The sequence below is a fragment of the Falco punctatus genome (genome assembly GCF_963210335.1).
Source record: "Falco punctatus genome assembly, chromosome: 4".
Lineage (NCBI taxonomy): Eukaryota > Metazoa > Chordata > Aves > Falconiformes > Falconidae > Falco > Falco punctatus.
The window spans coordinates 5,639,044-5,857,951 of record NC_137583.1 but is presented as its reverse complement, the minus strand read 5'-3'; the positions used below and the strand labels follow the sequence as shown (position 1 = coordinate 5,857,951).

The 218,908-nt window shown below is 43.8% G+C and overlaps 3 protein-coding genes across 21 annotated transcripts; 2 read left to right on the top strand and 1 right to left on the bottom strand.

Annotated features, from left to right (window-relative positions):
* Positions 1 to 392: 392 nt before the first annotated feature.
* CARD19 (caspase recruitment domain family member 19) lies at positions 393 to 26,345 on the top strand. Of its 6 annotated transcripts, XM_080386276.1 has the most exons (7): positions 4,943 to 5,302; positions 7,323 to 7,457; positions 11,931 to 12,073; positions 13,985 to 14,138; positions 17,912 to 17,971; positions 19,842 to 19,913; positions 21,593 to 26,345. In XM_080386276.1, exons 3-7 carry the CDS (start codon positions 11,963 to 11,965, stop codon positions 21,703 to 21,705), a joined length of 510 nt encoding a protein of 169 aa, XP_080242402.1. In that variant the 5' UTR covers positions 4,943 to 5,302; positions 7,323 to 7,457; positions 11,931 to 11,962; the 3' UTR covers positions 21,706 to 26,345. The 6 variants fall into 6 exon arrangements, with proteins under 6 accessions (XP_080242400.1, XP_080242402.1, XP_080242398.1 ...); XM_080386274.1 differs by lacking the exons at positions 4,943 to 5,302; positions 7,323 to 7,457 and adding an exon at positions 393 to 1,017; XM_080386272.1 differs by lacking the exon at positions 7,323 to 7,457 and having other exon boundaries at positions 4,979 to 5,302.
* An 8,364-nt stretch (positions 26,346 to 34,709) lies between these two features.
* On the bottom strand, positions 34,710 to 55,395 carry NINJ1 (ninjurin 1). 2 transcript variants are annotated; one of them, XM_080386280.1, is made up of 4 exons: positions 55,194 to 55,395; positions 45,686 to 45,920; positions 40,743 to 40,893; positions 34,710 to 37,666 (listed from the first exon to the last, which is right to left on the bottom strand). In XM_080386280.1, the coding sequence occupies exons 1-4, from the start codon at positions 55,263 to 55,265 to the stop codon at positions 37,645 to 37,647; spliced, it is 480 nt and encodes a 159-aa protein (XP_080242406.1). In that variant the 5' UTR covers positions 55,266 to 55,395; the 3' UTR covers positions 34,710 to 37,644. The 2 variants fall into 2 exon arrangements, with proteins under 2 accessions (XP_080242406.1, XP_080242407.1); XM_080386281.1 differs by having other exon boundaries at positions 40,732 to 40,893; positions 55,194 to 55,393.
* Positions 55,396 to 104,229: 48,834 nt separating this feature from the next.
* On the top strand, positions 104,230 to 217,550 carry WNK2 (WNK lysine deficient protein kinase 2). Of its 13 annotated transcripts, XM_080386223.1 has the most exons (29): positions 104,230 to 104,466; positions 104,751 to 105,518; positions 142,460 to 142,632; positions 143,595 to 143,815; positions 147,413 to 147,570; positions 157,300 to 157,388; positions 158,304 to 158,523; positions 161,284 to 161,572; positions 164,633 to 164,829; positions 167,464 to 167,616; positions 170,903 to 171,094; positions 172,129 to 172,668; positions 175,208 to 175,522; positions 178,291 to 178,340; positions 180,886 to 181,051; positions 181,132 to 181,248; positions 181,411 to 181,578; positions 181,803 to 181,848; positions 183,011 to 183,127; positions 183,593 to 184,671; positions 186,059 to 186,131; positions 187,699 to 187,754; positions 187,832 to 188,517; positions 189,743 to 189,957; positions 192,007 to 192,222; positions 193,154 to 193,252; positions 198,543 to 198,587; positions 200,155 to 200,408; positions 208,787 to 216,318. In XM_080386223.1, the coding sequence occupies exons 2-29, from the start codon at positions 104,778 to 104,780 to the stop codon at positions 209,135 to 209,137; spliced, it is 7,026 nt and encodes a 2,341-aa protein (XP_080242349.1). In that variant the 5' UTR covers positions 104,230 to 104,466; positions 104,751 to 104,777; the 3' UTR covers positions 209,138 to 216,318. The 13 variants fall into 13 exon arrangements, 12 of the variants coding, with proteins under 12 accessions (XP_080242349.1, XP_080242354.1, XP_080242351.1 ...); XM_080386225.1 differs by lacking the exon at positions 104,230 to 104,466 and having other exon boundaries at positions 104,642 to 105,518; positions 175,211 to 175,522; XM_080386219.1 differs by lacking the exon at positions 104,230 to 104,466 and having other exon boundaries at positions 104,642 to 105,518.
* Positions 217,551 to 218,908: the final 1,358 nt, after the last annotated feature.

The following is a 218,908-nucleotide window of genomic DNA, read 5'->3' as shown; positions in this document are numbered from 1 at the left end:
GAAAAAAAATAGGTTTGTATTTTTTCTCCGTTTATAATTCGATTTGTACTTTAAAAGGGATCAGGTATTGAGCTAAGTGTGGTTTTGAACATGCATGTGAAGCTGGCTGTTCATTATCCCATCTACAACACAACAGCCAACATCTAATGTAACTTCCATAATGTTTAACAAGCTGATTTATGATCAGTATACAAAGCCTTATTCTATATGTTGACTTTCCCATTGTGCCAGGAACAAGACATACTCAATTTTTCCATTATCAGCATCATTTTTTTTTATTTTTTTTTTACTAATGCCATCAAAATTTCCAAGGATTGGGTGTCATGCAGCATAATTGGCATAATTGGCGTGCATGTAATTCACTCATGTAACGAACACAAGAGGTTAAAACTGACCAGAGATTTCCAGACCTGTGGATGCTCCGGGCTATGATCTCACCCAAGTCAGTTCTGTTCACATCTAATAGTTTGGCTTAGCTGGTCAGGACTAAAGAGCTGAGTACTTGGGGCACAGCTTCTGCCTTTGTGTTTGGAGTCAGCGAATGGTTTTTCTTTACTTCCTAATGAATGAAGAAATAAAAGGTGGTTATACCAATTATAATATGACTAGACAAATAAGACTGGAAAGTTACCCATTCTATATGCAAAGCAAACCTAGAAATTACTAGCACACAAAAAAAAAAAAAAAAATTATCCCATAACTTTGAGTAAACAAACGTCTTGGGTTTCAGAGCTGATTACACATTCCTTAAAACCAACAGCAAAGTGTGGCTGGCTGCCAGGGGCGGAGGAGCAGTCCGCGTTGGCACTGCTGGGGGCTGCGCTTGCAGCCGTGACCTGGCACACGCGGGAGGCCATCGCTGGCGGCATGCAGCCAGACATGCTCCCTCCCAGTTTACTTTCACTTTTCCAGTGACCTCTGCTCATCCAGGCAAGGAGGACAGCACTCCGGCTGCCCTGCCGCTGTATGTGTACAGCACAAACCTGTGAAACCTATGGATGATGCTCTACAAGACATGTAAGTGCCTATTTTTAATGAGGGACTTGGGCGAAATGACCGGTGTGAAAAGTCCGAATCTGCTGGAACAAAAGTGCAGAGCCAGGAGGGGCAGTGGCTCGGACGGGAGTGGCCAGCCGGTTGCTGCCTTGCCATTTTTTTTTCCTTCTTAGCGTCTGTTTTTATAAATGATTAGCTAAAACTTGCTGAAGGGAACTAAATGCGTAATCTGAGCTTTTAAGAACTATTTCATTGCATTTTCTTAAACACAAAGAAGGACTTTGTTAAAGAAACTGCCTGCGCTATCTGGATTTAATTTGTTCCTAAAGAGATCCAGTCCTCTTCAGCTGTGGGAAAATAAGAAACCATATTGTGATTTAACAATTAACTGATAAAACAAGAAAACGCTACATGCCGATGCTGCCAGGACAAGGGTAATACTTAGTAAATCAAATAATTCACTCAAATAAACAAATCAGTCGGTTCTCGGGGGAAACAGCAATGGCTTTTGCAATTAGCTAACCAGAAAATACATCTGCTGTCCTTTAGACACTGGGAAATAAAACACTGCTGGGCAGGCCACTTAGCTTAGCAACTAAATCAGGAGATAGAAATCTGAAATGAATCAGAGTTTCGGAAGCAAGCTGGGCTGTGTTCCCATGGCATACCTGCCGTCAGCAGGGAGCGAGGGCTTCGCGCAGTGCCGCCTGGCCCGTCAGCGGGGTGAAAATCAGCATTGCTCGCCTCAAAGACCATAAGGGTCTCGCAGTGCCATTTGCATACGGCACATCGCTGTGGTCAGTACCGAGCGTATGTCCACCCGATCTGGCTGTGCTCTTTGAATGTCATGGATCGTACCGTGGGAGGGGATTTGGTGGCCCAGCTCTGGCCAAGTGTGTGCCTCCCCGGCGATGTGCCCCCTGCGTGCGGATGGCTGTCCCTTTCTGCTGCCTCTGCCGTGGCCGGACAACTCCCTGAGGACCTGTCTTTCCAAGGCAAACCTAACAGTGATATGGCTGTAGAAGTCTTGCCTGTCATGGGCATGAGGAGGTGATATATTTAACCCTTGTTTCTTGTATCATTATCTGAGTCTATAGGGTAAAAATATCTCCAGGCAACGTGGCACTTTATGCTGCAGCACTCCTGAATGATTGCTACTTACTTCCATTTCACTCACAGTGCTTGGAAACACTGTCTGCTAAAGAACATTTAAGATTTATATTAGAGATTTCAGTCTATGTCACATTAAGATTACTAGGTTTTCAGTTTTGTGGTTTAGATTCTGGTAGCAATTCCACAGAAACTTTTTAGCAGAGCACAAAATGCAGTGAGTTCACAATGGTATAAAATGGTCATAAAAAGAAATCCTCAGCATGCCATACTACCACTGCTTATTAGTACTAGGCAACCCCTTCTGCTGTGATATTTTAATATATATATATGAAATAGTCTTAGAAAACTGTGATGGAAGGAGTTATAAAATTACAGTCTCCTTTCCGTAAGGTGCCTGTTTCTGTTACTACAATACATTGCCAGAAAGCACTCTGATACAGGCATGATCAAGGTCTCCATGTGCAATAATAATAATTTTTAAATCTCTTTTCATGCTGTTCAGAAGATCTGGATTCCTAAGGGTAAATGGAATAAACTCAGGATGTTTATACTCTATTCATCTATCTTCCCAAGGACACGCACCATAAATGTCACAGCACTTGACAATACTAAAAATATTCCAGTGAGGGTTTTTTTCCCATGTTCTTACCCTTTCTAGAGATAAATAAGCTGCTTTCATTTGTAGTACAGGGTTATAGACCAACATTTTAAAGAGTAAATGTGGGGATGCAGGTATCTCATTTGTTAATGGTGATGGCTATAATTGCGTGAGTTACAGCAGTTCTGGCTGTGCTCACCAGGAACTTCTCCGTGATGAGCTCCTCGGAGTCATGGCAAGGACAGTGCTGGGGTGGGATGCTGCTGTCTTTGGAGAGCTCTGCCAGGCTAGAAACTCCCCCCTGGCAGGGAAGGCCAGACACTGAAAACAATGGCGAGAGTATCAGAGAAAGAAATTAACTGGAAGAAAGCTCGAGGTGTGTGTGGCTAACCCTGCTAGCTGCAGTGCTGCCCCAGGACGTGCTAGAAACGCGCCCGGTGAGCCCCGAGCACCAGCGGGGCTGTGCTGGGTGTGACACTTCCTCCGTGAGACCACGGGGTGGCAGCACTCGCAAACTTCCAGCAAATTCTCTTTTTTCATTTTTTCTAAGACCCCGGGTAGCTGGAGCTGTCTCTCACGAGAAGGCGTACAACATGTACCCAAGCGCAAAGTCAAGTCTTAAACTAAATCCTTTCTTACCTCCCATTTGGCAACTCATGCCTACCTGTGGGCTTCAGAAGTCCCAGCCCATCAGCTGGGCCATGGTGGCTTCAGCGCTGCAAGTTTCCCAGACGCCAGACCACCACCCAAAGCGAGGGGCTGTACGTTTTACTCTCTGTTTATCCAGTCCCAGTACACTGGTATAGATTTTCCACATGCTTGGTTTAAGACGGCACGGAGGCAAACTCGAGCAAACCTTTCAGGATCTCGTGGACTAGCGGTCATCCCCACAATGGTTGTTTCCTGGGTAAGGGCACCTCTTGGTGCTTGGGGGCTTGAAGGGCACCTCTTGGTGCTTGGGGGCTTGCTGCTTAACAGGAGCAAACTGCTACTAAGAGGTGTCTGTGCAAGGGCAGTTGTGTGGTTGAAGCATTTTATGTACCGATCTGGATTCAGCTTTGCCTACTGTAATTTTAATCCCTCCAGAAGATCTCTGTCCCTCTTCAACATAAGCACTTTCATCATGGTTTCAACACAAGTCACAATTACTAATCGCCCTCTGTCTTCGCTATACTAGAAATCTGCCTTTTCCAACATATTAACAAGATAGCAGATTTTGCAGTGAAAAAAAATATCTGCAGTATTAAATAATATATCCCATCCTTTACCACTATTTGTAAAGCTAAGGTTCAGCTTCACTCCTCTGCAGCATTCATTCCTAGGAATGCATGTTGTCCTCCTTACTTTGCTGGGTAATTAAATGCTGATTAATTTTTGTGCAAATGGGAGTTTTTAAGATGTACAGATTTCCTTGCACTTCTTGCCTCTCGAAGTTAATATATCCCAATTAGATGCTTCAACGCAAGTTTTTCTCTGATTAAGAGACACTGTCACTGCTCCAACTACCTGCTAAATTTGCGTTACACTTCGTTGCTGCATTGAAACAAATGGGTACAGTGCTGCGGCACAAGAAAAACACAGATGTGATGAAAATGCAGACATACTCTGAGCAGTTGTGTGTGATGTCACAGGGGTGTTTATGACGTCACGGGTGTGTCTATGTCACAAGCATTGCATGATGTCATGTGGTGTTTATGATATCACATGAGTGCATGACATCACATGCAGTATGACGTCATAGGGGCATGTATGACATCACAGTGGGATGTGTATGGCATCATGGGTGTGTATATATGGTGTCATGGGGGTGTGACGTCACAGGGGATGTGTATGACACCATGGGGCGCCACAGGGGCATGTGGCATCATGGGGTGTGTATGATGCCACAGGATGTGTCTATGACATCACAGGGGTTGTATGATGTCATGGGGTGTATAGCATCACATGTGTGTATGAGGTCTTGCGTATTTGTATGACATCACATGTACTTGCATGATGTCACATATGTGTGACGTGTGTGTATGACATAACACATGTGTATGAGGCCATGTGTGTATGAGGTCATGCGTGTATGATGTCACTCTTGAGTACGTGTGTGAAAGTGAACTGTGGCATCGGTCATTTCAAACCTGGCAGGATGCGGGTCCCGGCCCGCACCCCCGCGCTGCCCCACGCCCCACCGCATGCGCTCAGGGCACACGGGCCCGCTGAGGCCTCGGGGCGGTCAGGGCGACGGGCCCGTCACGAAGCGCTGCGGCGGAAGCCCCGGGCGCGCCGCTGCCCCACGCCGCCCCCGCACCGCCCGCCCCGGGCCGGGGAGGGGCCGCCCCGGCAGCCTGCACCGTGCCACAGCGCCCGGCAGGGCCCGGCAGGCCGCCCCGCCCCGCAGGGCCCCAGCAGCGCCCGGCAGGCCGCCCCGCCACGGCAGGGCCCGGCAGGCCGCCCCGCACCGCCCCGCAGGGCCCCGGCAGGCCGCACCGCCCCAGCTCCGCCGCCCCGCCCCGGCAGGCCGCGCCCGCCCGGCCCGGCGCCATCCCCAGCAGGAAGACCAGCAGCCCGCCGGCGGGCCGGGCAGGGCCGGGGCCGCGATGGCCGGTGAGTGCGGGGCGGCGGGAGCCCGGGGGCGGCAGGGGGGGCCGGGCACTTCGCCGGCGGGGCCGAGAGGCGGTCGCTTTCCGAAGGCGGCGCCGCCTCGCTGCGGGGCCGGGGCGGGGGCCGCTGCGGCGTCGCGGCCGCTCCCCGGGCAGCGCGGAGCGAAGGCCGAGCTGCGTGAGCCGGGGCCCGGCCGGGGGTCCCCGGGGCGGCGGCGCGGTCGTGCCAGGTCCCGCGGGCCGCGCTCCGGGGTGCGGCGGGTGGTGTCACGGGGGCGGGTGGGAGCCGGCGCCGCGGTGGCGGCCGGGGAGCGGGCGGGGTGTGTCCGCAGAGCGGCCGCCGGCGGTACCGTGGCCTGGGGCGCGGGGGCCGGGCCGCCCTGTGCCCCTCGGGGGTCCCCGCTCCTGCCCGGGGGCTCCGCCGCCGCGCCTGCGGTGCACGGGAGCTTTCCCGGCTGCTGAAGGGCCCCGTTGTTGTAGCCGCCTTCGTAGGAAGCTGGGAGAGCTGGGAACGTGTAACATCGTGTCGCACTCGAGTACCAGGAGCATTTTAGTATTTTGCTCACTGCTTTATTATTTTTTCTCTTCTATTTTTTGAAAGATATTGCAGATAAAGATGAGGTACTGAACTCGACCACTGCCTGACAGGAGGTTGCAGCAGGGTGGGAGTCGGTCTCTTCTCCCAGATAACGATCGATACGACAAGAAATGGCCTCAAGTTGCACCAGGGGAGGCTCAGATTGGATATTAGGAAAAACTTGCTTCATTAAAAGGGTGGGCAGGTGCTAGAACAGGGTGCCCAGGACGTGGTTTATTTAAAAGTAAGGTATTTAAAAGTCGTGTAAATACAGCATTTAGGGATACGGTTTAGTGGTGGACTCGGCACCCTTAGGTTAATGGTTGAGCTTGATCTTGAACGATTCTCTGGTTCTTTGACAGCAGCTCATGGACTCTTGACTTCTGCTTACTAACGTGCCGGTGGCGTGGTCCGGGGGCAGCGGGTGATAGTGGCTGGGGACGGTGGCAAGTGGTCCTTCACCTCTGTATCACCACTTCCAGCCCAGAGGAGAAGAGCAGTTGTTTGTCACTGGAGGCGCATTTGGTAACCAGTGCAATCTGATCCCCCCAGACCATTCTCTGCAGTCAGATTCCTTCTTAAATCCTCATCATCCCTTTCTTGGGCTCTTGAAAGGGAAAACCCCCACATTAAATAAGCATTAAGCTTGCATTTTGTTAAGAGAGGCTTTTTCATCTCTTTCCTGGGTTGCTTCAGCAAGGAGTTCATAGGGATGCATACAAATGGCAGGTCACATGTTTTCAAGGTTTTGGTTGTCACATTGCCTTTATAAAGTTTATGAAAATCATCCAGGAGTTTTACAGGAAGTTGCAGCTTGTGTTTGCACAGCACATACTGTCGAGGTTTCTGTGTGTTGTTGTGGAGAATGCCAGAGAGATGTGTTGGGGTTTGTGTCTTGAAATTTCTATGCTCGTGATGATCCGTCTGTTTGCTTGGTAAATTGAAGGAGGCTTTTAAGGGGAGAACAAACAAAACATGAAACTCTAATAAAGATACAGTGGTGCCAGAGACGGTAGCAAGGGTCCCTATGTAAATACTGGGGGAGTTATTAATTGGAAAAGTCTGCCTGTCTGACTTAGGTGGCTGGCCAGCCCAGGTGTGGATGAGAGTGGTTCCATGTCGCAATTTAGGGAGGAGGGGCTGATCGCAGCCTATGAATCTGGAATGCAGCTGGATTTATTCATGTAAAAAAATTCATATAAACATGAGGTGGCAATGCAGACCCCAGCCTAAGGTGGCAGGTCCCTAGGTTTTATCCAGAAAGGAAGCAAAAGTAGATTGTAGACAAACATGTGCAGGGGACTGCAAGAGACGAAATCCCATTTGATGTCCCTTGTACAGAAAATAACGTGGAGTCTTTTATGTTTATAATAATTAAGCAGAATCAAAATTACAAAGGTTTTTTCGACAGCCACTATAACCTGAAAGTTATGTTTTGTGTTATCAGTGCGTTGTGCCGGTGGCTAGTGACACCTTTCAGGGGCCAGACTGCTCACCACAGGCACATGGAGCGAGAGTGCCAACACCACAGCGCTTGTCTGACATACTGGCTGCTGCCAGGATCTGGCATGCTGGTGCCTAGGTAAGGAGTTGTCTCTGAAAAACTCTCTGTGAACACACTCTGCTGTTAAATTAGAAGGAGTTTTGGGAAGAGTGGCTGTGTCGTCTTTGCCATTTTTCCTGCAGGTGCTGTTGAAGACAGTGTGGCACCTTATGGTCACATACGATCAGATTTCTTTAATGAGCCTTGTTACTCCAAGAGCAGAATATATTTCAGCAGCCTTAAAATGCCAGCACTTAGTATAGTGGCTGGGTCATTTGGCAGCTGTTGTCAGAAACCCAATTGTCCATTTGGAAGGAAGAATAGAGTTGTGTCATTTTACAAAGAGTTGCCACAGGGGTGATAATTTTTTACCTGCAGGTGAAAAATGATGACTGACTTGCTTTGTTTCTGTCATTTGCTGCTTGTGCATTTATCATCACCGATTGTATGTATTTTATTCTCTGTCTGAGGAGCTGCTGGCTACAAATAACCAGTAATCTCTTGCTTTTTCTCTAATATTTTTTAATTATACGTCTACTTCCTTTCCTTCCGTGTGTGCGGTCAGGTGCAGGCTGTGTATGTTAGTGTGGGGTACATATGCTGTATGCAAGAGGCTTTTTGTACTTTGGGTAAGAGAGAAAAGTAGGCGTGTGTGATGTGTCGCGGGCTTACAGTAATTATAAGGCAGCAACATGAAGTTATTAGTCATGTTTTCTTCTCAACTGTCAAAGACCATTCCTGAGCTTCCTGTCTGTGTCTGACAAGTTTTTCTTACCTGGAGGAAATGTAAATATCGACTTTTTTCTAAGCAACCTTTAGGTCAGCTTCGTTGCTGTGGTATTCAATCTCAGCTGTATTCGCTCCCTCTCTTCAGTGAGGCTGAGCTCCGTCCACTGCTCCTCCAGCTGTGTTGAAGCCTGCGCACTCCTCCACTGCAGCTGCGTGCTTGAGCAAACCTGTGCCTGGGTCCAAAACCTGCAGACAGGGTTAAGCCCAGTCAGATTAATGTTCTAGCGGAAGAGAAGGTGTAACATCAAATCACAAATTGGGAGTTAGATACAATCCTCCTGCAGTCTGAGGGCATTAGAATGCCTGGCGATGCCACGTCTGTGCCGTAGGCTGTGGTTAATTGACTTGGTCTCCCTGTTTTGCTGCTCTGAACTTTCTAGGCAGGTACTGGCTAACAGCATGACTGGCCTTTTAATGCTGGGGTTACTCCTGCTTAAAGCCTTTTTAGCATAAAGATTTCAATTTTTCCTGGCAGTAACTGTTGTCTCTTTGAGGCAGTGAGATAAAACGTGGATATGCAAAATATCCCAGACAACCACTCCTTAAATCCTTAAAACCTGACAGCACATCAGTAGCCTTACTGCAGTCGTGAAGTTACCTGCTTTGGGGTTTCTGTTGCTTTAAAATCTAAATAATGGGCATGTTCAATATTAAAAAGCTGCTGCTTGTGTACAGTGATAATAAAACCTCATAGTGCCACCATCTATAACTGGTGCACGGGAGTGAGTCTCTGCCATAACAAAGCTGCCGGAGTTCCTGCGGCAAGCTGGGCCCAAGAGCATCATGTGGTGGCTTCAAATGCACACGTGTGCTTTCCAGATACCCTTATCACTCCAAAGCAGAGTGCCATGCTCCAGCTTCTGGCATTGGTGGGGCTTTTTTTGTTTGCTTTCTTTAAATTTAGTAGCTGGGGCACAATTCTGCACTGGTGGGCGATGTCAGTGGGAAGTTCCACTTCTGTGGTCTACCAGAAGCCTGAAGCTGGTTCCTTGTGTGGTTTGGGCAAAGATTCCTCAGAGTTAGAGGAGACATGAAAGATCTCTGAAGAGAGAGGTTAGATACTGGAAAGGTGAGATACTTTTGCACTGATTGATAACTGCTCTACAGAAATTTTAAACCTTGCACACACCATCCTAATATACTGAAGTAATTTGGAGGAGGTGAAGGTGCAGACAGGTGAAATGTCTCTGTGAGAGTGGGGAGAAGGCAGACTGCTTTATGGGTGGTTCTTAAAAATGGAGCATCTCAGAGGATGGGAGAAGCATCTTGCAGATGTCAGAGCCAGGCATAAGACCTGTGCTTGGCTGGCACAATCTAGCAGTAGCCAGAGAGGCCAAGAGCATGCTCATGTTCGCTTCTACCTTTTGGCTTAGATGGGAAGAAAGCATTGCCACCCCTGAAATCTCAGAGAGGCTTACGCCCTGCAAGATGGTGTGTTCACCCAGCATGTTCACCCAGCAAGTGTGTTCACCCAGCGTGCAGGGTTCCGGTGGCAGGCACGACTGGTGATGATTGAATGAGTGTGTGTAAATGAAAAGTGCCGCAAGGACATGGAGTGCTCCTGACTGCTCAGAAAATGATGTTGGCTTAAATGCAGTCTTCAGTTGGTCACAGTTAACTTCACTGTTGTAATTGCTGCTAATAGACTTCTGCGTGCTGCCTGTGCAGGCATTGGTAATGACAAGGCAGCAACAGAGCAGGAGGCAGGGAGGGAGATGACACTTTGAAACTGCTTTTCTTTTACTTTGTATACTAATTCCACTGGATCCTTGTCATGCTTTTACTGCTTGCTGTGGTTGTTTGAATGTCGTAGTGTTATTTGAAGTTTAATTGCTCTCCTAGCTGGAAGAGCCTGGTTTAAAGAATGGGTTTTTAAGTTTGCAGAAGGTACAGAGTTGTTGGTGACACTGAGAATCACTACAAATCATGTAGCTGAGGCAGAAGGAGGAAGCTGCAGGGAGCATGGCACTTAAGTCCCAAAAAAGTATTTGCATGAACAGGCACAACTGCAGCTTCCTGGTCCTTGCCTCAGCCTTTAGCACATGCCAGTGAGTTGAAGAGGGGAAGCTTAATCACACTGAATGAGATAACGTGGAACTTCTTGCAACAAAAGGAAGTTGCACAGCAAGGATGTCAGGGCGACATGTTTCTGGCAGTACACTAAAAAGCTGCTTTGACAGTGAGGCGTGGAAACACGAGGCATTAGAAACACATGGAAATAATACAGTGTTTGTATAAAAAGTAAGAATGTAACTGAAATCTTGTTGTGCCGGTAGAATCACAGCTCTCTATGCAGCATCAATAGCTGTGTGTTCTTGTTTGAATAGGAGGCACACTGGCACTGGACAAGTTATTAGTGCGTGATGGTCAAACTGGGAGTTTTTCCTGAGCTCTTTCCTGTCAGTACTGTTAGTGCTACACAGATACAGGGAAAGGACAGTGTAATACAAACACCACCACCACCCTGCCCCCCATCTCGATATAGAAAGGGCTGTGCATAGGTGCAGTGCATCGTGCCAGAGTTTTCTGGCGCTTTTCCTTCGTTCTTTTATTTATCTTCTCTAAATCGCAGGGCACAAAGGGCTGACGGTTATGTGTTTTCTGATAGCCAAAATGCTGTAAGACCTATGCATTTGCTTTAAACAGGGAATGTGGTGGGGGTGGGGGTGTTTTGGTTTTGTTTTCTATGCTCCTTGGTTATACAGTGCTGTGCTGACATTTTAACACTTACTTCAGATGCAGTCATAGACATTCTCTTTCTAAATCTGATAAGGGCACGGTAACCCGTGGAAACAGTCTGTGCCTGTATCTTAATCTAGGGACTGTAGTCAAGCAGCTATAGGGAAGGCTATACTCCTGCAAAATCCATTGCTGCCAAATTGGAAATGGTGCCTAAAACAGTAGCAAGTCTGGATTTGTGTATTGGCAGAGGTTTGGGTTAGTAGAAAAAGGTGTTTTACTTGTATGTGTATTTGAGTGTACTTCCATGGTGAAAATGTATTGCTTTTTGAATGCTCTTTCTCCCCACTCCTGTGCGGAGGCAGAAGTTCTTCCCTAAAAAACATCCTGGCTCTTTGGCAGAGATGCCGTTCCTGATGGTCTGGTTCTGTTTCAGTCTGGGTGGTTTCCGCTGGGTGAGTTGCTGAAGTCTTCCGACAGACCAAAGGCAGCGATGAACTCTCGGAAGGTTGGGTGATGTTAGGGCCAGATCACTGCAGCTCGGTCAGTCCTCAGCCTTGCCTGGCTGTGTGAGCTTCTCTGCGTCCCACCCCACCCCACATCTACATCAGAGAGAACCTCTCTCTATGAAATAGGTATTTACATTTAAAAAATTATAAAACGCGTTAGTTTTAAACTCCATAATCTGACTTCATAAATGATAGAAAAATTATCTTCAGTGATTTAACAACTTTAGGACTGTGTTTGGTGAAATATCTGTCAGTGCTTGACATCCAAGTAACTTAGAACCTTCTCCCTTTGCAAAGAGAGAGCCGGCATGAGTGACCAGCCAGGAGTTCAGATGTGTGGGATTTTAAGTGGCTGGGTCTTTAAAAGCACGTGGCTATCTTGTGTTTCCCTAACAGATAGTTCAGCTTTCTGAAGTTTTATGACGGTGGTAATTCTATTTCAGCTGTTTAACCACTGTTAGGAAAATGAAATTTACAGATTTTAAAAATGGCTTGCTAAGTAACTGCTGTGGTTTGTTCTTTATTTTCTCTCTAGATCAGTCATATTGTCATCGGCTGCAACACGACATGTATTTTCTTACAAGCAATAGCCAACTGAATGAGCAAGTGGTTGATAAAATTATTCTTCAACTTAACAGAGTCTACCCCCAAATTCTTACCAATGCAGAAGCAGAAAAGGTAATCTGATGAATTTTACTATATTTCTGAATGTTGCATTGTTTTTGCGGGTCAGTAGCTCAGCTGCCTTCTTCCTCACTTGACTCTTGTTGCCACATGCAGCTGGTCTTCCTCACCTCTTACTTGCTGACTGGTTGTATCTGGGATCTCATATCAGAGGAGAAGTCACAGGGCTGGCACATTCCCTGTGCCAAGCGGTTTTGAGAGAGGGCACTCTTTTTCAGCAGCAGCTTAATGCCACGGTCCTTGCCATGACTCTTCAAATCACTCTGTGGGCAGGATTGCACCCATCGTGTGACCAAGTGCCCTGCATGCCTGCTTCCTCACATGAGGCAGTGTGGAGTGTCATGTCAGATGATCTGTGCCATATCCAGCTGTGTCCACAAAATCATCTATATTAGCTTGTTCGGTTTTAGTTGCTGATTAATGTGATTAATAACTCTGAGTATTGGTACAGAAGGGGAGCATGAGTCCCACCTGTAAGCTGTGGGAAGTGAATGGAGTTAGTAACATCTTCCAGTGGTGCTGCTGTGTACGGAGGAAGGCTACCCTCCCTGGAACGAAGCTTTCAAAAATGGGTGGCTGTTTTTAGGGAGAAAGATCTTTGAAACTTATGTGGAGTGAAAGTTAAAGTCAGTTAAAAGCTTCCCAAGCCCTACTAATAACTGTTCGTACTTGCCCTCTGACTTTTTTGACTGCCTGAGGCTCAGGGTTTTGACATACCAGTATTTTAACATTAGGAAAGATAGATCTAATTCTGTCATAAATGAACTCCGTGGAGTTCAGAATAGTGTTTTGGTGGTGTAGAGCAGTGCTAAATTATCAGCTGAGCCAGTCTAGTTGCTCAGCTACGATAAACAGTGTGACATGCACAATTAAAGATCACCTCATTCCCTCAAGAGGATCAGAATAAATGCATAAAGAATCAGTGAAACACAGTTTGTGACTTCTGCACATATCAGACTGGAAGAAACTGCTTTCATGTAGGTCCAGGCAAGTTTCTGTCAACTCTGTCGAGTGTTGAGGAAGCTTACAGTCTCAGCTATATCCGGCAGACCTTGTGGGAATTTTGTCAGAATAAGGAGTGTTGTATAATGTATATCGCATTCCTGTCCCCCTAGAGCAGGAATTGATCCCAACAAAGTATTCCACAAAGGTTATCTGTTTTACTGGTCTGAAATATGATGCTTTCTGAGAATGGCTTTGGACATTTTCCAGGTAAGCTGAAATCATTTGATGTGCGTAAGGCTAGGTACGCATTTTCATTCTCTTTGTAAAGATTCATCATGTTTTGGGCTATAGAATGAAAGTACTTTCTTCTGCAGCCTCTTACTGTGTTGCCTGAGTAATGAGAATTTGTACATGTTGCACTGGGTATGCAGCAGCTAATTGTGCTGGAAACAATGAAACATGTAATCTTGGGATGATGAACACTCCAATATTGGGACTAACATAAGCAGCATAAAGTGCTTTTTTGAGTGATCGTTACTAGGCAACTAAGGGGAAACTTGAAGACATAAAAACTTATTATAAGATTTGTTGATATTTTCTATCAACAGCTGCCAGAATCAAATTGTAGAATAGCAAGTACCATGTTAGTTTGAATGCAGAGAAAACATTAAACATGGAGTAGCTGTCACTTCATGAGGACAGAAAAAAGAATGAGGGAAGGCAGAGGCAATATGCTCTCCATCGAGCAGTGCTGATGAGATTGAGCTTGGTGTCTTGATGATGGCTGTGCAATGTGCATACGGCCTTTTTAGGTTCCCCTCATTTTTTTGGCCCATTCTTTTTAGCAAGTAAAAAACAAGCTCCGTATCTTCACTCCAGGCATACTGTAAAGTGATGTAAAATTGGTCTCCAAGTGATGTAAAATTGATCTCACTTCTCATGAGTGCTTTTCTCTTACAGTTCAGGAATCCAAAGGCATCACTCCATACCAGACTTTCAGATCTGATAAAGCACCTTCAAAAGAAAGGAGACAGACACTGTCAAGAGTTTTACAGGGCTCTACAGATCAATGCTGAACAACTGTATAATGACCTGCCAAGCAGGAAAATCTTGAGTAAGTTGATTTGTAAGTTGTGAGTTGTGGATTTCCTCATGTGTGTATTACAAAACCATGTTTCAGTTGAGGTTTGGGTTATTTAAATAACCCGTTTAGGTTATTTGAATAATTTTTGGTTATTTTTTATTTGATTAATATTTAATTTAAATAATTAGGTTATTTAAATAATTCTGAATTCTGTTTGATTTGAATTTTCCAAAAGCCGTAAGGGGATTTGACTGAATAGTTCTTGTTACTTGTTGAGTAATGTGGGCAGTCCAAAACTCTTTGATTGTTTAAGTGCAACATGTAAAACAGCAATAGAACTCTCATGAAGTGCAATTTGTCTTTTCATACCCATTGCTTCTTAACAGCTTGTTTATTTCCTCTGTGTTGATTCTGATCCGTAGCACATAAGAACATTACAAGCCACTGATTTGTTAAGCTTAAAACTCTGGTGGCCCAGAAGCTTGGCTTTCCCTCAATCCATAAATCTCCTAGTTGTGTCTAGTTTAATGTGAAACAAACATCCACAGGCCCTGTCAAAGAAGAGCTGTGATACTGATCATGTAAGGCTTGTTTGTGCAGCTGACAGGACTGACTGGTATCTGTAAAGCTGCCTCCCAGATACACACGTGTGTACTTTAGAAGGACTGAGCCTCAAACAGATTTGGTTCTGTGCTGCAGAGGAGCTCATTTCTTTAAGGAAAAGTATCCAGCCTGAGTTGCCAACCTGTGATAATGCTTGCTGTGTGTTGGTGTTCCTTCTTCCTCCCCAATGGACTGGAGAAAACTGTGTTCCAAAAGGATGAGAAACGAGTTCAGGTATCCTGTATACTGAAATTACTTGAGGAGCTTGAGGGAAAACTCCCACATTTAAGTTAATGAAGCTCTGGAGGGGCTGCAGTTTAAGAAATCCTTATAAAGTATCTTAACAGCACTAATGCTTCACCGGTCAGTTGATTTCTAGTTGTCAGAAACCCCACAGGTAGGTTCCAGGGGAAAGTTTAGACATGCGGGTCAAACTCCAGTAAGATGCAAACTGTTACACCAAAAACCCGTAGGTCAGGCCTCTTTTATTTCTGGAGTGAATATGGCATATAAAATTGTAATTACCTGCGAAGATACTGCATTGTCTAGCTTTGTTTCACCTTTCATTTTGAAGGAAAAGGTTTGTATCTCCCCGCCACAAATACATACCAGTGGAAGCTACACCATTTACCTGCTGCATTCGCAGGGAGGCTGCGGAGTTACCCCAGGTCTCCAAATCCATACCCGAACCCTCTTGAACTGGGGGAGTCTGAGCCCATCCAGGCTGCAGAATCTCAGGTGAACACAAATCCCAACTGATTCAGCCTTGCAGCAGCTTTAGGGCAGTGCTTTTGATCCGATGTTCCCCCTGCAGAGTCGTGCCCTTTGAGGGAGCAGGCTCTTCAATCAAAGAGTCTTGGATCTGTTGTTTTTACTCTGGTAGAGCTCAAGAGCAGCAGGTTTTTCTGCCACCCTGCCTAGAAGGCAGCAGACAGCCTTTATTAATTCAGATCAACTTAAGAAGTCTTAGTGTAGTTACTAAGAATAAAATTTCAAACCTGTGTTGATGGTTTAGGAGTTTAAGCTCTGTTAATGTTCAGTAACACCCAAAGCCATTTCTGAGAATGGATCTTAACGTACGTGTACGCAGCAGCCGAGGCCTGACCGCGTCCATATAGATGCGGCTGAGTTAGATCGTATAGATGGGTCTGGATTCAGCCGGCTGCTAGAAATAGCACAGCTGTGACCAAGTACCCATGCAGCTCACACTGGAAGTTGTGCAGGCGCTGTGCAGGTGAACTCTCACGCTGCCTCGCGCTGTTCTCATGCCCGGCCAAGCCAGCTGAAAGGGAACCTGCGATGGGTGTCTGCGCGGTGTTTTCATTTGAGCTGGAACATAAATGTCTCGTCCTTGCACCTGCTACACGTGGTTACTTCTGAGAACTTTTACTTGGGGAGCCAATCAGGGTTGGGGCTTCTCATGTGCAGACTGTGCGTAACCAGTGCACGTGCTAGAAGCGCTTTGCAGAAAAAATAGCGTGTGTGGTGCCCCCAAACCTTTGTGCTGCTTTGGCATTATGCAAGGGGACTCCAGTAACCATCGTAAGTCATTAACTTCTCTGTACCTGGGTACACTCTCACGTTACCATCCTCAAAATGATGAGAATAAATAGCTGAGTTAAAATCCTACTGCAACGCTGAGGTCCTGCAGCTTCCTTACATCGACCTGGGGAGGAGACGGTGAGATGATGTGTGGGTGTTTGTTGCTTCTTATGAGTTAAGTGACTGAGACAGATGTCTGCATTCTGGATGGAATAGTTGATGAGCATCTGTGTGGCACTTTGAAACTGCAAACAATTTGATTCTTCAGGAAAAGCTCTCCCTTTTGGATAGGAGGTGTTATTTTCATTTAAGTGAAATCGGACGTTTTGAATGTTGAAGGCATTATCCTTCAGACCTCTAAAAAGTACAATGTTTGGGTTACTCAAACATTGCTCTTAGCAGCAGTTACTCCATTTGCCAGATGTAGCACAGAGCATTTAGAGAAATGATACCCTAATTGTAATTGTGAAGAGAGGAGGGACCCCGGGCCGGGGGGCTGTGCTGAGCGCAGCTGGGACGGGGACAGGCGGCGCTGGCGGTACCGGGAGCAGCTCCCGGCGGGCCCGGGGGGAGGCTGTGCCCGGGGCGGCCCCACGCCTGGGCAGGGGAACCCCCGTTCCGCGGCGGCCCGTGCTGGGGGCGGGGGCTGGCGGGGCGCTGCGGCCGGGGCAGCGCTGGTGCCGCCGGGGGGCGCGCGCGGCACGTGGCGGGAGCGCGGGCGGCCCCGCCCCGCCCCCTGCTGGCCGCCGGCCGGTGGGGCCGCACAGGGCCGCGCTCCCCCCCGCAGCCCCGGGGCCCGCAGCCCGCACAGGGTCGTGTCCCCCCCCGCAGCCCCGGGGCCCGCCGGCCCGCACAGGGTCCCCCGTCCCGTTCCCCCCCCCGCAGCCCCGGCGCCCGCGGCCCGCCCCGCGCCCCCCGCAGCCCGCCCCGCAGCAGGCAGGCTGCCGAAGCCCGGTCCGCGGGGGGTGCGGGGCGCGCCACCTTTGTTCCGCCGCTGTTTGGAGCCGGTGCGGTGCGGGGGGCCGAGCGGGGCTGCCGCGGGCGGTGCCGGGCGCTGGCTGCAGCACCCCCAGGCTCCCGCGGAGCCGTGCGTGCCCACACCCCATCCCGGCCGGGTGCGGAGCGAGCTGCGGGCGCCGGGTGATGCCCAGCGCTACTGCCGGGCGGGGAGAGCGGCCAGGCGTCAGGCCGGGGGTGTTTGTGGCCACACTGGATTAACAACGGTGTTAATCAGTGTTAATTAACACAAATTAACACCGTTGTTAATTAATTAATTAATCGATTGATTGATTGATTAATTAATTAATTAAGAGTGTGTGTGTGTGTGTGTGACCCTACAGGTGTCCGGCGTGCAGCAGGCTCCGATCTTGGGGAGCGGGTGTGATGTTACTCATGTGCTTAGTGCTCAACCGCAGCGGAGGTGCCGCCGCAGCTATTTAGAGTTGCGTTAAAATGACTATGCAGCTATATTCCTTCAATCAGCATAAACCCAGATTCAACTATAGAAATTATTTACCTTTGGAGGGGGTTAATATTTTATGTCAAAATCGGATATTTTTCTGAAATGCGTTGTTTTGCACAATTTTGCATGTGCTGATTATGTATGTCGGTTTGCCTGAGCTGAGTACTAACTTCTCATGTGTTGCTTTTATTTCTAGAAACCACAGATTCCACAGAGATAGACACTGACAAGGAGAAATATATGCTAAATGACAGGGGTAAATAAATGCATACAGTGTCACCGGATGGAATGGCTTTTCAGATTATGATGCAATTTATTTTATCATGTAATTTGCTTTTCATGTAACAAATAGTTTGTTTTACAATGTCTTTACTGTCACAAGTTAAGTGGAATTAATGGAGGAAAATATACTGAGCTGCTGTTGAGGAAACCAGTGCCAGGAAAATCAAGACACTGTAGAGTTTAATCAATATTTACAGTGGTATCTTTACTCAGTTACAGCTAAACTCTTTGTTTCCTAAGATTTCTCCAATGATGGAATAGTAAGGTCTGTTCAGCTGCTGGTAGCGTCATTGCGCATATAATTTTCAACTTTTAAAATTTTTTTAAGCTTTCCATTTAAGTATAAATCATTTGAAAACAAAGACAGGAAGGAAGATAAGCAAGGGTGAATTTAAATGCATTTCAGGTTAATGTATTTAAAAATATATTTTCCTTAGGAAAATGTGTTAAATTTTGCCCCTTCTTCTGTTCAGTGCCCAGATTACAGAGGCAAATATTTTGTTCGCTGAAAGATATTTTGAAAAGGAATTGAAGATCTGAAAGAAAGCTGAAGAATTTTCCAAATTGATAGTGAGCTATCTTATCATTTAAGTTTCACCAATGTTTTATTTAGTACTTTAGGTACGGTTATGAGAGAATAAAAGCACCTGTTATGAGCTGTGCCTTTTGGCCAGTTTTCCCTGAGAGACGACTGAAGTGAGGGGCAGAAACACGGTTTCACTCCATGTATATTTTTGCCTGCGTTGTTGTTACTTTGAATATTGAACCAAAGTGCTATTCCGATTTTTCACGTCTCTATTGCTGACATCAGCATAACAGTACAGGAAGAACAGAGGAGGTGCCTGCAGATAAGAAAATTAAATCATTTCTGTTCTTTCTCGTGCTGATGAAAGAGCTGGCCTCAGACGGGAGATTGCCCGGCTGCTCGTCACCCCCGTTGGGGTTGGGAGACCTGCACCCAAAGGGGCAACCGGGTCCTCGCTCCTTCGCTGTTCCCCCCTTCTCTGCATGGGCAGCCCCCCAGTCTGTTAATCTGCAGTACGTTTGTCCTTAAAGTGACAGGTGCAGTTTAGTTGTAGCTGTATTCCTAGTGAAGTAGTAAATATAAATAGAATATTAAATAATAAAGAAGCCAATATAAATCTTTATGAGGTTTTGCCTGTGGCTAAGTGTGAATTAGATAGGTTTTATTGAACATCAGTACTGAACGTCAGCGATAAACTGCATGTAATTCCTAGGCAGGGACATGAAGGAAATCTTTCCAGTAGGGGATTTGTCTGAGTTGTGCCTGTGGCTCTGCTTTTCAGCTTCCAGCAGAACTGTAAAGAAGAATATTTGCTCTTGTCATGAAAGTGGAATTTGTGGGACATCTGTGGGGAAAAAACAAAACCCTAAAAACCTGTTTCTAAGGGACTGCAGTCTCATACGAAGCAGTCTCTTACCCACAGGCAATGCATTGGCCCAGTGGGGGCTGCTTACAGAGTAAAATGCTACGCTGGGTGGTGAGGTCCCAGTAGTCTGGTTAGTATTTTGTTATAGCGTTTAAAGGGATTTTTGCACAAAGTTTTAGAGTGAGAAAACATCCGAGGAGGCTTTCACTTAAATTTCATAGGATATATAGCTAGATGAACAGTGAATGGTATCAAAGCAACTGTAGTAAAAATTAATCACAGTATAGTAAACGTGCTTCATAGTACATTAGCTAAACATACATAATTGTGAATGTTAGCTTCATTTGAATACACTTAATTATGCATATTAATAGCAACTGATGATTTATGAACTGAGCTAAACTTCCACTGCTGTGTTCTGTCTTAATGGCTTTCTTTTTATGTTTTCTTTAGGTCCAGTGTTTTTCCTCGCTTGTTTTAGCATTGCTGCAGGATTTGCGTTGTTTTGGTATTGCTGTAACTCAGGTAATCTACTCCGGTGTTTTTTCTCTTGGTTGCCTTACTTTAGCACGGGACGGGAAAGCAGCATGCCTCTTGATCTAACATGGCTTACTTAATAGAGCAGGTCAAGGTGTCATTATTCATTAATGAGGTTAGGATACAAATTGCGCTTCAGACATGCTGAGATATAAATAATGGATAGTTTGCCTACAGAGGATGCCTCAAATAGGGGCTCTTTTTAAAGGCAGTAGTCATGTGAGCTCCTGTTGCTATAGAAATGGGTCGTGATTCCAAGCAGTCACAAGACGTGCCCAAACCTCCTGGCTTCCCCATCCCTTGGGAGCTGGCTGAAGCATGACCAGTGCCAGGGCCAGAGGGTGCTGGCTTGATTTGCTGTTGCTGAGCCCGAGCAGCTGCAGCCATTGCCCCTGTTGCTGGCTCTGGGTGTTAGCTCTCCCTGTTGGCTGGAAGTTGCCTGCTTCACACAGCCAGCAGAGCAGAGCTCCTGCTCCTCTTCGCAATCCCACCTTCCGCTCACCCAGTGTTGCTGTGAGAGCGACAGCTCTTAGCAGAAAATGCGTTGATGTGTCCACATGGATCAACTTCAGCAAAGCAGTGAGTCAGCACTAGTGGGAGAGATCCAAGGGGGAGAGAGTGGCTGATTCAGAGGTGTCACTTTCTCTGGTCTTCTCATGGGGGTTGTGGGAAGTGCCAGTCTTCACGTGGGGAACAGAATCCAATTTCCATTTTGGTTTAGTGCCTTCTGCTCCTCATAACCGGTCACAGCAGTTACAGTTGGACGTCATTCTTTCCTGTTTTTTTTTCCCCAGAGCTGTAGGCTACAGTAGCACCAGTTCATGGACGTCTCAGGTGATGTGAGTCTGGGCTGTGTTACCCTTCATAGTCTCTCAACTGGACTGTCCATGGAGTCAGGGTTTAAGGCTAAAGGGGACCATTAGATCTTTGAGGCTAACCCATGTGTTTCCTTCATGAAATTCAGTCACCAGCATTTAATAGAAGCATTTTCAGAAAAGTATTCAGGGACTGTTAGCAAAAAAACCAGAAAATCCATCACTTCCCTTGATCCCAGTTAATTGTCCATAGTGTTGCAGGTGTGTCGTCATCTCAGTTTGAACTCCTTTCAGCCTCAGCCTATCGTTTTTGTTAAGCATTTCTCTACCAGATTGCGGAGCCCCTTAGCCCCTTGTTTCTGTACCAGCTGACATTCTACATTTTCTCCCTGTGGAGGTCCCTGTGCCTCAAGTCAGCAATTCATCTTTATTTTTGCTAAAATTACCAACTAATCTCTTCAAGTCTTTTGTTCCAAGGCTCTTTTTTCCACTTTTTGAGGCTGTTCCCTGTAGCAGCGCAGTATCTCAATGCCCCACGTGTAACAGGGCCGCCAGACCTGGATGTGGTGTGCCAGGCTTGCACCCTCCGGTGCTGTGCTCAGGCGTGTGGCTGCCCCCTGACCTAACTCGGTAATCTTCCCTTCATGTCTCTGAACTTGCAGCCATGAATCCAAACAGCTTCGTCGTTCTCCTGTCTTGGCAGTTGATGTACACAATATTGAAGGAAATGGGCTTTCCTCTAGAGTAATTTTTTACATTGAGTTTTATTTTTTGTAGCTGCTGCTTACTAGCTAGAATGAAACTTAACTGTGTTCACTTTCTCTTTTTCCTCCCATCTTCATTCTGTTTTAGATACGAAAGTCGTAGGAAGAGCCAGGAGAATCTTGGGCTTTTCTCCCATTATCATAGGAAGACACGTTAGAAATATTTGTATGTTGTATTTGGAAGACATATCAAGAAACTAAGGAAAAGCTGCCTCTTCGCTTGTCTGTACAGTATACCTGCCAGGGGAGGACAACGGTGCATGAAAATTACCGTACTCTACTCTCATACCAAAGATTTTATTAACTAGATTCATCAATAATTGTGTTGCTTCAACATGTATTCAGAATTTCAGCTATATATGTCCTTCCTTATGGAACGGACCATTTATTTTTGTAAATGCTTATTTTAAAATATTTATCATTTGGATAAAAAATATTTTTAATACAAACCTTAAAATTATATCCTAAGTGATCATGGGTCTTAAGCCATGTTTGCATATGTGTTTTATACTGGAATGAAGGATCACAACTGTTTAAAGAATGCTAGCCTGTCTTTTGTGAGAATTAATTTAAGAAAAGCACTTAAAAACCCCACGTGCTCTCAAAGCCTTACTAAGAAATGGATTTCCATCTCAGGGTTGTCTGTTTTGTCTAGATCCTTTCTATCTACTGCCTGAGCTCAGGTGGGCGCTGGCACCTGGGAAGTTTATCAGTGCCAGTTACCTTTGTGTGTCCCTGGTACTTGCTGCGTTTTCTAATTCTGCTGCTCGTGCCTCACGCCAGCCTGCCTTGTTCACGTTCACACGCAGCTGTTGGCCATGGTTTGAATGTGCGGGAGCTGGTGCAGACTGGTTCCCAGCCTGCGGAGGGTCCCAGGGGCTGGGATGTCTGATCTGCACTTCAGACTACCCAGAACATTTTTCAGATTTATTTAGCTTTTACTTTTTCAGTGAAATGTTTTGCATTCTATATATCTAAGAAACTGAAGTAAGCCGAGATGCTTTACAGGGACTTAAGTTTTGTGACATGGGGCTTCTTTATGGCCAGAAATAAGTATGCTTACCTGAAGAGCCTGAGGTTGTTCATAATGTCATCTGATGATGGTACATTGAAAATATGATATATTTGTGAGATATGATACGTCTGTGAGTTGAAACCTGAAAAATTTGCAGAAACCGTCGTAGGACTAAAATTCGTGAAGGAGATGCAGGGAGACAAGGCTGCAGGTGAAGCAGCCTGGGGTTGCTTATCTTGTTCCTGCCTAGCTCAGTACAAATGGCTTTCCTCCTGCAGAAGGGAGAAGCCAGTAGTTCTGAACTGGCTGCGAGAAATTACATTTTTAGTGGATAGTTCTTCAATTACGTGCTCAAGAGCATAAGGAGCTGGAGGAGGAGACCGTGTCCTTGTACTCGGTGAGAAAGACGCTTTGTGGCTCTTCATTCACTGACTGAATGAAGAGATTTCCAGATCAAATCAAATGTCATCTGAATAAAAGTTGCAGCTGCATCACAAATTACCACGCACTGGATGATCCCGTGTGAAATTTTCAGTCATTTGGAGTGGTTTTTCTCAAAACAGACTGAAAATTGTCTGCCAGCTTTAAACTTTATTCACGCTACAAAAATGTCATCATCTTCTCCGGGGCAAATAATCTTGTAATAATTGTATTTCTTTCTGGGACAACACTCACACGATAGTCCAGAGGAGGAGCTGGGTACAGGGCCAAATTTTCAGATGAAAGACCCAAAGAGTATGTGCAGGAAATGTCTTAGAGAGGTGAAAAAGGGCTCAGAGGACCCTGATTTTTCTCTTCTGATAAAAACGTTTTTGCCTATGGCATTGAAGTGCAGCTGGGACATGCGCCAAGCCCACGCAGAGGTAGCCACGGTCTTCGTGACGTTAAATCTCCAGGACAGACGGTGCGTCTTTGTGGCGGATGCTGGTGTGAGTGCAGCTCGTCTGGAAAACCCAAGTGAAATCGGATGGGCTACAGGGATAACACTACAGCCGAGACCGTAAGTCAGGACAAGCTGTTTGGTTAAGTATTTATTCTGACTGGGAAGCTGAGCTCCCCGTTGCTGGGTTTGCACTGCGCACGGTGTCTCCGCCAGCCACGTTCACGCTGGCTTGGCTGTTTTCCCACAGCTGCAGCCGCTGGTGTGACTGCAGAGCTGGCGGTCCTGACAGCTCCGCCGGTGTAACTGCAGCGCCTGACAGAAGAGTTTTCTGCGCAGACAGGCAGACATTCCTCAAAATCAGCTGTGGGCCGAGGGATGTGATAAGCACTTAATAGCCTGATTGCTGCCCTGTGAAACATTAAGAGAGATGCCGTGCCAACAGAATAATACCCAGCTGAGCGGTTTATTCAGACTTTGCCTCTGCCTCCACCCCACCGGCTCTTGCATCTCTTTGATCTGATCTCCGCAGGGACTCTTAATTAGGGAGAAAATGGTGATGAAGCTGAGCACGTTTCCCACAGAACTGCCTAACCTCCAGGCTCTGCTGCCCTTGTTACACAAGGGTCTGCTGTTGTGCCGCCTTCCACCTTGGGAAGGGCTTTAATATTCTCTTGTTTTCTCTCTGCCTTGCCTTGTGTTTAAGGTGACAACAGGTTGAGGTTTTTTCTCCAGCAAACCAGCTCTAATTTGTAACATTTGAAATATTCCGTTCTGCACTGCTGCTTACCTCTTAGAGCAGCCCCCTTTTAAGGGACTAGGAAAAATAGCTCTGAAATCTGAAGGAGTTTTAAATCTTTGCCTCAAAGCCAACCTTGAAACTTCATTAGAGGAACCATATTCCATTTTACACAAAAAAACCATTATTCATAGTAATCGCAACAGTCGCATCTCATTTTAAAGCAGAAGCAGAGACCTTATTGGTGCTAGGCACGTTCTTTCTGTTGAGATTCTCTGCCATGTTACCCTTTAAGTAACAAGTTGCAAATTGTTGTGAGCTGTTACTGAAACCTGCAGAAGTTATGGGTGCCTTATTTCATCTGAAGGTGAGAATCTGCTGCGCTTACTGGTTCAAGGATGCCGTGCAGTGCCAGGAGCCCTCTTGGGTCAATAAAACTGCTCCAGGAGCACGCTGGCGGCGCGGTAGCATGCGGTCCTCCCAGTTCCTTAAACCAAGTGGCTTGCTTGAGCTTTGAAAAGTGTATGGAATAGGAGAGTTTACTGAAGGCTATAGTTATATTTCTTCCCTTCATGAGGTTGCTTGAGATGAGGATGCCTCTTGGCGGGGGTGGGGGTGGGAAAATTAATCCAGGATGAGCTCTCCCCAGGGTTAAGGCTGGGAGGAGAGAGGAAAAATGCATCTTGGTTCGTCCCAGTGTTGCCAGGTAAAGGACCTGACAACAAAGAGTAGAAAATAATCTATTCCCTTATTAGTGCTAGTTACCAATTAAAAAAAGTGAAAGTGAGGCTAGCTATAAAACTGGCGCGTGCGTAGGTTGAGGGGCATTCTTTTTCTTGGAAGATTTTTCTTTCAGGAGCATTGAATAAACTTCTCTGTTATCACATCTATGCAGTGCACGCCGAGAGCAGTTGAAGGGGTAATTCCATCTTGGTTTCCCGGAGGAAGCCCGTACGTACCTGCGTGGGAGTCGGGTCCTTGTCGGGACGCAGCGTTACTGGAAATAAGTAGGGGGTTGGACGAGCCTGTCTGGCTGCAGAATTCCAGCTTCCCTGTCAAGTCGGGAATACCTTGGCGTTTGCTGCTGAAACTGTGGTGGTATTCAGGGAGGTGCTTTGCTTCGTGTGCGGGGAGGTTGTCCTGGTGGTGTGAAATTCAGCAGGTGGCACGTGCAGCGGGGAGGCCGTGCTGCGTTACGGGCCAAGGAGCTGAACGGCTGCTGCATCAGCTGGGGAGCTGAACGCGGCGCTCGGGAGGGAGATGAGCAGGGAGAGGCTGTGGTCTGCGGAGGTGGGAGCGTGCAGGTTCTAAAGCAGTTGGCTCCTCTGCCAGCCTGGGCTGTGCTCTGCAGCCGGTGCCTCACGCCAGGGACCGTGGTCCCGCTTTGCTGCCGGAACGACTCGCGTGGGCATTCCTCTGGGTGGGGGCTGGGTGAGCTCCCTGTGCTCCAGGCTGGAGGCATCTGAGACCCAGCCAAAAATCATCTCCCTTCCCTGTCGTGGTACGTGTGAGTGGCCTTTTTGATTTAAAGTCAAGCTGAGCTGCCTCTGCTGTGGTGGTGGCACCAGGGCGACGGCGACCCGAGGGCAGGGCTAGCTGGTGCTGTGCCCCCAGGCGGAGCGTGCAGGTGGCCCCACCACGCAAACAGTAAAGGCAGAGTGACGGGGCCATCTGCGTGGGAGAGCTGGGAAGCGAAGTGACAGATCGTACAATGAATTAGCAGAATTCCATTTAAAGACAGACTGCTATTTAAAGTACTTCAGTGAAGTACGATGTGCCTGCAAGCCAGAGCTGGAATGAAGTGATGATTCATTCTGGGACGTACTGGGCTACTTTATAGCTGCCGGCTGGCGTTTTCAAAGCTGCTGAGGCAAAGTTACTCTTTTTGTTTCTTGTGATTTTTATTTTTTTCTCATACTGTAATAAATTGGAAACTTATTTGGTCAAAATTTGCAGTTGTGGATGCTTTTCACTGCTGTTCTGTACGCCCAAGTGTTACTCCAGAGAGATGCCATGGCTTCACTGTGGAATCGGCGTTGATGTTACACTAGGAAATGATAACACTTTGCTGTACTTCACCGGTCCTGTGTTTTGTAATTCCTCCTAATGTACATCTTCTTGAATTCTGTAGAAATTAATCGATTTTTTTTTTAATGGGATGAAGCTGGCAATTAAATTGAAATAAAGTCTTTACTGAGAAAAAAAAATGGTGCTGTTTATCTTGCAGTTAATGCTTTGCTCGCCCTTCCAGAAGCAGCCCTGAACGTGTTGCCCTCCTGTGGCTGCTCTCTGTCCACTGGCTTCCTCCTGGTCTCTGTTCTGCAATGGTTAAATTTTTGTTTTGGTTATTTAATGTTTTCATCTACTTTCAAAATTCTTTGTGGTTTTTCTGCTTAATTTATTTAGTGATCTGAAGTTAAACAGGACACATCAGTGCAAAGACTGTGTGTCTTTTGGTTCAGGTTTGACTTTGTGTCATTTTGGTAGTGCAGTGAATCATTGCCTATCAAGACCCGCGTGGAGGCCTACCTCTGCTGGACACGAGGTGACTTTGACACAAGGTTGATGTTAAGGATTACTTTGTCCACCCAAAAAGGGATCTCAGGTAAGGAAAACATGCAGACAGATGTGTTACTGGCCTCTTCTTGGGGGTAAACTTTGAAGGGGGATCTGCCGGCCCCGGTGCGGCTATGGGCAGCGGTGAGGGTCCTACCAAAGCAACACGTTGCTGAGGCAGAAGCTCCAGGGAGAGCTGCTGACCTGCAGCCGGGTGCGTGTCCCCTGCTGCAGCACTTTGGGGGCCAAGAGGAACCCCAGAGCCTTGGCACCTTCCCACAGCGCATCAGGCACTGTTAAACAGGAGCTGGGTCATCCGTGTCAGTGCGGGATAGTCTTGTCTTGTGACAGCTGTTGGTCAGCCAGAGAGATCCTCTTCGTCCTCCCGCGGAGTGTCTCTGCCTGATGGGTTAGAGCGAGAGTCTCGCCCCCCTTTCCTACTGGTGGGTGTCTGGGGGAGGAGGGAGAGGAGCAGCATTACTGCTGGGGGGGGACCATGAGGAGCAGCGTTACTGCTGGGGGGACCATGAGGAGCAGCGTTACTGCTGGGGGGGGACCATGAGGAGCAGCGTTACTGCTGGGGGGGGACCATGAGGAGCAGCGTTACTACTGGGGGGACCATGAGGAGCAGCGTTACTGCTGGGGGGACCATGAGGAGCAGCGTTACTGCTGGGGGGGGACCATGAGGAGCAGCGTTACTGCTGGGGGGGGACCATGAGGAGCAGCGTTACTACTGGGGGGACCATGAGGAGCAGCGTTACTGCTGGGGGGGGACCATGAGGAGCAGCGTTACTGCTGGGGGGGGACCACGAGGAGCAGCGTTACTACTGGGGGGACCATGAGGAGCAGCGTTACTGCTGGGGGGGGACCATGAGGAGCAGCGTTACTGCTGGGGGGGGGACCACGAGGAGCAGCGTTACTACTGGGGGGCCATGAGGAGCAGCGTTACTACTGGGGGGCCATGAGGAGCAGTGTTACTGCTGGGGGGGGACCATGAGGAGCAGCGTTACTGCTGGGGGGCCGTGCCTGCATCCGTGCTGGGCAGGTGTGTGGTGCCCTGACCCTCTGCCACCGCAGCAGAGCTCTTGCACCTGGTGCCAAGCGGAAGGGCTGGTGCGGAGCTTTTCTTCATAGATGTCACCAAGGTTCTGATGTGCGTGAAAAAAACAGCTCAATTAAGCTACAAAACTGTGGGATTTGGGGGGGGAGGATAATTTTCATTATAGCTTCAACACATCCACTTCCTAGGGCCGTTATTAATGCCAAATGCAAAAGAAACCAGATGCTGGAGATGGGACAGGTACGCAGCAGCGTTGCTCTGTTTAATTCAGCGAGGCTGCTTTGGCGTAAAAGAGCATCTCGGGTGAATCCTGACTTGCCCTTTCTATTTTGGAGCGCAGGCCGCTATACACTGCGGTCGCAAGGAAAAGCTTTCTGCCATGTTGCTGTTGGTAAATCTTTAATAATATTATGCCTAGTAAAGCTAAAACCTTTCAGACTTGATCTGTGCTTCATGAACTGTTAACAGGGGAAGTCAGATGCCAGCAGCCGGCGTGCCACAGCACCTGAAGCCTGAAAGGCAGGATATGTCCTCACGGCATGGCTTGGACTAAGTCCTCTCTTTTCAGTAGCAAAACAATTTCATCTCACTCAGGTGTTTTTTTTTTCCTTTTCTTTTAATCCCAAGTTTTAGCTACCCCAGGGATTTCACAGTGCCCGAGCCCTGCAGCCCCCGTCCCGAGGATGCCCTGTGCTCTCCAGCATCTGTTCCACAGCCACCAGCACCCCGCAGCCCCGGCTCCAGACACCGCAGGGACAGCAGCGCTGCCTGGTCCTGTGGCTGGCTCCCTGCTGAGTGCCACTACCCTGCACCAACGGAAAGGGAGAGTTCTAAGATTATTTTTCCTCTGTCTGCTCTGAGCTAATTCATTTTAAAATCTCCTAGCAGAGGCTGAAAATAGGATGCCTGTGCCTCTTAAATATTCCTGCTCCGTAATGGTTGCAGACAGCTGGGTTACTCTTCTCATCTCTCTGTGGAGGACAAAAACCCACCCACCGAGGCTGAGGTTTCCAAATCTACGCAGAGCTAAGAAGCACGCTGGAAATCTTTGGAAGAGGTATGTTACCCTGCCCTCACGGCTGCCCAGGGAGAGTTCATCCCTCTCTCCCTCTCCCACCCCCCCACGTCCTGGGGTGACCTTTCCGCTTACCTGGGTCTTTCACTTTTGCTAGATCAGTCAAGGCGGCTGCCAAGCACAAACTGGATGCTGCGTATTCTCAGGGATGGAGAAGAGGTTAAAAAATCTGCACTCTCCATCCTACCATTTCTCTCTTGGGGCTTCTCTTTGCATGGAAGGACAACACATTTTTAAGACTCACAGTTGTCAAAACCGAAGGGTTGCTCCCGAGCGGAGCTGGTGCCTCCCATCCCTTTCAGCTGGCAGGAGGGCACAGAGCTGCCGGCCCCACTGCAGTGGGATGTGGTACCCCACGCCTCGGGCTGGCGCTCGGGACGCTGGCACAGGGGGAACAGTGGGTGGCACACGGGTGACTGGCGCTGTGCTGCAGTAACTGGCAATAGCTTTACTCGTGTGCTTTTTCCTGCACACCAGGAGAGGAAAATCCCAAAAACCCCAGAATTCAGCACTACTTTCAAAGGCAAAATGGAACCCCTTACACGCAGATGAACACTGACCCATCAGAGGCTGCGCTGGATGTTTCTAGATGTTTCTAGACATCTAGATGTTTCTAGACATCTAGATAGACTCCAAACGGGCACCTTCCTATGCTCTTGGTGGCTTTCGCTCTCTGCCTCACACCTGACATGAGCTGGCTGTGTCCTGGTGGATTGAAGGTCCTGCAGAGGGGACGTTCTTGTCCCATCTCTGTGAGCGTGGGGCTGGGCCTGCTTCTGAATCTCTCACCTAGAGGGCTGGTAAGGCAAGGACAGGAGCTTTTCCTCCCACCCTTACATCATACACCACTCCATGCCTGCTTTGCTTTAGTTTTATGCCATTTTATGGTTATGCGAGGTGCAGTTAGAGCATCCAGAGGCAAGAAGAGGGTCACCCTTCGCTCTGGGCGCTCAAATGGGCTTCTTGGAGCTGGCTCAGTCACCCTGGTTTATCACTGCTGCTTTTCGCTGCTCTGGAAGAACTCCATCCTGCCAAGAGGTAGGAAGGTAGTTTACAGCAAATAGGAAACAAATTCAAAGTCCAGGTATAACAGGTAAAATGATAGCAGAAAATAATAATAATTAATAATAATCATTTAGATAGCTATTTTCTATTAAAGAGTTGCAAAGGTGTCTTTCAGGGTATTCCCAGGCAGGGAGCACTGTGGGGTACAGGCGAAAGTTGTCTTGACTGGCATGGAATCATTAAGAAAACTAGTAGGAAGGAAATTCCTCATTCTGAGCTGGATGAAATTCAGCCCTGGATGAGTCTAGGCTGCCCCTGACTCTGGAAACACAGACAAGACAACTTGTTATCCCATCACCCTTTCTCTGCAAGTGAAGGGGACACAAACTGAACAAAATAGTAGCAGTGACATCAAGTTTCAAGATGTCGCAGTCTCTGATAAACGTGGTCCCTTCAAGATATCGTGATGAGGTCTACCAGCGTGGCGTGGGAGGTAGGGCTTTCAAACCTCGTTCTTTATCAGTATGGAGAAAAAGGAGCTTTTACAGAGTGTGAAGCAGAGTACTGACCCACACGGGCCCGGCGTGGCTTGCGCTGATGCTGCTCCATACAGCGCGCTGCATACAGTGTGGGTTTGTTAAGTCACGTTCCCAGAATCTGAATCTCCATGCATGATGGAAAAGCCTGGGGGGAAAGATAATAATTTCTTTCCTGAATGTTACTCTCCCTGGCATGCCTGATAATTTCTATTTTCTGACACAGAAAAAAATAATCCTATTTCAGGGTAAAGACACGTAGCTGTCTCCCTCCGTAGCTTCCACAAGTTCAACACAAATGTGGAATGTACGGCCTTCCCAACAGTTTATATTGGTTTTGTCCTTGATGCCATAAAACTGGCATAATGTTGGGTGGTGATGAAATCAATTCATTCTCAAATATTTTTGGCACCCATGAAAACGGTTAGCAATATTTCAGGAGTCTTGGCACGGTGCTTTGTACCCCTCCCAACTAATTAAAGCCTGTGCTGTAAAAAGGGGGTTTGGGGCTGCCTCTGAGCTGGAAGATCACAAAACAGAGGAGGAGGAGTGGCAAGCTTTGTGAAGGAAGCTGGAAGAAAAAGTAACCAGAGTTTTTTCCATCTCCATTTCTAAGTCAAACTTGCCTGATGAGCAGGTATTGGGAACTCTGTTCCCGGCTGGGAAGCTGTGGCACTCTCCGTGGGAAGGCAGCCAGGTTATTGAATAGTTCTTGCTATGAAATAATCCAGAGGAGGGAAAACTAACCATGAAAACAGATCTTCAATGAACTGGAGGGAAGGAGGAAAGCGAGTTCAAAATAATCCATTGCATCCAATAGCAGGGAAAGTATTTTTTTTTTTTGTCACCACCCTGTTAGGAGGTTGGATAATAATTGGTTAGATATTATTCTCAAAACAATTGTATTCTGTGTCTTCCACTATATATCACAATGTACCCTGCAAGGACTTGAGGGCAACGCTCCCAATGTCACAGCCAAGGCCCACCAGAACAGCGGAGCCGAGGCTGAGTGTGGGCATTTGATAGAGAGTAGAGTCCAACCAGTGTGAACACGTGAAATTCCTCCTTGCAGAAGAAGCCTTTAAACACCACATTGTTTCATGTCAGTCTTTTTGCTGTGTGTGTCTCTCCCATGGCCGGCATTTGCTCCCGGGCGCAGCGAAGGGCCATCTGCGCGGGGTGTTCCCATGAGCTCTGCCCCTGCTCCTGCCCCTCTGCCCTCCCGCTGCCGCCGCCTGTGCTCAGACGTCAGGGTGTGAATAAATGACGGTGGGGTTAAGGGTAACACCCTGGGTACAGCTTAACACATCACCCTGCAGCACTCGGGTCAGCCCAGCCCCTGATGAAAACTCTGCCCTAAGAGCCTGCTGTGGCCATGCGATTATTTCTCTCTTCCTCAAGTGTTTTGTCTCATATATTTTAATTTGTTTCCTGCTCTTGTCTTAGCTTTTGGCTCTCGCCCAGCCTCGCTGATCACCTGTGAACATTAAGGGGCTGCAGCGAGACCCCTGGGTGACAATAGGGTGAATGGGTCCTTCCCTTCAGGAGCCGAGACTGGCCTCTCCTGCTCCTTAGGTGTTTGCACAAGTACATAAAGCAGCAACTTCTCCTTTTTCCAGGGGAGAAAGACAGCCTGCTCTTCACACGGGGCTTTCCGAGATAAAGGTGGTGGCAATCTGCGACACAGCAAGCTTGCTTCTCGTGTGTGTGCTGCCAAGTGAGCAGCCAGCTGGAGCTTATTAGGAGTTTGCTTCCTTCTCAAGGCTCCAGACCATGGGGCCTCGTGCTGGAGTATACGAAAGCTTCTAAAATCAGAACGCAGTGCTGAAGTGTTATTTCACAAAGGACGTCATCATCTCATTTCCCATCGCTGTGGGAAGTTTCTTCCAAGATGCATACTGTGCGCTGGGGTAGTGCTCTGGGGCAAAATCCACCCCTGGAGATCCTGGTGGTGTGGGCTTCACAACGTGTGAATGTCACTTCAAGGTCATGTTGTGGTTTAACCCTGGCTGGTAGTTAAGTAACACCCAGAGGGATGGGGAGGAGAACTGGAATGTAGAACTTGAGCGTTGAGCTAAGAACAGTTTAGTAATTGAAATAGAGTAAAAATGAAAGAACAATAATAACGACGACGACAGTAACAGTTAGAATGAAAAGGGGGAGGGAAAGAATAAAGTCGAGAGGGAGAGGAGGAAGGAAACACGTGGTGCACAACTGCTCACCGCCACCACCGATGCCCAGCCTGTCCCCGAGCAGCGACCCCCGCCCTGGCCACCCCCAGGTACCGATGCCAGGCTGCTGTCCCATGGTATGGAATGGTATGGAATGCTGCTTGGGCTGGTTGGGGTCAGCTGGCCTGGCCGTGTCCCCTCCCAGTTCCTAGTGCCCCTCCAGCCTTTTCGCTAGCAAGGCCTGAGGAGCTGAGAAGTCTCATCAAAGCCAAAACACAGCACCACACTAGCTCCTCAGAAGATAATACCTCCATCCCAGCTGCAACCAGGACAGGTCATTAGATTTGTGTACATTTAAGTGATATTAGCCATGTTTATTTCTACTAGAAAAAATTTTTACAAATAGCTACCATCTGGTGATATCTGGGGCACCAGATGTTTCTGGACTTCCTCCAAAGGACATGTGGTGCCTACGCTGCTCTTCTGCAATAGCCTTTCCTGGATGTTGGTTGCACGGTGCTAACACGGAACGGGCTGTCTTCAGAAACCAACGGGACTGCTGCTGCTCTGCTAGAGCACTTCCCTAGAGACAGAGTAGCGAAAGTGCTGAGATTATTCAGAAACTCTTGGTTTATCATTTTTTAATTTCTTAATGGAAGTATAGGGTTTGTGGGACGGGCCATGCAAAGATGGGAGGCTCCACCTCTCGTATCTGGATATTTTGTTTACGTATATATACTGTAAATCATTTATTTGAAAGCAAAACACTGTCAATATGAAGCAACATGGCTTCTTGTATGCAAACAGCTAAGGAGAAGGAGAGTCTGCTTCTTTTCAGTCTCAATGCTTCTGTATGTCCTACACTGCCTCTAACTTTTTTTTTTTTTGGATGATTTTTCAAGGAGTGGTACGTTTAAATGCGCAGGTTATCAAAGATATGAGTTGTACATATGAAAATACATCATCACTGTTCTTCTAAGTGTTTCCACTGCCCTGCAGTAAGTAAATACACTTTCAGTAGAGCCTGTTCTCCTGTGGTTTCACAAAATTTTATTGTAGAAACAAGAACCAGCTTTTGACATTGTTTTTTGTTTGGTTTTTTTTTTTAAACCAAAATGGTGCATAAATTTGTACCACGTTGCATTTCCTCAATCAGATAGAACCTGTAATGGCAACGTCTTTGGTAAGCTAGAAAACAAGCAGAGCTTAGTGTTTGGGTTCTGTCACTCATTGCTTTCGTAAATATTTGAAGGATCAAGATTACCATGTTTCTTCTTCTAACTACAAAAGAGCATCCAAGCTTTTAGGGTAACGCTGTAGTAACAAGCCCATGCCCTGGACCAGGGGGGTGAGTGCAGCACACCAGCACCTCTGGTACAGGGCGGTGCACCCCAGTCAGCTAGTACCTACACCTGCAGGGCTGGCAGGGCTCGGTGCGACTTGCAGGAAGATACGGCAGAAAACAGGATAAAGCATTTGTTAGAATAAATTAAAATGAGTGACCAAACCCTTCCGAATGATAGTTGAGGAGAAAGCAGTAATCAGGATGGTGCTTTCTACTTTGGCCCATTTTATGTCATCATCAGCTGCAGAATAAGCTTCAAGCAGTGACCTGGTTTAGAAGACAAATACTTAAAAAGTCAGTTCCAGTAAATATAGTTGTTGTCATCGGCTTCAGTAAGTACAACTACTCTGAAAATTTCAACCCAGGCAGCCCTAGATGCTGAAGGGACTAATGAGAACGACCGGAGCGGCATGTGGAGTTCTTCCTCTGCTCAGCAGCTTATGAAACAGGAGTAAACGGATGACCTGGCATGAACTGTTTCCCAGGAAAGCCTGTAAAAATTCCTCTCACTTACATTATTGATGACCCCTTTTTAAGTGAAATGTTTGCCTACAACCAAGAACTCTGGAGAAGCACAGCAAACCAACAAACTATTTAAACTGATGCATTCATTTGCCGCCCCTAGGACATACTCACTAGGGTTTTAAATTAGCACCTGACTTGAACGAATAATAATCATGTGATTAAATTATTTATACTTGAAGCCAACTTACAGAGGCTTTTGTCTGCTAAAAAATACATGATTTCCGAAGGCTTCAAATGCTTAAAATACAGATTGCATGTCTGAGGATGTTTTGCAAATCTTACTTAATTACAATAAAGATTATAAACCAGTATCCTTTTTATTTAAAAAAAAGACATCCAGTTGCAAGTCAAATACTGCTGATGCCCAGTACAGTCTTGTAGTCAGATCCAGATCAGGTTTTCTTGTGTTTAGAACTGAAAGAAGAGACCAGGCTCTCTGAAGTTGCAGGTACCCCTGTGACGATGCTTCAGCCACACTTCCAGGAGCTCAGGAGCCGGCAGGATTCATGGTGGTATTTTGTTGTTGTTTGGAGCCAGGCTCTGGCAGACTTCACGTGAACAGACGCCTACCCCCTTAACACAGGTCTCCACACTCAGCTCTTGCACCCAACAATATGGTCAGGCTTGAAGTATTTTTTCTCCCCCTCCTGTATGTCCCAAAACCCGCGTTTTGCAAAGTCTGTTGGAATCCACAGTTGACAAGTGGTTGCCTGGTGAGCGCTGCCTACCCTGCTGCTCTGGATCCAGTTAGTTCCACAAGCCGCTGGGAGATGGGATACACAAGCCGTGGTAGTTTCCATTGGACAACAGCTTAGCAGTAAAGATGCTATAGGAACAGCTATTATATTTTTCAGGAGAAACCCACTGTAACAGCTTGTTTGCTCAAGTGACCTGAAAAATTATGGTCCAATACAGAGGAATAAAATGGGAAAAGACATGGTATATCTGTACTGCACCCCCCTCTGACTACTTTCAAGTGTTTCAGTGCAAGACAAGCATGATCATGCTCACCAGAGAGGCGGTAAGTAGCACAGGAATGGAAAGCTACATTCAAAATCGGGCCAAATCACCACCAAGTATAAAGATTACCATCTTTATGGTAACATCAGCAGAACCTGGGTGTTTGTTTGCATCTGCCTTTAGGGTGGTAAGGATAAGTCAAAAAGTGAGAGGATTAGCTAAGTGCCAGAAACATTTCTTCCTTTTTTTGTGTCTTGCTTAAAAAACTAGAAAGGTGCAAATCTGGCAATGAAAAATATCTAATATTAATACCCAAGTTAAAAGTAACTGTCTTTTGGACAGATCGTGTATTTAGGACAACACAAAGCAACTCTTTTAACACATCTAGCTTAGGTACAAATTTTCCTGTACAGAGGAGAGGCAGCCGCCTCCAGAGAGCCTCTCCACACCAAAGCAGATGCACAGACAGTCAAATATTCCAGTGAGTAAAAAGGTTACAAAGGTGGTACAATCAAGAATCTTCTCAAAATTACTGCCCAATGTTGAGCCACAGATAAATTTAATGCTGGGAAGGCCTCTGCCTATAGTCACCTATTTTCTCCAAAAGAAAGGTTTTTCAAGGTTTTCAGTACTTGCTATCTGGCCAGTCAATTCGCTACACTACAGCATCAAAACTGTGATAGCACAAGTATGATAGTCCTTCAACAATTTGCTGGTTTGTAGAAAATAAATAAGGAACGTTGTCCTGAGTATTTCATTTGGAACTTGTTCTGAGCTACGTTTAAATTAGTAAAACACGCACAATTAAAACCATCGCTTGCTAGGTACTGGTTAAATGTATGTTAAGTTGGAAATGAAGCAAAAAAAGACAAAAAATAAAAAAGAATGTCTATGCTCTTACTAATCACAGGAGCTTCTGATTCGTTTTCTGTTAGTTCTTACAGAACATGTAAATGAAGATAAGGTAAATCAATGGGCCTTGAGACATAACTAAAGAGATATGTGATCAATAAAAACTGTAAATGAGATGAGACACATGGAAGTCAAACTTCTATTAATATGTGCAAGGCAGCACTTACTGATTAAGAGTAAGGAAATTATCAGTACAAATCTGCATCCACAAGTAAACACAATCTAGAAAACTAGGATTTTTCTGATTGCAGGTGTGATACTTTGGAAATAAAATGACTGCAATGATTTTGTTGTCAAAATTTTTATAACCTACACCATTACTAGCAATAGCGTATTTAGAAAAAGTGTCAGTCCCTGAGCCAGCAGGTAAGAACCTAGAAGATATTTATATCTATATCTATATATTAAAAAATAAAAATTAAAAATTAGTTATGCTTTTAGCCATAAACTCCTAAGAATAACACAATTGCAGCAATCAATCTTTGGAAAAGAAGAGGGAAAAGTTATAGAGGATTAATTTCCTTCCATTTGCTACTTGAATTGCTGACAGCCGCTCTGTTCCAGTTTAGCAGCTAAAGCTCACCCTTTATCCTCTGGTTTCCCAGTTGGGCCTGGAAAAGGTAGCGCGTCTAGCAGGGTTTCCAGAAATATATCTAATGCCCAGAATACAGAGTATAGCAGTTAATAGTAAGAAACTACCAGCAGTTAGGTTCTTTGTGTATCTGCACAAAGAAGAGGTAATTTTAAGTGTGGTACAGGGCTGAAGACACAGGACAAATGAGTTACCTGTGAGCAAACCTGAGAAAAAAGATCACCCACTGTTTCTGTTGGTCTCATCTTTGCTTTAGCTAGAGTGGGAAAAAAAGAAAACGAGGCATAGCTATCTTTGCACACTGCAAAAGAAGACGGCTGCTGTGCTATGGAGTACTTTGGTTTAGTGCTAAGGGAGTGAAATAAAGGACAACATGACTATGCCTGAACCAAAGGCCTGTCATTTTGGACCACGGCAGAAATGATAAATGGGCACAAAAACAAAAGGCACGGAAAATAGGAAGTCCTGTGAAGTGCCACCAGTTCATACTACCTTGCTTGACGGGCTTATGCCACTTCTCTGAAAAACAGTTTCTACAGAAATTGAAATGCCAATATTCCAGAAAAACAATGTCCTTGAGTTAAAAATCAAGCTTTCCTTAGATGCCAAACAGTTTCAATATTAACACAGGGGAAAATTTTAGGTACATAAATGTGTTGGTTATTGGAAACTTGAGAAAGCTGCTCGGTACATCCAGCTTCTTCAGATTTCTGTCCACCCACTTTCCTGTCCCGTGTCCAGGTGTAACTGGCTCAAGTGCAAATGGCATCTAGAATGAATGCTTCAGGTCTCTGAAACACAAACCAAAGATATTGAGAGGTTAGTGATACAGGAATTATAGTAAATGACATTTGCCTTAAAGGGGGAATTAAGTTTTCTTTGGAAAAGTACACATAATAGTAAAGGTGAAACCAGAAAATGGTGGCTACTCCTCTCAGGGCTTTGAGGAGATTGTGGCAAGGGACTGAAAAAGACTTATTTTTCACATTACATTCAGATGACCAGGTGTTTCTAGCAAGGGCAATGCATAGAAATGAGCAAACAGCCAATTTAATGTTCCAAAGCAATGAAGAACTTCCAGTCTGAGGCAAGAAGACACAGGTCTCAGACACCACATTTGGCCAGTTTATTAGTAAACTGCATGTGCGAGAGCATGAAGGCAAGATCACCCAGCTGCTGTGTCTGTACAGATGTAAACTTGCTTTAAACACTCTTTGGTCTTGATTCTACCTTAGGCTACAAAACCCAGCTACTCTTTCTCCTTTATTGAGGCACTGCAAGTTTATTAAAACTATTTCAGCAGTAGATACCAGTCATATTTATGTATGTGAACAAGTACCCTGGCTGCGTGCACAGCTATATGCAATATATGATATACAGCTGTATGAGCTATCGACACCCACTAGGCAGAACCGTTTCAGGCTCTCATGACAGTCTCAGAGAAGTGACATGTGAACTGGTTTCTCATTTAAGATCTAACTTTCTAAACAGGGATTCCCTGATCCTAGCCATAATTAAGCCACAGACCCCTTTGGGTTGACAATTTATGGAGAACAGAAGGAACAGTAGAGGAGAAACACCAACACTAATGCTGGGAAGAGCCCCTTCTTGCCAGACGGTGCCAGCTAAGCTGTAAGACATTGCACAAAACCACTGAGGTTTCCATACAACTTCGCCACATATTGTGTGTGGAGGAAGCAGAAAGTAGACAAAGGCCATGAACAGGTGGGAGAAATTTGTGGGGGGGATGCACTTCACATGTTTAAAGAGCTAATGCCCCGTTGTGTTCAGGAACCAGCCTCGCATGTCAGTGCTGTCCAGAGCGGAATTGGGATTGTAACACACAAAACAGCTGGCCTGCAAAATCTGTTAACAGCTGCAGGGCTCTTCAAAGCACTTCACTATCGTGTTCTGCTGTAGAGAAACACAGCAGTCGTGTTTGGGAAACACTGCATAAGCGGCATCTCCTAAAAGCCAGCAAGAGATCAAAAAGGGAGCAGAGCTGGCACTGGTACCGAGGAGAATCAGTAAGGCGCCTCATTAGAGAACGTGGTACTAGTAGAGAAGTAACATGAAATGTGGGTGAGCTCAAACCATCCTGATAAGGCAGGGTGTGTCACACCTTCTGGATATTAGCTGATTTCTCAATATACCATTACATTAAGGCACTAACTGGCTTGGGATCAGATTGTCACCTTATCTTCCTCTCCTCTACTGAGCATACATCGGTGTGACAAGCAAAAACTGCTTATCCTCTTCAGTTTTTCTTTCACTGTATCAAAAAGATGCACGACTCAGTCTGGTATACCACCTTGTCCATTATTTTAATTTCCTATTTAATAATGCCTATTTCAAATTCTTGTCTCTGCCCCTGCTCCTGGCTATAGTACATGTTTTTTACTCTGAAGACAGCTAAAATTCCAGTAAACCAACATTCAGTTCTCTTAGCTTTGCCAGCACAATTCTGCGGTTATTGTTTCAGTATTGTTTGAATATCTGTTGCTGAGATGGACATTCTACCTATAATTTTGATAATATCTCAGATAATTATGTGCTCTTTGCTGCTAAAATTAAATAGTTATTAGTTTATTTGTAAAGCTGATGGCTAGAAAATACAATAAAACTATCTTGTTTCACTGGCAGAATTTCACAGGTTTTAGTTAAAGCTGACAATTCCACCCAAACCCCCAAATAAATTAATTTAATTCTTCATCTTCCTAGTAATTTGTTGCACTGATTTCCCTGCAAGCTGTTCAGAGTCTTGATACATTTTGGTCTGGTTTCCATTCTCATTACAGATTTCTGTTGTGCCATTCATCTTCAGATTAGGAGTTTAAAGGCCTTGTTATCTTCTTTTTTATGGAGAAACTTCACCTAGAAGTTAACTTAAACCAATAACGTGACACTGGCTGCCCGTGTGGTAGCCAGTGTACCATGGTTTCCCAGGAAAGTCAAGTAATACCTTCTTCAGCAGATCTTCTGAACATGATTTGAGATTTGAAAGACAAATAGCCAGAGCAATGTTGGCACACACAGACTTAGCAGTGCTATTTTAAAGGCAGATGATGGACTATAGCGCTTCTTGGGCTACAAGCCTACAATTTAGGTTTATCTCCTCCCAAATTGTTCATCGTAACTATGACGCTATGCAGATACACATTTTCATTCCCACAATTCCTATATTTATCCTTCTGTATAAGTAAATAAAAAACTGGAAAATGCAGGTAGAACAAACAATATTGTTCTAAATGACCGCACGTATCAAGTAGAGTGATGGTGCTCATCTTTGCGGGCTAAGTCTCCCACAAAGCAAGAGCCCTGCAGTTTGGGAGGCCAGAGAAGCCCCACAATCTGCATAGGAACTGAAGGGCTCCAGTGATGTGTGGGATTACATAATGGACTTAATAGCCCTAGTTACTGGGACAAGGATTAAGCCTTCAGTGTTCATAACAGACTAGATGAAGTACACCGCAAAACTTTCTTAAAAAAAGGAGAGGCATTCAGAGGAAGCAAAACAATATTATTTCCCTTCTTGGCTTAGTCAGCAGTGAGGAAAAGGAGTGGCTGAGCCAGAAGGACCTTGTTTACCCTCCCCATGTGTGATACACACAAGGAGCCCCTGACAAAGTAAGATGCTGACATCAACTTTTGAACTCTATGTTTACAAATACACTGTTGTAACTCAGCAGTTCCTAGTAGCTTCTGCTTTTGCAGTAGTCTGAAGTAAAATCATCTCTCTGCAAAGGCTAGAACTGTTTATCTAAGCTCATGGCTGTTTGAAAGCTATGCCCTGCTATGCACTACATTCTCGTATGCTGTGCCCTACTACCCTACGGTGCAGCGAGACCACACTCACCTGGTACTTACTGTCTTGATGCTGGCTCAGCAACTGGCTTCTGCACTCCAAAGGCAGTGATAAAAATATTCACAACTACTATAATGAATACTAGTCCAGTTGCAAGGTTGTTGAGGAAATCCAGCTTTCCATGTTTTGCCGGGTTGTTAAGGTCATATTTTACTTCAAAGATAAATGGAAAAAAAAATTTAAATTACATGTATATTTCAAAATCCAGAATAAAACTTCACTACTCATATAGTTCAAGAATTTCTCTTACATGGAGCTATTTGCATCAGTCATACTTAAAAGGGAAGTAAGATTCTGCAGTGTCAGTAAAAGCGCTAAGGAGATCTTAAACCACAAAGAGCCTATTAGCTTCCAGTAATTAGCATCTAATCTCTGTGGGTGCAGATGATAAGTAATGGATACACAAACGTTACCAGAAACCTTCTGAGTTCTTGATCTTTTGAAAACAGTTTTGTTGCAGACTTTAAGCATTTAAAAAAATATTTCAGTCTTGAACACACGAAGCTTGAAGCCCTGACAGGATGGAATGCAGTTAAATTTCTACAGTTAAAAGGCTACAGGTTCTTTGCAGACAGCCACATCGCTTCACCAGCGCTGGATATTTTTTGTACTGGTGCCTTTCCTTTCCCAGCTGTACTCCCTGTTTTTGCAGGGATTCTGGTTTTAGAAAGCAAGGGCATTATATCTGCTAAACAGAGGAAGACTTCAAAGCAGTGTAGCTGCAGCCCTTCTTACAGAGAGCATCAGCTATGTAAGCATTTTCTTTTGTTTCTTGCAGTTGTTCCTTGGTTGAACTACTAATGGGAGTGAGGGAGGAACACACAAGGGAGATAGTAGTAATTTAGTTTAAGCTTTGATTCCAGGCCTTGTGAAAACATATACATCAGTTACAATGGACTGACAATAGACTTGATGATAGACTGAAGCGGGTGCTTACATAGGACAGTAAGAAGTCTGCGGCACTTGTCTGGCATCATGCAGAAACCCAAGATTTTCCTTTGTTTGTTCTCCTGCAACAAGAGCTCTGCAACTCGGTCTGAGTGCTAAATTTCTTTGATGCTGGTGGGATGAGTGCTTATGACTTCTGGAGCGTGTTTTGAGAATGGTTTTTGTCTGTTAAGACTCCTAGTTCTTAAATGCATAGATCACTGGAGCTTGTGTCTGCATGTACAGGACATGTGGGAGAAAGTTTTTACCTGACAAGTTTATATAGCAACATAAACAAACAACTTGGAGGTTCTTCTGATAGGCACATACATCGATGTGTAGTTTAAGACTCTACTACATGAGATAAACTTTGTTGTTTGCTTTTAACATAATGACCCTGTCAACACTGCAGAACTTGACCACAGAACCAAGACTCGCTTGCTTGCTGAAGCAGTTAAGCAGAAGTGGTGGCAAACACTCTTGTGATGCTGAAGTATTAAAAGCCAGGTTCACTTGGTGTCCCTAATCAGGAAGACTAACGCTGTTTTGATTTCAAGGAATTCTGGGCCCCTGCTTGAGTTCTGCTTGCTAAAGCAGCGCAGTGAAACATCACAGGCCAGTCAAAGCACTGAAGAACAGTGTGGGGGAACTATCTGAGAAGCATAAGCTACTGCACACCTGTGTAGGCGTGAAATAATTTAAGCTCAGCAGCACTTAACCCTGAAAATGAGTATATACATGTCTGTAAAGCATCTGGAGCTACACAGCTGTTTGCATACCAGCAGTACCTGGAAGGACTCTAGTACTGTCATGTGAATGAAGAAAAATAAACAAAATGGAATAATTAATCCTTAAGTATGGAAGAAAAGCATTTCAGACACTTGGTTTAAAACAGAAAAGGCAATAATGGCCTAATGTGTCTTGTGAGTTAAAAAAAAATATGCTTAGAGGACGACTGACACTTTCAGAGTTGTCCCTTTGTCCAAATAAGGTCAGAGAAGCCAAGTATTGCTTGTCAGTTCAGGCGGTGCTCTAAATTTTGAAGTAGAATTGCAGTAATCCTATCTTTGTGATTATAGTACTTAAGATGAGGGTGTTTGTGAAAATGCTCTTAAGAACAGTTACTCTTTAAGTATTTTATTATAGTGGGATTAGATTACTATGATTTCATGCCACTTAAACTATTTCAAGACATTCTTTGCTTTTTTTCCAAAAAGTTAAGATGATCAAATCACTTTCAAGGATAAGTTTGCTGAACATTTTTCCAAATGCTTTTGTGAAAGGCTCTTTTGAAGGAGAAAGAGCTTTTAATCCATAGTAGAGAACTGGGAGAACTGGTAGCTCCTGGGAATAAAACTCTTATCTCAGGGAAAGAAACTGGATGGTTGCATTTCTGTTTGGACTTGTGAAAGCTTGTAAGAAGCAGAATTTTGTGGGTGCACAGAAAGGCAAACTGTTCCTGCAGGCCAAAACTAGCAAACACACATCATAAAAACCAACTTCTCGCTGTGATGACAGTGTCTTTGTACGTTCATACCCCATTTCCTGTCTTCAAAACTCTTGACCTCAGCACGACAGGACAGCATTGCCTCCCTGTAAGCCGAGGCTTTGTCACCCTCGGCACGCCAAACCTACAGCCACTGCTGACTGCCCAGCACAGGCCGAACCGCTGATGAATCTCACTGTTTGCTAAGCGGTCTGTGACCTCTGCCTCAGCCAGCTTTGGGCTTCTGGGTACTCTCTTTACTCTCAATGGGACAAAGATAAAAATTAGAGATGGAAACCACTTTGGCAACACCGGGCAGAACCAAGCATTAAAAAGCAATGTCTCAGCATATCTGAGAAATTATTGCCCAACAGAAATCAGGAAACTTCTTTACAGCCTCACAGCCTGTTTAACTAAAACAACCACCAGGGAGATGCCTTCAACCAAGCAACATATCAGTGTTTTGCTGATTTTCTCATAACTCTTTTTCTCACTTTCCCTAGTATTATCAGGTTGATTTTTTCCATTTCCTTTCTGGAATCTCCTCCAAGCCAGGACCTGGATTTTGCTCTTGTACCAACTCTACCAAATGCAGAGACAGCTGTATTCTTTTGTAAGGAAGAAAAAAGCTACGTCAGCTGCTTAGTAATATTACAAGCCTTATGTATCCTGGATTCCTAGGGACTTCCTCCTTGAAGAGAAAGTTGTTTTTTTGATTGTGCTACAAAATAGAACACTGAAAGACTAACAGAGATTACAAAGGTAGTACCTATAATTTAGTAAATGCCGTGTGCAAATTCTGGCTACCACCCTCAAGGCTTTACATTTACAGTAGACTTAAGATCTGTCATATAGTAACATTAAAGGGAAAGATCTGAAAAATGTTACAAGAATAAACGATCCGATATCACTAGCAAAAGAAGTGATCCATAGCTGGTTCCTACCAGTGAAGGTGTTTACTGCAGTGAGTAACGGGGTTCAACTGGTGTTGAAACCTAAACATTTCATTGATTTCCACAGGTATCTTTGATAGACTCTCCAAAGTTACAGTCTAGGGTTTTGGGTGCTGCTAATGAATGTCACATGCTTTCAGCAACACTGTGAAGTGCCCCTGGATTCTTTTTGCATTTTGCCTTGCAAAAGCATGGGGGGAAATATCACAGTAGGTTAAGATAGCAAAGAGAAGTATTGAAGACTTCTTTAAGGTCAAAATAGAAAACTCGGATTTCCAGAAGTGTGTTGTGGAGTTTTAGTTGGGCTTTTCTGGATAATTCACGCTCACTTAGTGATGACATAGTTTTAGAAATGAGCCTGGTTCTACAGCTACTTAGATTAATATTATGCTTTACAGAATAAGGCAGGGTGTATAGGACATACATATGCTACTAATTGAGCATTACTAACTTAAAATACCTAATTTTTAGTGATAAGTACCGATTTGTGCCTCACAGCATCATACCCTCTAATACTGAACAGTGGAACCTCTATTTTTGAGAACAACAAAGATGCTGCATTGAATTTCTAGGAATCTGAAGGTCAAACAAATAAGACGGAAAGGGGAGAGCAGGGAAGGCACAGAGCAGGGAACTACTCCTACAGCTGTCTCATTACATGTGTCCAAAGCAGGTACTAACACAACTCCTATTTGAATTCATTCTCTTGAAATGATTTCTAGCATATGTTAAAGGTATTGCATCACATTTCTTCCGTAGAAGGTAGAAAACGTTTCCCTAGTGATAAGCAGAATTCATGATAGTCTGTCTGAAGTCCCAGGATGCTACTCAGACTGTGTTTTCATATTATATGCAATTTCAAATTTTTTGACTGAAGTCATATTATGTGGATAATAGATATCGTGAAAGCTTGCTCCAAGTAGCTTATTTTTCTTTTTAACTTTAATTTCAGCTCAACACAGGTTTAAAAATTAACAATAACAAGACCATTTCTACCATTCCCCATTTAGAGATTTAGGATGCTTTGAATTAATTTTTCTACATTTAAAACTAAGGGGTTTTTTTTTTTTTCATTATTCAAACCTTTGATTACAGATACACCAACAAACTGAAGACAATACACTACACCAACATGAAGATGAACATTTCAACTTCCACTTCTGGTTTTTTTTTATGGTCACAGTATTTTCTTATAAATATAATACATTTCGGTCATAAGATTAAGTAACAGGTCTTGCCAGAAACAGTATTATGAAACTGGGCAGGCTGCATGATCCTAGCTAGTCTATTAATGTTTCTTTTACAGTATTTCATAATGTTCCTTCCTCCTCAGACCTTCTGAAAAGAAGAATATTCATACTCTGGGAAAATGCATACGAGGAAGTGGATCAAAATTGAAGATGCCACATAAAGCTGCCCTTGCTCCTTTTGTTACAATATTTCTCTGGTCTTAGGAGAAAACTTCAAGACTTACAAACATAATAGCTTTTTAAAAATAAATGGGGACCCTATATACCATCTTAGAGGTTGCACCCTGTAAGAAAAATACATGTCAATGGTTCTCACTGTTGCTACATACCAAGGAATATCAGGAGCACTCCCACCATAACTTGCAGTGTGAGCGACAGGCTGATAAGAACAATAAGTGGGATGTAGAAGGAAAAAGAAGGTCCTTGCTCCATCACGGCCTTCAGCTGGGATGCATTGGCCATCAGCAGGGCAATGTCCAACATGCTTTCTGCAGCGCTCTTCTTATTTGCATAGTGGTTTATATTCATGGGTCCATTCCTCTGAAACCACTGTGATGTTCTTTGCTAAAATTGGGAAAGAGAAAGAAGAGTATTCACATCTCTTTTAATTGGTGTAGTGAGCAAGAGATCACTTGGCCCATCAACTGATTTCTGTGATCATAATGAGTAACAGCAGTACTGAGACTATCCGTGCATCTTTTTCACAGTTACCACTGTCCTCCATCTGACAAGAGAGCAGCAAATACTGTCTGCGCTGCATTTTGGCAGATACACTTTTTCCAACTTGTAGGATCAGTCTACACAGTCAGTATGCTTCTACCCTGGGAAAAGGAAAAATTGAAAAAGCTGAAAAGTTGCACAGAGAAAAGTTGGAGGGAAAAAACACTGTAAAACTATCAAGCAAACAACAGACTGTTGTAACTAATTTACTCTTAAAGCTATACTTAAAAATACAAATATTTATTAAATTCACCCTCTACCATGTCACATCTATGTAGTTGCTTAATTACTCATGAGCCTTATTTTGAGGATTTATGTGGAAGTTGGCAAGTGTATGAGCTTTGCTTGACTTCTTTTCCTGCTGCTTCTTACTCTGCCATGCCACTGTCCAGGTCCATCCATCCAGAGTGAACTGTTTTTCCACTTAAGTATCATATGATCTGAGGTTGTCAAGTACTGCTCAATTAAAAGGGAAACTTTTTTTCCCGTTTTCACATCAGGAGGTGTTGGTTGGTTTTTTTTAATTCCCCTGCAAACAAACAGAAAAATTAAAAACATCTGCAGGGCAAACTAAAGCTAGTTAACCTGGCGGGATGAATAAAATGGGAATTTCCTGAAGATAACTCATGTGACCCGACTTGAAATTTGACAGCTTGTCTCTCAGAGGTGCCTATTTCTCTACTGATTACATGCAGTTTAGGGTATCTAGGTTAGACTGACATCTAACTCCACGAAGAAAGAGTAGATATCCCTTTTTTTGGCAGTCTCTGAACAGTTAGGAACTTCATTCTCACTGCTCTTACTTCTAGACTTTATTTTCAAAAATAATAGACAAATATATCAAGAGAAGCTTATTCTGACATCTTTAAACTTCTTAGAGACTATTTTACCACACAAATGTGTTTCTGCTTGCCAGAAAATACTGTGAAAAACAGTCTTGCCTTGAAGGTTAGTTCAAATGCAGAAAACGCCCTCTCATTTCTCTCTTCAGCAGCACTAATAACTATCAGATTTCCAACTCCAAAGCAGGTTTGCCCTATCCAGACCTAAGAGTGCCCTTTTAAATAGGACAGATATTGATGCATACAGCAAACACATTGCCAGTTTTTCCAGGGCATTCAAACACCAAACTTGACCTATTTTCACCAGACATGTTGTAATCAACCACGGCCTAAATATTTTACTGAGTGAAAAATGTCATGGGGCAGCAGCAGACTTTTTTTTCTGTGAAGAGAAGGCAGCCATGTAATTGTAGCTTCACACAGACAGCTTCTTTACTGACACCAAGCTCCTGAGAAGAAAATGGCTCTAAGGTAGATACTGACTTCAGTCAGGAAGAAATGGACACTCATTTGGTTTTGTCTGTATCCTACTATCTAAAAATGCAATTTGACTGGGGAACCTGTCCCACATTTGTCACCTCTTCTCTCCCCGAGGAGAGCCTCCCCTTCCCACTCCCCTGCCCCATTAAACCACTACAGCATTTGGATGCTTCAGAAAAAATACTGTAATTCTAGTTTACCATCCACCAGAAACACTGAACCAGGTGTGGATGTTCATTTCCTTATGGAAAGCAGCATGGAATATGTGCTGGCAGTACTAAGCAGAAAAATCCAGACTAATGTTTTTCACCATTTATTGTACAGTAAAAAGCCAAACACACACATTTAGCTCTTGGCTACCTAATGCTAGCAGTATAAGAGGGGATGGGGAACTACGTGTGTAATAGAAGGATTCAATTTCTGGGCATGAATTTAAAAGCAACTCCTCGCAGTAGACTGTAGAAATAATACAGTCTACTTTGTCACAAGCTCATAACAAAGGAAGTTTTTTCCTACTAGGAAACTCCTCCCTGTGAAAACCACAAAAAATTCTTTGAAATATCTACTGGGTCTATGAAGCTGCAAGTATGTAACACAGGCAAAAACTACATGGGTAGCTGTGACTCCGTTCTTAATCCTTACAGAAGGGGACTGCAGTGAAAACACGATGCCTGGTGACTGGTTTCTTTGTTTTCACTTGATGTAGGAATGTGATCATGTTTGACATGGGTTTATTTTTTTTTTTTTTAACTATACAAAAAGAGTAAATAATCTGGGCTACATCTTCCTTTCAGTTACATCTGTGACTACGTGATATAAGACAGTTTCTACATAAACAACAGAACACAATGTTTTCTTTTTCCTGCGGAAACGTACTTTCAGGAGCTTGCTGTTTGCTGATCTTCTGTATAGGCAAGTTGCAGGTGGAAATAGCAGGCGATGGCGTTTGAACCGCAGTGGAAGCAAAGCGTTTTGAGTCACTTAACTCCAATAAATGGAGAAGTATTTTCAAAGTAGGGTGCTGCTAAGGCAAAACTTTTTATTCTTGGAATGAAAACTCAGCTGTTTACTATGTTTAGATTCTAAAAAATGGCATTTTACTCTGTTAAGAGGCTTTCAGCCACCGCTTCTGAAAGCGGACCAGCTCAGAACTGGAACTTGGCATACGGAGAACTGAGATGTCTGTTCTACTGTACAGAGCTTCTTCTCAGCCTGTGATCTTGCCTTCTGCTAAGAAAAAGGATCTGTAATCATGAAAGCCCCAGAAACAATAATTTCCCATCTCCTGATTAAGAAATGGAACCTCCTGACTCATGCTGGAAAACCATTAAAAAAAAGCCAATTAGCCTTGCCTTCTGGAAGAAAGTTGAAGGCAACTGCCAAAAGTATTTGAAACAAACAGTCAGTACCATGGCGGCAATTTTTCAGATCAGACTACAAGTTACACAGCAGTATGTAGACAGGCAGTGAAAGAAAAGCTGTTGCCTTAACCTCAGGATGAGTCATGTACAACAGAAATTATATGGGAACTTTTTTATGTGGCTTTATGATTTGAGGGAGATTGCAAGCATGTAGCAACACATGCAGCCTGCAGCACCAAGCACTTACTGTGCTGTTACCCACCCGCAGGGCTGCAGAGAGGGAAAATTCGGAGATTTTCTAGGATGCCTGTAAAGTAAGGCTTTTCCTGCAGGTGTCACTTGGCAAGGGAAGGGTATGTATTCCACATGACCTGCTTCAGTCTCAATGTAATCAAAACACCTCATTACACACTTTCAATATTCAAATTACCTGGTATAGGCAAGCTGATCCCTTCAGTTGGTGTCACCAAATGAGTCTGAGGAAAAACAGCATCTGCGTTCACACGTGTGTGCTTAAGAGCCAGGTGTAGCTAGAACTTCTGTGTCTTCCTTCCCCTGTCATTGAACAGCCTGCCCTCAGGTCTCCTATTGCCTGCAAAGCATCAACGTCTGAGCAGAACAACCCACCGTGCTAGTCTACACACGGTTATAAAAAAAGAGAGGAGTGAAAAGCCTCCCCATCTTGCTCCATCTGTGACTGGAAGAATCCCTCGTGGAAGAGCTTATTTTCACATTCACACAACGCTGTCCCCACAGACAGTACCACTCCACGTCTCTACACAGCAGCAGGGTCTGTCTGCTTGCCCAGAGCACTGCAGCTTGCCAAGATAAAGCTAAGATGCTGCATGAGAAGCTGGCACTTTTTTGCTTTTCCAAGACCAAACCTTCCCACCAGGACTGAATGGTATTGGATACAGTGTCTTACTGTGTTGGTACAGGCTTTGCTGCTGCTTCGCTTCACTCATTTCAACAGTACACTCAGAGGAACTGAGTCCCTTCGAAATACAGAAAAGATTTATTCATTACATCATAAAAAAACAAATAAAAGTGGCACTGAGGCAAATGTCCTTATATGCCGAGTTCCATGGATCACCTTGTGATTCAACAGGAAGGAAACAGCACTGAAAATGGAAACATTTGAAAACAAATAATAAAGTATCTTTGCTAAATACAATAACTTGTTATACTAAGGATTTCTGCCTCTATTACAGCATTAAATCGCTACTTGTGAAAAATCTTATGCATTTGTTTGTTTAATAGAGTATTTATCACAGTAGTGACTGCTGAAGTAGCCAAATTAATGTGCTGGAGGTCTGACAAAAAAAAATAAATAAGGAAAGCCCAGAAGTAAATCTTTTTTTTCTCTTGTCCAACTTGACCCGAATTTCCCAAAAGGTACTGGTTACTCTGTCTGGAGAAGACTGATGGAGTTTTTGACATGCCAGCCATATGTAATCCACAGAGAAAAAAAAAAAAAAGTGAAACCACCTATTTTGCATTTGTATTTAGAACTTAGTTATGTTTGTTTCTGTCACTCTGCCCTATGAATGCAGGAGGAAAGAAATCATATGGATTTTGAGTGCAAGTTCTCAGGATTCATTCTTTCTTTTGGTATGTTCCTAGGTACTTTACTCAATTTCTTAAACATCTCCCCCCATATATATGTTCCCCTGAAGAGACTGTTTTAATAAAACCTAAAAAAAAAAAACCAAACTTAAAAAAAACCCGCCAAAACAAAAGCCCCACAAAAAATGTAAAAGGCAAATATTGCCTGAACCACTAGGACCTTGAAATTTCCAAGTTAAAGAGTCAGATCTGTTATGAACACTGAATTCACTGTTCTCGTAATGAGGTTAACAGATACTTGCAGTAGTACAAGACTGGTTACTGTTTTCTTCCTAAAACCCACTAGACAACCAGTATTTTGCAGCTAGCAAGGTGAACTTCTAATGTCTAATATGAATATTTAGAACCAGTAACTTCAAAATATAAGCCAGAAGTACAGCCTGGGTCACTTTAGTTTTGATTTGCAATTTGTAATTGCAGCTACTTAATATCAGCTGGGACCCAGAGCTTGATGTGTTTTTGCACATCAGGCCCAGAGTCTCATATCTGGGTTCTGGGAACTTACAAATACATATTTTACTATTGGCACAGTATTACCACAAAGTACTTTCATGGTATTCTAATTTTAAATCATCATGCAGTACAATGTCTTTATTAAATACAGGAGACCCACAATTTTGTATGGGATAATTGGGAAAATAATGCTGATTAGTATTTCCATATTCCAAACTGTGCTTCTGATTAATAACAGAAGGTTCTTCATCTTCAATTACATTTACTCTGAAATACACACACTCATCATAGTCTTTGGCTTGCTCTAATCTACATACAGTTTTCTTTCTATTTTAGGTTAGTGATTACTGCAATTTTATGGCAGCTTTTAGACACTTAACAGCAAAACAACTCTGATTCAAAACAAGATCCAAAGAGTTTGTTGGCCAATATGAGCTCTGAGTTTGTAATGTTATGGAGCAAGCTTCCTTAAATTCTGTTGCTTAGGGGCCGCCCTAATTTTAAAATAATGGAAGCTTGCTATGTAATAATGAGGCTGTGTAAACAGAAGGTTTAGTTATACTGATCTTACAGTGGACTGTTCTTTACTGTGGTTTGCAATAGTCTTTCTAATCAAAACTGTTAAAAAAGATGCTAAAAAGCCCTTTTGTTTAAAAAAAATATTTTTTTAATTTTTTGAAGTATTCACCTTTAAGAAAAATACTGCATGCCAAACTATTCCAGGTCTTTTATTGGTAATTTTATATTAAGGGAAAATTTCAGTTATTTCAGAAAAAGAGAAGGATCAGATATAAAAGGAATAATACAGGACTAAAACGGAACATAATTTCAGAACTTATTTTTTTCTAAGATCAACCCTACAGTTACAGAATTGAACTACTAACTTTAAACAATTATTTAATTATCCTTGCAGATGTGGAATTTCTGTCCATGTGTCCATCACCTACATACTGAAAATGGGCCATATGTGGCCACTCTGAAATTGGACTTCCCCTTTGTCACAGAAATCTTGCAGATCTAAAAATATAGGGAAAAGATTCTAAAAAGAAAAGAAATATTCTTCCAACAAAAATATTTTAAGCTATGTCAGTTATGTAATAGATGATTAGATCTTTTTTCCACCTCCTCAGAAGGCATTATTTCTTCTCCCCCAATAAAACATCAGATCACTTGTTCAGCTTAGCACTGACTCAGAAAAATCCCTACATCTAGACTGAATCATCAGTTATATTTCCTGTAGGAATTTCAGGGGGTGGTGAGGGGTTGGAGGGGGGGATTCTGTCTACCCAAGTACCAATCTAGGGTAACACTAACTAGCTTTTGAAACTCCCGCAATCACATCTTGAGACAGTGTGGTTACAGGCAATTAAAAAAAAAAAGAAAAAAAAAAAAAAAGATTAAAGCTCAGCCTGTGTTCTTATTTCCTAGACAGCATCAATTTTCAAGCATCTTTAAAAGCTTATACTTAAGAAGAGTAATTTCCTATACAGATAGACAGAAAATACAAGTATAATGACATTAGGAAAAAAAAAAATAACCACACTGATTCCTGAGTGCTAAAAAGTTCGTATGAAAAAAAGGAACAAGTACAGTCACGTTAGCGCAGGGCAGAGCACTGTTCTCCTAAAGTTATACTGGTTCCAAGACAAAGTTAAAATATTTTTACTCATTAAATGACTTAAAAATAATCAGCACACCTGGCAAATAACTTTGTGAAACTAAGTAATAACTTAAAACTTGTTTGTACAGCTATTTAGATAGAAGCTTTCTCCTGTATGTTTTTGGTGGTGGGTTGGTTTTTTTTTTCTGTCTTGCATTACTACTGCTGATTCCAGTGATTTGGTATTTTTCACAACTGGACTGTGGGCTGCCTATTTTGTGTTGTTAAAGGACTGTTCGTTTATTCTAGCTACTTAAAAAACAAGCGAACAAAAACTTACCACCAATAATTTCAATATTTGAAGTATATAAAATACTCCAAATTCAATATAAGTAATGCTTATATATAATATACATTATATAAAGTAAAATAATTTCAAGTTCCTACAGGTTTGAAGTTTGTTACTTGCAGTATGGTGCCAAGAAACCGCCACGTCCCAAAATTACATATGAATTAATATACAATATTGAATACATTTTTAGTAATAACATGACTATAATAGAGGCCAACTGTTCCAGAGCTGTTCTTTTCTACTATCCAATCCTTTTTTATAGTTCTTAACTCTTCCAACTAGTATTTCCTGTTACCTTGAAACATCTAGACTGTTTCCATATGGATCATCAACAAGGAAAGCAAAAAGAAGAAGATGGAAAAACAGTTACTATCTGTATTTGTATGAACAGATCCCTTGCAGACATGGCCAGACACTTTTGCCAAGTGTAATTATTCACATTAGTTACTGACGTGTGACATGCCAACCCAGTATTAGAGGCAAGGAATTTCTTGCTTCTAAAAGCTTGACAGCTGCTAAAAAAACTATCCAAATTAATGATGGACTTAAAATAAACCACATTAAAACGCTGTGTGACCACTCACTCAGAATTACAGTGGGCTCAACTAGCCTTTTTTTAATTCATGTGCTTTGAATGCTTCGAAGGGAAGACTACTATACCTGCATTTCATGTCAGCTCTTCTGTACGAGAGGGCAGCAGTTTATAGCTGAAGATGTGCAAGAGAATCTATTTTGAGGAGAGGATAGATGCTAGGATAAGGTGGTAAGCAAAGGAGGGTGGTCCAAGTTGCAATGCCTGTGAGCGTTCCTAAAAGCCACTTACGCCCTTTTGATTCCAACAGCAAAGACTTAAGCACCTGCAGATTTGTGGCCTCTCCATGTCTAGCTGGCTGCTGAGTTGGGCCATTCCTTTGTTTGTGTGAATTGGGAACTTGGTCAGATTTTTTTAAGGAATCGCCTATTCAGATTGGTTTTTAGGAAATCTGTCCCCATCTGTTTCACCTTGCATATACTTTTTGTGTGTGTGAGAATTTTTTTTTAAAGTGTCTGTAAAGGTCTCTGAAGTGCTACTATATACATAAAATGCAATATAATATTTTATCTTGCTGCTTATTTTTTAAATGGCACTCACATAGAACTTGCAGTTTCTATGGAGAAGATTAACGAAATGATGACTGCTTGCAGCTTTAGATGAAGTAAAACAGGAAAGTTGCAGAAAAATTCTTGGACCAGACAAAATTAAAAAAGATAAATCCCCATGACTAGTACTTCTGATGCAATCACAAGTGTATTAATAAAACAAGAAAATTGCCAAGAAGTCAGTGGCTTAAAAGAAACCCCTTCAGGCCACCAGTTTGACCTAATTGTCCCAGCCTTCGTTCTCTTTAGGTACTTTCCACAATTTCCTAACACCAGATATTTTTTCTTGGTATGATATTCATGACTACAAGTGTTTGACAAGGAGGAAGGACTGATCTCCTACGCAACCAGTCCAGTCTCCCTGTAACCAGAAAGTTTTACCAGTGATGTAGAAGGTGGTTCTGTATGACTGTTTCTATGTGGCAAAAGTTTTAGACTGGCATAAGAGCTGCTTTTTGGAGTTCAGATCTTTACAAAAGAACATCAAAGAAGCTTTTCAGATAAGTGGCATGCCTGGAAACCATCTTTTATGTGTAAGCAGAATCTGGGATGGTATGCTTCTAAGTGAAGACCTGTGGTCATGTTTTGACTACATGGAGCGGTAAAAAGCTGGATATTTCTCTTCTTGGTTTTATTTGGATTACTGTATGGAAAAAAAAAAAAAAAGCCACCAAAATATCATACAGGCCCAACCCTTTAAATAAATCCTCCTAGGTTTGTACTCACTTATCCCCGTGCAGGTATCCCTGAGTCACTTTTCCATCCCCTTCCAAGCCACCTGGGTGGAAAAGCCCTGTCGGGCCGGCGCTGCCCCGGGCGGGGGTTCGGGGGACCCTCCAGCTGCGCGGGGAAGCGAAGGGCTCACCATGCCCCGGCCAGCCAAGGGCTCCCCTCGGGCCCCGCGGGCACTCGCCCATCTCTGGAGCGGGACCGGGCGGGATGCCGCGGCCGCGCCCTGCCAAGTGCTGGATTCATGGCGGGCGCGTAGGGAACAAGCAATCCCGGAGAAGGTGCGGGCGGCGGAGCGGCGCGACCCGCACACCGCGCCTCTCCGCGGCAGCCCCGCCCGGCGCCGCGGAGCGCTCCACGGGGACCCTGGGCCGCCCCCCGGCCCCTCGACGCGGCTGCGGTACCCGCCGCTTCCCCGGCCCGCTTCCCGCCGGCCCCGCCACCGACCCCGGAGCCCCGGCGGACGGGCCCGCTCCCGCTCCCGCCCCCCGCCGGCGGGAACCGGCCCCGGCCTGGCCCCGCCCCGGCCCCTACCCGCTCGGCAACCGGCGGCTCCGCGCCCTCCGCCTGCCCGTTGAGCTCGTAGGTCTCGCTGCCGGAGTCCATCGCGCCGCAGCAGAGGCCACCGCCGGCTCGCAGCAGCCCGGCTGTCCGCGGGGAGCCCCTTTCTGCCGGCCCGGCGGGGCGGCCCCGGACCGCGGCCGCCGTCCCCTCAGCCACGGGCCCGTCCCCTCAGCCACGGACCCGCCCCTCCCCAAGGGCCCGCCCCCTCCCCAAGAGCCCGCCCCCCCCCCCCCCGCCCGCGCCGCCGCTCCGGCCTCTCCGCTGCGCGTTGCCGCACGCGTGTCGCTGTGCTCGGGGGTGCGGAGCTGCTCATCCATCAGCTTTCGTCTCATAAAAACCCCTTGACACAGTGCACGCTGCAAGCTACTGTCTTCACAAATGGCACAGATAAATAAACATTTATTTAATTAGACCTCATAGGAAATCCTCATCTGCCTTGATTCCTAGTGGCCTCTCTGGAGTAGAGGACTAGAAAACACTGAATCAGACTGAGAAATTAAGTTTTCTTAATACAGTCCATACAAAATGAAAGAAACGTGTTACAAGAGCAAAGATGTGTTTGTGTCTTTTGTCCTTATGCCGAGGAGAGGATGCAGTTGGAGGGGAATGACGTTTTGTACAACTGTTTCTATGCGGCAAGAGTTTTCAACTGGAATAAGAGCTGCTCTTTAGAGTTTAGATCTTTACAAAACAACATGAAAGAAGCTCTTTTACCGATCTGGCTTTTCAAATAAGTGGCATGCCTGGAAACCATCCTTCGTGTGCAAGCAGAACCTGGGATGAAATGCTTCCCAGTGAAGACCTGTGGTCATGTTTTGACTACATGGAGTGGTAAAAAGCTGGATATTTCTCTTCTTGGTTTTATTTGGATTACTGTATGGAAAAAAAAGAACCAACCCAACAAAATACATGCAGGCCCAACCCTTTAAATAAATCCTCCTAGGTTTTGTACTCACTTCTCCACGTGCAGGTATCCCTGAATTAAAGATTTGTTGGGCTGCTCAGGAGCAGTGCCACCCGAGCCCTCGCCCACCGTGGCTGCGCAGGTGGCAATGCCACAGCACCAGCTCGGGCGGTGGCATGGCTTGATGGGGGGGGGGGGGGGGGCACAACTGCTGTGTGAGAGGGCAGGCACAATGAAGTGACGTCCTGAAGCAGGGCTATAAACCACGCTATGTTCTCAGTTCTTAAGTCCAAGCTTGAAAAAACACAATGCTTTCCTCGGGTTTTGGATTTGTAGTAGCTGAACTTCAGTAATGCACTCAACTAGTCTGGCTTTTATCAGACACGTTACCGGTTAAATTAACAGTCATTAAATATACTTGGACCATAATTGCTATGGTGGTTGGACCCCAAGAAAAGCTGGTCAGAATGACAGGATCATTGAATGCTTTGGGTTGGAAGGGACCCTAAAGCCCACCCGGTTCCCCCCCTCCCTGCCATGGACAGGGACACCCCCCCAGCGCAGGCTGCTCCCAGCCCCGTCCAGCCTGGCCTTGGGCACTGCCAGGGATGGGGCACCCACAGCTGCCCTGGGCACCCTGGGCCAGCGCCTCGCCGCCCTCAGGGAAGAATTTCTTCCCAATACCTAATCTAAATCTGCCTTCTTCCAGTTAACGCCATTCCCCCTTGTAATGCTGCCTGCCCTTGTAAAAAGTCCCTCCCCAGCTTCTTGTCACCCCCTTTAGGCTGCTATAATGTCTCCCCGGAACCTTCTCCTCTCCAGGCTGAACAACCCCAACCCTCAGCCTGTCTTCATGGGGGAGTATACCTAGAATCATCTCTGGTTGCAAGTGTCCAGTGACATTTTCAGAGATACTGCTATATTTTTAATTGCTCCAGTTTAATCTTCTGTAGCTCTTTGCAAATGCATTTTAACAAACTTGTTTGGCAGTTGTAAAGGTTTGCGTCGCTGTAGTGGAAATATTCTGCCCTTAGTTCTAAAAATGAGAGAATATCTGCTCTCTGCAGGCGATGCTCAGGAATGATAGTGCTGAGTTATTCCTTCCCTGTGCTAACTTTACATTTGTGCTGCACAGTCACGTGCCAAAGAGATCGGCGAGAATCGGACTTGTTGTTGATCTTATGGGAAATGGGTGCAATTTCAGTGGAACTGAGAAACAGATTAGTCTGAACTTGTGAAATGGCCTGTTAGCTGTTATTCACATCTGGTTTGAAACAGTCAATTCTCTGTTGTGTCTTTATATTGTTGCACTTGTCAGCCCAACATCAATTTTTTAATGGTAAATTGTCCTGTTATCCAGCCTTTGTTAGTTCTGCTGGGTGAATCTGAAAAAAAAAACCCAACAAAAATATATATATATATATATATTGCTGCTTATGAAAAAGACCCTGCAGTCCCTATAGAAAAATAGTTGCAGACTCAAGCTGGTGTTGAGTTAATAAGCTGGTTATGTCATTGGCTTGCAGCCATGTAATGAAGCAACAAGACAATACTGTGTGGTAGGTCATTCCTGTTTGTGTGTGAATTCGAGCACAGTCATTATAAAAGGAGAACACTGCAAGTGTTATCACGTGGGTCTGGGTCAGGATTTTTGGTGAGTGCTGTGCCAAGCAGATATTGAGGGTGCAGAGGGGATCCTTGGGATCACTGTCGGAACAGCCATTGAAACCTGGATGGAAATACACAAGACAAAAAGGCCCCATTGCATTGCATCTTTGCATCCTAGCCATGAAATGAATTTTCAGTCTGTATTAGACTCAAGGCATTATTAACTATTTTTTCTCCTCGAAATCGTGATCATGACTATGTGACAGACACAGAATGACCCTGGAACACTAATGAATCACCTCACTAGAAAGGACAACATTTTGCATTTTCGCTAAAATTTCAAGGTTTTTATGGTTTGGTTTGGTCTTGGGGAGGGCTTGGTTTGTGTTGCAGACTCAAGCTGGTGTTGAGAGTTAATAGACTGGTGTTGACCTTGTTCTGCAGCCAGGTAATGAGGCAACAATACAATACTGTGTATTCATGAAATTAATTTCTAGACTGTATTAGACTCTAAAACCATTATTAACTTTTTCCCCCCTCAAAATCGCTGTCATGACTATGTGACAGTCACAGAATGACCACAATGACCCTAGAACACTAATGAAACACCTCACTAGAAAGAACAACATTTTGCATTTTCACTAAAATTTCAAGAGGTTTTTGGTTTGGTTTGATTTTAGGGAGGGATTGGTTTATGTTGTTTTTTTTTAAATCTAGGGATTATTTTTTTCTAAGTGAATACTGTTTATGTGGCCAAAGACACAATCTGAAGAAGGCCAAAATAAAAAGTACTTGGTACTACCTGGCATTTGTGGTCACTACAAAAATGAGTCATTGTGCAAACCGGTACTTCCTAACTAAAGCACAAGTTTAAGTACACAGAATGGCATTTGGTGGAATCCCTCTATGGGAAAAACAGATCAGTCATTCAAAAATGTAGAATGAGGGATGGATTTAAGGAGGAGAGTACTAGTGGTGATGAAATGAGAGAGACTGCTTGAGCATATATAGAGGTTCCAGCACTGGCACTTTGTATCAGTTACAACTGCTTCACCTTTTGTAATGTCCTCCTACCTCACTCGGAGCATCCTACTTGTTTTTTTGCTGGCATCAAGATTTACATACATGAAATTTTAGTTCTTGCCCTGGCAGCTATCCTCAACCAAAAAAACCCCAGCCCTTTCTATCTACTGTAAGATATGTGTAGTTTGATTGTTCATGTGTTTTGGGAAGAGGTGAATGTGTCGTTTCATTGAAACTACTTGGAGCAAAAGCACATTATTTTGTGCTGTTTCTATTCCTTTTTTTTGGTTTCCTGTTAACCCTTCAAGCCTTGCATTATATATACCCTGCAGAAAATCATGGTGTTTTAGAAATAATTTTAAAGGTAACTACTTAATTTACGCAGTTCTTGCTCCAAATGCCTGACTGATTTTAATGAAAATAGCATTTAAAAAAATAGTTAGCTGTTACTATCTGATATCTTCTTAGTTCATGACTTCTGATAGGTGTGAACTCTAAGAAAGTAACCGACTGCCTGTCTTTATATTTTCACCTGAATTATGCATTTAGTTGTTTTCTTGTGGTCTCTTGTCATAAGTTCCTGCCTTGTGTTTATGTGCTTGCTTACTCTTTGTGTTTATGTGAACTCTTTGGGAGTTGGGAGAAGAAAGACAAAGAGGACTTTCCATGATGCTCTCTGTGAACGACAGAACAGGATGCAGTAGAGAGACATTTTCCACGCAAGGGCAAGAGACCTGTCCCACTTTCCCTTCCCAGAGAAAAACGGGGTGGGTAAAAAATTCAAAGCATTAATTTGGAGAAAAAACAAAGGAGATTTGAAGGGCCTGACAAACATCTAGTCTAGCAGCAGAATTGCAAAATTCCCTGCATCTTCCATTCATCTCTCTAAAGTCAGTCTTTGCCAAACATGTACTTCTGTCTGCTAGTTCCCAGCGAGGCAACCTGTTTAAAATATCTTCATAATGTGTATGAAAATGGTGCTTTTTTTCTGTTATAAGTGGTGCCTGTATGGAATTACTTCTCTGCAGTTGGACATATCCAGTGATGTAATTGACACTGCAAGCTAATCTCCTGTAGTTCGTTTTGTGTCCAGGGGTCATGATACATAATTTAGGACTTCCCTGTTGCATACTCTGGCTCTTTAGTAGATCTATATTTAAATGACACAATTAATTCCATAGAGCCATAAGGTATTTTTTCAATATTTATGTCGCAAAATTACTGACTTCCCACAAACTGCGAGTCTGGAGCAATACAGGGCAGGTAAGGCTGGAAGGTCTGGTGCAATCATGGCTATCGAGCACGTGCACACTGCAAAAAAGTTTACATTGACTGTGTGGACAAGGCTATGCATTGGAAAGAAAGAGGAAGAAACAGACTTAAAACTGTTTTGGGTTATGGCTACAGCCGTCTCTAATATTAGAGTCGGCTGGGCACGCTCACCGACAGATCTTTAGATAAGCTGAAACTTGTCAAAGTAAAGTTTTAATTTAAGAATTAGTTGTAGCAGTACATCTCCTAAGGCCACACAATCAGAGAAGCAGGCCGTTGGAATATATTTAGGGGCTGTAACAAGTGTTGGTGGAAGAGGGGTTTACATTTGGGGTGCATCATATTGGTATGATCGAGCAGCTTTCTGTTTTGTAGGCAGATAACTAATTCTCTGCTACTTCAGAATTTTTTTTCATTTTATGAATCATTACCATTGCTTAACACAGGAGTAAGGGGGTTTATTGACTCTACTGCATAACAGCCTATTTGCATTGCAAGTGGCTGGAATCGTTCCGGAATAACTTATATTGTAGGTCTGCCCGGCAGCCCCTAGGATACACGGATGGTTATGACAATATCAAGGTTCTGAAAGTGACCTGAATATTTTGATTTACTATGAGCTTTCATGAAAAGCCAATGATCAAGGCAAGGGATGGTGCCTTTCACTTCTAGTCAGTAGGTTCTGGAAAGACATTTTGCCTATTCGCACAGAACTGGATGTGGGCTTAATGCATGAAGCACGTAGGGAAATCTCTGGCCTCTGTTACTCAGGTCAGATTCAGTGATCACAATTGTCCATTTTGGATTTTATATCTGTGAAGATAGTGATTAAAAATATTCTTTCACTTAAGATGTGCTGGCTCCCTTGGCACACACGTACTTGGAACAGACTTTTGGGGGAAGAGAAGGTTTCACACAGCGTTGGACTCGTGCCAGGAGGAAATGAGTAAGCTTCTACATAAGAAATATGCAGAAACAGCTATGCAAATGGTTTAGCATTAAAATAGGGAGGTCTGGATTTTGTGAAAATTATCTCACTCAGGATATACAATTGAAAAATACTATGTTGGATACATTTTTGATGCATTTAGAAGGGTAAGGCAGTTAATTTTCTCAGTAAAGAGCAAGTACTACCCGTTATGAAAATGTCTTCCTTGCACTGTAGTGCTTGCTTCCCCTGGGCTTGCTGTCCTTCACGCAGTAACGCATTTCTCTATAGTGCATTGTATTCACAGTACTCGTCAAATTAGCTGTACACTCGAATAAACCTCTTAACTGCTCTATTCTGCATTGTGCAAACAGATGTTCACATAGTATGAAGTGCTTTGTATTGTTTTTTAAGCAGCTAGCGTGACTATATTACAGCTGTTAGGTAGGCTGTGCCTGGCAGGAGTGGCTTTCAGGAGAAGAGGGCCCGGGTGGCCTTGGCCTCCCATGGAAGGGAGGTGGCTGGGGTGCTGCACTGCATTGCTGAAGCATCCAGAAGCGGCCGCATCTTCTCTGAATGCAGAGTCCAAAGCAGCGGCACAGCCACACATCATCTGGAAACCAGAGAAACCTGCACAGGGTAGACATCGCATGTCAGCGTGCTGTCTAATTATAAACCACGTGTAACTAGGAAACTATGCAGTCCCCTAGCCTGGCCCATGAAGCAAAAAAAATGTGCTTTAAAAATTATTGGCATTCTTCTCTGGAGAGTTTGCTGATCCATTTTAATTTGTTTTGGATGATGCCAGCCAGCCAGGTAGGCGGTTGTACTATTCTCTAATTCCAGAACATACTTCCTGAGGAGGTCTGGCACAGTTGCCTTAAGCTCCCTATTAACTCCATCCTGGAAAAACTGCTTCAGCGTGTGCTTACACTGCTGAATCTGCCTTTTCTGTAAGGGAACAGTATTCACTCTTCAAGAAATGTTACTATGCAATGCTATCTGAGAAACTAATTTCAGCTTTTTACTTAAAACAGGAAATAAATGTCAAGACTATGGATAGAAGAGACTTAATAAGATGAAATAAAGCTTCTATTTTTATCCTCAGTCTTAGCGACTTCATAACTTTTACAGCTTTTACAGACTGCAATAGCTTAGCTTAGTCTATTTCTATATATGAATTTCTCTTTTTTATAGTCCCAGTAAAATCACTGCAACTTTTTTTTAATCACAGCATATATGTGCATACATGTGCATTTAAACACTTCTGCAATTAGAGAACACATGATTTTTATGCAAAAATTGTGGAAAAACTGTATAGCTGAAATGAGATGGGATATAAAGTTGTAAGTTTGGTATCACGAGGCTGGTCTAGAAGTTCTAGTGAGGTTGCATGTTGTCATTACTAAGACGTTTCTGAAATGTACTGTGATGTGCATTAATGATTTATCTTAACTGGTAAAGTACCTAGCTAAGAAAAGCATGCTTGCATGCATCTGAAGCTGTGTAACTTACTGCACGTTGCAAACTATACAAATAACTCACAGGCTGAAGAGGCGGTGTTGTGTTTTTAGAGGGTATACTGGTAATTCACTTTAGAGATCCTGAATCTATGTCTAGGTAACGAATGTGAGATCAGGAATCAGCTGCATTTACATTTCCAAACTGTGTTGTCATTGTTTTATTCTAGCCAATAGAATCTTCTTGTTATCATTACATTTTTTTAATATAGATAATATTACATAAAAGAGATGGAAAATTATTTTAAAACTTATGTTTGAAAAGTTAATTTTAACTTTTTTCATCAAATGTATACTCAGTGATAGGTCAGAGATGACACATTATCAGTAATACATTCCAGAGCAATGACTTTAAAGAAAAAGCAAGCCTAATGTGTTTTCCGCTTGTTGTCAGCAGAGGTGGTGCAGTGCTCTAGAAGAGAGGCAGGAGGTTATCTGTAAATGTGAGCAAAGAATGCATCTCCGTAAAATGCCAGGTCTTTGTACAAGCGTGAATCTGAATTGTATGTCCTTACATAGCTTGTCAACAATGAGGTAAATAGGAGAAGTATCAGCCCCTAGAGCTATTATTGGCAAAGTGTGATTCAGTGAAAGGAATAATCCAGTTAAATGAAAAGGCCTCTGTATGCGGAATTACTCCAAAATGTAATGAACAATGTGTGCTATTGAAATGTAGTTTTTTAAAAAAAAGGAAAAAAATGAGCTGTTCAAAAGGTTCTTTTGTGTCACAGACTCATGCTTTTAGGAGTGGTTCCCTGCTCACAAGGTGTGCAGGGAGAGGAGGGAGGGAGGAAGGAAGGAGGAAAGAAAAATTTCCCACAAGGTAGGGCATCAGCTCTGCAGCTGCTAAAGCAGTGGTGAGTTTCCCAAAGCCATGAAGCACCTACCCTGCAATGGGCCAGGGGAAAGAAATGAAGAATGGAAAAGCAGACTCCATTGCCAAGGTTCAGCGCATCCCCATTTGTTATGCACTTTATTGCTTTAACCATCTTTAAAAAAACAAACAAACAAAAAAAAAAAACCAACCAAAAAAGTGATCCTTGCTAGATATCATAGTCTTGCAGCAACCAGTCAAAGTTTTTAGAGCTCTTATGTCCAGGAAATTTCTGGAAGTTGGATATTCCTAGATTCTTAGGATAATTCAGGTTGAAAGAGACATCAGGAGGTCAGCTAATTAACCTTTTGCTCAAAATAGGATTAGCCGTGAGGTTAAACCAGATGACTTGGCACTTTACCCCAACTTAGTTTTGAAAATCTCCAAAGCTGGAGACACTCTGGGCAACCTGTTCCGCTGCTTGTCCTTATGGTGAAAAAGTTGTTTCTACTGTCTAGTCTGAATCTTTCTTGTTTCAGCTGACATCTGTTATCTCTCATCCTCCCAGGAGGCACCACTGTGAAGAACCTGGCTCTGTCTCCTTGATGGCTTCTTTGTAGGCTTTGGGAGGCTTCTACGAGGTCCTCTCAAATCTTCATGTTGAACAAGACCAGTTCCCTTGGCCTCTCCCTCCCAGGACACGTGCTCCAGTCCATTAACCATCTTGGTGGCACTGTGCTGAACTCGCTGCAGGTTATTGATGTCTAGTTTGTACTGGGAGCCCTGAACTGGATGCAGTTTTCTGCAGGTGGTCTCATGAGTGCTGAATAATACAGGGAGATAATTGCTCCCCCCAGGCTGCTGGCAGTGCTGCTGCTAACACAGCCCAGTGCTGTTGGTGGCCTTTGCTGCCAGAGCCACTGCTGGCTCATGCTCAACAGCCTTGAAGCATTTCATTGATGGTTTCTTTGTCATGATAATGTTCCAATACATAAATTTACAAACATCAATTTACATGCCTTTCACATTGTCTTTTTGGCGTTCATAGTTTTTTTGGAAAGCCAGGGGTTCAACAGTATATTTCTTTGTTTGTTTGCTTGCTTGCTTGAGGAAACCATGTGGAATCTTTAGGTCTGAATCATTTAAAATGATATCTGCACAATTTGATTGCTGTTCATTACTGAAACATGGTTTAAAGTAGCAAAAGGAAATTCCATCTCAAATGTACGTTTCAAGGCCAGAAATCACTATCGTGACCATTTTGCTGGAATTTCACTCAACACCACTTACACTTTGCCCAGTAGCTTGTGGTTGAACCAGAGCATATATTTTAGAAAGGCAGTTGGTTTTGTTTAAGTCCTTGTCATTGCTTCTAAAACTGACATTGAAGGCACTCGACAGCTTTGGGATGTGGCAAACTATCAGCCTATAGACTAGACTGAACTGAAACTATTAAATATGATACATAAGGAACTCATAAAATCAACTTAGACCTGAAAGTGCAGCGTGCCTTCAGCAGAACTTGTAGATCCTTTCATTCCACCTATGATCTTCATTTCCCTCTGCAGTTACACTGAATGTTATTGGCTGTCTGTGGAAACACAGATTTACATGGTGTTTTACTGGCAGACTACCAGAAAAATGTTTTTTCTTTTGGTTTGTGTCTCCAAGAATACATGTATATGTAAGCGATTTGTTCTTTAGAGACCTGTTGCCTAAAGAAAGCAGCGCCATCTGGCTTTTTGTTTCTTCTATCGACTGATCATTTGATGCAGTATACAAAAAAAAATTGCCAATATGACCAGTTTACTAGCACTATGTTACCATGTTTTCACTTCATTAGGTGTTTATGCTTGCAATTATTTCCTGTTATTGGCTTTTCTTATTTTATTTGCCGACTGACTTTTGTATCCTTATTAAATCTTGATGGTTGCAGTACTTGGGAGTAATCTTCTCTGATTTAGAATATAATAATCAGGGAATTAAACCATAAGTCTTTAATAGATCATAAAATAAAGAAAAAAGTTACCAAGGCTATCATAATGTCAGTTACATAGCCCACAGATATAAAAACATCTTTATCTCTGCAGAGTAGTTGTTGTAATTCATTCATTTGTGCTTTTGTTGTAAGCTTTGTGAGAAGCTAGGTAAATGCCCCATTAAGAGGCCTATTTTACTTTTTAAACCTTTTCTGCTGTGTCTCTTTCTGCCATCTGCTGAACTGTGCTGCAAGCACCTCTGTTTAATGCTGTCATTTCTCATACTAAGAAGTTGCACATCAGTCCAGTGTTACCAGCTGAAATAGTGAGGTATGAAGAAAATGAACCAGAACTGATAAATAACGTTTTAAATGGGACATAGATAGATGGATTTTAGATCCAAAAATGTAATTTTAAAAACCCCCATCTAGTTGGAGATTAAAATCAATGGTTGCGCTTCTACCTAAAGTCAAGAACTGCTGAAGTCGGACTGAGATCTAAAGGCTGGTTAAGTCATCTCTCTGAGGGCTCCGAGCGTGGAGCTCTGTTTCTCACCTACCCCAGGGCATCTGCAGTTTGTATTGGCAAGACTGGTATCCCTCTGGAGTGCAGGGATAAGATGCTACTTTATTTTAAAACATAGTCCTTAGAGGAGGCAAGCTGGTAGTTTTAGATAAAAATTTGAGGTTGTGCTCAGAAGCGGAAGGTCCAGGGTCTGGGAGGTCCAAGGTCTCAGTGCAGCACAGAGCTGCTTAGTGGGTGCTTTGGGGAGCACAGAGAAAGCCAACCTGAAAACACACTTTCCCCAGTCCAGCAAATTTTTCCAGGTGTGATGGCATGACTTCAGCATGAGAGGTGCTGAGCATCCCGACTAGCATAGCACCCCGACTCACGCTAGCATATGAAAGACGTTACAGAATTTGGGCCACAGGCTTGAGCCTCTCTTATTGGGAAAGTGTAGAGGAATTGTAGAGGAATGAAGGCAGGTTAATTAACATTGATATTACACAGCTGTGGGCTGGCTTCAGGGGCGGTGGGCTGGCTGATGTGGATAATGTGCAGCTGTGGCTGGTTCCTGCTAAGCAGTTAAATAGCTCTAAGGGGGATGAAGAGGAGTCCTGGAAGAAGCAGGGGGAGAAGAGAGAGTGTCCCTGATGTAGGAGAGGCCCTGGGAGAAGCAGGGTGCCTGGAGGTGGACACAGCAGAGGCAAGAAGCAGGGTGGACTGGCCTGAAGAAATGGTACAGCTAGTAGATGTAGATGAACTTTTGAAGCCTTGTGGGGGGTTGGTGGCTGTGCAGAGGCAAGGTGTGGGGACTGCTTGTCGAAGTTAACCTGGGATGGGGTAGTAAAAGCCTTGTTGCAGCTGGCTAGTTTGGATAGTGCTGTAACAGGAAAGGGACTGAATATAGCTAAGTACTCCAGCAACTACACTGCTACTGCTTAAAGGCGGAGCACTGTTGCTTCTTTGTTTCAGAATAAAGGATTTTTATCTGTTTCTTTAGGGGGGGGAATGTCATTCTGGTGTCTAGGCTATGGATCTTAAATGAAACTGGGTGTCTTCTTACACTGTCTAAGAAGAAGAAAAAGTTGATAGTTCAAAATGTTTGGAAGCCAGGGATACTAATGGAAGTGGGGCCCATAAATAGCAAGCATGCTAGATTGCTTTTGAATCCTCTTTTGATAGACCAGCTAGGTACCAAACACAGAATTCCCAGACTTTCTTTGGGATCGGATGCTTTGGGATGAAGTACTGCTGAATGTTAGTTCTGTACTGGATCTAGTTCCTAAGGGACCTTCAAGTGACTTTCACAGGCTGCATCTGTGCTTGGAGCAGGACCCAAGACTCCTCATCTGCTGCCAGCCTCCATGGTTCCAGGGAAGGCTGTTTTTAAGACATGGATGCAGGTGTAATTTAATCTTTTGGGCTAGAACTGTGTTGTAAAACTATGTGAATCACTTCTGCAGCGCAGCAGCTGGTTGCCAGGAGGTCTAACTGTGGAGCCCTAAATCTACCAGTCAGTGTGATGGATTGTAAAAGGGTTATAATAAAAGGGGAAGTCATTAGTCCCTTCTGAGGATTTCTTTCCTGAGCACCACCAAATCATTTTTTTGACTTCCTAAGTAGGCAGGAGCAAGACATGAATTTATCTTTCTTCCTGGCGTTGCTTTTCTGCAGGATTGATATACAAACAAGAGGTAATCAATGACTGAGAGACAGGAAATGTTCTAATGCTGGGGCCGGGACAACTGTGGTTTGGTTTTTGTTGCATGCTGTATTTCTAGGCACTAGGTTTTATCTCGGAAGACAAACTCTAATGGCAGTGTGTAAGAATAATGGATGCTTACACCAAAACACTGAGTGACTCGGAACATTTATAACAGCATTGCTACTACAGACTTAAGAAGTACAGAACAGGCTTTTGGAAATGGTTAAAACAATTTTTTGACCAAGTAGGAATTTCTGGATGAAGACGGAAATAACGATGTTCACACTTTTAGGAAAAGAAAACAACAGTCTCAATCTAGCTTAGAAATACTGCATTTCTTCACATCTGTGGCTTATAAAGATGAATCAGGATGAGAAGGAAACCTTTATCTGGCTCCAGCATGCACTAGTCACCATGTTCTGAAGCCCTAGTTTATGGTGTGGTGTAAACATTTAAATAATTGTTAGCAATTGCAGTTAATCACTTTCTTCAAATACTTCTGCAATGATGCTGGCTGTATGGAAAGTGAAACATTATTCATTACTCTGAACATACATGTTCTTAAACAACTGCCACCAGAATAAATACGACATGTGAGAAATAAAACTACTCTGATGTACTTAATTGCTACTGTTCTATCACTTACCTAGCTAACAATGTGTTACTCTAAAACCTAGCAAACTTAACATGAGGATGACAAGAAAGTGCTTAAAACAAGTGCTGTTTTCCAAGCCAATTGACTGGAAATACTGTAGGAAAACTAGGGATTCAAATTTGTCCCCATGTGAGGGATGCTACTATCTGATTGTATGTTCCAAATAATTCTTACCTTAATGCATAAAAAAATGCCAGAATTCAAACTCCAGAAAGCTTCTGCTTTGAAATCTGTATGCCTTTATTGCAGTATCAAAGCCCACACCATTCAGATACTGAGACAGACTTTACTATCCTAGTTCAAAAAAACACTTAAAAATTAAGTGTTAACTGTTTTTCAGACTAGATGTATTCAAGTACGTATTTTTTTTGATGGAAGGTTAAAAGCAGCTATATAATAGTGTAAAATATAACAGGCATGTGTATGAGCTAGCATGTGAAGAGATCCACCTGGTTCTGTTCTTCCAGAACCACAAGGTCATTAGGAAACTACAGGAGATGTTTATGTCCATTTTCACTGAGAGGGGTGGGACCAATGCGCTCTCAAGGTGGCTTTCCAGGAACTGAACATTCTTTGATAACCTTAGGGCAAAGTCCAACACCCTGCCACCAGATGGTATTTATCCAAATCATAAAATGCAAAACAGATTAAACAGATTACCACTATTAGATGTGATGAATTATTGGAAACCAGCTTTTAGGATTTTATTATTGTTATTGAAACAGCTCCATCTTATTAAAGGAAACTTAATCTAATAAGTATATACAAAGCTTGTCTGTCAGTTTATCTGACTATCTACCCCACAATATATTTTTTCTTTTTTTTTCTTTTTTTTTTTTTTTTCTTTTTTAATATATCTGCCATAAGCAGAAAGGAAGGGGCATCTTTGGTCAGTGGCCTGAGGAAGTTTGTCCTGATGCTGTTCAGGACACAAATTACATGGTTATATTACAGTGTTGTAATAATGACCCCAAGAAATTATTTGCTTTGCTTATAAGTGATATACCTGCCTGTAGACAGTATTACTGTCCATTCAGGAAATTAATTGAAGGTGTAACTAAGGACAGTTGCACAAGACTTGAAAAAAAGTATAGCCCCATAAAGCCAAACCCAGCACAACTTAAGAACATGTTGCATCTGTTTTGATTTTTCAGAAGGATTTGAAAATGGTTGAAGTGTTCGACTTAAAATTTTAACAAAACTTTTGACAAGGGTATTTCTTCAAGCTCTCAAGCACTGGGAGCAAGCAGCTGAATTGCATTGTGAGTTAAACCCTGGTTAAGCAGCTGGAAACAAAGAAAGTTATAAAACTGTTTCTGAAAGTAATGCTGCATCGGTGCTGAGGTCCAGGATATTTGCTGTTTTGGGAAGGGTGTGGGGGAAGCTGCAGCCTCCCGGCCAGGAGAGTGTTCTCCGTGCCCCTTGGTCCCGGAGCAGCTGCATGCAGAGCAGAGCTGGCGCCGCAGCCCCTGGCTCTGAGACAAGGGGCAAGGGGGGCATGGGGGTGTGAGGCTGTCCCTCCTGCAGGACCTCTCCTGCCATCCCCTCGGATGGGCTGGGGATAGCAAGTACAATAAGCCGCTTGTATGTGGAGGGCATCGGATACCTTGATGTTACTGCTCCTGCCAAAGAGTCTGGATCTATACCGAGATAAGAAAGCTGCTCTCGGTGTTTCCAGTTTGTTAGAACCCAGAAATCAAGAGTATGGTGAAACCTACCTTCAGAAGTTACTCAAAGGATACAAAAGGTTTCTTAATAAAGGTAAACCAGGCCTGTAGACGGTACAGTTGCGAATGCTTTGGGTTAGTCTCTCAAAGTATGATTCTAGCATATGGTTGCAGGCTTTTGGACAGGTTTTCCTGTTATGCAACTGTAGAGCCAGCAACTAGATTCAAAAAAGGAAAGTAAAATTAAAAAAGCGTTCTACCTTTTCATATATTTGTTCAGGTTTAGAGCTACAGCTTTCTTTGCTTTAGAAGCTTAAGAGTGTCTACAGCCATTTTCTTTAAACACAACTCAATATAAATTTGCTGTGAAAAGCAGGTACACACTGCTGAAAGACCAACAGGCAGGTTAAGGAAAAGGTTCTGAGCCAGTGCAGACATATTTAACTTTGGTAACACCGTTTCTTACATTGCTGTTGTTTCATGGTGCCAGTGATTTGAGAAGCAACCAGGCACACGACTGTGTATTATCCCACTAATGTATATACTGAGACGCACCAAGGAAAGAAAGGTAAAGTGTTTCCCTCACCCAATATTTATATCCCAGCTAGATAATATTGTAGTACAGAAAATAGCTGCATATTCTGGCTGCTGGACAATATTCCTGGATCTGCTAATGCAATCCCACTGAAGCGGAGCAATCATTCTGATGCATCTTTAAAGAGACTTGATTTTTAAAGTGAAATAACTTATGGGGAGGGAGCTGCTACCAACATGATTTCCGAGTAGCAGATGTATGGGTAAGCATTCCGCTTGTGTTGCCTGTGTACTGTGCACCTTTTATGATAAAAGGAAGAGAATCTGCGTTTTCTGATCCAAATGTTGCTGAAGTTGAAGGAAATCCTGCAGTGAGCTTTTGCTGAGTGCATTGAATGTGAACCAAGACTGCAGTGAAAGATATAAAATGAAAATGTGTCTTTTAAGTAAAAAAAAAAGTAAAAGGCATTTGGTACCTGCTGTGTAGTTTGCATCTTTTATCTCCTTTGTCTTTAAATGCCTTGCCTACTTTAGCTTTTCTAGGTCTCACTGTTTTAGTTTATATAGAGTCTATAGCTGTAGGTTTCTGTTCTTGGCTGGTAGTCTTTGTAGGAATAAAATACACTAGCAGGAGGGAGAAGCAGGCTGCTTTCACCATAGAAATACACTGCCTGGATAAAATGTCCCATCTACCTTCACAACCTGATTGGAACAAAAACATATTTAAAGTCTGTATGGCTGTGGGGTTTTGTTGGGGGGGGGTGGGTGGGTTTTTTAAGGTGATGGTAGATTGGTAGAGTATCCATCTTGTTTCCTCCATCTCCCTCCTTGCCACTCACTGTCTTACCTGCTCCATCTTCCTGCGATGTCTTCTCTGTCCCCAGTGTTTTAACTGCACTTTAATCCTCTGGAGCACGTTCAACAGTTTTCTATATGTGCAAAGCAAACAATTCCTTTTTGTAGTCTCTGTGCAAATGTTTCCATCATGGCTCTTTGAGCACATGTGATAGCTTACCATGGAGGGCAGAATTCTTTATTCCTTACAAAGTATTTTCTGTTTTAAGATTCAGAAGCTGTAGGTTAAAATGAAAGTAGCAGATCTACACTTGCATGGTTTGTGGTGACTGCACTGCAGCCCTGCATGAGGGTTTGGTGTGTTTGGCCCATCTGCCTTGCATAGTAATGATGTTATAACTCAGGGACAAGCAGCATAACCTTACTTTTTTTTGTATCAACAGTCCTTGTGGGAAAAGATTTATTGTATTGAAATAGGGTATAAAGGTGCTTGTTGTGGGAAAAGCTCAAATGCTGCAGCCAGCATATCATATTCTCTCTGCTGTTTGTAACATGGGGTAATTTTAATATTCAAATGAAAAATGGAAGTGTGTAAACACAACCTGAAGCAATATTATAGCTTTCTGTGATCTTCCCTGTTTATTTACGTATAGCCTGCTACAGGAATGCACAATGGAAGGTAGAGATACTGTGGGTGGCAGGTGACAAATGAATGCTCCCATCTTTGATTCTGAAACAATGACTGTAGGCTGCGGCTGGGTCTGTGTTGAGATTGCTGTACCCTGCCTCTTGGATAGTCACCAGAATGTGTTTGTTAACTCTGCTTTTTGTCTAACAGAACGTGGTTAGGTTGGTTCACGGACATAGTGCTTCAATATGGAAACGTGCTGTCCAAAGTGTCTTCCTAAAGGTGGCATGGGCAGCTCGGGAAGAGCTGGTGTCTGTGTAGAATGTAGATGCAGTTCAGTGAACACCTATCGGGCCAAATGCCTTAGTGTGTGCCCTCCTCTGCCTGTTCTTTCCTTCCCACTTTGGCGGGGGGGAAACTCTGCAGGTTCCAACCCAGCTGCAAAGGTGACAGTTCCAGCAGTGGAACAGGCTGAGACGTCTGGAAGAATAAAGATCTTCCCCTTGCAGAGCTTTTCAAAACCACCACTGAAGGGCAAGGTCAGAAGCAACTACTCAAGGGCTTTCTCTGTTCAGACTGGAGCGGTAGGAGGTGTTAGTGCAGGTGCGTGGTGGATTGCTGGGAGCCATACCCATGGGAATACACCATCATCCTCAGGAATACTAATCCATCATATAAAAATGAAAGGCCTTTGAATCAGATAAAGGTTAGGTGTGTTACTCATCATTCTAGAACTGGGGTTTGAATTAAGCTTGGAAAAAAGCCTAATGCTCGTGTGAGCACATTTTGGCTCTGCGTGAGTGCAAGCTAGGTCTGGCGAACAAAACCTTGCAAGTCCCTGGAAGGGATGAGGAAATATCTCTTGGGGCAGATTCAGGTTGTCAATTAAAATTTAATGATAGCCTTTGGCAATATGAGAGCAAAGGTTGGGTCTAAATGCTTTGTTCAGTCCTATAAATAAATTAAAGCAGCTAGGTGCTTTGGTCATCATTTAAAAGACAGCTTTTGCCAGTAAACACAATCACATCGTGTATTAGACTGTGGAATTCCAAGCACAACTGTACAATGACAGAAAATTAAAAATCAGCTTCTACTGCAAGTTTAGTATGGTAAATGTGTATAGTGACTGAATGAAAACCAGCGAGGTGGTTGAACATAACTGGAAATAGCTGATCACTTACCTGTACTGGTTACTGTTCTGCACGGAGGGAGATGATGTTGGCAACATAAAAGAGCTAGTGCAGGATTCTTTCAGGGTATCAATAAGAAAGGCCCGATAACAAATGGCTTAATAACTGCTTTAATAAGGCAGAATAATAAGAGGAGCATAGATAGCAAGTATCTCTTACGTCCCTTTAGATGTTGAGTACCCCGTGTTCATGCAGCATTGGGCAGAGCCCGGGTTGATTTTCCCGCAGTGTGCTGTGCAGGGCGAAGCAGATGCTGTCTGTGGAGGGAAGCCCTCCTTTTCGGTCATTTGAGCTAAGATATAATTTCCCTACAAGAAAAAAATCTGTTCCAAAAGGATGTTCTCACGATCGCTAGCCCTTGTTCTCACGGGGGACTTCAACTTACCAGATGTCTGCTGGAAATACAGCACAGCAGAGAGGAATCAGTCCAGGAGGTTCCTGGAGTGTGCGGGAGAGACCTCCCTGACAGCTGGTGAGGGACCCAGCCCAGGGGGATGTCCCGATGGACCTGCTGTTCATGGACAGAGAAGGACTGGTGGGTGATGTGATCATTGGATGGCACCTTGGGCATAGCGGTCTCAAGATGATAGAGTTTTCAGTTCTTGGAGGACTGAGGAGGCCAGTCAGCAAAACCACTACTTTGGACTTCCAGAGGGCTGACTTTGGCCTGTTTAGGAGCCTGGCTGACAGAGCCCATTGGGGGATGCTGCCCCGAAGGGCCATGGGGTCCAAGAAGGCTGGACGTTCTTCAAGAAGGAAGTCTTAAAGGTGCAAGAGCAGACCTGCCCCAGGTTAGCCAGTGTGATGCCCATCTGCGAGAAGGGGCAGAAGGGTGATCTGGGGAACTACAGGCCTGATAGCCTGACCTCAGTGCCAGGGAAGGTGGTGGAGCAGATCAACTGGAACACCATCACGTGGGGTGCAGGACAGCCGGAGGATCAGGCCCAGCCAGCATGGGGTTATGAAAGGCAAGTCCTGCTTGATGAACCTGATCTCCTTCTGTGACAAGATGACCTACCTAGTGGCTGGAGCATGTCCAGGGATGGGCAATGGGGCTGGGGAAGGGGCTGGGGCACAAGGAGTGGCCAAGGGAGCTGGGGGGGGTCAGCCCAGAGAGGAGGGGGCTCGGGGGACCTTATTGTGCTCTACAGCTGCCTGACAGGGGCTGTAGGCGGGGTGGGGTGGGGGGGTCGGGGGTGTCGGTCTCTTCTCCCAGGTAACAAGCAACAGGACAATAGGGAACAGCCTCAGGTTGTGCCGGGGAAGGTTTATATTGGATATTGGGAAAAATGTCTTCGCTGACAGGGTGGTCAAGCACTGGAACAGGCTGCCCAGGGAAGCGGTGGGGTCACCATCCCTGGGGGTACTTAAAAGACGTGTAGCTGCTGAAGGACATGGTTCAGTGGTGGGCTCGGCAGCGCTGGGTTAATGGTTGGACTCTGTGATCTTGAGGGTCTTTTCCAACCTAAATGAGTCTACAATTCTGTGAGAATTTCTTGCTGTACTTCCAGATGAGGGCACGGCCAGGTGGGTGGCATAACTGTGGTGCTAAGCAGGAGCTGTCTGCTGGCCACTCTGTTAAACCGAGCTGGCTGAGCCGGTTCTGCAGGCAGGGGATGGGGGCAGGATTTGGGAGCCACGCTGGGTGTGCTCGAGCTAAGCTGTCCTGTCCATCACCAATTCCTAAACGTGCAACCACCTTGGTCAGGATCAAGGTTCCACCCCTTGATCCACATACAGTTTACCTTTCCCAAAGATATTAGAAATTACAGATGAAATTAATAACACATGGGCTTCTCAGGCCCAGCAGAGCAGAGATGTCTTGCTCAGCATCACAAGCTCCCTGAGCACCATGTCCCCCACGAGGCTCCCAGTGCAGCCCCCGCCTCGCACCTCACCACATTTGCATCTCACCACCTTTTGTTTAACGTTAGCTGTGCGGAGCTCCACAGCCTACCCACCTCACCCGTCGTTTCAGACAGAACAAGTGCGGAGGAAACCTGAAATAGGACTGCCTCCCCCCAGAAAAGCCCAGCAGAAGACATAAAGGCATTGTATGTCTTGGAAATAAGAACGTCACTCCCGAAAGCATCCAGCACCAGAAGGCTCGTTGCTAGGCAAAAGCACAAAGGAGCATGTAATAGTGTTCCGAAGAGTCTGTAGATTTGATTTTAAGAAAGCTGCTGAATTTCAGTAGAGACATTTACATATTTAGTTTGTAGAGCTGGTGTTTGATATTAATTTTAAAAGAAGTCTATAATTTGCCATGCTGACAATTGTGTTTTAACTGTGGCACTACTCTAATGCCTTCCATTACATTTTTTTTCTCACAGCAATTAACTTATGTAAAACCAGGTTTCCAGTTTTTTCCAAATTTTATGGAGAAAATTGCCTTGAATACGATTACTGTTCCATGGCTTTTCACTGTGCATTTGTTCATTGTCTTACACAGTTAAACATGTGTTATTAAAATGCAATAACAGTAACATCATAGAGTTGCAATTACATTATGAAAACATTATCTTCATGGAATAATGGTACTTGAGGGACACAGTAAAGTACAGGTTTTCACAAAAGCATCTTGAGGTTATTTTACCAGCGTGGTGGTATCTTTCTAGGCATGTCATGAGAGTTCTGCGATGCTTTTAAAGTGAATGCATAGTAACAATAAAAAATCCTGGAAAGTAGCTCTTGCTTAAACTTTAGTGACTTAATTTAAGCAATGTGACTACCTTCTTGGTGTTGTTAATAGCTGGAAGATTTTAACTGGTGAGAGAGCTAATCCGTACACATACCTATGTATGTGCCTTGTATTTACATGCGTATACAGATATCATCCATGTGTATGTGGGTGCCCATGTAAACTCAACTGGAATACAGACCTGTTAAGTGATAGAACATAAACAGATTTTTTTGCTTTCACTTTTCTTGGCAAAAGAGAGACATAGTAAAACCTAAAAGCTGGCCTTACCTGCTCGACTTGCTGGAGCTAGAATTTCAAACCAGGGATTTTAACCCTCAGGCCAAGGGAAGTACTAAAAAATCCAAACAATTGAAATTTAAACAAGAGAACATTTTTTAAGATTTTGAAGGTTCTGTGTGTATGTTCCAAGCCCATCCTTGTACAACAGGGTAGCGAGAAGAGGGTAAAACTCTTTACCCTTTGTGGTAATTTTTTCTCCTCTTTATAGGTCTGAAATGTAGATGATTTGCTAGCATGTGCTGACTGTTCTACAGGCACCAAGCAGTGTCTTGTTTCCTTGATAACAGCTGGTTTGTTACTTGCTGTAATATACCTTAATATGCCATGTAAATGGACGGCAAGAAAGATATTTCATTTAGGTAGAAAATTAACAGCAATAATTATGAAATCAATGTGCAAACTTCTTTACATAAAAAAGAATTTAGTAACTGAAGAAAAAAATTAACTGCGCTTAATAGCATGAGTCATATTAATTCAGATATCTCTAGGCAATTCTATAAAGATGGCTTCAGCATTTATACTACTTATGGTGTCTCAGCCGCTTTTGCTTGCAGCTGAGGGAATAGATTATTCTACAACAAAATGAAGTTATTTGGAGTAATGTTGATAATATCATTGATTATTTATAAAAAAGTAGTCATTCGTGTTTCTGTAGAGCTAGATCAAAACTGATCTCAGCTGTAGACAAAACAGGGTCACGGGGAAGCTTATGACAAGAGGACTGAGTTAGTCCTCGTCTTGCAAGCAGTTTTGGTGTGGGGACTGGGTATGTTGGGGTTGTTGCTGTTTCTTTTTCCTGCTTTACCAGCCTTCCTAGAGGGTGATTAAGGCTTGATCAGTGTTTCAGGCTGTGGTAGGGGGCAGGCTTTTTCTGCAGCTCTGCTGCTGCCACTGACTGCCCTCCACATCTATTTCCTCCATCCACGAGCAAAGCAGCCAGGCTGCCCCTTAAAGGGGATGTTGTGCCTCTATGCAATAAGGTGCCTTAGGTAACTGTGTCCACTTCCAGCTCAGGCTGCTCCTCTGTATGTGTATTTATATGCAAATACATATATGTGCTCCCTTTAACGTATTTATACAAGCGTTGTCCACTGCTGTTTAACCTGAATGAAGTTGGTTTTGTGTCTCCTTACTCTTGTGTATGTTATGTAAATTTTGAATTACTGAACTGTTGAAGGAAACATTTGATGTTTGATGGAGCTATATTTATGCGGTGTGTTTGCTTGGCATCTTCATGGTTTTGCTGCTAAATGAGGTTGCCAATATATAAGCAGTGATCTTATGCATTAAGCAGCTCTAATTCATGAAAGATGATGCTAAGAAAGTGTGGTTGGTTTATATTGTTATGTGATTGGCTTCTGAGGTAGAGCTTCAAACAATTATTCTATTTAGACAAAAGGCAGGATGGAAAATTTTCTTTTGACGTAGTCTTGGACTCTCAAAGGCATATTAAAAATATTGGCATTAGCAGAAGAAGGAATAACTTAAGGTCTTATGGGTGGAAAGGCAGGAAGCAATTACCATCACCTAATGAAATAACTGTTCTACAAGTGAAACACATTTATTCTACAGCTCTTTTAGCTTTAGAATAAAAAGCCGTTGCAAGGACACAGCCTAGCATTTGTGAAAGGGTGCAGAAGTTGGCTGGGGGAAACCCTGACTGCTGGAGAAATGCAAATGTTGTATATATCCTCAAAAAGAGCACAAAGGACAATCCAAGGAACTACAGGCTAGTTACCCTCACTTCTGCCTAGAAAAATAAGGAGCAAGTCTTTCTGGAAGCTATTTCTGGGCATGTGAAGGAGAAGAAGGTAATTTGGAATAACATTTACTGAAGGTAACTCATGTTTCACCAACTTGATTGCCTTCTGTGTTGAAACAAATAGATCTGTGGATGATGGGAGAGCGATAGGTGTTGTCCATCTAGACTTTAGCAAGGCTTTTCACAGGACCTCTCACAGTGTCCTTGTATCTTTGTTGAGACTTTAAGAGGTACAGTCTGGATGTGTGTTAGTCTAGTTAGTACCTAGTAACAGCCTAGACTAATAGGTAAATGAAAGACTGGCTAGATTGTTGAGCTCAAAGAACAGTTCAAGCTCAACCTGGAGACAAGTTACAAGTGGAGTTTCCTAGAGGTTTGTGCTGAGACCTGTGCGGTTTAGTATATCTACCACTGACCCGGAGGAGGAGGTGGTATGCACCTTCACCTACTTTGCAGCTGACACCAAACCAGGCAGGGCAGATGATGTGCTGAGGGGCGGGGACACCTTGAGAGGCCAGAGGAAAAGACTTCATGAATCCAGCAAGGTCAAACACAAAGTGTTTGGCTCTGGGATGGACTAACCCTCTGTAACAGCGCAGGCTGCGGACTGACTGGCTGGGTAGAAGCCTGCTGAAGAATCAGATGTTTGGACAAACAGTTTGTTAAATGTGAGTTGACATTACAGCCTGATACCCATGAAGACAGGCAGTGTGCTAGCCTCTATCAACAGCATCATAATCAGTAGATCAAGGACAGTGATTTTTTTTTTTCTAAAGATGTCATACTTACTAGACCATGTATGGAATTTTGCATCAGTTTTGGACCCCTCTGATGTTGATAAACTTGAATGAGTTTAGTGGAGGGCCCCTAAGATGGTCAAGGAGCAGTATCACGTGAACTATGAAGAGAGACTGAGGGAACTGAGCTTGTTCAGCCTGAAGGAGAGAAGAAAACATGACAGAAGTCTTTCCTATGCTGTGGTTACCAGGACAATTTCACTTAGGGGCATGATGGGAAAATGAGAGGCCATGGAGGTATTTTTCCTTGTGAGGATAACTAACACTGGAATAAGGGCCCAGTGGGGCTGTATAATCTCTGTCCTTGGAGATGTCTGGGTAACACCCAGAAACCTTGTTTGAACTCAGTGCTGACCTTGCTTTGAGCAGGAGGTTGGATTGGAGGCCTCCTGATGTGTGTTTCAACCCACAGAAGTCACTGGTTCCACCAGGCAATGCAGCAGGTTCTCTGCTGGAGAAGATTCTCAGTGTTCCACTACAGCACGTTACTTGACTTTCCCTTCTGTTCCTGCAATATGGAAATAGAGAATTGTCCTAATTTGGTGTTACAGTATTACAGCATCCCTTTTCTGAGCAGGTATGTGGTACCCATGAAAGAGGAACTTTGCAGCATAGCTGATAAGAAAAAGACATAATCCCAAGAAACTTCTTTGGTATGATGGAGCCTTGCTGCACAGTTTGTAGGATAACTTTCAGGCCATGATGTAAGTTTACAACAGATTGCATCAGACAGCATTACATACCAAAATAACCCCCAGCAGAAACCATCAGCAGAGATGCAAGCAATCTGGCAGCAACTGACTTTGACATGAAGTGAATGTATGGGGTAGGTCAACCTTGAGGGCTGGAATAATACACAGAATATGTGTTCATCTCTTCTGCAATTGGTATGGAAAAGGAGAGAAGAAATTGTGGGCCAGGTTTGCAGAGAAGCAAGGGCAAATGAGGAAAGGCCAGTTTCTGCCTTGCGATGCAATGCTGGTGGTACTGCCTTCCAGGGAACCAGCTCTGCCTAAGACTGGAATGCACTAGGTGCATGTAAATGCCCTGAAGCTTTAACCACTTTGCTGTGTGCAATACCCAAAGTTGCTGCTGCGCCAGGTAGATGTAAGGCAGGCTGCCTTACTTTTCGCTGTGAGCAGAGTCTTTCACAAGAACAACTTCTCACTCCTTGTCACGTGAAGTGTCTCCAGGCTTGTAGCGTTTCCTTTTGCCTGTGGCTCTCTGAGCTGGGAATCAGTGACATGCTGTGCAAGACAGGACTGCAGCATCAGGGTTTCACTCAGTAGCTGAAAGCATGTAAAATAGTTGTGCAGAAATGTTGGTACAGGCAATTTTTAGACATCTGTTCACTTCAGCCACAAGACTTGCGACCTTGACTTCCACTTTCCCAGCACATAACATCCTTTTTTGCTCTTCTTTCTATTGTCAGGACCTGGGCAAAAAAACCCACCCCAAACCATGCTGCTGTTGTATACTGGTACTATCACTTGCATGTCTGAAATAACACTATTCCTTATAATCTTTGCAGTAGATAGCTGATATCTCAGGCTAAAACCACTCCTGTAGTTTAAGATATGATGTGCTATGACATACTGAGCTTACAATGACCTCGTATAGGTGCAGACAAGTATACTGTGGTTAAAAATGGCCCTTTCAAATCTGCTTTTATTGAAAGCACCTCTGCTGACTGCTGTCTAAGATTAACAACACACACGATGTTGCTGGGATACAGGGCTGTTCACAGGCGGCCCGGCTTGATGGATTTCATGCACCACTTAAATATAAGCCATATGTCCAACATACTCATCTTTCTCACCATCCCTGGGGTTTGCCGGTATGTTTTATCCGAAGCCTGTATGCTCTGCAGCTGTATCAGCAGGTTTGCAGCTGGTGTAAATCGGCATTCTCTGCTCCGCTACCTGAGGATGCGGTCTTTTTTTTTTTGTATTTCTGGATGTGAGAATCAGAGGTATTCAAGGACAGGAGCCCCAAAGTGTTTGGGGTTCTTTTTTTAAATTATTATTATTATTATCAGCTGAACAGCTGAATATATATATTTAAAGCATTTTTTAGTCGTCTTTAGTGACTCACACTTTCAGTGAAACATGGCCTGTAATTATGTTCTCCCTTGGTTTTTACAGTGTCTAAGCATTCCTATTACATTTGTCTAATGCTTGTACTATTTCTTCCGCCTCTTTTTAATTTTTATTTTAAGCCTGTGACTAAGGGAAACAATTTAAAAGCCCATTACAGTGTTGTCCTTGATGATGGGTTCATCAGAGAACAGCTCTCCTAGGACTGACATTATTGGGTATCTTCAAAGCTCAGCTGACAAACTAACCAAGCAAGGGAATTAGCCTCATCTACAGGACAGAAGATGTTCCTTTCTGCATTTGCCAAAATGGAAGAGAAAGGACCATTGTTGGTGTGAGGGCAGCAGCCTCTGCCAGGGCCCTGGCCAGTGGCCTGTATTGTGGAACGTGGATTAGCCACTGCTGGAGGTCTTTTAAGAACAGGCTGCAACAACATGTAACCACAGGAGCATCATACGCTTTGATGAGCCTGCCTCACAGCATCAAGTCGGACTAGATGATCTCTTTTAAAGCACTTCTTTATTCCTGCTACTCCAACACAGTTGTCTTTTTTCCTTGCTTGACAGGCAATACAAATGTAAATGCCCATGTGTAGCTAAGCAACGACTCCGACTAGATCTAAAGTTTTGTCCCCAAAAGTCACTTTTTCCATTTTTGTCTTTGAGAAAACACAGAACCGGAGGCTGGCTCAGACCCCAGGGCAAAGCTGCAGAGCTGACGAGGAGCGTGTATCTCTTATAGGAGCATGGAGGGGGAAGAAGCATGTGCTGTTCTCATGAAACCATGCCCCTGTGGCCCCCCAAACCCCATGCTTGGAGACAAGTTGAACAGGTCCATCAAGAGGCCTTAGCCTGCAGAACACAGAAAGAGAAGACAGAGGTATCAAGCTAGGTTCTAGGTGGATGCTGCAAAATTCTTTACATTTCTTCTGAATCTGTTATTTAAAGACTTCAAAATAGTTGATCCAGAACAGGAAAATTAATCTGAAGTCAGACTTCTGGGAAAACCTGGTGCAATTCTTCAAATGATGCTTCATAATCCTTTGCGTTTGTGCTAAAGATGGAATCTATTTGGCTTTAAAAACAGAGGGAAACTTGCTTTAAAATGTGCTCTTATCCGGTTTAAGATCTTTTAGATTCTTAAAATGACATATCCAGCTAAAATTGGGTGGGGGCTTATTTTGCCTGGGACATGCAACACCTGAAGCGGTTGTTGTGCTGCTACCAGAACAGCTTATTTAGATACATTCTGATGGACTTAAATGAACCCTATTAAGTTATGACGTGTCAGGATTTATGAAGCAAAACCTTTTTCTTTTCCTTTGCATTTTTATCCTGTTAATTACAGTCCAAACAAGCATAGCTGTTGTCTAGAGCAAAATCAGGCATTGCCAGGTTCATGGTGCAATAACTTAGAGACAGTTAAGACAGCTTTTTGTCTGTTTCTTCCTATCTCGCAGTGCAAATCCCGGCTCCATAACACACCTGTGGAGGACAGCCAGGACGGAAGGTCCCTTGCTGCTCTGCCCATCTGGGTGAGGTCTCTCCAAGCAGACTGATTGTTTTTGGCCCTTGGCTGGTCAGGGTGGGGATGTAGCAAAATCACCGCTCTCTTCTTCCCTTCCTAGGGAATTTAATCCCCAAAAGGTTTATCTCTTAAGCAATTTTGTTAGCAACTGTACAATAGGGGTTTTATCCAAAGTGATTAACATTCCTTGATTATTTGAATCATGTGGAGTACTGTGGAAATGTCACAGCATTCAGTGAATTGCTGACAGATCTGCATATCTGTAATGGGGTATCCCATTGTATTCAGTGTAAAATTCTGTAATGAAAATAAGCAGAAACTCTCTCTCCATCTAGTCTAAAAGTAACATTAAAAATTCTTGCTTAGTTTTTAATCAAGACAGCTTTGCTCTACTATCTTGTGCATACTAATACAGTCTTCTTTTAATAATAAAGAATAGAATGTTCTTGAAATTAACTTTATCAGCAGTTAACTAGTTAGTGCTGTAGTACTTGCCTTGGTATTATTGGCTATGACTGTGACAAAAGACAGCTGCCAGTTTTCAGCCCAAGAGTAATAGAATTGGGTAGTCACTGCCATTAAACTTTTATTTGGTACACCTTGGTATTGGTATATTCTTTTTCTATAGAATTTTTTTAATAAGGTTTTTCAGGTCTGTCTCAGATTCTATGTAAGTAGCGCAGCTCCCAGAAACCAGATTAACCACTGATGCCATTTCACACATACAGGAACCTCATCTAACATGCACGTATGTTACCCAGTTATTTTACACCTCGCATTCAAAAAATGTTGAAGGGAGTATGCAGGTAGAGGAAGCACAGCTAACGGAAAATTCCTCAGTCAAAACTTGCCTAGCAGCTTAGCTGTGATATATGACAGGGATTGTTCTCTGATAATCTGTCCCATTAACTCTTGCCGTTGGGTTGCCATGTGCAAGGAAGGAAGAATCTCTTTTCTATTGCAGAAGGAAGCTATGAAGAAAGTTCATACGAGTTATGAATAGAGCTGCACACCAATATAAACCATAATGAAAATATACAGCAACCCGGAGAACGGCTGAAAGCAGAAGGGTGTTGAAAGTGGTACACTATGTACTTACGTTATTGGCATCATAAAGTGGTTTTGGATGGTGTGAATCCTTATCCAGCTCTAGCAGAAAACAACAGCTCTCCGCAGTTGCACTCAGACTGTCTCTCTCTTTGGTAAGGTATGTCCTTTCTGACAGCAGAAATAATGCCCCAGTAAAAAGCTTGACCAAAGGTTTTATTCCTCCACATGAGTGTTTCCCTGCTGGTTTTCTTTATTTTTCTGTATCTGAAGCTATTCGTTCCTGCTGTTATGTTCATTAACTTCACTGGGCAGCTAGAATCAGCCTGTTTCCCTACAAAATGATAATACTGGGCAGCAAGATTGCAAGACCCTACCACATCTTTCTGTAGCTGCTGGTTCATGCTGATTTTCCATGACAGTGAGGGGCAGCCCACCAGCCAGTGATCTAGGGTCAGTGCATGCTTTAAACAGGCCAGTTCCTGTGCGCTGGTGTAGGAGGTCTTGATTAGTCGAGAATATACCCCTTGCTTGAGTGAAAAAAAAAATTGTATAATGTTTCTTTTCTGTTGTTTGTGGTAAGAAACTTTGCAAATCATTTCACAAGTGCAACGGATATGACAGTGTTTGTTATCATGCTGTTTTTTATTATAGCTGCTAAGGTCTTGGATGTCTCAAAATATTATGTGCTTTAGCAAGGAAAATGCCTCTGCTATTCTGCTGAAAGCTTGCTCAGTGCAATATGTTTCTACCAGAGAAGATGCTTGAACCACCCAACTGGAAAATGTAAAGAAAAAAATCACTAAAAAAAATGAGAAGGCACCTTTGTAGGGTTTCAGCTGGTAGCCTGGATGGTCGGACCTGAGCAGATCCTGCATCTGGCAGGGGGGGCTGTCCCTGGGCAAGGGTAAGGTGATGTCCGCTGTCTGCCATAGGAGCAAGCAGTCCGTGCTGCCGCCCTGAGAAGTAGCCCCGTCTGCGCGATACGGGGAGGGCTGGTGTCTTGCACCAGATTTACCCATCAGGGTCATTCATGTTGGGGAATTCTTTACAAACCTGGTCATGGGAGATTCTGCAACCAGAAGCCTGTTTCTATATGTTACCTTGCCAGATGGCTGCATTATGCAGGAATTGATCAATCCCTGCATCTAAAACTACGTATTTTAAAGTCATGGTAGTTAGCTAAGATAGAGGAGATGATCTGCTAAACCGTTCTCTTAGCTGATGTCTGAAATGTGTGTAATAAGACTTCCAGAGTCTAGTGTTTACTGAAGGTGTGTCTATTCCCAATTACTTATTCCAGTAAGTCCATGCTTTTTAGGGTGCTCAATTAATTTTCATCACAGCACTCCACTGACTTTTGGGCTTCATATTACATCTACTGTAGATTAATTTTAGGCTGCTGTATTTTTTCTAACCAATTTTCATAATGAAACTGCAGCCTCATTTATTTTTATTTACGTTGTAATTAATGACAGCTACATATTAGATACTTGGAAAAACTCTGATCGAATGCCTAGGGTGGTAAATTGGCCAGAATTCTCCCCAAAACAAACCGTTTGCACAATCTGGAGCATGTCCTTGACATTTCAGTGGTGTAAGTAAGGCGAGCTACATGATTATTGTCAAGTATTTCTGCTTCCATTGGAGGTGGGGTGTGTGTGTGTGTGTCAAAACCAGCTAGGACAAGGAACTTCCAGAAGGAATGAGAAGAAATTAATTAAATTCCTGAACTTCAGAGTGTATCTTTGGTCTTTTCTGTAGGAAAGGTTAGCTGTTAATTTTTCAGATCAATTCACTTTCAGCTGTCTTAAAATGCCTTCAGAAGAAGGGGAATAGTCATTCTAGCAACAATAGTATACTCTGAAACTGTAAAATCTTTTAGGATTGGGCACTGCGGAGGGGGAGGTTACCTTGTGTTCTTTCAAAATTAATGGGAATTCATTATCCTCATCTATGGAACAGAAGAAATTATAGAAGCCAATAAAACAAAGAGGACAAGGAAATAAATGTGAATGCCTCGTATCACAATTTTCAAGAAGAAATTTAGTTTAAAAGATAAAACCTAAAGATTTCCAATAAACCTAGCCAACCTAGCCACAATGTAGATATAATTCAAGCTTGATAAAAATAACCCACAATGGAAAAAAAAAATCCAAAACAACTTGAAGCACCTATAAACCTTGCCAGGATTGAATTAAAGGAATTAAGAGAATGTGGCAGTGGCCCCCTCATAAAATGTGAGAAGATGGACAGTGATCTAGATAAATAATACTGCAAATGTAATCACGTGATATTTGAAATCCCATCTGTTTGCAAAAGGATTTTTGAAACACAAGCTACTGAGAAAAGCAGGTAAGAAATAAGCCAGACAAATGGCAGGCAGGGAGAATATGGGCGAGAAGGGATGTAATGGATGTGCTTAGAGAACTGAAGAGAAATCTTCCACTTCCATGTACTTTTACGGCAAGAGCAAGCATTTTAAATCAACAAGCATAAAATCTGATGTATCAAAAAGGCAATACACAGTTTCACTGAGGAGCCACTTGTCTTGAGATGCTGCCTGTTTTCTGGACAAATGTATTGAGCGCTCGAAAAGAGGTAACAAACCCCACCTCTAAAAATTGTTTGAGCTGCTGTAAATGATTGTCAGGCTCAGAAATCTATTTCTTAAATCTAGAGCAGGCCCTGGGGAGCTGCAAATGTATGAAAGGTTTTCTAGGCACCATATGGTGGTTATGAAAGTATCTAACAGAGGCCTATTTTTGAGTCAGAAGAATGGAAAAGAGGAGGGCTAAATCTTGGGAAGCAGTATGTTCCTGATTATGAAACTGAACGTGGTAGACAGGCTCAAGCCCTCTACACTTCAGCAACACTTGCCCTATGTCTATTTATAAGTCATTCTGCTAGAGGGGCATTAATCAAGTGAGAAAATACTCTTCTGCTCCAGCTTGGGAGTGAAGAAATTGTTATGACAAAAGAAAAGCAAATAGAGCTATTTTAAGTTGTTGCAAGAGGCATTAAATACAACCATATACTTGCAAAAGGCCTTTGCTGCTGCGCTGTGAGAGCAGCCCCTGCAGCCAAGCTGCTCCCCGAGCAGGGAGCCCGGCAAAACCTGTGTCATATGGCTCTTTGATAACACAAAGGCTTATATTGCACAACTATCTATGAAAACGCTGGCAAAGCATTTCTGAGGATGTTGATAAAAGCAGACCGAGTGCCTTTACGACATCTGCGCTGCGCTACAGGATGACTGTCCCTTGATCTTCTCCCACCCCGTGTCAGAGACCCTACGTGACTGTTTTGCCCATGCTGGCGTTGTTCTCCGTGGCATCCCCAGCCTCTTATTTCTCTTTGTTGCCCTTCCAGCTCTGGGAGTCCCCCAGCTGAACGCCACCGTGTTTGAGAAGGATGTGCTTTCTGTGCTCTAACTGCCCCCATAGCTCTGAGCAGGACAGCCCTGCTGGGGCTTTTGTTTTACCGTAACGATCAAAATGCTGCAAAGCATCAGTTGTTTGCTCATGACATTCCACCAATAAGCTCCTACCCCATCCCCTGGCAAAACCCAGCTCCTCTGAGTGTTGCTTGTAGGAAATAAAATTGTCAGGGATACTTCTAGGCTGGCTTTGCCTCCTTTTTACCAGTAGCGGCTTTCACAGAGGACCCTGGGAAGAGGGGGGGCTCTGGGAGGCAACGCACAGCAGCGCACCTCCCCAGGCTGAGCAGCCACCAGCTCAGCCTGCTTGTTTCAGGCCACTGACACCCCTGGGAGGGAGCTGAGGGGAGGAAGGCAGGCAGAGCACTCAGTCATTTTCACTGTCTTCTAGCAAAAAAAGGTATATTGGGTACATCGGGAAAATGCGTTTCCAAGTGGCGATGATTTCCTTGCTGTGATACAGTCCTTATTGTTGTCTACTTCATTAATTCCTTCATATCCTTGCTATAAACAATTTAAGGACAACCAGGAATATTTAAATAGGTCACAATGGAAACCGATCCTTTATTTTTCCAGCGTTTCTATTATTGAGTAATTAAACCAAATGGATCTGTACCCAGCAGCAGAACTTGGCACTGAATAGTTAATCCTGCTGTAAAAACTGTGAGATCAATGGGAAGAGCTGGCTTCAACCGTCAGGGTTTCAGTGCAGAGGACAAAGGTATATTTTTGTTCCCCTGTGGTTCAGATCAGGGATGTCCAATCTACTGAACACAGATACAGTTTCAGTTACTTATTGAAGCTGGACTCTCTTGGTAAAATTAGAATAACATTTTAGAAAGTATAAATGCTTAAAAGAAAGAGCTTGAAGAATTCCCAGCTGAGGTATTATTTTACTGCCTTATATAGAGCAATTCTGCCTCACAAAATGAAATAGCAAAAGATCCAACTGTAACTAGATATTATGCAAAAGGGAGGAATGAGGATTTTGCTTTAAAATTAAAAAAAAAATATAACTTTTGAATTTAACTTTTTAGCAAATATCTTCTGCAAACCTCTGTAAAAACTTTGTAAATCCATCTATGCGACAGCAAATTTGTACAAAATATTTTATTCTTAAAGTTTGTTTGAACTTGTAATGAAATGCAGTGAAGAATGCTCTGTGCCCTGTTGTCAAAAGCTGCCAAAACCTAATTATAGTGCCTCTCTGATGCATGACCTGAAAGCCTCATGGTTTAACTACTTTTCCAGCCTGTAAGAAGATCACTGTACCCTTGTTTACAGCAGTATTTAAAAACTACTGATAATATTAAATAACACTCTTTGAAAAGGAAGATGATCCTTTATAAAGTGCAAGGAAGTTATTGAAAAAAACATTTACAAATAGAAACAGCAGTAGAATTAGTTATCCTGCTTACCATGAATGTCAGGCTATAAGGCCTCCTAAAGCTCCAGTTACAGAAAGAGTGGAAGCCAGGTGGAAACCAGGCATCCTCATCCAAATCCACGCTTGTTTCCCACAGTATTTTCTGCTCTTCAGCAAGATGCCAGGCTTTAACTTATACCTCTTTTAGAAATTAGTGGGTTTGCCAGTTTAGGGTGTATATTCTAAATTTCCCTAAATGTTGTGAACTGATTTCACTGGTTGGCCAAGAAGTGATTTCCCCAGCAGGAAAGGTTAGGACCAGCCTGGTGGAAGCTGGTCTCAGGTGGCTCTGTGCCTGGGGGAAGTGCTGAGCCACCTTCAGCTTCCAGTTTGTCACAGGATGGTACATTCACCCCCTAGAAATGATCACCCCGTTTATAGTTTATTACATATCAATGTAATGAAAATTGTAGATTAACCTTTGCGTTATGCCGTGAAATACACCAGCCTCACATTAATTTCCAGTGACATGCTCACAATATCCTGAAACTTAAAAACGTGCTGCTGGGGAATTTAATTGTGAGCGCTGCACGCTACTTCTTTTCCCTGTCTAATTCGAATATCCCTGTCTGATACAAATATGCTTTACCCAGCTAAAAGGGTGATTTTCAGGTGATGTCCATTATTACAGCTGAGGACCATGTTTATGGTGCGTTGTCAGCTGGTACCATCAGAAAATATTATCCCTTCCTCACTTTGGTCTCCAGTAGCAACACAGATTTTTCCCTATCTATGGTGTTCTGACAGAAGCCCTGAAAGGTTATATATAGTTTTTAGACGAAAATCCTAGAAGTAAAACAATTCTTATAGTTATGGAAACAGCACAGATTTTGAAGCCTTTGAAGATCTGGCATCCTTTTCAGGAGTTTAAGAAACCATTGAGTTTGTCTTAAATGCCTAAAGGCTTTCTTTTATTCAGGGACAGAGAATACTGTGTGCAGTATTTGAAATAATCAATGACTCAGCAGCTTGGTTTGCCTCTCCCAGGATGATGGGCTCACAAGCCATTGATCTACCATCCAATATGCAATTATATGTCTCCCTCTTTCCCCGGGGTTGCACCCATGATCAGTACTCATTGATTCTGTACCAATGTGTGTCTTTTTATAATTGAGGGGGGATGCGCGTGATTTACTGAGCTTCGCAGAGCTTGGATGTTAGCCTTTCAAGGAAAGTGTGTTTCACTGGAAACGGATGTGGAGGGTCACGATGAACAACTGAGGCTTTTCTCAGTTCTGCTTCATTCTCATGTAACGGAACACCATTAAGACCTCCAGTGAAAAAGGATGACAATGCTCACAGAATTTAGCCAACATCTGGAAAAGAAATCCGGGTGTTGGCAAAAACCTGTCTTATAAACTGTTCTAATTTCCAGATTCACTGTTACTTGAATTAAACATTCTGCGCTAGTTTTTCATGTTGGTATTATCTTGGAGTAGAGAGCTATTATTGGAATTCCGCTCTTTAATACAGTCATTCAATTATTTTGGTGTTGTGTACTACTTATGACCTTTTTAATATTCTGTCATTTGACTGACTGCCTATTCTTATTCTTTTTGCTATTTACAGTTTTATGGCTCCATGGGGAAGGAATAACCGCACTGCCTATTAATGAAAATGTAGACTGCTGAAATGAGCAAAATGGTTCCCCAAGCCGCTGCAGCGCAGGATGTTCATGAAACTTTGGAATAACAGCAGCCTTGTTGCAATGGTAGCCCTCAGCTCTATTTCCACTGAAGTTTCCGAGTGTTTTGCCATTGTCTCATTAATTGCAGAGAACAGAAACAGCACTAAAGAGCCGTTCCAACAAAATTTCTAGCATAAAATTTTAAAGAAAATGAGAAATTAGGAATACAGGTGTTAACTGGGTTTTCCCTCCTTAAGTTCACCACAGGTGTATTTTTAGAGCAAAACAGAGTGCAAGCAATAAGAAATGAAGTTTTAAGATGTGAACCTAAGAAAGAATAAAAATTTCTGCAAAAAAAAAAAATCAGAATTGGGAAGTTAAAATTAAGTTTATGTGCCTGGTCAGCAAAACTGAGATCAGAAAGATACCTTGGACGTTCAGTGCAATTTTTTTTATTACATGAAAGCAATATCAAATGGGAAGGAAAAGTGGCAGGGACCTTTTGGTCTCACTAGCTCAGTGCCTGGCCCATGACAGCACAAAGGTGACCGTGAGCATGAGGAGCTGGAGCAGCCCTGAGGCTGCTGAGGGTGGTTTCTGCCCCCGAGGAATCCACTCTGGACAGCTACAAGGACTTGGTGCTACTGAAGGATTGCCAAGGGCCAGGAGACACCTCACTCCATGCCCGGGGGCTGCTCGGGGAGCTTGGACTTCTGTCCTTTTTGGAATAGTTCATTTCAGAAAAAAACAAACGTTAGCAGAATTTTGAAGTTACCTTACGGGTGGTGCTGTGCACCCAGCTGAAATCCGGGTGATGGCTTTAGAGCAGAGAATTAATGGTGTGTATGGTAACAGGAAATTACGAATTTATGAAGTTTATGAAGGAATTCTTTTACACTTACCTGAATGAAATAGTGCAGATACTTGCATGCTTAAAGAGACAGAAAAGGATTATGAGCTTAGAGTATAATAGGATCCAATTTTACTCTAGCTGTTGTGTTCCAGTGGCTTTGGTAATAATGTGTAGGGCAGCACTCTTGGGCTGGGGGGTGCTTGTCGTTTGCTAGTTTACAGGTGGCACAGCATCAAGCTCTAACACTCACCGTTAACTTCTGAAGAACACGTGCAAAGCAAGCAAATAGCAAGGAAGACGTGTGCTTCAGCTGAAGGGAGAAAACAACCTGGTGCCATGAGCTATCTGCATTGCATTTAGCTTCTGGTTTTCCCATACGCAGGCTCGCAGGCTGCACCTGGTTAGGCTGGTGTTTCCCTAGGTTAGTTTTTCTCAGTTTGCAGGCTTTGCAACCTGGTAAAGACAGTGTGGTAGCCCATAGGAGTAACCGTGTAAAATCACAGGTTGGGATCAGAAGTATGGTCTCCTAGTGCTTATTTCTTTTCATGTGTTGCCTGCCACGAAGCAAATTGCTACTGGGTGTGACACGGCAAGAAGGCGAAAGAGGGGAGGCACGTGCTTTTGATTGACTTTGTTATATTGTGCATAAAGAGTATAGAAAGTAGTGCCAAAAGAGGGCCTCTAAGTTTGTACAGGGAAATTTGTAATCAGAAAGGGCATGATTTATATCATTCTGTATTTCTAATGGTATTGTTGTCTGATCTAATCTAAAGCCTGAAGGCTTCTTGCTGGGTGAAAATTGCATGTGGAAATAGGATCTAGATAAGATGCCTGTCGTCTTAATATCAGAGCGCTGGAGTACAGGATGAAAATCTCAGGGTTTTATTTTAGGAAAAGAAAGACTTTTCCTTCTGTGGGATTCTGTGAACAACATGATTCAACGTGTCCCAAATCATTGGGCAGCAGAAAGTCAGACAGGGTCAGTTAGGTTTCAAAAACATGGCCATGGCGAGGTGTAACCAAACTAACCATGAAGAATTCAGTATCTCACCAATAAATGTTTTATAACCATTTCTTTGTATCTTCATCTCATAAACAAGAAGCAGAATATACCTGCAAACACTGTTCTCCAGCAGCGTTTTTGTATTTGTCTGGAGTTTATGGATGGAGTTGGCAAGAACGGCTTCCAGCCATTTCTGCCACATCTCTTGGTTTTCTGGAAAAGCTTCTTAAAAATTTGCACTGGACTGCAAGTGCCTTGTTGCAGGGATTTCTAATTTAGAAATAATGGCTTTTAGCTTTGATTTACCCGAACTATTTAACACCATGTCTCAGAGTATTCTGAACACAAAAGAAAAGTCATTGAGATCCCTTCATTTCACAGCTGAATAGGATGGTGCAGCACATTGCCCGGGGAGCAATGTTTAGACTGCATACCCCTCTAGTTAGTCTTTTGTTTCAAGGCAAAACCAAAAACATTTGGTAGCAGCCATTTTGGGGTTGTCTTTGAGCATTGCGGGACAGAGGAGAGTGATGAAAGGTAGGTGAAACATATTACCAGTAAGTGAAAGATAGAAGTGCAGAAGTCTGGTTAGGGGCAAAGCTACTGTATGAAGAAGGCAGTTATCTATAAATAACGTACATAAGATGTAGAAGCTGATAAAGAGAGAAGATAGTGCAAAAAGTGTGATCTGTAAGCCAAATGAAAACATATGGCTTAAGCTTTGGTTGTGTGTACTGCAATTATCACTGTAAAAATGATGTGAATATTTTCCTCCCATAGCAAGAACCAAAATTATGCCTTTTATCGAAGAATTAACAGAATAATAGAAAATACAGAATCTCCAAGAGTCCTTTTGCAGCCCAGTCCCCTAGGAGAGGAAGGGAGAGGGTGAGACACCCCCGACATTCAGCAGAGGAATCCTAGTTATGCCTCCCCTTTGCCAAGTCCAAATCTGTCTCTTGTAAGAATGCTGCCGGATTGGTAACATTCAGCATCAAGGAATTTGCGTTCAGAAAGCCACTGGCTCCCAAACAGTCATGGCAGTGGGCTAGTTTGAAGGGTTGAAGGGAGAAAAACAGCCTTCCTCTCCTCCGGCAGCCCCCAGTGCACCAGGAGGACCCTTTCTCTGAAGTTATTTGTGCTTCACATTTCTCCCGATCAAAGAAAAAGAGCTCGTACCTGTATTAAGCCATGGAAGAAAACCCCTTTTGGATGTAGGTGTGTGAATTCTCAAAACAGTTGGAGCGGGTTCATGTGTCTTCTCACAGCTTGTGTGCTGGAATTTTTCTCGGCTTTTCTTGACTCCTCTGCAACAAGGTACCGCAATACACCAACGAGGACGATTGCAGCGGGGGTTAACGAAAGCAGGTTAATGTACAGAGTATATGCCGTCTGTTTTATAGCTCCTGTAACACTGAGACCACTTGGTGAGTAGACAAAGCCAGTGAAGGTTTTTGACCTGTCCTACGGCAGCTGCAAAGCCTGGTGAGCCCACTGCAGGGGCTCTGGGATTGCCTTCCAGCTCCCCACAGCCCCTGGCAGACTGGAGCAAACAGGGCTGGCAAGTTCACTGGGTACCTTCACTGCTGCTGCTGCTGCAGTTCTTCTGTTGAAAGGAAGAATTGAGATGTGTTCTGTGACATTACAGATTAATTTCTCAGTGCAGGAAGTAACTGAGTAAATTGAGAGTAATGTTCTTTAAAGCATCTATAATTCAGTCTTGTGGCCTTCTGCTGAGGGATATTGCCATCAGCTGCTTTGGCGTAACTTTGTGTTTTCACTTCACTACTATGTTTTGACAGTAAAAAAAGTGAAAAAGGGATCCTTAAAGAGCTCAGGTATTACTCCTGTATGCTGCTCTATAGAGTGTTTGCTAGCAGTCTGCCTCCTGGTTTAGCCATGTAGTTAGAGGTTTCTCATAGCTGTTAAATGGGATTAAACCCAAGGAAAGAGTAAATTGTACAATTTTTTGGTATTTCTTCCCATAGAAGCAACTGCTGGAAAAGGCTGGCTTGGCAAGGAGCTGTCCCAAATCCCACCGCCCTCCTATTCCACCGAGACCACGCGCAAGTGCTTAAGAGTGCTTAGAGCAAGCTAATTTCCCTTTGGGATCTGGATTATTTGGCCTTTGCACATTGTATGGTTCTTAATGCCCCACGTCCTCAAGTGTTCCCGGGCGCTGTGGAAGCCAGTGGACTTTCATCTCAAACTCCAGGCGTCCACCCTCCAGTTGCTGAGGTGTGAGTGAGGCACAGTCCCCTCTGTCTCAGGCTGTGTAATTTCTCACACAATTCCTCAACACGTCTGCCTGCTGGCATCCCCGGTCACAGTGGAGGATCAGCACATGCTGCTTTTCTTTCTGGCATTTTTTCATGTTGGCAAGGAGACGGTCATCTGTCTGCACTTTTCAGTCCAGGCATCTGGGCCCAATTCCTCCAAGAAACAGCCAGGGGTGGGATTTTTTTTCCTCTCAGCTGTAACTAATTCCCCAGAATCACATCCCCCTACCTGTGCCCTCCCTGTCATTCCTCTCCACGTTTAGAAAGCTCCTGCTCTTGACAGGGGAATGGTCTGGGATGGAGAGGGTGGCAGCCCGGACTGGGGCTGCTCCTGGGAAGAAGAACCGTTTGTCACGGACCTGGGTCCCGCACCCATGCACCAAAAGGTTTTCCTCAAGACCCACTGCCCTGGCACAATGCCTTCAATCACAATTCCCTCTCCAAGGAGCTACAGGATACTGTGTGAAAACACGGTGTCACACAGCAACACAAGACAGTGTTACATATATGTGCTCTGCCATAGGAGAGATAAAGAGTGCAAAGCCGATGCGTAGCTGGTATCTTTTTTTCTCCTTGGCTCGTCCTTGGCCATGACCAATTTCTCTGTCATTTCATGAGGAAATTGCATCCTAGGAAATTCTGTTGGTCCCACCTTCCTTTCCTTTGCTGCTTCCCCAAGCATATTAAAAACCTGGTTTGATAAGACTTTTTCTGTGTTTATTTCTCTCTGTGCAGGATGTAGCTCCTTTTGCAGAAGGTGCTTTTGCTGGCCACAGACAATGCTGGAAAATGCACTGCAGGTGGATGAGTGATGGTGCCGGTCCAGGAGCATCCTTAAGCTGCCCGCAGCTTTACATCCACGGAAAAAAACAGTTCCCTAGTTTGGAGAGTGTGAGTAACATCTAAGTCATGTGAGATCCAGAAGTATTCAGGAGACTGATATTCAGCGAGAAAAAGGGAGATACTTCTACAGAACGACGGAGAAAGGCAGAAAATACACATTACTAGACAAGGGTGGGTAGATATTTTCATGTGTAAGACCAAAGTGGGAGACGGTGAGAAGCTGAACCTAGGAAAAGGAGACTACTGTTCTGTGATACTAGGGGCTGTGGAGGCAAGGATGGCAACAGAGCACAGCGACTAGTTCAAACAGAGGGATAGATACAATACTGAAAGCATCACTGGTCTTGGAATACATTCCAGGCTAAGAACACATGTTGCTAGGAAACTTTTATATTAAAAGGCATTCATCTTTAAACCTTGGGAACACAGTAATAGCTTCTCCTCTGTGCTAGGGAAGTTCTTTTAATGTCAGTCCTGACGTTACTTAGCCAAGTAATATGCGAGAGGGAGAAAAATACCTTGAATTGCCTTGGGCAAAGGTTAAAATCTAATATTATTTTTAGATAGCTTGCAGGGTTTAACTGAGCTTTAGTCATTCTGGTCTGACTAATAAGAGACTGATAAACAAAGATGACCATGGGTTTTTTTATAAGATGTTATGTGGAATAAGAATTCAAATATGCCTGGAAAAATGCTTAGTTAGCCCAAACCCGAGGATAACTTTGGCTTATGGCAAGATTCAGCAGGCTGCCATGCAGAGAAAGGACAGTTAATCAAATTCCTTCAAGTTATCACGTTGTCATCCACAGGCTTTCTGGCTCTGTTTTCTCATTTTATAAGTTCTGTATACAAGTCTCAATAGCTCAAATAAACTCCTTGGAAAATCCCCAAGCATCAAATCTCTCGATACCAGTTTCTAACAGGTTTCTAATATTTGTGCTGATGCTAAAGACCTGCTTCCTGAGCAGAGCAATCTTCAGAAAAAGAGTGAAGCTATTTATGGGATTCTCTGCTCAAATGAGACATCCAAATCTGGTTCTAGTAGGTCCTAACCCTGATACTTTAAGATGGTATCACCTATTTTTCTTATGTGCTTTACCCTGCATTTTGTTCACTCTTTTTGCTTTGGTGGGGTGTTTTTTTTTTGGTTGGTTTTCTGAGGGGGTTGTTTTTCTGTTGGGGTGGGGGCGGAGGGATGGGGCTGGGGAGGTGGTGGTTGCTTTTTTTTCTAGGTTTTTCCTTTCTTTCCTTCCCAGCTTGAGGCTAGCTGCTAACCTATCAGTCCTTGACTGGTGTGATTATAAGCCAGCATCCTGACATGCCTGATGGTTGCAGTGGCAGCTTCAGCATCTCCCTCTTATTGCTACCATGCCCTCCATCACCCCGATCCAGCTGCCTGGGGTATGCACAGTAAACCAAGTTACTGCTTTTATTCTCCAGCGTGCCCTCTCCCGCTAATGCCCTGGGCACACTGAAGGTCTATTTGACTTATTTGCCATGCTAAATTCAGAATTTAAAACATGTTATAGAACATGTAATGGTCCCTTAAACAAACAAACAAAACCCCAAAACACTACTGATAAGAGTATTATGAGTAGCTTTAACGGGCTTTTATTATTAATATCACTATGTGACATGTCCCAGGGTATTGGGAGTTTTCCCATAGCATGTTCAGCCTCAGTCTCTGCAGATGTGGCAATGAGAACAGAGAGATCTGCCTTTCTGTCTGGCACCTCCAGAACACAGGTAATTCTGCTCTGGGGGAGTGCTGCAATTCTGAACAAATCACTGGGAGGAGAAAACACTGTGGCAGGATTGATATTAAACATGTTGTTGAATGAACCTAGAAGTAACATCTTTGGAGTTCTGTGCAATAAAGGGTTGTTTGTTTGTTTGCTTTTTCTAAAGGATGCTGATAGTCTTTATCATATCAGCTGACACAGCTGGAAAAAGTGGACAAGCTTTTGGACTCAACCTAATCATCACTTGAGACCTGTCTAATAAAACCAGAGTGAAAAGGGCAATCTGAACCTGTGGGATGGAGTAGGGCTTCTGAAGGTGTTCCTCTCTTGAGAATCAAGACCGTCAGTTAGCACTTGTGGCATGCCATTGTCTTTGTCACCTTCTCTTGCATGCTATCTACTTTTCCTAGTGTTTTCATAACGAGATACAGGTTAGTTTAACGGCTGGGTACCTTTCAGGACAGGAGCCATCTTTGGTTTCTGTGCTGGTAACACCATGCATGTCCTGCCTGATATGCTGCCGAAACAGGACTGAGTAACACCAGATGTTTGTGTGCCAGATGTGTACGTTCATAAGAGGCAGTGATTCTGAAGATAGTTATGCAGGAGTATGGCACTTGCACAGTCAACCTCATAACCGGTGGGATGGATGAGTACACTTGTACTGCAGGACCACGAGCTGAATATTATATGTATAATTATTCTATCACAGGGCACCTTCCCCCAATCTTCCGTGTATGAGTTAGAGAACAAAAGTAGCTGTGTACTTAATTACGGCAGGCTAAAGGGAGATTGCAATTGCTCTTGAAACCATTCCAATGCATGGACGTTATGGCAATACCTTCTCTCTTATGCCACTTGGTGGAGCTTAGTGATTTTGGCTATCACATACATTGTTTTGCAAACGTGCTCTTTGATTACACAATCAGTTGTCAGTATATCTTGAAAATGGACCAAATCCCTACTAAGGAAGTAAACCCAAAAGTGTACCATAAATTCTAAGATGTCGATTACTAGCTGCTAATGAATTTGGTAATCATCCCTCCTCCTCTTGAAAGCAATAAAATATATGGTGTTCAAATTTTTTAAGAAGAAGCTAAAATATGGGCTTAGGATCTTGGTATTTATGACATACAGGATGAGAGATGGGTAGAATCATGTCATGTTTGGTTTATTTTTCATATTTAAATTAGTAGTTTAAATTTTAAATATTATCTTCCCTTGCAGAATTTTGGTAAATGTGTATCTGGGTGAAAGACCTCACAGTTGTCTGAATGTATGCTTTTCCTCGACAAGCATGCAAACAGTGAGCAGATTGACAGTTGAACAGAGAAATTATTATATCCCATACTGGTCCAGCCTTCATTTAAATCAATATCTGGTCAGGTCAGGTCAATAAAACCAGAACTGGGACCTTGGCTAACTATATGCTCAGTCAGTCAAAACACTTGAGCTCAGAGCCTATCTGGAAGTTCAGGGTATTACTCTTTTGATAAAGTTTGACTCTTTATCATCTAAATGATCTGTTGTTAAATATAAATTAGTTGCTCTGCAAATCTTACCAAGTCCTAATTTTGAGTGTTTACCTAGTACTTTCTTTATTCTAAATTATCGAACAAATAAATATTGTCAGATGATTGCTATTTGGTGTTCTGGGGGTACTGAGTTTTGACATCTTCAGACCTTGGAGTTTGGTACCCGAAGCGAGATCTGCTGCATCCTTTCTAATGCAGGATGCCTACTGTCTAAGCAGAGTCATGAGCAGTAAAGGTTTCATACGCAGTGTCTTTGCTGTTGTCAGGGAAGCGAAGGGAAAAGAAGACGACTCAGTCCTCAAATCTGGTGTGTGCAGTCTTAGGTGTCTTCCTCTGCAGGCAGCTTAGGAGCATCAATAGCATTTCAGGCTTCCTTTTAGGAACGGGGAGCAGTAACGGCAGCTTCTTTTCCCTGTGGTATTGCCTAAATTCTTTTTTGCTGCATTGGACTGACAGATGAGAAGGAACTTTTTGACATAACAATGTACCATACATATTTATCAAATACTGAAAAGTGGTAGTATATCAGTGTTCTTCTGTTGTGGCATTTTACAAGGGACGAGAGTAAGAGCAAAATTCTGTTAGGAGCTCTAAAAGCAATTTGGAGTTGTCTGTAACTGTCTGTAACACACTTGTACCAGTGGCTACTGTTCCGTGCCTGTCCAGTAGTAATTACAAGAAAAAAAGCAGTGAAAGTAATTCTGCCCAGAAGGACAATGCAGCTTCAATGGACTTTTTCAAATGTTTGCTGGGGAGCTAGCAGAGAGAAGAGCATGATTATACTAAGCAACTGTATATGACACTATGTGACGACGCTCATGCACACAGCCACCTCTCTTGTATGGTCCTCACTCCGTGTCCACGCATTGCTTCCATGGGTGGATGTCTCTTGTCCAGACCATGTTGCCTATTTTCTAATGATCCCCTAGAATTCCAGCAACCCAAGCAGAACTGGAAGGCCAGACATCGTGTACCTCAGTCACCTCGGGAATGCAGAAAGCTCCTTGTTCTTCTTGCAACTCCTTAAATGGGCTTGGAGCATTGTGTGCCCGTGTGATGACACGTCTCAGGAAGCCGATGGTGTATGCTACTGACTTCAAAGTACTTAAAAATGAAGTGTCAGCATGCTAAAGACTTCTCACGAGGAGGGTGGAGGATGAAGGCTGTTTGGAGCATAGGCGTTGACTCTTCAGGTGTTTTGCTTTCATCCGCATGTGACACAGTCTCTGTGTTACTAAGGCAGTTTACCTTTGCAAATATTGTTTTTTGTTCCGGTTAATGCCATAGTAGATGTACTTCTGACTTTGGACTGTTGATCGTAGCAGTGTGTTCAGTCACTGGAACCAGTCAGATGAATAGACACAATCTTCGTATCGCAGTGCTGGTTCTTACTCTTGTTTGTAACATGAACCTGGTCACTTGAATGCTCATTGCACAAAGGGAGGGTTTTGTGCTAAGGTGATATGCTTTCATCCCTCCGGCAGTTCATCAGAAAAAACAGGATCAAAGAGCCGAGTACAACAAGCAGCATTGTGTAGATATCAGCAGATGTTCTTATTAATCTTAGAAGAACTTATGGCCCATCTTTCATATGAGGAGGAATAATGGCATTGTCATGTCTAAAATCTGCCTATTTTGCAACACAATGTGTTAGATGGGCTCCTTGATGAAATACAGCTTCATGCTAAAAAAAAAAAAAAGACTAAAGGCTATTCACTTGCTCAACATAAACATTGTTTGGAAAGTCCTAACTGTGCTGTGAAGTGTCACATTTGACTCATTGATTTGGTCTATTTTGCTCTGTTCCATATTTTGCTCTAATCCTTACTTTGCTCTATCCATCTACTGTATTTTCATTATGAAAGGTCCTGCAGGGATTGTAGCAGAAAATGGCACAAGAATAGGGAGAGAGGTTTTAAAAAATACCAGCGTGCTGTTTGGACTGTTGTGATCCTTGCGGCCAAACAGAAGCATTGGGAAATTAATTGGGTAGTTCATTTGAGTTTATTGCAGGCTCAAAGCCATCGTTTCCTGGCAAATAAAAGCAGATAAATAATTAAACACAAACTTTTGATTTACACAGTAATTCTAAAACAGTCAGATTTGGGATGGGAAAGGTGGTAGCCTTCCTGTCCGAACTATAAACGTCACCTTTGTGAACTGGCATGGAGCGATGCTCCATGTAAATCATATAGAAATGCAAAGTAACTGCATTGTCACTCTGCTGAGTCAGCTGCCCCTCAGGGGCCAGCTCTTTCTTGGGCAGGGGACCAGTGAACACACCTCGGTAAATCCATAAAGCAACAAAGATACTGTCCATTAACTTCTTTGCAGAACCATTAAGTTTGTTTATTTTAAAGAACCTGAGAGGTAATGTTATGGCATATTGTTACAGGGTGTATAAGCTCCTATTAAAGTCCGCAGGAATCAAAACCACAGCATTTTTGGAGTTTCAGGTGGTCATGCATGTTAGAACGATATATTGTCCCAGTGTCATACTTGAGGGCAAACAAAGATAAATAAAGTTTATCCCCTCCCGAGGTGGGTGATGCGTACCTTCTCCACCACTTGCTGCCCAGGGAGCTGTACCTGCTAGGTGAGTTTGCACACGGCGTCCATCATTTCGACATACGGAGATGCTTTCTTACACATTTGTACTAAGCTTGCATTAGCTAGATGACTTGAACTATTGTATCTATAAACAAACAGAACAGAACACAGATGACCTAACTGAGAATATATTGTGAAACTGCGTTTTTAAATTATGATTATTGTTCCTTTAAAAAAACCAACACAGTTATTACATAAGACACTGCGTTAGGGCTGGTAGCACATGGGCAGTGGTAAGAGCACACCGTGGGTACAACTGAAAGTAGCTTTCAATAGGTATTTGACCTGTTTTAGCTCTCAATAGGTATTTGACCTGTTTTCAATCAAGATATCAATTTATAAAAAACAAATTGATAGAAAACTGGAGGCCAATATAAATGTTTCCACACTCCCCCGCAAGCATTTACTTTAAACATATAAAAACTATCTCAGTATCCAAGAACCTGAAAGTCAAGCTGTTAACACTAACTGGACTTAACATCCTCACTCAAAACTAGCAAATATGGAAAGACAATAATGGCTGTTATTAGCAGAGGATGGTTATTTTCCTCCCTTTTAAAGATAAACTTGCTATTAACTCGGACAAGCTGTCCTGCTCTGTGTTGGTTAGCGGCCGACTGTTCCTGACATCAGTCAGTGGAGCGGTGAGGGGAGTCGCAGACAGAACGGCGTTAATCTGCTTGTCAAGTGGAAATATCCATCTGTGCTCCGGGGGCGATGTGTGGCTCATTCAGCTTCTTGCATGGAGAGAGAATTTCACCCAGGGGATGAGCAGTTCAGCTTTCATATGTACAAAGGACGCTCCTCCAAGCCAAAGGCTTGATTAAGGTTGCTGTGTCCGGGGTAGCACCTTCGCTACCTTTTTGTTGCAAAATGCTGTAATTTACAATGCCACCTGCACACTGGCGTGCTCTCAGCTGTGGATCTGCTCCCAGTTTGCCGTGGTGATGCTCTAACAGTCAGTAAAACTGCAACCGTTTATCTTTCTCGGTGCCCTTTGGTAGTAGAGCAGACTAATGCAGCATGCTGTGTCTGGTCATACAGCCGGCTGTCTGTCTGTCTGACTGCTGGCTCGCACAGAGCTGAAATCAGGACAAGCAGAAGAGTCAATAATGTGTTTCTGTTCTGGGTAAGTTGATGCACGTAGAGGAAACCCCGTAAAATAGGTTATGGATGCTTGTTGGGCTCCATTCACATCAGCTGGAGGGATCCTTGGCTAGATGGTAGAAACAAAGAGTGTGGCAGTCTTTACCTTTAGGTTTCCTCAAAGTCCACCCTGTGCATTCCAGCTGTCCTCGCCGAGCAGGGGTGTTCCCTGGAACCGCAGGATCCCGTGGGACTGCCCAGACAGAGCTTTAGAGAACCGAGTGCTGAGCATCCCCCCCACTGCCCTGTCCGCTGTGCTTGCTGACACCCAGGAAGGCCTGTGCAGGCAGCTCCCAAAGGCGAGAGAACGCTTGTCGGGCTGCTGGGGAGCATCATCCTGCTGGGAGAGGCCACTGGTAGCCACTGTGGAGCACTGGGTGAGACCAGGCACCAGTTCCAGAGCTGCTCACGCCCTGGAAAAGCACAGCACCCTGGAACAGCACCCGCAGTGTGCCAGGGTGCTGTGTCGGGCCCTGGTCCTCGTGGTGCTGCGCATCGCCACGTGTTGCCAGGCTGCTGAGCAAGGTGACTTGCTTGAGGATGCTGAGCAAATGTATAGCTAGCAGCATGGCAAATGTCAAACAGTAGGAGTGTGAAGAAGTGTTTTCTTTCTGTTTAAGTACTATTAAAAATCATCCGTGTAAAGAGATTCAGAGCACGTGATAGTGGATCACAATGAAGTTTGTGACAAGCAGATTGTGTCAGTTTTTCAGGAGCCAAGTGGACCGAGGTGGAGCGCCAGGCACCATCTCAGCACAGGACAGCACCAAAAAAACCCAGAAGAAACTCGGCCGTGAGAAAGATGCTGTGGGGCTGGGGGTGCTGTGAGGGTGCTGTAGGGGTGCTGCTCTGCCTGCCCAGTGCTGGGGGCGGGTCAAGAGTGATGGGCGCAGCTCCACAATGCCTCTGCCTCCTCCCAAGGCTGCTCACCATGCTGTCCTCGCACGTGAGCCCCCAGATTCCTGCCTTCCCGCAAGGAGGCCTGGCGGCGAAAGGCAAACGAGGACCCAAGACTCTTCCCAACCCCCCACCCCCGCCCCATATTTTCTTGATTGCAGATTTTGGGTTTTGGTCTTCGGTTGGCTCTAGAATATTCCCCATTTTCTCCTGCCCACCTGCTGAGTGAGATGTCGCCTGCTACTTTTAGTCATCTCATTAGCCTGAATCTTGTCCTTTTTTTCTACGTGGTGGTGGGAATTTCTTTAACTGGGAAGAGAGTTCTAGGTCACATTTATGTAATAACGAGGAGAAGGTGTCAGAGCTCTTCACCTTCCCTGCTTTTCTCCTGGCAGCTCCATGCCACGTTCTGCTTGCCCAGCCTCTGCCTGTGGAGTAGCAAGAGCCGCAGGTTCAGGACTGACAGTGGGTAATTAATTCGTTATACGGCGCAAACCTCTGTTTTATGCCACAATTGCAAGCTCGAGAAGTAGTGTAGGTATTTGAACACTTGGAAAAACAAACCACTGAAAGATCAAATGTATCCATACCGCTAAATTATATGCTTTTAAAGACTAAACCACCAGAGATTCTGTTTAAAATAACCACCTGTTTTCTCATTTTAAAAGGGTTGTGTTTTTTTTCTTTTGATCTTCCATACCGAAAAAAGAATTAATCAAAATTAAAACTCATTATGGTTGCCTGGCAGTCAACTTCCTTCAGAAATCTCGGGGAACAATTACTTGGTAAACCTCTTACCTCTTTTTTTTTTTTTTTTTCTTTTTTCATTTGGCTGGATTTTAATTACTAGACCCTGTGGTGTGGTTGCATGAAGCCAACACTTCGGCGCGCAAGCTTGGCAGTGCCGGGGACCAGAGCCCTTTCGCGAATTCACCCAGCAGCGCTGCCCAAGCTGCCGGGGGGCGCAGCCGCAGCCAGCCGGGCGCCCCCCCCCCCCCGCACCGGGGCAGCAGGGCTGGGCTCCCCCGCTCCGGCCCCCCCCAGCCTGGCCCGGCGCCGCCCCCGCGGCCGGTGCTCTCCGAGTGCCTGGCGAGCTGCCGGGGCTGGGGAAAAGCCCCCGACCCCAAACAAAGAGCTCCCCGGTGCGTGCGGCGACGCGGCCGGACCTGCCGCCAGCGGGGAGCCCGGCGCCGCTGCGGTCCGGGGCGGGGGGAGCCCCCGCTCGCGTTCCACGCGTGGGGGCTTCTGGCGAACGACGGGCAGGACGAGGCTGGGGCCGCTCCCAAGCGACCCCCGCTCGGCCGCAGCGAGGGCGGGCGGCTGCTGGCTGCGCCCACCCCCTCGCCGGCCGCGCCGCAGGCGGCGCACGGAGCCGCTGGGGGGTCGGTCCCGCCCCCAGGAAGGTGCTCCCCGGGTGGGCGGTGCGGGGCCACCTGCCCGAGGGGGGGCTGCCGCTGCCCGGCCCCCCCAGCCCCCTCCCGCGCCGCGGGGCGAGGCGGTGGCGCGCCCCGGACCCTCCCATTGTCTGGGCGGGGGGGCGGGCCGGGCCGGGGGGGCCGCCCTCCGCCGCCTCATTGGCGGCCGCCGAGCGCCGGTGCCTTAAATGGGCGCTCGCCGGGGAGCGCGTCCATTGACAAAAGCGGCGGCGGCGGCGGGGCGGGGGCCGGGCCGGGGGGGGCTGCGGCAGGGCCGGGCCGGCGGCGGAGCGGGGAGGCCGGCACTGCGGGCAGGGGCGTGCTGCAGCGCGCAGGGGCGGGCCGCGGGGCCCCGCTGCCGGCTCCCCGGCTCCCTCTCCGCGGCGCGCACACCCGGGCGGGCGCACGCACGGCGGCGCCCGCCCCTTCTCCCCGCCGCCCTTCTCATCCTCGTCCATGGCGCTGAGGGCGGCAGCCCCCCGCTCCGCACGTAAGTAAGCGGCCCCGCCGCGCCTTTGTGCGCGGCCCCGCCCGCCCCCGCCGCAGGTGAGGCGGCCCCGCCGCGCACCTGAGCCCGGACCCCCGCCGGGCCGGGCCGGGGGAGGGGGGGGGGGGGGTGCGGCTGGCCGCAGCCCTCCCGCTCGGGGCCGCGGCGTGGCCGTGCCCGGGGCAGCACCGCGCTGGGGCGAGCCCCGCGGCCGGGGGAGCGGTGCCCGGCGGCCGGGGCTGAGCCGCGGCCGTCGGTGCCTCAGGGCGCTGCCTTGCCCCTCGCAGGTGGCGGCGGGGCGGCTCGGCGCGGGCATGGAGCACGGTGACTTCCCCAGCCCGGGGGCGGCGGCGGGCGCTGAAACCTCAGACCTAATGGAAACTGGGGGCGATGCCAGATCGGCACCTCGGCGGGGAGGCAGAGGAGGCGGCGGCCGTGGCGGGTTTCCAGCGACTGCCGAGCCCGGCGCTCCCCCGGCTGCGGAGACGAGCATGAATATTGATGGAGCGGCCGGCGGCGGGGGGAGCGGGGCGGCCGCGGACGCTGCTGCAATGCCGGGAGCCCCGGCCCCGCCGCGCCGCGCCCCCAGCTCCAGGGACCCCAAAATGGTCCATCAGCGCTTCCTGCGCAGGAGCGTGGTGGACTCGGATCAGGAGGAGCCTGCTTTCGACCTTCCCGAGTCAGAGCATCAGCGGAAAATCATCCTGCTCCCCAAGACCCGGCGGATAATCGCGGAGCGGGCGAAGGCCGGGCGCGGGGCCGCGGGGAAGGTGTGCCTGGGGGCCGAGCCCGCCCCCGGCCCTGCCGCGGCCGCCGACGAGCAGCGGGAGCCTGGCAAAGACGCGGAGAGGAAAGAGGCGTCGGATGCTTCCAAAGATCAGAGCAAGCCGAAGAAAGAGGAGCCGGAGGAGGAGGCCGATATGAAAGCCGTTGCCACCTCGCTGGATGGCAGGTTCCTAAAGTTTGATATTGAACTCGGGAGGGGATCCTTCAAAACGGTCTATAAGGGTCTGGACACGGAGACGTGGGTGGAAGTTGCGTGGTGTGAACTTCAGGTAAGTCGAGCTGATCCTCTTGTGTGCTGTGGTTTGGGTGTTTTTGTTGTGGTTTGTTTTTTTTTTTTTTTCTGTTTTGTAAGCCTGGGAGCTAAGGGCACCGTGCCGGTGTCATCTCCAGCAGCTCAGCTTTGAGCAGCCTTTATAGCCCCCATCGCTCGGTATCCAGGCTAACTATAGCGCAACGGGCTCATTGGCTCGCAACCCACCACCTTACGTACGCTCCTCCCAGGCTTAACCCTCTCGGGCCCGGGGCCGACCCGTCCCTGTCCCTCCGCCTGCCGAGGGAGCCCCGAGCACCCCGGGGAGGGCAGCTGCGGGCCCGGGCTCAGGGCTGGGCGCGAATGACGCGGCGGGCGTTTGCGGGAGCGAGCCGCCTTTTGCTCCGGCTATAAATGCCTGCCCCAGCCCCCGCGGGGACCTGGCCCTTGCTTGCTCTGGTCAGGGTCGGCCGGCTCAGGGGCCCGTGCGTCCGTCGCCTTTCTCGAGGCTGTTCAATAGCAGAGCCGAGCTGAGGTCTAGATCCTTGCGGTGAAGCCAGCCAGCCGCAGCTAACGAGAGCGAAGGGTCAGGTACCCTCCTCAGCCGGTTTGGGACATAGCTGTTGCCCTCTCAGTGATTTTTGTATTTTAACTTCTGTAAAAATGACAGTAGTATATGTTTAATTCTTTTCTTTGTGATGCTTTTAGTGCCTTTTAGCTCACTACTGTTAGCATCCATTTGAATGAGACCTAAGAAAAACCCAAGACAGATCTTAAATTTTTTTTCTTGAGCTATCAGTCTGAGTTACCCTAATGCTGGTGGGAATGAGAACATTTAAGTCCTAGTTATGATTTGGGGGTCCTTATACTCCCACTGGCTGACCGAGCTTTATGATCCACAAGGGCATGAGAGAGTAACGTGTAAGTGTGATAAACAAGCGATCAGGAGCTCAGGCTTAATATATTTTTCTTATTGTTGGCCCAATCTATTTGTAAATAGCTCCTGGCTTGCTGGGATAGGTGGGGACAGATGTACAGCCACATCTTTATTCCCTAATGATTTCCTTGCATGATATAATTGTAATTCACTGCAGTGCTGCTTGCTTAAGAAGTATGGGGGGCACTTCTGAGTCTGGATAGTCCTGCCTTCCCCTGGCTTGGGTGAGACTGGGATGCAGAAGGCAGAGCCCCAGGTATGGCTCTGAGCTGGTGGTAAGGAGGTGGACCCCTTCACCCCTAGCCTGGCGGGGGTGGGGGTCCTGGTGGGCTCGCAGGGGGAGGCTGAGGGGTTGCCAAGGGGGGTTGAGGGAGGTGGGCGCTGCCAGGGGAGAGCCTTGCGGGCAGGCTTGGGCTTTGTTTGGCTCCTGCTTGAAACCGCATCCCGAACATGTAAGACTTTTACTTTGGCTGCCTGAAACTGGTTTAGGATGGTAGCTGGGATGCTGCTGAGGGAGGGCTCGGCTGCGGGCAGAGGATGCTCAGCTGTCCCAGCAGTGCACCCGCTCTGCCACTGCAGAGAGATTGCCAGGGTCAGGAATTCATCCTGCTCCATTCCCAGTGGATTCCACCAGGGAAATGGAAATACATCTATCTCCAGTATATTTTCTGTAAAAGAATAGCTTTAACTACAAAAGACTGCATTGGAGAATGTGGCGTATTGAAATTCCAGTGTTTGGGACATTTGCACCTAAGGAGAGATTGGAAAGGGGAAATTGCAGTGTGAAGCTTACCTGGCGATTGGTTTTCTTCTTCCTGGTGACACTTGATTAGGAATTCTTGAACTGGCTGCATGTGTAGAAATAATGTGTAATAATTTCCTTATTCCCACTAGTTTGATTTAAGTCAAAGCAAATAGAATGCAGATTTTACAACTAGATAATTTCAGTTTAATGCAGAATGTATTTTTGGCCTCCAATTGCTTTAGAGAAATTGGTGTGAATCCGTAGAAGTAGGTAAGGGCTGCTGGTTCTCCTCAAACGCTGCTGTCCGAGTGTGTGCAGGTTTGGAGGTGATGCCAGAAGCTGGGTCATGTGAGATGGTGAGTGAATGTTGAAAGCCAGTACTTTGGTCTGGATTGGGAAGGTCCAGCTGAATAACAAAAGTCTCTAATCACCATGGCATTAAAGCCGGTGCTTCTGGGAGGAATTTGCATGAAGGAAGCAGTCAGGAGAAGGTGTGAATGGCTGTGTGTTGTCTTGGGCTTTTTGACTTGTAGTGTACTCTCAATTCAGCTAGAGTTACTGGGAAAAAGTTCAGAGTGCTGTCAAATAATCGTTTTATTCATGACATCTTGAAAATTTTTATGTAACGTGCCGGTTCGATGTGCCCCTGTTTGCCTCTTTCTCTGCAGAAATTTTAAGTTCAGATAGACATAGCAGAAGACTGAGTGGAAGCAATCGTCACTGTGCTGCTGAAGACAAAATTCCTTCCTCTGCAGTCTCATACCATCAAAACCCATACCTAGAGCCTTTCTGTGGAAAAACTGCAAAAACCTGTACTTTGTCTTCTGGAGATGTACTTGTACCTTGTTACTTTCAGAGCTGGAGAGTCAAAAACTAACAGTATTGAGGTTCCATGCAGGCATTAATCCTCTGTCCTCGCTCAGCATTTTTTTCAGCCCAGTTGTACTGTTGCCTGTGCGTCTGTTGTGTTATTTTTTTTTTTCTGTCTGTACAAAGACCTTGCGAGCCGTTCTCGTTCGGTGGTTTTGTTTCATTGAAAAGATGGCTTTAGGGTTCAGAACCAGAATTATGGCTTGGATTAGGGCAGGATCCAAATACTAACCAAACTAGATCTGGGGTTTAGACCTGTCTGAAGATGTAAAAGCTGTAGTCTGATTCTAGCTAGAAAATAAATTTATTGTTCCTTCCTGAAACTGAAGCATTGGAGCAGGATTAGCATGCCCTTGCATTTGGAAGGGTTTGCATTCTAAGGTTTTCAACAGCTATAATTAATTTTAATTGGTGGCATGCAATTGCTGTGCGGTGAGGCTTCAGCACAACAGTATTTCAGTGTTGCGCTCCTAAGTACAATGTTAGGTCATGAATAAGGAATACAGGCTTTTGGCGATCGGCTGCTGGCAAGCCAAATCATCTTTTTAGTTAAATGAACGGTTTCAAAATCCCCATCCTATTTCCCTTTTGGAATGTGCAGTGAAACTGCAGAAGAGTCAAACTGGATACTCTCTCAAATGCAAGGACCTCATTGTGCTTCATGATTCTTGCTTGGACTGCAGATACTGAGCTTCTGTTTGATTGTATTTAATTTTTAGTTTTCTTTGTTGGAAATGTGGAAAGGATGGACAGTCTCATCCTCTGCTGTTGCTGTACCTGTGGTGGGAAGGTGAGAAATGCCTGGGGGTGAGCACCACGGGGAAGCCAGGCTTTTTCAGCTGGTTGCCCAAGGCTTGTTCTCAACCCTGCAATGCTGGTGCTTAGGTGGATGCTGGTTTCTTCGGGAAGCCTGGTCTCCAGCTGCTGTGTGTGAGAATGCATGGGAGTCCTTGATGCTCCCTGGGACAGAGCTTGGTTCAGGTATCAGATGTCAGAGGTATCTGGGAAGCTCTGTAAGAGTGAAGGATGGGCAGAGGTCAGCTCTCCTTCCTTGCCTGTATAGCTGAAATTAGAAATCAAGGGTATTTAGAATAGCTCTGACAGCACTTTCCAAATGACCGCCAAACCAGTGAGTCTGTAATGGTGAAACAGCCACAAATAGTTCTGCTGCTCTGAGGTGGCAATTTCTTGTCACTGCGCTGGCAGCTGTTCTGCCAAGCTTCTGGTAGTATAGTTCTGTAGGGAAAAACTTAATTATCTTTACAAGATAGGTGAGTTATTCCTTGGTTTTATAGGACACTTTCCTTTTTATGTCACTGCCAGTCCTTTCAAACTGCCTGAACCAAAGGGGGGAAAAAATGCAAAAGTTTAAGTCACTCAGATATTGAGGAGTTTAAAATTTTTGGAGGGCACAGATCTTAACTGAGAATTAAGTTCTAACTGTGGATGCATTTAATTTCTGAACACTTCTTTCATTTGATTGATATGCAATATTAATATGGGAACAGATAATTTTCTTGATCTGTTTTTATTCCTTAAATGAGAAGCTCATCCAGATTGGCTGATAGCAGATTGATTATTTTTTTTAATATGGCATGAATATTCTAGAAGTAAAAGATGAGACTAGACTTTGCTTTAATAAAGGTGAATAAAAAGGGCATTTGAAATCATTAATTCTAGACTTATGTGAAGTTGTTAATTTTTGTTTCTAAGGCTGAGAATCTTTCCTTGAAGCAAAATTTCTGGCTTCAGTGGAGGAAAGGAGGAAAAGCATGCAGTTTATTTCCAAGTGTGTTACCTTATGTATGAGAGAAGGCTATGATGCCAGTGCACCTATCTTGTTTTTAAGCAGTGTTTTTAATCTGATATCCACCTGGAAGACATGTGATAGTTGCTTAAAGCAATACCAAAGGTCCACAGCTGAGGTGGTTTTGTGTAAGCAGATATGCTTGCTTGGTTACAAGTGGGAGCCTGTAAAATGGGCAATGTTAAAGCAAGTTCACTTTGCTCTAACATTGTGGCAAGTCACTTCTGGCAAAATCAATGATGTAGAGTTGAATTGTGTGGAGGGAGGAGGATGTCCTATGCCCCTGTATCAAGAATCCAGGGAATTTCTTTCTGAAAACGGTAAAGCCTTCAGGATTTTCACTGGTGGGGTAGTTTGACTTCTGTTAGCATCCTTGTTGGCTAACAGCATTTGTCTGATGTGAAAATAGTGACTGATTACTATCTCTGCTGTTAATTTATTGGCTGGGTAAACTTTGTAGTGTAAATGAACAGAGTAATCTAGAAAATCTGTTTGGGACAAGAAAGGAAGGAGATGGTACCTGAAAGCCTGTACCAGATATTGCTTTGCACTCATTTTAAATTAATTCTGGGACTAATTTTGTCTGTTTCAAGTTAATTCTTGAGGTAGTGACATCTGTTCAAATTTGAACAATCTCTGTTTTACAGTATAAATATGAAAACATGTGCCTGTGTCACTGGTTTTTGTTAGTATAGCTGTTGCCTTGACACGGAGAAGCAGGGTAGGGATATAGTAGTGAACTATTAATAGACTGCTTCTCAAATTCAGTAAATGAAAGAGCTGGGTCAGGCTTCTTGTTCTGCTTTGGAATCAAGTGACTGTTCTTTTGCTTTTGAGTACGCTTTGCCTAAGGGGTGGCTGTACGCTCTTTTAATCCTGGTTAAACTCTTCACACTGTATGTGTGGGGTCCAGTTGCCACAAGAGGAAATTATTTAAAAGAAGATCAGAACTTGGTGTAAAGGATATTTCTGGTCCCTTTAATCTCTTGTCCATTGCTGATGGGGGGAGGGAAAAGTTGATGTTGCAAGCTGTCATCTTAGTAGTGTTTGCACTTGATATGCCGTCTGTCTTGTGTGTGGAATGTGCTTGTATTTATGGTCTGATGCCTTTTTTTTTTTGGTGGTTGGGGTATAACAGAAGTCTGAAGAAAGCTCAGTAGCACTGGTAGTGGTGTGCAAGAAAGGGTGGTAATAGCAATTTGGCTGTTGGGTTAACAGTGTTTTTGCATGCTCTGAGTGATTAGATGTGCTGCAGAAGTTGGGAAAAATGATTCTTGGGAGGGTAGAGACCCCACTGTAAGGCCTGGGTATAAAGGGATTGGTGAGGAGGTAGATGATAAATCTCCCATGCTTCAGGAGCCCCAGTGGAGTGGTAGGTTTGGGTGCTGAGAAGAGCTTGCTGCCGCTGTCTGATCAGGGGAAATCCATTTTTAGACTTGCCATGACATAGCTGTTGCGTGCTGGCAGCAGGATCCTTACCTGTGTGTTCAGTAGGCTCTGTGGTAGGTCTGACTGGCCAGAAAACATAAATACAAGGTAAGTGCTGATGTGTGATACCCGGACAGCTTGTAGGCATAGGAAAAGGTCAGCCAAAGGCATGTCATGTGAGATGTGTGACACTTGGCACTCCTGTTGGAAGGGCCATCCTCACTGCTCTGCAATAGGAGGGGTTTATGCATATAATGTTTGAAGAATATCTGAAATGGTCATGCAGAAGCAGAACTAGTTTTCTTGTTTAAGCTCGTCCATGTGAAATGAAAGTTATCTGGAAATGCAGAATTTCCCTGAAGTGACGCTGCCCAGTTAGTGAGCGTGGGTGCTATCCCAGTGCTGGCTTCAGTGTGCCCGGGAGCTGGCTTGGCAAGGAGGGGGAAGCTGGTTTTTTTCTGTGGAGCTGCAAAGTCTGCTAGGAACAACCTTCATCCAGTATCTTGCTGCTCCTATGTAGCTCGGAAATGGAGGAACCAACTCGCCGCTCTCCTGTTGCCCTTCTACCTGCTCTGAAATGAGAAGCCTGCCTTTCTGCCAGGAGTGAGGTTTTAGAATTAAATTCTGTGCAACAATAAATGGCTGCAGCCTCTTCCACAGTGGAGTCTGGATCAGTTGTTAGAACTGCAAGATGATAGATACTTTCACATCTCTGCTGGACCTGGTGTGATGATTTTTCTTTACATTCAGAGAGAGAGAAGAGCCTGAGCTCCTCTTTGCCTCCATTTCACTTGTGCAGAGGAAATAAGAAAAAGGCTTTTATCAGTTGGTGAAAGCGTGGCCTGTAAAAAGGGAGGTGTGCAGCCTCGCTCTCCGTACCTCTCTTCTCTGCCCTAAGAGTACTTGTAGATCTTTCTAAATCCAGTTTCCACATAAACAACAAAATAGTTCTGTTAGACCTGGTCCCTTGCTCTGGAACGGACTAATCTTCAAACCATAAGCAGCTTCCCATATCTCTGAATAAAATCTCATTTTCCTCCAAAGAAATGAACTCCAACACCTCCTTTTGGCATGATGCTTGCCCAAAACAGCTTGCTGCTTGGGGAATTTTGTCTGTTCTGAACTTACTTGGGTGCTACATAGCTTCGGAGCCATCCTGACTCTCCCATTGCAGATGATCATGCCCACATAAAAGGCACGGAGTCTGGCATAAGGAGGAGATCGCAGGTCCTGCCTGTTCTCCGGTGTTTCCTGCAGTCACCTGTGTTGTGGGCACAAGGTTCAGTGTCACTGAACACCTCTAAGCCTTATGGAGCATCTTAGTTGCTAGTGAGTTGTCTGTAGGGACTGAGGAACTTGGACTGAGCTCTAAATCAGCTGGCAGTAAACGTGTACCAGAATTTTTCTAGAGTGACTGTTCTGTTTGTTAGCAGTGACTTGGCTTACTCCAAATATGTGCAGTGAGTGCTGTGTAGAGATATCCCTTCTATTCAATCCCTGAAATAAGTGAACTTGCAAAAGTATTCATCTTCATTTTTGGAAGATGCTCCATCTCAGGCTTCAGTTGGTCTTACATACCAGGGTTTTCCATTCACTGTCATCTCAACGATGCTTATTAAATAATATTGTCCCTACTAAACACACCAGAACCTGTCCAAGCCCACTGTGGCTACTGCCGTGTTCTTCTGAATAAGTGAGTTTCTGGAGCTGATAGAGTTCTTCCTTCTCAAGAATCTTCCACATAAGTGCATGTGCATTTTAATTCATATCGGGTGTCACAGTGTACACAATCAGATTTCCAAAAGTGATTTACTGGAAAATAATTGTGCTAATACAGCATAATGGCTGTATAATAAGGTGGTTAAATACACAGTGGGAGTAATGGGTAAAATGTAGACTCCCATAATACGGCATTTTGTCTTGTTTAAACTATCAAGGAAGGAGTAACTTAAGACCTAATACCATCTGTTCTTCAGTTGTTTGCCACAGAGGGATACAAAACACTTATTCATGAACTCTGAGGAAAACAGATAGGAGAATACAGGCTCAAATAACATTTGTGGGGCTTTTATTCGGCCATTTTTTGCAAATTAAATCTGATCTTCATTTCTGACATCTCAAAGGAAAACTAAACATGCTTTAAGTACTATTTGATCCTGTTACAAATCTTGGCAGCACTTTACCAAAGTTAATTTGAATTTTAATGTAACTTTTGGTTAGGTAATTAGTTAAAACTGCTTTGATTCCTAGCTTTTTCTAAGAAAATAAAAACCTGAAAGGAAATGGGAATGTTTGTGTTACACACCAGTCCTTTTTTTTAATTTTCTTTTGCAATGACTTTTTTTTTTTTTTGGGGGGGGGGGGGGGGGGTAGGGGGAGGAACTGTACCGTAGTTGCTTACTAAAGCTATCAGTTCATCTTTCTTAGACTCTGAAAGTCCTGCTGAAGTCCAGGTCTCCTGAAAACTACTTCCAGGCCTTTTGGTTTCATCTTAATCCAAGATAATTTGAATATAAATATGTATGGGTGATGGCTGATTTTTTTTCTAGTTATGTTTATGCTTTTGGGAAACTCTTTTCCATTAACTTCTCAGCAAAGTATGTGCCTTTAATAAACTGTGGTTCTGTACCAAGCACAGTAATGTTGTTCTGTGTATTCCTGTATTAATAAGGCTTGTCCAAATGCCATTGTTGGTGTGTGTCAAGTGCTTACAACTGCCTGAAGCCCACTAAGACTGATCAGATGAAGGAAAGTCTTTTCTTTAGCTAAATAATAATAAACCCCCATATTCTATAAATAGGTTTTAATAAAAAGAACAAATGACAGTTGGCCATCTCGTAGCGAACTGGGTATTTCTTTTACAGAAGCAGTATAAAACAGGTATTGCCTAGGATTGCTTCTGGAATGGATGTTCCTTTCTCACTAGTACGTGCTTGAAGGATTAAAATTAGGGTGTTTACTCCAGATCTTTGCACAATAAGCAGCTTTCTAACATTGTTTTTGCTGTCTGGATTTTTTCAGTTTAGAGCACCATTTTGGTTGACCCGTTGTACTTGCTGGAGCCAATACAGCTGTGGTGGCTGACTGAGCAGAATCAATTCTGTCTGTTAAAACAGAACAGGGGGGGAATCGCAAAATTCCCCATGTATGTATCTCATCGCTTCAGGCCCATGCAGTGGTCTGCTGAAATGTGATAATAGCTAGATCTTGTAAAACCAATGCAAAATAGGTTTGTTTTGTTCTAGCTTTACTGATTAATTAAGACAAATTGCCATGATTATGTGCATTTGAATGTTTTGTATCTTACAATTGTCAGAACAAACACTGATATAAATGTAATAAAGCAAGTGTTGTGCTAATAAAATGGACTTGCTTTTCTCTCAGTTACAATAAGACTTACATTGCCTTCAATTACTAATGGAGGATGAGAATATCTTACCCTTTGGCAAACAGCGTGATCGTGACTAACATGGGTGGGTTTGCATGTACTGAGTGTTTGTGCATATAGAAAATTGTAGAAGCAGAGAAAATACACAACTGCTTGTATTAAGCCAGAGGATGTAGGGTGAAGTGCATATAGAAAACTGTAGAAGCAGAGAAAATACACAAGTGCTTCTGCTAAACCAGAGGGTGCAGGGTGAAATGAGTTGGTAAGAATGACCTAGCGCAGCCGCTGTCAGCCCAGCTGGGCTCCTTCCTTTCCAGGGTATGTTCTTTGTGTGGTGTCTTTTGCACGTGCTTCTGGGGATGTAGCATCAGTCCCCTCTAGGCTTCTGAATTTTTTGTGCACAAGTTGTAGGAACTTGCGTAACACCTTTCATTGACCTTAATGAATTTCAGAAGTCGCTGCAGCAGTTGGTCCTAGCCAAAGCTCACGATCTCCAGGAGAGGCAGTTGGGGAGGAAGGGGGAGAACATCATGCAGTTATTTGGGAGTTACTTGTATTGTGAGGGTTAATTTGAAGCTCTTGTTTCCTGGAACAGCAGTACAAATGGGTTGTTTTCTGTAACTTCACCCTAAAAGGGGTGAGAGGAGAGAGCTGCTGCCAATAATCTGCTCGTCCTCGGATGTGTGGCAAACTCTTGAACTGGACTGAAGTTATCTAAAGCAGGTTTGAGCTATAAATTCTTCTAGGCTGCTGAGAGCTTCTGAGCCTTGTCGGTGTCAAGTAGCAGAGATCACTTGGTCTTTAAATAGAAGGCTTGCTTTGCGGTCTCCATTTCAGACCTTAAGGACTGTCTGCTTAAGCTGGTCTCAGACCCGCAGCGGGTGGTGAACTTGGGCACCCAGGATGGGGAGCACAACGGGGGGAGCTGCCTCTGCTCCTCAGGCTGTGGCTGGGAGCAGCGTGCCCATGGTGAGGGCTCCGTCCTCAGACACAGAACTGGCTGCCAGGGTGGTGGGACCTGTGGCTAACCACTCTGCTGACCTGCCCACCAGGCTCCAAAGCTTCCTCCTGAGAAGGGCAGAACCTCCTGCCCTGGAGCCGTGAAGCTGCAGGAGGTGTTCCTCACCCTTCCCTTGGCTGTCAGTGCAGTCGTGCAGAGGCTCTGTAAAGGCTCTGCTGACTGTTGCGTTGCAGCTGGGAATTTGGAATGGATCTCCCCTGTTCATCTAGCTCCTTCGGTCGGAGCATTGCCCTTGTGGGAGGGGAGGTGGGCAGGACCTCTTTTAGGTATCGTGTAAGAGGAAAGCGGATGTTGCTGCCTGGCTCTTGCCCAGTGCTGTACGTGCGTGCCACAAATGCTCTTGGTCTCAACTGTTTGAGGAATGGATGGACGGTTTGTTTCTGGGTCCCATCTGCGTTTATCCACAAGGCAGGTGCTGAACTAAGTTGAGACTGAGGCCATCTGGGGTGGAGGCAAGAGACCTTTGCTTTTGCAGGCACCTCAGCTTAAGGAGAGGCAGAGTGCCCCAGTATGCTGGCAGCTGGAGGGCTGGGTGTCAGAGCTGCAAATGCTTTCGGAAGAGGGCATTTGGACCCAGGTCAGTGGTATGCCTTTCTTTAATAGTCTCATGTTAAATTAAGCCAACGGGATAGATTCCCGTGTGACAGAAGATACTCCTATGAAGGCGCCCTGTGGTGTCCTCTAGGCTATAGGCAAGTCTTTAAATCCTTGTGTATGGAAGAGGATTAAGCTGCCTTTCAAAATATAGAAGAAAAACTAACAGCAAATATCTGTGGTTGGGAGAGGGAAAAATGAAGTGAAACCTCTTTTTAACACTCTGGGATAAATGTTAGATATTCTGTGAGTTTTTGGGTTTTGTGGCTCGACTACTTGCATTCCTGTTCCCTCTCCACCCCCTGCCGTGCATCGGCACCTGGGCTTCTCCCATGGGGGGCTTGTGGTATGCGAGGGAAAAGGTGGCTGTGCTTCCAGAGATAATTCTGACATCCCATGCCTTGAGAAACAGTTAATACTTCAAATGTGTGTAATCTGAGATGTGTATCTGTGTACTTGGATGAAGCCAGCAATACAGGTTTTTAACCACTGAAGCTACAAAACTATTAGAAACAGCAGTTCTTCCTCTAAGTAACACCGAGGCATTAAATGCAAAGCTTTATTAAAGTACATGTATAGTTTTTTTAGAGTCGTGTCTCGGGATGTTTGGGGGAGGGGGAGAGAACAGGCTATAGTGCTCACTCACGTGGTCTTCAAAGAAAATTTTTCCTCTAAATAGCTTTGGGTTTGGGCTCTTGCGTGAGACAGGAGACCCTTGAGATGATGGACTTTGTTCAAAAGCAAGTGTTGCAGATAAATGGGTTTGTGGATGTTGACTGGTGTCATGCCACTAGCTAACTAGCTATCCTTTTTTTTTTTTTTTTGTGTGGTGCTGCTGAACAACAATTCAGTTTGTAAGGAGTCTTGCGGGGGGGTGCAGTTGAGGCTGGGAGGGGATCTCTCAGCATGGAGGTGGTGATGGAGAACTGAAGCTGGAGGGCCTGTGCCTGGGGGAGCTGGCTTTGCCCACGCAGGGCGTACCGCCACGTACACGGCTGGCTGACCTGGGGCCTGGGAACGAGATCGGTGTTGCTGCTAAACCCCAGACTCTTGGTGTGACTGATGCTGATCTGGTTCTGATACTGATTGGGGAAGGATTACAGGGTGGTTCATCAACCCATTATTGCTTTTCTTTGTGCATTTTTAGGAGGACTTTATTAAAAATGGATGCTACTTCATAAAAACTTTCCAGTAGGCTTCTAAAGAGCAGTTTAGTGTCTTTCCTTCTCATTTCTCTTCTTCCCTGTCCTCTACCACCACCCCAAAAGTTACAAGGACAGGGTCCTGCTCTTCAACACCTTCTGCACAGCCCCAGGGTGTGTGCAAATACACCTGTTCTTTTTTCACATCCCTTTTCTTTAGAGGGTCATCTTCACAATCACTTTGATCTCAAGGCGTGGTTTCACCTGACAGTCTTCCATTTGTGCAGAGTGTTTCCTTAGGTGGCAGTTTTGTGCAGTGATGAGAGCGTCAGGCAGGGATGGCTGTGGTAGCTTTTCATCTTTTTGAAAATCCTGATGAACCTGAGATGGAAATCAGAATTTGCAGAGAAGTAAGGTAGCATCTAGCGAGACAAGATGAAAAGGCATTTTATAAGCTCTTAGCAATAATTTTTAGTTTCTGATTCTTGGCAATGATTGATAGTTGTAGTCTTTCCTACTGTCTTGTTGATGCTTAGCTACTCTAACTCTGATGTTGCAATTAATGATTTAACAGTACACATGCTGTAGATTTTATCAAAGCTTTTTTTAAAAAAGCATTTCTTAGGTGTATTTTACACATGCTTTATCTGCAATCCTAGTTGCATTACTTCTGATTTTTAGAGCTGAAATTGTAATTTATGAATTCTGTTAAGAGAAAGGAAAAAAGCTGTTAAAACATTTCCGCTAAGCTAATTTTTGTGTGCAGAGAGAGAACTCTGTAAATTCTTACGAACTGTCACCTTTGTACCTTAAAAGATATGTGGCGTATAGTTCAAAATGGATTTCTGTCAGCAGGATAGCTAATGAAATCATCTTGCAGTTGGAGTCCTTGGTACCTAATAAGATGTGAACTCCCTGTGAAGCTGCTTCTCACAGTTTGGTTATTTTTGACTGTGCTTTTCTGTGGATTTTACAGCTACTAGGGTTGTGCTTTTTCTGCAGTTTTTCCTCCAGTGGGGGCAGCTAGGGAATTTCTCTTTCCCTTTTATATCAATTTTCCTGAAAATTGAAAGTTGCTTTGTTTCTGTGAGTCACTATTTACTGGCTAAATGTATTGCAGACAACAGGGGAGACATATGGACGCAGGTAGCATCAATGCAGTCTTATTTCCTGAAGAAACAAAGGCTGAAAAACAACCTTTGGTTTGTTGTTTTGTTTGTTTTTTTGACAACCACTAGAAATATCTAGAAGGGATGAGTTTTCTTAGTCTTGTCTCGCTGTTCTGTGAAAGATGCCAAAGCCCCAGTAACAAGGCCGAGGGCTGCAAGGAATGCTGCAGGCATGTGGCCAGCAGAGATGCTGCTCAGCATCCTGGGGGATGGGGGTGGGGGTGGTGTCCCTGGGGGATGGGGGGGTGCCTGGCCAGGAGCACGCTGGAGCGGGGCAGCATGCCTCCATCCTGCTGGCAGCAGGGCTAAACTTGGTTATAGGGCTTCTACAGCGCTGCAAAGAACTCGTTTGTGTCATAACGGGTGGGTGACTAGGCAGTGTATATGGAGGATGCCGCAGAGCGCTTCGGACCTGCTATAGGTAAAACCCACTCTGTGTATCCCCCTGGCAGCAACTCCGAACAACACGTGTTCAGTTCTTCCATCAACTTCGCACAGTTCTGCATGTATTTTCTCAGGATACATACGTAAGGGTCAGAATGGACTGTAATCTGTGACAAAGCAGGGTGTTTAATTGGGGGAATGGAAAAACGGAAGGACTGGTTTAACTAGAAGTTCTTAAACATGCTAAAATGTTAATTACTCTTTGAGGTCTAAGGCAGGTAAATAACTGGTCATGAAAGCCTGTTCACTTGTTTTAATGAGAGGTTTTTTTTTTTTTTTACAAAAGAACAGCTGCATACTAAATCTAAGGTGCTTGTGCACCAAAGGTTTAAAATCCCTGAGCCAGGGTTTAGGCATTTGTTCCAATAAGCGTTATATTCAGTCAGTGTTTTAAGCATACTATGTATTTTGAAATGCAGTAATATTCCCAGAGCAGCAGCTTTTGTTCTTAGGTCTGCTCAGAATTACCATGCAAATTTACCTGGGTTTAAAATAATTCTTTGCACTGATAGTGGTGTGATGATAGCAGGTCCCAAGAGTGTTATTTCTCTTGCGAAATTAAAGTAAACAAACAATGTTTTTAGTTGAAGAGGTAACAAAAGCAACTGTTTAACTACATGTGGTGTACAGTCGGCAGTATGTAAGCCTGTACCAGAGCTGTAATCTCCACAGAGGAAAATACAATGCAAAATTAGCATATTTTTAAATTATATATATTTTGTAATGCAGCTGGAGAGCCTGTGGTTCAGTTCATTAACTACTTAACCCTAGATGTGGAGGTGAAAATACATGCTCAAATACAACCCTTGCTTTTCAGAGGAAAATCCAGTAATTCTACCTTTCTCTAAGAAACCCTTTTAAGGAACGTTATACCTGCTATCTGGGTTCATTTTGTAGCGTTAAGCCTTGTTAAAGAGCTGACATGGGATGTATCTGGTAACAGTACTGCAAGTGGAGTGGGGAATTCATTAAGTAATGGCTGTGTTGTGATTTGATTTAGATCACTTTGGTCTCACCTGTTGAGCTGCTGTTTACTTCCATATTCATGGCAAGGGTTCACTGTTCACTTAGTCTTTGCTTACTGCATTAGCTGAAAGGTGGATGTGAGAGTTACTATAAAAAAAAAAAAGCCCAAATGTGCAATAGTAATCATAATAAGGATAAAGTGTTTGTACAGGTGCGATAAATACAAGAATCTAAAATTGTCAATGTCCTCCTAAATTTAGCAACTATTAACTAAGATATTGCAATGAGTATTATTCTTCATTAGAAGACCCTTTAATCTGGGTTTTTAAAGTTAATTGCAGTATGTGGCACTCTTAATTGTAGTGCTGCAGAATAGATAATACGCTTCTGGTGGGCAAAGCATGCCTGAATGATTAAAAAAAATAATATATATCTTCTTTAGTTTGTAAATTCTCAAGTGCTTTCTTCAAAAAGTAACTGGAGTGGTTTAGGTGGGTTGTGAACTTGTTAGGTAGGGTTGTACCCAAGCCTTGCTTCTACAAATATTTTAACTATTTCTTTATGCTGCAACTGATGTCATTTCTCTTGAATATGGTGTACAAGATGGTGCTGATCAAGCACTGTCATACTCTAAGATGCTAAAAGTTGAGGAATTTGATCTTTAAAATGAAATTGCAGGCTCAGGGAAGGCTGTGCTAAAACTTTTGTTTCATTGCAGTCAATAAATTGTTCTTAGAATTTCTATCACTTCGAAAAACTACTGCAAACAAAGCTTTTAAAATAGTTCAAGTAAATCACTTTGACTTGTAAGTTTGTCTCTGATCTTAAAAGTGCTCTGGTGTTTTTGTGTGGGACGATAATCTGTATCTGGATTTTGATGTTTTAATATATTACTTTTATGATATTCAAACCATTGAGTTCTTGGGAAGTTGGCTGAGGGCTGGCAAGACTAATCCAGCCTCCTTCTGCAAGAAGTCCTTTGCTGAATACTTCTGAGCACCCTTACTGAGGGATCTAGAATTTACATGCAGCTACTTGGAACCTATTGGAGCTCCAACTTGTACATTTCTAGTCTTACAGACTAAAAATATGTCTTTTAGAAAAAGAATTATATTTACAGTAAATCAGATTACATTTGTTTCAAGAGTACTAATATAAAATGAGTGGTCTTAGAAAACTTTCTCCTCTAGAGCTTGATGAAAACCAAGTTTTTGTCAAAATGAAAGGCTCAGCATAGCGTGCTGATAGTAATTAATTCCCAGGGAGGCTGCCCAGCACACTCCCTGCACTGCAGCAAAGAAATGCTGCAGATTATTTCTATAATCAGGTTAATTGGAAGAGTGGAAAGGGGTAAGGAGAAATTTTCTGGATTTAATGTCATAGTTGGGGGAAAGAGTGGGAAGGGCTGATCTGGCACGCATTGGGATGTGCTGCCTGCCTGAGTAGGGAACACATGTTGTGTCTCAGTGGCTGGCAGCCTGTAGTGTGTGCTGGGAGCTCGCACCTGAAACGCTCTCTTAGTAACATACATTTTACATGTATATTATTATAGTGGGAATTAATGGGGTTGTTTTCCCCCTGTGGAGCTGTCTTGGGAGAAGGGGGTATGGTGAGAGAAAATTGTTTAGCCAGCCTTGTCTTGGTTTTCAGGGAGAAAACTCCCAGGCTCTTTCACTTGATTTTCTCCAGCTCTAGAAAAGGCTATGTGAATTTAAACAGTTAAGAAACTGCCCTAGAGTTGGTGTTTTTCCCTTTTGAAGTGCAGTCGGTAAGGGGGGTTCATTCCCTACACCTGTTTTCCTGGTGCCTTGCAGAAGCTGCAGAGTGGGGCTGGTCTCTGCCCACGGCAGCCTCCGCAGCTGAACGCTGGGAATACCAGAGCCTGTTAAAGGCTGAGCCTGCGAGGTTTTACGAAAAGTTTGGTTCTGTGTATTTAAGTTGCAAAATCTTTTCTCCGTGTGCAATGTCTTTGTGTTATGGTGTGTGGACTTAGCATTTGTTTCTTTTCGTCTGCTTACTGTGTTATCTGCCTGTGCTGACAGCTGTGCCCGATGGGCTCTGGACCAGAGCAGGACTTTGGGTCCGGCACAGCAGGACCAAGGGATCCCCTTGGTCAACTGTCGGGTGGAAATCTAGGAGGTTTGTGAGTTGAATTTGTAGGCCAAACCTCTGCTGACATATTTATTTCCTATCCTATTTTTGTCTCTTACATTTGAAACCGGTTTTATTCAGGGTAATGTTCTGGAAGACCTAATGTAGTTAATAGACTTTTTTTTATATATAAAAAAAAAGCAGCCAAACACTAAAACACCCTGTTGGGAATGAAAGGTCATCACGGAGCTTTTAATTTGAAGTCCAAACAAACAAATGTGGTATTTAATCCATCTCTTCTTCGAACAGCAGCCAACATATAAAAGCTGTAATAAGGAAATTATTAGCTACATCCTCTTCTCAGTCGTAACTGGATGTCCCCTGAACAAGTATGGGCCTGTGATGGCTTCCTTAAATTAAATGTGGCTTTTTTTTCCTTTAAGTTTCTAGTAAATGAGAGTCTGTAATAAAGAATTCTAGTCTGATAGGCTGTGCTAGCTTACCCAGGGCAACTAGTTGTGCTTCGTCAGTTTATTTTCAGATAGTTATTCTCCCCAGTGGGCATCCCTATTGTAGAGGGATCCTGGTTTACTAATCTCACAGAAAATATTTACAGTGTATTACCTGAATTCTGAAAAGATTTATTCCTGTAAATTCTTAAAGGTCCTATTTCATGCTAGTTAAGGTCTGAGTTACTGAATTCTAATTAAGAGATGGTTTTTGTTTTGGATTTAAGTGCACACTTGTTTTTTTTGAGAGAGATATCACATGTATTCTCTGCATCTGTTTTTCACAGTTGTCACCTTTTTTAGGTTGAAACGTTATTGAATTTCTTTCTCAAGAGCCTGCAAGTTTAATTGGGTGAGGAAACCCTTTCCTCGCTTTACATAATAATTCAAATAACCTATTATGCCTCAAATCAGACTGTTTTATAAAGAAAGCCAAGCACGTCATAGTACTTGGCTGTGCTGTATAATACTCTCCAGTTAATGAAAAACCTTCTGTATGAAGTTAAAAATAAGGGGAAAAAAATCAATTAGGTCTTCTAGGATAGTAAACCAGTATTTCTCAGCTGTTGCAGAGGAAGAGAGATTGGCTTTGGAGGAATTTGCTCAGGTGTCTGTTTTTACCGTGGGAAGTGGAGCTTTGGCGGCGGAGGCTGAGGGCGGCCGGTGTCTCTCCAGCACGGGGCGGCTGTGTCACCCCTGCCCGGCTGCACAGGCTGGCGAAGCACGGAGCCCTGCAAGGGAGCGGCGCTGCACTGGGGCACCTGCCCCGGCATCTGCTGGTTTGGCATCACCTGCAGGGGTGTTTCAGGGATGTGACAGGATCGGCAACGGGTGGCCGGGCTCTTGGCTGCTGTTGGTGGCCATGAGACTTCTGGTAGCCTGGTGGGCTCCGCTGTCCTTCAGCGTGTGTTCTGCTGGCACGGGCAAGCAGGGGAATAATTTGAGCTGTTTGGGAACAGGGAGGTGTAATGGAGGCTCTGAAGCTGCGGATTCAGGCTGGGCTGCTGCTCGGAGGCTTGGTTCCCTGCCCTGGGGGTGCTGCAGGGGCTGCTGGCTGGGTGGGCAGGCTTTGAAAGCATGGGCACGTGGCATTAAGGCAAGGCAGTGATTCACGCAAGTGAGTTCCTCATGTTCCTCCTTCTCAAAATTGCTGTGAACGGACACGGGAAGATGTGGTTAAAGCTGATACTGGAGAGATTTGTCCACGCACAGAAGTACAGTTATATAACATGGATATAAAGGACAACAAGTACTGGTGACTGCTGGCACATTGTAGGACAAGCGAAACGTGGTGGGTTAGGAAGGGCAGGCTGGATGTTTAGCGCCAGCACGCAGAGCAAGGGGAATGCGATTATTCCAGGCTTCGATCCCCAAACGTTTGCATAATATTCCCTATTCTTTAGGCACAGCAGAGGGAAAATGCAATTCAGGAAAGAGTTAATTAAGGCCTTTAGATGAGTGAGCCTTACAAGTGGCACTGCCTCTGCATCAGGCACACTGAGGGCTTTCTGCCCTGCCGGTTCGCCCATGGGTGGGTTACTCTCATGGGCTCTACAGCAGCCTTGAACCCGATTCACACACAGCTGGTGTCAGGTTCAATTTCGCTACTGTTGGAAATCACGATGCACTCATCTGGGATGTCGTTTTGTATTTTGCTGGGAGGTAAGGAGGGAATAATGTAATATCAGTGCAGCAGAAAATTGAGAAGGCACTCCAAGTGTTTTCCAAGGGAAGATAAACTGTATGAATGGATGCTTGCAAGAGGGGTGGTTCAAGGACTCAGCAGGGCGTGGAGGGAGGAGAGGAACAAGGGGCTGGGATAAAGAGGGATGCGTGGTTGTGGAGAGGGAGAAGCCCAGGGGCAACGTGCAGTCAGGGCAGGGGATGCCCTCCTGTCCCTTCTGTCCTGGGTTTACCTGAATTCTATCCTTGCTCCCTCGCCTGAGCTGGAGCTAGCTGGCTTGATTCTTTAACGTAATATGGGGCTTGGAGGGTCTGTTCCCTCTGGGTAACATTTTGCCTGAACTACTCTTTTCTCCTTGTCTCTGCATGACGTTTGCAGTGAATCATGGAAGAGCTCTGAGCATCTTCTCCGCCTTGCTGGAGTGGCGCAGAACCCGTGCTGCTCTCTGGCTGTCTTTCTGAGCAGCATCTCTTCTGTCTGACTTATCACCTGCCTTGCTGCGGTGGGAAATGACAGCAGGCGTCTCCCGCGCAAAGCAGCGGTGCTGGGGGGGAACGTGAGCAAGTGAGCCTGCCAGACGGTGTGGCTGGGAAAGGAGGGTGCCCTGATGAGCGTGAGCAGCACCATCCCCTCGGAGGTGTTGGCTTAAGAGGGCATCTAATGGGGATGTATGAGCCTCTTCAAACCTTTCTGAAAAGCTGTTTCTGTCAGAAGATTTCTATCCTAAGTACTGCGGTGCCTCTAGGTTCTGGATCTTCCCTTCAGTTGGGGTGCTCTGCCCTATGGCTCTAAGGCAGAGCAAATGCACCAAGGTACCTGGAAGGTTTTGCAGAAAATGGATCAGAGCAGTATTGTGTTCCAGATCCCACAGGTAAACTCGAGCAACAGTTTAAAGTTTGAACAGTCATATTAACCTCAGCTGGCTGCCGACCATTGAAATGCTGTCTTATTTTTCAAATTTAACATCAAGAATCTATGAGATACCTACAGAGTCTCTGCTCTTCCCAAAAGTGGGGTTACATATCTGTAGGGGGGTTGTGAACCATAAACTCTGCTTTCAACAGATGTTCCCCAGTCTCAATGTATAAAATATCAGACAATTCCCTTGATAATTAACACCAGTGTGAACAACTTCATGCTTTTCACTTCAGGAAAGATGTGGAATAGTCAGAATCCAGCATGTGGTTACAAGTGCAAGCAGAGATCTCGGGTCCATGGTGAGGGGTGGTTTTCCAGTCTGGGGAGGAGACGACAGAGGTAAAGATACTGAAGATAAAGTTATTTGAAGAGTAGTATCTGAAAAAAAATCCCAAAAGCCTACGTAAAGAAGAGTTGAATAAGTGATTCTTCATGGCTGTTATGTACAGGCAAATAATCAATGGGCTTAGAATGAAACTCGGGAGGTGTAGGTTGGGCAAAAGGGAGAACTTTCCAATTAAGAGCAGTTAAGCATTGATGAATATTCCCTAGGGAGGCTTACTGGAGCTGGTGTACAGGTCTGTCAGGAATAATTTAGAAATCATTGCTCCTGTCCTGGAGATACTGCCCAGTGACTTCCAGACCTGCTTGCTGCGGTTCGGTGCTACGGATACAAAGTTGGCGTTTGTATTGATGTGGTGACTCCTGTGAGCACTGTTGTTTCAATCGGCACATGGTTTATGTAAGTTTGGCTTAGTTTGGTAAGGTGCCAACCCAAATTGAACAGTCATAAAGTCACCTTTAAATTGAGCTGTTAGCAAATTATATTTGCATTTATTTCCTTAAGAGTGTGTTGAACTGGTTTCAGATAGTGTAGGGGCTGTGGTGCAACTTGTAATAACTAACAGCCCAAACCAGTCAAAATTTTTAGGTTTCATCCAACACCTTGCAACACACTAGTGCAAAGTGGAAACTTCAGGGAGAAACATTAAAAAAAGAAAACGCACTTTCATTTGGAAATCTCTTTAAGTGCTCATGCTGCTTCTGAATTGTTCTTTGGTTTTTGGTGGTGTTTTTTTTTGTAAAAAGCCTGTTGTATCCTAAAGTTAGGTCAGTTTTGCAGCTGCACAAATCGCTGGGGTTTGGATGTGCCTGTGAAAAGAAAGCTTTGTGTTTTCCAGGTAGATAGTGCTTCCTATTTAAAAAAAAATGAAAAAAAACCCCAACACAAAAAACAAAAACAAACAAACAAAAAATCGGGAAGAAAGGCTCACCTCCTGTTTGTGAGCCATGATGCCTCTCAGGTTTTATTTTTTAGTAATTCTTTTATTAATTTATGCTTTTGTTTACATATTTGATTGTTGTTGGTGTTATTAGCAATGGCTGGAGGCTGAGAGTCAGAAAACAAAGTGTCTGATGCGAATGGAGCCTTGAACAGGGCAGAGCCTTCAGAGCAGAGATAAATTGATGTAAACTGATGGTTGCTTGTCCAGCACAGAACATATAAACTATTTTTAAGCAAAATGTTGTTCTGTGCAAGTAAACTGTCCAACTTTCTCAGAGTGCGGAGATGGCCGTGCTGCTTCAGGAGTGGGGACACTGAAGCCTCAGAGCGGAGGAGCCAGCAAAGGGAGTGAGCAGCATTGATGCGTGGCCTTGGCTCTTCGTGTCTCACCATTCCTCCAGGGCTTACCTTCCAGCCCAAAGTAGTGAGGTCACACGTGAACTACTTTTGTCATCCTTGCTTTATTGAGCTTCATTTTTATGGCTGTGGAAGTGGTGGTAGGGTGTTCCCTGTAGATGTTGATGTTTCCTGCTGGCTTTCTGGTTTTGTCTTAAATAGCCTACTTGTGTCAGTTCTTGGTGGTTTTTCTTTTTGTTTTAAATGACAAAGTTGGAAAAAGGTTTTCAGTCAATGTTTCTACAACTTAATTTGAAAGGGTAACTGCAGATCATTACAGTGAGGCTGCAGAATGAAGGAGCCTTTTCTTGCTGCTTCCTAGAAATGCTGCATCTGCAAGCATTTGCCAAAGATGCTGTTAGCAAGGGCACGAACATCCTGAGGATGGTGTGTCAGGTGTCTTGCTAGGCTCTGCTCAGCCTAATCTGAAAAGTCAGAGCTGGTGTCTGTACCGTCAGGATGTACATGATGGGTTTTGGTTGTAGTTGGGGGAAAACGCAGTGCTTAAACCTCAGAAGCAATGAAGCATTAATATGTAATTTTTGGCTGAGGCTGAAACACTGAGGTTAATGGTTGGTTTTCCACAAAGCCTCCTCTCAAGAGAGCAGGTGTCCTGTTACTGGCAGGGCACATGTTTAGTGAAGCAACAAAGTAAATAGAGTAGAAGAAATCATTGGTTATTAACTTAAGTTTGGTTAAGAGAGATGGTAGTAATAACAAAAGAGAAACTAATCTGATTTGTTATAGTGGTAAATCAACTCTAAATTGACCTCAATAAATCTAAATTTATGTTGAAGGTTTTTTTTGTGAAATAACACATTATTGGAACAATTATTGCTGTTTTTTCTAGGTGGTATTTTAACACACAGTATTGTTTCTATAAGGACACAAGGTGAGTGTGCGTTTGTCTCCCTGTCTTTCTGTCAAGTTCTGTGTTTGCTTCTCTTTCTGAAGATTTGACATAGTGCAAGAGTCGGATGGAAAAGGTGCTCCTGTTGCGGCAAAGGTTTATGTTTGTGAGCCATCTCATCAATCACACCTGTTTTCCTTCTAAATGTTTCCTATGGCAAGAGCATCTGTTTAGGAGAGTACCACTGATCCCTATGGGATGATTTTCCATATGCTTCTGTTTCAGGATAAAATAAAACCAATGGACCTTGATAATGTTTTCTTAACCAAAAATGGGTCCTTGCGCTTCTGGTAACAACATATGAACGGTATTATTTAATAATGGCACGAATCACTTGCACTAGTGCTCTTCTGGAGGGTAATGCAGTGTCGCTGTGACTTGAACTGTTCTTTCGCACACGAAGGCAGATGGTCTTAAACAAGTCAGATAAGCATCATGTGTCCAATCTGGTGCTGCCTGGCGTACTAACAGGGTGATGATGTATAGGATTGAGGGCTTGCAGGTATGGTTACCACCAGAAGGAAGAAAACGGAGCCCCTGTATGCTTTCCTGCAAGATGAGTAGAGCTATCGAGTGCCCAGGTTTCCTTGGGTATCTGCCCTTTCTGAGTCTACAGATTTTTGCCTAGAAAATGGAGGGATCAACTGCATGATGTCTGGGGATCTGAGGCAAGTGCCCAAACTGTGTCAAAGTCACAAGTGGGTGTGCGTTAAGCTGTATGTATGCAACAATCCAACACGTTCTGGGTGCCTAGGCACGCAGGCGGGCTCTGGCCAGCTGCACCGGGCTGTGAAGAGTCCTGCGTGGAGATCTTGCAGAAAAGGACAGCCCAAAGGGGTTCTCACTGGCTCTGGTTTCTCCCTGCATCTGTCTTATCCTGCAAAATTGTGACCAGGCAAAATTAGCGTCTGTAAAACACTTCGTGGTCCTGGCATAGCTGAGAAATGAACGCTAATGTGCCGCATGGTATTTATAATAAAGCTTTCATTTGGAGCCTGGTATGAAGGCTCAGGAATCCCTCACAATTTGCATGAGAGTGAAACCCATTGACAGTGAGCTGTGTGGAGGGTAGACAGCCACCAAGTTGCACAGTGATTTTTATTTTTTTAATGTGTTTTCTGGCCCTTTTTTGTACCTCTCACCCTAGCATATACACATAAGTTTGAGCTGAAGATAAAAGCACAAACTCCTGCACAGACTGAAACCATGGTGTGTGCTTTGACCCTTGTGTACAGCTAGTTGTGTATGAGGGCACGGCCTTGGATTTTAACGTGCCAATGAGTTTTAAAGACAGCCCTGCCCTCTTATGTAAGCTTTTAAGGTGTTTTTATGCCTTGTTTGTGCTATGTATCATGATATTTTACCTGAATTTACTATGCAATTATACAAAAATGATATGTTGGGAGGAATTGGGTGAGTTATTGGGCAAGGATCGGTGACAAGACATTTCTGATCACTCTACTGCTGAGTTGAATTAGACTTACAGACTTCAATTCATCCTCTCTGCTGTACCTTATGCTGAAATCTCTATAGGTAATGTGTCAAGAAATAAACTATAAAAGGATTCAGATTGGGATTTTTAATACTTCATTTAAAGGGATGAAAATACTAAAATTGAGATGCATGGGTGCACATGCAGAGACTCTGAAATACCTTCCTAACGTTTCCCAGAGGAGAAACTGTATCCCTTCAGAAATTCTGAGCAAAAGCATTCTATGCAAAACAGATACCTCACCACTTGCTTTGATTTCTTCAGGAAGCTCTAAAAATTAGTCTTGGTGACAGTTTGCCATCCCCAGAGTAAGCCTCATTTTATTGCATCTGTGACTGTTCATGACCCGCTGTTCCACGTGAGCATGATAGCAACATGCTCTGAGACAAGCCACGCTAAGGCGGAGTCCTGGGGAAAGGCAAAGCTGATGGGTGTTACAGAAGTGGTGCTACTTAGAAACAATGCTTTTATTGAGAAAGAGGTAAATAGAATCATTTGGGGTATCTGTTTTGCTTTAATTTTGGCAGCGATCTTAAATGTTTATTTTCCTGCAAGATTATAACCTACATCACATCTTTTTGTCCCAGGGTGGAGCAATTATTAGTAGTGTCCTGTGATACATAGTTAATACTACATTCTTTTTTTTTCAGTCTACTCTGCAGACATCTCTGCTTTCATTTTTCTGTATGCGTATTGTTTTCCCCACGACTGAACAATAACTTGTTGACCGATGAAGCCCTTCTGTGTACTCACCTGTCACTTATCCTGGGGACTGTGGGAAATGCAGCTTCAGGATTTACATTCTTTACAGTGCATGTCTGTTACTGCTGATGGTTAAAAAAATGCCTTACTCGAATTGCTGGTTCTCCTTCACTAGTAATTAAGCTGTTGTTTCATACTAGGAAAAAGCTTTCATGCTATGCAAGCCACAGGGACTTCAGAGAGACCGGCATTTGCAATCTTAAAAGGGCATATTGATTGGTCTTCATTAATAGGAAAATCTCTAAGGAGAGATGAAATACCTGAATTTTTGAAAGTTTAAAGAATAATTATAAAGCATTTTAAAATCATATGAAAGCTAGGCAGAGTTCCCAGATCATTTTTCTTAACTTCTAGTCCAGTTTTTCACTATGCAGTATTTTGTGCTTTATAGGTGGTTGACTTTTACTGAGCAGGGATCAGTCTTCAGAAAAAAGCACCCACCTGTTCTTTATAACTCCTCAGTGAAACTGTTTAGCAGTAATATTGTTCATCTACCGAATACAGAACCATTTTGTTTAATGTGCATTGGACCAAATGGGTCTTCAATCCTAAATTTTGCAGGCAATGCAATTTATCTTAAAAAAAAAAGTCAGCTCTGAGCAATCAAACCAGGTGGTGTCACTCAAATTAATGTGGTATTTATATGCTTTATTGTTCCTTCCTTCATTTCATTCGAAGAGATTTTAGTCTTTTTGTTTACTAAAATTAATAGAGGGCGGCAAACACTTCTGTTGGGTTACTTCTCTGTGGATGCGTTCTTTAGTTCTGTAGTACCTTGTTGGTGTGCCTGAAGTCAAACACGAGCCAAATTGAAGAATTATTTGTGCTGTATAGGTTCACATCATCACAGCATGTGCAAGACGGCCCAAACTGTTCTATGATTCTGTCCATAAAATTATATAGTGTTCTGTCCTCATAGTTTTCTGATTGATATTACTTTCTGTAGAGTCTCTGAATGTATGATGCTGTTTATTAAATACAGTGTATGGAACGTTCCTCACATCATATTAAAAGCCATCCTTCTGCAAGCTAGAGATTTTAGCTTATTAAACAGCTGTGATCAAGGGGTCCGAGCACACAGATTCGTAAGAAATATGTCTATGCCTACCAGTTGTGAATCTTCCAGTGCAAGATATATTTTTTGTTTTGGTTTGGGATTTTTTGCTTATCCAGTTTTCAAACTCTTCATGATGGGCTGCAGGTACTCCTGTCGCTCAGCATCACTCACATTTGTATAGGTTCTGTGCCACAGACTTCCATGTTTTCATAGGTCTTGTCCAGCCAAGATTTGAACTATCTTGTTTGCATTTCATAACTGGCGTTCGGGTTAGTATTCCAGAACCTTAGCCAAGGGCCTGTGTCTTACCGCTATGACTGAAAGAGAACCATGTCACAGACTTCAAGTCAGAAAGTACCACTGTGACCATCTGGTTGGTTCCCCTGTGCACCTTGATTCATAAGAGTTTCTTGGCTGAATCCCTGATAATCCGTTATCCTTGCCCAGGTAAATGGTGCAGGCTGAGCTCCTCGGCCACGGCCAGTATGGCCCAACTCCTCAGTGATTCTTGTGGCCCATCCTTACAATGGGGTCCACGCTAAGGGGCACACTGAAAAGCATGCTCTGTACTGGGAGATGCTCCTTGCAGCAGCACGGGCACAACAGACCCCTCTTGCTCACACCACCCCTACAGCCTGGCAGGGCAGCTGCCGGGGGGGCACGCTGGCCCCCCAGCCCTCACCATGCTGCTGGGCATGGCTGGCGCACGGGCCCCGGCCCGGTGGCCCACGCTCTGTTTGTGACCTGCTGTCTTTATGCTTCAGCACTCTCCTGAGTCCCTTCAAAGTGTAAAATTTGCTAGGAACGATGAGTGGTTTTTCACAGTTCTTTATAAAAACACAAATCGCTTTGTTAGAACAAAACTTGAGGCCTGCAGAACCTCTTGAAAGTCATCAGGGATGGGTATTTTTAGATGTGCAACATGTTTAGTGAATGATCGCTTACCCAATTTTAATCCATTTATATAAACGGATATTTTCTGTTTCATTCTTATTCTTTCTCAATGTGAAGCAAATGCAGTGCAGAAACCTGATTTTATTATGTCAATGCTATTATCTTTATCAATCCAAACATATAATCTCATTGGAAAGTGGCCAAGATCTGTGTCTCAAACCCATGTTGATGTTACTCTTCGGTGCTTTGCTGTTCAAGGGATGGGAAGTCAAATTTTTAGCCATTACTGTGTTTTAGCTGACAAGCTAGTGTTATTCTTTTGAGCAGGCCTATAGAATGTCAGGCTTTGCAGGGGCAAAAAGCAGAAAGAGCAGGTCATGTTGAAGGACTCTTTCCCTGTGTTGCCTTCCAGCGAACTTCCCTAGGAAAAAACAGGAGCAAGGTGGGAGGAGGAGGAAGAGTTCATGATACTGCTGGTTGCGGTGCTGCTTATGAGTAGATCTCCAGGGTGGACTGAGGAACTCCTTATCGGTTTTTGTGTGTGTGTCCTGGAGATGCAAAGTGTGGACACGGAAGCGTTAAATGACTAGGTGTAGGTGGCTCAGCAGGCTACAATGCCAGGGAAGAACTGGAAAAGTTTCTCCCCAGGATCCATTAAGCTAGATTAAATTAAGATCTATGCAATGACCTGTCATACTCTTCTGTTGTTTATCTAGCTTATATTCCTTTCCTTTGGTGTATTGAAGTGCAGCATGGATGCGTGCACTTGTTCACTCTTCTTTTGTGAGCGCAAAGACGTGAAAAGTTACGAGGTGCTGAATTTATTTGAAGGCAGCGTGAGCAAGTTTTCCTTGCTCACCTGGTTTGTGCTCCAAGGCGGCTCCGATGACACGTCCAGCTGAGCGCAGGCTGCAGTCTTGGGGGCGATAAAGGTGGCAGAAGGCGCTTGGGGCCACTGCTGCGGCCCGAGGGGCCTCCTGATGGTCTCGGTGCTCACCTGGGCTCAGCTCTGCATTGCTGAGGTGTCTCAGTGCCTTCAGGTGTTATGCTGCATTGGATGGAGAGGGACAAGTGAGAAATGGCTTTTAACTCTCTTACATGACACGAGGTGGGTTTTGTGAGAAGGGCGACCTCATTAAAGGTGTATTCGTTGCTGCATAAGAATTGGGATTTGAAGAACCCTGACAGCATCTCCCTGTGCAGCGTGCTGCAGGCAGGGCTGTGGAACAGCTGTTGGTCCAGCTGTCCGGTTCGGTGGCAACTCCTGTGGTGTGCTGAGTTTTTTTTTTTAGTATTTTGAAAATTTTGGAGGTACTTTCCTAGAATAAATGCGTTTGGTCTGTAATTGGAGACGAAGTCTAAAGGCCTGTGCAATGGGGATCTTCTAGCATTGGTATGGCTGCCTAACCCATGGCTGCCTAGCAAATCCATCACAGTTCAAAGGCTTAATTTTGTAGGTAGAAAATATATATGTTCTGATTTGAATGATCTGTTGCAAATGTGAGAATATATTCCCTGTTACTGCATTTCTGCTTAAAAAAAAAAAAAATGTTCTGAAGGGAATGGCTTGTTTTAAGCGTCTTTTCTGAATTAGTGTTTCACAAGTGATAAAAACTAATAACAAGTGAAAACATTTAGAAGTCATAGAAATCTCACGTTTATGATCTTCCATTTATAAGGCATCAGCAGATAAAAGTGAATCTGCTTTAGCTAGGGCTCAGCTTTGCTACTGCTGCAGAGAATGTTTTAATCATTTACAAAGAACTGTACTGCGACCATAAAGCCATGCAAACATTTCTGTTGGCTCTTAGCAGATTTACCATTTTGACAGATTTTACCACTCAAAACACCTATAATGCTGGAAGGTAATGTTACATGGCTGCTCTCAGGTTACAGTGAAACTTTTACTATTTCTGAAAGTTTGTGGCTGTGAGCATCCTGTTCCCCATAGTAGGGATATTGGTGGATTATAATTAATTCACTGGTATGACTTTTTCACTTCAAGTGTGTTTTGTGAACTGCAGTATGGAATTTTTAGGTTACAGCAGGATAGGAAGTGCTAGCGATAATGGGATAGAAGTGAAATTTGCCTGTTAGGACAGTAAGTTTGAACACTACACAAGACACGCTTGTATTACATTTGCCAGGGCAAAGCTAAATAAAACTTGCCTCGTTCTGCTAATTCTTCATGCTGGGTTAATTTTGGCTGGCAAAGCTCACTGGCCAAATGAGCATTAACATTTACATGCTGAATGGTAACATGGGATAAATAGCAAGGTTTTAAGGTCACATTTGGAAGGCTGATGAGAAAGGCCATGGTGCTCCTCGGGCTGTGTCTCCCTGCTGGCTGAGGAATGGCACCCCCTTGTCTTTTAAAAAAGACAACACTTCTGCTTTGCAAGCACACAGCAAAGAGAAACTGAAGGGGATTTCATACCTGTAAAATAAGTTAATTTAAAAATTGCCTTAGAGTAGCGGAAAGGAGAAAAAAAGATAATAATTGGATGGCTTCTCTCTGCATGCACACACCCTGCTGCTGCCCTGGTCCAGAGACCTGCTGCCCTCATCCGGAGTCTGTTGTTGTACCCAAGTTTTACCAGGAAATGCCAGCCCTTGGGCGCAGTGGCATTGCATCTCCTCCCTCCGCACATTTTCCACACTCTACAGATGATTTTTAAGCAGCAGCACTGAAATGTCTCTTTCTGCTCCTGCTGTAGTCGAGGCCAGAAGGACTGACCCTTCAGAGGGTGGCTGGAGCTGCCACCTCTGTCCAGCTGCGCCACACGGGTGGGTCCAGCATTGGGACAAAGGTAACTCATAACCCCAGTGATGAAAATTGCAAAGGCATCAGCCATTATGCTTGGAGGTATTTGCATCATCTTTGAGTCTTCTAGCCGGCAACTCATGTTCTTCCAAGTCCCTTAGAAGTGAAGACAGAGGTAGGAGCCTGCTGCAGGTGGGACATGGGACCAGGGTTGCAGGCACATTGGCGTTTGGCTTCATCGGTTTGAGATGTTCTGTCTCCCAGCATTAGGTTGGGCATTTTACATGCCCAAACGCTGTGTTTATGGATAACCTGAAGTAGGTGAAGCAAAATGCTTTTTAAAACCAGCACAAACTGTTGCGTAAACTTAAAGGAATGCTGGGTTCAAAAGTATATTCCAGGAAAATACCAAATTCTCATTACATGTCTAAAATGTTTTTTGGGGTTTTTTTGTGGTTTGTCTTTTTTTTTCTTTCTGTGTGAGCAGAGGTGATCTGGTGTCACTGGGTTTGCCCAGCTTTTTTCACACATTGATTTCACAATTTCCTTTGAAAAAGTCATTTTGTGAGGCAAGTCTGAACAGTTTCTGGTATTGCATTTAAAATTACAAGCTTATGTGGAACCTGTGAAGCACTGGTAATTAAGAGAGTTAATGGGGTGCTACCTGCAATTAATTCAGTTGCTGGTGACAAGAACTTTTTTGTTTAACCATAGGTTATCATAGTGTGGTTGTGTTGGGAGGTTTTTATCTGTACAATTCTCTCTGCCCATGGTGTTGGGTTCCTTAGGTGTTTTCATGGCTTTTGCATTGCGAGTTGTCATTTAAGATGCTAATTCCTCATTCTCCTGCACCTTGCAGGGCGAGGTTTTTTAAGTTCTGACCTTCAGTAGAAGACGTGGATCTTCCCATTCCTCTGCTGTAAGGCTTTGACATGTCCCTTAAGCAATTTAAAAAGTAGCAAGCTGTACTTGTGCCTGGCAAAAAAGCAAGCTCAGCCTTTTCTACAGTGCCAGATTTAGCCATAAATATCCAAATTCAGCTCCTATCTTTCTGTAGATTTCTAGTAATGACTCAGGCAAGTAAATCGCTTGCGGCCTGTTCTGTAGCTCCTGTTCATTGAATTATGAGCATCCTTGGGCACAAGGGCTGCTATTTATGCATTTGGAAAATGAGTTACCACTGGGAAACCTCACTGAGCTTCACTAATACAGCTAATGAATAGTCTGTAACTTCACTGAGGGTGACTTAGTGAAGAATGTTGGCAAAATGCTGATACGTAATGAAGCTGTAATGTTTTTTTCCTGATTTGCAAGTTGTCTAATGGCATCTGCTGTTTGTTCACAGAAAAGGTATCTTCTCCTTTAGGATCGCTTTAAATGATACATGCTTATAAATGAATGTACAGGGGGTGTGAATAAAAGGTCCTGAATACTATTAAAAATGTATAGCATAGGCATAATAACTATTAAGGCATAGAGCTGGTACATGAGAGGGGCTACTTCAGTAATATCTTGAGCTCTTCGCAGTCCCAACTGCTGTGTGTCTGAGCCTGCTTTTGCTCCCAGTTGTCTTTGGGAGAAATCCTAGATTCCAGTGGTAGTGCATTAGACAAGTCTTAATGTGAAACGCAAAGGGTGATTGCACTGAATGGGTAAAGTTTCATTAATACAAAAATTGTTTCTTTCTTGTAAAATTTCTTATTCATCTTTATTTATAAAGGCCTTTGAATTTTTTAAATTTGAAAACTTCTGCAAAACTGTGATGTTCCCCTGAAAAGGCGGTACTGACAGTACAGAATTTAATGAATTAATAGTCATATGCAGGTACCAGCTAACACATCCTAAACTCACTGTCAGAGCAAAGCAGGTTCTTGGCTGCCCCTGCGGGATGCCTGGGAAGGCTGCTGTCTGCTCCCACCAAACTGGGCATCCCACTATTGAGCTTGAGCCTGTAGGCTGGACCAGAACTCCACTTCTGTCCATAAATCCACAGTAGCTCCACAGACAGCTACATAGGAGAAAGCTGTTGATGGATCCCACTACTGATTTCGTATCTCAAGGCAATCTCTGATTAGAAGAGTAGCTGCAGTACATGAGCAAATGTACAGGTTTGGCACACAAATGTGAAAATGTAATAGGAACAGATGTTCACTCTGACTTAGATATTTCATTTCTGTTCTTGTGCCAGAAGTGCCTCTTCAGTTTCCTTTTCTTCACTAACATGGGTAAGACGTTCTGCGTGATAGGGGTGAGCCCTTCCCTTGCTTGCCGACCTACCGCTCCTACTTGCTTCACCATCCAGACCTTAAAAGGAGGACTTTGTTCTGTTAGGCAAAACTAAATAACCATCAGTAAATACTGCTGTGTGAGCTTAAGCATTTTAAAAATCTCAAACCACCCAACATTTGTAGGCTAGCAGGACTCAGAAGTCCTTAGACCAAGAAGTCTAGGTAAGATAGCAAAGTTGTGCGCCGGGGAGGGAGATGGGATTGTGCAAATGCGTGGGCAGGAGGGGAGAGGGCTTTCAGGTGTGCTTGGCAGGGCTGTAACGTGCCAGGTGGGCAGCTTGGACCTGTCAGGGTTGGGGGGGACCTCTCCAGGTAGCGAAGGGTCTGTTCAGGGTGAGACGGGAGGGCTGCAGCTGGCTGAAGCCAGCAGTACCACGGCCCAGGCTTGCTCACTAGTGAGTGTGAGTTTATTCTTAACTCACTGCCACTTATAAAGTGCTTAAAGAAATTGAATTTTTTAAATGTTACTGAAGGTTCAAGACTAAAAGGAGGAACTTAAAGAAATACGATGAAATGGCCCAACAGCCCAGCTTTCCGGTTTGGTGACAGCTGTGCTTCAAACCCTGCTTGTACCCGGCTATGGGCTTTGCTGTGTAAAAAAAAAAAAAATATTTTTTTAGTGTGGCCTTTCATTTCTTTCATTTGATCCCCTTTCCTCGTGGGGTAAGGATGTAGTTTATTCCTTGATCCGCTAACCCTCACAAGTAGGCAAGAAACTTGACCTCAGTTGTTAATCTTTTTAGAAATCTTCTAAAGACTCAGGTGAAAGTCAGTTTCTTGATTGTATAACTTTCAAAGTCTTAGTCAGAGCCCATATGTTACAACCTGGAGGAAATAGTGTTTAGGGATGACTAACAGAACATGTTCCTGCTGTTAATTTGGGTGTCATTCCAGAAATTTAATTCGTAAGCTTTTCCTTTCATTTTCTTAACACATTTACTTATTCCAGTCTTCGCTGCTGTTCCCTGCTAAGGAACTTAATGAAGGGATACATTTTATGTTAACAAAGAGAGGTATTTGTTTGTCCTGCCTGTGGCAAGTAGGGAGAAGGAGAGAGCATAGGTGTGTGAGAACAGCAGAAACTTGGGTTTGGGATAGGTTATTCACTTCGACGTCGGTTTGTGCTGCAAACATTGTTTTATTCTAGTCTCTCAGAACAGGTGTGCAATTTACCAAAGTGAGGCTATAAAGTAGTAATTGAGAATTATTTCTTCCTTCCAAAAAGTGAATAGCTTTTAGTTGTTTGATTAAAACTGACTCTGCAGCTACAAACTGATTTGCAACAGGAAAGCCAGGAAAACTAATGAAAAGGTAGCTTACTATTTGAGCTCTCCTCGCCACTTGTTTAATATCCAATTTAAAATTGGATTGCCTTTCAAATGAAGGATACATTGTGTAACCCCAACCCAGTTAATGCTTATTTATATGGAAGGTGAAATCACAGAGCCATACGCCAGCCAGGCTGTATGTGTGCCTGGGCAGTGTCTGTGCTCCTGCTGATGCTGTGCCTGAGATGCGCTGTGAATGCTTGCTCTTGTGGTTTGTGCCTGCAGAAGCACTCCGTGAGCGCTTAACCGCAGGAGCCCTGAGTAGCTGTAATAATAAAATGTCAAATTCTCAACACATGGTTAAGGCAACCAACCGTGGATCTGTGTGGCTGCACTGGGGAATGCCTCTTCAAACCAGCCTGCTTTGCGGGCTGCGTGGCAGCAGATGTTATCTCCTATCTGCTCTGCTGTTTTGTATGACTTAGTGCCTTCCTTGCTGCTGGGCATGATTCTAGCCGTGGCATTGCAGTACAATAACAGGCAGTTGATGAGTTTGAGTTGTGTATGTGTCTGCAAAGCTGATACATCTAAAACTCTGAGGGTGAGAAAGCTCCTTCTTACTGTGTCCGCTCCCTCCAGTGCTCCGGTTCCAGCTGTGCTGCCGACAAAGTCTGTGCTGAAGCCCTTTGAGCTGACTGTTCTTCACAGTTTATTAAGACAGAGAAACAAGTTAAATTTACAGATTCTTTCTTAGCAGTAACACAAACCGAGCAGACATCTCGCTTCTTGCCTGGTTCTGTTTAACTTCAATTTGTCTGGAAAAGTTGAACCAGCTCAGTGGAATTGCTGTAGATGTTTGAAGGCTGAAGTTTATTCTAGAAACCTTGGTGCTAAGTATTAGGCTTGAGAAGCTTTTGGTTATTTGAAATGGAATTACAATGTCGCCTCCGGAGCCAAGACTGTGTCCCAGTACGAAGGTAAAGAGCCAAGAGGTGTGAATGCCGTGCAAGAGGAAGCATGTAGATATCTGCAAACTAATGTCGGTGTCTCCTGCATCACGTTAAGAACGTTTTCCAAGCTTCAAGTCCCATGTCTTGAGGACACTGAGAATAGCAGTGAGGCCATAACTGCCATGGAGCAGTGCGAGGCATGGCTCGTTTGTCAGCTCAGCAGGACGCTGCTGTTGCGCTTGTGAAGCTATGGAGGAGCAGGGCTCTGGGGTGTGATTCTGCATCCCCGTTCAGCTGTACGGTGATGTACGTGTCTGCCACCACAGGTAGCATGATGGGTGGCGACGCCTTGGGCGTATCTGGAAACTTGCTTCATCCCCCCAACTTTTGACAAATCTAGGTTATGCAAAGTGATGCCTTGAATCCGGTTAAGTGGATTAGCTTTCTCTAGTGTGACCTTTCCAAAGAATCATATTCCCTGTCTTAGAATTTGATGTCCTAAGGGTGTAAACCTGAAACGACCTTACCTTCAGCATGAGGACACTTCATCTTCTGTGGAATATATGATGGGGAGTGAGTGTCTGTGAACTCAGTGAAGGTTTGCTGGGGTTGGATTAAAACCAGAGCGAGTCACACAGTTCAACGGGTGTTTTTACTGCTTCAGAGTAGAAAAACGGTTCAACTGTTAAGCCCTTTCAGAAGCCGCTTACGCATTGGCCAACGACTCGTGTCAGGTTCAGCCTGGAGGAATTTAGAAAAGGTTGTTTGAGCCCTCGCAGTGGCAGGGCCCCTCCTGTGGCCGGGAGGGCGGCTGCCCTGCCTCAGGCCCTGCCCCTGCCCTCACTTCTCAAGTGTCGGTGCTGGACCCAGGCTTTTTTTCTGAGAGATGCCTGGCTGCTATTCTGATGAAAAAAATAATTAAAAAATCCAGGTTCTTTCCTGTAGTTATAGACAAAATACATATTTGTTTTCCAGAATCACTTTGTTGCAGTTGCCCAGCTTGTTGCCTCAGTACTTTGAATTCAGAAAGCAGCCCAAATGATCTGTCGCTCCTAATACATAGAATATACAGAATATGGTTGTCTGCAATGTCTGAAGGATATTTTTAAAAGTTACCCTTAAAGTCGCAGTGGAAAATTTCTCACGGTGCTCAGAAATCTGGAAATGGGAGTCAGGGGGTATGGTATTACTTTTTTAATTAATTAGAAGGTTTTTGAAGAACACCTGCTGGATCTGTGTTGCCACCTCTTCCTTTCTCTGCTAGCCCACACTGCTCTTCCTGTCTCATGCAAGGAATTGCTCCTTTTCCTCTCTAATAGCAGTGTGTCTGATTTATTCTACGGGGTTTAAATTAAGAGGAAACTCAGCAGCAGGGGAAGAAGTGATGGATTTGAAAGCAGTTCTCAGGCTCTTCTGTACTGGCTCATTAGACAGCCTGCTGCTTTTTTTCTTTTTTTTTTCTTTTTTTTTTTTTTTTAACTTATTAAAACACAGCTGCTACAGAGCAGCAGAAATACTGCCCTGCGCTGGGCCACTGGTGTTTGGCATGCTGCTGGGCATGGGGTGCTCCCGGCTGCCCACGGGGACCCAGGCATGGATCCCTGTGGGCACCCCGTGGTGCCAGCCCAGATTGCTGCTGTTGCTCAGGGCAACATTAACTCTGATGCTGCTCCACAAAACGTAAAGAAAACTGAGAAGCCCCTCGGTAGTCACAGTGTGAAATAGAAATGCTCCCTTCAATGCACGCATACTGCTGGGGAAGCAGGTTTTGTGTCTTCCAAGAACAGCCAAAGCATCATAATTTCAACCCGGGCTTTCCTATCAGGAAGTCTCTGTGCAAGGCTGAGTTGTTTGTAGCTGCAGAAATTCTTGTTCCTTTATTGAGCTCTTTGCAATCACAGATGAGGGCAGGGTATCAAACTATCAAAACAGCGCTGGCCCAATCCCTCTGCATCTTGGTTACAAATCAGCTGGGAGCCAGTTTAATTCACGACGTATGTGCTCTTACAAACATGCCTAAGTGAACTGAGAAAAGGAATATGTCTGAGGTTAAAATATGAACTAATTAATCTTGCTGATTTGTGAGTGTTTGCTGCTGTAAGTAAGAACAGTTACACAATTGTGCCTTTCAAAGAACAAAAAAAGGTTCATTTCCAGGGTGGTGGAGGGGAAAGTGTTCCCAGCCTGACAGCCATCCAGGGGAGACAACCCAGATGGTGGTGCTCCTTGGTGAAACTCCCATTTTGCTCTCTACGTGGTCTGAAGAGGCTGGGACGTGCATCCAAGCTGCCTGTTGTAGGGGTCTCTGTTGCAGATGAGTTCCAGTGGGGAAGAGAAGGGCTCTGTGCTCCTTGCAGGTTCGCTTCACAGCCTGGAGTTTATAGTAAATGCTTCCAGATTTCTCCAGGAAAACCAGAGTTGTAGGACATGACATTCCTCACATTTCTAATCTAAAAGAATAAGTATTTCCATGTGGCCAATGTGCACCCCACAGAAAAGGCTGAAGGACGGCTTTAAATCCTTCCTTTGCCAATTTTTGAGGCCGTAGAATCGGGCAGAACAGCAAACAAGTGGAAAAGTGTGTGTGTGTGGTTTGGGGGTGTTTTTCTGTTGTTGTTGGGTTGTTGTTTTTTATTGGAGGGGGGAGTATTGTTTTAATTTGTCCCTAGAGCAATGGGATGGGTGGTACAGCGTGGTTGCTGTGGGACCTCACCCAATGGACCTGCCAGAGCTTCCCAGGAGTGGTCGTGGGAGCGGGTGGGCAGTCAGAGCTGTAAAAGGCAGCGGCAGCTCAGCTGGGAGGGCGTTCATACCTAGGAATGAGATCCTGTGTGTGTTAATCTCCCAGGTAATGAGCCTCACCAAACCAAAAGAAGAAGTAAATAGCTGTGTGTTGATCCATCAAGCCACGGGTGTGTTTGTGCTGCCTGAAATATTAATGCTGTCATGTAGCAGAGCGTAGCACAGGCATCTCTTTGTTCAGGGGCGAGTCTTTGTCTTCTTGACACTGGATTTAAGGCGAGTGCCCTAGTTCATACACACTGCTCATCTCTTACATAAAAGATTTTGTAATTGCTCTTGATACAAGCATAAAACAAATCTAGTATTCTGAATACCCTAGCAGTGCAGTGCCTTTATATTTGTCTGTTCGTTGCTAATAATGCCTCACTTTGTATTGTAGGACAGAAAACTCACAAAAGTAGAGAGGCAGAGATTTAAAGAGGAAGCAGAAATGTTGAAAGGTCTACAGCATCCAAACATTGTGCGATTTTATGACTTCTGGGAATCCTGTGCAAAAGGCAAGAGGTGCATCGTGCTGGTTACAGAATTGATGACCTCCGGAACGCTAAAGACGTAAGTATTGCGCTCTTGGTGAGGAGCCTAAGAATAGCAATGGAAATTTTTAGAAAAATCCTACTTTCATATTCTGAAAAAAGGTATCTCCAGATAAAAGGAAAAAAAAAAATGGAGCTGTTCTCTGGTGTCTGTCACTTGTCCCAGCGTTTGAACTGCATTGATTTGACAGGAAGAATTTTGGCCTCCATCTCTTTTTCCCTGCTCTCCTGTTTGTTATGCAACGAGAAGCTGTTCTCTGGTGTGTTTCATCTTCTGCCTGTGACGTTTTAATTTGTCAGGGTGTGTTTTTGTGATTGCTTTTGTGCTTGTATTTGCATGTGTTGTTAGTAATTCAGATAGAATAGTACTTGAATGGTAGAATCTCTTTTTGATGCAGAAGGTGCTCTAGGTTATCCACTAAACAATATTAATTAATAGCTTCTGGTACTGACAATCTTGTTAAGGTTGATATAAAACAGTTGGCATGAATTCTGGAACAGATTTTCAGCCCCAATGGGAGCAGTACTCATCACTGCATATATCCAGTGTGCTGCTCTGCCAGTGCATTAGCAGGTTCTACATTTTTTTTCCAAGATGTACCCTCCCAATTAGTGTGTTAGGTAAATGGAGAGGTCAAAGTCTTGTGGTTAAAATTAAACTTCGGTATTATTCTGATTTGAGCATATGAAACCTATTCTAAAGCTGTTCTCTGCATGAAGTGAATTGCTGTACTATTAGACTTGCAAATATTTGGTTGTATTTGCAACAAAAATGCTTATTATCTTCCTCCCTAAAAATGAATGCTCTAATTCCTCCTTTGAAAAGATCTATTTCTTCCAATTTTGTAGTATTTCTGAGCTGCTAATATAGCATCTAATAAGGGGCTTTTATCCAGAACAGTTACAGCTGCTAAAGCCCCTAGAATCTCTAATAATGCTTCATTTTCATTATACCCACTTCCGTGTGTGTTTGTGCTCTAGGTATCTGAAGAGATTTAAAGTGATGAAACCAAAAGTCCTGCGTAGCTGGTGCCGGCAAATCCTGAAGGGTCTTCTTTTCTTGCACACAAGAACTCCACCAATAATTCACAGAGACTTAAAATGTGACAATATTTTTATTACTGGACCAACTGGATCTGTGAAAATAGGAGACTTGGGTCTGGCAACCCTCAAGAGGGCTTCGTTTGCCAAAAGTGTAATAGGTAATCCTCCTGTTCTCCTTGGCTTCCTTCTGTTATGGCGGTTGTCTTTTTAATGTCTTTCACATTTTGCATTAGTGTTATTTTCACTTGCAGGTTGCTAGTAGAGATTAAAGTGGTTTTGTGGTGGTTCCTTTCTTACCGCTATAAAAACCTCGATCAGTAGGAAATGGTATCGTGACTTTTTCTCCTTCCTTCTCTATCACAATGTAAACCACTTTTGGTTTTCAGTTGAAATAGTACTTGGTGTCCGCAAATCCTTCTCCTCTCTCCTTCAAAAGGAGCAGCAAGGGTTCTCAGCAGCTGGTGTGCATTGTCTTCCTGAGAACAAGGTTGGTGCCTGCTGGGGGAGGAGAACAATAGAGAGGAGAGGGGAAAAGAAAGGATGCCCTGCTCTCTCCCTAACAAGGGAGTGCTGCAAAAGCCTGGGAAGTCTTCTGCTTCCAGTGACGCTGGGGTGGGGACCGTTACTTTTGCTGAAGGGAGAGGCAGCAGTGCCCTGCGGAGCTGAGCCACTCTCCTTTGTGGAGAGGTCACAGGGAGCTGGTCTGGCTGGAACACCTTATCCCCGTCCTGGGGCATCAGCAAAACTGGCTGCTTCTGCAGGCAGCTGCAGAGCTCGTGCCTGTCTCCGTGCCATCCTGGCAGACTTCTGCTGAAACATCTCCAGTTTACTAAAAACCAGTAGGTATGAAATTAAAAGAAATTTCCACTAGGATATGCAATAGCTGATGCCCTTGGGTGGTGCCCACATGAGGGCTGTTAGAACTTGGGTTTGCTTGAACTGAGAGGAGCAGTTTCTAAATGACTGTTGAAGGAATTTGTTTCCTTACAAAACTTACATTTAATGTTTTCTGTGTAAATATTTTTTTTCCTGAATTTGCCAGCATTTTGTGCTTTTTACCCAAATGTAGGTAGCAAATCTCCTTGTTCAGATCTGTACATGATTGTTCTAGGAAGCTGCAAACTCCTGAGAAATGATGCTGAAAGCGGGGGAAGTTATCATGCACGTAGTCCTATTTCAGATTACAATATAAATGGAAATTAGATTCTAGGTAATTAGAGTTAGCAAACTGATAGTGACAACAACTGTTCCATTATTACATATGAAAACAGCATCCTATCTTTCAAGGAGTAGGTGCTTCAATAATTATTTTAGCATCTCAGATTTTCAGAGATCATAATTCTTTACAATGATTTGTACAAAAGTATTGACCTTAATGCTTAGGGAGCCTGGTATGGTTGTAGTCAAAATTACAGAAATTTTGGAAATGTGCTTGGATACCTTATTGGTTTATATCTGTTAAGTTCCTCTAGTTTCTAGACTTTAATAATTGGTGGTGTTTTTTCTGTTGAGGCTCAGCATTTCTTCATATAATTTTTTTTGCAGTGTAACAACTGTCCATGGGGCATAATGAAACAGTATCAGTAATATCAATACTGGCAATAATACCAGAAATACTAATACAAGTTTTTGTAAAATCAGTTGTTACCACAACACCATCAAAGCATGCTCACGTCTAAAAGAAATTAAATACTGAAAAGGGCTGCAGGTTGCTGGCAAGGTGTCTGCATTCATTTTGGCAATATATCTGAGCTTATCTTTTTCATGAGCAGTGCTGCTCCAAGGAAAGAACTAGGAGGACTTGGAAACACTGATGATATGAGTAATTCTGGCCCCTCCATAGATGTAGTAGCTTTAAAAGAATATTAGTAGCTGCAATTTTATATTGGCTTGAACAGAATGAAGTCAGCATGGCTGAGGTCCAGCTTTTCCCTTGCTGCATTCGTGCCGTTGCTGATGCTTGCCTGACCTTGCAACGTACCGTCGCGGGGAGCCGAGCCAGGGCAAAGCTCCTTCTGCCAAGAGGAGCTGAATAGATGCTGAGCTGCTTTCCATTTAGATGGTCTGTTTCATTTAAGGGTACTTGTTAGGTATTCCTTCCCACCCCTGAGGGATGGGAGAAAATGTCATTTTCATGCTATTTTGGAACAGTATCAGGAATTCCATTTGCTTCTTAGACTAGCGCTATCACTTTTTCAGATTTGCTTTAAATGCTCTGTAATTCATGAGATTCACTCCTGCCTCCGAGTCTTGTTCCTTCTAAAACAAGGTAGCAGCTCCAAAAAACATTCTCTGTGGCAGTTGAAAAAACATCTTTTGTGGCAGTTGTTAACCGTTTCAGAGCAGCAGCTACCGCCTGCGTGACAGCTGGGAGAAGAGCCTGAGGAGCAGGCACTAAGTTAAGCTTTCACGACATGGGTCCGGCTGATGGCAAAGGCTGAAGGGATGAATGTCTCCCAGGTGGAAGGGATGTAAACAAGGGGAGAGATCCGTCCTGAATTTTGTAAAACAAATTGTACAGTAATGCTTGTGCTGAGGTTTGTTTTGTGAGTTAGGCCAAGTCTACTTGTGAACACATGCAAAAGACCCTAATTTTGAGAGATGTCATTTATGTTGTCATTAAAAAAAAAAAAAAAGCTTATGTCAAAAGAACTGGTTTTTCCTGCTATTTCACTACAGTTGTGCTTTTGCTGCTGAGGTAGAGATATCATAACAGGAAACTATGGGACCTGCCAAGGTGCCGGGGGGGCAGTTTGGGTGCTGGAGCTGGGCTGGGTGGGCAGAGTCTATTTGGGTCCTTCGAGTGGTCCAAGACCTGCTGCGCCTCTTCTGGCATCCCAGCGCATGTGTCCCCCTGGCCCCTTCCCGCAGCACATGGCTGCGTTGATCTCCCTTCCTTCATCTTTTCTAAATTCAAAAAGGAAAATATTAGTCTTGGCTTCTAAGCATAAATTACACGATGAGATTCAGCTCCTGGAATAGATTACCATGGTGTTGATTTTTTCCCCTTTCGCTTTATAAGACCACGCTTTTCAGAGTAGCTTGTTGTGCAGGCGTTGTAAGGCGCTGCTTGTCGTAAAGCTGCAACTTCCCATTGTGAAGCAGCAGGTACAGTGCTTCACTTAATATTTATCCAGTTGCATCAGATTCCTGACACCGTAATCCCAGTCGAGTAGGACCTTATTCTGTGAGTAGCCTCATTGATTTGTCCCACTAAACCAGTGGCAGAATTAGGTTTAATATTTTGCCTGTGACTCTGTAGGTGATTTGTGATACTACTTGCTTTCAAAGTGCTGTCTGTCTGCCAGGTGGTTGCTAGGTATCTCTGAGGGGAAAAAAAAATTCACATTTACATTGATGAAAACAATGATGAAGGTTCTCATTTCTTCTTTTCACCTCCAGAAGCCTGCAGGCATCCTCCTCTCCACTCAGAAAAAGAAACCATTTCATGCCTTCCAGTATGGTCAGGCAGTGTGCCATATCTCTTCCTATTGTTCACTTTTGAATATTTTTTTTTCTTCCTCTTGCCCGTTGTATTAGCAGCGAGCCATGGATATGTAAATGTGTGCGTGTTGACTTTGGGTTTCTTCCCTGGAGGATGCTTGAGCTTACTCTGGTTAGTTCCCTCTTTCGAAACCTTGCGTGCAGCCTTACGCAGCTCTGATGGGCATGCTTCCTGTAGGCGAAAAAGATCATGGTTAAAGCCATTTAGACTTGATAAAAAATTTACATTCTCTTTGTGTATGTCTGTGTAGGTACACCAGAATTTATGGCCCCGGAAATGTATGAGGAACACTACGATGAATCTGTGGATGTTTATGCTTTTGGAATGTGCATGTTGGAAATGGCTACCTCAGAATACCCTTACTCAGAATGCCAGAATGCTGCTCAAATTTACCGGAAAGTAACCTGTGTGAGTAAACATCCTTAAGTTGCACTGGGATTTTGTCATTTGGAAGTTAAAAAATGTGTTCCAGTGAGGTGTTGGTTCTGTCATGTTTAGTGTGTTGTGGAACTTGAGGTATCTGAGCTCTGGGTTACACAAACTTGTTGCAGGTTTATTTGTAAGTTTGCAGTTGTGCGGCTGTGTTGTGTTTGTCTGTACTGCAGCTGCATAAAATATTTTTGGTAATCTTTGTTGCTGATTTTGTGTCTATTGGCCAAAAATGCATAAAACTTGGGAAGAATGAGCAAGGAGAAATCTTCACTCTAGTCTTGCCTCCTAAATGGGGGCTTTTCAGACTTGATCAAGTTTCCTGCAAAGCTAAAAGGGGCAGCTTTTCAGGTTACAGCCTAAATCCTTATTTATATGATGGAGGATGTTTGATTCAGAGTTCCAGCACAGATTCTCTCTGTTTATATCTTTGGACAATTTGTTACACATAGAAGAGCGAAAAGATAGCAGTGTTTAGTTTTGGAGTCAGCCAGAGGAGCTTTATATCAGCATCTTGGAACTTGGCGAGGTCTGGTAATCCCCAGACAGGCACCATGGAAATGGGTTTGCTGCATTTTCAGGTGATGTTAGGCTGGAGGAGATGTCACTCTAGAATAATCTCTACACTGAATAAAATACCCTCTCCAACATTCTCACCCCCAGATGACAAATGTATTTGTCTCCATGAGCAGTACTGCGAATGCCTGAAAAAAACTCCTGAGTCTGTAAGATGCTATCACGTTGCAAATCCCTGACTGCAGAGAAACGAGACTTGCCAAAGGCTTTGGCAGATCTGGTTATGTTTTGTTCTACTTGGTTAAGTGAAACCAAGAGTTGCAGGAGATTTTTTTTTTTTATGATAAGCTATGTTAAACAGACTGGTTTGTCAAAGATTTTCCCAGATATTTCTTTCCATCTGGTTGATACACAAGATGTTGATCTGTGTGGTTTGGCCCTCATGCGTCACCAAAAAATGCACACTGGGGATGTGAAGAGAGTAATCCTAAGAAAGCTGTGCTAAAAGTTACAACGATTAACTACAGATAACTGTTGCTTTTATTTCTTTGACCTCTAAGGTAGGAAGAGTAGTTAGCTTCTGTAGTAGATACACTGAGCCCATGCATCTATCTCCAAAAGTGCCGTCCCAAAATTACTTTGTATTCCTCTTACCCAGCTGATTGTTATGAGCAAAAATGTTCCTAAATGAAACTTATCAAAATCAACCAGTTATTACTAGGTGCTTGAGACCATCTGCCTTCTCAGAGGGGTTTAGTCAAGCTAGTACAATGCAGTTCTGTGAAACGCTGCGGTCAGCACACATTGCTCAAGGGCTGCATTTTGGCACGTGCTGTATGCTGACCTCTCACACTGGGTATTGGAGACGACTTCATCAGATACCCAAAGACTCGCATGTGCCAGGTGATGGGTTTCTGTGCCATTTAAATTTTATAGGTATAGTTTGTGTTCAATATCTGTCTCTTCCCACCACTGAAGACCAGGATGTCAGGAAGCTGGTGCTCATGTAGGTTGCTGTGCTAACTAGCTGTGATGGTGATGGCCTGCTGGGAGAGCGAGGATGCAAAGGATTCAGGAGTCTGTGTTTAAAAAGTTGAGGTCAGTATCACAAGACACAGGAGGGAGGATGTCCCTGCTGGAAGTGAGAGAGTTGTGATGACTTTCTGAAAGTGCGAGGACACATCTGAAGAGGGAAAGCAGCTTTAATTCCATTTTTGTATAAATTGTTGCAAGCTGCCTTTTGTAACTTGGTAAAGCTGAATCTTCCCTAATGGACTGCAACCCTGATTTCTGGTAGTTTAACTCTTCTTAGAGTGTTGCCTTCATTCTATAGCTATTCAGAAATAATTTTTTAAAAAAAGGTGTTGGAAGCTGCTCAGCAGTGCTGTTTAGCTTCAGCTTCTCACGCAAGTGAAATAGGGTTGCCTGAATCCTTATGAGGATGGCTGCTCGTTCTGCATCCTTATGGCACGGTGCTTTATCACATTGCTATTCCATTCACTCCTCCCCTACAAGGAAAAGTTTCTTTTCTTTGGGAGAACAGCTTGTTGGCTTTGCTTAGGTGTGTAGCCCTTTGGGTGGGCTCGAAATGCCATCTCTGTGGGTAGCTTAGGAGACATCTCCTTGGGCTCTAAAGGTTCACATGGTGGCAACAGGAGTCTCTTCTAACTTCAGGCTCAGACTAGTCTCCTGAATGTGATACAAACTGAGTAACCCTAGACACTGAATGGCTTCCCTGAGCCGTGCAGGATGTGTTACCTGCTGCCCTGGGCAGGCGCTGCGTGAGCAGCGTGCCTTGCTTGTTTGTGGGGCTGCCATCACCGTTAGCTGGTGATAGGGCGCCCTGGGTACGTGTCTATGCGCTGTAGAGCCGCAAATGATATAGATGACTTCCATTGCTCCATGTACCCGGAGAAACTCTGTGTACAGCTCTTAGCCATCTGGAATATTGGTAATTAAGACTTCGTAAGGCTCCTAAGCCTCATTTATCAAAGCAATATCCAAGATGGCCAAGAATAATGATTAATCAGAGGATTCCTAATTAAATGTTATATTTCAATTTGCAGGCTTAAGTAGTTATTTTTTTAAATACTGGTGAAAATCTGAGCCAACTAATTTTCTGTGGCAATAACCTTTACATAGCTGATGATTATATGGTAAATTATGATAACTTCATAAGACTGGTATTACACTAGTAACTTCAGAGAGTGGAAAATAATGCATATCATGAAGAACAAGTAGTGGCGGAGAAGCTCTTGAAAGGTCACTTTATTACTGGTAAGGGGTATTTTTGAAACAGAGCTGTCTAGTAGGGAGAGCTGGAGCAGAAAGCATCAGGTACAGGCACGGAGGGTGTGTTTTGCTGTGTTTTTCAGCTGAACTCAGGGCAGTAGCAGTGGGAGCAAAGGCACTGGGATTCTTTGGATGAAAAAAATAGCATTACTATCATTCCAAGGAAAGGGTTAACCCAGCTCCCTGTGGAGAGGGAAAAAGCCCTGTGGAGTGCCATGAGCTGCTTAAACTGTCAGACAGGGAGGAGGAGCAGGGGGTGGACCTCTTGGTGAGGTTGCCAGAGGAGCATCAGCACCCTGGGGGAGATCCTCTGTCCCAGAAAGAACCCCTCTCGTGGGCTCAACAGCTTCTATAGAGGAGCTGCACCTGCAGAAGACCTGGCGACAGCAGAGGAACCCGCTTCGACCCATGTGAGTCGCCCAGCTGGTGCCATGGGGCAGAGGGAAGCTGTGGCTGTGGAGGGGTCAGAATTTAGGGTGTGGGGTCCTGAGCCATCACCAAACGTTGCGGTCTGCCCCGTTAGCTGGGGCAGTGACAATGTGCTGACGAGAAAACTTTACAGTCACTTTTTGTGAAGGATTGAGGTTAGTCACGCAGCAGCTATTGCTAGCATTGGGTTTTACTAGACTGAAATATAGTAGAGAAACGGAGCGTAGGGTAAACGCAAGAGGCCAAATTAGACTGTTTTCTTCCCATTGTTAGTTGAGGCTCGGGGTTCTCACTGGAGCAGAACGTGGCCCTGACCTTCTTGGATGGAGGGGCTCACTGGTGCAGTGCTCCTGATCGTTGTCATGTATTTCAGCTTGTCAGTGAGAAATTTACTGAATTTTAAAAAAAATATTTAATTTTTTTTGTACCAGAAATGTAGACGTGATTTGTAGTGCTTTAAATTGAGGGCCAATGCAGTGTAAAAATGTGATTGCTGTGTCTAGTTTCCTGATGCTTTTTATTTTAAAAATATAAAAGAACTTGCTTTTCATACCTTGGGCTCAGCATCATGGTGGCAACCGCTGGAAGTGCTAATAGCAAATGAACACTTGCCAGTGAAGGTACGGTAGTGACCTTTTTCTTCTGACTGCCCCTAACCTTCCCTTGGGTGATGTGGGCTGCACGCTCCCTCGGCTGCCCAGCACAGTCGGGGTGTTACCTGGGTTTTGCCATCATAACAGCTTTTTCAATTGTTTCTGCTGTCTGCTAACGCTCTGTCAAACTCTCCCCTGGTAATAGGATGTAAGATACCTCTGAAGTCAGCTGGTCAAGTCACAATTGGTAGTTCTTATTGGTATAGAAAACATTACTTTTTTGAGACATTACTATTTTGTGTTAAGATACTACACATTATGTGCATCAGTACTGTAAGATTATTATACATACTTCAGTGACCTTTTATTCTGCCTGACCATATTCTCTTGGCTTAATTGCTGCTGTAGTTTTCCATCCTGTTTTTACATCTGTGTAACTGTATGTAAACAGCAATCTAGGATAAAGCGGCAGTCACTTTTAAAAGGTACGGAGGGGCTCATTTCTTTGCCAGATGCTTGCTATGACTTGTCACTGCTCTCTGCCCTTTCAGCCTGAATTATGGAGTGTAAACATTAAAAAAGTGGATGTGTAACATAAACAGAAAATACATATTTTTCAAGCAACAGGTCCAAGCCGCATTTGCTGCAGTTAATTTTGAAGTTATTTCCTGGTCAGCATATTTGCAGTGACCTTCATTCTAGTGCCATAATCTCATTTTTCATGCATAACTTGATGTTTTTTCTTAGTCAGATTTTTTTTTTTTGTGTTTAATCATTCTGCCAACTGATTTTGATGTAGACAATAGTGATGAAACATCGGAGTCTGTGACCTTCCCATGCAGCTCCAGTCCAATGTTTTCTTACTGATGCGCTGCAGAATGCACAGCAGACCAGCTGTATCTGCTGGGGGTTCATGGTGACCTCATTGCGTTTAGCAGGACAAACCCATGCTTTAAAACAACCCACATGTTTATAGTGTTCTGTTTTGTATGTTAAATTTTCCTATTGTTTCTTTTTTGTAAATGTATTGAATGTTTTCTCAGCATTCGCAGTCTAGGTTTTAAATTGCTCATACAGCTAGAATAAATGCTGTAGCTGTAGCACAGCAACAACGGACAGGTAATGTTATAAATGTCACTGCACTGACTTTTTGTGTGTTTTAGCCATCTTAGATCTGTAGATAATCTTAGATCAGCATTAGGATGGAGTACCATTTTGGAATGAAATGTAGAGGAGTTTATAACTGCGCACAGTGATCTTGCTGCTGACTGTCATGGAACAAAATCCTGACAAAACTGAGAACTCTGCCTTCACTTTATTGACTTCAGAGAGTGTGTGGTAGAGTGGAATTGCAGCTGAAAACAGTTTCATCTTTTTTTGAAGGGCTGCTTTGTTTTTTTTTTTTCCCATTTCTAGGAACGGCATGAATCCAGAGACCACCTTCAGGTAGAAGGTGGAGTCTTAGTCCACAGCAGGCTTTCCTGATATTTTCCTCTGTGGAAGGAAAACCTTTAGAAAGATTGCTGACATGGGTCAGGCTTTATATTGACTTGTGTGACATATCCTGTGCATCTTTTAAAGCATTACATGTTAACACTTTCAAAAGTGTGCTCTGCTGATGGAAGAATGACAAGCAGCTATTTTTACATCTCTGAAAAATGGGCTTCACGCTTTTTCCCCCAACACAGAGGTTAAAACTTTAATGTCCTCTGTGTGCCTGACTGTAGGCTCAACTATCTTATAGTGGAGTGCAAGGTATTTCAAATCTAATCACTTCAGAAAGGTGAGGAGACCTTTAAGTCGTGATAAGGGACTCAAAGTAAATCTTTCTATTTGAGACAGAAATTCTTGAAAGGGAGATTATTTGATATTCTCTTATTTTGCTCTTGGATTATATGTATTTTAGCACATAAAGAATGTGTGAAAATATCCCTATGCACCTTATGCCAGCTAGCTGGCCCTGCATCTCGGGTGCAGTGGTGTTGAATTTACTTTTTTTTTTTTTTATGAGACGGCTGTACAATTTTCAAACTCTCATTGATAATTCCTTAGCTAATATACTTTGAATTTCAGTGCTATGTTTCCTTGGGAATGCTCAGGAAAGGCAGATGGCTTTTGTATAAATGAGTGCGATAGGTCCTTTGATTGCAAATGGAAACCTGCGTTTCGCATGAATCCCCTTCACTGTCAGGGGGCTTGTAAGCATCAGGGCACCACACTGCAGGGAGGGTTTGCAGCGTTACAGTGAGATGGCCTTGGAGGTTTTAATGAAGAATAAGGAGCAAAAGCATAATATAGCACATGGGCATTGAGAAAACACTTTGGCAAAAGCAGTTCTGTTCAGTAGTTCACTGTGTGTATTTTGTCCTTGTTTTGTTTTGGTCATCTATTTGTAGCTTAGCTGTTCAGTAGATAAAACCAATAGATGCTCGGAGAGGAGTCAATGTTTCTTCAAAAGATGTTGAAAGTAAAACATTCAAGGTTTTTGCTGCAAGGTGTTTGCAGGAGTTGCCTTTTTTTTTTGTGGGAGCAATTTGTAAGGTCAAAAATCAGGGTCAGTCATCAGGGATCTGTCAAGGACCATTTTCAGGCAAACCTGATTCCTAGATGCCCAACATGTCTTGCCCTGCTCCATTCCAGTCATGTTCAAGCTGAACAATGTAACTGAAGATGGTCTGTGAATTCTGGAAAAGAAAATTAAATCAAGAGGTACTGTGATATGACTTATGGTATTTGTGTGTGTCATATGTTCAGTTGCTGTTAAGATACCCAAAACCTGATTGGCAGGTTCCCTTGAGTGTGGAGATACATTAAGCATTGTATTCTTCTAAGTGGCTGAAAGCTCTCCAGGGAGTATGGTGGCAGTTGCCTTTGCTGCTTTGTGGGGTTGTTTTGGGGGGGGCTTGTTTTGTTGGTTTTTTTCCTGGTTAAATTGATACCAATGCACATTTGGGATATTTTTCAGTAAGCATTAAGCTAGAGCAGATGATAGTCTTTATTACCCATTCTTCACAAGGTGGAAATCGGTGACTTCCTATGGCAAACTGGAATGATGAAAATGCAGAGATTTGTCCTGTTGCTTTCTGTTGTGAATTAATGAAGGTTTCTCCAAACTCCTCCCCATCTGGGAACGTGATAGGCTTCTCTAGCTTTAGGCTGTGTTAGGGTATAGAGGATCCATGCTAAAAATGTATTTTGGTACTATCAGAGCTCTCTTAAGCAATGCTCTTGACACCCTGCAGTGTGCATTTGCTTGTTTTGAGCAAGCCTAGACTTTGAGAGCCTAGGCACTCTCTATTGTTGACACATTTTTCTAACACACAAAATCTGAACCCTCATTTCCTAAGATTTAGGTTTGGTTAAGCAAATAATTCTTTTTAGTGGGTCACAGCCAGCCAGCCACGTGTATGGATTATTTTGGTTTGTTCCCACAAGAATGGTTGTTTTAGATCTCAGCAGCTCTCTGCCTAGGCAAAGCCGGGAAGCTGAGTCTTTGTGTGACTGTTCTGTCATATTTGGGTTTTTTTTCAAAATTTATGAATGTTAATACATAAATTAATAAATCAAAGTTTAAAGTCAAATCTGAGGCTTGAGCGGCAACAGAATGTTAATAAAGTGTAATCTGATGCTGGAATATTCAGAAATTCTAGGGGTGACAACCTGCAGAAGAATGGAGCTGGGTTAATTATCATTGATAATATACAGCTCTGGGCTGGCTTCAGGGGCAGCAGGTTGGCTGATGTAGATGAGGTGCAACCGTGGCTGGTTCTGTTAAGAGGTTGGGCAGCCAAGGAAGAGAGAGGAGGAAGCAGAAAGAAGAGGGAGTGTGTCCGGGATGAGGAGAGACTTAGGAGGAGGCAGCAGAGGGACTGACATGAAGCGTATGTTGGTATGAGATGGTAAAAGACCTTGTTGCAGCCGGCTAGTTTGGAGAGTGCTGCGACACCAGCTCTTACTGAAATTTGCCCATAAAATTTATTCCAGACCAAATTCATTGAAGTACTTGCAGATACTTTCTGGAATACCCTTTTATTCAAGACAACATCAGGTGAGCCAATAAGTCCAATCTTCAGGACTTCAGGCCTGCTTGTCTGCCACTGCATGGTCCGTTATTTACTGTTCTTTCAGGGTGAAACTTTAAAAGGATTTGAATGGAGTTAACTGAATGGGCTTTGGACATTTATGTGCTTAATCAGAGTCTGGGCTTTTTAGATAAAGGAAATCATGTTTCCTTTTTATTCTGCTTATTGACTTCATTGGAAATACTTGAGTCCTTAAGTAATAGGATCTAACTGTAGAATCTATTCCCAAATTAATTTCGTCAAACTTTCATCCATACATGTCTTATTTTAGTAGGTAGAGGTATTACTTTTTTTAAAACTGAATACATTTTTTTTTGTGATTTAAGCTGAACAGCGCAAATACAAAGGATAACTTCTTGTGTTGCCATTCTTGTCTGTAGCTGAAGATATACGTGAAAAGTATTCATAGGAAATCTTCTGTTGAACTGAACGAGTTACCAGCGTTATGGGTGTTGGGTATCTGTTAGTGTCTCCTGCGCCGTTTGAGGAGGAGAGCGGTAGGGTGGTCTTGCTGAAAATGACACCTGTTCCTAATGGGGCATCCCTTCCTCCCGGTCTGCAGCCTGTCATCAGGAGAAATTGTCAGCCTGGGTTTTGGAAATGCACAGCTGCATGTATGTTAACTGCTCAGGTGTTCCCAGTAATTATTTTTGACTATATTTTGATGTGTACAGAAAGATGAGATAATATATTAACTGTTATTTAGCCTGAGAACGTGCTTACTGCTTCTCCTACACTCTGTCTTCATGTTGGTAAGATATATAGCCTCTTAATTAAAATAACATATACCTTGAGAAGGTTCGTGCTGAGGTAAGGTCTTGGTCCTGAAATATTAAAAAATAGGGAGAGATAACCTATGACTGCCCTAGAAGAGTGTCTGTGCTTCTTTTAAATCCTCTTCATCATCTTAGAAAAAAACGCACCCAACCTGAAGGAAATGCAAACTGTTCCTCTTGCACCGACATTGAGCCAGAGCCCTCGATGCAGAGAAGCAGATTCTGCTTCTCTTCACATTTCCTTCTGTGATGGACCCTTGGGTTTTCTCCTTGGAAGGCCATGCTTTTATAGGTTAGGTGTTACAAATCTGGAGCTGAACACTATTCTCAGCAAAAATGTCAACATTTGACAGAGATTTAACTTGATTTATAGGTTGATTTATAGGTTACACCTGCTCTGCCGCTCATTCCTGACGAGATTCAAACAATGTGCTGGGGAAATCCAAGACCAACACAGAGCTCCCCTGCTTGGTGTTGGGATTGGTTATTGGGGATTTTTTTTTGCGGGGTGGGGGTATTGGAGAGTGAGGACATAGAAAACCAAAAGATTTGTGGGAAGCAGGAATTTTCCAAGGTATATTTGACTCATTCTTTAAATTGGCTATCTGAAGAAAAACATGATTGTTTGTCTTTATTCATATAGTGTTTTGAGTTAAAGCAAAACATAAAAGGAATAATTTCAGAAAAGGGTTATCCTGAAAATTTAAAATTGGCTGTTTCCTGAGTATTGACTGCAGAAGCCACAGGATATAAAGGTAAGGTTTGCAAGGGTTAGTAAAGAAAAAGGGAGGTTAGCCCTGTGTACGGCTGAGTTCATCTACAAACACGTGTGCTTATTTTGAAGTGCGATGGTACTTAAATATGGTAGCCCTAAATCTTCAATTCAGTTTTGCATTAAGACTAACAGCTTTAAAGTATTTGTTGCTCCAAGGGTTGAATTGACCTCTTCAGGAAAAATGTCCTGAAGAGATACAATGTAATCCTCTTTCAAACTAATTTTCTTTTTCTCTATCATCTTAGGGTATAAAGCCAGCAAGCTTTGAGAAAGTTACTGATCCTGAAATTAAAGAAATAATTGGGGAGTGCATTTGCAAAAATAAAGAAGAAAGGTTTGTTTCAAGTAATCAAGTTTTGTATTAAATAATGTGTATGCAGGGATTTCAAAGCTGTCTGTGGATTTTTGTTCTGGCCTCTGGATCTCCCCTGTGCAGGAGAAAATGCAGAATGGAAATACAAATATAAATGATTACCTGCTTTTCTACTATATAATGTCAGGATAATTAAGTAAATGCAATTGTTGTGTGTCTTAACCTCTCGGCTTCAAATAATAAGGTCAGAAAGCATCATTGTGGACATATGAACTAGCATATTCTGGCGTAGCTGTCCACAAAATCTCACTCAGGAGGTTCTGCATGGAGCATCGAGTGTGGTGGAGGTCAACCATGAATGCGACATGGTAGATTCACCACAAGCTGTTACAGCAGATTCTGTTGACTCATTAGCCTCTGGGTACGGAAACAGATTGTGCCCTGTTCCCAGCTTTGGTTTTAAGACCTAATCTTCTTATACTGGCCTCTCATAGATGAATGTGTCTACTGTTCAGTATTTCCTAACTTTCACAAACAGAACTTCTAAGGACCTCCACTGACTACCCAGAGGGAATGTTTCTGGTGGGTTTCTTTTTTTGTGTGTGGTTATTTTGGGGGTTTTGGTTTGTTTGGGTTTTTTTTAGTACTCTTTAAGCTCAGATACCTAAGAGAAATTGAGCAAAGCTATAATCTGCTTTTCTGCACAGGCTTAAGGTGTTATGAGTGTTGCTGAAGCTTTGTGAAATAGGAAATGTCATTTTTTCAGCAGTCCTCAGTAACACTGTAAATACTGTCTTTTTGCTAAGAACACAAGTTTCTTATGGATGAACACTGCACATATTGTAAATGTGTTTGCCTTTAACAGCAGTTTCCCTTCACAAACTTTGAAATTGCTTAAGGCTTCTAGTATTTTAATACTCTTTATATCCATTGCAGATATGAAATTAAAGATTTATTAAGCCATGCCTTTTTTGCTGAAGATACTGGGGTAAGAGTGGAACTTGCAGAAGAAGACCATGGTAGGAAATCCTCTATTGCCTTAAGACTCTGGGTAGAAGATCCTAAGAAACTGAAAGGAAAACCCAAAGATAATGGAGCCATTGAGTTTACTTTTGATCTGGAGAAGGAAACTCCTGATGATGTTGCACAAGAAATGGTAAAATAAACTCCTCCTGACAAATATATATATATATGTATATTTAAAGTAGTGCATAAATCTCAAAGGATAGCAGGAATGACTCTGGTAAAGTAACTTCCACTTAAGTCATTCCAGGTGTTCAGTTTAAGCAGTTTGCGTTGATTTTAGAATGAGTGCTGCAAGAAGGGAAGAATTAATAACTGAAAAACATAGCTTACCAAGTATGAGAGTCAGATGTATGAAATGGCATTTCAAATAGCTTAGGGACCATAGAGGTCTCTTCTACTTTTATATTTTGAAAACTGTTTTGCCAGTTTTTGTTAGCTGCTGAATGTCTTTAAGTTTGTTTGGAGCTTTTAGTTTCAGACATCATCTTGAAATAAATTTGAGTTCAAAAGCTCAATCACAAAATATTCTGCACTGAATTCTTCAAAACCCTTCTTTCAATCTTTTCTGTTGGTATTACTGAGGAGGAATGTAGATGAGGAAAGTCTGTGATCAGCCACTCTATCACCAAACATAAATAGGAAACTAGATTCAAGACCACTGCACAGTTAGGAATAAGCTTTGGATTTTTTAACAGATAAGTTGAAATACTGAAATTCACCAAATTAAAAACTTGTGGGATTTTGTTAGAAAAACTATTTTGTGTTCCAGTTTTACTATGCAGTCCTTGAACTCATATTTTAATGTCTTTACTGCAGTTGTTTGGGTTTTCTGATGTCATGGAGACGTAGAATCATTAAGCACTGAGTCAAGGGTCTGAATTTTCTTGCATTTGCAGAAATGTTCCTATTATAATCTAAATCCCAAGGGATCCCATTTAATGATGTTGCCATCACCACTCTCGTTCTGCTTAGGAGGCACTCATTTTGCTAGTGTTGCCTTACTCTTCTTGGACTCATCACCATGTATTCCAAATTTAGTGGGAGAAGTTCAGGCTCCTCTGTCATCTTGTTTGCAGTGGGCAAATTTTGGGGGCAAGGTATTGTTACAGAACTCATTTAATTTAAAAGTTGCTCTGGTATAGTTACTTGTGGTTATATTTTGCATTTAAATAATTATGGATATATTTGGGATTTTGAAGTTCTGTAGGTTACTTGGCTCACAGTTGTGATATTTTGTTTTGAAGAGGAAATAATTCTCATAAAAAGTATATTCAAAGATCGCTCCCAAACTACTGTAATACTATAGCCTTTCCCAAATAATGTTAAAACCTGTGTTGTTATTATTACATTAAGTTACCTGAGTGCCTATGAAATGCTTTCAAAGTTGAAGCTGTTGGGGGGATGTGGGCAAAGGGGCACATTGTTCCTAAATGTCTTTTTCTAGCCCTTATGAATTGTGGAACATCAAAGCCAGGTGCTGTCGTCAATTTGGGTTGCTTTGTGTCCTGTGGAAGAGGAGGATGCGGAGACCCTTTGAGTATGGGGAGTTATTGATCAGTATTGCTGTTTTTTCAGTAGTCAGGCTTTCCAGCCTGTCCAAATGATGCAGGCAAAAAGAACTTGAAATGTTCTGGCGGGTGTGCAACCTGAAGTAACCTTTTGCAACCAGCGGATGCTGTAAAATAGCATGTCTTCATTAAAAGCTTTAGCCACATACAGGTGTAGGAATAAGAATTGTGTTAAAAAATGGTTGATGTGCCAGGTTTTCAGTGCCTTCCCATTAGGCTTTGTCCTGCAGAATCTACTGGGCATGTTAATTGATGCCATACAAGGTTCTCTCGACTTGTGTGGTGGTTCTCTCAAGTAACTCCCTTCTGTCGTAAGTGTTTGCTGGATCATCGGTCCAGAATGTCATTAAGGTCTGAGGGCACAGACAGTGGAAAATACCCATATCCATCTGCAGCTGTATTTTAAGCTGCTTTGCACCTATTAATTTTAAACAGCAAAAATCTAAGCTGTAAAACTGTCTTGTGTTTGGGCAAAAGCATAGAAGGAAGCCCCCTAGATTTCATCCATGTATATAAGGGTTTCCAAATCTGTAGAATATGGATGTTAAGAATGTAGGGAGAACAGGCAAATCTCTGGTAGGTCGCTATTGGACTGAAATTCATACCCTACACTGTAAGAAATCATGCATACAACTAGCACAGAGACAAACTTCTATTTTCTCTGTTATGCAGTTGGATTCAGAGGAAGTCTGGTCCCCTTTTCAGTCAGATGTGAACAGCCTGCACTGGACTCTGAGACAGGCTTTTTCTTTATAAAAGTCAATCAATACTGACTGACTTTGCCTTTAAAGAGAAGTTAATTTGAGACTAAATTCTCACCATAGCTTCCTTCATGACTTGCTCTGATACCAAGCACAGCAATTTGAGCAATTTGGGAAACTGTGTATACTGGAAAGGTTAAGGCAATAAATTCTATTTTAGGTGTAGTATGGTTTACTCTAGTTGCATTGTTCAAAGAGCATTTTTCAGAGATATTTTTTCCTCTTTTGACTGTCCTATTAGGCTTTCAAAAACAAAAAAAAGGAACCAATCTGCAGTTACACTTGCTCTCTTCTTAATGGACCTTAACTGGTGATTAAATTGACCCAATATATATTCAGGCCTTAAGAATTATGTATTGTTTTAAAACACACTAGGAATAGAAGTTTTGCTCAAAACAAACCCCCATCAAGCTCAAGTTCCTGTTCTTGTGAGGAATAAATATGGAATCCATGTTATTTCAAACTGATGTTTTCACTGTTAGGAAGAGATTGAAGCAGCGTGTGTGCGCACGTGCATGTCCCTGCACACATAACCTTGCTGAGTTTGTGCCTCCTCTGTAGATTGACTCTGGATTTTTTCATGAAAATGATCTCAAGATAGTCGCGAAGTCAATACGTGACAGAGTAGCGTTAATACTATGGAGAAGAGAGAGAATTTGGCCTAGGATGCAGTTAGAGGAACGTCGGGACTCTGAATGCCTGGAGAAGCTGAAGACGCCACACGCACAGCAGGTCCAGGTCACCTACCTTTCCCACACTGGCCACCATGTCCTGTCGGAGTCGGAGGAGCCCGAGGCGGACCAGCATCCCTTTCAGCAGAACCTGCCCACCAGTGTCACCTCTGTTGCGTGTAAGTTTTGTGGTGGTTCTGTGAGCAAACGGTGACCAATGCCCGAGGGTAGAAATCAACGATGATCTGAGCTCAGCAGTGAGATGAGCTGCTCTGCAGGGTTTTTGCACAGCAGCCTAAAGAACACGAGCGTCTCTGGCAGACGTATAACGATTTTGAAAGAACCGGTTTCAAGGAAAGCTATGTTATATAGACACGGCTCCTCCTTCAGTAGCAATAAATGCAGAAAACATAATGTATCTGTACATGGAAAAGCAGGAAAGGAGATCTGCTGCTAGACACAAAAATTACTTTTTTTGTGCCAGGTGGTGGGATCAGCACTAAGTTTGTGCGAAACACAAATCCGGAGCCTGCAGAAATTGAATTGGCACCAAACTGGTCAGGGTGACTGGTGGCTTTTTCAAATGCTGTTGGCAACGTGGAGATGTTTACGGAAAAGCAGACCTTGCTGAACCCAGATCAGTGCAAGTTACTCTTGATGGGCTGTGTGAAATTTTTTGTGAAGCTGTGCAAAGGCCTCCAGCAGAAAAACAAATACACGTCTCTGAATGTGACGTAATGTAGTTCAAGATTTCCCCCCTTTGTGGGAAATAATAACTGCGGTAAGGTCACGCATGTTGGGAGCACCAGAACTTGTGGGCTGATGCTGTAATTATTATTGGGGTCCTTAGGTACTGGTGCCTGCTGGTGCTCTCTCTGTTCCTCGGGCTCTGTTTTGTCCTGAGCTCCTGGCCTTAAAGTGAGGGGGTTGCTTAATCTTTAAGGCAGGTTGGAGCAGGTGGTTGCTCTCCTTTGTCCAGCCCCTGGTAGCTACAAGCTGATGATCTGCCAACAATTCATGTTCAGCTGGGGGCTGACTCAACTGTGAACACCGGGCTATTTCAAGACAGGTGGATCTAAATCTTCTGTTTTAATTCCAAGCACTGATTTTGGGGTGTCTCTGAATCAGGGACTACCTGGCCTTGCTTGCAGAGCTTGTTTCTTCGTTTTATTTCTGAGCATCTGACTTCTCTCCAGCAAACAGCAAGCTGTGAAGAAGTAGTGTTTTTCATTCCCTAAAGCAACTTGTCCCTGTGGCTCTGTCCCCTAAAATCAACCTTTGCTACAGAGTAAAGCTCTGGTATTGAAATATTAGTCTGTTTATACTTTCAAACATCTTGAAGGAAATGTTGAAGAAAGGTATTTTTAGCTTGGAAGATTTGAAATTTTATGAGAGTTCTAATTTTTTTTTTCTAGCCAGTTTTTCTGATTAAATCTGTTGTACATAGTTTACTACGGAACTATTATCATAGTGTTTCTGGTTTACTGTTACGGACTTTTGTGTAAGCATATTTAAAGATGCTTTGTCTTTAGCAAAGAGGCAGCTGCTGCTTTAATTCTCAGGTATTGTGTAAGTGGCTATATTGATCTCACTTCATTTTTTTACATCATACCCTTTTTTCATGCTATCTAAGTCTTTTGAGAAACACCATAATTATGACACTTTGTTTCCAGTGGTACAATGATGCTGCTTGTGCTTCCCATGGTTCTGTTGGACATGAGTTGGCAGAATTTTGTAGTAAATATAAGCACCTCAGTTTATTTCCTACTCCTCCTCAGCTTTTAACCAATACTTGGTTTTATTTGGCAATTCACCGTCAGATGTCTTTGAACATGTTCTCAGTGATGTTAGGCATAAGACCTCTATAAATTACCATTTTACCAATTCATATAATAATCTGAGGTCAAATGTAAAAATGTAAATTAATAACTCAATGTGTAATGCATGCTCTACAAACATCTGAGATAGACTTACAGCTTTTAGCACTCTACTGTCGTACTTTTTTTTTACTTTTTTTTCCCTCTTTCAGGTCTTAAAAATTGTTTGTAATAAAATGGAAGTGTGCATGTGGTAGAAATCCCTGCTGCCTTAGAGTAGGGCCATGTTGACTCTTTTTAGAAATGAGCTGAATAAATATAGAGGGGAGTTTAATTCTGAAAAAGCAAACAAAAGAAACCCAAAACAACAAAAAAACCCACTAGTTGGCAGAATAGTTTGTGAGTACTGAAGAGAAATGTCATCTCTGGTGCTATTAAAGAAGAGTTTGTTATTTAAAAGCCAAATAACTAAAACCTTATTTGGAATATGGAAAAAAGAGAAGATGGAAAGTGTTGGAAAAAGAAAAAGCATTTAAACTTAGCTGTAATTTAAGCTATTTTCTTGCAACAGAGTTGCAGTTCTCTTTCAGTTTTGAATTTTAAATCTCTGTTACAAGCTATCTGTCTTTTTGGTTACTTACAGCTACAGTCTTGGTTGCCTCATTTTATTTCTCAAATGGAGGATATGGTAGCTTATGCTCAGGAACTGGGCACCTATACTTTACAGGCTTTAAAAGTCATGAAAAGACATTTTTAAATCGGTAATACTCAGTGGTGTGCAGTTTTATTTCTATCAGACAAAAGATGTGATGCTTGCCCAGTACTGGCAGCTGTGCAATTCTGCAGGTTAGCTTCGCATAAGAAACTCCAGCAGAGCTCTGAATGGTGAATCACTGCAAACCTGCAAATTTTGTTGTCTGTTCTTCATCTTGAGCTATTGCTGTGTACCCAAGTAGGGTGTGATTTGCTGAACTAATAAAGCGTACAGTGTAAAGATTTTTGTAATTTTCAGTGCTACTAATAAAAAAAGGTGTTTGTTGGTGCATCCCTGGGAGATCTAACTCTAACAGACTCCCTGATCTGCTGTGAACATTACAAACTGGGGTTCCCTTTCCTTTCATCCTACAAAATCTATAAATGTCTACAGTTCTTAATGTCAATCTTCTGCCCTTTAAAGGAAATACCAATGTGCCTAAAATATCATTGTGCACAGGAATCCCATGGGGATAGGTTTTGGCTTAAGAGAAGCAGCATGTGCCTTTTGTAGAAAGTTAACATTCGTGTTGTATAATGCATTTATACAATGGAAAGGGCTAGGGTAGTAAAAATGCTAATTACATAAACCAGTGTCAACCTTGCTCTAAATCATTACTGGAATGTTTGGAGTTGTTGAGCTTTTAATAAAATATATTGTTTTTTCAGCTGACAGCACGTTTGACAGTGGCCAGGGGTCCACTGTTTATTCAGACTCCCAAAGCAGCCAGCAAAGCGTCATCTACTCGTCCCTGCCGGAGCCGGTACCTCCTGCTATCCAGCGGGTGTACAGCCCACCTCTGAGCGAGAGCCAGGCTGTGCCCCACAGCCTTCAGCAGCTGGGGCACTACCAGCAGCCCTCAGGAGTAAGTCTAAAGCTCTTCAGAATCGTTTGGTGTGCTAGATTGTACTTCATGGCTCGTTTCTACTCTAGTTTTCATTAAGTGTGGATTCCAGGCCTTGCTTTATATATTCCTCAGTCACCTCTGTCCATGCTGACTTGCTCTGTGGTACGTTTCTAGCTGATCTGAAATGTGTGCTTGGCAGATGGCGTGTGGTTAGCTGTATTTGCCGTTCTGAAGAAATGCTTTGCTGGTAGCTGCCATATTTTCAGTAAAAAAGCTTCTTAGCAATTGGTTGTCGCTGAGCTGCATGAGCAGTTTTGCAATGATTGGTTTTCAACTTAAGCACATAGCTGAGAACTGCTCTGTTTGGTTTTGCTCACTGTAAGTTTAGCCGCACGTTATTGTCCCTTCACTTGTTCAAGAACCTTCTTCCAGTCCTAGCAAAGGTCACGCGTCCAGTCGCTACCTTTCTGGCTCAAGGTTTGAATTTAATCTTGCACAGAGCTGGTGATGTATGTCCATTACTGAGGCTCCAGAATCAGGCACTGGGAACTGAGATGTTCACACTTGCTCCCATTTTTGTGCTGTTACGACCTTGACCAGCAGCAATTAGTGGAACTACTGGTGCAAGACCAAACACATGCGAGCGAACATAAATCCTTGGGTGCTTCTAGGGAGAGGCACAACACTGAGCGTGTTACGCCCTTTGGAGGCTGTGGCAGCACCGTGGCCCGGTTCCAGCCTGTGCCCGTCACACGTGACAGGCAGCCCTCACGCTGCTTTTTGCCACCACAGCCACCGCAAACGTGGCTTTGGCTCGAAATGCCGCGTCCCTTCTCCAGGAACCGGGAGAGGAGAACGTGTGTGTGTGTGTGTGGACTAGGCAGCAGGCACATCGCCTCTGGTGGCCCTGGGGACCTCTGCAAACCCTGTGGAGCTGTTTCTCCAGCAGCCTTATCCGACATGCCTAGCCTGTTCCCCTCGGCCTGGCCAAGTTCAAAGGGAGCTGAAAGGCTTGATGCCTGTTAGGTGCCAGCAGCGACTCCCCGCCAGCTCCGTGTCTCCATCCCTTCCCCAGACAAGCCGGCCATGTGGAAGAAGTTTAGACCTGCCCCTGTTACCCGAGTCCTTACGCTACATATGTGGCCAAAAGACCAGCTCTTCTGCAAGAGTGGCAGGAGACTTTGCCGGGTGAAGCCCCCAATGGCGGGCGAAGCCGATGCGCCTGGAGGGTCCCAGCCCTGCTGCTGGAGGCCCTCGGCAGGAGAGGCACCCTACCCAGTAACAATGACAGTAATGATGTGGTAGGGTTTTTGGGGGGTTTTTTGTTTGTTTGTTTCATCTTATTTGACTTAAGAAAAAGTAAGATCCAGGACCAGCGCTTTTTTCCTGCTTGGTCCAGATTTACCCTATGTACTCAGGAAGGACGTAATTTTCCCTGGGTTTACCTTACGTTTTCCAAAATGCCTGCAAGAAATTTTAAACTATATTTTTTGAATGCATTGAAACACGACTCTCTTGACCTGAAGGAAAAGAATTCATCCTTGGCATCTGTAGCCAGCCACTGGGTAAACCACCTTTCCTATGTGCATGCATCTCCAGGGATGCAGCCTTCCTCAGTTTTTGTTCACCTGAAGCACTAACTTAACTCTAAATATAACTCAAAAGGCACATCTTGAGCAGATTTTTTTATTAAATTTTGCCATGCAGCATATTCTTTTAGAGCAGACTCATTCTTCCCATTGATAAAATTCAGTAATTTCAACCTATATGCATTGCTTTTTTGTGATTGAGGGTTTGGAAAGTTAACTATTATATTGTGAGCAAAATACTTCTCATAGCTTTTTATTTTCTGATGGGGTTTCCGTATTTTTTTCTTCCTGTGATAACTTGGGTTATAATTCCAAGGTTTGAACATCTCAGCAGAGGAGACAAAAGCCTGACTCAAAACCTTCAGTTTTGCAAGAAAACAAAATCACTCTATTTACCTGGAAGATTATTTACCAAGATAATGAGAACACAACTGGAGCTGTACTAGGTTTTTTTAGGCTTATGAGCCTCAGTCTGACATACTGTTTATTTTTATATCCTTTGTTTGAGCTGAAGTTTTAGAAAATCGCTGTTGTTACAAACCTTATTGGAATTTCTTCCCATGGCACTTCCACTGAGGTTTAAATTTTTTTCGCACTTCTCTGTTTCTTTTCTGGGCATCCATTTCAAGTAAATAACCTGCTCTTTTGGAAGATAAAGATCTTTAAGAAATCATAAAAAAAATATATCTGTGGAACAGAAATTTATCTTTGTATCCAGTTAATGGCTTGTTGTTGCTGTTGGTATATTCTCAGTCACTGTGTATGTGCTTTCAGTGCTTTTTTTTCCTTTTTTTTTTTTTATTGGCCTGAATGCTGGCTTCCAGAAAGAAATGTAATGCAGTTTGGGTGTCTTATTTGGAATTTGCTGTCTTTTTTTCCCATGGTTTTAGATTAAGTAACTTTCCATTCCTTGCAGATAATTTTTCGTATTCCCCCCTCCTCGCTGTGTTTTAATGGAGTACCAAGTAGGCTATTTACCTGCAATTCTATCCTTCGTGAACAGTCACTGAGGCTCTGAACATGAGGGTTGCTCTTCTCTAAAGCAGTGCTCTCCCCCCTGCAGCCTGGCCTGCCCACAGTGCAGGCTGCACCCACGGTGGTACCCCCGCGGCCCCCGCACTACCAGGAGCCAGCGATGCCGTTCCCCATCGTCCAGCCCACCACCGTCGCCTCTCTGCAGCTGGGGCAGCCGCAGCCGGTGCTGGCCGGCCAGCAGGTGAGAGCGAGAGCTTGGCTGCTGCTGGGATGTGCTGTTCTCATCCCCTTCCTTACCCGTGCTCTGCTCCAGCCCGTACCTGCAGCAGGTTTGAGGTGTTTGAGGTGATTAAACTGCTGCTTGGGTGGCTTAGGGATGGGGCAAAGGGCATTGGGTTTAAGGGATGGAAGAGTAGCAGACTTGGGGACAGCAGTCATGTGGTACCTTGGAGCATCCTGATGTAGTGTGAGACTTCTCTGCCATTGTGGCTTAACAGCATCAGCTTGAAGCCTTGCATTGATTACAGCGTACTGTCTTGGTCCCTGAAAACCAAATGCTTTTTATTAATTTTCCGCTATTATTTGGCACCTCCTTTCTAAAGGGTTAGAAAGACTGTATTGCCTGGTGTCAGCTGTCTTTGAATCCTCAGCGATGCTGCTTTTTGAGTTGTGCATGCATGTTAAATAGCTCGGTATAGGCGTCCAGCCAGTAGCTTTATCTTCCAAGAGAAGAGTCTCTCTCCTTCTGAACTGTCTCCAAATAGTAATTCTTTGTGCATATTGAATTATCAAATTCCCCCTTGAACCTGTGTTCCTTAAAGGTATTTACAGAGCAGCCTTCAGCTGCCTCACGCAGAGCTGGGGCTGGCCTGGGAGCAATGCGGCCACGCACCGGCATGACCGGCTAGTTCGTGGCTTGTTTTTGTGATTCTGCCAAAGGATTGGCTTTTTTTTTTTAACAAGTCCTAGTCTTCTGAAAACATCAGTATAGGAACAGTGTAATTTGGTCATCTTGAAAAGCATGTGCTCATGTGAAGTTTTGTCATACATCAGGGGTTTTGGTTTTTTTCTAATGGGCAGGGATATCCTCATGGATGTCTCGGCCAAAAATTTCACTTTCGCAAATTTAGGACTTCACCAGTTGCACACATCTCTCTAGTGGCCCCTGGAGCTTTATGCTGACAGTTCAAAATCAGTTGTGTATTTCCCCCATGAGTAAATGCTGATTTAGAATAGGATGTTTGCCTGACTTGCTCCATTTCTTTCACATGCCCTTTCCTTGCAGTGTGGCTGTCCTTTGAAATAATTCTAACCCTGATAATAAAAGGATTTAACAACTAGTCTGGGTTTGTTTTCTAATCTTGCTAGGAAGCCAAATAAAAGACTGACTTTTTACGGTATTATTGCAGAAATGGGTAAAATGATACCATTTCTGTGCAGAGCTTCCCAGAGCTCCTGCGTGCCTCGGACGGGAGCAGGTCTGCTGTTCCCAGAGTCTGCAGGCGTGATGCCATGGGCAGTGGAGAGCTGCAGCCTTTTGTGAGTAAACAGTAGGGCAGGTCAACAAAAGACTGGGAAGTCGGGGTGAGAATATTCATCTCCCTGAAAGAATGAAGCGTATTGATCTTGTGTGAATATGCACTAATGGCTCAGGCCCAGGGGATCAGTGTTGCTTCTCCTCCGTTTATTTTTCCCCCAGTTTTGGTATCTGTGCATTTATAATGTTAAGGTTATAATGAGGCAAAGTTAGCATAATTAATCTGGATATTTTCCCCTCCCTGTGCCTCATCCAATTTACAAGCATTTTGTAAAACATGCATGTTTTAGGAAGCTGCTTGGTTCCCTGAGCACAGTTTTTCTGCTTTTAACGCAGTGTCCTCTCGAGTCGAAGGCAGGCTGAGCAGCCTATGTCAGCGTGCTCAGCCCTTAGTTATCTGTGGGCAGCCTGCCTTGGGCTGCAGATTAACCCAGCCAGGGATGCCGAGATACCTGAGCTGCCTTCGGGAGCTGGCAAGGTTTATTAGCTCCAGCCCAGCACCGTGTGCATGCTTCTGTTCTGCTCCTGAGCTCGCGAGGGTTTCCCATGGTGCAGAGCTGGTGCCATGGGACAAGTGGGGTCCCCTGATGCCTGAGGTGGGCTCCATCTCGGCCACTTTGCTCTGTCCCATCACCACTGCTGAGCCAGCCCTGCTGAGCCGCTTGTTTGCATCAGCACTGACGCTCCCTGGAGTTTGGGATTTCAATTGGATAAATGCCCCTGCTTTCCCAAAGCCTGGAATGGCAGAAACTGCAATACAGAGCCGTGTCACTGGTGCCTTTTTTTTTTTTTTCCTTTAATGTGGCAAGATGAATGCTCAGGCAGGACTAATAAACTCTGCAGGAGCTGAGCTGGTGCTCCAGCATGTCTTGCACTGCTTGCGGTGCGCTCAGCCCCGGACACACACCACCGGTCACCAGACGCCCTCATTCACTGGTCCTTGCCCTGGAAACTTACTGGTCGTGGCTGAAGTTTAGCTCTTTAAGGGTGGATGGTATCTTTCTGCCTCGATAGATCTTCTACAGTTTTATTGTATTAATACCTGAAAGCCAGTTGAAGAATGCTGCCACTAAAATAGTGCAGAGCAAAATATTACAGTAGTGATTTGTGGTGGAAGTGGTGAAGAGGAAAAGTTATAATGCTTGGCTATTCATTTTAAAGTCACCTGGCCGTTGGGCATGGAGTTAGGCTGCATGTGCTGCAGAGCCTGGGTGGAGCAATCAGCCCTGTGGTCCCAAGCAGGTCAAACCAGAGCCAACTGGGTGCCTCTGTGCCATGCTTCTGAAACAGAACAATTTTTTTTTAAAAAAAAGTACTTTCAGTGTTAAGTAGAGGAACTGGAGGAGGAGGTACTGGTAGCATGGAAAATGTGCAAGTTTGTTACTAATTATTTTCAGCCTTAATGCAGACTTTTATTTCTGTTGTACTGTATGAAATCTGGCAGGCCGGTGGAGCACTGTTTTCCCTGGAAGGGTAAAACTGTGGTTTCGGCTGCCACGTTGTTACTACAACACCTCAGAAATAACTGGGATCCAGCTTTTACTATAATTATTGTGTCTTATTCGTGTCTCAGATAATAAGTGTTGTATATTTCGATGCCTGCTACATTATGTAGTCAGCTTTTGAATGTCAAGATTAGCTGGATATAATCTGCGTAGTAGGAATCTTTGAAGTTAGTAGGTGGGGTTTTACGGGGCCAACTTGAACAGTCTCTGGGATTTAGAGAATCTGTGTCATTACAAATAACCCTTCCAAGATAGTTAGAACTTGTCTTTTCAGGTAATGTATCTTGCATTTAAATGTGTTTTAAACATAGGCTCTTGTGCAGTATTTAAATTAGGAGAGCCCTTCTCTTCTATAAAGCATCCCCACTCCAAGCCACAGTTCTGCTCTGTGCGCTTCGAGAGAGAAGTGGGTGGCTGTGTCCAGTGAATGGGTTCTTTCGTAATGAACGGGCTATAACCTTTCTTATTCTGCTTTTCTTTCCTAGCAGCAACCCATATCACAGCAAGCTTCTCTGCAGCAGGTGCTTGCCAGCCAGCCGGTTTGCCCAATCCAGCCTGCAACCCATCTGTTACCCCAGTATCAGCCCCAGACCTCTCAGGTGGCAGCTAGCAGCACACCACTAAAACCCCTTCAGATTTCAACCGTGCCTCAGCTCCCGCCGGTGGCCCCTTCCCAGGTAATAGCTTTGAAAGCTGTGTGTGAATACATCCATTTGAGTAAAGCTTTCCAGCTAATAATTAACATGATTTGCAGTTTGTGTGGCTATTTTGAATGCATGCCAATTTAATTAGTCCATTAGAATATAGCTTTTTCCTAATTCCTGTATATTTCTTTACTATTTGTTTTTGTTTGGTGAAGCAAAAATCTCCTTTGTGAGTAATCCTGTGACATGCCTAGAGAATCCACTTAATGGCAGTTACAAAATTGCAATAACTGCATTATTTTTTTTTTCCCCACCTTCCCCACTGGCATACTCTCTTCCCCATCACAGGCTTAAGAGCATGAGAAGTTGCCCATCTTTTTCTTTTTCTCAGTTCCTGACTTTACCACTCTCCCCCTACCCCCCACCCTCCCTAGCTCTCAGCCTTGTTTCCGTTTTCAGTAGCAGGGACAGACCCTTTCCTCGACCTGGAAGCATTTGTTGGTGCTATTAAGGTGCTTGCTAGCGACAGCCACCACTATGTGAAGCAGCTTGCACCAAAGGGAAGAAGCAAGCTGCTTCTGTGGCAGCAGGGTAGTTACAGTCAGCTCCATCACTGGGAGGTTTTGCTTGTAAAAAACCCTTTTATGGGATCTTCTGCGATGCCTGGGTTGTAGCCAGCCTGTTTAAAGATGGGGGTTTTAAATTGCCTTAACTGAATTTTGCATGAGGGTTTTTGCATTTTGTCTGGTCCTCTTCATTTCTGTTAAAATGGAAGCAACTTTTAATTAGTGTGTTGCTTGAAGGCTTCGAGCTAGTGTTAGAAACAGGTTTAACCTTCTCGGGTATAAAAACATCCCCCCAAAATTTTATTTTTTTTCCTCTGGGTTTAAGCATAATCAGTTTTTATTACTGTTTGTAAACCTCAGGAAATGAATGGAAGTGATTAACGAACAGACATAATTATCATTGTGGCACAGGCAATTTTTACGTACTTATATGGCAAATGAAACTACTTTGTACCATCAGTGAAAGCACTTGCAATTTATGTGGTATTATATTTTTTTCAGATTCCTCAGTTTCCTGTCATTCCTGCAATTACTCCTCTGGCAGGACTTGACAGCCTTCCTCCAAACCTCTCTGATATACCTGCTGCAAACGTGCCCCCCATACCTGCTCCTTCTCAGTATTTTGCTCCAGCCATGATTTTACCCAGCCTCCCCATGAACCCCACTCTGCCTATGGCACCAAACTCCCCTGCCCTCCCCATGCAGGCGGTCAATCTTCCTCATACCACCGTGGCTTCTTTGGTCTTGCCCTGCCAAACAATAGTGCCAAATATGTCAGCTGCTACGATACCGTTGCTTGCTGTGGCTCCGCCGGGAGTGCCAGCATTGCCGCCGCATCACGGGGTGCCCCAGCTCCCCCAGCAACAGATGTACCAGACCACCTTCCAGCAGATCATTCAGAGCGAAGTGCCCTCTCCCCATCACACTCAGAGCACGCAAGCAGTATCCCAGCCGCAGCAGCCTCCACCTCCTCAGTCACTTCAGCCAAGCATAATTCATCCTGCAGAACAGACTCTGGCGGCACCTGGGGCTGGCCACCAGGTAATCCACGGGGCGTGGGGCTGTGTCGGTACTGGACCCTAGGGTGGTGACTGCACGCAGGCGTTCACGGGGCTCGCTCTCTTGGAAACATGCGGTGGGGAGGTTTTTTTCTTGTTCTTAAGATGTTTTGTTAACTGCTTGACCTTGGTCCTGGACATTGTTGCTAGAGCTGTGAAGTGTGGTGGAGCTGGTGAGGTCTTAAGCCAGGGGCAGGTGAACATGGAGGGTATAGGGAATGATTGTGGGGGCTCTGGAAAGCGAGCAGACGAGCACTTCTTGAATCCCCTCATCATTTTCCCATCTCAAACGTGAAAGAAGCGTGAGCTGCTGTTGTCCCGTAGGAGGAGAGCAAGCCGAGTGGGGACAGCAGCTGCACCGATCCCTTGCTCCACTCTGTGCGTGGTGTGGAGCCATTGCACGCTCGTGGCAGAATACGGGCAAGCTGGCAGGAACGGTGGGGTCATTTTGATATAGAACAGCTTTAAAACAGGGAAGGGAAATAGCCAACGACCAGAAAGCTGCATGGAAGAGGACTATCGGACAAGAATGAATTCTAGCTGCAGACCCTTTCCCCTTAAAAAAAAATGCAGCATAAATGGAGCTTCTGATATTAGTGCTATTTGCAAGAGAGCTGGTTCAAGGCTTGTTGGCAAAGTCTGTAAACACTTCTATCGCCACATCTGCAATATGACAATGTGAAATGCAGCCTGACCCAAGCAGGAGAGAGCACTAGATCTGTTAGGAATAGCATTCTTGAAAAACTGTTTTCTAAGTACATCCCTTTGCCATAACAACATAGCGATTAAAAGCCGTAACACCCCATTTCAACCTGCCATATCATGGCATCTTGAAAGTAGTACGTCATTTTTAAATTTCTATCTTCAGCCCTGTATTTGGTACAAAAATACTGTTTGTAAAAACAGTGGTGACGTGGAGCCCGAGGCAGCTGCTGCGGGGTGCCTGAGCCATGGTGTTTCCAGCGGCTTTACAGGGAGCAGAACGAGGACCGTTGGGTGCAGCAGGCGCGGCAGACACCAGAACTGGAGAACTGATACCCCAAACTGTCCTGGCACAGTCATTATCTATCAGAAATATGTGGAAGAATTGCATAGTAATATTTATAGGATAAAAAATGGCTATTGCAGACAAAATGGACAAGTGCAGAGGAAAATTAAAAAAAAAACCAAACAACATTGTTCTGTGCTTTAAAATACTTCTGACGGAGAGGTATTTCTATAAATAGAGGCTTTCCAGTGCAGCGCTGTTTTAGCAGTTGATGGTTAGCACCTCTGAGTTTAGTTTTGCCCAGGTAAATTATACATTGAAACATTCTGTGAATTATTCTAGTTATATAAGATTTTTTTTTAAAAAAAAAAGACACTGCTATTCTGCAATGTACACCACAGTTGCTGTTCTAACAGCCTCTGCTTAGGCAGTCCTGTAACTGTTACGCCTTGTGAAGTACATCGCATCTTTATTTTTATCCACGTTAAAAGCTGGAATAATAATTTTGGCTTGTATCCACAATCTGCAGAGACCATGCAGTTACAAAACTGTGTGGCCTAATTCTCATCCAGGTCTTGACATTTTTTAACGTGTTCTCCAAATAGTCTAAATCTCTGGGTGATGATACTTTAAATAAGTAAAAATTAGGCAGTGTTTTACCTAGTACTAAAAAGCCTTTTTTTCTTCCATATTTTCCTTTCTTTCCTTTTTCCTCTTCCCACAAGCTCAGTCCCCTTGGAAAAATACATGCTGTACCTAAAAGGAGAATGTTCTGTTCTTAAATGTACAACTCAAAAGAGCGGTTGTGCAGAATAACAACATGGTCTCTAAGGTAGCTGGCATCTAATCGCATCGGTCCAGTTCCCACAAAGCGCTTATGCACACGAGTTATTTTAATGCACTGAAGAAATCCACTGAGATAAATGAAACTTCCTCTGTGCGTATGGCGCAAGGAAGCGTTTGCAGGACTGGGGCCTTGGGGCTTAGCATGTCAAGAGTTAAGTTTGTCTTAAATGTTTAAACTAAGTGGAAAGCAATGTGTTCTGTAAGACGCTGGTATATATTCAGTAAAAAAGAGTTAATTGTGTGGTCTGTACCGGCTACTGGTTCTACACGTACAGTAGATTCTTAAAGAATCCTGATTCAGATTATGGGTAGAGGGTACTTCTCTCTGCCCGGGCATTGTGGTAGGCTTGTTGGAAGCAGAGCAAACTATTCAGGACAATGAATTAATCATCCCAGATTTTAATTCCTTAGTAAAATACGGCTTTGTTTCTACAAATCCAATAGCGCCCAAGCAATACACACATTGTCAGAACTATACAGGAAGAATCCTTAGATTTTTATTTGGTCATTTCAAAGCAAGTTTAAACTCTTCAGTAGTCGCTCTTCCAAGTGGAGACAACACAAATAGTCTCACTGCAGAATTACTAATCCTTTCTCTGTGAACTCTGGTGGCTTCAGTGCCTTGTCATGTGAGTCACAAGCCCTCCTAAGCAGAGATTTGTGTTAATAGCTGTCTGTTATGTTACAGCAGATTACGGGACACACTCAATATGCTCTGGAGGCTGGAGCCCAGGTGCCCATGCTGCCTGTGCAACCTTCGATAGTCATGTCACCGCCTTTGCAGTTGCAGCCTGAACTGTTGCCTCCCCGCGTCGCTCCAGAAGGCGTTTCACAGATTCATAGCAGCCTTGCTACAGCTAGTCCGCCCGTCCCCATAGATCACTGTCTGCCTCTTCAGCCCTCTGGTCTGCTGCAGCTTCAGCCTGATCTTTCCCAGCCGTTGGGTCCGCAGCCCCCGGCTCCCTGCTCAGCTGTCCCGGCAGTCGCGGAGACGTCTCAAGAGGTAGAGCTGTTTCCTCTGAAGTAACTCACCAGCCTCACCCTTAACCTTCTTACTCACTCCTTTGTGAAATAATGGGCTTATTTCACAAGGCAGATTATCCCCTCTCTCACCGTATGGAATTGCTTGTCCTAGATGCTAGCAGCTCTGGGTCAGCAAATAATCGGCTATTTTGAGTGAAGCTGGAAGCTGCATGTTGTACCTTGGGAAACGTCTCCTTGAAGTATCGAGGCAGCAGGACTGAGCACCTCTTTGTCTGTAGCTGAGTACCAACACAGAGATAGAAATCACTTTTAAGTGCTGTGGGTCAGCAAGAAGCTGTTCTCAATAGTTTCATCCATGTTTTGTCCAGTCTTGTTTTATATGTCTCAAGCACTTGTGCAACCAGCCATCACTAGCCTTACACTGCTTCATAATGTGGTTCTGCCCTATGTCAGAGCTCTTCATGCTCCTAGCCTTGTTCCCATTTCATTTAGCATTGTATCCTCCTGTATTGCCTGAATTCTAGTCTAGCCCCTGGATTTTTGTTTCTTCAGGTATTTGTAGGCATTCCCAATTATCAGTGGTCATATAAGCAAGATAGATTTTGTTGGTTTCCTTTGTAAAACTGTCAGCTCCTCCTGTCTACTATTTTGACTTTTCTTTCCACTCCCATAATTGTTTAAACTTCTGTCTTGACAGAACATCACAGCATGGTTTCTCCTCTTCAACTCTGTAACAGATATCCATAAGCAAAACAGAACAAAGATTCTGGCATTTGAACCTGACTTCAGTAAATAAGTCTAATCTGTTCTCCACTTCTGAATGGAAATGTCTCTCCTGAGGCTCTGTTCTGAGCTACCTTTCCTCCCAAAGTAACAGTTTCCATCTCTTCAGACTAAATCTTTTTTGTCTTACCCATGCTTTCATGCACTTGTCGCATGCCTTGACTACACAGTGCAGCCTACGAATTTCATTAGAGGTACAGCTTAGTTCCTCTTCGGAAGATGTTCAGTAAGGATGCTGCTAACAGTAGAACTGGATTCTAGCTCTTCATTTTGCGTGTCTAATTCCTGTCAAATAAATACTCATGCTGTGATGTAGGACGTGCGCTGGTGAATTTCTGTATCCTATAGGTTAGATATAGCAGAAATGGTAGGACCCATCTGTAGTGCTTCTCTTGCAGAATCCTCAAGTATAGCCTGGCTGTGTCAGGCATGTCCCTTACTCAGGGTATTTCTTTCTCCAACTTCCTCTTCTGTCTGCACAGCTCACATCAGGTTCAACACTGATGCAAAAGCTACAGCCTTCAATGCAGGGGCCATCCCACTAGGCATTCTGGAAATACGAGTAAACCTCATTGTTATTGTGCAGTATGATATGGGGTGTATGAGTCATCCTATATTACCCGAGAAATCCATGTCCACTGAGGCGCATGCCTGTCCTGTTACTTTATCATATCCCCAGGTATATTTAAACACCTTTTGCTAAATTCATTATTGTATTTCTTATGTATGTTAACTCCCTTCTCTCTTTCAATTTAAGAAATCAGTCCGATATCATAGCATGGTCAAAACTGATCAACGTGCTCCTTATGCTGATTTTATGACATACATTGCTAAGGTTTTCTTGGGTGTAAGAGGAGTTTCATACCTGCATATATTCAAAACTCTGCATTTTGTTGCTACTCTGCCATAATGTTTTTATCTCTTATCTTTTGTTTAAACGTGTGGCAACATTCAGATCCAAACCAATCTGAACTGATCAGGCAGATGAGATTTTGTAAGGTACTTGATCAAGTGCGTTACTAAAATTTAGATACATTATGTCTGTGTTTTCACTGTTCATTAACTTTGCAGTTTCATTGAAACTGCAGTCAAGCTTGGCATGGCATCTGTATGGCGTTCTAAGCATTGAGTGTGGCTGACTGGTTAACCACTCAGCTTTAACTCCAGTCTACCAGCTGCTTTGGTGTTAAGGTGTAATGATGACAGTCAAGGGGCCTGTCTCTAGCCACGTGTCTATAGAAGGATTTTATAGACATATTCTTGAAATATATATAAATATATATAAAATCATATATATTTATGAATATATTTGGGGTGTGTGTATATACATGTGCAGCTATATACATGCACAGGTGTGTGTGTGTCTGTCTAAATGTATGGTAAGTTTGTTGCAGTAAGGTCAGTAGCATCATCATCACAAATTCTGTGAAAACGGGTCTACCCCATGCAAAAGTTACGCTATTGATGTCTGTCCAAGCACTTAGGGAAAACTTCTCATGTGTAGAGAGCCAGAGGGCACAATGTGAGGGTGGTGGGTTTAAATGATGGATTTTCCTCTTTTATTTGTAAGTTCCGCAGAAACTTTCACAGTAAGCCAAATAAAATGAAAATACATAACACGTTTTAGGAAACTATACAAATCAATAAAACAAAATAGCTTATACTTTATGTCCGTTCAAAAATACATTGGGTAGATGCTGGTGTGGATTTGTCCTGCAATCAAGTTTTTGCCATTGTGGTGAGAACTGCTTTGTTTCTTTCACCACCAGCAGTGAACTAGCAGATTAGTGACTGCCTGAAACGTGGTTGTGCACAGATACTGATGCTTTGGACAGAAGTAATGTCAGGAGGGTGAAATGGGATGTTGGTTTTTCTGAGTTCCGAGAATTGGTTAAACAGAATGGTTTAGGATTATTGGTGTCCCAACAGCAAAATCTTTCTTAAAGGTGTTTTTAATCTGCCAATACTATGTGTTTACTTAAATGACTTTTTCTTACATTTTAGGAGCAGGCAATACAGGACAAACTTCAAACTCTGTCACAGAGCTGTGAAAGGTATCATTATAATCTCTTTGGCATAAGTAATGTTTTCTTTCTGGAGGCTGTTTTTCCTTTCTTTGGTTATGAGGCTCAGCCAAACGCCTGGCCTTTGCCGTGGGTGAGAGCAGAGCGGCAGGAGCCAAGCAGGAGAAGGCGGAAGGGTGCGTGCCTAGGGAGGGAGCCACAGGCATCCTGCGTGCAGCGTGCTGCCTGTTCCACCTCCTCCCGCTCTTCTAGTTCTCTAGTTTGGGTGCTGCATCCTAGCTTTGTACATGCAACGGCTTTCATTTCAGCATGTAACTTTTAAGATAACTGTAGTACAGTCCCTGGTGTTGGTGCTGTTGAATCTGTATAGAATCTGTGTAAAATCAGGCTATCCTAGCGTAACTGGGTACATAGTTGATTCTCCCTTTGGGACTAGATTGGGTATATGCCTGTATCACCTTCTGTAATGATCTTTTCCCAGGTGTATTGCAGGGGATGATGTATCAGTGAGAGTTGTGTGTTGAGCCACTCAAAAGTATCATTGCAAGTGTTATAACACGTGGCCAAAGCCCATTCTGTGGTCTTGCGGTACGCAGGGTCATGCTCGAGCCTTGCAGTGCTAGCGGCAGAAGTAATGGTAAATAACCCCCAGAGCCAGTTCAGCACTGTAGGAAACAAAAGCCAATTTCAGTTTGCTATCCCTCACCTGCCCGTTTCTGTACTCAAAAGCAGAAGGGAAAGTAGCAAGGTTTGGAGGAAGCAGTGAGGAAGAGCCCTGCAGAGGAAGGCTCGCTGCTGGACTGCAGGGGGGCTGGATGGGGGCAGCAGCTGCTGCTGGGGGGGCAGGATTCCCCTCCACAGGCATCTCCTGCTCCCAGGCTACAGCTCCCGCTTTGGCATCAGCAGGAAGCCAGATTTTTCAGTGTTTGGGCAAGGCAGATGGGAACCGTGTGTGTTCATAAGCAGCTGAACGCCTTGCCTATTGCAGGAGCCAGCACCAGCCTGTCTTCCCTGATTTTAAAGCTCTGGGGTTAGGATTTTAGTGACCCTTTTCTATTTTCCTGTATACACAAGATGAGTTAAGCTTATGAACTTTGAAGACACCTCTCTTACCTGTTTTCATTCTACCCCACAAAAAAAGTTAGCCTGACACAAGTCAATGCAATACTGCAACCTTAAAGTGGAATCTTCACCCACCCACCCCACCCCACCCCAAGAATTTCCAGGTTTTAAATACTGAATGGAAAGTGAAATCTAATTTTTTGTGACTATAGGTTAGTTCTGGCTATAAATAAGACAAAATTAATTCATTTTGTCTAACTTATCTAGTCTGTCGTAGAAAGGCACATCACATTTTCAGTCATCTTTTGAATTCTGATTTGCCTGAGTTGTGTTTGGAAAGCTGACTGTTGTGACTGCAGCAGCGCGGAGAGCCTGTGTGGGCACACGACTCGCAGTCGTAGAGGGAGGTCTCTGCTCCAGGGGCATCGGTGACACCGTGCTGGAGCTGGGTGCTGCTTTGTAGGGTGGAGGGTAGTGGCATGTGAATCGAATGGCTGGCAGTCGCAGCAAAGATGTGATCTAGAGTATCCCCCATGCGCAGAACGTGTTCGCTTTCCTGGTGTAGGAGTTACCCATACAAGGCAGCTGCAGAGGGAGCAGAGATCAGCTGTTCTGTGAAGCTAGTGCAGAACAAGACGTAAAAGCTTTACGTTTAAGAAAAAGGGTTCTGTAGGTTAGACTTAAATTCTTTTACATCTGTATGGCTAAATGAACACAGAAATAAATTGTCCTGGTAGGTTATGAAATCCCACGGGAGGTTTGTAAGATCAGTTTACCCAGAGCTCCGTGAGGACTGGTTTAGACAGAACTGATTATACCTTGGGGGTAATAAATCGACCAGATGGCCTTACAGTATTCTTTCCTGACATGTTTTTTATGAACCTCTGAAAGTTTCCTGCATTTTCTGTACGTGTCATATTACAATAAAGGTCTTAGCAGCTACTGTTCTGGCTGCTAATAATAATATACTGTTGCTGGCTGGTCATCTGGGATATTGTGGCATAAAATCTTTCTGATCCTTGAGAACTGCAGAGAGAGGAGAGGCGGTCTCCCAGGGGATGCCGTGTCAACTTCTCACTCTTTCCCTTCACCTCTGACCAACATGAACTGACCCTGTTTAGACCTTCTGCTGCGAGTGCAGATGGGCAGGAGCTGAGAAAACTGGACCGTAGAAAAAGAGAAACTTGTGCAGCTCAGAGAGGGACTGTGAGGAACCCTGAAGCAAAGGGGTCAGGGGTCTGTAGTGGTGCAGTAGGAATGATGGGACTTCCCTTGTGGTATTGGCAGAAATGTTACTAGATATTTCTGAGCAGGTGTGGTAGCCAGAGGACATGCCTGACTTGGAGTAGTTCCCTTACTGAGCATCTTTCAGTATCTGGCTCAATTTGGGTCAAAACAGTGCAGACATGCAGGTGGGTTTTTTTGCAGTGTGTTGTGTATCTTACCTATGCATAACTACATTGTGTGTGACGGCGGTTTTATTTTGGGGTTTTTCTTCCTTTCTCTTACAAAGCTACATGAGTCCAGATGTTACTTCAGGCAAAGAGATGAGTGACAGCTTTGAAGGAGCAATAGGAAGTGGAAAACAAGAAGGAAAGTCTTCAAAGAAACATAAGAAATCTACACGCACTCGCTCGCGCCAGGAGAAGTCCAGCAGACCCAAACTGACCATTTTAAATGCAAGTACAGCCTCTCTGAGGGTAACTTCAGGATTCCTCTGGCTTTGCCAGAAATAATGGTTGTTAATCTTTGCCCCCAGGTTTGTAACACAGGGGATAAGATGGTAGAGTGCCAGCTTGAAACACACAATCACAAAATGGTGACTTTTAAGTTTGATTTGGATGGTGATGCGCCAGAGGAGATTGCTACTTACATGGTAAGGCTCGGTGGGGCGGCTGCCCGCAGTCCCTTAATGCACCAGGCTGCTTCAGCCGACTGATTTTCATATGTGCTTGTTAACTGAGCTTTCTGGTAGCTTTGGAACAGGGCATTAGTATAATGTTACTGTTTTCCTCTTTGTTTTGATGCGGCCTTATAGGTAGAGAATGAATTCATACTGCAGAGTGAAAAAGAGACATTTATCGAACAAATGAAAGATATTATTGATAAAGCAGAAGATATGCTCAGTGAGGATACAGAAGGAGAACGAAGTTCTGATCAGGGAACGAGTCCTCAACAAGATACTGATAGATTGGAAATGAATGAGGTAAGAAATATTAAGTAAAGATTTCTAGTTTGATTCCTTTTTCTTAACAGCCAGTTACTGTTAGTTTTACATCCTCTGTTCAAAAAAAATTAAATGTTTCTTAGCTAGAAAAATAACACTTTTACTCCATTAAGGCTTACGAGTGCTCCTTGGAATGATAAGCCTTTTGCATTGAGATGAGGCAGTTAGTTCTCCTATTATTTTGATTTATTTTTTTTTAACAGGAGAAGCGGCAGTCTCAAATGAAGACACCTGTGTATCAGCAAAATGGTAAATGTGCCTTTGAATACAAACTTAATCTCATACTTTAAGGCAGTCATGAGTTTATGCAAAGGTTTGCTACATTCAGGAAGAAATCCACTGGTTACTGGTGGTTGGAAATTTACGTATACGGGTATGACAGTGGTCCCTGCTGTTAGCAGCCTGGAAGATTGCAGGACTAACCTGGATGACTCTAACATCTGGGGATGTTTAGGGAGGCCCTGAATTAGACAAGCTGATAATCAGCAATGGAAAAGTCACAAAGGTGTGGGCAAGCGTACTCTTTTCGCAACAGTAAATATACTTGCAATAGGAATCTAAAATATTATGTTTGTGTTGGTAATTTAATTGACATTTCTAATCCGTAGGTTTTCAGCTTCATTGGTATTACAGGGGGACTCGGGATTCCCAACCCAGCCGTATGTGACGGGTTTTACAGGCAAAGGGAATGGGAAGGGAATTGGCCCTTGATTCACTCTGCAAGTGCATGCTGGTGGGAACACTGAAACCTCTACTGAAGGCTTTCATCGTTTCCAAAATTCCTGTTACTGTACGTGGCACTGTGCATTTGCTCCGTGCTGATGGGGGAAGGAGGATAATTTAGAACTACTTTGGCTAGTGCAGAAACAGGGACTACTCTAAACTAGACTTTCTGCTCAAAAGGTCTGGGTTTTTTGCCTCTAAAGGTCATATAGTTTTCTCAGCATGCCTTTATTTAACGTAACATTTATACGAGGTGTGTATAGTTTTGGTTTATCATTTACATATTGCCAAGCTTTGAGATGAGATGGAAGGAAATACTAGCTAGAAAACTGCCAACAAGGAAGAGTTAAGCTGGATAAACTTTACAAAGCTAACAAATTTGTCATTGTGAGAAAACTGTCTGTAGTACAGTTAATAAAATTTTCATGGATGTAACTACCCTCTAAAAGTATGAACACTTGAAAATAAGTTTTCTAATAACTTAAAATGTGTGGCAGAATCGGGAGGCATCACTGTTTCCCTTCCAGAAGGGAGGAGAATCAAATTAGGAGCCGTTGATTTAACCTTGGCCAGTACTGTAGAAGTTCTGATTTTTCTTTCTGAACACAGAATTAAGACTAAGTTTTGACAGATGATCCGAATGAATGAAAACTACTGTGTTTGCTTCTTGTTTTCTTTTCGCCTCTAGTTTTGCATACTGGAAAAAGGTGGTTTATTATATGTCCTGTTGTGGAAAACCCTACTACTGATGCACCAGAATTTCCTCCACCGGTACCTCAGAGTACACAGCAGTCTGAAGGGCCAGGTATTTACAAACTTCATGGAAAATGTCGTCTTCTCTGAAGCTGCTGCATCACCTCTCTTCTATTCACACCTGACTTAGCTGTGATTGCTTCACTTCATTTGATTGGAGGAAGAAAACGATTAATTTTGTGAAGTCATGCATATTAAGTGTGTTCCTGGTGTTGAACCAAATTAGGAATGTTTGTTTGCGATTCAGGAAAGTCTCAGTATTTTAACCCTGCCTTATGCTATAAGGTAGCTGAAGTTGCAGTCACTGCCATCTTAATAAGCGGTGAAGATATTTCAGTGAAATATTCTTGCATAATCTGCAATTTTAGGTTCTGATTTGACTTGTATTTTCTGGTGGGAATCACTAATGGGTTGTGGCTAGGTGTGGCTGTCGCTGCAGTTAGCTGGCAGGTTTTGCAGTGACTTCCATCCTGTGCAGGTCATTAAGAGGTTGAGCTGATGTTTGTATTCTTTCTAGACCTGGAGCAGTCAGATGATCAGCAAGTGGTGACAGATCCGCCTGGTGTCCTAGCTGGTCAGCAGCTTCCCCTGCAAGCAGGTGTATGTGACAGCCCCATCAGAGCCTCTCCGTCTTTGGCACAAGCTCCTGCTGCAGCATCTTCCACCGGCTTACCGAGCCAGGTGGAGTTTCCAGCTCCGGCACTGCCGGGGCCTGTTCCAACTATCCTGGAGCAGGTGGCTGCTAATGGCGCTCAGCTGGAGTATTCCCCGCTGAAGGCAGCAGTGCCAGCCCCGTCGGGCGCTCCTGCCCCCCGTGCCGCCTTGCTGGAGGAGCCCCCTGACGCCCCCGCTGCTCCTCAGCACCCGCAGCTGCAGGCCGACGAGGGCACGTGTGTCCCTGATGTGGAGATAGCATGTTGCAGCGTTGGGCCGCCCAAGTCGGCCCCAGCCGCTCCGGCGAAGGCGGCAGAGCTCTGCCCGCTGCCCACACTCCCAGATGCCGTCGTTCTGGAACGGCAGCCTGCGGCGCAGGTCCCTCACCTGCCCGAGGCCGGCCAGCCTGGCATGGTGCAGCACTCCTTCGTGAGCCAGGCGTTCCCCGCAGCTGCGGCGCCCGACGCTCTGGGTCTGTCAGGGTCTCAGCTCCAGAGCCCGACGCAGGTGCCAGTGGCCACGTCCCAGCAGCACGCCATGCTGCCCCAGGCACAGCCCGCGGCCAGCGCCGCTGTGGGCATCGGCCTGCTGCAGCAGCAGCAGCCCAGCACCGCCGAGTCCGACGGAGAGGGACCACCCAGGGTGGACTTCGTTGACAACACAATAAAGAGCCTTGATGAGAAATTACGCAATTTACTTTACCAGGAATATGTTCCTACTTCTTCTGCTTCAGCAGGGACTCCAGACACCTCTGTCCCATTAGAGCAGGGCGACAGTGAATTTAACTTGCCACCTTTTAATGAAGATCAAGTTCCCATCCTAGCGTTGGATTTGAGAGAACCGGGCCATAATGTTGCAGATACCGGCCAGGAGGTGAAAGCTGCTGCTGAGGCCCAGTCGGTGCCACTCGTAACATCTGAGATCTCGCCTTACCCAACACGGGTTAGTGCAGCCACGGCCCTGCCCTTCGTACCCCCAAACCCAGCTGCTAGGGACAGCACTACAGCGGAGCTCAGAACCACGAGCCTGTGGTAGGACACGTGTAGATATCTTGCTTCTGCAAAGATTTTGTGGGTGGATTACCTTTTGTCTGTTGGCTGCTTTCCAGCTTGAAAGTTGTCTTTAAATTTTTACCGTTGGATGCATTCTGACTCATTTTACAGAAATGCTTGGTAGTGAAAGCCAGACTTTTCCTTTGGGTTTAGAAGTGGTGTAGTATCTTAGTTCATTCTCCTCCTCTTGTGTCCCATTTCTAAAGCAGGCGGAAATGTGATCATTTTTTTTTTTGTAGCTTAAGAATGTAAAAGACAAGAGGGATATAGTCATGCAAGTTCTGATGAAGGCGATTATGCTCCGATAGGAATTCTTTTATAGAAATTAATGGTAGTGCTTATAATGCCTGCCTTCCGAGCCAGTCTGAATAAAAGAAACACTTCAGGAACCTTTGCTTTGTTCAAGTGCTGCAGCTAAAGACGACACTCTGTAGGTAGAGGCTGGCTCTGCTTTCAGTAATGATTTCTCTTGTCTTCCCCTGAACTTGGCAGAGCAAGACTTCACTGGAAAGCATCTCAGGAAAGCTGAAGCCAGGTGGTCTGGGTCATTATTTACTCCGTGTCTCAATTGTGCACCTGTGTTGCGTTCTTTCAGATAAAATCCTGAGTTCATTAAATGCAACAGATTTGCAGCACTTCCTGCTAGGAAGATCAGTGTATATCTTACTTGAAAAGTAGCATTTCTGGAGATAATTTCATCACCACTAGCAAGGATAAGGCTGTTCCACGTAGTGTCAGCGAGATGAACTGTATCAACTGCTTGAAAGATGCTGTATGTTACAGGAAAGGCAGCTGCACTTGAGTAACTCTATAGAGCATATTGTTTGTAATGATGAATGACTTTCTATAGTGGATAAAAGTGTCTCTACAACAGGTTATGTCTCTCCAGTAATTTTAATTTGTCCTATTAAAATCTGTGGCAATAACAAAAGGAGAGATGTAGGGTTTCTGAAGACAGACATATACAGATGAAGAATGTATGGTCTGGCTGGAAAAGCAAACCAGGACAAAACCCCAAACTGATACATGCAATTCAGTGCCTAGTTTTTAGTAACTTAGGCTGCAGTTGTCTCTGTGACGTTGCCGCTGCTTTTTTTCTTCCATGGGAGGGGGGGAGGAAAAATGGAGTAGTTGAAGGAAAAGCTAGAAGGCCACATTATGAAAGTTTAGTAATTCACAATAGTGTGAGGGCAGAGAGGGAGAGACAGGAGAATGCACTGCCTTTCTGCTTTGTGTGTGAGACTAAAATTCTTTTTCTTTCTTCTTTTGACCAAAAGATTGAGAAGTCAGAGGTCGCCAGCATCAGCGCTCATTCCTCAGAAGCAAGAGGTGGGTCGGCAAGCAGAAAAGGTAATGCTGCTTTCAGTGCTGAATGGCAGCAGTACTTCCGTACTAGTGCATGGTCTGTTCTCTGGTGTCCCCTTGATGCTCACCCTTCTGCAGAGCACGGCCCTGCGCATGGCATTTCTGGTCCTCTTTGTGACAGAACTAATATTAAACATCTCGCTTCTATCAAGCTTCCTAGAAAGAAACTGCCTCACAGGTGGATTTACTTTAAACCATAAATACGTGTTGGTGGTGCGGGTATAAGGTATTCACGCAGAAGGCTATGTTCCCAGTAATAGATTTCCCAGTAATGGTAATATGTTCCCAGTAATAAAAGTCCAAACAGAAAGGCCCTTGGATTTCCTGGGTTTCTTAAAAACAAGTTGACAAAAATAACATGATTGAGGATAGCCACTCTGGGAGAAGCCTGTAAGATTTTTCAAGGAAATCCTGTGGAAAACTAGTAAAGAGGGACTTTCTTTAGGTACTTGTAGATACAATGGCACTTTGTGTAAAACATAGTAGGAGCCACAGTAAGAAACTGGGATTTATCACCCTACATTTACCTGTCCTGCAACTTGTGGGATGTTTTAAGGGCTGAGGAACCCAAAACCGCACCTGCTGTCATGGGTGGGGTTGGGGAGGGCTTAAAATACATGGGGTTTTAGATTGTTATGGCAAAGCTGGCTCCCAGGTTTGTGTGACAACGTAGGTAATTCTTGTCCTGGTGGATGTAGATTGTGTGCTGCTTTGAGGTCAGTGCGAGAGGGGAAAGCTTTGGGCAGCCTGCATTGCCTGTCTTGCTATGGACAAAGAAGAAAGTGTTCAAGTGGAACGTAGCGCCGCGTAATAAAATAAATGTATCTTAGATACCATCAAGCAGTGATGTATTTCACCATTTTGGAGCTATGAAGTGACAGATTTTTGCCTTATGTTCACTCTGTGCGGTGTGCCATAAGAAAGCGGCTCCCTGAGACGCCTGCATTTGTTGGTTTAACTTCAAAACCAGCATCCAGGTTGTGAAATACTCGTCTTGATTCCTGTCACTAACGCTTTGCTTCTTGCGTGCTTCTGTGGTCTGAGTGGCCACCATTTGAGCTTATAATTTCCACTTTCAGCAATGTGCATTAACTTCATTTCACATGCTTTTGTTCTGTCAAATGAAAGGTGTGAAATACCAGCCCGTCCGTGGCCAGCTGCAGCGCTTTGTACGCACGAACAGCTGAGTGCAATTACTTTTTGGAGACATCGAGAACACCTTAGTGATGCAGGTCCAATGTACTGTGCAGGTTTCATTCTTCTTCTGGTTTTCTCCTTTAAAAATTCTCAACTGACTAATGAAATTCCACACTCTATTATTTGAATTCCCCAAATCAATAGATTGAAGAGAGTGCCTACCTGCAGGTATTTTATATTGTCCCCCTGCATTATAGATCCTGTATTTCAAAAATCGGGTATTTAGATTATTCTCCAGTGCTACACTGTATCATTCTTCAGTTTATCACAATAAACTGGTTTTTATTATACTAAAGCATTCCACACATGAAAAAATATATATGTATATAATTTTTTTTTCCAACTTGTAAAACAGGTTCATCTGCAAGCATCGCTTCAGCTCCTGCTGCTACAGCAAAAAGCCTCCTTCAGGTAACCAGAAACTAGGAGCAGTTTTATGCTTGATTGTTACAGTTGCTTTCAGAATTAATCCCTATTATTTTCTCCAGGTTGCACCTACATCATCAAGCATAACTAAACAGATGGAAACTTCTAAAACGAGCGAGAAGGCAAAGACTATGGCTTCGTCTGCATACACGGATAACGTAACGCAGATAGCTACAGCAGATGGGGTGATAAATAACCTTCAAAGGGATGACTCTCTAGACTCTGGTTCCTATGGAAAACAGGCTGAAACTCATGATAGCGGTACACCAGCCAAAACTATTGGCAGGTTTTCAGTAATCAGCACACAAGATGAATTAACTTTAACAGCGCCACACTGCTTACGGTTCTCGGCACCCCCAGATGTCTATTTGGATGAGCTACCTTCCAGCCCTGATCTGAAGACAGCTGTCCGACGGGTGCAGACAGCCTCTTCTGTCGATGTCCTCTGTGACCAGGGTTCGAGTGATTCTGCTGATGAGCCTTTCCATTGCCAGTCGGTGGCTGCTGCTCAACTGTCCCCCCCAAGCAGTAGTGCAGCCACTGACTTAATTAAAAAAGCAGCTGCTTTTCTGCAAAGATCTGGCAAAGCTAGCTCACCAAGCCTCGATTCACCTAATGGGCAAGGAACAAAAATTCCTACCATCAACATAACATCTTTCCACTCTCAGTCGTCATACATGAGCAGCGACAATGACTCGGAATTTGAAGATGCAGATATGAAGAAAGAACTGCAGAACCTGAGAGAAAAGTATGTCGGGTTGCAGGCAATGCTAAGGAAGCTTGTGTTCAGATACCTAGGCAGCATCTCTGCATATGATGAGTAAATGTGTGGTTTTCATAGCTGTAATGATTAAACTGGATCTGGGGAAGTTAGGCAGCACTAGGATGCTTCCCAAATGTCTGCGTTCTTTTATGTATCGCCTTTTTGTGTCCGTTTAGAAGAATAATTCAGTAATTTTTTAAACCCCAAAACATTTCTGCTGCAGTATCCAGTCTCCTTGCTGAAGAGCTATGTTGATGTGGTAGCAAACGGTAGCACTTGCAGTGTATGGGATAGTAGGTTCCTATGTGGGTGCTGTTGAAGGCGGCGTAAAAATAATCTGGTTGCCTGCATAGACAGCTGCTGTAGTGTTCTCTTCATGTCCTTCTCTACAAGGGTGATGTAGACTTACTAGGTCTACAGATCCCTCACTATTTCCAGACCTGCTTTTACAGCATCTGTTAGGCGGGTAAGACCATCGCTTCGCCTCCCATTGGATCTCTCATCAGGTCCGGCAGGAGGCTGCATGAACCTGGCAGGAGTTGGTTGTGCTGCCAGCCCTGAGAGCTAGCTAGCTTTAAATGTGAACACTTTCTTTCTTTCCTGGCAGGTGATGGGTAAAAACTAGCATTAGATGTTAGTTTAACTGAAATGATAATCTTTACCTGAAGGTATAACGTTTTTACTGAATACAGATGATGCATCTTTTTAAAACGGAACTGCAGTAACACAAAACCTTTGAACTGACTTTATGGCACCATGAAATCTGCATTATAAATAAGGTAATGATTCGTAGGCTAATGGCATTTTAATGGGAAGCACTTTTGGTTTGCTTCACGTTGAACTCCTTCAAACTGATGTACGTACCTTGAGAGTTAATTTCTTAAGAGTTAACTACTTTTAAGCTACTGGTTTAAAGAGAAAAATTCTGGAAGTGTTTGGAGTTCCTGTCAGATCTCATGTCAAAATCGGTTCTTTTCACTGAGGATGCTGAAAAGCTTTTTAGCTGCTTGGGATTCTGTCTTACAAACGAGTATTTGAGAAGTCAGTCACCACAGGTAGATTGTTACAGCTTCACATACTTTTGGATGAGCAGTTGATTGTTTTATAACCAAAGACCGTTCTGTTTCTTTCTTTAGAACTAACTATGCTGTCAAGATGCGGTGCTTTATCAAATGCATTACTAGCAGAGTTCTTTATTTTTTATGTTTAGGCATATGAAAGAAATTGCTGAACTTCAGACTCAGCAAAAGAACGAGATAGAGGCACTGTATATTCGGTTAGGGAAACCCCTCCCGCCCAACCTGGGGTTCCTTCACTCGGCCCCGCCAAGCGGCCGTCGCCGAAGAACCAGCAAAAATAAATTGAAAGGAGGAAAACTGTTAAACCCCCTGGTCCAGCAGCTCAGGAGCGGAACATCAAGCACAAGTAGGTACACTGCATTGCTTTCCGTACTCCTGCCGTTTGTCGGTTGTGGTTCTGCTGTGTAACTGCGTGGGCTGCAGGAAAGGCGCTGAGTTGTTGCCGGTTTTAGTACCATGACTCCAGCTGGTGTAGCGCGAACCGTTGTTGAGGTGGGCTGCTGCTGGGCCAGGCTGGTTACCTTTGTGCCCAGTGCTGAACCATACGTACCTTCTCTGCATCGGTCCCAATGTCTGGCAGAGAAACAGCATTCCACTTTAATTTGGAACGCAGCCTGGTTACATTTTCTCATCCTTTCTCCAAAAGCAATTTACTGATGACTGTGTTCACTTCTTAGGTGCTGTTATCCTGTGCTGGTTATGTGCTGTATCTTGTTTATTTTTTTCCTACAAGATGCCATATAAATAAGATTGGATTGTGTTTGCTCCCCAAAAGGCTGGGAGGTAAAATTCCATTATAAAACTGTGACGGGTGCTTTGACCATCTGAAGTAGTTGAAGGTTTTTCAACCAGTAGTACAGTCTTGAGTCATCATCCCTTTGGAAAGTATAAAGATATAATTTAACTGGAAAATATTGATATACTCCAGTACTTATTTCTTCAGCAAAATGTAAAATAGAACATGAATAATTTTTCTTCAACTTAGTTCATGTTCTTATTTAGAGGAGCAGCAGCACCTCCAGCATTAACCCTGTATTTCAAACCTGGTAGCTCTTCTTTGCAAGGTCACTGCATCACAGGTCCACTTCGAATTTCATTGCATCCATCTTAATAGAGTGTTTTGGAGGTTTACTTTTAATTAAGGATTTCAGCGGAGGCAAGAAAAGCAAAGATAATCAGAGGCAAGATGTTCTGTGGTCCAGCTTGAATCCTGGTATTCTTGCCTGCAGGAACTGAAGCAACGTTCAGTGCTTTATACCTCTTTAGCTGCTGCCTGGCTGACATGCATAGAGGTTTTACTTCCTTTCCTTGTGCTGAGATACTCTGTCTGCTGTCCTTGGTCCTTTCATTTTTCCGGTTTGTTCTTGGGTTCTCTCTAGCCATTTCCCCCCTCTGTCTATTCACAAAACCCACATCTGTCTCCACTCATGGATCTTGGCTCATATTAGTGTGTACTGTGCTAGTCCAAAGAATTTAAGCTTATTTTAAGCATCAGATATCCCAGTTCTTCTTTTGGGGGTGGGGGTGGTTCTCCTCATCACCTTCAGTTAGAGAACAGAAATCTGCTCAGCCAGACCGCTGCTTCGGTGCATGCCTGCCTTCACGCATTTCTTCTGTGTTGTTTTCCAGTTTTTTTGAGGCATTATGTAAAGTTTACGTTACCTTTTGAGAATCTATCCGTGCCCAAGTTCTCGTCCTTGACTCTGTGTATATTCCTCATTTTTTGGCCTTCCTAGGCCCTTCCTCAGGGATCAAAGGGAGGCGGTTTCTAATATGGTTCCTGATCTAACTGTCATTTCCACTGTTAGATGGTTTTACCGATAAATCCATGCAACAAGGGTGATTACAAAGTATTCTGGTGGTAAAGCCTCCTTATGTGAGATGCTCGAGTAGACAGACATATCAATACAGAGTTATATATACACATGGATCTATCCATATATAGACAGCTATAAATAAAAAGTCCCTCATGTCTTTGCAGCAACTTTTTATTTCTCTCCATTTGCTTGCTTTCCCCCCTCATGTTTGAGAGCAAACCTACGTGTTCTGCTCCATCGTTCTGTGCATTCATCCTCCCACTTCGATGCAGCTCTCGCTTAGTTTCAGCAGTGCTCCTGGTGAGGTCCTCACTGCAACCTTTCTGAAAAATGCAGAAAACAGGCTGTAAAAATGAAACTTACTCCTCAAGCTTCTTGGAGAAACTGGATCGGTGATAGCATGTGTAGATTATATGCTGGTGCAGGCTATCCATAGGGTCTGTGCTTAATACACTACCTCAGGATTTTAAACCACTGTTCCTCCTGGGCCAGGGAACAATTATTTTTAGGTACGTTTTTTTATTCAGTGGTTTCCTAGCATTTGCCATTGCATGTGTTTTGTTTGTTTGCTCTTTCAGGTAATCTTTCAGACTCTAAAGACTCACCCCACAAAGAAACAGCTAAAGCTCAGCCTGGATCTCCCGAAGCAGCAGCCACCACCTCCCCTGCCCCAGCCACCTTTGGGAAGGCTGTTCAGACACAGCAGCCGTGCTCTGTCAAAGCCTCTTTGTCTTCTGACATCTGCTCCGGCTTGGGCCCCGAAGGAGGTGACGTGAACGCAAGCTCTGGCCAAGGTGATTTTTTTCATACCGGCTGTTCAGCATGTCTTCCAGCACATGCTAAAATTAGTTTGCTTCCCTTGTGCTTGAACTTTTTAGGAGTGGATTTCACTTCTAGTGATGTAGGAACGTGAACCTCTGACAATCCAAATTATGGGCTTGTCTTTAAAAAGATCGTTGCAGTATTGTCAGAAGAACAAAAGTAAAGTATCTTACCAAGTGTCGAGTCAACACTCGAGAAGGCACACTAAGTTTTAGGAAGAAACTACCTTTTATTTTCGCCAGCGGTGGCTTTATACTGACACCTTTTCTGGAGTCTGCCTTACAGATTTCTGAGAAAAAGACAAGGAAAACAAAAAAGATCTAGCAGGATAGGAGATTGTTTCCTTTGGTTCATTTTGGGCTTCTTTTAGCCCCTTGATACCGATGGACCCAGAGTTCCTCATTATAAACTACCAAACAATCCTTGGGTGTGAGGGCGGTGGGGGGTGGGGAGAAAAAATGAAAACCAAACCCAGAGAACCAAGTTATGTTTCCTTTATCGGACGGGTTAACTCTGTGCATGATTTTGGAGTCCCAGCGAAAGGACTGTAGATTGGCTTTGTTCCTCAGTCCCGACCTCTGATACTTCTGTGTCTTGCACACCTCATAGGCTTTTGACTGATCTTGTTGCCATGCATATTGGAAGTTATAATGATGATTAAAATACCTTCCTCTCATTGCACATCCTGCCAAACTAATCTGCAAAATACCTATCTGTTCTCTTCTGCTGTTATTGCATCCTTTGTGTATGGTCAATTAACTTACTCCTCTTTGGCAAAGTTTAAAATGGAGATGTGGATGTTTAACTAACAAAGCTGATTTGACTGATGGTATAGGACATCTGATCACAGCTACTTGTACTTTATAAGTGTCTTTGTTTTCTTCCCTTTATATTCATTTGCAGGCTGGACGGTTTTCCACCAAACGTCTGAGAGAGTGACCTATAAATCTAGTAGCAAACCTCGTACCAGATTCCTCAGTGGACCTGTGTCTTTGTCCATCTGTTTGTATTTGTTCTTTTGTATTTTATCACAGTCCATCTTTCTTTTACCCACTTTTTCCAATTCCATGTTTTATCTCTAATATGTTTGGCAGGATGCCCCTTTTTCTGAACCATCTTTTCTTTCTTTTTATCTTTCTTTTTTAAGTAATCATCATGAACACACCTTATTTATATTAATTTTTCATATGAAAGCTTTTTTTGCACTGCTTTTGGCTCGTGCCTGGGCACCAAAAGCATGTGTGGAAGATCTCATCATTTATTATATAGCCTTATGGTAAATTTTACCCTGGACTTACCAAAGCTTTTGTACTTTATGTGATTTATGTTGAAGTAATTTTATTTGCAATGTGGCAAATATACATGTCTGCTGTCCCGGTTCCAGCGACAACAAAAAGAAATCCATCCTTCTGTAGACGAATGGTCTCTTTCACACATGTTTGGACTATGAAGACATGCATGTAGCAAGCTGATACAATACTAGAAGGTCACTGAAGGGTATAACTTCCATACAAGGGCTGTATTAACACGATATACAGTACTGTTTATATCCACTCTATTTTCTTTAATTTTTTTTCCCCCGCTCTTTGCATGTGGAAATGCTGAGACGATAGTGCTCCAGCTAGTTCTTTCAAAATCTGTTTCTTAGGTGGGCTTTTCCCCATGCATTCACTGGAATTACTTCTAAGAGAGCAATTTTTTTATGTACTTGTAAGCAGCAGGAAGATCTGGTTACTCCGTGGGAGAGTACCATCAACTTTTTTTGTGTAAGCTGATCTGGCTGAAGCACTTTACTCAGTTTATTTTCTTATGACCTTATGTGACCTCAGAGATGAAGTCAATTAGCAGTTCATCAATGCATAAATAAGTAAAAAGCAATATCAGATTTTCAGATGAGACTTTGAAATGGATTGCTGGGATCCAGTATTTTTATGTTTCAAATAATTGTGCACCTTCTATTTGTACCCTATTTGTATGACTTCTAAAGTAATTGGCAATTCAACCAAACGATACCAAGTTATTCAATTAAAAATTAAGACCTTTTAACCCAATCACATATGCTGCTTTTTAGGCAAACAGATTTTGCTTGTACAATAAAGATATGTTGTGCTGAACAGGTACTATAGGCCACTTTACATATAACATTAGGAAGGCTAATAACGTTCTTGAGAAAATGTTTGGTTAACTAACTGTTCATTTGCATTAATATCAGATCTCCCATTGGAGTTCTACATTGCTCATCATTATCCAAGTGGTACAGATCAAAGGCACAAGACCACTCAAATACACTTCTCCTAATTTTATGAATAAAAAGTACTGTAAAAAATAATCTTGATTTTTATTTTTTTTTCTCTTTTTGGTTGAGGTCCCTAAAAGTCCAAGCACTCAGGTTCTTGAGAACTGATGTTTACCGCTCAGCATACTGAATTTTTCATTATGCAAGTTTTATAATGACTATATGAGACAGTTTTGCATTCGGGATTTTTTTTTTTCTGAGAACCCAAGGGGAATTCCTAGTTCACAGATTTTCCCATTTGGTATTATAACGGACATAGTAGTTTCTTCCTCTGCACATGTAATTCCCAGAAGTTGTTTCATTAATCTTTCACAGAATTGTTATTCAGTAGGATGTAAAAAGACTGGGAGATGGCAATTAAAAACCAGCATATTAAAAATGTTTGGGTGCATGGATCTTGTGAATGAAACCAAGGGAATATGTAAATCCTTCAAATCGTGAAGTTTCCCGATGCTTAAATAACTCGGCATGACTAACTGCTTTCTGTTCTCAGCCCATATGCTCTCTTCTCGGCTTCTCCGGGGTGAAGCGTTTGGAGAGGAGGTTTGCACTCCCCCATGTCTGAGTCATGTGAGGAGATGGACTGAGTTTCAGGCGCGTAACCCTGGCACATCTCTCCCGAGGCACCGCCGCTCAGGGGGCGCAGCTTAGGTTCAAATACTGCCTGTCACTTGAGTTGCTGCGCAGTTGTCCACAGCTGAATTACTGGTAGGTTTGGATGGGGACAGGAGGTTATTCCAGCTTGTTTTCCCAGTGAGCCCAGCAGGTCGGTAGCGTGCGGGTGTGAGGGGTGGAAGGTGAGGCCACACACGCCCCCTCCCCAGCTCCCTGACGGGGGGCTGGGGCCGCTGCCGGCTCGGGCAGCCGTGACTGTGGGCCCCAAGGATGTGGTCCTCGGCGATGGCGGGTGGCAGCTGGCCAGCACCCCTTCCCCTCGGGGGGTGCCAAGTACCCGGGCGAGGCGCTGAGCACAGTCGCATCTCCACGTGCCGGTGACAGGCGGTGGGGGAGCTGCCCGACGCCACGGCTTGGTGGCCCGTCCGTGTGGTTCTGCATCCCGGGTCTCTTCCAGAAGTTGAGGTTTCCCTGGGGTTTTCTGTCTGTTTGAGAGCAGTGGGGAAAAGCTGTGCTGGATGTTTGGAAAAGCTCCGGATCGATAAGTTTAAGGGAAAACAGCCCTTTGGGGAGCTCGGCTGATCCAGCGTGAGGCTGTACCGTGTTAGCAGGCAAATGAGCCGCACGCTTTTAAAAACAAACATCCAGATGCGCTAAGCATAGTTTTACAAGTAGTTCATCAAACTTGGAACGCTTTCACAGTGTTCTCAAAGAATTCTTCTTGAACTTTTCCCCGTGTCCAATATTGACTTTTCCTTTGTACTTTCCATGGGATAAACTATTTTTGATGGGCTTCAGTGTAAGCGTAGCCTGAGCTGCTTCCCTGGGTTAAATGCGAAGGGTGTTTAGGGAAGAGTTTGTTCTGAGTATGAGCAGAATTTTCAAAAGCTCCATTTGGCTTGGACTTGTAAGCCTGTGTAAACGGGTTTTTGTCAGGTCTGTAGTAGTTAGTGTATTGTATGTGCATAGGCAATTATGGAGATGGTCTAAGAATTTATTGCCATTTCAATTTTACGTTAGCTTTCAAGCTTTTTTGCAGGTGTTAGAGTGCAAATATGGGACGATGGATTTTTTTTTTCTGTCCTGTATGATATAATGGCTATTTAATTTCTCAGATAAGAAATCTGGAATTGGAGGTAAACCACTCTGTTGAACTCTTGTAGTCTTAGATTACATCTTAATTATGATTCATCTCCTTAACTTTACAGCTATTAAACACCTTGATTTTAGAAGTAATACAATTAATCAGATGAATTAGGTTTGCCAAGTGCATTTTTAATTGAGTTTGAATTTAAAACCAATCACGGGTGATGACTGTCAGTCCCTGCTCCAGGCAATATCACCACTTAGATAATGTTTCTCATCTCCCAAGCAACATGCCAGAGTGATACAGTTTGGAAGAAGCAGCTCTCTTTTTGGTGACTGACTCTTCTGTAATGTTTTCCTTAAAGCTGACTCCCCTCAGGCAGGTGTTTGGTGACTCTGTCCAGTGTCCCTGTTCTCTGCCGCTTCTCCGCATGTACGGGGGCCCTGGGTTGGATTTGGCACTCGAGGTGCGTGGAAGCTTGTGCCTCGGTTTTCAGGAAGCAGAGGGGTTGGTGATTAAACTTTTTTACATATATTTGAGCACGTACTTTAGTCAGCTGCCTGCTTTTATTTTTCGCAGGCAGTTGCTTGTGATTTGCATACATATTGTGCTAAATACTATTTATTGCTACATGCAGAAATGCTGCAGGATAGTTAAGAAAATAGCGTTCTAGTATTACTGCCGCTGATGTTTTCGTAATGGGAGTTGCTAGCTGACTTTGAGATAGGCAAGGTAAGGTATATCTGAGGGGCAAAAATTTAAAAATGCAATGCATATTGTTGAGTTGTAAACGTGACTTTTATTTGCTACCTAGGCTTTGAGATGAGAAACTAAACTTGGTCATGCTTGCATAAGATATTACTGTAGTCATGTCCTTCTGATTTTCCTGGAATAGAAGCCTCATTAAGCTCTATGAAATAATAAGAAAAGTCTTTCAAAGCAATCCTTCTGTTCCTCCTCATGTCACCCATATCAAAGCGCAAACATTTCTTGTCCCTTCCCCCCCCCCCCCCCCTCTTTTCTATACTCTCTCTTCCTCAGTCTCTGACTGATGTCTCTGCTTTCTCCTTTGAAGATTCATTCAGAGCCTATGTCAGCCTGGACCTGCAATCTCTTGAGTTTAAAGCTGCATTTCTGGCACAGTAACATAAAATAGCTATACTAGTTTTCTGTAGAGAAAAAGAACATCCATCCTGTATCTTGCTTTTTGCCCCACTCTGATTTTGCTCATGTTTTCAAGTGTTTCTTCACGATAAACTTGCCATGCCCCATGTCAGATACTCATCTCCTCCCATACCATAATGATATTCTTCTTACCAAGTCCAAAATACCTTTCAGGAAATTTGGCACTCAAATAGAAACAGTGCTTATGTCTGGCAAGATCTGACAGTTGAGTAGGGTTCTTGGTACGCTTCTGGCACTCTATCTATCCAACAGAATACGTAAAATCGTGATGAAGGATGTAACGAGACAATAATGAAAAAAACATGTAGTTCGGTTAAATGAAAACTCAGCTACTCTGCTGGATTATTTTTCTGCACTTGGACAAGGCGTAAGGGAAACTCATTCACGGTTGCTTTCAATTAAAGTTCAGAATCTCACATTTAGACACAAATCCTACTAATAAAGTATTTGGAAACAATTGGCCTCAGACCTGCAGAACAATGTATCTTTTTGGACTTGTAAAACAGGACTTTTAGGATTGTTTTACAGTTTGTCTTTGCAGCCAGACTAGCTTGACTTGTTCCTGAAAGCATTTTTGGCCTCCTGTCACAAACTGAATTGACATCATTTCCTGCATAAATAGAGTAGGAATCAAAACTTCTGATTAGGAAGCCAAGGCAATTTGGGGAGGGGATGGGGGTGGGGGAAAGCAACAAACAAACCAAACCAAACGAAACAAAAAAACAACACCCCCCCACCCCCCCAAAAAAACCCCAAACTAAAAAAAAAAACAAACCAACAAACGAAACCAAAACAAACAAAAAACCACCAACCAAACCAAAACCAAAAAAACCCAACAGCTACCAAACAAATGCATCTTTAAGTCACGAGACCTTGCTTTTGGCATGCTATGGTACTTTTTCAAAGCTTCTGAATGGCTGCACATTAAAGAAGGGTTTGAGCTGTCCAGTTTTTTAGACTTCCTTTACTCACCTGAACTGCTGACTTTGTCTGTCCTTCTTGCATAATAACTACTTTTTGATTGCTTAAAAGTACAGAAGCTTGTCCGTCAGATTTGTTGTGTTTAGTCTTACCTAATTCTGTATGTCTTGTATTGTTTTACCTTGTAGGGTCCACCTTGAAACGACTATGTCTAGGCAAAGATCACAGTAGTAGTAACTATCCCATTTTTGTTTCTCAGTATTTCCTTCATGGCATGGGTTGTTTTTTCGCTCTTTTTTTTTTTATTAGTTTTTTTTACTAAAAGCTAGTTTAATAAATAGAGCTGATGCACTTGTACTGATATGAAATTAGACTGTATAAATTGTGATACCTGCATAATAATGCATGTGCTGTGATGTCTTGGGAACCACGCATGCTGCAAGACAGTTGTGGTATTCTGTGTGTGTGAGACTGTGCACGCATGCGGCCAGAAAACTGGATTCAGTGTTTGTCTTCCTGAAATACATACCTTTATATGACTGCAGTTCTCTGCTGGAGGAATTTATAGCTTAAAACAATCTCATTCCTGTTGAGCTGCATGAAATATTAAACACTAATTGAAGAGCTTTCCTGTCAAAATACTTACTTTTTTCACCGGTCCCTTTCCCCCAAGCAAAGGAAAAGGAAATGAGCAGTGTTCACTTTGAAGTTATGTTGCAGGTTGAATGCATGATCATTTAAAGGTTATTAACGTATTTTATATAACCATAGGACTAATTAGTTTACGCGGTTTCATTGGCTGGTAACTGATTAACAGAAAAAAGAAGACTGAATGTTCATGTTTGCTCATATAATAATTTTACTACAGTTCTATGAACTTTTTGCTTGGAGAGATGGTCTTGATTTCAAATCTTTAGCTATATCAAATACGTTAGCTGGAAAGTTACTTTATATTTTCCGCTTAGGTCAAATTCAGGCACCTTCAGTTGCTGTTCCTTGCAGATTTTGCTGTGTCAGACTTGTAGTTACCAACACAAAAGGGAACAGATTATTTTTTTCCCCCTAGCTCTTCTGGAAAGAAGCGAACACTTAAAATTAAATCTGTTAATGTTCTTCCTGCCTGCTTTTATCTATACCAGAAGTTCTGTATCCTTCTCTTTGTCTCAAACTCACACACCCAGTATGTCCTCCTCTCTCCTCTTTCTTCTGTATGTTCATGGTCCTGATGGGATTTTTTTCCCCAAAAAAATACACAGATGGCAGAGTAAATGGTCCTAACATCCTCGAGAGAGAGATTGTGAGTTCTCCCGGAGCCGTTGAGGTGTAGTAGCCAACCCTACTTGCAACCTATATGACAATTACATTTTTCCAGGAGGACAGTAAACTTATGCAAGTAAAATAAATTGTAAATTATTTTTTTTTCATTTGTGTAGTTTTAGTGAATAATACGTCCTGCCTCCCACTCTCTTGTGGTAGTCTCCTCTGGAGAGACTTTGTAAGCCTTAGGATGCCCGTGTTACTGGGACTGCACTCATTTCTTCTCTCAGAGCCATTAATTTCCCTCTGGAGAGAAGTTGTGGGCACAACAGCTCGTGGCTGAGGTAACATAATGCGATAGAAAATATGAATGCATTGAACTTGGACCATTTCTTTAAGCAAAGGTGTTCTGTAGAAAGGTGGGGGTGGGGTTAAAAGTCTGAAAAGCCACCATTTGAATTGCAGTAGATGAAAAATTGTTTGAGCGTCAAAGTGGCGAAGCGGAGATGCCATCATCAACTTTCTTTGTGTGTGATTTTCCAGGATCCTCGACTAACAGTCTGGTAACGTGCCCTGAGCCCCTTCCGCAATCAACCCTGCAGGTTCAGGCCAACAACAGTAACAACAAGAAAGGGACGTTCACAGATGATCTTCACAAACTGGTTGACCAGTGGACAAGCAAAACTGTCGGAGCTGCACAGACAAAACCTTCTTTAAACCAACTGAAGCAGAACCAAAAAAGGCAAGACATGGAGCCAAAGGCTAATCCCATGCAAACACAGAATGAGACATGTGGAGTAAGTGGCACTCCTTGAAGGACGTACCTTTTGCTATGTGTCTGAAAGCCTTTGCAGGACTCAGATGTGGAGGAGGACATAGACTAAAATTACTTCAGATAAATGCTTCCTATAAATGTCCATCTCTCTTCATTAAGTACTAAACCAGATAATATTTTTTTAATTGTCTTTTGGAATAATCTTGAGGGATATATGGGCTGCAATATATACAAAAAAATACATATTTTTAAAGTGCAAACTGCTTATCAACAGCAATATACAGCAATACTCATACTGTTAACCATACATTGCTCAACTTAAGTTTTAACTATTACTGAAACTTTCTTCTTTTAGATATTTAATAGTAATCTTCCTTAGGCAGAATGCAGTAGCTGGGCTGGTGGCTTGGTGGTAGTGAGCCTTTGCTTTGGTGGCGATGGAGGGTGTCCTGCACCGAGACAGGGGACGGCTGGGTGTGTTTCTGGCCCTTGCTTGCTGTACTGGGCGTCTCTGAGGCGCTCTGCCTCGTGGAAATGCTGTCTCTGGAAATGCTGTGAGAGTAAACTACAACAAAATGGCAATTGGAAGTGCCCCCATTCATCCCCTCCTATTTTCAGTAGCAGGAAAAAAAATGTTGTGATGTGCATTTGTGCCTGCGCTCAGTGCTTGTTTTCATGGCCAAGCGATGATGCGGAGACAGGCACAACAATGAATGAAGATGTATTCAGAATCCCAGTTTACCAGTCTGTCCCGCCCTGGTCTGGGTTTCCAGACCTGTTTTTCACAGTTGGATGATTCTTTGACCAATAGTTTTTGCTGGATTAATGTTTTTTGGATGACCAGCAATTGAGCCAAAGTAGAAGAAAATAAATTAATTTTAAAAGCAAAGAAATTGTGAAAATAAAACCAGTGAGGGACTGCTTTGTAATACCTTAAAAGCAAGACAGCTGGATCTGGATGGTAGACCCTTTTGGGCATGTAGAACGAGAGAAAACTTTTATGCAGCAGTAGTATCTCTGTAGTTATTTGTGAGGTGAGACGTGTCAAAGCAGGAACTGCACTAAGGTGTCTGCTTTGGTACCTGCTCGGGTTTGAAGTGAGTAGGATCACTGACTTCACAAGAAAAAACATTTGTGCAAATTTATTAAGCAATTTTTTGACAATTTTTAGTTGTCATAAATGAACAAAAAACCAGAGTAAATAATCCTTCTGTGTAGTGATGCTTTAACCAGTGTAAACCTGTTCTGGAGTAACAGCAACATCTACTTAAGACCCTAATAGCTCTTGTAAGTCAAAGGAGGTGCTAGTAAACACAAACTGAAGATTTTGAAAAAGTGATGGTGAAGGCACAGATTTTGTTCTGTTAAGTCACTTCTTACTCTTTTGATGTGCGTTTTGCAGCTTGATGTCTTTCCCTCAAGACTGGTACGATGTGGATGTTTTGCCCACTTGTAACGCTGGAAGAGAGTGGTTATGTTGCTTATTTAAATCACCCGTCAACATCAATTTGGGGTTCATTTTACCGTCTGCAGTCTTGGCGTCTCTGTTTCAAAGCCTGTGGAGAAGGCAGAGTGTTACTGTGGGAGGAACAGGCACGTTTCTGTCTCAATACGCTGATCTTGGAGGGTTTATTTCTTTCTAGAACGTGGCAGTTGTCCCAGGGAGTTAACAAGGCTGATTGAAGTCTTTTAGAAGTAGTCTACCAAGAGCACGGAGAGGTTGGGATTCCCTGTTCTTCATTTCACATCCTTCCTTGTTGCCTGCTGTTGGAGACCTTGCGAGCCCCGTGTCTGCTTGCGCTCGGTGGTTTTGTGCATAAAGTCCTTGCAGGGCAGTGTGGGCTGCAGAAGAGATGCAAGGGTAGATGGTAAATATTCCTAGTGTGGTTATTGTTGGGGTATTTTGGCCACAAAGGCGGCACCTCATGCCACAGATGATAGAAAACGAGGCAGGGGAAATGATTTAAAACACTTTTACAAGGATTGTTTTGGGAGTCGAGCATCGTTCCGCTGTTTGTATTTTTTTAAAATTCACCCTAAAGGGGAAACTGGAGTTAAAGGAGAAGAAGGCTTTGTGATGCTGGGAGAAAAACAGCCAGAAGGATATTGTGTGAAGGGGTCCTTCGTCTGCGACCCATACAGCAGTGCTTGGAGTGATGAGTTACGTGGGGAAATACTATACCTCCGCTGAGTCACCGCGGAGTCCAGCTTTGAAAATGGTATTGAAAAGACAAGAACTCAGGAAATTGCATAAAGGATGGGAAAAATAGCTTTCTAATAGGGAGTATATAAAGCTTGGGCTGTACTTCTTCAGTCCATCTGTTAACACCATCTTTTTCTTCTTTTTGATCAAATACAAAAATGCATTTGCGAAAAAAGAATAAGGAGCATTAAACAGATTTCCAGCCTGTCAGAGAAAGTTATAATAATGTTTTATGTTGGAAATAAAAGCTAGATAAATTGGAAACATGGTGAATTCTTATGCTTTTTTTTTTTTTTTTTTGACAGGAACAAACGAGCAGGAAACTGTTAGGGCAGGTTGTCTCCCACCTTCAGACTGGGGGGTTTGGGAGAAGCTGCTGTTGGTCCCGTGCGGTGATGGGAGGCGAGGAGCAGGAAGGAGGCTGTATTTGTACCTTCAGTTCTAAGTCGAAGTTGTCTCTGGAGGTTGTTGGGCAGCAAGTTGTCTCGTGGAAGGGTTTTTTAAACAGGGCTAGGAGTGACGTGAGTTGGCCCCTGGCACTCTGTTGGTTATAGGTCCCCTGGGATTAGCACCACACTGAGCTCTTGTATGTGACACAGAAGCCACGTAGGCAAGGAGCATCCTCCTGGGGTGGAAATGTAGGATGTCTGATATACAAGGTATGACAAAGAAGGCGTCTAAACCAAATGGCCCTTTCTACCCTGTGTCTGGGGGTTTGTTTGGTCTCTAGGCTGAAGGAAAACTGCACCAACCCCTTAGTGATTAAGGGTAAAGTTTATTTTTTAATTCATTATTTTCTCTTACTGTTCACCCACTGTTGTTAATGTGCAGGCTAGTTGTGTGGCCCTCTTCAAGTCTTCTCTTTCACCCTGGGAACAGAGGACTAACTCCCCCAAGTTGTCTTTTTTCCTGAGATGCTTCTACCACCATCGGCAAGTTTCGCTGTGTGAAAACAATAGATTATTGGTATCTTTGTTGTTGTTGTAACTAAGTGAAAGCTGCTCTTTAAGGTTGGAAATCAGCTCAGAAGAGGAAATTGGTGGTGTGTTTAATAAGAATTGTGGGTTTGATTTTCATTCTCTTTCTCATCAGAAGTGTAGAAAGCAATGAAATAGTTGGCATGCAAAGGAAGACTTTAAATTCTGCTGTGTTTCAGTGGAAGTTGTCTGTCAGTTTGGCTGCACATCCTGATTGATATGTATTAAAGTTTGTGGGGGAACCTTCAGGCATCCAGTTATGTCACAGAGCACTGAAATACTCCTTTTCAATGTTTTATTTAAACATGAAAATACACGTAGATTCTTATCATGAGTGATTTAAAATGTAATAGGAGATATTAGAAAGAACTGAAATCAAACTACTTGGTAACAGTTATTTCTCTCATGCTCATCTGTGTTGAAGACATGATGAAATAATCCTTTTTTTTTTACAGGTAATTGTGGTTACTGCCAGTCAAGGAATATGCTTAGAAACATGAGCTGCCTTTGTATGTAGAGAGTACTGAATATTGTGTAGTTAAAGGTGCTACTTGAAGATGCCTGGGAATAAAGGGCTTACCAAAAATGTTTTCTATTTTTGATACAGTTACGTAGCTCCATGGGTTTAAAAAAAAACAACAAACTAAACAAAAACAAAAAAACTCCAACAAACTACTACTCAAAAAAGAGCTGTAAACATGTTCTCAGTCCATAATAAGGCTGTTTCTGTGAACATGCAGCTCTGTGTCAGTTGGTGACGTGTGCTGGGGCTGAGACACCATCAGTAATAGCTGCACATCTGTTTGCATTTAGTACATCTTGATTTTAATGAGCTGGCTGCCTGGGAAGCAGGCTTTCTGGAGATAGCCGCAGATGGGAAAATGGAGTGGAAGGACTATTAACACCTTTCACTGTGTCTTCTGTCTCTATTGGATTGGAAGAATAACAGAAAATAGGATGAATCTGTGTTTGAAGCTATTCAGCACTGCCTTCTTGGTCCGAATAGCAGAATAGCTTTCCAGAAAAGTGGAAGAGCACAAACATAAATCTTCAGTAGCACCTAATAACTGTGAGTTTTCAGCAAAAAGGAAGAAGATGAAAAAAAAAATCCCAAAAGTTTTAGCCTCCTTGCCCTGCTCATGTTGGCAGCCAGCTCTAACCCTGTCCTGTGATTCAGTTCTGTTTCAATGGTAGTTGGACTATACAGAAGTAGCGCTAGTAAGACAGCCATCAAAATGTAGCTGGAAGAAAAATCTAAATTCTGCATTTTCAGAATGGGTTGTGATAGTTATGGTCAGCTTTCACAGCAGAATTACCTGGCTTCATCTGTTCTAATGTAAAAGCATAAATATTTATGGTGTTTGTAAGTCAAACAAAACTCTTAGCTATATATTTTCACAGCTCACAGTATATATACATACAGCTGAAGTGGCGCTTTAGAGCTTGTTCAGTAAAGCGTGAGAACAAGGTAGAGAATTTAAAAAAAAAAAAAAGTCTAAAGAACAGGGTTTTTTTTCTGAACTGCCATAGCTTTTGTCCAGTGGGTTTTTTTTTAATTTTTACCCATGTCTTTGCGTATGCATTGCTCTTGTCTTCTAAATGAGTGTGTGTGGGTGTCAGGGGGAGCGGGGGTCAGCGGTGGCCAGGGAAGGGCTGGCAGCAGAAGGCAGGTGTTTGGGGAGGCAGGAGCAAGAGGTGGCTCTTACCCAGCAGGGATTTGTACCAGCCCTCGGAGCCGAGGTTTATTAGTGCAGGGAGGCTTTGGCAAGTGTAGGAGAGGCAGCAGCACGAGCAGAGGTGTGAAGGCTGCAGGCAGAGATGCTGCCATAGGTGTTTGTGCAGTAAGTATATTGCTTCTATAGAGGAAGCTGAATGAGATGCAGAGGGAAAGAGGAAGGGGGGAATTTCACTTCCTTCTTATATAATATTAGGATACATTTTAGGATGTTGACTCGGTCTCCCCTCCAAAAAGAAAAAAGTTCCCTATTAAATATCTCTAGCAGACAGACTTGTTCACACGGTGATGACAGACCTAAATTTTGCAGTATGTTTGTAAAATTAATTGTTTGAGACTGTCTACCTCATCAGCCTGCTTAAGGCCCAGGCAGCTGACATTACTGGCCTCTAGACAGGCAGCAGAACAAACAGAAGTAAATTAGTATTGTAATATTAAAAGTGAAGTAATGCCATCCATAGGTGGCTAAGTCGCATAATCAATCTTATTCCTCATTACTGTTGTTGCATCGTCTAAAGCTGAGTCGGGAGGGGAAGAGGCCACTCCAGCTTTACACAGCTGCGGGAGGATTAGAGTATTTTAAAACCCAGCTGCTTGTCCTGTATGGCTGCAGGCTGTGGCTATAAAGATCTTTGGTTTTTCTGTGGTCTCTAAACATTAGTTGCTTGAGCTTGATGCAGGAGTCTGGCATTGTACCACTTGTTTTCAATTCCCGAGCTAACTTCAGTATGAAAGAAACAATGTGTACCCATGTCTTCAAGCTGTGGGTAGAATGCCGAAGCCCAGAAGATGCACTGGAAGCTGAAGCCCTGTCACCACTAGGACACAGCGTGCTGTACTTGATGTACATTTTGGAATCGGCAGCTTGTGCCAGAACTGGCACTTTTTGAACAAACTTGCAAAAATGACAAGGCAGTAGCTGAGGAGAGAGGTCACCTGGGCAAGCAGGGAGCTATGGATAAAAAATGTGTCCTTTTGGCACAGAACTGGCCAGCTCATGAGCAACAGGAGAACTTAGGGGCTGACAGCTTCATTTGTGAGCTTCAGCCCCTCGGCATCCATAGGGTTTGTGCTCAGGGGTGAAACACCCTTACCGCTGACAAGGCACGCGGCTGTGCCAGGCATCTCAGGGGCTTCCTTGGGTGTACCTCTGTTAAAATACCAGCCTGATTGAAATGCTGAGCTAGTTCAGTGTACAGCTGTGACCTTGACCCCAGTGTAGGTACGCACCTTGTTCATCCCTGCGTGAATGTCCATCTGCTTCTCTTTGAATTGATCAGCAAAGTTAACTTGGAGCCTCATGGCTTTCCTACAGCGAGAAATCCGTAGCTCCTTGTGCTGTTTTGAGGACCATTCTGCTGCATTTTGATTTTGATGTTTCAGTCAGCATCTACATGCAGGAAGAAACAGATTGCTTTGGCCTCCACTGGTGTTGAGTCACCATAGCTGCTTACAAGATGACAGTTAGAAAATGGCTTTGACCGAGAGACTTCTGTCCAGGGGAAGAGGCGAGAGCTAGATGTCTTGTTGCCTCTTTAAGGATGTGTTTTGCTCCCTCGAGGCATGCGACGAAGGTAGAGGAAGCAACTTTAAATCATTATCGTGCATTTGTCACAGTATTAACAGGTTTTAGCAAGTGTGTATAATGGCTGGTTTGGGAGCATGATGCAGTTTTGTTCCTGGCTGCACATACGTAGCCTCAAATACAGCTGCTGCTTACTGAGTAGTTTAGTTGAGGATGAAAAAGTCAAGAAGCACGTATCAGGTCAAGGTAGATTTCTTGGTATTTTAGAAGAACTGAAAACAAGCTTTTTCAGGTTAAAATTTCTGAATAGGACCACTTGCTAAATGTCACCGTCTGTTTTCAGTGCTACTGTATCCCTTGCCTGTATAAGGCACGACCTGTTTTGGTTAGGTATGTTTACAGGCATCCACTGTCATCCACTCACAGTTGTCTAGTTTTGGGGAAACCATCATTTTGAGGACGTTGAAACATGTGTCTAATAATTACTTAAGTCTTCAGGTTTAAACCGTCCTTAGTTCCTCTGTTTGTTGTTCTTCGTGATTTGCTGTTAATTTTGGTGGATTTCTATACATTAATAATGTTAAATTAATTTTACCAAAACAGGTATTTCTCTTAGTTTGGTGGTCGCCATTAGATTCAGGTTTCAGATTAGAACTGGAAACAGGGAAAATTTGCTTTGGAGTACAGGGTAATACCCCAAAGCAGTAAACCTCAGAGCGACATTGCCATTTTTATTTCTAAAGCAGAAGAGACACTAAAATCAGAAACAGAAGTGTTTCACACCATCTTATACATACTTTTTTTTCTGCTGAAATTTCACCTTCATACCAATTTTATCAATTTAATGTGAAATACCAAATTAACAGGAGATGCCTGGACTTAAATACTATGCTTTTTTTTTATGTGCCATGAATAGGTGCTGGTATGGTGGGAACATGGCAGGGAGTTACAAATTCTGTGAATTTAAAAATGTAATGAAACGCTGTGGATGCCATCGGCAGAGAGAGCGGGCAGCGTTCGGGTAACTGTTGTTTCCATGGCACTGTGCATGATGGAGCATATAACTTGGGAAGCTCCTCCATCCTCCTGTTTAGGAAGGAGAGCTCTTTCTCTGCCCCTTACATACAAAACCAGAATAACTGAAGTGGATGTTAATTTTAGCAAAATATCTGGAATTGGTTCTGGCAGCCCCTGAGGCAGGAGCAGCTCCTGCGGTGTCCTTGCTGGTTTAGCTCGCCTGATCTCAGCCACCACCAGTGCTGGGTATTGAACTGCTGTGGCAAATCTCTTTCTGTTCTTTGCTACCCTTGCTGCAGTGAGGCTGGATGAAACAACTTTTTACAGAAATATGTGCTAGAATCTTTTAAACCTGTTCTGATGATGGCTCTAAGTATCTGAATTCTGGGTTAATTCTGCATTTGTTTTAATTTATTTACTTCTATGCACAAGAGCAAGCATAAAGGGTGCTCGAGTTTCTTTGGACATTCAAGGGGTTTTTGTGGGTTTTTTTGTGGTGTTCAGTTATCACTTGTTTAGTGATGTTTCCTGCCTCCTTAAATAGTAAGGTTATATTCAGACACCTTTCCTCTCCTCCCCATGTCAATCTTTGCTATTCATTTCCTATTTTTTTCTCTTAAAAAAAAAAAAAAAAAAACACCAAACCCACCCACCCTCCCCCCCCCCCCCCCCCCAAAAAAAAAAAAGGGGGAAAAAAACCCAAAACAAAACAACAAGTCCCCCCGCCCCAAGCTCTGAGGATGCTGTACCCCGGCAGCTCCCTTGCAGGTGCCCCCCCGGCGTGGGCAGGGATGCTGCCGGTGGCAGGGGCCAGGATGCTGCGGGGAGCAGCACTGCCACCATCCTGGCGCGGACATGCGTGCCTCGGTGTAATGGTGCTGCCTGTGGCAGGTGGGGAGAGAGGAGCTCGCTAGCGATGCTTTTTGTATCTTTCTTTTTGTAGGTTAATTCGGTAAGAACGGGACTGGGGAAAAAGTGCGTTGTTCCAGTGTCTTGCCCCATGCCCGCAGCATTAGCTCCCGGAGCTTCACCGTCCCTGCCAGTGCCTATGCCAGGGCCTGCCCTCTCTGGCACAGTGACACCCTATGTGATGCCTCTTTGCCAGTACGGAGGAGTTTTCCCCGCACCCGTTTACGGGCTGCAGTGGTCGGGGCCGGTGGCACCGCCCAGCATCGTTGGAGGTCCGAGCATTGCCCGGTTCTCGCCCCTGGGCAGAACCTGCTTGCAGATGTACCCAGTGCGGCTGCAGCGACCCGCAGCTGAGCCGCCCGGCCCGCACCTGCGGATGACGTAGCGCAGTGGCCTCGCCGTAGGTAACGGCGGTTTCGGCATTGTCACGTGGAGTGTTTGATCTGTAGATGCCATACGTGTTGGACAAGGCGAGGGTCTGGGTCGGGCCCGCTAGCGTACACAGCCATACACTGCATCCAGCAATCACTGTGAAATGGTTTCACAAAAGATAGTTTGTCTGTTACGGCAATATTTGCTTATATTTCATTGCTGAAGACACTTTATTCTGTGTTCTGATGTTTTACACTTGCGATCCTTAAAGTCAATGTACTTGAATTGATGACTAGAAAATTGTACTAACCCCTGCAGGAGTACAGTGCCTTGAATTTCAGCTTTTCAGTTCCAGCTGGAAAGAGATGTAAAATTGTTTGAAAGGTGTATTTTATTTACAATCTGCTTGTGAGTTGAAGTTCTTTTTATTTGCAAAGATATTGAAGGTTTACAGTAAACATTCTTCATCAGTTTCATTCTGCTGTAAATGCTTTTATTTTAATTCAGGGGTTTAATTTTCCGTTCTGAAGCTTTTAAAAAAAAAAAAGTAATTGTGAGGTGAGGTTTGTTTGACATGCTGATCAAAAATGTGTTTGTGTTTGTACAACGAGCAGTGAAATACACATTTTAAAATAGGAGCATTTACAGAGTAACCCAAGCAAGTTGTATATAAGGACAGGTAATAGCTTTGGGCAGTGCAATTCATTCTCTTCCCCAGTCTTTGGTAAAGTTCGTGTAGACAGCAACTTATTTTTTGAACAGGCAGGCAAATACTGTTTTCGTCTGGATACGTGGTGAAACAAAGTACGTTTTTGTTCCCCTACTGGGCTTTTGTAATTTACTTACATTACAAATCCATGCATGTTTCGTAAGTGAAGAAATCTAACTGAAACCTTGATTGTAGGAGAACACGTCTCCAGGTTACTGTGAGAACATTGTAAGTACAGCACTTGTGTGTATCCGGGCTTTGGTTTGGCCACCAAGGTTAAGAATGGTGTTTTGCCACTGACATGCTAGCAGTATTTGTGCTAAAATGGAATAAAAATGTGAAGCTGTTCTTTTTCCTATCTGATACTTCAGTTTTGGAGTCTCACCATCGTTTGAAAATATTTTTTTTATTTTTTTTAATTTTTTTAATTTTTTTTTTTTTAGTTTTAATTAAGTTTGTGCTCTAGGTGGCATGGACACCTCTCCTGTTTGAAAGTTGCTTTTTGCCCGTTTTACTGTGCATAGAGTCTCCACCTGCACCTCTTGGTCTAAAGGCACAAGATAACCACTAAAACAGATTTGGTGATGGTAAGTCTCCCCTCGAAAGCGCTAAGGGAGAGCGTTACAGGCACAGGTCATGAGCCACGCGGTCACGTCTGAAGGCACGTTGCTCTGGATTTCTACTGCGATGACATTTTATACCGTCTTCTGAAGGGCAGAGATGTCTTGTGCTGCCAACCTGTGAATTGTATAGTTCTATTGTACTTAGAGCATTATATCTGTCTAAATTATTTTGTTTGTACCCTTTGAATATATTATTCCATCAATTCAGTTAGAATTGAATTTTATAGAGAATTATGCAGAGTCTTCTGCCTGGGCAAAATACTGTAGTAAGAGATTTCTGTTCTCTGTAACATGTATCTTTAATTTGTTTGGGTTTTTTAGATTCATGTCTGTATGCTTCATGAGCAAACATGGAAAATATGTTCTCACACCAGTTTTCCTTCGGCTTGCACTGAATCTTACAGTTTATGTTGCTGTTGCCTGTTGTATAGTCCATCCCTTGTATACTGACAAAGTCAGTGGCACTAAAAAACCCTGAGAAATTGTATAGATTAAAAAGAAGAAAAATAAACATTTTGTGTTTGAAAATTGTGTGAAAAACACAGTGTTTTTCTAAAACGTAGAATTGTGTCAATTCCCAGCTGTTCCGGGTAACTCTGCATTTGTTTTCCAGACTCTTATCCCTTGACTTGTGTAGAAGGAGCAGATGTGGTGCCTCCACTGTTTGCCATGTTCTGCCCATAACTGACACGTCCCACCTTCTGGCAGCTGTAGAAGTGCAGGAGTGCTCTAGAAGTCATGTAGTGCCACCTCGCAGTTTATGTTGCTTGAAATCCCCTGCCCGCTACAATATTGCTGGTGTTCTGCTGCTGCAAAGCAGACCAGGCGGCAACATTAAATGGGTTCCTTTAAGCAGATGGGGTCTGCAGTATCACTGGTGGTACACATGAGGATGCTGGAGTTTGGTAGGTGGTGAAAGAGGCATGTGGACTCTCTCTCCTATGCTGGAAATTGCTAGGGAACTCCTTTGAACTCGATCCCGGCATCATTTAGATGCGAGGAAACGAAGTTATGAAGTTCAGCCCCAGTGCAAGCACCCTCTTGGCGGTCACAGTCACTGGTGTAGACTGCAGGAGAAATTAGGAGCGGACGTGCAGGAAGGGATTTGGTACCCCTGCTTCTGTCTTCTGTGCATCTGACCCGTGCGGCTTTGCTGTCTGTGCTGTGTGTGTTTGAAAGCCTGTGACCTGTGCTGCAGCTCGGGGGGAGCTGCTGCCAGACCGGTGTTGCACTGCGTGCCCAGCAGAGCCGGCGACAGGCAGCCCAGCTGAGCCCAGCTTCCATGCAGCTCCCAAGTTTCTAGTGGGTCTGTTCCAAACTATTGCATCTGGCACTGGCGCCCAATAATGGCTCAGAGATTACTGTTTGCATTTCGAGTATTCATGCTTTTGGTTTTCTGATAGCTGTCTTGGCTGCAATTCTTCTGACTTAACTGCAAGCTATTGTTTTGTTGCCCCCCCATCATGTCAAAGGGTGCTTTGACCCTCCGTGACAATTATGGAAATGACATGAGATGAAAATAAACAGGACAACTTGAACAAAGGAGCGAGAGGGACCTGAGCAGTCGATGCTACACCATCGAGGTGGGGGGTCTGTACTCAAGCAGACATTCACCTGCAGATCCCAGAACTGAACTGATTTTATTCCTGACTCTGAGTATTGCTTTGATGTGCAGCAAACAGGGGTCAAGCCTGCTGGGCAGAATTCCTCGCCTTGCTGGTAGCAGGCCTGCAGCCCTGTCCTGCAGCTCTGCCGTCTCCCGACGTTCCCGGTGCAGCCCTGCAAGGATGCGTGTGAAGGCAGCTCAGATCCTTAGCTTGAAATACGAGGTTTCAACGAGGGAGCTCGCAGGTCCCATGTTTTTTGATCTTTTGGAAGTTGTAGAAACTTAATAGAAATATTGAGAGGATGTTTTAAACTGTCAAGTCACACATGCAGTAGTTGGAAAATGCCAGATTAATTTTGCCCGTATGCCGTTGATGGGGCTCTCCGATGGCCGTACATCACGATGGAGTATGTAAATGCATGATGGCGCCCTGTCCCCCCACCGGCATGCTGGGGACGGGGAAGAGCTGCTGCTGGTGGCGCAGCCACTGCCAATGCCGGGCTGCAAAGGGGCTCAGAGGTGGCAGGGACAGACACGTGAGCAGTTCAAGGTTCTTCTGTAAATCCTGATTCAAACTCCCTGACACAGATTTTATTCAAAGGAACAATGTGAAATTGGCCCTTGCAGTTTCTGTGTGTGTTTGCCTCTGGTGTTCATTCCACAACTTTAAAGGGGAGATGCTACTTTACGCTTATCTCCAAAGTTCTTTTTTGCTCTTTACTGTAGAACTTCTTTACCATTCGGTATTTGCTGTTGGCTAGTATCAAGGACAAGATGAGGGATTGAATGGGCCAAGTGTGGCAGTCTGTTTGCTCCTACATAAGTATTCCTGTTTGGGAATGGGGTGCTCTCGTGCTACGTGGCAGTATTTCTGAAATGAACTTCGTAATCAAGTTGCAGGTTTTACCATTTGGTATTTGTGGAAGGAAATCAGTAATACTTTTGAATTAGTCATTAGTTTAACTTGACTTTGTCAATGGTTGAATAGTTGTTCTTTCCCATCAAGCTGCTGCTTTTGTGTGTGTGTGCGTGTGGTTCCAGCACGCTATTTTCAATTCTGAGAACATTCCAGGTTTTTCCAGGCAAGCCCCATGGACTTAGTGCTTGGTGTGTCTGTGTCAGTATTGTTCAGTTAGCGCCTGGTTGAACAGGAAAAACATCCGTTGTCCTACATTCTTTGGAAGTTTTCTTTGGGGAGGTGTAGTCAGAATTTTTCCTTCTGAAATGATGTGACCTCAGCATTGCTTTCCCTGTTGTTGTCTCCCTAATTAAGCAAAGGGTTTGTGTCTTTTTGAGTAAGACTGATACCTCGGGTGTTAGCCAGTATGGCAAAAACCTCCCTGGTTTTCTGCCTTGCTGCCGACGAGCCCCCACCTGAGTTTTCAACAGATGCTGTTGAAAGTGTTGGCTTGGAGGCAGAGATCACACATTAAATAGTTCATGACTGTTGTTTAATACCTCGGTAACATTTCCTTGCACTCTCTGGTTCCTTGTTTCCCCTTCTCAGCCCCCAGTTTCTGGTGATTTCATGGAGGATGGTTGTGCTGGAGAAGTTTGTGGTTGCTGAAGACGAGCAAGGTGTCCTTGCAGAGTTTATGAGCAGGGAGTTCGCGTGCTCTTTGCTGCCACAGATGGATGAATATCTTGCTATGGGAGTGAATGTATAAAACAGCAAAACCATAATCACATGTAATGTCTTGCTATGGTTATTTGATTGTATATCGATTGCATCCTTGAGGAGCATTTCGTTGGTCTGTGGTGGTGGCCGGTGGCTGGCTGGCACTTTGGCGGGCTGAGCTTCAGTGGAGTGTTTGGGCAAGCTGCCTGGCATGCTGAGCCTTGTGGTGGTTCTCCTGAAGAAACCCAGTAAATACAATTATTGTTCTGTTCATGTAATACTAAAATGAACTGTTGATCAGATGGGAATTGTGTTGGTTTATACATGTCGGTGACACTTGACTGGGACAATACTTGCTCTTTCAGGTAGATCTGTTTGTGGAGCCGTCCCTGCAGATGCAGCGGGAAGGTGATGTTCCAGCCCTGACCATGCCGGTTCTTTTATTAATGCAGATAAGCTCCAGAAATGCAACATAATAAAATGGATTTTAGGAGCTGTCAGGTTACAGATTCTGCATTATGAAAGAATTTGTTGCTCAGAGCGATTTGGATGTGCTGTGATGCTGATGTTAGCTGTGCTGGTAAATAGATTTCTTATAACTGATTCATTTGAAAGTCAAGGTTATACCAGGAGGCAGTGACTTTTGTAAACTATATGGTCCTTTCTGCTCTTTTTTGAGTGGTAGTTGTAGTGTACTATGAAGGTTGTTGATATAAACACTTGGAATTATATTTGACTATAAAACTTCTCCCCTGAAATAACTTTCACATGAAGAGTTTAGAGGCTGTGTAATTCCAGCCCTCAGTCTCACACACAAAGCCTCAGGAAGCTTTAGGTTTTGCTTGGTAACTGTGGAGAAGCTATGCATAGGAGATGACCTACGATTTTGATGAAGTAGCTGTTATAATGGTGAAATTCTTGTGACAACTTCTTGGTTTTTCAAAGTCTGGCAAGCAGGGGAAGCTTGGGTTAATTTCTTTTGATGTAGTGCCACTGGATGGGTTTACGGTGCTTGTTTAGCCTGTGCACATTTAGCAAGGCAGAAGGAGAGGTTAGGATATTTTTTTTTTTTTTTCCCTAGGAAAGGGGAAGATCCCCATACTTTGCTGTTCATTATTGGGGTAGCCAGGTGCCAGTCCTTCACAAATAGGTGTTCTTTAGGTCTGACATAAGCATTCACTCATGTGTTGTTTTTTTTAATTACTTTGCAAGAAAGGTAAAAACTTCCTCAGCATCCAATTTTTGTTTATCAGGCTAGACGGACTATACCGAGTGTCTTTCTCCCCGTTGGTGAGCAGCTACAAGACCTGCCATCGCTGCCTTTTTTCCCATAGTTCTCCCCAGCACTGAGAAAATTTTCAATGTGACTCGAGTTCACTGATCTCGTCGGTGCTGTTGGCTGTTTTTGAAACTTCCAACTGACTTCAGGAGGTCGTTGTCCTTGGGACGAGGCCTGAGCATCTGAGGGGGTTTGTATTGAAGAGCCAGGCACCTGGAGAGCTTGCTCTGGTGTTGGCTTTATGGCTGACCTGCAGCGTAACCCTGGGTCAGGCCCACTGCAGGCTTAAGGGTTTTTCCCTGTTACCTGGAGATAGTGAATTTTGTCTTGGTATCCTGGATGAGCTTCTGTGCCAAATGCTGGTTATCGATAGCAAGCTGATGTTGGGAATGGTGGTGGATCTGCAGAACTGATGTTGATTGGAAGCTTGGGCAGGAATTACAATCAAGACAGGATTTTACTTCCTTTAAAAGCAGGCAGAGCAAGAAACATGAGAGGGAGAAAATTGGGACCGCATTTGATAAAAGAAAAGCCTAAACCACAGGGACCCGCCAGGAGCTATGCCAGACACAGTATCTGCTTGCACAGTGTGCTTTGCCCTGCTGTCCCTCGCCTTCCCGGCTGTTCTAAAAGCCTCGCTGCGTTTTTTTATGAAAGTATTTAGCACACTGTCCGCGATGTAAAACTCGTATATGCTTGCAGATCCAGTAACAGTATGCATGTTTCTGTGCGTAGAGCGAAAAGTGCATGTCACCGTGAGCATGTCACCATGTGCATGTCACCAGTGGAGCCGATGCATACCGGCGGGGCACATGGTGGCTCCCTGTGTTGCTACTGCTTCATCCTTGTGCTGTGCTGCGTTCTCAGCTCCCTCGTTGCATTTTATTCTGTTCCTGTCATTTCAAGCCCTTGGCATCCCTGTACCCTTTCACGTCTGGCCGGCAGTCTTGTCTCGCGGTCTGTGAAGGGTGATGGAGCCTGATGACTCCCATCCCTGCCTGGTGTTCTGCTGGTATGGGCATGGCATCCCTGCTTCCTATAAAGAGTCCCATAAACCGAGACAAGCGCTGGGCGTCTTTGCTGCCTCCCAGGAGACCAGCTCTTCCCCTGCGGGAACTGGGGCTCCAGTCTGAGTGACTCCACAAGGTGCTTACGGTTTTGCCACCAACATAAACACGCCACAGGTGACGTGTTTAACAGAGGATTTTGGTTTCTGTTTCCCTGCGGTACCCAAAATACACACAGTGGCTGGCACACTCTGGCAGAAGCATCTTCTGTGCACTGTGGGCCCACGATGTGTGGCCCGCTGGGTTTTGTTTGGGTTTTCGTATATGTGAAATCCATATATGGATTTTTTTTTTTTAGATTCTGAAAATGAGATCATCAGCGACTGACGCGTGGCCCCCTCAGCTACGGTGCCAAGCGCGAGGCCCTGCCACGGCTAAGGAGGAGGAAGAGGAAGATGGGAAGTGATTTATCATGTGTGAGAAATTCTGTGCTGTTCTGGTCCATTCAACGCAATTTTGTAACTTCTTTCTAATCATTTTTTTATTTATAGTTGGAAATACAAAAATGTTATGCAAAAAAAAATAAAGGAGAATTATTTTGGGGGAAAAGGATTTTGTTCCAAATTGTTCCCTTCTGTTGTGAGCCAGGTTCCCGTGAGCAGCGGCTGGAGAAGAGGGAGGAGGAGGAGGAGGAGGCACTCCTTCAAATACTTTTTGTTTTACACAATTAATTGTAATTCAAGTAATTTTCAAAAAGATGATCTAGGCCCATGTGTTCAAATTCTAGTACAAAGAAGATAAGTTACAATTCCATTTAAATTTCTCACAGTTCTTTTTGTAAAGATTATACTCTATTTTAAATCCGTTTAAATCGAGCAAAGAAACCTACAGAGACTTCACTGGAGAGTAAGTTTGTACTTGTCACTTCCCTTTTTACCTCTTTCTTTTTCTTATAGACCGGCTGCATTTTCTTGCCAGAGTTAAATACAGTTCTCGAGTCACTTCTGATTTTAAATGTAAGACTAAAATCCTTCTACAGATGAGTCGGTAATTGGAGCAATTTTTAAAACACTTTAAAGTGCCTTCAACAAGCTAAAATTATGTAGTGGGAGATTTCTTTTTCTTGATTCACTGACGATGGGTTTGAACTGTCTCCTGGGTTGAGGTGATGTGCAGAGTAGTTTGTAGCAATAATCTCATGAGTAATCGTTTATTATAAAGGACTACTCAACTTTTTTTTTTTTTTTTTAGAAAGATGGGGTTTAGCACTGTTCCTAAGGAGTGGGAAAGAGTGCTGCTCTTGCTGTTATGTTACGTTTGGGCCCCAAACTCTTCCAACCCTCTGCTGCTGTGCTACGTGCCCAAGGACCTTGGTTGCTTCCCCCTTAGTTGCAGACCACGACATTCTGACCTTTTCACTCTTGTTTTTGATACTGCAGAAATAAGAATTTCTATTTGCCCGTAAACCTTTCAGTACCATCCTTTCTCGCAGCTGGAGCCTGGCATATTGTTTTGTTGTTACCTGCCATGTCTGTCTCTTCCAAATCTCAGTTCTAAATAATAAATCTTATTTTGATGCCATTGTTCCCTATTTCCTTTCCACCTCGGCTTCTCTTGCCCATCAGCAAGGGTGATGAGAGCACAGTGGATTTAGATCTATTGCCGAAGTTCAGGAGCCCTGAAGCAAAGAACCTTTCAAACACTGTAAATTCAGAGTTTTGAAGCTGCAGAGCCAAAATACATGTATTTGTGTTAACTTCGTGCTTCTCTGGGGTGACTCCTGTCCTGTTCCCATCTGCAGAAGTGGGACTGCATGAAAGCAGGGGCTAGGTAAGTGGTAAAAGCTGTTGCTAAATTGTTGCTTGCCTTGGGTTTTTCTGCTCGTAGGAGGGACCGGACCTGTCTGCCTTAACGTGTAGGAGATGTGGGGTCCAACCAAATGCTACACCTTTCATTTTCTTTTTTTGGTTGTTGTCATCTCTGCCTTGGCTGTGAGTGCACCTCCCTCCCCTGCCAGTCCTGCATGGTGCTGGGTACCGGGGACGAGGGTGTCATGTCCCTGATGTGCTTCTCCAGGGATGAGTCACTATTCCAGTGATCATGGCAACAAAACACTGTGCCCTCACCTGAGATTTTTATTCCCTAAAAGTTTAGAAGGCTGCTTTCTCCAGGGAAATGCCCCACTGGGTCTCCTGGGGTCTGGGTCACCTTCAGCATGGGCAGCCTTCATCAGTTTTTCTGATGCCTGACCCTCTTTGCTCCTCTTGCAGACCCTTGGCCACCTCCATGGCCTCAGCTCTGGCTGCAGGAAGCCAGTGGGCCTCCATCTCCAGATAAGTATTTTGAAAATAATTTGTTAATGTTCAGATTAAATATAAGGATTAGTATCAGGATTAAAGATCAGGAATGGAAATTGTGACAACCTTGGATGGTGGTCGTTCCTCACCTCTGCCAAGCTCGCCTACCTGTAGGTAATCTCTTCTGCAAAAGACCGCTCCGTTTTCAGGTGTAGCCCACGTTTTTACTGCTGGCACTGTGGTTTGAAATAAAAGCCCTAAGAGGTGCTGAGGGTCCTTGAGCTCCTCCGGTATGAGCCACTGAATGGGATCCTCTGCAGACCGGAGCTGGGCTTTGGTGCTTTTCCTCCCTACCTGCTGTCTCCAGCTTCTCTCTTCCTTGCAGAGCAATAATAAATGTTCTCCTTGATCTGATGCCATGCTAACACTTAGGTTTACAGTTTAATTAGAAATATTTTCTGCTGGCCTTAATCAAAAGCCCAGGGAGGTCAGTATGACCATCACAAGGTTTAACATGGCACGTAAGAGTGAAAAGGAGGAATATGAAGACTGGAGCATTAACTTTGCTCTGAAATGCAGTGCTTAGCCCCTGCTTCCATCAAGGTGCTGACACGTTTGCCCCTGCAGAGCCTGGATGTGCTTGTG

Excerpts from the sequence above, each read along its gene's own strand:
- CARD19 (XM_080386274.1), top strand. Across the intron at positions 12,074-13,984 it reads CCAATGCAGAAGCAGAAAAG|TTCAGGAATCCAAAGGCATC; the intron begins GTAATCTGATGA and ends TTTCTCTTACAG. Across the intron at positions 14,139-17,911 it reads GCCAAGCAGGAAAATCTTGA|AAACCACAGATTCCACAGAG; the intron begins GTAAGTTGATTT and ends TTTTATTTCTAG.
- NINJ1 (XM_080386280.1), bottom strand. The coding sequence starts at position 55,265 with ATGGACTCCGGCAGCGAGACCTACGAGCTCAACGGGCAGGCGGAGGGC. Across the intron at positions 45,921-55,193 it reads AGCCGCCGGTTGCCGAGCGG|CAAAGAACATCACAGTGGTT; the intron begins GTAGGGGCCGGG and ends TCCCAATTTTAG. Across the intron at positions 37,667-40,742 it reads GCTGAGCCAGCATCAAGACA|AGACCTGAAGCATTCATTCT; the intron begins GTAAGTACCAGG and ends TTTGTGTTTCAG.
- WNK2 (XM_080386223.1), top strand. The coding sequence starts at position 104,778 with ATGGAGCACGGTGACTTCCCCAGCCCGGGGGCGGCGGCGGGCGCTGAA. Across the intron at positions 181,249-181,410 it reads AGGAGATTGCTACTTACATG|GTAGAGAATGAATTCATACT; the intron begins GTAAGGCTCGGT and ends GCGGCCTTATAG. Across the intron at positions 181,579-181,802 it reads ATAGATTGGAAATGAATGAG|GAGAAGCGGCAGTCTCAAAT; the intron begins GTAAGAAATATT and ends TTTTTTTAACAG.